Source organism: Oncorhynchus mykiss, chromosome 10 (genome assembly GCF_013265735.2).
Source record: "Oncorhynchus mykiss isolate Arlee chromosome 10, USDA_OmykA_1.1, whole genome shotgun sequence".
Classification (NCBI taxonomy): domain Eukaryota; kingdom Metazoa; phylum Chordata; class Actinopteri; order Salmoniformes; family Salmonidae; genus Oncorhynchus; species Oncorhynchus mykiss.
Window position 1 is genome coordinate 49,731,503 of NC_048574.1, and position 288,358 is coordinate 50,019,860.

The window sequence follows — 288,358 nt, forward strand, 5'->3', positions numbered from 1 at the left end:
TGAATGACTGATCGTGTATGGAGGAATCCTCCCTCTCACTGATAAGCAACTTGACAGTACACCCAGAATGCTGCTATGGGAAAAACCAAGGTATCTCAGTTTCAAGGTCTCAACTTGGAGAGAAAGCCTTGTGAGGTATTGGTCAGTCACATGTGCGAGCCACCAGTAATGATGAATGAATCATGCTATATCATGTAAATATACATGTCTGTGTATAGCCATATATAAGACAACTGCAACTGATTTTAGACCATGTTAAGAGTTAATGGAAAACTGTTTAAAAAATATATTTCACAGTTGAAACACTAAAGTGTCTCAGTGTATCCTTTGATGTCTCCTACTAGTGCTGGTATTGTGCTTTGTTTTCATGCTATCTGAATGACTCAAACAAGAAAAAAATTCAGATTCTCCCTGACTGTCGTTAGGAACTCGCCTTTCATCTCATATTAAACTTGTCCATCTATGACAAACAGAATTCATTTTTTGTTTAAAATCTATTAATTATTTTAGATTAATGGCAATAAATTGATCGCGGAATGTGCTATAGTGATGAATTCTCTATCACCTGCTGCACTATAATGTAAAGATATCAGGCATGTGCTTTGTCAGTGGCTGTAATGTAGGGTTCAGCCAGGAGTTGATGGACAGTTCTTGTGGAAGTTCTAAAGAATCAGAAGAGACTTGGATAATTCTTCAAGCAATCATACTTGAATATCGATTAATTATTGCATTAATAGAGCACCGGCAATACAGGAAATGCTGAGGTGTCATATAGTGGACCTAAAAATGCTTAGTCATGGCTGGTTCCACCCCTTCCCGGGCGGGTTCACGCATCATAAGCTACCTTGTTTTCTTCTTGTGGCTATGTGTATCAGGTCATAGTGCACAAACAAGTGATACCGTTAGTGCCGTTTATCCTCTCTGTTCAAGCCAGCCTCTGTTCTCTTCATATCTCCACACAGCTGTACCCTTGGAAGATAGGATGGAATGAAAAACTGGTCACTCAGAGGCTCTTTGTCTTGACCGTGTGTCACTGGTGTAGAGATGAGTAGGCAGGAGGCAGTCGCAGGTTTAGAACTACTGAATTTATGTAAGCACCATAGATCAAAGCGGGACGAAACCCAAATACTGTTGTGCTCAAACTACATCTTCATAAACAAAAACGCACAGGGCGAACCCAAAGTGCAAAATATAAACTACTCAGGAAATAGGAGAGATTCCTCTCAGGAAAACAAGCAACATTTACAATGACCAAGAATTACAAATGGCAGAGGGAGTATATATTCAGCGATAGAGTGGGGATTGGAACCAGGTGTATGTAATGATGATGAGACAAGTCTGGGGTTGATGAGTGAAGGGCGTTTGCCAGCAGTAGGTTCGGCAGCAGCTAGAAGGCCAGTGACACCAAACGCCTGAGCTGGACAGGAGGGAACCAAAGCGAAGGCTGGTGTGACACCATGTGACTAAGATGAACAGAGTGGAAAAATACAAGACCTTCAAACAGCCAGTGGAAATGTACAGGTTTAATGCTCCTACAGCACGTGCATAACAAAGTTTAGCATTAAGAACTATTAAAGTAATTCTTCATTGCATTGTCTCTGCTATACAAACTTAAAAGAGGTTATACAGGATTTTTCCCTCACACTCCCTGGTTTTGAGACTCGTCAAAAATCATAGTAAAGAAATGTTAACACAAATAGTTAAAAACATAGGTGGATCAAACAGGAGTACATGCTTCATCAGTACACAACAGACCCGACCCGGGCCCAGCAGGGCTCTCCTTCCACAATGACCACTTCCACGAATACATTTACACGTAAATTATTTTATCTAACCCATAACACATTAATTTCTCCCTACTTATACAGTAATAAACATACAAAGAAAAAATTGCTCTAGTCAATTACAAAAAAATATTCATTTTCCAAATCTGAATTAAAACCTAATTAATTATTCAATCCAAATTTAGAATGACATTGCTCAGTGATTCACGTTGGTTCTATCACTCAAAGTTGAAACCCTCAACCTAGCACACATCGGCACTAGCAGAATGTACATTTACATTAAAATACAGTGTAATTATCTATAATTCTAGCATGAACTTTCTCATCACGGTTATAATTACAGATCAGTATCTCAATGCATTCTTAGTGTAATTTACTATGCATTTCACAGTGTGTAGACCTCCACGATCAACCTGATACCCCAAGTAACATTTTTGGACAAGCCTAATCAATTACAGTCACAGTTGACCACCCCCCTCCCTGGCACTCAATCTTTCTTCATTTTCAGCTTTAAAGTTCGACTTCCCAATGGCACACATGTTCAAAGTGGATGGCCCATGATAATCTCCCAATGTCTGAGGAATAATCAGATTTTCCCCAAACAGACTGATGTCTCACCTGGGCCGGATCCACCTTTACCACCCCTTATGTCTTGTCCATTTGCCAAGCAGTATTGGAATTGAGAAGTTTGGAATGGATCTCTCTCCATGCTCACTCCACGTGGACTCCTGTCGCTCTCCTGAGAGAAAAGGCACGAGAGAAAAGGCAGTTGATAGCGTCAACTGGATGCTGTGTACAGGTGCTGGCTCGGACTCAGGTCTCATTGTAAAAGTAGTGAAGGACCATCCTGAATGCAATTTTAACCATTACTTCAGCCAGTCAGAGGGGGTATGAGGTCCACACTGTCTGGTCAAATTGTCCATGCATCTAGATACCATCTGTGGTCACCTTCGGCATAACCCCAAAACAAGACAGATCAGAACAGTTTAGGGCATTTCTGTTTCAGGAAATCCAGACAAACTATTTACTATATGACAAATTATTACTTCTACCAATAGTATTAATACGACTTCTAAGACACATGTCATAGAGAATAACACATAGTTGAAATAATTTTATCTAATTGGCTTATACTCTCCCATCATATCGATGACCTCACCGCAGAGTTACAGGGTCAGGGAGGTAGATGGCTAATTCTTAGGGAGAAATATCAACCATCCAGCAGACCCAATCTGGTGAGATTTATATTAAAGCAAGACAGAAACAGAACAAACAAAACAAACATCCATCTACTTCTGCATATATCCTTTGATACACTAAATCCTTTTGCAGGCATGTGAACAAAACAATCTTCATATTTAACCAAAAAGCATCAGGGGACTGGTAATCCCCCCCCTCCCCCCCCCCCCCCCCCCGTTTTGACACATGATTCACATCGTGATTAATGTGTAAAAAAAAAAGCACTGCTGGTTAAACAAAAATAATAAATTGAATTAGAATTAATACCCTTACATTTGACCTTCAAATCAGTATTACATATGACCTTGAAATCACCACCCAATGTTGCTCACCTTTCCAGTGAGGGTGATCAAACCACACTAAAAAGTCAGGACAGAGGTCATTCAACCCCTTTGAGTGTTTTTTTCCCTTTCACCTCAGAGTAATTATTTAAAAACATTTCACACACCAGGTTTACATTGGGTTTTTTCAGTACATTTCTTATCAAAATAATTCACGTTGAATTAAAACTGTAATTTGTGTGCCCCTTAAGGTACATCCTCTCTAACCTGCGAAAACCCCACTAAAACCAAATGAAAAGACCCCACACAATAAATACAAATTCACATAGTGCCGACATTCTTCATAAAATCAGAATAATTAATTGGATCGTTTCCTGCATGTGACTGGTCGCCATTCGCACACCCTCAGCCTCCCAAGACACTGAGCACTGCCTCCAAAACATATTCCGGGCATTCTACCAATTGGTCTGAGAAGGAGGAGGTCATAACACCAAGTTACCTGCATGAACCAAGGATGATACAGTTCCTACAATTCAATGCCGTCTCTTCATAGACAAGCAAATATTGAATGCATAAAGCAGTGCATTTAAGCAATAGTTCATAATGTAAGACAATGTCATAATCTAGGCAGAAATTCAACCAAGCAAAATATGAAACATCGCAAGAAAATGCTTTCTTACACAAGTACATTATCTTTGTAAATGGCTTCTGTTGTGCCACTGAATTTAAAACGTTTAACATTCTACACATACCATATACAGTTCTAACCTGCCACTGTCAAAGAAAGCCAAGTGGATCCTTTCTTAGGAAAGCGCTTGCTCCTAGTTTAGTAAAGAACACCTGGCAATCACAGAGTCTGGGCGTTCAGCCAATATTCCACTCCCACTGAGCAGACCTTGTGAGAGCAAACCTCTGTCAACAACAGGTGCATTTCTAAGTATGTGAAAGGTCAATAAATCACTGTCTTCAGCAGTAAAGGGTAGCTGTCGTTGTCATCGTCCAAATCACACATAGGACTATTACTAAGTTATTAACTTTTTCCTAATCATTAGTGTTTACCCAAACTATACAATGAAGTAATAATAATTGGAACTGGTCAAGAAAAACTCTAACCCAGCGGGTAGCATACGTTTTCACCCACAGCTTATCTATTAGTCGGTCTCAAAGTGCAATCCTTAACCTTGTATTGAAATCTCAGCTTCTTCAAATGACTAAAATATGAAATTAATTAGAGTGATATCCAAAAACCACAAATAACAATTTGCATACTGTCAACACTCATTTAACGTACATCAACCCTCCTTATCAATATCTTTGTCACCATCACTTATCGTAATGTTTAGAAAACAAAACAAACATGATTATTCTCCCCTTATTAGGCCATGTTCTCATTGTAGTCTACCCTAATAATGTTACTCTATATTTTATTACCAACCTGTTGGATATTCACTTTCTGCTTCACACTTATGACATGTCTATTATTTTAAGATTAACATATAATGCGTCAAATTTATAAAATACATCAGCTAATTTCAGAAGGGAAAATATAAACTTGAGGGAGCTTACTTTCTAAGGTTTCTTTTAGTTTATAACGTTTACTATAACTGACCTGCACTGTCCATCAGTCCCCTGTAGATGGCACTCTGTTCATAATAAGTCTGGCGCCTGAGACGGCGAAGACAGGAAATCAGACACTTTCCCATTTTGCCTATTCACGAATTGGTTTAGAACGTCAATGTTTGGAATATTAACAAAAAAGCCATCGGGAGTACAATAAATTATAGTCTTAAGTTAAAAAACAAATCTCTACATGTTCAACATGTCAATGGTTCCATTTAAAACAGGGCATAGGTTGTGTTTCAAAATGTATTACCAGGACGAAGGAAATCCCGTAAGCATTTATAGTTTTATTGGTTAGGGGTAAGTCAATTCCTCGTACTGTTACCAAAAGTCGCCATACACCAGTCTTTTTCTGAGACCATTTCTCAGACCCTGTAGACAGTCATATAATGCATTAACCTTATCTCTATCAAATGGTCCATGAAGGGACCAACTCAGAATACTTTTCTTACCCCTTACGTACATCTACGTTTGGGTGTGCAACTTTGTATATTATTATTATTATTATTTCCATTATTACATCATCAAATCTCCAGTAATCAATTATAAAACACAAACAATTTCTCATTCATGTTTTCATATCTTCACAGAATCAATATATTGGAACCCCAAGAGAACATTCCATATGGAAATGTATCCAAATCTCACTTCTCTATTTTCACTACTCATAGCTCTCAGGCTGCATAGACACTTATCCTATGCCTACAAACAACACTGCCAATGCCAAATCCCCACTCTGGGATTTAGGATCCTTGTCACTTTTATTTTCACTACAAATTCATTTTTAAATTGACTTACTGAAATTCAGTGAGTTGTCCTATTCAGATTCGTGAATGTGATGTGTTCCCCCAGGCAATCATCAGTGGAAGTCTGGTCAGGGAGGGTCCACGTTGTGTTTGGCTGGACAGGAATTTCCTTACCTCTCCCACGGAGAGTGCCACCGGTGTCTCCTACGCAGACCTTCACTGATGCTCCCCCCAGACAGAATTGCACATCCTTTTTTGTGATGCCATTAAACTCGGTTCACCCGCAACGCACTATGTAGTAGAGCATCCAACTTCTGACACCAATCCTATCCTAGTTCCTCTCTCACACACACAAAATAGAGTGACCAGTTCCTACAACCTAAATCATGTCATTGCATGGCTGCTAAAATTTGTTGTTGAAACACTGGAGAACTAATCCAAATTTGTATCTTACCCACATAAAAAGTAAACAGTTTTGCTATGATACTTAGTTTCAACTGTATGAGAAACAGTTATTGTGGGCTGTGGGCTTCAATTCTACAGAAGTATTTTCTTATGTCTAAAATGAGGTTATGTTTATAGCTATCACAGGTGCACCTTACTATTTTATACCATATCATTTCAATGCATGTCTTACTGATCAGTTCCACAGGCTCACCTAGTTGAGAACGTTCCTCAGAACTTCACACACTAGTCTCGTTGCCCCGGTCACCAGGCTCAGCTAATTGAGGGTGCTCCTCACAGCCTCCCACACTAGTCTTGTTGCCTAGAACCAACAGGCTCACCTAATTGAGAGTGCTCCTCAGAATCTCCCACACTAGTCTTGTTGCCTAAGGTCCACCAGTTGCTACTGGCTTTTTACAGAAATAATTGCTTTCAAGAAAAAAAAACATTCTCACCTCTATAGTCTATGTTCAGGATGCTGTATACACCTGCTGATGCGTCCTACTTGGATCTTAAGCGGGTGCCATCTGCTCACTCTTGGAGTGTGGTTTGCCCTGAGTACCCAATGGGGGTTACTCCTGTGCACAGTTTACCCAGGTCCTCAGGAGCAGTCAGCAGATGAAGGTCAGCATCCCATCCTTGTTGCCAAGAATGACATGGAAGTGCTAAAGAATCAGGAGAGACTTAGATAATTCTTTAAGCAATCAAACTTTAATATCAATTCATTATCACAATAATGGAGCTGGTCAACAACCACCTGTAGGTGAGCCCGAAAGTACAGGAAATGCTGGAGTCTTATATAGTAGACCTAAGAATACTTAGTCATGGCTGGTTCCACCCCTCGCCAGGGCATCATAAGCTACCTTGTTTTCTTCTTGTGGCTATGTGTGTCAGGTCATAGCGTACAAACAAGTGATAACATTAGTTCCATAACTCCTCTCTGTTCAAGCCAGCCGCTGTTCTCTTCATATCTCCACACACAGTGGTGTAAAGTACTAGAGTAAAAATACTTTCAAGTACTACTTAAGTAGTATCTGTACTTCATTTATATTTTTGACTACTTTTACTTTACTATATTCCTAAAGAAAATTTACTTTTTTACTCTGACACCCAAAAGTGCTAGTTCCAATTTTAATGCTTAGCTATCTGTACAGGAAAAAGGTCAAATTCACACACTTATCAAGAGAACGTCCCAAGTCATTCCTACTGCCTCTGGTGGACTCACTAAACATAAATGCTTCCTTTGTAAATTGTCTGAGTGTTGGAGTGTGCCCTTGGCTGTCAAAGAAAATGATTAAAAAAGGACATTGTCCCATCTGGTTTGCTAAATATAAGGAATTTGATGTATAGCATTTACTTTTACTCAAATATGACAATTTAGTACTTTTTCAAACCACTGTACTTAAAACCTGTTACGGATGATGCGAATTCTCGCAGCTTTTCGCAACTTTTTGTTAAAAATCGCGCAACATTTCAACGTCCTGCTACTCATGCCAGGAACATAGTATATGCATATGATAAGTATGTGTGTATAGAAAACACTCTGAGTTTCTAAAACTGGTTAAATCATGTCTGTGGCTATAACAGAACGTGTTCAGGAGTAAAAATCCCAGGGAAAACTGTTCACCAAAAACACAAAAAAAAATATTCATCCGCCAGTCTTTGAATGGTCTAAGGCGATAGAAAATAGATGACAACGCGCCGTTTACAACGCCTACAGCTTCCACACGATGTCGCCAATACTGGCATTTCATTGCAAGTCCTTGGTGGGATGACGTATAGGCACTTCCTGTCTTGGGGTGCACCCAGGAAATTATGAAAGTGAAAAATATGGACGATGATTTCAAGACTTGCTGCTATCGAATACAGATCGCCCCGTGATCAATTTGATCGATTATTAACGTTTATTAATACCTAAAGTTGGTTTACAAAAGTAGTTTGAAGTGATTTGTAAAAGTTTATAGGCAACTTTTTTTATTTTAAAAAGTGACGTTGCATCTTGTAAAGGTGAATTTTCCTTGGATCAGACAGCCTTCATAAATGGACATTTTGGGCATACTTTGACGGATTTAATTGGGAAAAAGACCCAAATGTGATGTTTATGGGACATATAGAAGTGCCAACAAAGAAGCTCGTCAAAGGTAATGAATGTTTTATATTTTATTTCTGCGTTTTGTGTAGCGCCGGCTACCGCAAAATCTTTTGTTTAGGTCTCGTTCAGGTATTTTGGGGGGTGCATGCTATCAGATAATAGCTTCTCATGCTTTCGCCGAAAAGCATTTTACAAATCTGACATGTTGGCTAGATTCACAACGAGTGTAGCTTTAATTGAGTACCTTGCATGTGTGTTTTAATGAAAGTTTGAGTTTTATCGAGTACTACGAGTGGCGCTCTGAAATTTTCGCTGATTTTGGTTCCTGTACAGGAACCACAATACGTAAGAGGTTTTAAGTACATTTAAAATCTGATACTTTTACGTAAGTTTTTATTTCACCTTTATTTAACCAGGTAGGCCAGTTAAGAACAAGTTCTTATTTACAACTGCGACCTGGCCAAGATAAAGCAAAGCAGTGCGACAAAAACACAATTACACACATGGGCTAAACAAATGTACAGTCAATAACAATAGAACATCTGTATACAGTGTGCAAATGAAGTGAGGTAAGGCAATAAATAGGCCATGGTGGCAAAGTAATTACAATTTAGCAATTAACACTGGAGTGATAGATGTGCAGATGAGGATATGCAAGTATAAATACTAGTGTGCAAAAGAGCAGAAAAAAAACAAATATGGGGATGAGGTAGGTAGTTGGATGGGCTATTTACAGATTGGCTGTGCACAGCGATAGGCCAACACCAAACGAGGTGTTGGCTTTGGTGATGACCAGTGAAATATACCTGCTGGAGCACGTGCAAGGGTGGGTTTTGCTATGGTGACTAGTGAGGTCAGATAAGGTGGCACTTTACCTAGCAAAGACTTACATATGACCTGGAGCCAGTGGGTTTGGCGACGAATATGTAGCGAGTACCAGCCAACGAGAACATACATGTCACAGTGGTGGGATGTATATGGGGCTTTTTACTGGGTTACTTCCACTGGAGTCATTTTATATTAAGGGATCTTTACTTTAACATCATACTTGAGTAACGCACACCTCTTGGGGGGGGGGGGGGGGGGGGGATACAACACCATGTTACACGCAACTCCCCGTGGAGTGAATGAGGTATGTGATTGTAGATGCGAGTAAGGATGACAGAGGCAGAGAATATTACCGTTTACAGGGAATTTATTATTTCTTCACACGGTAATTTGGGGGAAAAGGGGTTGGACGGAACCAAAGCAAAGAAGGTTAAAGAGTCCCTCCCCTCTCTTAACACCACCTGGCGCGCTAACCACAATACAGGGGGTGGTCCGCCGAGGCCTTACCTAGTGTGCATAGACAGAGTACATACTATGGGTATATGTATGCCCACAGGTCTCTTGCCTAAGCACTCCCAAGGAGCCTTCCTCTTCCCACTGGGAACAAAAACAGAATAATTAATAACATAAAGTGAACAATTTCAATCATCAAAAACACTGTCCTTTTGAAATAAACATACCTCAGCAGGACCGGCTACAAAAACTGTCTTTGAGAAACAACCAACACAGAACATCAAAGAAGCTCTCCCTTCCTCAAAGGAACACTGGCTTTTCAAGCTACAGAAGGAGATTGTAATCGCAGACAGCTGTATCCCCTGATGAGAGGGCGGGGTCAGAGCTCCAATCTGCAATGGGGCTGACCAATCAGCTGCTTCGGACTTCAGGAAGCCATTTCCTGAAATACACATTCAAACACATACAAACCCAAAACAACACAGAAACTGGGGAACGTAACAGTATGACAATTGAGTACTTTTTCCACCTCTGTCCACACAGCTGTGCCCTTGGAAGATAGTAGAAGACAGAATGGACTGAAAAACTGTGGTCACTCTCAGAGACTCTTGACTGTGTGACTAAGTTGAACAGAAGCAGAGTGTAAAAATAGCAGCTTCTTCTTACAAGACCTTCAAACAGACAGTGGAAATGTACAGGTTTAAGGCTCCTACAGCGCATGTGCATAACAAAGTTTAGCATTAAGAACTATTAAAGTAATTCTTCATTACATTGTCTTTGCTATACAAGCTTAAAGAGGTTATACAGGATTTCGCCCTCACACTGTTGGAGGAGCGATTGGAAAGGTAGGAGGGACATCCCAGCTTCAAGTGGTTTCAGATTTCACATCCACACCGGTGCAAAAAACGTATACTACTCTGTCCGTGGTGAACAAAATAAACAAAATCATCTAGGCTCTTGAAATGCATCTGTGGATCGGTAGATGTGCTGTGCATTGTACTAAACGGTTATTACACTGCTATAGACTGTCACTACACTATTATTGACTGTTCTAAACACGTATTACTTTTACATGTTTTAATTGAGCCTTTATTTAACTAAGCCAGTCAGTTAAAACTTCTTATGGCTGGGGGCAGTATTGAGTAGCTTGGCTGAATAAGGTGCCCACAGGTGCCCAGAGTAAAATGCCTGCTACTCAGTCCCAGTTGCTAATATATGCATATTATTGGTATTTTCGGATAGAAAACACTCTGAAGTTTCTAAAACTGTTTGAATGATGTCTGTGAGTATAACATAACTCATATGGCAGTAAAAACATGAGAAAAAATCCAACCAGGAAGTGGTAAATCTGAGGTTGGTAGTTTTTCAACTCATTCCCTATTGAAGATACAGTGGGATATTGGTCATGTTGCACTTCCTAATGCTTCTACTATATGTCAACAGTCTTTAGAACCTAGTTTGATGCTTCTACTGTAAAGTGGGGGCGAATGAGAGGGGAATGAGTCAGAGGTATGGCAGAATGCTTTGAGCTCGTGACGCTCGTTCATGTAAGAGGTAGCTTGCGTTCCATCGATAAAGGAATTCTCCGGTTGGAACATTATTGAAGATTTATGTTAAAAACATCCTAAAGATTGATTCTATACATTGTTTGACATATTTCTACGGACTGTAACAGAACTTTTTGACATTTTGTCTGCTCCTAGTGAACGCGCTTCGGGACTTTGGATTTGTTTACAAAACGTGCTAACAAAAGTAGCTATTTGGACATAAATGATGGACATTATCGAAAAAAACAAACATTTATTGTGGAACTGGGATTCCTGGGAGTGCATTCTGATGAAGATCATCAAAGGTAAGTGAATATTTATAATGCTATTTCTGACTAATGTTGACTGCACAATATGGCGGATATGTTTTTGGCTTGTTTGGTCTCTGAGCGCCGTACTCAGATTATAGTATGGTGTGCTTTTTCCGTAAAGCTTTTTTTGAAATCTGACACAGTGGTTGCATTAAGGAGAAGTGTATCTAAAGTTCCATGCATAACACTTGTATTTTCATCAACATTTATAATGAGTATTTCTGTAAATTGATGTGGCTCTCTGCAAAATCACGGATGTTTTTGGAACTACTGAACATAACGCGCCAATGTATACTGAGATTTTTTGATAGAAATATGAACTTTATTGAACAAAACATATATGTATTGTGTAATATGAAGTCCTATGGGTGTCATCTGATGAATATCATCAAAGGTTAGTGATTAATTTTCTCTCTATTTCTGATTTTTGTGACTCCTCTCTTTGGCTGGAAAAATGGCTGTGTTTTTCTGTGACTTGGCTCTGACCTAACATAATCGTTTGTGGTGCTTTTGCCGTATTGCCTATTTGAAATCGGGCACTGTGGTGGGATTAACAAGAAGTGTATCTTTAAAATGGTGTGAAATACTTCTATGTGTGAGGAATTTTAATTATGGGATTTCTGTTGTTTTGAATTTGGCGCCCTGCACTTTCACTGGCTGTTGTCATATCGATCCCATTAGCGGGATCTCAGCCCTAAGAAGTTTTAAAGAACAAATTCTTATTTACAATGATGGCCTACCCTGGCCAAACCCTAACCATGCTCGGCCAATTGTGCGCCGCCCTATGGGGCTCCCAATCACGGCCGGTTGTGATACAGCCTGAAATCGAACCAGGGTCTGTAGTGACACCTCTAGCACTGAGATGCAGTGCCTTAGACCACTGCTCCAGTCGAGAGCAAATTCTTACATTGCTACAGTACAATGTTAAAACAATAGACCTACATTGTGAAGAGTGGGTGAAATCATAAATGGTTTGCATTAGCACAGGAGCTTAAGGGGACCAGTTGTCCATATAAAATAAGTAAATTACTGGAGACAAAACAAGTCACAGACACAGACAAAAAAAATACATTTAATGAGGCTAACATTCTAAAATCTTACCAAGACAACATCATCAAAAGAGAGTTAATCTTGCCAAAAACTATAAACCTTGAGATAATGTTGATATTTTTTCATGAGCAAGTCTTCACTACCAAATTCTAAATCTAGCTACAGTGTTGTGTGTTTTTAGAATCCGTTTTTATGAAATTCGAAATATGCCCGAAAATTTGCTGCAATTGCTGGCTGAACCAGTTTCACATCAATCCAGAATTACGCAAAATGCCAGTTCACACATTCAATGATTAATACTCCCTCTAGCTAGCTAGTGTAGTGAAATTGTAGATAATAGAACAAATTGGTTTTCATGATAAGGCAGTTATTTTCTTTTCTGCTGTGATTGAGTTCTGCGTCACACAGCTTTCCAGATACCTGCGCTAGCTGCGACACTATGGTGTTGGCCAAATGTTACAAAATAGTGAGGCGCAGTGCCAGCTGTCAAAATCAGATACATGCTGATTTCAGTGAACAGTCCCATAACTTTGGTGCTGCAGTACAACTTCATCAACAAACTGGCAAATTAGCTACCGTAATGGCCATTCAAACAAGCTCACACTAGGCTGCTAGCAGGTGCGAGTTTGCTCAGTTGATCAGCATGGTTTGCCATAGTAACCACTAGCCAGTGAGGATTGCTGCGGAAAGTGGAGTAATTTTCTGAATAAATCCCCACAGGGGAGGTGTCAAGATACCCATAAAGCCTAGCCGTCCACCATTCACTTTTCCCATAGGGGATTTTTAGAAACACTTCAAATAAGGGCCGTGTTTTGTGCAGGTTTACCCTGGCGTGACGTTTGGATAACCATGTACATCTCTCTCAGACAAGGTGACTTTTATCAATATAGTCTGCTTTATTTACTCACAGATTCGAAAATGCTAGTTCGATGACTGCGCATTCTGACTGAGTGAAAGCAAATGTGGCTGCCCTCTGCCACACACACACACCACTCGGCGCGCTGCTCTTAATCTGCAGGGTTTTTTTGCATTGAGAATGTGCAGACAGGTGTTTTTTCCCCAACATCTATTTAGGCATATTAAAACACTTCCCCTTTTTGATCAGGAGTATCATTCGATCCGACTACCAACAGTCAATTTATGGATATGATTACGCATACGATTATGGCCATGTAGGCCCACCCCTGGTCCTGCAGCACGCCCTGAAAAATCTGAAAAGAATACAAACAAATCATAGCCAGACATTCAGAGGTCGACACAGCAAGTTCAGGAGAGAAAGAGTGAGAACGAGGCGCTCGAACACTGGTTGCGACACTGTGTCCCAGTTAACAGGTAGCCCTGGATTGGGCCAATCAATATGAAAATGTTATCCTCAAAACATTTTTAAATCATGTTATTTTAAGAGTTGACAGTAGCTTAAAAAATACGTTAATACGTCCAGCAACAGTGTTGGTATTGTATTGTTATATTTGTTGTTGTTGTTGTTTTACTGGGGACTATAATGAAAAACACTGTATACATATATATACAGTAAATCGATATTTGTTAAATTATTTAAATTATGTATTGTTTGTATTTTCAATAAATGTAAGTCTAAGCTGCTTTAAACGATATACTTTTTACAATGTTAAATCAGAAAAACGTTCAGTAACAGTCATGTAACATTTTGTCAGGGGGACTTTTATTTGCAGTATGATCACGTGGCCGAGGTTCACAACGCTCGGACTTTCCTCATCACATTGGGAGCTGGGTATTATCATGGGCGAGATGTTTCTCAGTTGTTCTGAAACCTTTCCCGTTGACATTGTAACGTTACGACCGTCTTCATCGTCTACGTGTCTGTTTTAAGCGACGTGGGAGGCGTTAAATCTGGTAAATGGAAACGAAATGATACATGTTAGATTGCGTTTTTCATTCAATTACCATTGTTGTCGTTACAGCACCATAATCGCTCGCTGTAGCTTGATATGGCTGCCAATCTGCTTCATAATGCATTTGAAATAGTATGTCAGGCATTATAATTTATTTGTCCAACAAAACTGCTTTTGGTGATGGAAGAACAGGAAGAGCAGCCGCGCGCTATTCTATTTTACTCGCTGTGTCCATCATCACCGGTCTACACCGGTTGATCCAGCGCAACATTCACAGCCATTGCATTGCATAACGGATTGCGCATAGAGTGAGATAATCCTAGGCAGCAACACTCACATGCATTGCATTTTATTTGTTCCATTTAAATTACGTAAATCGATGACAGTTGTTGTTAACTTGCATTGATAATTAGAAATGGTTACAGATGATCCCAATGAACGTGTGCCATATGCAGGGACATTAGTGTTTATATAGGTAGCCATTGTATTAAGTACGAGTTCCCACACACAGTTTGCGGTATACTGTGCTGTATGCCTTTGGATGATGACGATGATAATGGGTAGTGTCAGCTATTATCTGCTCTAGAGCTCTTGTTTTTCTGAGCATAGCCAGAGAGTGCCCCAGCCAAAGACCGCCTGTCTGTCATGTCTTCTGCTGATTGCTGTATTTTGGTTCCTTTTCAGCTTCACAGGGCTGTGCTCCTTTGCATCTCCCACAATGCTTTGTCAGCAGGCCTTACCGTCCGAGAGTGAGCCAGATAATAAACCCAGCCTATTGTAGGGGTCATTACCTCTATTCAGCACTACACACACGGTAAGCATGGGCAAGCCTTTGCCTCTGTTATCTAACCTAACCTACATTTCAGGTTGTATTTGTCAGTAAAGACTTTGGCCTCCCTGACACAGATGACTCCAGATTGCTTTCTCAAATAGCACCCGGGAGAATAGAACACCAGAACAGAGCACAACACCATATCAGCTGCCAAGCAGTGAAACATTGACTCACCTGAGCAGCGCAATGTTGTCAATAAACAAGCTGTTACCCTTGTTTTAATTACGGTTGCTTACCGTCTTTGGCCACCTGCTCAAGCATGCAACTGGGTGTTTCGTCCTTTTCCCCCATGGTTATCTGGATCACTCACTTCTAAGTAGTGCATGTTCATATTGCATACATCATTTTGATTATGACATTATTTCTCTGAGGTGAGCATGTACACTGTACATTTCATTATGAATAGCCTAAAATGATCACAAAATAGGTTGTTCTGTGTTGGTGAAATTAGATACTGGTATTCAAAATAGTCTGCTTGTCCCTTAAAGGTCCAGTCCAATCTTTTGTCAGGTTGGATTAATCTGAACAATAACCCATTGTGAGCCATAACAGAGACAGCCTTCTGCAACAATGTCCAGGTCAGGAGATATACCAGGTAAGGATGGGGGGCAGTAAGAGTGGGCATTGCAGTGTTGTGTACTTGTTTAAAATGGTGATGGTATACTGTATGGAAACATATGCTTCCAACGCCTATAGAGTGGCAAGATACACTGATCATCATATTATGTATTTTGAGCACATTTGAAGTTATTTTAGACAGTGTTTTAATGCTTGAACATTCCCTCCCCAGCCCTGGAGTCTGGGACCCCAGAGGGGCTCCTGGGAGGCATGTCCCTGCCCGTTGGCATGACCCGCCGTGCCATGAGCTATGATGACAACATGGAGGCGCCCATGTCGCCCCCTCCCTCTGACATCAACATCAACAACCTATGGGGGAGGAGGCCCGTGGTACCAGACAGGAGGTTCAGTCTTCTGGCTGAGGTAGATATGACACACAATGCTCCACTGATCTATAGCCTCACGTAGTTAAGATAGTGATCCGTGTTCGTCCATATTCATAAAGCGTCTCAGAGTAGAAGTGTTGATCTAGATTCACGTCCCCCCCTGTCCATGTGATGTTATTCATAATGATCTAAAAGACTAAACTGATTCTAGATCAGCCCTCATACTCCAACACACTTTATGGATATGATCCCAGGTGTTTCTATTCATACAAATGTTCATCTAGCTGCCTGTGTGATCCATGTTTTGTTTTTTTAATCTCTTGTTTTAAAGGAGGATGAATCTGGAAATGCCCTGACCCATGCTGCCACGTTTGACGCTGGTCTCAGGCCACATATGCCAGTAGTGGTGAAAGCCAAAGCCTCCTCCATCATTATGAACTCTCTGATGACCAGTAAGACTCTTCACTGTGATAATGAATGAGGATTACTGTATTATCAACGTGAGCTCATCCAATCCTGTTGCTCATTAATGGAACACTGATTAGGGTGGGGTGGGGGTGATCTATAGAGTACTAGTCAAAAGTTTGGAGACACTTACCCGTTCCAGGGTTCGCTTATTTTTACTATTTCCTACATTATTAATATATTATGTCCTCTGTGTTTTTCCAGAGCAAACCCAGGACAGCATGTACAGGTTTGAGCAGCAGGCTGGGCTGAGAGACACTGTCTACACGCCCCACAAGGGCCTCACTTCCGAGGAGACCCGCCACCACCATCGCATGCCAGAGTCATTCCATGTGAGTCTTTATTTTATCGCTTACTGTGGCCCTACTTTATTATCTGGAGTCTGATAATTATTAACAGGAAAATAATACTAATATTTTATGAATAATATTTTATAAATTGTATTATTTTCGCTGATTGGTTTGGTAAAGCATCAACAGTGTAATCAATGAATGCTCCAAATCTCAATTAGCAATCTACAGTATGTCAAAGAGGAGTGATTATTGAGATTTAACTGTTAATAATATTGATCATACTATATATTTTTTCCCCTTTTGTTGTATTGCCTGTAGAAAATGAATATTCAAAGTATGGACATGGGAGCAGGACATAAGGGAGGACACGAGGACAAGCAAACATCATCTGCTCAGTCCACCCCAAATAGCACTCCTCAGAGCTCACCCAAACAGAAACGCAGGTAAGTGCAACCATGTCCTCATTACCAGCTGTTTATGGAAACATGCTGTACTTTGACCCTGAACACCAAATACACGTGCCCTTGCCCACCTTATCTACCTATGTATATGAGCATGAGTATAATGCCTGTTCAGTGGCAACTGTAAAGTGGTTGACCGTCTGGCATTTCTCTGTGTTCCTGGCAGGGGCTGGTTCACCAGCCAGAGCACAACGGTCACTAGCTCAGACCTCAGTACCAGCTCTAATATGAGTGTGGACATGGGTGCTGATGAGGGGGGAGGAGCAGTCGAACGCTGGGGTGTCTTTGGACCACGTCCTGTGGTCCAGAAATCCACTACCGACACCGGTGCGGACCACACAAACACAGGTAAATGGGATTTGGGAAGGGTGATGATACTTAACATGTTTTCGTTTGGTAATGGTGTTCATCTAAACCAGGGGTCCTTCAACTTTTCCTGTGACCCAAATCGTCCTCCAACAACTCAAAATTAAGAAGAAATAGTGTGTGATTATAGATGTATTCTCCGAATTTGCGATCCATCTCTCACATGCCCAGGGCCCACTTTGGATCCCGACTCGTCGTTTTAGAAACCCTGTTTAGCTGTAATCCAGTTTATAGGTTGGCTCAATGTTCTTTGATGTGAATTACACATGAATACGATTGTTTTTACTTGGTTGTGTACTACATCAGTACACTTTATTTTCTTTGTGTACCAGATATCTTTTATCTGTGTTGCCTTGACGCTTTTAACAAATGATCCATTTATCAGGTGTTTATAGAGTCAACGAAAAGTTTTGATCATATACAGTCACTTCCAAAGTTATTGGCAAGAGGAGAAAAAAACGACTAAAAAATAAATAATACAAATACTGAGCTATATTGCATGCTCCAAAAACATGGACAACTGTATTATTTTATACTAATGATATTGTTTAGATAGATTTTGATTAAATAGTAAAAAAAAAATAATAATCTCAAAATGATAGGTTTCAAAATTATTGGCACCCCTGTTTTGCAACCTCCCCTGGCAAGGACAATGACACTGGGCCTTTTTCTAAAATGTTTTATGAGATTAGAGCTCACATCCTTGATATCCTTCGTCTGCGCTTATGGACTGCCCTCTTCAATTCAAACCACAGGTTTTCAATGGGGTTTAAGTCCGGAAACTAAGATTTCCATTGCAAGTTGTTGATGTTGTGGTCAATTAACCATTTCTATGTGGATTTTGATGTGTGCTTGGAATCATTGAATTGCTGGAAGATATACTTGCTGCCAAGTTTCAGCCTCCTGGGAGAGGCAACCAGGTTTTTGTCTAGTCCTGTTTACTGGTTCATGATGCTGTTGACCTTAGCAAGTACCCCAGGAACAGTGGATGCAAAACAGGCCTGTAACATAAATGATCCACCTACATATTTTACCTGCGGTCCTTTTCTGCACATGCATTGTTCTTTCAATGCCGAAACCACCGCTGGTGTGTTTGGCCATAGATCTCTATTTTCGTCTCATCTGACCGTAGCTCCTGGTTCCAATAAAATCAAATTGAATTTGTCACATGCGCTGAATACAACATCTTACAAGCCCATCATTTTAACCAACAATGCCATTTTAAGAAAAATAAGTGTTTAGAAAGTATTTACTAAAATAAACTAAAGTAACAAATAAATAATACAAAAAAAAGATTTTTTAAAAAGAATAATAAAATAACAGTAGCGAGGCTATATACAGGGGGTACAGGTACCGAGTCAATGTGCGGGGGCACAGGTTAGTCAAGGTAATTGAGGAAATATGTACAGTACCAGTCAAAAGTTTGGGCACAGCTACTCATTCAAGGGTTTTGCTTTATTTTTACTATTTTCTACATTGTAGAATAAATAGTGAACACATAAAAACTATGAAATAACACATATGGAATCATGTTGTAACCCAAAAAGTGTTAAACAAATACAATTTATTTTATATTCTTCAAAGTAGCCACTGTTTGCCTTGATGACAGCTTTGCACACACTTGACATTCTCTCAACCAGCTTCAACTGGAATGCTTTTCCAACAGTCTTGAAGGAGTTCCCACAAATGCTGAGCACCTGTTGGCTGCTTTTCCATCACTCTGCGGTCCAGCTCATCCCAAACCATCTCAATTTGGTTGAGATCGGGTGATTGTGGAGGCCAGGTCATCAGATGTAGCACTCCATCACGCTCCTTCTTGGTCAAATATCCCTTACACAGACTGGAGGTGTTTTGGGTCATTGTCCTGTTGAAAAACAAATGATAGTCCCACTAAGTGCAAACCAGATGGGATGGCGTATTGCTGCAGAATGCTGTGGTAGCCATGCTGGTTAAGTGTGCCTCGAATTCAAAATAAATCACAGTGTCACCATTATTATTATTATTATTTTTTTTACCCATTGCCTGATTTTATGAAGGTCAACAACCATTTGTCTCTTTTTGTTTGTGAGTTCTTTGCCTTTTCCAATGGCAATGGATGACAAATGGATTTTACATGCGTTTTACCTTATTTTTATTCCCCAGTGAAACAGGAAGCCATAGAATGTCACAATACATTTTCTCTGAGATTAATTTTAAAAAGTTTAACGTTAATGCAGATTTCATTTTGTTTGATTTAATCGACACAATTCTTTAGGGGTGGCAATAATTTTGAGATCTGTTGATTTTTAGATAAAGTATTACTTTTTAAACAAAATCTCTTTCTCTTAGCAATTGTATTAGTATGAAATAATATAATTTCCCAAATCTTTCTGAGCTTACAACAGCTCAGTATTTTATTATTTATTTTAAGAAGTCTTTCGCTTACCTTTATCAAGGGTGTCAATCATTTTTGGAGGCGACCTGCACTTATTGCTCCTACCTAAGATAAGTCCTGTGTTTTTCTCTCCAGGGGGTTTTGCTCTCCAGTCTTACCGCGGGGCCCAGAAGCCCACCCCCATGGAGGTGATGAAGGCACAGGCCACTCGGTTGGCTGATGACCCTGCTGTCGACAAACAGGCCCCACCCAAGATGGAGATCCCCACCATGGAGGGCAGTAGACGGTCAGCCCGGCCGCACAAACTCAAACCTCGAGACATGAACATCCTCACTCCCTCAGGCTTCTGAGAGGTACCATGTCGTCACTACTCCCTAATGTTCTACTCGGTCAAGTTGTTGTAGCTGGTCTACCCTCTTTCCTTTCCTGACTTTCCTGATCTGAAATGAGGTCCCTTTAATGTATGTGACTGAATCTGAGAATCTTTACCATTTCCAAAAAGAAAAGCATCCTGTTGTGTTTGATACTATCGTATTTGGTTTTGAAGTTTTCCTCTCTTGCACTAAAAGTCGTTTATTTTTGTTTCTATTTGTGTGATAAGGTTATTGTGCCATGTTGATTTTGTTTTGCATCATCCTTTGTCTTGTAAAGGAACTGTGTATTTTGACTTTGTATTTATGGTCCAACTGTGAAAACGTTCTGATACATGACAGTGTGCAAATAGTTACTCTCACACTGTTTGATAAAATAAAAAACGGCCACACTGTGTAGTGGTTTGCTCATTCTGTTTGCTTGTGAATCTCATTCAACCTGAAGTACCACTAGCTTTTCATTGTCTGCAGATTTATATGCCGATAAGATGTAATGATTCTCATTGTCATGTCTCCCAAGAACTTTGTGGTGATTATTGTTCACCCTCGATGAAGTGTGGTTATTGTGCATCCGCATTCTTCCTGTCAAGACGACCCTTTTGAAGTTAAAACGCTGTTAGTAAAACACTGCAGTAGAATATTAATATGACATGTTACATATTTACCAGTGAAGTATGTAATGATTTGACCAACCCTGTTCAGGTGTTTTTCTATTTATTTTACATGGCTGTCCATATGTATGTATGTCTTCTGTGGACTTTGTTGTAAATATCTGAATAAAAAATAATTCTAACATTCAACAAAATCTGGTTCCATCAACCATCCAGAAACAGTGGACAGTGGAAACAGTGGAAATATGGTCAGCGCTGCACAGGTTAAAGAACCCGGTGGTGAAGGATGGGTTTTCCATTGTGATTTAGAAATTGAAGTAGTTGTACATTTCATAAGGCAAGATCAGCTACCACTGATTGATAGCCATAGAAAACTGCTATTTCACACTGTGAAGTGATCGTCAATAATTCAGCAGGAATACTAATGATTACCAGTAGATGGCATCAGCTCCTTTGTAACACAGTCTCTGAATTGGCTGGATAACTCTCATGGAATGCAACGCTGGGATTTCATTTAATCTGTCTCACCGATATGTGATATTTCAGTTTTTTATTTGTAATAAATGTGCCAAAAATGTTTGACCTGTTTTTACTTTGTCATTGTGGGTAGATTGATGAGCGATTAAAAAAAATAAAAATAATCAATTTTAGAGTAACTGAATGTGGAAAAAGTTGTGTGGTCTGAATCCACTGTGTAGGCTTAGGCGTCCACCATAATATATTAAAATGTATTCATTAGAAAGGGTATGAGGCACAACATCTCTGTGGGCCACAACAAGAGATATGGGGGAGAAGCCAAGTGTAGTAAAGACAAAAATACATTAGGGACTCTCCCTCACCCACATTTCCATTCATTCCCAGTCTTACCATAGCCTATTCTGCAAACTGAAGGCCAGCACTTCATTTTGGGCGTCATACCTTTTCTAATTAATACATTAATTAATTATGGTGGACGCCTAAGCCTAGAGTGGATTCAGGTGACAAAGCAAAAACAGGTAAAACATTTTTGCCACATTTATTACAAATAAAAAACTGAAATATCACATTTACATAAGTATTCAGACCCTTTACTTAGTACTTTGTTGAAGCGCCTTTGGCAGCGATTACAGCCTTGAGTCTTCTTGGGTATGACGCTACAAGCTTGGCACACCTGTATTTGGGGAGTTTTTCCCATTCTTCTCTGCTGATCCTCTCAAGCTCAGTCAGGTTGGATGGGGAGCGTCACTGCACAGATATTTTCAGGTCTTTCCACAGATGTTCGATCAGGTTCAAGTCCAGGCTCTGGCTGGGCCACTCAAGGACATTCAGAGACTTTTCCCGATGCTACTCCTGCGTTGTCTTGGATGTGTGCTTAGGGTTGTTGTCCTGCTGGAAGGTGAAGCTTCACCCCAGTCTGAGGTCCTGAGAGCTCTTGAGCAGGTTTTCATCAAGGATCTCTGTACTTTGCTCCGTTCAACTTTCCCTCGATCCTGACTGGTCTCCCAGCGCCTGCCGCTGAAAAACATCCCCAGAGCATGATGCTGCCACCACCATTCATCACCATAGGAATGGTGCCAGGTTTCCTCCAGACGTGACGCTTGGCATTCAGGCCAAAGAGTTCAATCTTGGTTTCATCAGACCAGAGAATCTTGTTTCTCATGGTCTGAGACTACTTTAGGTGCCTTTTGGCAAACTCTAAGTGGGCTGTCATGTGCCTTTTACTGAGGAGTGGCTTTCGTCTGGTCACTCTACCATGAAGGCCTGATTGGTGGAGTGCTGCAGAGATGGTTGTCCTTCTGGAAGGGTATCCCATCTCCACAGAGGAACTCTGGAGCTCTGTCAGAGTCACCATCGGGTTGTTGGTCACCTCCCTGACCAAGGCCCTTCTCCCTGACTGCTCAGTTTTGCCGGGCGGCCAGCTCTAGGAAGAGTCTTGGTGGTTTCAAACTCCTTCCATTTTTGAATGATGGAGGCCACTGTGTTCTTGGGAACCTTCAATGCTGCAGACATTTTTTGGTACCCTCGCCAGATCTGTGCCTCGAAAAAATCTCAGAGCTCTATGGACAATTCCTTCGACCTCATACCTTTGTTTTTGCTCTGACACGCACTGTCAACTGTGGGACCTTATATAGACAGATGTGTGCCTGTCCAAATCATGTCCAATCAATTGAATTTACCACAGGTGGACGCCAATCAAGTTGTAGAAACATCTCAAGGATGATAAATGGAAACGGGATGCACCTGAGCTCAATTTAAAATATCATAGCAAAGGGTCTGAATACTTATGTAAATAATTTCTGTTTTTTAGTTCTAATACATTAGCAAAAATGTCTAAAAACCTGTTTTTGCGCTGTCATTATGGGGTATTGTTTTTTTTTTTTTCATTCCGTTTATTAATAATGCTGTAACGTAACAAAATGTGGAAAAAGTCAAGGGGTCTGAATACTTTCTGAAGGCACTGTATATTACCAGCATGAACTTTTCTCATCACGGCCACCGTTTGTCCCTGACTTACACTGTCGCGAGTGGCATGTTAATGACAGATAGGTATCTTAATGTATTTTTTGTCTAAATTACAATGCATTTGCCAGTGTGCAGACCCCCACAATCAACCTGATACCTCAAATAAACAGTTTAGGGCAACCCTAAATCAATTACGGACACGGTTGACCACCCCCCCTCCTTCCCGGCACTCATTCTTCTGGTGTTTCTTAATTTTCTTCTTCAGATAGCTTTACAGTTCATCCTCACAATGGCACACATGTAACTCAAGCCTGTCAAAGTGGATGGCCCTTCATAATGTCCCGATTTCAATATTGAATTAATCGCTCACTTGAGCCACCACCACCATTCTGTCTTGTCCATTTTCTGACCCATGCACCAGCGGCATGAGAGAAGTTTGGATGTGATCTCTCCATGCTCACTCCACATGGACGGTCTCAGGACTCATGCTGCACTCCTGAGAGAAAATGCAGTTGATAGCTTCGACTGGATGCTGTACACAGGTTGCTGGCTTGGACTCAGGTCTCAGGTATAAGTGTTGAAGGACAGGGCCACAGTGAGCGCCATTGTTGCTATTATTTCAGCCGGTTAGTAGTTGTATGGCTTTCGATTCTGCCCCTGTTACCCCGCTAAAGGTAATACTTTTTCTTGTCGCAAATTTTGCCAATTTCTCATCATAAGGAATCAATGATATTTCAGCGCCGGTATCAACAAAGAAGTTGTGTGAGACGTGGCCTCCTACGTCTCCTTCCACATAGAAACCGTCCTCAATCGACCGCACAGAGGCCAGCTACATTTTTCCCATATTCAAGCCGAATTGGTAGAATGCTTGTGAACCTCTTTCAGCGCCTTTATGGCTTTGTTAAACTTTTCTTCCTCTAGTCCCCCTATAAAGGGAGAATCGGGGCCGCCGATCGCCATTTCAATAGTTAATTATTTCGACACCTCTCCCGACGATGTCCAGAGTGTTTAGATTTCCTCACCCACGGCAATTGACCTTTTTTTTAAAAAATATCACTTCCCGGAAAGTAATTACGGTATAGGTACCTAATAATTTGGTCATGGGACCTGATACCTTGTATTAGAACCATGGATCCATGAGATTTAACAATAACATGTTTTAACAGAATGGAATCTTTCTGCACTCTCCCTTGTCTCACTCAGTTACTTTCCATACGCCTAGTTCTTATCCACCCTCCATTGACCCCAACATATACATTCCTGATATACTGTATCTAAAGTAATCAATAAGTTCTAGTATGGTAACATGAATAAGTATATTTCAAGCTAGAACCCAACAATTTTTAGCAAATGCATATTTAGCACGTTCTAATTGGCCAGTGAGGGGACACGCCTCGACACACCCACCACTTGTTTGTAACATTTACATGACATTTTAGTCATTTAGCAGATGCTCTTATCCAGCCCTTTCGCAACACCGCAAGCTACTGCGCCCATAATTCCGGTTGTGAAAATCGCAAAAATATTTCTGACACAACCCCTGAGCCTATAACTCTACCACGAGTGCTAAGATGTACCATTGCATTAGTTTTGTTAAAATAGAGTCCCCAGTCTTAGTGCTAAGCTAGTTAGCATTGGTTTGTGAAACTACCTCTAACTTCCTTTATACTGGATGCATATACGTACATAAAAATGGTATCCACAAGTTAATCTTACTCTCAGGAAGTAGATAAAGGGCATCATTGCCAAAATCCCGAACTATACCTTTAATGAACAGATGATGCAAACATTTCTGCCTGATGAAATGACGAATAGCTCAGATACACATGAAAACATGCACAAACACGATATAACATCAAAATGGGTGAATTTTTCCTTTAAGATGTTTGCGATCTCAAATGAGCGTTTCACTATAGGGCTGGGTGTGTGTCACTATGTTTTGATTATGTCATACTGTATATCACTACATGGGCTCTCTTTCGCTCTCTCTCCCTCTCTCTCTGTACTGTAGATGGAGTGGTGAATGACAGTAAGTAAGGCAGCTCGAAAATGCAGGTGTTTCAGCCTAGCTCAGTGCTTTCTGTGGTGGGGCAAGCCAGCAGAAAATTAAGGGGCTCTTTCCAAGTTTAAAATGATAAACATTCAACATTGGCCATGCTGTCAATGAAGCATTTGTGCCGCACTAAAAACAACTGTTAACTCGGAACTGTGTAAAACTTGACTTCAGTGAGTTCAAGACAACGGGAAAATACATTTTGAATGGTCATTCAACTCAGAAGTGTAAATCCAGCCTCTTTCTAGCGCTACGACCTGAAGATCAATGACGTCATCAGGATTTGACCTTGTCTTTTTCCTTCAGAGTTCCCAGTTGTTCCGAAGCACTGTAAATCCAGAGAATGGCAGACTTTGATCACAAAATATTCCCACGAAAGACAGCCACGCCACCTTCCTGTTCAAGTGAGCACAGCACAACAAGGTGAGTCCAAAAACGTATTGTATGCTGCTGCATAAATGATGTAATATTCCAGGGAGATATGTATACTGTAGCTAAGAAAGTAATACTAGTGTATGTTGTGTAGCAAGCTCTTAGTAGCCCATGTGCCTCACCCTAATAATTTGGTCTATTTACCCCTCTGACTTGGTGGTGTACAGTTAGCACATAACCTAGAGAAATGTAATCATCGAATATTGTAAGAGTTTTCATTGTATGCCTATATGCCCCTTTATTTATCCTACAGTTCTGACTTGGTATACAGAGAGAACTCTGTAAGAACGGCCGTGCTCGGAATTCTGTTGCTGTACTGTATATTTCAGAACTGTATATCTTCTTATCCGCTTGTCTTCCCCTTATGCCATTGTTTGTACATCTCAATTGTCATTAGAAACCACATTTGTTTAAGCAAGTCAGCCATATCAGCTATGTTTTTTACAAGGCATTAGATGAGGCTGAATGAACTGTTTTGCTGCCAGACAAGGCTCCGCTGATAGCCAGGTGTAGCAGTGGTAAGATGTTGGGACTGCTGTTGGGACAGCTTTATATAGGCCGTTTGTCACCGTTATAGTGCAATTAATGTATTGTTTAGTGTTGTGTAGTGGCTTTGCTGGCATGTATCCCACTTATTTTTTTTAATTACTTGCTAAAATGGTCACTGAATAGAGAGTATATTTCCTGCTCTAGTATGCATGCCTGGTCACCAGTTGTTACTGATTCCAAAATTCTGTTGAGAAATGGTTGGTCTGAACTGTCGTTTGCACCCCTTAGTAACTGTAGATAAGACTCAAGGCTGGACTGCGCATGCGTGCCAGTTCCCCGCTCTTGTGGCGAGAAGCTCACAAGTTGGTTGACTCTCGCTCACCAGTAAGAGCCGGAGCACACTCTGGTGGCAATAAAGTTGCCCCTTTCATTGTATTGAAAGGGGGCAGTTGGAACACTGGGGAACACTGGGGTTTTAGACAGTGCTTGATGGCGGGCGGGCGAGAGAGAGAGAGCAGCGAGAGAGAGAGCAGCGAGAGAGAGAGCAGCGAGAGAGAGAGCAGCGAGAGAGAGAGCAAGAGAGAGAGCAGTGGCACGGAGGGTAGATTGGGCTCCCTCCGTCTTCTTTGAGAGAAAGTGCCTGAAAAATGGGTCGCTGCACAAAGGGAAAGGGTTCTAGGAGTACAGATGTTAGTAAGCACAAAGCATGGCAAACTAAATACTGAGAACCAAATTGGCAATAGCTAGACGATAGTTAGCTAGCATTTGCTGTGACGGCTGGCAGCATAGCTTAAGCTAGCATGAGCCGGTAGCTGGTAAAAACCTCACCGGGCTCGTTAGAGAGCTGTCTGAGTATGTTTATTTCCCAAGGGGTACAGGGGCCCACTATAACTCTGGGAGAAATGTGTTGCTAACTGGGTTATGTGGGTGCTAGTCAACACTTAGCAATGAGGCTATTGTGCTAGCTAGCTAGTGTTCACCCAATGGAATAATAACCAAGCGGTAGCTAGCATAGCGTTAGCCTGAGTAATGCTGCAAGAGTAGCTTTGAGAGTCTCTTTCGACCGTAGCATGGTGAGGTGTGAGTGGTCAGTTTAGCCAGCAAAACAAGAGAGCAGGCTGGCAATTCTACTATGGGTGGGAGAGCCAGTAGTAGTAGTGTTCACCTAATGGGTTAGTAGACTAGCTAGAAAGCACAGAGGAAGCCTGAGGAAACTAGCGCTCTGTTAGTCTTGTGATGGACAAAGCGTGTCTCTCAACCGAAAGAACAGCTAAAAATTCTACCCTTGCAGGTAGGTAGTAGTAGCTAGTAGGTAGCAGTGAAGAAGGAAGCCTTGCGGCTGATGAATAGCAATAGTAAGCACAGTAGAAAACGCTATAGCCACAAGGCCAGAAAGCATTAGCTAGCTAGCAGCCACAGGTGTGCTGTAGCTAGCTCAGTGCTAGCTGAAGGGGTTTTGCTAGGGTAGCGATAGGCTTCAGGTAAGCTTGCTCCCACGACTGAAAGAGCTGTGTGGCTGGGCCATTCAAGCGAGTTAGCACAAGTGAGTAAACGCAGGCTATACTAGACGAGGGGGAAAGCTAACAATGCTACCGTGTTGCAGGTAGGATTGCATGAATAGTTTGCCATGCAGCAAGCTAGTGGAGTTAGCTTGAGCCTTGCGACGTGGGCTAACCGTGTTGCAGGTAGAAAAGCGTGGCTAGCTTGCGGCGTGGGCTACCCAAGTCCCAACAGCTGGCGTAGAAGCTAGCTGAGAAGTAGAAAAGTGCATCTCTACTCGAACAAGGTCAGTGCTCAAACCTCACAACAGGGTCCGAAATCCTATGTTCGGCAGCTCTTATCCTTGCAGTAAGCTTGTGAACAGTAAAGTAGGAAAACAGAAAAGCCAGTCGCTAAGAGGAGAGCAAGGGTGTGGTTTTATACAGGGTCCAACTGACGTGTGGGATTGGTTACTTTGGAGTTAGGGGTGTTTCGAACGAAATCCCATAGTGGAACACTGAGAGAATAATTGGAAGAAATCCACTTTTCTTTTGTAAACTAAAAATGATTCACATTTCAATGTAGCTTGCTCTCTCGCCCTTAATTACTCATTTGCCCATTAAGGTATCTCTTTTAAATAGTCAATTCATACTGTATTGTGGATCAAATAAGTAGTGACAAGCTACAATATCAGTATAAAGTACATATGCATTGAACTAGGGCTAGGCTATAATGTCTTACGACTGTTTTGTCATCAGGAATATTTAATGATTAACGAAAGACATTGCTGCATGTTACTAAAATATTATACTTGATTAAACAAGCTGTGATGCAAGATCTTCATGTATTTCAATCCAGAGCACATTAGCCTCTTCTGTGTGAAGAAGCAGTACTTCAGGCTCTGGTCTGGGTAGTTCCTAAGGAGAGTATAGAGTGATATACACTGCTCAAAAAATAAAGGGAACACTTAAACAACACAATGTAACTCCAAGTCAATCACACTTCTGTGAAATCAAACTGTCCACTTAGGAAGCAACACTGATTGACAATAAATGTCACATGCTGTTGTGCAAATGGAATAGAAAACAGGTGGAAATTATAGGCAATTAGCAAGACACCCCCACCCCCCATAAAGGAGTGGTTCTGCAGGTGGTGACCACAGACCACTTCTCAGTTCCTATGCTTCCTGGCTGATGTTTTGGTCACTTTTGAATGCTGGCGGTGCTTTCACTCTAGTGGTAGCATGAGACGGAGTCTACAACCCACACAAGTGGCTCAGGTAGTGCAGCTCATCCAGGATGGCACATCAATGCGAGCTGTGGCAAGAAGGTTTGCTGTGTTTGTCAGCGTAGTGTCCAGAGCATGGAGGCGCTACCAGGAGACAGGCCAGCACATCAGGAGACGTGGAGGAGGCCGTAGGAGGGCAACAACCCAGCAGCAGGACCGCTACCTCCGCCTTTGTGCAAGGAGGAGCAGGAGGAGCACTGCCAGAGCCCTGCAAATTGACCTCCAGCAGGCCACAAATGTGCATGTGTCTGCTCAAACGGTCAGAAAAAGACTCCATGAGGGTGGTATGAGGGCCCGACGTCCACAGGTGGGGTTGTGTTTACAGCCCAACACCGTGCAGGACGTTTGGCATTTGCCAGAGAACACCAAGATTGGCAAATTTGCCACTAGCGCCCTGTGCTCTTCACAGATGAAAGCAGGTTCACACTGAGCACGTGACAGACGTGACAGAGTGGAGACGCCGTGGAGAACGTTCTGCTGCCTGCAGCATCCTCCAGCATGACCGGTTTGGCGATGGGTCAGTCATGGTGTGGGGTGGCATTTCTTTGGGGGGCCGCACAGCCCTTCATGTGCTCGCCAGAGATAGCCTGACTGCCATTAGGTACCGAGATGAGATCCTCAGACCCCTTGTGAGACCATATGCTAGTGCGGTTGGCCCTGGGTTCCTCCTAATGCAAGACAATGCTAGACCTCATGTGGCTGGAGTGTGTCATCAGTTCCTGCAAGAGGAAGGCATTGATGCTATGGACTGGCCCGCCCGTTCCCCAGACCTGAATCAAATTGAGCACATCTGGGACATCATGTCTCGCTCCATCCACCAACGCCACGTTGCACCACAGACTGTCCAGTAGTTGGCGGATGCTTTAGTCCAGGTCTGGGAGGAGATCCCTCAGGAGACCATCCGCCAGCATCCCCAGCATGCCCAACGCCAGCATGTCCAGGCGTTGTAGGGAGGTCATACAGGCACGTGGAGGCCACACACACTACTGAGCCTCATTTTGAATTGTTTTAAGGACATTACATCAACGTTGGATCAGCCTGTAGTGTTGTTTTCCACTTTAATTTTGAGGGTGACTCCAAATCCAGACCTCCATGGCTTGATAAATTTGATTTCCATTGATAATTTTTGTGTGATTTTGTTGTCAGCTCATTCAACTATGTAAAGAAAAAAGTATTTAATAAGAATATTTCATTCATTCAGATCTAGGATGTGTTATTTTAGTGTTCCCTTTATTTTTTTGAGCAGTGTATTTTAGGCATGTTATGTGTGTTTATGTACATAAGTATCCGTACTCTATATTGTGGGTTTTTTATGTATTGATTGTTGTGCTGCTGAGACTTGGTTTCACAGCCTCTCCAAATACGACATACAAACTACACAAAATACATATGCATTTCAACAAATTATTGTTGAAATGAAATTGGGGAAAATAGTTGATGTTGAAAGAAAGATATATGAATTATTATAAACTGGAGGATACATTGCCCTTTAGACAACTTCAGTTTGAAGTCCTTCCATAACAGTGATAAAAGCAGAGATACAATCATGCATTCAGTTATTTTTCAAATTGTTTCTGGTAACGATATGACTATCCCAACTACCCCAAAACACAGGCAAGATGCAAGTGTGTAATCTTCTCATCAGTCTTGAGTCAGCATTTTATTCCTTTCTGTGCATATCTGTCTGCTTTACTCAAGATAGCCTCTCTCCCTTTTCCTCTCAATCCTTCAATGTGCCCTGTTAAATCTACTCTCTAATGCTCAACTGTCTGTTGATTGACTTTAAAGCAATATATCGGTTTGGAACCTCTGTACAACGTCAGTGTTGTGACAGGGGAAATGTAATAGGGGAAACCAAAGTAGGTCTCACATAGGTGGCTTTCTTTCATTTAGTTATGTTCCACTCCAATACTGGTGTCCAGAGCTGTCTTAAAAACGTCTTAGGGATAGCCCCCTTTTTTAAATTTTTTGCCTAAATGACATTCCCAAATCTAACTTCCTGTAGCTCAGGTCCTGAAGCAAGAAAATGCATATTTTTGGTACCATTTGAAAGGAAACACTTTGAGGTTTGTGGAAATGTGAATTCAATATAGGACAATATAACACAATAGATCTGGTAGAAGAAAATACAAAGAAAAAAACTACCAATCTTTTTCTACCACCATCTTTGAAATGCAAGAGAAAGGTCATATTATAGCCATCACTCTGGTTGTAATTCCGATAGTGTCCACAAGATGGCAGCACTGTATGTGCAACGTTTGAGATGGATAACTTGAAGAATGATTGACCTACAAGAGTTTTAGTGTGAAGTCCCCAGGTACATTTGGGCAAATTGTGAAGGAGACATTCGCATTCATATTCCATTTTTCTGCAAAAATATTGTCAAATCTGTATACTTGGACTTTGATTTAGCTTTCCAAGTATTAGTAGCCATATTATGTTTTATTAAGTTTTCATAACTCTGAATATCCTTATAATTTTTGTCCAAAATGATTAGTACCTACATTTTATGACATTTACATGGTTTCCATATACTCCCGTAAATCCCAGCTCATTGGCTATCTAGTTAGCTTTGTTTGAACCCAATTGGTGCTTATTTGACAAAGTTCAAGTGATGGCCACCTGCGTCATTGGCGTGCCATGAAGGCGTCGCTCTCTGACCAAATATGGTGCCCTATAGGATAGACTACACCCCTAATGAAATAGTGAGGTCTTGTTACCTTCTAGGATCTCTGAGGAATAGATAGGAACGTGATTTGCATCGTTCAATTAACGTTTAGGGTGAGATTTTCACAGATTCCTTTCTTTGCAAATTGAATGAGTGGAAATACAAAATCGATCGGGCGTGCTATATGGACCTTTTTAGGATATGAAAAATTATTTTATCTAACAAAATGACACTTCATGTTATCTCTGGGGCCCTTTGGATGACAGATCAGAACAAGATTTCAGAATGTAAGTACACATTTCACCTTCAGAGGTGAATTTATCAAACCTATCGCATTAAAAAGTGTTTTGTGTTAGGAGCTCTCTTCAAACAATAGTATGTCATTTTCCGCAGTAATAGCTACTGTAAATTGTACAGTGCAATTATGTTAACAAGAATTTAAGCTTTCAGCCGGTATAGGACACTTATATGTACCGACATTTGTTGTTTCTCTAAAATCTGCGATCTTGACATAACGTGCTGCATGATTTAGAACTGTCCCATTTTGTTATTTTCCACTCCAATACTGGTGTCCAGAGCTATCTTAATGCTGGGCCATAAACTGCCATTTTGTGTGCAAATCAAAGTGGATACAATATGTCATGTATTTTTGAGAGTACATTGAACATTTTCTTGGGACTTGAAAATCAACACTGGCAAGACCAAATGGAAATGGGAACCCTTAAAAAGAGGCTTCCCGACTGGGCACACTGTCACGTCTGCTCCCACTCCCCCTCTCTGGCGCTTGAGTTCGCCAGGCTGCTCATCATTACGTATACCTGTCACCATTGTTTCGCTCACCAACACTTCATTGAAATCACCAGGACTCCATCATGTCATTGATTGCCTTCCCTATATCTGTCATTTCCTCAGTTTCATTCCCGTGTCTGCATTGATGTTGTTTTGTTTCTCTTGTCCAAACGCTGTTCTTGTTCAGTTTCCTGTATATTTCTTATTAAATGCTCACCCTGTACTGGCTTCCCGTCTCCCAGCGTCTGTAGTTACGGAAGCATTACAGAATTAAGACACCTCAATTGGAAGCATCTGAGAGTTTTTTTGTTTTTTGTTGGTGACGTCGGGTTTGGGTACCGCTGCCGAAGCAACCGGGGATGCCTCAGCTGGCTCGTCAGGCTCCCATGCCTCAGCTAGTTCGAGAGGCTTTACTAGCCTCGGTTGGCTCAGCAGGCTCCCATGCCATGCCTCGGTCAGCTCATCAGTCTCCCATGCCTTGGCGGGCCCGTCAGGCTCGCCCAGGTAGGACGCCCCTGGAGGGGGGGTACTGTCACGTCTGCTCCCGCTCCCCCTCTCTGTCGCTTGAGGTTGCTAGGTTGCTCATCATTACGCACACCTGTCACCATCGTTACGTGCACCAGCGCTTCATCGGACTCACCTGGGCTCCATCACGTCATTGATTGCCTCCCCTATATCTGTCACTTCCCCAGTTTCATTCCCGTGTCTGCATTGATGCTGTTTTGTTTCTCTTGTCCAGACGCTGTTGTTAAGTTTCATGTCTATTTATTATTAAAACCACACCCTGTACTTGCTTCCCCTCTCCCAGCGTCTGTGGTTACGGAACCGTTACACACACACTGTATATTTACTCATCTTGCCTTAAGCAATCCACACTGTGTCATCATGAATGTTATCTTCTCAATCAATGTGCAGCAAGCTGTGTTTTACCTTGAGCAAAATAGACCTCATATTTGTCGTTTATATGTCTACCTGTCCTGTTGTATTGTGTGTGCCATATCAGAAAAATCTCAGATTCAGCTTTTTCATCCAATAGTAAAGTCAGGAAAATAACCATCAGAAGTTGGTGGTGCTCCTCTATGAATACTAAGCACACTTTGTCTACTGTGTCGGTTTTATTCCTCTCTTATCTTACCCTGTTGGATTTTCTTATTTGATCAGAGTGTAATTATACAGACATTGTCAGTGTTACTTTTTACAAATCCAATCTGTTTTCCAAGTTGAGTCAGCATCATCACATTGACTTTCTTGGTTTAAATGACGTGGAAACAATATTGATTCAACCAGTTTTTGCCCAGTGGGTATGGATGCAATAAAGGGGATGGATCACCACCCCTCTGCCGTTATCCTGCACAATGTTGGCCGCCCAACCTCGTAAGGGCTTTTTGTCTGGGTTATTGTTTTTTCAGTGAGTGAATCTAATGTGTGCGGTGGACGCTGCTGAGGGGAGGACGGCTCATAAGAATATCTGGAGTAGAGTATAATGGCTGGAATGGAATGAACTCCATTCCAGCCATTATTATGAGCCATCCTCCCCTCAGCAGCCTCCACTGAATGTGTGAGGGACATAGAGTGGGGTTATGTGTCTCTGTGTTTTGTGTATTTTACTGTATAATGAAAATCTGAATATGAGTCGGAAAATCTGCTCCTGTAAGCTATAACTAAGAGATGGGGCAGGTCGACTCTCAAATTATCATCATTTATAAGGTCCGAATCATACTGAACAAACCCTGCCTCCCTCTCTCTCTCTCTCTCTCTCTCTCTCTCTCTCTCTCTCTCTCTCTCTCTCTCTCTCTCTCTCTCTCTCTCTCTCTCTCTCTCTCGCTCTCTCTCTCGCTCTCTCTCTCTCGCTCTCTCTCTCTCTGTTATCAAACAATCAATACAGACACTTTGCCTGGTTGCTGTTTAACACAATCAAACTTGTTTAATACATTTCTTTAAGACGTAGATACATAGTCTAAAATCTATACACCCTAGGTAGAAACCAGTGGAGGCTGCTGAGGGCAGGACTGCTCATAACAATAGCTAGAATGGAGCAGGTGGAATGGCATCAAGCACATGGAAACCATATGTTTTATTTGATACCATTCCACTTTTAATGCTCCAGCCATTACCACAAACCCGTCCTCCCCAACTAATGTGCTACCAACCACTGCACCAACTCAATTTGGATACATATTAATTCTAAGTATCTGCTTTCAAAATGAAATATTCCCTTTAGTTTCGATATGATTGTCTTGTTATTTGCTAACAATACAATTAACTGTTCAAAATATGATAACTTCCTGAACCAAAATGATGTAGTGCCTAGTTAATGTGTATAGTTTGGTAACTGCTGAACCCTACATTTTTTTAGTTTTACCTGATAAATGTATCAATTTGACATAAATGTATGTTGGAAGGTCAAACAAAATCATATATGGATGTGGCTGTAAATACTACATCACCATTCTCCATTAGTCAGTGTGCTTCAATAGGACACTCTATGTGCTGCCATTTGGAATTATATTGTAGTGTTTAATGCACTGCTGAAGTAACTGGGTTTTATATTTAAGTGATAATACCTGAGAAGCCGGTATTCTGAGGAAATATTGGCATGGGTTTTGTTTGTGTGGGCCGGCAAACCGTGCAAATATATTCTCCAAACACCGGCTTCGAGGGTAATATCACTTTTATACAACATAATCAATTATTTATTTATTTACATATTTACATATTTTCATTAAAAACGTTATTTTGATGAATTTATTCCATCCTTCCACAAGATATAGTCCCGACACAAATCTAGGGTTGCTACCCAAGCCGGCTGGTCATTCATTCTATCGGTTTGGTTGCCAGAGACGCAACCCAGTCATTCAGTCTTTTTGTTCTGTATCTATGGTTGCAACCCAGTCGTTCAGTCTTTTTGTTCTGTATTAGAGGTCGACCGATTATGATTTTTCAACGCCGATACCGATTATCGGAGGACCAAAAAGACGATACCGATTAATCGGCCGATTTTTAAAAATGTATTTATAATAATGACAATTACAACAATACTGAATGAACACTTATTTAAACTTAATATAATACATCAATAAAAAATCAATTTAGCCTCAAATAAATAATGAAACATGTTCAATCTGGTTTAAATAATGCAAAAACAAAGTGTTGGAGAAGTAAAAGTGCAATATGTGCCATGTAAAAAAGCTAACGTTTGAGTTCCTTGCTCAGAACATATTGCACTTTTACTTCTCCAACACTTTGTTTTTGCATTATTTAAACCAGATTGAACATATGAAAGTTGGTGGTTCCTTTTAACATGAGACTTCAATATTCCAATGTAAGAGGTTTTAGGTTGCAGTTAATATAGTATTTATAGGACTATTTTTCTCTAAACCATTTGTATTTCATATTGATTATTTGACTATTGGATGTTCTTATAGGCACTATAGTATTGCCAGTGTAACAGTATAGCTTCCATCCCTCTCCTCGCCCCTACCTGGGCTCGAACCAGGAACACATCGACACGAGCCACACTCGAAGCAGCGTTACCCATTGCTCCACAAAAGCCGCGGCTTTCCCTCTGCAAGGGGAATAACTACTCCAAGTCTCAGAGCTAGTGACGTTTGAAACGCTATTAGCACGCACCCCGCTAACTAGCTAGCCATTTCACATCGGTTACACCAGCCATTAGGCTGATAGGCTTGAAGTCATAAACAGCACTGTGCTTGCGAAGAGCTGCTGGCAAAACGCACTAAAGTGCTGTTTGAATGAATGCTTACAAGCCTGCTGCTGCCTACCATCCCTCAGTCAGACTGCTCTATCAAATCATAGCCTTAATTATAACATAATAACACACAGAAATACAAGCCTTTGGTCATTAATATGGTCGAATCCGGAAACTATCATTTAGAAAACAAAACGTTTATTATTTCAGTGAAATACAGAACCGTTCGGTATTTTATCTAATGGGTGGAATCCCTAAGTCTAAATATTCTTGTTACATTGCACAACCTTCAATGTTATGTCATAATTACGTAAGATTCTGGCAAATTAGTTTGCAATGAGTCAGGCTGCCCAAACTGTTGCATATACCCTGACTTTGCTTGCAATGAACGCAAGAGAAGTGACACAATTTCACCTGGTTAATATTGCCTGCTAACCTGAATTTATTTTAGCTAAATATGCAGGTTTAAAAATATATACTTCTGTGTATTGATTTTAAGAAAGGCATTGGTGTTTATGGTTAGGTACAGTCGTCCAACGATTGTGCTTTTTTCGCAAATGCGCTTTTGTTAAATCATCCCCCAGCATTGCATCGATTATATGCAACGCAGGACACGCTAGATAAACTAGTAATATCATCAACCATGTGTAGTTATAACTAGTGATTATGATTGATTGATTGTTCTTCATAAGATACGTTTAATGCTAGCTAGCAACTTACCTTGGCTTCTAGTGCATTCGCATAACAGGCAGGCTCCTCATGGAGTGCAGTGAGAGACAGGTGGTTAGAGCGTTGGACTAGTTAACTGTAAGGTTGCAAGATTGGATCCCCCGAGCTGACCAAAAAACAACAACAAAAATCTGTCGTTCTGCCCCTGAACAAGGCAGTTAACCCACCGTTCCTAGGCCGTCATTGAAAATAAGAATATGTTCTTAACTGACTTGCCTAGTTAAATAAAGGTATTAAAAAAAATTGTTACGAATACTTGAAATCGTCCCTAATTAATCGGCCATTCCAATTAATCGGTCGACCTCTATTCTGTATCTATGGTTGCAACCCAGTCGTTCATTCAAAACGTTCTATTGCCGTACTGGCTGGCAACGTTCTTATCCCTTGCTTGCTAGCTAGCCAACTACGGCTAACTTACAGTCAGGTCAAACAGTGCAGCCAGAAAACAACAAAGTAGCTGCATTTGCATTTGTTTAAGCTGTTTTCTAGTGACATTTATTTAGATACATCCGACACGTTCATTACTATGGGACAGTTGGAGATCTAATTTCAATATTGAAGCAATGTTACAAATGTCAGAGAGACAGACAGCATGGTTCATACAAATCTGTGAGATAATGTCTAGATTATTTTTATAGTGGAGATCAAGTTTATAAATTGTTTATAAATTGCCTGGCTGTACTGATGAGACAGTGGATTGTGCTGTCAGATGGAACAGAGTCAATAGGCATTTTAACGTCATAGATTTAGCTGGTGGTAACTTGTGGAATAGACACCGGCTGGAATGTTTTAACCAATCAGCATTCAGGATTAGAACCACCCATTGTATAAAATACTATATTCCACTCATTATCTGAATTTCTTTGATACACTATAAGCTGAGTCATTTCAAGCAGAGACAGGCGATACTGTATCAGTTGAAAAGGTGATCTTGCACAATGCTGTATGGGGCAAAAAGGTTTTTACAGTAGCCAACTGCTTTATAATACCCCTATTTCTGATTATTTGTCCTGAGTATGTACTGTATAAGTATTATAAAAATAAGACTGACATATTTCTCATCATGCTCACAACCTGCCATTGGATACATGTATAAATCAAACGGTGCATGTGAAATTATACTCAAATACTGTATGGAAAAAAATATTTACCATCTACTATTCTTTCTATTCAGCACTTTAAGTATTGTTTTGAAATGTGTATCCTGTGGTTTTTGCTATTGGATTAAATGGTAGTTAATGGTCCTGTTTGACAGGGTTGTGGATTTGATTCCCATGGGGGTCCAGTACAGGGGGGGAAATGTATGAACATGTATGCAAGTCGCTCTAAATATGTATATATACACATATTTAGCTAGTGTAGCGAAATGCTTATGTTCTTAGCTCCAACACTGCAGTAATACCTGACATATAAAACAATACACCCAAAACCCCAAAATAAAAATAAAGTAATTAAGAGATATAGACATTTTAGAATGAGCAATGTCAGAGTCCGGAATATATGTTATTTTATATATATATATACTGTATATTTTATATATATGGCTCACGAGTGGCGCAGCGGTCTATGGCACTGCATCTCAGTGCAAGAGGTTCAAATCCAGGCTGGATCACATCCGGCCGTGATTGGGTGTCCCATAGGGCGGCGCACAATTGGCCCAGCGTTGGCCGGGGTAGGCCATCATTGTAAATAAGAATTTGTTCTTCTAACTGACTTGCCTAGTTAAATAAATAAAGACATTTCAAATATATATACAGTGCCTTGCGAAAGTATTCGGCCCCCTTGAACTTTGCGACCTTTTGCCACATTTCAGGCTTCAAACATAAAGATATAAAACTGTATTTTTTTGTGAAGAATCAACAACAAGTGGGACACAATCATGAATCCAAATCCGGCTTTAAACTTCTTCACGACAGTATCCCGGACCTGCCTGGTGTGTTCCTTGTTCTTTATGATGCTCTCTGCGCTTTTAACGGACCTCTGAGACTATCACAGTGCAGGTGCATTTATACGGAGACTTGATTACACACAGGTGGATTGTATTTATCATCATTAGTCATTTAGGTCAACATTGGATCATTCAGAGATCCTCACTGAACTTCTGGAGAGAGTTTGCTGCACTGAAAGTAAAGGGGCTGAATAATTTTGCACGCCCAATTTTTCAGTTTTTGATTTGTTAAAAAAGTTTGAAATATCCAATAAATGTCGTTCCACTTCATGATTGTGTCCCACTTGTTGTTGATTCTTCACAAAAAAATACAGTTTTATATCTTTATGTTTGAAGCCTGAAATGTGGCAAAAGGTCGCAAAGTTCAAGGGGGCCGAATACTTTCGCAAGGCACTCTATATGCTGGTGTGTATAGATATTATGGGCAGTATATTATGGGCAGTGTGTATAAGATGGGCCTTGACTAGAATACGGTATATACAAATGAAGTGGGTAAAACAGTATGTAAACATTATTAAAGTGACCAGTGTTACATAGGGTAGCCGTCTCTAAGTGCAGGGTTGAGTATCAGGTGGTAGCCGGCTAGTAACAATTGCTTTGGACAACTGCACCACCCTCTGTAGAGCCCTGCATTTGTGGATATTGCAGTTTCCATAACGGGCAGTGATACAGCCCGACAGGATGCTCTCAATGGTGCATCTGCAGAAGTTTGTGAGGGTCTTAGGGGCCAAGCCAAATGTCTTCGGCCTCCTAAGGTTGAAGAGGTGCTGTTTTGCCAGAGGCGCTGATGGGCCATTACAGGTTGTCAGTGATGTGTACGCCGAGGAACTTTAAGCTTTTCACCCTCTCCTCTGCAGCCCCGTTGATGTGGATGGGGGCATGCTCCCTCTACTGTCTCCTGAAGTCCATGATCAGCTCCTTAGTTTTTTTGAGGTTGAGGTTATTTTCTTGTCTTTGTTGGTAATCAGGTCTACTACTGTTGTGTCGTCTGTAAACCTGATGATTGAGTTGGAGACTTGCGTGGCCATGCCGTCATGGATGAACAGGGAGTACAGGAGCGGGCTGAGCACGCACCCTTGTGGGGCCCCCGTGTTGAGGATCAGCATAGTGGAGGTGTTGTTGCCTAACTTCACCACCTGGGGACGGCCCGTCAAGAAGTCCAGGCCCCAGTTGCACAGGGCTTAGTGATGCACTTGGATGGTACTATGGTGTTGAAGGCTGAGCTGTAGTCGATAAACAGCATTTTTACATAGTTATTCATCTTGCCCAAATGAGATAGGACAGTGTGATAGCGATTGTGTCATCTGTGGATCTGTTGTGACAGTATGCAAATTGTAGTGGGTCTAGGGTGTCGGGTAAGGTGGAGGTGATATGATCCTTAATCCTTAACTCTCAAAGCACTTAATGATGACAGAAGTGAGTGCTGTGGGGCAATAGTCATTTAGTCAAGTTACCTTCGCTTTCTTGGCTACAAGAACAATGGTGGACAAGCGTCAAGCGGTACCAGTACACCAAGACAGTAACCAACAGGACCCTGAACAGCTTCTACCCCCAAGCCAGAAGAATGATAAAAAAGATAGCTAACTAGCTAATCAAATGGCTACCGGGACTAAGTGCGTTGATCCTTTTTGCACTAACTCTCTTGCACTGACTCTATGCGAACACACACTGGACTCTATTTACACCAGTGTAGGCAGGTGGGAGGAGCTATAGGAGGACGGGTTCATGGTAATGGCTGGAATGGAATCAATGGAACTGTATCAAACATCAAACATATGGAAGCCTAATGTTTGACTCCGTTCCATTTATTCCATTCCAGCCATTACAATGAGCTCATCCTCCTATAGCTCCTCCCACCAGCCTCTACTGACTTACACATACTTACATTGACATCCCAACACACACACACACACACACACACACACACACACACACACACACACACACACACACACACACACACACAATACGGCCACAAACACTCATAGCACCCACGCACATGCATACTGACGCCATCCACACGTAGAAACACACACTCACCACATACGCTGCTTCTACTGTCTTATCTATCCTGTTGCCTAGTCACTTCACCCCTACCTATATGTGCATAGCTACCTAAATGACCGCGTACCCCTCCCTGCAAATCGACTCAGTACTGGTACTCCCTGTATGTAGCCATGTTCCTTTTATTTGTTATTGTTATTCGCTATTCACTGTGTTTTTGTCCCTCGTGTCACTGTTTCTGTTTTAAAAAAATGTATCTTTATCTTTAACTCTACATTGTTGGAAAAGGAGCCATCAGTGAGCATTTCATAGTTTGTCTATACCTGTTGTTTACGAAGCATGTGACAAGTACAATTTGATTCGATGTCTTGTATTTTTAATAAGACATCTGTTGAAAGGTGTTACTCAGCCTGTTCTGTCATAACAAGGTGGGAAAAGTGTTCAGATGGGTCCCAAATTATATCATCATTCATAATTATTGCAGTGGGGGGAAAAAAGAGTATTTTCTTAGACAAACTCAGAACATTACCCAAATGCTTGGAAGCACTAAATCAGATTATATTTAAGATCAGCTTTCACACGGTGCCAAAATGGATGTGGGATTTTGTCAAAGATTGGGAATAGGTCATCCTCTCTGCATTTACACGTATATATTCTATGGCCCTCAAATTCAAATCTGTACTTCGAAGCCAGTTTTACTGGGGGTTTTTTCTCATTATTTCCCTCTATTCAGGAATTGATTTTGACCTGGGACACCAGGTGGGTGCAATTCATTTGAAAGTCGACCATAAAACCAGCAGTAGTCCGGACCTCGTAGGGTACGATTTGAATATCCCTGCTCCATTGGCTTGTTCTGTTACTTCCTAGATGATCACTGTGTTCAACATCTCTTTCAGTACTTTTCCTATGTGGCTCTGGATGTACTGATTGCGTCTTGGGCTGTCTGTTATCCCAACCCCCAGCTGTCAGCCAATCCATTCCATTATATATCCAGTAAGTGTCAATCTCCAAGCTTTAATTCTGTATATTTAGGGTTCATTTCAGTCATAGAAACATTTAGTGAGTTCAATAGCTTGTGTTACACTCCGTCATCTCCATCTCATTCTGTTCTGGTTGTCAATGTGTCTGGCTGAACTCCATTATGTCCACGACATCCAAGCAGAGTTGTCCATCCCAGCTGGTTCCATCTCAAAGCTTTCTTAGAACCATCCTCAAGAATGGATCATTATGAGACAAATCCAATATGGATTTATCATGGCAACAGACTCTATATTCCATTCAGATCACGGGTGATTGCATGCTCCCAATGCTGCTCTTGAAGTGCTCTGATAGTGTCATCTTTGTCTAATCTGACTGGCCATCAGAAGCTTTGTACGATGCGCTCGCTCTTACTGGCCTCATCTCTCAGCTCTCCGAAGGTGTCGAAGAACTGCTCCATCTCCATCTGCAGCGTGGCGTTGCGGCGGTCGGCGTCGGCCCGGGCACGCTCCACGTTGCGGATCTTGATTTCAGCCACACTGTACCAGCGGCGCTGCTGTGCCAGGCTGGCCCGCAGTCCCACAACCTCCCCGTGGAGGGCCTCGTTACGCAGCTCAAACCTGGGAGAGCCAGGAGAAAGGGGGACAAGGAGTTATACACACACAGCTTTCACTCTGGTGGTACTACAGGACTGTGGTCCAGAATGTAGCATGCAGCATCACATCATGTTAGTGTAACCTGACACATGTTGAAGACTGTATATAGAATATATATGGACATTTGAAAAGGACTGCTGATGCATTGGTGTGATTTATTCACAGTTCCATTACCTCTGGATCTTGGCCTCGAACTCAGCCCTCTGCCTGGCCATCTCTTGTCTGAGGCCAGCCAGGAGACAGTACATGGCCTGGGAGGCCGGGGGCCCGTGGGGGTCAGAGGGCAGGAAGACCTCCGAGCTGCCCGTGCTCAGGGGGGCATCAGTAGGGACAGAGGAGGAGGCTAGGGAGTTTGGATGGAGGTCCTCTCCTGGGTCAGTCCTGAAGGAGTGGAACCTGGTGGACCTCCGTCCTAGGCTAGCTCTGACCACACCACTCCCACTATCGTCCAGGGGCAGAATCTCACAGAAGGACCATGAGCTGCTGGTGTCTGCCACGCTTGCCATGCCCGCCTCCACCTCCACTGGACCAGCAGTGCTGCCCACATCACCATCAGCAGCCACCTCATCAATGCTCTGGAGTGTGTCCAAGTTGTCATAGACAGACAGAGTGCTGTCCTGAGCCTTACTGCTTCCACTGGTGCCAGTAGTCCCCAGCTTTGCAGCCCAGCTGGGACACTCTGGGCCTGTCCAGCCACTGGGCAGCATGCTGCTGTGGTCTGGGTCAGCCTGTATTGTCACAGTGGAAGCAGAGGCTGTGAGTGAGGAGGCAGGGTGAGAGTGAAGGTGGGGGCTGTGTGCTGTCTCAGGGGGCTGGGACTCTGACTGGGACGGAGTGTATCTGTGGTATAGAGACCCAACAGCAGGGATCACTGGAAATAACCCCTCAGCTGGCTGCTGGTGGTCTGTGTTGAACAGGCGTGGGGCTAAACTGATTTCACACAGGCTTTGGGCTGACCCTCTCCTCTCAGCAACCAGAGGCAGGGAGAGCTGGCGGGAGCAAGGGGAAGGATGGTGGGCTAGCTGTTGTTGTAGGAGGCGCTCGGCTGTTATGCCAAGCCTGGAGTCATGCGACTGAGCCTGGGCAGTGGGCTGGGTATGCGCCCCCTCGAATGGGTCTCCTTTCCATCTATGACAGGGGTAAGAATCTGGTCGTGAGGAACCGGGGGCGTCTACGTTTCCCCACTCCCTGGAGAAAAGGCACTGGTGCTCCCTGATCAGCTCAGACATGAGCTGCTGCACCACGGCTGCCCCTGGGGAACAGAAGGACGGACACAAGAGTCACAGCCGGACACATACAGTACCAACAACGTACAAACAGCATCACATGGCACTCAGCGTGTACACAACACTGTGTTGATATAAACACTGTCTCAAGGCCACCCGGGCAGACACAGACACAGACACAGACACAGACAGACAGACAGACAGACAGACAGACAGACAGACAGACAGACAGACAGACAGACAGACAGACACAGCCCCTATCTTTATCGGTCTATATCTGTCTCTGTCTGGCTCTATATCTGTAGGCTATCTCTGATTCATTTCCTTTTTCCTGAACAACACTCTCACATGCCCACACGCACCTCCAATGATACTCTCTGGATCTTCAGCTTTGGGTCGTAGGATGTTAGGCCCGAAAACAGTAGCCAGGTTCTGGGTGCTCATCTTGTTGCTGCTGGAATAGGACTGGACTTCGTTCAAAAACCTGTATTGGCAGTGATTTATCCGTATGAGACTTGGGCAGGGTCGATTTTGTCACAGCTGCTACATAACATACAGAAATGTGTCATGTTTGAACATATGTTAATGTATGTTGTACTGTATGTTGTAAGCTACAAGTCTAGTGATTCAAACAATTATATTTGTATTGCGTTTAAATTGCATTGAAAGTGAGGTATGTTGTATGCAGATTTGATGTTATCTTGATGATATCTTGCTAATGATCTTGATGTTATCTTGCTATCTTGATGCTGTCTTGACATTATCTTGCTAATGAATGACAGGTCAATTGTAGACTTACTGGCAGATGTAATTTAGCAGGTTAAAGTTGGCCACTGGAAGTTCATGAAGAAGATGCTGTAGTTCTGTCAAACCCTTGGGGACACCGGGCAAGATATTGTTGTAAGTACCATCTATGGACTTGATCAATTACATTTCTCCTTAGAACTTTTAGATCAAAGGATGGTGGTTGTGTCTCTCGCTGTTCATCAGATGTATCTCAGGATGGCGTGCATGATGCAGCTGGATGGAGACTTACCTGTTTCCTCTCAGAGGAGATGTTCTTGCCACACACCAGGAATTCCTGGTATCTGGAGAAGGGCACCAGTGGCTCTGGCAGCTCCCGCAGATACAGCTTCAGGAGCGACGCCACGGTGTGCACGTCTGTACTGCTAGGATGTCAAATACACACACACTTAAAATACAGCACATCTCTACCATATGGGGGCACGCATAACGGTACATACAGATATAGCTGGCCAATAGGTCAAATTTAATTTTCAACTGTGGTGTTTCTGTTTGTGTTGACTGGAGAGCTCTTACCTGTCAAAGGAGGGCTTCTCCCCAGCATCGAAGGCGTCCTGCAACTCTTTGACCAGCGTGGCCTGGCCTGGCTGACGGAACAGCCCCACCTCCAGAAGACCCCGCTCCCGGATGAAGTCCACACACTGCTCCACCACCAGAGGTGCCATATGGACGCCGTAACGCCGCTCATACAGAACCGTCTCCTCCAACCGCTGTCCAAACACGCCTGGGGGTGTAGAGAATTTAAGATCACCCAGGCTAAATGAATAAACAGAGGATGATAGAGTGTGAGTTTGATGGTTCAGGGAGCTTCCCTTCTTCAGACAAGTGGACTCGAACCCTTCATGCTCCAAACCACCTATTTACGCAGCCTGCCTCACACTACCGCTCTGTCTGTGTGTCTGTGTGTCTCTGTGGGCCTGAGATACTCACGCCTCCTGAAGCTCAGCACCCGCTTGATCTTCCTGTAAGCAGGGTGGGACAGGTAGCTGCTGGTCCTGCACACTGTCGCCTTATTCTCCGGCATCTTCTCTGTTCTCTTCACACTTATTTTCTCCCAGTCCAAATCTCTCTCTCTTTTCACCTCTTTTCTTCCCCTCTCTCCTCTCCGGACAGACTGTTTGATGGGGGATTATGAGAGGACTCAAATGTCTCTGCTGAGACCAGTGTGTTCTTTCCCAAGCGGCCCACCCCTATCTACCTCTCTGTTTTTTGGAAACTCTCTCCTGTCTGTTACTTTCTGTTCTGTTTCTTCTCCCCCTCCCTCCTCCTCTTCCCTCCTCCTTTTCTTTCTTCAGGTAAACAGATAAGGCTCCTTGCTCTGACGACTCGAGAAATGAGGAGGCAGAGGCATTCCTTGGCGATGCTCAACAATGGTCCTTGAGCTCAACTAGGTGACCTAATCAGAAGAATTAGCATTCCAATGGAAAGAATGTCATCCTACAAGAAGAAGCATTGTGACATACCTGACATATCACAAACTCGCAATCACTCAGGCATGCAATGGAGCAAACATGCCAATGAATAGAACAACCATGGGAACATGAGCCATATCAAAATGTATTGCGGGGATGTTGAACTTTGGAAAGTAAAAACCCATCTTTATTTTTGGCGGCTAAGTTCCCCTCTTTAGATTCCTAAGATAATGATTTAACAGGAGATAGGAGAGTCCAGCAAAAGTAAACGTTCAACTGATTAAACTGGTCCTTTTCACCACTAAACACTGTAAACGTTTAGGAAAGTTCCTCCACACGTTGTTGCTGAATGCAGATAACGAGTATCGAGGAGGCAGTTGTACAGTAGCTCGGCTCCTCTCACGCTCACCTCAGCCTTGGTTCCCAGGGCACAAGTCCTTCCACGATGCTTAACTGAACTCAATCTGGTGAGCATTGAACATCCAGAGGAACCACTTTCAACCTGGATTGTGTTAACAAAAGAGTCAACCAGCTCTCCTAGAAGAAGGTGTCCATGTTATTGTAGAAGTGACGACTGTGACAACCACAGGGAGTATATTATTCCCTCCCCACCCAGAAGAGATTAAGTTAGCGTACCAGCGTTGTCCAGCAGTAATTGTGCTTGGTAAGCACCACTTAGCAAGCTATGTCCTTGCGGCACGTGTCTCTCCCTCCTTGTCCTATCCAATCCTCCTCATGCTTCAGGAATGTGCCATTGTTTTCACTCAGCCAGTGTCATCCCTCCCTGTCCAATGCGCTCTCAGTCCCCCCCTGAGCTGCTCTCTTTCTCACCAATTAGGTTATGTTTGTTTCCTCACGTCGTGGTCCTTAGGGTTCCTTCAAAGATCCCCACGGTCCCACCACAAGAACAAGTACACAGTGTTTTGTCTTGGACTCTCTCTTTTATTTAGCCTGGCTCAGCCCCCTCCCCAGCCCCTGCCTACTCCACCCCTCTAGTCTCTACCCCACCTCCCTCCTGTATCAAACTATCCCCCACCATACTCACTGGAGCATGGCCAAGGTGGCACCGGCACCCTCTGTATCTCCTATCTCTCCCTGGGCGGGAATCATTAACAAGGGAGAACAGTGTCACAGATTGACAAAATAATAAATGAGTTTGAACCCTTTTTGTCCCCCCCCCCCCCCCCCCCCCCACTCCCCTCTGTCCTAGCATACTACTCTGCCTAGAGGCAGCCAGACCCTAATAGAGTAATTTTCCACTGAGCTATTATGAACCACCCCTTGTGGTCCAAGACTATATGGGGCTAAACTGGCCACAGATAAGCCCCAGCCCCAGCTGAGTCTGGCTCTCTGACTCTCTTGCTGGACATTGGCTGGATGTTAAAGAGGCGGATGTACGGCCTCAGTGAGCCATGATGGCCTCTAATCTGTGAAAATCTCTCTCCTGGAGGACGTGTTGGAGAGAGGCAATAAGCTCAGTGAAGTAAGGACTAACTGCTCCGGAGTGGTGCGGGGAATTCATTGGGAATGTTAATCTCTCTTGTGAAATGTGTTGCTGTGCATTGACCAGACTCCGGGGTGAGATTCCTGTGATAGGCACAACAGTAATCTAAGGACATTTAGGTCTTCATGAGCAGAACAGGGAGTATTTTGACTCAGTGAATTTCCTCTGTTATGGCCTGATGTTGTCGTTCTTTGATGGAAATATTAAAGGATGGTTATGTAAGTCATTCTTCCACTGCCTGTCTCAGGTCTGTGCGTAAGGATCAATATTTCCTCACATTAGGGAAGTCAGCACAAGGCCTGCACATCTCATGGGCTATCTCAGCTCAATCTGTGTGTGTGCGTGCTTGCGCGTGGGTACACCCTCTGTGCTTCTGTGCTCTGTTTTCAGACCTCTAGGTGGAACCACTCTATGTCCACCCTGTACGTTGAGGCTGATGTGGCTTGAAGGGCCATACCTCAAAACCACGTTGTTGTCATGCCTCCTTTTGAGGTCTGGAGAATTTTTTATTAGCAGAAACAGCTAAGTGTTTATTGGATGTTAAATTTCAAGAACCCTCTGCCCACAGAAGGGGTGCTGTGTCTTATGTTCGTTACTGTTTTCCAACCGGGTAGGACACATTTTGCAGAGGTGTTGCATATGCTAGTTTGCTATGCCGGTAAACCCAATGCTGCCATTGAGTTTACCAGGCTTGCCAATTAGGGATTGCTGGTTCTGAATGACCTACTATTTGGGTAACTACCCAGCTAGCACATTTGGTTCTTTGGAAGTTGTGGGAACTAATGTTTTTGGTTTCACATTGGTTGTTCATCCATAAATACAGAACAAAAAGACTGAACGACTGGGTCACATCTCTGGCAACCAAACCGATAGAACGAATGACCAGCTGGCTTGGGTAGCAACCCTATATTTGTGTCAGGACTATGTCTTATGGAAGGATGAAATAGTATGAATGGATTCATCAAAATAACATATATTTTTATATATATATATATATATATATATATATACATATGTCAATCATTATTTGAGTAAGTTAGTAACCCATTGTATAAAAGTGATAATGCCCTCGAAGCCAATGTTAGGAGGATATATTGGCAAGGTCAGCCGGCCCTCGACTTCTTCTCAGGTCTGACAACACCCGTGCCACAATATCCTTCAAACACCGGCTTCTCTGGCATTATCACTTAAGTAATTGTCAGTCCACCTTCAAAACACTAGCTTACTATGGATTGTTTCATTATGCAGTTTAACCTACTATCTATAGCTATATACAGTATTTAGCTGCTATTTATATACTTTTTCAAAACAATTACACATCAAATAGCCTAATAATTATGAAAAAAGTAATAGGCTTGACGATACATTTTGCCACGATTGTTGATCTCAGCGGTTTTGTCTGGCTAATAGCTTGCCCTACACAAATAGGCTGCAATCAAGGACAAGGTCAATTAAATTAAATCCAATTTGAGATACTCCCCTGGTCTTCTGAAGTCCTCGCTGCTTCTCTCTCTGTGTCTATTTTTGTATTTATTTCTCTTTGAAAAAAGTAGGTTTCCATCCAACATGTGATTTTTCAACCAAATTGACTTTTTGCAGATAACAATCAGTGCGTGATGACATAGCGCACACAAAATGTACTTTTTCACAAAAATTGTTCATGTGACGAATAAAAATCTAAACTTCAATATGTGATGGAAGAGGCCTATAGTAGCTACAGTAAGCAACTTCGCGTGTTGCATTTTTGTCTGCAAATGTTTTCACCACGGCCTGCAGGTCCACTGTTTTCTATACTGAGTATTGACAACCCAGACGGTCTTTCCTGATACATTGTGCATTATATGTCCATTGCACTGCACAATATTTAAACTTAATCTTGAATTATACATGCCAAGATATACCAGAGATAAGGGACTGTTGATATTGCAACCACACAACTCAAACAGTGGTTCACCAGTATGAACAAATTCGCTAACCGCTCTTTTTGTTTGAGCCCTCGAGTACTGTTGTCCACAAAAAAATATATAATCTGTTTGCATCTGCCAATTTTTCAGCTGTCCAGTATCCAGACGACCTGTTCCAGGCAATCCTATACAGTTAATATCTTTCTGTAGCATGTTAATGCTTGCAATAAAGGAGAATGCGAGAGGTTCAATTAAAGATCATTGCTGTATTTGAACCCCCACTCCCTTCTGCCCAGTTTCCCTGATGTTGCTATGGCATTCAAGGTGTTTTAACAATCCCTGTAACTGTCGCGGCTGCAGAGAGATCGTTGTTTGAAACTAAAACTCCGAAAGAACTAGGCCTACGTAAAGAAGCATTATGCTCTCGGCCTGATATGTGCTTTTGAACAAAGAGTAAGCTCCACACATTGCACTGGCGCCGTCGTAGCCTTGACCACGGCATCCTCTTACTTTCAATAAGAATAATTACTTACATTTCAAAGCCTGAGGCACTTTGATTCGTCACATTTTTGAAGCTCAAGAAACAAATACTTAGCTTCCTAGTACATGTGGACATTAAAAAGGTTTCTGAATTAGTTTTTGAAGGGTTACTGTTCAAATGTTTTATAAATAGAATAAAAAATAGACATCAATGAAAGGCGTATTCAAACCAATAATCTTCTGTTCTCTACCCATGGAATTAGTCCACTGCACCACCAGAATGGAGCTAGCGTGCCATGTTTTTTTAATGCATACAAATCTGTTCATTTTAGTTTATTCAAATAGACCCCATTTCAAAGGAAACAAGCACTTATTAAGATCAGGTGTGTCAATTAGTGGGCACGGACAACACACCTGAACACACTCAGACAGAGTTTTGTTGATGCTGAGAACGGAACTTATATGTTTTTAAATAACATCCTTATAACAGTCTCTAAATGTTACTAAAGTTTTCTTTTGTTTTTTTTTATGGAAGTTTTCGTAACGTTCGCAGAACATTTTGAGACAGTGGAGGCTGTTGAGGGGAGGACAGCTCATAATAATGTCAGGAACGGAGCAAATGGAATGGCATCAAACACCTGGAAACCATGTTTTGATGTTGTTGACTTCTTTCCACTTATTCCACTCCTGCCATTACCATGTGCCTGTCCTCCCCAATTAAGGTACCAACAACCTCCTGTGATTTGAGAACATGGCTTTAAATAGAACAATGAGGAAACCTGTAGGAAACATAAAGCTGAAATACAAAAGTATTAAATGTAGCCATGTTTGAAGTTTTAGGAAATGTTCTGTTAAAGTAATGAAATACCAAGAAAATAGTGTTTTTTGTCAAGTTCCTTAAATGTGCTGACACTGTCCTGCACAGTGGCGATTTTGGCATGTATACTACTGTTCAAAGGTTTGGGGGCACTTTAGTCTTTTAAAATTATAAACTTGGATTAGCTAACACAATGACTGCCATTGGAACACAAGAGTGATGGTTGCTGATAATGGGCCTTTGTATGCCTACGTACTGTACATATTCCATTAAAAATCATCAGTTTCCAGCTACAACAGTCATTTACAACATTAACAACGTCTACACTGTATTTCTGATGAAATTGATGGACAATGGACATTTCTAAGTTACCCCAAAAGTTTGAATGATAGTGTAAATATTGGTGGGGCAAACCCCCCAAAATTTGGGGGATGCATGCCAGCAAAGCCACTACACAACACAACACTAAACAATACATTAATTGCACTATAACGGTGACAAACGGTGCCCACAGACTGTTAGGGCCTACATAAAACTGTCCCAACACCTTACCACTGCTGCACCTGGCTATCAGCGGAGGCTTGTCTGGCACGAAAACAGTTAATTCAGCCCCATTTACTGACTTTAAAAAAACACAGCTGATATGGCTGACTTGCCCTCTTAATTAAAACCTATTAAGGATCGTAGCCTTTTTTTCAATTTCCGCCAAAAATGACATACCCAAAACTAACTCCCTGTAGCTCAGGACCTGAAGCAAGGATATGCATATTCTTGATACTATTTGAAAGGAAACACTTTGAAGTTTGTGGAAATGTTAAATTAATGTAAGAGAATATAACACATTAGATCTGGTATAAAATAATAAAAAGAAAAAATCATGCATATTATTATTTATTTTTTCTCCATCATCTTTGAAATGCAAGTGATCACAATGTATTATTCCAGGTTAGGCACAATTTCGATTTTGGCCACTAGATGGCATCAGTGTGTGCGCAAAGTTTTAGACTGATCCAATGAACCATTGGAATTATTGTAATTGTTTTTCTTCTGTGGGGGAGGGGGGGGGGGGGGGGACTGTGGGAGGGGTCGCGAATGGTTGAGGGGCAGCTATTGGGGAACTGTGGGGGGATCTTGGAGGGTTCAGGTTCATGTTTTTTAGCCTGGTGGTAGATTTGTCAACGTGCCCTTGAGCAGGGCATTGAGCCTGGATGCTTCTGTGACTCGCTCTGAATGGGACTCTGTTGGATGACTGGTATGATGTAGTTGTTGAGCGTCTTCACTGCAAGTATATTGTATGTTTCGGATATTCAATAAATAAATAAATCAATAAAAAATAGTGTTTTCCTGAGTTCCCAGTTGTCTTGAACTCACTGAAGTCAGATTTCCCAGTTCTGAGTTGAAAGTTGTTTTGAGTGTGGCAGAAATCATGCTGGATTGACAGTATGGCAAATGTTGAATGCTTATCATTTTAAGCTTGGAAAAGAGACCCTTAAACCCAGACTCGAGACCACACACCCACTCCACAGAATAGCAGGCTAGTGAATGCCTTCGTCATGCTTGCAGTTAGCCACTGATTCCTTCCAAACCACTCATTCTTGAAATTGCGATTTCCAACTTGTTGTGTAATGTTTATGTCCAATGGCCAATGAGCACCGATACGTTTGCTCTATAATTTATCTTTGTTATTTCTCTTCATATGACAAGGATTAAAAAGTATTTCCCAGTAGATTGTCAACCTGATTCATGATGATGACTGCTAGCTAAGATTGTGAAAGTATGATGTTGACAATTAGAGAACATTACCAACCCCTACGCTCCATATTTTGCGCTGGCTGCCCCACGACCACAGAAAGCACTGAGCTAGCTTCTCTGTGTTTTGGACAATGGTATGCGGCTTTAGTAAGTCAATTATTTATTCATTTATTTTTTTACATTGTTTGCAAACTGATATGTGACACCTATTAATGCCAAAATAACATGCCAACATTTTTTGCTAAAAATGTGGGGCTCAAAACAGGTGGGGCTCTGCCGGGTCGCCACTCGTCCTGCACCATTCCCATAAAGTTGTGGGAAGGTTGTATGCAAAACAACCATAGGACAACCACGCTCTCACCATGCTTTAAGAAACAGATTGTGTTGGGATGCAGGTAGCCTAGCAGTTAAGTATTGGGCTAGTAACTGAAAGATCACTGGTTTGAATCCCTGAAATGGCAAATTGGAAAAATCTGCAGTTCTACACTTGAGCAAGGCAGTTAACCCCTAACAGCAATTGCTCCCCGGGTGCTGATGATGTCGATTTAGGCAGTCCCCCTCACGTTTCTGGTTCAGAGTGGTTGGGTTAAATGCGGAAGACACATTTTGGTTGATTGCGTTCAGTTGTGCAACTGACTAAGTATCCCCCTTCCCCTCACATATGGTTCTCAGAATGTTATGTGCAAACTGGGTATTGTGTTAAGCCCAGCAGGCACCCAGCCAAGGCAGACACACAGACACACAGCTGTGCCCACCAAGGAGGCAGAGGGGAGCTGAGGCTGAGGTATGCATACACACAGGGTTGGGCTAAGCCCTGTACAGACTGGAGGAGTCAAACAAATTATACGGCATGACTGATTTGATTGTTTGTTCAAGACAGTGAGAGCGCCAAGTGTATGCATTTGAGTGTGGTAATGAGTGTTTAGTAGTGGATTTGCATGTAATAGTGATGCTACCTGTAAAGGGTATCCAGACACCCTTGTTGAGGGTCTTGAGCCACTCCTCTCCCTGACCACAGCTGTTGGAGAGGAAGAAGTATGAGCCAGGGCTGACCAGCACGTCTCTGTTCCCACCTGTGATGGAGCGGGGGGATGGATGGATGGAGAGCGGGTGAGAAAGAGTCACAGACAGATAACAAAGACGAGTGACTGCAGCCCTACTGGCAAAAATCTGCCAAAATGTCAAGCTGGTCCATGCTGGTCAAGCTGGTCTGACCAGCATGGTCTATCTAGTTAGGCTGGCCAACCAGCTGGTAAAGCTGGTGATGCTGGTGACCAGCTCATGCTAGTATGTTGGTGACATGCTTATACAGGTAGGCTGCTGATCAGCTTATGCTAATCCGATCTGTTAGTTGGACCTAATGTACCTGTTACTGAAATGGTTGTTCCGATTTAAATAGTTTAGGTAGTTTAATGTGTTCATCTTTCTAACCCTAGTAGGCATTCTGATTGTGGGTGAATAAATGTTCCAATTGTTGGATATCGACACTCAGGCTGGATTCCAGTAGGAATTAAACATAACTTTGCAAGCCAGCATAATGTGGCTTACAGGCCTGTTGTGGCCATTGTATTAGAGAAAAACTAGGCCCTCAAAGTAAGTCCTTATGGTATATGTAATTTCCTGTCTTAAATAATCAAGCGCTTTGATGCTGGTTTTGCTGGTGACCAGTGTCCAAAACACAGAGAAGGCTGGTCACCAGCAAAAACACGGCGAACCTACTGTATATAATCGTTCAGTATAGTTGTATAGCTATAAAACTAGAATATGCTTCATAATAAAACATGTATAAAAACATCAGCCTATGCTGGTCTATACAATTTTTTTGTTCAGCAGGGAGGCCACTGATGAGCTCTACTTGATTCTTGTCTTAGACAAGGAGCCGCAAACAGCAGAGAGGCTTTGTTTATTGACAAAGACCACAATTGCCCTATGGATGGGCAAATGTCCACTCTCAGTCTTATTTGGGATTGATTGGACGTTTAGTCTTCTCTGATTTCCTTGTACAAATCAAAATGAAATCATATATTATTTGTCACATATGCTGAATACAACAGCTGTAGACCTTACAGTAAAATGCTTACTTACATTCCCTTAAACCAACAATGCAGTTTAAAAAAATAATACCTACAAAAATGTTAGTCGAGGTAATTGAGGTGATATACACTGCTCAAAAAAATAAAGGGAACACTTAAACAACACAATGTAACTCCAAGTCAATCACACTTCTGTGAAATCAAACTGTCCACTTAGGAAGCAACACTGATTGACAATACATTTCACATGCTGTTGTGCAAATGGAATAGACAACAGGTGGAAATGATAGGGAATTAGCAAGACACCCCCAATAAAGGAGTGGTTCTGCAGGTGGTGACCACAGACCACTTCTCAGTTCCTATGCTTCCTGGCTGATGTTTTGGTCACTTTTGAATGCTGGCGGTGCTTTCACTCTAGTGGCAGCATGAGACGGAGTCTACAACCCACACAAGTGGCTCAGGTAGTGCAGCCCATCCATGATGGCACATCAATGCGAGCTGTGGCAAGAAGGTTTGCTGTGTCTGTCAGCGTAGTGTCCAGAGCATGGAGGCGCTACCAGGAGACAGGCCAGTACATCAGGAGATGTGGAGGAGGCCGTAGGAGGGCAACAACCCAGCAGCAGGACAGCTACCTCCGCCTTTGTGCAAGGAGGAGCAGGAGGAGCACTGCCAGAGCCCTGTAAAATGACCTCCAGCAGGCCACAAATGTGCATGTGTCTGCTCAAACGGTCAGAAACAGACGCCATGAGGGTGGTATGAGGGCCCGACGTCCACCGGTGGGGGTTGTGGTTACAGCCCAACACCGTGCAGGACGTTTGGCATTTGCCAGAGAACACCAAGATTAGCATATTCGCCACTGGCGCCCTGTGCTCTTCACAGATGAAAGCAGGTTCACACTGAGCACATGTGACAGACGTGACAGAATCTGGAGACGCAGTGGAGAACGTTCTGCTGCCTGCAACATCCTCCAGCATGACCGGTTTGGCGGTGGGTCAGTCATGGTGTGGGGTGGCATTTCTTTGGGGGGCCGCACAGCCCACCATGCTCGCCAGAGGTAGCCTGACTGCCATTAGGTACCGAGATGAGATCCTCAGACCCCTTGTGAGACCATATGCTGGTGCGGTTGGCCCTGGGTTCCTCCTAATGCAAGACAATGCTAGACCTCATGTGGCTGGAGTGTGTCAGCAGTTCCTGCAAGAGGAAGGCATTGATGCTATGGACTGGCCCGCCCGTTCCCCAGACCTGAATCCAACTGAGCACATCTGGGACATCATGTCTCGCTCCATCCACCAATGCCACGTTGCACCACAGACTGTCCAGGAGTTGGCGGATGCTTTAGTCCAGGTCTGGGAGGAGATCCCTCAGGAGACCATCAGCCACCTCATCAGGAGCATGCCCAGGCGTTGTAGGGAGGACATACAGGCACGTGGAGGCCACACACACTACTGAGCCTCATTTTGACTTGTTTTACGGACATTACATCAAAGTTGGATCAGCCTGTAGTGTGGTTTTCCACTTTAATTTTGAGTGTGACTCCAAATCCAGACCTCCATGGGTTGATACATTTGATTTCCATTGATAATTTTTGTGTGATTTTGTTGTCAGCACATTCAACTATGTAAAGAAAAAAGTACTTAATAAGAATATTTCATTCATTCAGATCTAGGATGTGTTCTTTTTTTGAGCAGTGTAGAAATGTGGGTAGAGTTATTCAGGTGACTTATGCATAGATAATAACAGAGAGTATCAGCAGTGTAAAAGAGGGGTGGGGGCAATGCAAATAGTCTGTGTAACCATTTGATTAGCTGTTCAGCAGTCTTATGGCTTGGGGTTAGAAGCTGTTTAGAAGAGTCTTGGACCTAGACTTGGGGCTCAGGTACTGCTTGCCGTGTGGTAGCAGAGAGAACAGTCTATGACTAGGGTGGCTGGAGTCTTGACCATTTTTAGGGCCTTCCTCTGACACTGCCTGGTATAGAGGTCCTGGATGGCAGGAAGCTTGGCCCCAGTGATGTACTGGGCCGTTTGCACTACCCTCGGTAGTGCCTTGCGGTTGGAGGCCCGAGCCGGTGCCATACCAGGCAGTAATGCAGCTGTAGAACCTTTTGAGGACCTTAGGACCCATGCCAAATCTTTTCAGACTACTGAGGGGGAATAAGTTTTGTTGTGCCCTCTTCATAACTGTCTTGGTGTGCTTGGACCATGTAAGTTTGTTGGTGATGTGGAAACCAAGGAACTTGAAGCTCTCAACCTGCTCCACTCCAGCCACGTCGATAAAAATCTCCTTAGTCTTGATCATGTTGAGGGAGAGGTTGTTGTCCTGGCACCACATGGCCAGGTCTCTGACCTCTTCCCTACATGCTGTCTCGTTGTTGTTGGCGATCCGCCAACCACTGTTGTGTCATCGGCAAACTTAATGATGGCGTTGCAGTCGTGCCTGGCCGTGCAGTCATGAGTGAACAGGGAGTACAGGAGGGGTCTAAGCACGGACCCATGAAGGGCACCCGTGTTGAGGATCAGCGGGGCGGATGTGTTGTTACCTACCCTTACCACCTGGGGGAGGCCTGTCAGGAAGTCCAGGATCCAGTTGCAGACTGAGGTGTTTAGTCCCAGGGTCCTTGGCTTAGTAATGAGCTTTGAGGGCACTATGTTGTTGATCGCTAAGCTGTAGTCAATGAATAGCATTCTCACATAGGTGTTCCTTTTGTTCAGGTGTGAAAGGGCAGTGTGGAGTGCTATAGAGATGGCATCATCTGTGAATCTGTTGGGGCAGTTTGCAAATTGGAGTGGGTCTAGGGTTTCTGGGATAATGGTGTTGATGTGAGCCATGACTAGCCTTTCAAAGCATTTCATGGCTACAGACGTGAGTGCTACAGGACAGTAGTCATTTAGGCAGGTTACCTTAGTGTTCTTGGGCACAGGGACTATGGTGGTCGGCTTGAAACATGTTGGTATTACAGACTCAGACAAGGAGAGGTTAAAAATTGTCACTGAAGACACTTGCCAGTTGGTCAGTGCATACTCGGAGTAGACGTCCTAGTAATCCATCTGGCTCTGCAGCCTTGTTGACCTGTTCATCCAAAACAGCTGATGCTCTCATTCATGCATGTTTCAGTGTTACTTGCCTCGAAGCAAGCATAGAAGTAATTTAGCTTGTCTGGTAGGCTCGTGTCACTGGGCAATTCTCAGATGTGCTTCCCTTTGCAGGTCTGTAATAGTTTACAAGCCGTGCCACATCCGACGAGCGTCGGAGCCGGTGTAGTACAATTCGATCTTAGTCCTGTATTGATGCTTTGACTGTTTGATGGTTCGTCGGAGTGCGTAGCGGGATTTCCTATAAGCTTCCGGGTTAGAGTCCCGCTCCTTGAAAGTGGCAGATCTACCTTTTAGCTCAGTGCGGATGCTGCCTGTAATCCATGTCTTCTGGTTGGTGTATGTACGTACAGTCACTGTGGGGACGACGTCGTCGATGGACTTATTGATGAAGCCAGTGACTGATGTGGTGTATTCCTCAATGCCATCGGTAGAATCCCAGAACATTTTCCAGTCTGTGCTAGCAAAACAGTACTGTAGCTTAGCATCTGCATCATCTGACCACGTATTTATTGACCGAGTCACTGGTTTATCCTGCTTTAGAATTTTGGTCAGATTTGCCAAATCGAGGGAGAGCTTTGTACGCCTCTCTGTGTGTGGTGTAAAGGTGGTTTAGAGTTTTTTTCCCTTCTGGTTGCGCATTTAACATGCTGGTAGAAATTTGGTAAAACAGATTTACGTTTCCCTGCATTATAGTTCCCTGCCACTAGGTGCGCCACCTCTGGATGAGCATTTTCCTGTTTGCTTATGGTGGTATACACCTCATTGAGTGCAGTCTAGTGGGGGTATGTAGACAGCTACGAAAAATTACATATGAAAACGCTCTAGGTAGATAATGTTGTCTACAGCTTTTCATTAGATACTCTACCTCAGGTAGAGGTAGATATTCTGCACCAGCTGTTGTTTACAAATATACATAGACCGCCACCCTTTGTCTTACCAGAGGCTGCTGTTCTATCCTGCCGATAGAGTGTATAACCCGCCAGCTGTACATTATTCATGTCGTCGTTCAGCCACGACTCGGTGAAACATAAGATTACAGTTTTTAATGTCCCATTGGTAGGATACACGTGCTTTTAGTTCGTCCAATTTATTATCCAGCGATTGTACATTGGCCAATAGTATGGATGGCAAAGGCAGATTAACCACTCGTCAGCGGATCCTCACAAGATCTCTTCTTCTCCTGCGAATGACGGGGATGAGGGCCTGTTCGGGTGTCTGGAGTAAATCCCTCTCGTCCCAATCATTAAAGAGAAATTCTTCATCCAGTTCAAGGTGAGTAATCGCTGTTCTGATTTCCAGAATCTCTTTTCAGTCATAAGAGATGGTGGCAGCAACATTATGTACAAAATAATGAAAAATTATGAAAAAAATGAACAAAATAGCACAGTTGGTTAAGAGACCATGAAACAGCAGCCATCCTCTCCGGCGTCATCTTAATATTGTTCAGGTATGCCACAGCCCCAACCCACCTCATCTTCATTTGGAATGTATGCATGACTTTGGTTTGGAACCCCTGAAGTAAACAAAATTATAAAAACTGCTTTTATTTTCATCAATTTATTTTCTCTAGTAATCTATATAGAAACAATGAGGCCGCGTTTACACAGGCTGCCCAATTCCGATTATTCTGTGAAGTTTGGTGGAGAAGGAAATAATGGAGCTGTTTTTCATGGTTTGGGCTAGGCCCCTTAGTTCCAGTGAAGGGACACCTTAACCCTACACCATACAATGATATTGTAGGCAATTCTGTGCTTCCAACTTTGTGGCAATAGTTGGTGAAGGCCCTTTCCTGATTCAGCAATCAATGCCCCCGTGCACAATGCGAAGTCCATACAAAAATGGTTTGTCAAGATCGGTGTGGAAGAACTTGAATGGCCTGCGCAGAGCCCTGATGTCAACTCCATTGAACACCTTTGGGATGAATTGGAACGCCGACTGCAAGCCAGGCCTAATCACCCAACATCACTCATGCCCTTGTGGCTGAATGGAAGCAAGTCCCTGCTTCAATGTTCCAACATCTAGTGGAAAGCTTTCCCAGAAGAGTGAAGGCTGTTATAGCAGCAAAGGGGGGACCAACTCCACATACTTTTGGTCATGTATTGTAGATCAATTCTCCAGTAGGATGTACTTCTCAGCCTATTGTATTCTTTTCTCATTTTTATTATTATCTAGACAAGACAGTTAAAAACAAATTCTTATTGTACAATGTCAGCCTACCCAGGGCAAATCCTCCCCTAACCCGGACAATGCTTGGCCAATTGTGCACCACACTAAGTGACTCCCGATCATGACCGGTTGTGATACAGCCCGGGATCAAACCAGGGTCTGTAGTGATGCCTCGAGCACTGCGCCACTCGGGAGCCTTAAAATATCACAGTGGATATAACGTTGAAGATCTGACGTTGTTTCAAAGGTACAAAAGTTTGTCAATGTTGAAATTTGGTTTCCATGATGACATAATCCTGTGGTTGAAATTTCACCCTTAAAACAACAGTTTACGTGAATTACTTTTTCCAAATCCAATGTTTTTTCCATGTAGATTCCACATCACATTGAGCTGACAAATTACGCTGACAAATTGTTTGTGGCCAGTTTGTGTCCAGTGGGTAGTTTATTTTTACATACTGTACATAAATGTAGAGAAAGTATTCATACCCCTTGGCCACATTTTGAATTTAAATTGGATTCAATTGTGATTTTTGTGTCACTAGCCTACACACAATACCCCAAATTATGTTTTTAGACAATTTTGTAGATTAATTAAAAATGGAAAGCTGAAATGTATTGATTCAATAAGTATTCAGCCCTTTGTTTTGTCAAGCAGAAATAAATTCAGGATTAAAATTGTGCTTAACAAGTCAGCATGGACATGATTTTTGAATGAATGACTACCTAGATCTTTGTAACCCTCACATACATTTATCTTTCCCTCAGTCACACAGTGAATTTCAGACACAGATTCAACCACAAAGACCAGGGATTTTTTCCAATGCCTTGCGAATGAAGAACACCAACTGGTAGATGTGTAGAAAAAAACACACAGAATATTCATTTGAGCATGGTGAGCATGCTCAAGTTGAGCAAGTTATTAATTACACTTTTGATGGTGTATCAATACATCCAGTCACTACTAAGACACAAGTGTCCTTCCTAACTCAGTTGGCGGAGAGGAAGGAAACCACTCAGGGATTTCACCATGACTTTAAAACAGTTACAGAGTTTAATGGCTGTAATAGGAGAAAACTGAGGAAGGACCAACAACATTTTAGTTACACCAAAATATTAACCTAAATGATAGAAAAAAAGAAGGAAGATTGTACATAATAAAAATATTCTAAAACATGCTCAATAAGACACTAAAGTAAAACTGCTAAAAATATCCTGAATACAAAGCGTTATGCTTGGGGGCAAATCCAACACAACACATCACTGATGGTGATGGCTGCATCATGTTATAGGTATCTTTGTCATCGGCAAAGACTAGGGAGTTTTTTGGGATAAAAAAAGTAATAGAGCTAAGCACTGGAAAAACCCTAGAGGAAAACCTGGTTCAGTCTGCTTTCCAATAGACACTGGGAGACAAATCCACCTTTGAGCAGGACAATAACCTAAAACACATTGAATGTTCCTGAGTGTCCTAGTTACAATTACAGTAATTCTGATAGTACAGGTCAGGTATTTTCATCTCTCCATTGCTCATACAGTGCATGAACTGGTGTATGCAGTGTATGTCCTCTCTGCCCGTCTCCACAGGCTCACAGACTGAGTGTCACGTTCTGACCTTTATTTCCTTTGTTTTGTCTTTATTTAGTATGGTCAGGGCGTGAGTTGGGGTGGGCAGTCTATGTGTGTTTTTCTATGTTGGGGTTTTGAGTTCAGCCTAGTATGGTTCTCAATCAGAGGCAGGTGTCGTTAGTTGTCTCTGATTGAGAATCATACTTAGGTAGCCTGGGTTTCACTTTTGAGTTGTGGGTGTTTGTTTTCCGTGTGTGTGTTTGTTGCCACACGGTACTGTTTCGGTTTCGTTCGTTTCACGTTTATTGTTTTGTCGTGTTCAGTTTATGTCTTTAAATAAACGTTATGGACACTTACCACGCTGCGCATTGGTCCTCCGATCCTTCTCGCTACTCCTCCTCAGAAGAGGAGGAGGAATGCCATTACACTGAGATCCTCTCATAGTCGTACCGTCATACCACAGCACCAGTCAAACATGACAAATCCCTAAATGCCGATACAGATTAATACTGTTTTTCACTCCATGCATTTCACAATCCCTCCCCCTCTCTTTGAAATCTTTATCATCTTTGAAGAGTCTGGGTGCTGGGAAAAACAGTGTAGGATCCTTATGTACACAAAGGAAGGAGGCTCTCTTGGAAATAGCAATTGGGAATGCTGTAGTAATGTTCAGTGATCTACTGTATATACACCAGTCTCAAAATAATGGTTTTCCTGTACGTGTGATTTATGCTTGCCGTCTGCGAGTTGTTGGGATTAATTCCAGACAATTAAACATGACATTTTTCTGTAATAGTGCAGAACATGTGATTCTAGCTCCTGCCGGTCACTGTGTCCTCTCTGCTAGAGTGTTAGCTGGACAACAGCCCGGATAGAATCAGATGGCCATTCCTTATCTTTAAGCACTGCTCAGGTTCAACAAGGGCTCATTGATTTTCATAATTTAATTAAAACTCTTGCCAGTTTTTTCATACATTTTTCCCGGACATATTAATCAAGTTATGGGGTTCTGGAGGCAATAAAAATGGTGCTCTCAATTCTGCACACATTCTCTGGGAAAGAGTGTGGACGGTGATTCATTTCAGGCAAGGCACTTTTCTTAACAAGGACAGGAATGTGAAATAAGCCCATCTGAGTGGCTTACACCTCTACTGTAAAAGCCTGGTCCAGGCAGACACTGTGGTGGCTCTGACTACAAGGCATTCCTCACCTAAGCTGTGATAACGGAGCTGAGCAGACCCTACATGTAATGTGGGTGTACAGTATGTGATCTTTATCAGAGACTTTTAATTCTTTATTTTGATTCTGGAAAGTTTTTCATTCCAAGATTATTTAGTGCAATGCAACAGTGTTATGGGGTGAAACAAGCCTTTCCTGTCAAAAATGTGCTCCAAATTCCTCTACATTTTACATTTAGTCATTTAGCAGACACTCTTATCTTTAGGGACTTAAAATGAGTAGAAGGATACTCAATCTTTTAGTCCTTTGTCAGATGACTGCCTCATCCCTACCTCATCCCTGGTGCCTCATACACTCCACTCTCTCAACTCATTATTTTGAGTACCCTCCTCCCCTCCCTGTCCCCACATCCATCATGTTCTGTAAATTAGGGGGCTGGTTTAAACAGCTTTAATGTACTCTTCCTCTCCTGCCCCCTTCCCCCCTTCCCCTCTCACCCCTGAACCTCATTGTACACACACTGATGTCTCTCAAGGACACCAAGAGACACTACATCACTACATCACTTTCTGGTCCCCATGGGAGCCCCATGTTATCTGCATATGAGTGTTTGATAGGGGGAAGTACATCAGGACTGGATGACCCAATTCTCCCAAGGGGATGTAATTAACCCTTGCTGTGTTGTCTTCCTCTTACCCCCAGCATTCCATAGTGATATGATCAAATTAGAACTGATCAAGCATGGTCTGTACACACTGAAACATCGGCCATACGCATGAACTGAACTGTAATGACATTTGGCCACATAAGGACACCAGTGCAAGTATTTAATTTTCAACAAGTAGAAACATTAGTAGAAAGATTCAGCATAACTCACACTTTTGCCTTGAGTTTAGCTTTATTGATGCATAGTATGAAAACGCAATATGAATGGTAAAAGTACTGAAGTATGTCAAATGGTTGTAGTGTAAAGTAACTTTGTCACAGTAAATCATGCTTACTTTCTGCTTAATACGAGGAAACAATCACAAAGTAGACCTGCCAAAGCCAGTTTAAAATGACCCAGACCTGTGGCTGATGGATAGTAGGATTGGAGGAGTGTGTGAGGCAAGGGTTGACATCTCACTCACCTTTCTGTGTGGCGCTGTTGTACTTCCAAGACTTGAAGCAGGTGAGACCCATACTGCAGGTGTCTGTCCAGCTCTAGTACTCACCTAGCCTAGCCAACGGCCCAGTTCTCTAAGCACATGTAGTTCACCCATAATAATCCAATTGATTTAGCATATAAAACACCTTTACCTTCCACTGATAGCACTCCCTACCGACCCAACATCCCGAAGGCTGCCTAGGACTGCCATGTCATAGATCCCCGCCCATTACTCCTCCTCTCTCTCTCTCTCTTTCTCCTGATCTCTTTCTATATCCCTCCTCATCCACCTCCTCAATAACCATACAGCCCCATCCCCTTAGCCGTGCTGTGTTTGGTTGGGGGAGACGTACAGTGGAGGGTGGGCTGGGGCGGAGGCCCTCTGCGGCAGACCAACCCACAACGACTGCACACGCAGAGGCAAAGTATGGCCTCAGCATCTCTCTACCAGCTGTAATTACTTCACTACCGTGCCACGTCGCAGGCAGAGGCAATTTCCCTAATGCACAGCCCACCCCACTACACCCCACCCGCCCCAGCTTTCGTATTTTGTTTAATGGCCATCAATGTGCACCGCCCTCACCCACACACAATGACTCAAGGGTTATAAAGACGCGAGCGGGTGCCCGGCACGTTAAACTTTTGAACCGTCGTCCAATACACTAAGAGGAGCCTCTCTCTCCTTGCTCTGCCGTCCTCTCACTCTCTCCCAACACCCCCCCCCCCCCCCCCCCCCCCCCTCTCTAGCCTCCATCCCTCTAGCTCTCTCCCATAGCATCTTGGATTTATGATCCTGGCCTGGCAGATGCTCAGGGATATATTGATCCTGACCAGAGAGACCCACTTCATTTGGCGTGAGGAGGGCGCCTCCTCAGTAGACTTTACTGATGCCATCAAATCTGTGTGGCTTGGCTGGAGTTATGTGGCCAGGTGCCAGTCTATGAATGTCACAGTGAAAGGGGTACCATGAGACCAGTACACATACAACATCTACCTAGCTACTCCTTTAAAGTTGTTGTCCATCGTGTTACTCCTATCATGGGAGATAGAAGATGGGGAGATCACGAGTGAGATAAAAAGACAATGCAATTGAATTGTTGGTTTAAGAAGATCTGCTAATGGTTTCCATTTTCATTAGTACACATGTCTTCAGCTCTTTTCCCCTCCACTTTCTTTGGGGTCAAGAGTTAAGTCTGTCAGTCTCACCAAGTGAGGAAGTGTAAGTGTTCAGATTGACCTTGCATTGAAATGCATTAAACTGATAGTTCAGCTATTACTACGACATTCTAATTGTTTGTGTCATACTCAGGGTATTCCAGATGAAACCAAATAAAATGGCATGACTGGGTTTTACTGATCCAGTCTTTCACAAACAGTATCCATGGTCGTCTTTGTTGAAATATACCTGAAAAGCCAAATGCCTGTTTTTATTTGTGGCTGTGGCACACAAACAGGCATGTGCTTTATGTGGATTCATCAAGTCAGTCATTCAGTGGGAAGAGTGGATAAAATGTTCCAAGCAGTTGTTTGTGTTGCGGCACATATTGTCCTTTGACTAATGAAATGTTTCTGCCCCCTACTGATGCAAACATGAAATAGCAGACAGACTTAAATTAGGTCAGTACAAACCAGGCCACTCCAACCTTGTTCCTGGAGAGCTACCGTCCTGTAGGTTTTCGCTCCATCTCTAATCTAGTGCACCTGATTCTAGTAATTAGCTGGTTGATAAGCTGAATGAGGTTAGTTTACAACTGGACTTTGAGTAGAAAAACTATAGGAGGGCAGTGCTCCAGGAAAAGGGTTGGAGAGCCCTGTACTTTGCTCTGTTCAGCTTTACCTCAATCCTGAGTCTCCCAGTCCCTGCCAATGAAAAACATCCCAAAAGCATGATGCTGCCACCACCATGCTTCACCGTAGGGATGGTGCCAGGTTTCCTCCAGACATGACGCTTGGCAGTCAGGCCAAATAGTTCAATCTTGGTTTCATCAGACCAGGGAATCTTGTTTCTCGTGGTCTGAGAGTCTTTAGGTGCCTTTTGCAAACTCCAAGCGGCTGTCGTGTGCTTTTTACTGAGGAGTTGCTTCCATCTACTAACTATACTTTAAAGGCCTGATTGGTGGAGTGCTGCAGAGATGGTTGCCCTTCTGGAAGGTTCTCCCATCTCCACAGAGTAACTCTGTCACTCTGAAAGAGCTCTAATCGGGTTATTGGTCACCTCCCTGACTAAGACACTTCTCCCCAGATTGCTCAGTTTGGCCGGGCTGGCAGCTCTAGGAAGAGTATTGGTGGTTCCAAACTTCTTCCATTTAATAATGATGGAGGCCACTGTGTTCTTTGGGACCTTCAATGCTGCAGAAATATTTTGGTACACTTCCCCAGATCTCATGGCTTGGTTTATGCTCTGTCATGCACTGTCAACCGTAGGACCTTATCAAGACAGTAGTGTTCCTTTCCCAATCATGTCCAATCAATTGAATTTACCACAGTTGGACTCCAATCAAGTTGTAGAAACATATCAAGGATGATCAATGGAAACAGTTCCATTTTGAGTCTCATAGCAAAGAGTCTGAATACAAGTTTGGACACACCTACTCATTCCAGGGTTTTTCTTTATTTTGACTATTTTCTGCATTGTAAAATAATAGTGAAGAAATCAAAACTGTGAAATAACACATGGAGTCATGTAGTAACCAAAAAAGTGTTAAACAAATCAAAATATACTATTCAAAGTCGCCACCCTTTGCCTTGATGACAGCTTTGCACATTCTTGGCATTCTCTCATCCAACATCATGGGATTGTCACTTGGAATGCATTTTAATTAACAGGTGTGCGTTGTTAATTTTTAGAATAGTTTTTTCTTTCCTTAATGCGTTTGAGCCAATCAGTTGTGTTGTGACAAGGTAGGGGTGGTAAACAGAAGATAGCCCAATTTGATAAAATACCAAGTCCATATTATGTCAAGAACAGCTGAAATAAGCCAAGAGAAACGACAGTCCATCATTACTTTAAAACATGAAGGTCAGACAATCTGGAAAATGTCAAGTACTTTGAATGTTTCTTCAAGTGCAGTCGCAAAAACCATCAAGTGCTATGATAAAACTGTCTCTCAGGACCGTCACAGGAAAGGAAGGCCCAGAGTTACCTCTGCTGCAGAGGATAAGTTCATTAGAGTTAACTGCAGCTCAGATTGCAACCCAAATAAATGTTTCTCGGAGTAACAGACACATTTCAACATCAACTGTTCAGAGGAGACTACGTGAATCAGGCCTTCATAGTCGTGTTGCTGCAAAGAAACCACTACTACATGACACCAATAATAAAAAAGAAACCAAGAAACATGAGCAATGAATATTAGACTGGTGGAATTCTGTTCTTTGGTCTGATGAGTCCAATTTCAGATTTTGGATTCCAACCGCTGTGTCTTTGTGAGACGCAGAGTAGGTGAACGGAAAATCTCTGCATGTGTTGTTCCCACTTTGACGCATGGATGAAGAGGTGTAGGCGTGGGACTATAATTTGTTTTTCAACAGGACAATGACTCAACACACCTCCAGGCTGTGTAAGGGCTATTTGACCAAGAAAGAGAGTGATGGAGTGCTGCATCAGATGACTTGGCCTTCACAATCACCCGACCTCAACCCCATTTGAGATGGTTTGGGATGAGTTGGACCGCAGAGTGATGGAAAAGCAGCCAACAAGTGCTCAGCGTATGTGGGAACTCCTTTTGGAAAAGCATTCCAGGTGATGCTGGTTGAGAGAATTCCAAGAGTGTGCAAAGATGTCTTCAAAGCAAAGTGGTTGCTTTGAAGAATCTCAAAGATAAAATATATTTGATTTGTTTAACACATTTGGTTACGACATGATTCAATATATGTTATTTCCTAGTTTTGATGTCTTTAGTTTTGTACAACGTAGAAAATAGTAGAAATAAAGAAAAACCCTTTAATGGGTAGGTGTGTCAAAACTTTTGACCGTTACTGTATGTAAATAAGTAAAAAAATCTATATATTTATACATTTGCTAAAATTTCAAAACCTGTGTTTTCGCTTTGTCATTATGGGATATGTTGGTTGGTTGCTAAGGATAATCATTTAAAAAATATATATTTTAGAATAAGGCTGTAATGTAACAAAATTTGAAAATGTCAAGGGGTCTGAATACTTTCCGACGGCAATGTATTAGTGCCTAAAAATAAAGGGATAAATGAATGTAAAAACAACATATAATAATCTCTCAGATATAGGACGGACATTTCAGAACAAACTTCCTTTTGATCGTTTTTTGGACTATATGTTGTTCCATGTAGGGAATTTGTTATTCAATGTGTTTCTACTGGCTAATAGCAGTAATACCAAATTCAACGTTTCATCCCCCCAAAAATATGATACCTTTTTAAGTGGTCTTAAACTTGTAAATCAGACAGATAAGGATCTTTGGTATGACCATATTAAACCAACTCCCTTCCCCAGCTTACACTCTAGAGGGTTTTCATCAAAATCCACAAATAAATGGTTAATAGACCACAAAATCAACATTTTTCAGTCTCGACTTGAAGTCCATTGAAAACCTGTGGTTTCAATTAAAGAGGGCAGTCCATAAGAGGCAGACGAAGGATATCAAGTATCTGGAAAGATTCCCGAATGAAGGAATGGTCAAGATCCCTCCCAATGTATTCTCCAATGTCATAAAACATTTTTGTATTTATTTTATACAGTATTTTTTTCTAATCTTTTAGCAAAGGTACCAATAATTATAGACCTGACTGTACATCTCTGCTTACACTTGAACCAGCTGCGTTGAAAAACAAACCTGTAAGCAAAGCTGCAACGAAATTCATAAAATAGAGGGGCTAATAATAGCTGAAGGGATGGTCATAAACATGAAACCCTGCCAGCAAATTATTACCCCCCCCCCCCCATGTACAAAAACTATTTATGGCATCAGCTGGGTTAGTCAGGTCAATATATTTGTGTCAACACTGAATGACCATCTGGAAAATACTATTTTTTTCTCATGACATAACTCCTCATTGGAGGATCTACTGTTAGGCAATACCAAAGGTTCTCATGCCTTTTTGCTTAAATGTTTTTCATGTTACCATTGTATACACCCCAACAACATTTTCTGAATGTTCCTTAAGGAAGGACACATCTTTTGATTCTTTCAAATTCCTCAGGCCTACTGAGGAAGAGAGGGCAATGCATGTAACCTTTTATAAGTTTTGTCCGGTCAGGGTTAACTGGATACAATATTGTATTTATCCTTTAAGTTGAGGTGAGAGACTGGTTTTATATTTACTCTGGAAATAAGGATATGTCAGTGTCAAACATTTTGGCAACGTGGAAATTGAGTAAACCTGCGTTGAGTGAGCGTTATGAACTACATTTCCCATCATCCCGCTGACGTCAGAGTGCTTTGTTCCAAACCACACGGTCGCCATTTTTGTTGAGTATTTTGAGTACTTATCAGTCAGTGGTCGTGACATAATTTGCAACCGTACTTGAAATATCGTTCCCTTAGCTTGGCTGGAAAGTACAGGGTCTTATTACAGAACTTGACTACCAGTTGTTTGAGGTGAGGGTGTCTTTATGTTTAACAGCGAAATATAAGCTCATTACATTAAACTTAAAAGCGCAATAAACCATCTTGACGTTAAAGCTAATGTTAGCTACCGAGCAATCAACGTTAGCCAATGCTCTTCGCTCCGAGAACTGTCGAAGTTGCAGCATGTTAGCTTATTTCGTGTTATTTTCAGCTTGCCTGAAGATAACTCTGATATTGGCATATCGAAACTTAACGATAAACAGTTGTCTAACGTTAGTTAGCCACTTGTTGTGTGCTAACGTTAACGCAGTAGTGATTTGTTGGTTTGTTGACATAGCTAGTTAACACTTAGCTAGCGTTAGTTAGCTAACATAACACAAGGAAGTGGTTTCCACTAACTTAGTTACCACAGCCACGTAAAAAAACTAAATTGTGGTTGTCATTAATTGTCTTAATTTAATGTTAGGCTTGGGTATACATTTAGCGGTGGGCTTAGGTTTAAAATCAGATTTTATGAAGAATAAATTGTGGAAATAGGCGGGATTTGTGATTCTGTTGTACGAACCAAGTGTTTAAGATTTTATTTGACCTTTATTTAACTAAGAAAGTCAGTTATGAACAAATTCTTATTTTCAATGACGACCTAGGTTAACTGCCTGTTCAGGGGCAGAACGACAGATTTGTACCTTGTCAGCTCGGGGATTTGAACCGTTACTAGTCCAACGCTCTAACCACTAGGCTACCCTGCCGCCACTGTTAACGAGTTACGCTACTGATATGTCACAGCTAACTTTTATGTGTAGATTTTAAGCGATTTAAACAGCATCACACATACCAGCTAGCGTTTAGCTAGCATCTGTCCTGTATATCAGCCAATCATGGGTTAGCCTACTTCAGCTGTATTAATACATTTTGTACTGAAGTCGGAAATGAAGTATGTCCACAGTCCAGTCACATCTGACACGATATGAGACGTGACAAGCAGACAGTCAGGCTAGCTTTTCACCAGAGCCATGCCAGGGGCAGCGCGTTCCTTTCATTGCAGCTGGTATGGATTTTACAATCAAGATGTACAGGAATGCATGAGGATAGGCTTTCTAAGACGTCTTAATTTTTATTGCATAGACTCACTGCCTTTCCTTGTTTGGCAGATGCGGCGTTCCAAGCGCATGCGACACCCTGATGGCTGGGTTGATGAGTATAGCTATGAGGAGAAGCAGGACATTCGCAAACGGCAGAGGCGAAGTTCCCATAGCAGTGACCGGGAAAAGAGACCGAGGCGGTACCACCACGACAAAACATACGAAAGGTATAAAAAAAAAAAGCACTCTGCTCATGTGCCATCAACTATTCAAGTTAAGATGAATAATGAATGTCATTGATTCTATTTAGGGTCAGCATTGTTGAAAATGTTCAGCCAACATTCTTGAAGATGCTGTCATAAAACCTCTATCAGAACATATAACATTTTTATTATGGCAAGGGGAATTCAAATGTAAACACCACTGACTAGTAATTGTAAACAGTTATACAATCAATCACAGGGATAGTATTTATGGACATTAACTGACATTTTGTTCTATTTACAATTTATATAGGCCTAAAAATGTATATATAATTTTGTCTATTTACTATTGCATTGAACAAGTATGCAAGTACAAGTTTGCAGGTTCCACAGCAATCATAAACACAGTATTGACCAATAAATCCTTGGTGTTCTTGCTGAGAGGTGGGATTTACTACTATAACATTGTCAGGTGAGGGAATGACCTCCATTCCAGGCATATATGTGGAATGTGTGTGTGAGGTTGGAAAGGCATGACTGCAGTCCGATCTATAACATAGGTGTCGGCGGAGAGGGGAAGGAGGTCTTTAGATACTCGGCTGATGCTGCCTACCGGCGCCTGACCGGCCAAGACATAACACCCCTGCTGCAAGGGCTGATGAATAATATCTCACGCTTGAGATTACCTTATCAACAACCCTGTTGTATTCTGTATTCATCCCTTATTCCCATCCTTAGCAAGTGGCCGTTTGTTGAGCCAATGAAGGTGATCAGTCAGAATTTCACTTGCAGTGCATGTGTATGATCGCAGTTGTATCCCATCATACAAACCATCAAAATATTGCTGTGATTAAGCAATGTCTCCCACTTGATAATGAATATGAACTTTTAGTTTCCAGGTTGAGGTTGATTTAACTGTAGTCTACCTTGACTACAGGTGTCACCTTGACTCTAAGAAGCTGGAGCGCAGAGCCCAGGAGCCCAGTGTGGAGCGAGAGAGCCATGGGGACAAGGAGAGGGATGGGGCCAAGGGTGAGACGTGTAAGGAGCGGAGGAACAGAGACTGGCACCACTACAGCAAATCCTCCGCACGCAGTGGCCGTAGCCACCAGAGCTGTCGCACACGACACCGCTCCCGCCGTCACAGCCAGGGGCGCTCAGACTCGGTATGATACTCTCCACCTGTCTAACTCTTTCTGTCTGTGGAATTGGGTGATTGCATAGTAGAACAGTAATCATCTATGGTTGATAATTTTGTTATTGGGGTTATTTGAACTTGCATAATTTTTACTAATTGGTCTGGTATTCCAAAACAGTGCTATGCTTTATTATTAAAAAGAATGTTAAACAATCATTTCAATCTTAAGTGATTGGAATGAAAGTTTGGATTAAGATATGTATTTTGGCACAAATATTAGATGCTTCCATAAAACTCAGCCATTGAACCGTGGATGATGTTCCGCTGCACTTCTGTTGTATAACTACTCTTATCATTTATTGAAAGAACTTCTATTGTGAGTCATGTCTGAAAATATGTTGCCATGTTTTTCTTCTGTAACACACATTATGGTGGCACCTGTGCGTTTCTCGGGGATGCATTTGAAATTGCTGCTGCCGTGGCCTGGCCTGGGTTTCTGAATGGGCCGAATATCCTCCCCCTCATCAACTTCCTCCCGCTGAATGAATGATTGGCGCATTCTGGCCTGGTTCTGGCGGGTTTATGATGATCATGGTGGTGATGCTGTTGGCCATGAACCCCCCCCCCCCTCTCTCCAGAGGAGTCACCGCAGGAAGAGATCCAGAAGTTTTGAGGATGATGAGGAGGGTCACCTGATCTATCACAATGGACTCGTACTAAAAGCAAGATGTATAGAACACCAACCTTTCTTTCTGTAACCCTTTTGTCTGATGTATGTTTTAATTATGTCAGTGTAGGTAGGGTATAGCTTCGGGGCATTGGAATATTTTAAGAAATATTGTAAAGCTTTGAGATTTGGAAGTTTTTTTTTCTCTCTATCCGTCTATTAGCAGTAAGGCTAGAGAACTATTATTGTAGTAGTTTCCTAGTAATAGGAGTGAAGTGACACATGCTATGTAGCCAGAGTGAGTAGCTGTGGTGTAGACAGCTGCTAGTCTAGTTATCTGTTCTTGTTGTAGATACTCTGTTCTGATGTACTAACAGCTTCTCCTTTGCCCCTTTAGATGAGATTGTATCCACTTTAGGAGAAGGGGCTTTCGGGAAAGTGGTGGAATGTATCGACAACCCGAAGTAAGTAACATCTTTATTTCTTGTTCAAGCCAACCAAATGGGTTTACACTCATGGCATTATCTTCTCTCTGTCAACCTCTGCTTTTGTAGTGATGACACAAGGGTGGCACTGAAGATCATTAAGAACATTGATCGTTACCGGGAGGCTGCCATGTCTGAGGTAGAGGTGCTGGAACAGATGAACTCCCTGGATGACGAGAGAACCTTGTGAGCAACCGGGACTAAGGGACACACATTTTAGCCTACAACATTCTTATATATCTCTGACCAACTGCTTAGCTGATTGGAGGTGATATACGAACAGGTGGTAATCAATGTTCCCTCTAAGTTGCGCGTGGCTGCGCACTTCCTCCAGGACTGCCAGGCGACGGAAGAGATTGAACTTCACTGAGTTCGCCGTATTAGTTTGCACTATATAGATAGTTTTTTCTGTGATTGAAACAACATATCAGCCCCTTTTTTCAATGCAACAAACCAAAACAAATCTAACTTTGCAAGATTGAGTTTGTAATTTAGTTGTAGGCAGAGGGGTAGCCGTCGAGTGGTCTTTCAATCACTCGCGAGTGAATGGGCTTTTCAGATCAGAGCACATAGCCATGTGTGTGCACATTTGTTGATATTCTTTGCTAGTTATTAGCTCAGTTATAATTAAGTATAGGTCCGCAATGGGGAATTACTGCTTCCTACAAGAGTGCAATATGTAGGTTACAATTCAAGCTGTCTTTGAAAAGCCAGTCTGGTAAAAAAAAAAAAAAGCTTACGTCTTAATTAAAGGGGCAGTTTTGTTTTTTGACGGGCCTCTTAATATGCAAATAAGCCAACAGGCAGAGGGATAGCCTACATTGTCTAATTCATTGTGTGGTAATTAATTATATTTAGTAGTGTTTTTATTTTTTTTGCATCATACAACACAATGCAATGCAGTCACCTATTTGGCCCATGATGTTACAGACCAAGTAAAAAAATCATGAATTGATGTCAAGCCCTTCAAAAATCTCATGCAATGTAGGCCTACATTGAACAGCACATATAGGCTACTGTAAGCTACATCATATAAATCAAAAGCTATTTCCATGTGAAAATGTTATGGGATTTGCTCCATTGGTTTTGTTGATAGGCCTACATTATGCTCAAATTGGCCACTGTCTAAAACTGTAAGGGTATTGTGTTCATTGTAAACGTGTGCCGAAAGTTGCACAAAATTCTCACAATGTTCAAGTTTCCACTCACAAGACCAAAACTTTGCTCAGTGTCCCAAAAAAAGAGGGAATATTTGTGTTAATGTGTTTTCCTATTGCCCTCATACAGTGGCTGTGTGCGTATGCTGGACTGGTTCGATTACCATGGCCACATCTGCATTGTGTTTGAGCTTCTGGGTCTCAGCACTTTTGACTTTCTGAAGGAGAACGGCTTCATGCCTTTCACTGTGGACCAGATCAGACACATGGCCTACCAGATCTTCAGAGCTGTGTCCTGTGAGTAAAACTCTGGTGCAAAACTCTGTTCAGGATGAGTGTACCTTTTTTTCCCTGTAGGTCGAATCGTCTCTTGTTGTGATGACTGCTGCTGCCTTCTTGGCCAGGTCTCCCTTGTAAAAGAGACTCCCTGTCTCAATGGGACTTTTCTGGTTAAATGTAAATAGATACAATATACAGCTTGATGTTTTTAGAAAAAGCAACATGGAAATGGGAAGTTCTATTTCTGTATATTGAGTTGAACATCGTGTCGTGGAATTTGAATAACCTAATACTAATTATCTTCATTTGAAATCATTAACTTGCACGGTGTGCTCTATACCATCAGATGGTGGATAGTTTTATTTATGTAAATTGGAAGTTAGGAACAAAGGAAGGTATCTTAACACCTACACTCATTTTTGTTTTATAGTTCTCCATCGAAATAAACTGACCCATACTGACCTGAAGCCAGAGAACATTCTCTTTGTCAATTCTGACTATGACATGGAATACAATGCCAAAATGGTAAGTTGACATACCATTGCAAGTTGAGAGCACACCAATGCTATTTAGATATTGACAACCTTTATTTAAGCATTTTAAAACACTTCAGTTTTTCCAGTCATGCGTATCATCCAATCCAACTGTCAATGGTTTAACAATTTATAAATACAAGTATGGCCAGATCAGCACACCCCTACCCAGTCCCTTCAGTCAGTAGGTCCAGATTGGCACACCCCTACCCAGTCCCTTCAGTCAGTAGGTCCAGATTGGCACACCCCTACCCAGTCCCTTCAGTCAGTAGGTCCAGATTGGCACACCCCTACCCAGTCCCTTCAGTCAGTAGGTCCAGATTGGCACACCCCTACCCAGTCCCTTCAGTCAGTAGGTCCAGATTGGCACACCCCTACCCAGTCCCTTCGGTCAGTAGGTCCAGATTGGCACACCCCTACCCAGTCCCTTCAGTCAGTAGGTCCAGATCAGCACACCCCTACCCAGTCCCTTCAGTCAGTAGGTCCAGATTGGCACACCCCTACCCAGTCCCTTCAGTCAGTAGGTCCAGATTGGCACACCCCTACCCAGTCCCTTCAGTCAGTAGGTCCAGATTGGCACACCCCTACCCAGTCCCTTCAGTCAGTAGGTCCAGATCAGCACACCCCTACCCAGTCCCTTCAGTCAGTAGGTCCAGATTGGCACACCCCTACCCAGTCCCTTCAGTCAGTAGGTCCAGATTGGCACACCCCTACCCAGTCCCTTCAGTCAGTAGGTCCAGATCAGCACACCCCTACCCAGTCCCTTCAGTCAGTAGGTCCAGATTGGCACACCCCTACCCAGTCCCTTCAGTCAGTAGGTCCAGATTGGCACACCCCTACCCAGTCCCTTCAGTCAGTAGGTCCAGATTGGCACACCCCTACCCAGTCCCTTCAGTCAGTAGGTCCAGATCAGCACACCCCTACCCAGTCCCTTCAGTCAGTAGGTCCAGATTGGCACACCCCTACCCAGTCCCTTCAGTCAGTAGGTCCAGATCAGCACACCCCTACCCAGTCCCTTCAGTCAGTAGGTCCAGATTGGCACACCCCTACCCAGTCCCTTCAGTCAGTAGGTCCAGATTGGCACACCCCTACCCAGTCCCTTCAGTCAGTATGGACTGCTGCAGCAGACAGCGTGTAATAAGTGTCTTGTGTTTTCAAATGCAGAAACGGGATGAGAGAACTTTGAAGAACCTAGATGTGAAAGTGGTGGATTTTGGTAACGCCACCTTTGACCATGAGCACCACACCTCTGTGGTCTCCACCCGCCATTACAGAGCACCGGAGGTCATCCTTGGTAAGTGGCGAGAAACCAATGTGTTGGTGAAAGTGAGGAATGCAAGTCTAAATTGTTGTAATGTTTGTTTTCACAGAGCTGGGGTGGAATCAGTCATGTGATGTGTGGAGTCTGGGCTGCATTCTCCTAGAGTACTATCTTGGGTTAACACTGTTCCAGGTAGGTACAGGAGCAGTAGAGGGAGTTTCTTTCAGCAAAAATATTTTTATTCATACAATTGCCTTCCTGGCATTTTTGTAGCCTGGGTGCCAGTCTTTCTGCTTAGGGCTGTGGCGGTCATGAAATTGTCAGCTGGTGACTGTCATGCAAATAACTGCCAGTCAGATGGTAAATTACCATTAATTAACATAAACATGTTTAGCATCTCCGGGCTTCCACACACAACCTACAAGCTACTGATGTGGAGACTAATAAATACCACTTAATACAGCCTACACCAACACAATAAATCCATTATTTATTTTGGGCAGGTCTAAAGAAACATTATGGTTTGATGAAAATGTAGCCTATTTCAGAAGAGTAGAATGGCATATTCTGAGTCGTCCTTATATTAGGCCCTGATCTGGCTATGCCATATTGCTGTGGGCTGCACTAGTTTATATAGCAGACAACATTTGCTTAATTCTTCTGGCATTATTTTATAGTAAGAAGAATATAATTGAACACAGCTTAATAAAATATAAATGTATATTTTTCCCAAATGATTTCCGGGGGTGTGTGCACATGCGGCTGTTCTGTGTTGAGCACTTAACAAAGTGAATTCTCCCCCATGAACTCGGAGGGGACTGTGGATCAGTTTCCGTTCGAACGTTAGTCACATGCAATATCTGACAGCACTGGACCGATTTTGACGAAACTCGTGTGCGTGATGTATCTTGCCTTAGAGATCCTTCATTTACAAAATTACCGATTGGCCCAAGGCAGGACCTACAGTAATAGTCACACGCGATCTCAATTGGCCTATGTCTCTTATTCGAAATTTGATGAGCACTTGATAATATTGTCACCCATCAGACTATCCTCAATTTAATCCGGTCTTTTACATATAGTCTACTAATGTGTGGAAGTATTTTGGATTTAGAATGGCCCACCAAAAAATGTAACATGTCATCCTTAGCCTGCACTCGGAATAGCGAATGTAGGTTATGTGCGGTTATAAAAAAAATTAAAAAGTATATGCCTGGTTGGCTACACCAGTTGTAAAGCAGATTCATGTGCTTAATTTTAAGAATTGAGCAAAAAATATTGCAGCACGAGGAAAGCGGGGATCCTCTTTTTTAAATAGTGACTAGTCAAAACTGTTTTCACATGCGATTGCACATGACTGGGCTCATAAGAACCACCCTGTTCCAGGGGTCTACAGGCTACTTTTAGTTATTCGGCCACTTTAGTTGTGATACAAACCTTATCAAAACATTTTAGACCTATGAACTAGGCTACGTGATGCCTGCGACTGCTTTGAAAAAGGTGCAAAAAATGTATGCGCCGCTTCTTGCCTTCAAAGGTGATAATATTCTAACCCCTCAGAGTATTAGTTTGAATTGAAAATGTGCAAATGTCACGCACCTGTCGGGGCGGGGGGAAAAAAAGACATGTCATCCGTATGCACTTAAATATTGAATGGAGGACGCTTTTCCCGCAGTTCATTTTCATGCCAGCCGGGTAGGCTACTCCAGTTGTAAAGCAAAGCAATGTGCTGAATATTAGGAAGGTTGAGAAATAAATAAAGTAGGCCTAGCCTATGGAAAGCTGATGGATCAACTTTTTAATGGAGGCCATCAGCTTTTCTCACAATTACATGGCCTATAGAAATGTTGCGCAACTTGGGCTTATTATAGGAACACTTTATTTCATTCCATGCATCAGCCAGCTATGAGGAGCTGGCTCTGGCTGCGCCACGGGCAACCCTAATTCACTCAAACTGTGAATGCCAGGGCTCTCATGAAGGGTTTGATTAGATTTTTGATTGCATTTGCATTGACGTCAGCGTGATTAGAGGAACAATAGAGCGCTGAGTACCAGGCCATTAGCGACTGGCCGTTAGCAAGTTTGGTAAGCTACTAATTACCATCAGCGGCGGCATAGCGCAGTTTTGGTGAAGCCTCGTTACCTTGACTCAGCGGTCGCATAGAATTTGACTGCAGTCATGACTTTTGACTGCTGCTGTAGCGGTAACACAGTCACCGTAACAACCTTATTTCTACTCTTACCATCTCCTGGAATTGTCATGCCATGTTTTGGCATGACAATGGAGTAGGCAAAAGCACAAACAGATCTGGGACCAGGCTCAATTTTGGGGGGGACTTTAACTTTGTGAAATTTCAGACGCATGACAGCAAAGAACACCTGGCCATGATGGAGAGGGTTCTGGGGCCCATACCTGTCCACCTACTACAGAAAACTAAGTATGTTTAGTGTTTGTTAATGATTTTTGGTTGATAAACCTGAGTCTCAATTTCAAGATGCAGATTTACATGATAATTGACAAATGGTTGTTGTCAATTAAGAGTGTGTAACTGTATGTTTTTAAATTGTCCCCCAGGAAGCGGCGGTATGTGCATCATGACCGGCTGGACTGGGATGAAAACAGTTCCTCAGGGAGATATGTGAGGAAGCACTGCAAACCACTCAAGGTAAAACTCAAACACTTACAGTTTGATAAGCACCATGCACATTAGGGACCCCAATGGAAGTAAGTCACTGACTTGATTGTACTGTCCCTGTCACGTTTAATAAAATGTATGTACTGTGTTCTTTAAAAAAAAAAGTTTTTTACTAGTTTATAAAAATCAATCAATTCAGTAGCAACTAGCAAGCACCTTTTTGTGAATCAGAAATTCCACAATACAATCGCTGGAACAACCTCAATTGATCTTCACACATGAAATACTGTACAATAACTAAATGCTGTTTCTAATATGTACCGTTTCTCTTGTCCCCTTAGCAATACATGTCCTCCAGGAGCTCAGACCACGAACAGCTATTTGACCTGATCCACAGTATGATGGAGTATGACGTGTCCAGGAGGCTCACCCTGGAAGAGGCCATCTGGCATCCATTCTTCCACCCCATGAGGAAGGAGAGGAAAAAGTGACCCTGAAGACCACATCACTCACTACTCTACATTTCTCTACTCCAAGGGAGACTTCTATAGACTGCATCAGTCCGCTATCTATGAGATTATTACCCTTGTTTACATACCGATTGAGTTTACCTGCCTGCTTCCTTCAGATTTAATTTATTTAACTTGTGAATCCTCTTGATCCCCTTTGATTTGTGAATAAATTTGTTTACTATGTTCTCAAAATTGTGTTCCTTCACATTGAACTAACCCCCTTTTTTTTTTTACTTCAGATTAATTGATTTGACATAAAATATTGTTATCGGGAAAATATGATTGCTCTTTAAAGTTGATTGATTGCTAGACATATTTTCTGGTAATTTTCAAGGCACTATGGTCAGTAAGACAGTGATAAGAATGCAGTCTATTGGTCTACTTGTAGTAGTCTTATTTATCCAGTTGATGGCAATACAACATCCCATGACTAGATTCCAGTTCCACACATGCAAGAGATGGGATTTGAAATAGACAAGTGCACTTTCCTTGATAAGTTTTAAAATGTATTTGTTGATACAACATTTGAATAAATAACATTGAGTGTGACATTTCAATCCACCCCCATTATTTTCCATTAATGGTTCATTTTATATTTCAATATTTTTTTCAAAGTACAGTACCATTTAATGGATTATGTCAAATCAATGAATGTTATTACTTTGCTTTGTTTTGAATAAGAGTAATTTGTTTCATTATTCAGGTTTTCATGCATTTATTCACCATTATTCTAGAGGTGAATTCTCAGGCAGCCTATTTTTATTGAGGGGACTTCGGGGAGTGCTAAGAATGGTATTTGGCACCCTGTCTCTGTCTTACTGGTCTAAATCATTCGACCTGAGAGCGCGTGAGCGCAACTACACAGCCTACGCTACTGTTGCGTCCAGCTTTCCTCCCCATTCACCTATACTCAGATGTAAACGTTCATTCTAGTGATGGCGCCGATGCTGTAACAAAGTGGCATTTTAACAAATCGATTATTTCTAGCAGGAAAAGTCCTTACAATTTATTTCTAGTAGTTTTTTGGCTGCCAACGTCAGGATGGGATCCCACGCAAAATCAGCGAATAAGAAGGCCAAGGAATCTATCAACTGCCTCAAATCAAACTTTTCATATTGTTTAGTCGGGCTGTTAATTGTCTTTTGTATCATGCTGTCGGTGTGTTCTATGGCGTTTTGTTTTTTGGTCAACTTCAAGACATCTTACCTGGAGTACAGAGTGCATACATTGGAGATGGAGAGAATGTTCCTGATCCATCCCGATGCATCCGCGCAGGATGAGAATGGAACAGTACCTGGTCTCCAGGATATCATTGAAAAAATTGTGCAAGAGGTGAGGATGACTTAAAATGTTAATATGACTTAAAATGTTAATAAAGTTAAACGTATCAGACTGATACAAATGCAATATTTTGAAGGATGATTTCTCACATTTTCGAATACAGTAAGGTTGCCTTTTTTTTAATCAACATTGTGGTAGCTGATCACCATAATCAAGTAACTAGGGCTGTTAAAAAAAAACAAATTAATTGCAAGATTTGCACTGATTAATCACGATTAAACGCCAATTCAGAAATTGCTCAAATTGAGCTGTAATTTTAAGATTTTTTATACAAAAAGCATTACAAGAATATTTACTTCTTGATTTTGTCCAAATTAACAGTAAGTAAAATCAGGTAAATTGATGAAGCACACTTTCTTTAACCTCAAAGTCAACACTGTGTTTTAATTGTATAGATATATTTGTTTTTAGCTGTATAGATTATGTATTTGTATGATTTCAGTGTATTTTGAATGCTTTCAGACAATTAGATTAATCACGATTAAAAATGGACTGATTAGCTCTGAAAGCCCTTTATGTAGCAAGACTAATCTCTAGGCTAACTACTAATTTGACGCCTTAATTCAGACTGATCTCCAAATTCGAGATCCATTCAAAAATGGTTGTCCCATTTCTACCACTACTCTACCACATTTCTACCACTACTTACAGTGAGTGGGGCAAAAAAAAGTACTTAGTCAGCCACCAATTGTGCAAGTTCTCCCACTTAAAAAGATGAGAGGCCTGTAATTTTCATCATAGGTACACTTCAACTATGACAGACAAAATGAGAGAAAAAATCCAGAGAAAAAATCCAGAAAATTGTAGGATTTTTAATGAATTTATTTGCAAATTATGGTGGAAAATAAGTATTTGTTCACCTACAAACAAGCAAGATTTCTGGCTCTCACAGACCTGTAACTTCTTTAAGAGGCTCCTCTGTCCTCCACTCGTTACCTGTATTAATGGCACCTGTTTGAACTTGTTATCAGTATAAAAGACTGTCCACAACCTCAAACAGTCACACTCCAAACTTCACTATGGCCAAGACCAAAGAGCTGTCAAAGGACACCAGAAACAAAATTGTAGAACTGCACCAGGCTGGGGAGACTGAATCTGCAATAGGTAAGCAGCTTGGTTTGAAGAAATTAACTGTGAGAGCAATTATTAGGAAATAGAAGACATACAAGACCACTGATAATCTCCCTTGATCTGGGGCTCCACGCAAGATCTCACCCCGTGGGGTCAAAATGATCACAAGAACGGTGAGCAAAAATCCCAGAACCACACGGGGGGACCTAGTGAATGACCTGCAGAGAGCTGGGACCAAAGTAACAAAGCCTACCATCAGTAACACACTACGCCGCCAGGGACTCAAATCCTGCAGTGCCAGACGTGTCCCCCTGATTAAGCCAGTACATGTCCAGGCCCGCCTGAAGTTTGCTAGAGAGCATTTGGATGATCCAGAAGAAGATTGTGAGAATGTCATATGGTCAGATGAAACCAAAATATAACTTTTTGGTAAAAACTCAACTCGTCGTGTTTGGAGGACAAAGAATGCTAAGTTGCATCCAAAGAACACCATACCTACTGTGAAGCATGGGGGTGGAAACATCATGCTTTGGGGCTGTTTTTCTGCAAAGGTACCAGGATGACTGATCTGTGTAAAGGAAACAATGAATGGGGCATTGTATTGTGAGATTTTGAGTAAAAAACATCCTTCCATCAGCAAAGGCATTGAAGATGAAACGTGGCTGGGTCTTTCAGCATGACAAGGATCCCAAACACACCGCCCGGGAAACGAAGGAGTGGCTTCGTAAGAAGCATTTCAAGATCCTGGAGTGGCCTAGCCAGTCTCCAGATCTCAACCCCATAGAAAATCTTTGGAGGGAGTTGAAAGTCCGTGTTGCCCAGCAACAGCCCCAAAACATCACTGCTCTAGAGGAGATATGCATGGAGGAATGGGCCAAAATACCAGCAACAGTGTGTGAAAACCTTGTGAAGACTTACAGAAAACGTTTGACCTCTGTCATTGCCAACAAAGGGTATATTACACAGTATTGAGATAAAATTTTGTTATTGACCAAATACTTATTTTCCACCATAATTTGCAAATAAATTCATAAAAAATCCTACAATGTGATTTTCTGGATTTTCTTTTCTCATTTTGTCTGTTATAGGTGAAGTGTACCTATGATAAAAATGACAGGCCTCTCTCATCTTTTTTAAGTGGGAGAACTTGCACAATTGGTGGCTGACTAAATACTTTTTTGCCCCACTGTACATCTTACATTTAACCTACATTCAAAGAAACATTATGCACTGTGTATAATTGTTGTCCCCTTTCAGAGACTGACCATAGCACTGCCCAAACTTCGCACTGCCAGGGAGGTCATTCAAGAGTGCTCCTGTCCTCCAGGTATGTTTCCTACTCTATGAAATCAAATCAAATGTTATTTGTCACATATACATGGTTCGCAGATATTAATGCGAGTGTAGCGAAATGCTTGTGCTTCTAGTTCCGACAATGCAGTAATAACCAACGAGTAATTTAACCTAACAATTCCACAACTACTACCTTATACACAGTGTAAAGGGATAAAGAATATGTACATAAAGATATATGAACGAATGATGGTACAGAACGGCATAGGCAAGATGCAGTAGATGGTATCGAGTACAGTATATACATATGAGATGAGTAATGTAAACATTATATTAAGTGGCGTGGTTTAAAGTGACAAGTGAGGCCTTCCGGGTGGCGCAGTGGTCTAGGGCACTGCTTCGCAGCGCTAGCTGTGCCACCAGAGACTCTGGATTCGGGCCCAGGCTCTGTCACAGCCGGCCGCGACCGGGAGGTCGGTGGGGCGACGCACAATTGGCCTAGCCTCGTCCGGGTTAGGGAGGGTTTGGCCGGTAGGGATATCCTTGTCTCATCGCGCACCAGCAACTCCTGTGGCAGGTGCGCGCTAACCAAGGTGTCCAGGTGCACGGTGTTTCCTCCGACATCTTGTTGCGGCTGGCTTCCGGGTTGGATGCGCGCTGTGTTAAGAAGCAGTGCGGCATGGTTGGGTTGTGTTTCGGAGGACGCATGGCTTTCGACCTTCGTCTCTCCCGAGCCCGTACGGGACTTGTAGCGATGAGACAAGATGGTAATTACTAACAAATGGATACCAAGAAATTTGGGAGAAAAGGGGGTACAATTTAAAATAAATAAATAAAGTGACTAGTGATAACTCTTTTACATCTATTTCCATTATTAAAGTGGCTGGAGTTGAATCAGTATGTTGGCAGCAGCACCTCAATGTTAGTGGTGGCTGTTTAACACTCTGATGGCCTTGAGATAGAAGCTGTTTTTCAGTCCCTGCTTTGATGCACCTGTACTGACCTCGCCTTCTGGATGATAGCAGGGTGAACAGGCAGTGGCTCGGGTGGTTGTTGTCCTTGGTGATGTTCATGGCCTTCCTGTGACATCGGGTGGTGTAGGTGTCCTGGAGGGCAGGTAGTTTGCCCCCGGTGATGCGTTGTGCAGACCTCACTACCCTCTGGAGAGCCTTATGGTTGTGGACGGAGCAGTTGCCGTACCAGGCAGCGACAGGATGCTCTCGATTGTGCATCTGTAAAAGTTTGTAAGTGCTTTTGGTGACAAGCCAAATTACTTCAGCCTCCTGAGGTTGAAGAGGCGCTGATGCGCCTTCTTCACAAAGCTGTCTGTGTGGGTGGACCAGTTTGTCCGTGATGTGTACGCAGAGGAACTTAACTTACTACCCTTTCCACTACTGTCCCGTCGATGTGGATAGGGGGGTGCTCCCTCTGCTGTTTCCTGAAGTCCACGATCATCTCCTTTGTTTTGTTGACGTTGAGTGTGAGGTTATTTTCCTGACACCACACTCCGAGGGCCCTCACCTCCTCCCTGTAGGCCGTCTCGTCGTTGTTGATAATCAAGCCTACCACTGTAGTGTCGTCTGCAAACTTAATGATTGAGTTGGAGGCGTGCATGGCCACGCAGTCGTGGGTGAACAGGGAGTACAGGATAGGGCTCAGAACGCACCCTTGTGGGGCCCCAGTGTTGAGGATCAGCGGGGTGGAGATGTTGTTACCTACCCTCACCACCTGGGGGCGGCCCGTCAGGAAGTCCAGTACCCAGTTGCACAGGGCGGGGGCGAGACCCAGGGTCTCGAGCTTGATAACAAGTTTGGAGGGTACTATGGTGTTAAATGCTGAGCTGTAGTCGATGAACAGCATTCTCACATAGGTATTCCTCTTGTCCAGATGGGTTAGGGCAGTGTGGTTGCGATTGCATCGTCTGTGGACCTATTGTGGCGGTAAGCAAATTGGAGTGGGTCTAGCGTGTCAGGTAGGGTGGAGGGGATATGGTCCTTGACTAGTCTCTCAAAGCACTTCATGATGATGGAAGTGAGTGCTACAGGGCGGTAGTCGTTTAGCTCAGTTACCTTAGCTTTCTTGGGAACAGGAACAATGGTGGCTCTCTTGAAGCATGTGTGGACAGCAGACTGGGATAAGGATTGATTGAATATGTCCGTAAACACACCAGCCAGCTGGTCTGCGCATGCTCTGAGGACGCGGCTGGGGATGCCGTCTGGGCCTGCAGCCCTGCGAGGGTTAACACGTTTAAATGTTTTACTCACGTCGGCTGCAGTGAACGAGAGTCTGCAGGTTTTGGTAGCGGGCCGTGTCAGTGGCACTGTATTGTCCTCAAAGCGAGCAAAGAATTTATTTAGTCTGTCTGGGAGCAAGACATCCTGGTCCGCGACGGGCTGGTTTTCTTTTTGTAATCCGTGATTGACTGTAGACCCTGCCACATACCTCTTGTGTCTGAGCCGTTGAATTGCGACTCTACTTTGGCTCTATACTGACGCTTAGCTTGTTTGATTGCCTTGTGGAGAGAAAAGCTACACTGTTTGTATTCGGTAATGTTTCCGGTCACCTTGCCCTAGTTAAAAGCAGTCGTTCACGCTTTCAGTTTTGCGCGAATGCTGCCATCAATCCACGGTTTCTGGTTTGGGAATGTTTTAATAGTTGCTGTGGGTACGACATTGCCGATATACTTTCTAATGAACTCGCTCACCGAATTCATCAATGTTGTTGTTGGACGCAATGCGGAACATATCCCAATCCACGTGATCGAAGCAGTCTTGAAGCGTGGAATCAGATTCGTCGGACCAGCGTTGAACAGACCTGAGCGCGGGAGCTTCCTGTTTTAGTTTCTGTCTATAGGCTGGAAGCAACTAAATGGAGTCGTGGTCTTTTCCAAAAGGAGGGTGGGGGAGGGCCTTATATGCGTTGCAGAAGTTAGAATAACAATGATCCAGGGTTTTACCAGCCCTGGTTCCACAATCGATATGCTGATAGAATTTAGGGAGTCTTGCTTTCAGATTAGCCTTGTTAAAATCCCGAGCTACAATGAATGCAGCCTCAGGATATGTGGTTTCCAGTTTACATAGAGTCAAATAAAGTGTGTTCAGGGCCATCGATGTGTCTGCTTGGGGGGGGGAATATATACGGCTGTGATTATAATCGAAGAGAATTCTATTGGTAGATAATGCAGTTGACATTTGATTGTGAGGAATTCTAAGTCAGGTGAACAGAAGGACTTGAGTTCCTGTATGTTGTTATGATCACACCAAGATGTGTTAATCATAAGGCATATCCCCTGCCCCTCTTCTTACCAGAAAGATGCTTGTTTCTGTCGGCGTGATGCGTGAAGGTGGCTTCTACTCCCAGGTTGATAGAAGGAATTTCAAATATTAAATGGTTTACTATTACATTATCAGTCAACTTGACTTTTCTCAAACAGTTCAACAAAGTAGTCATCATTTTACAGAGTGTTATTCAATTGAAAACTATTCAGAGGAAGACAATGCTCAGGTATAGGCATAGAAGCACATCTATTTGCAAAGTGTTATATTTGCTAAGCCTGTTAATGGTCAACATAATAAAGAGTGCATTCGGAAAGTATTCAGACCCCTTGAATTTTTCCACATTTTGTTACTTTACAGCCTTATTCTAAATTGGATTACATTTTTTTTTAAATGTCCTCAATCCACACACAATAGCCCATAATGACAAAGCGAAAATAGGTTTTTAGACATTTTGCAACCGTATAAAAAATAAAAACAGAAATACCTTATTACCTTAAGTTTTATTATTACCTTAAGTACCTTAAGTTTTTTAAGTATTCTGTCATGTTGTGTCTTGTCTCTGTCCTTTCCCTTCACCCTGTCTCCCTCTGCTGGTCGTTGTTATGTTACCTTTTCTCCCCCGCTTTCCCCCAGCTGTCCCTTGTCTCCTCTAACTACCCGTTCCCCACCTGTTCCCTGTTTCCCTCTGATTAGGTCCCTATATCTCTCTCTGTTTCTGCTCCTGTCCTTGTCGGATTCTTGTTTGTTTGCGTTTCATGCCTGAGCCAGACTATCGTCATGTTTGCTGTAACCTTGTCCTGTCCTGTCGGAATCTGCCGGTCTATCTGAGCCTACCTAAGTTTGGTTATTAAAGAAGCTCTGTTTAAGTTAGTTCGCTTTTGGGTCCTCATTCACTCACCATAACAGAAGAATCCGACCAAGAATGGACCCAGCGACTTCGGATCCTCTCCACTCAGCCGTCGGAATCCAGGGAGCGATGCTAGGCAGACACGAGCAGGAAGTGTCTGCTGCTCGACATGCCGTTGAGACCCTGGCCACCCAAGTCTCCAACCTCACAGAACAGGTTCACCATCTCCGCCTCGATCCACCGGCCACTTCCAGGGCTTTCGAATCTCCGGAGCCCAGAATCAATAACCCGCCGTGTTACTCTGGGGAGCCCACTGAATGCCGCTCGTTCCTCACCCAGTGTGATATTGTGTTTTCTCTCCAGCCCAACACTTACTCCAGGAGCACTGCTCGTGTCGCCTACGTCATATCTCTCCTTATTGGACGGGCTCGTGAGTGGGGCACGGCAATCTGGGAGGCAAGGGCTGAGTGTACTAACCAGTATCAGGACTTTAAGGAGGAGATGATACGGGTTTTTGATCGATCTGTTTTTGGGGAGGAGGCTTCCAGGGCCCTGTCTTCCCTATGTCAAGGTAATCGATCCATAACAGACTACTCTATTGAGTTTCGCACTCTTGCTGCCTCCAGTGGCTGGAACGAGCCGGCTTTGCTCGCTCGTTTTCTGGAGGGTCTCCGCGCAGAGGTAAAGGATGAGATTCTCTCCCGGGAGGTCCCTTCCAGCGTGGATTCCCTGATTGAACTCGCTATTCGCATTGAGCGACGGGTTGATCTGCGTCACCGAGCTCGTGGAAAGGAGCTCGCGTTCTCCGTTGCTCCCCTCTCCGCATCACTACCATCTTCCTCTGCCGGCTCGGGAGCTGAGCCTATGCAGCTGGGAGGTATCCGCATCTCGACTAAGGAGAGGGAACGGAGAATCACCAACCGCCTCTGTCTCTATTGCGGTTCTGCTGGTCATTTTGTCACTTCATGTCCAGTAAAAGCCAGAGCTCATCAGTAAGCGGAGGGCTACTGGTGAGCGCTACTACTCCTGTCTCTCCTTCAAGATCCTGCACTACCTTGTCGGTCCATCTACGCTGGACCGGTTCGTCAGCTTCCTGCAGTGCCTTAATAGACTCTGGGGCGGAGGGCTGTTTTATGGACGAGACCTGGGCTCGGGAACATGACATTCCTCTCAGACAGTTAAGGGAGTCCACGGCCTTGTTCGCCCTGGATGGTAGTCCTCTCCCCAGGATTCAGCGTGAGACGCTACCTTTAACCCTCACTGTTTCTGGTAATCATAGCGAAACCATTTCTTTTTTGATTTTTCGTTCACCTTTTACACCTGTTGTTTTGGGCCATCCCTGGCTAGTTTGTCATAATCCTTCCATTAATTGGTCTAGTAATTCTATCCTCTCCTGGAACGTCTCTTGTCATGTGAAATGTTTAATGTCTGCTATCCCTCCTGTTTCCTCTGTCTCTTCTTCACAGGAGGAGCCTGGTGATTTGACAGGGGTGCCGGAGGAATATCACGATCTGCGCACGGTGTTCAGTCGGTCCAGGGCCACCTCTCTTCCTCCACACCGGTCGTATGATTGTAGTATTGATCTCCTTCCGGGAACCACTCCCCCCCGGGGTAGACTATACTCTCTGTCGGCTCCCGAACGTAAGGCTCTCGAGGATTATTTGTCTGTAGCTCTTGACGCCGGTACCATAGTCCCCTCCTCCTCTCCCGCCGGAGCGGGGTTTTTTTTTGTCAAGAAGAAGGACGGGTCTCTGCGCCCCTGCATAGATTATCGAGGGCTGAATGACATAACAGTTAAGAATCGTTATCCGCTTCCTCTTATGTCTTCAGCCTTCGAGATCCTGCAGGGAGCCAGGTTTTTCACTAAGTTGGACCTTCGTAACGCTTACCATCTCGTGCGCATCAGGGAGGGGGACGAGTGGAAGACGGCGTTTAACACTCCGTTAGGGCACTTTGAATACCGGGTTCTTCCTTTCGGCCTCGCTAACGCTCCAGCTGTCTTTCAGGCATTAGTCAATGATGTCCTGAGAGACATGCTGAACATCTTTGTTTTCGTTTACCTTGACGATATCCTGATTTTTTCACCGTCACTCCAGATTCATGTTCAGCACGTTCGACGTGTCCTCCAGCGCCTTTTAGAGAATTGTCTTTTTGTGAAGGCTGAGAAGTGCACTTTTCATGCCTCCTCCGTCACATTTCTCGGTTCTGTTATTTCCGCTGAAGGCATTAAGATGGATCCCGCTAAAGTCCAAGCTGTCATTGATTGGCCCGTCCCTAAGTCACGCGTCGAGCTGCAGCGCTTTCTCGGCTTCGCGAACTTCTATCGTCGTTTCATCCGTAATTTCGGTCAGGTGGCCGCTCCTCTCACAGCCCTTACTTCTGTCAAGACGTGCTTTAAGTGGTCCGTTTCCGCCCAGGGAGCTTTTGATCTCCTCAAGAATCGTTTTACATCCGCTCCTATCCTTGTTACACCTGACGTCTCTAGACAGTTCGTTGTCGAGGTTGACGCGTCAGAGGTGGGCGTGGGAGCCATTCTTTCTCAGCGCTCCCTCTCTGACGACAAGGTCCACCCATGCGCGTATTTTTCTCATCGCCTGTCGCCGTCGGAACGTAACTATGATGTGGGTAACCGCGAACTGCTCGCCATCCGGTTAGCCCTAGGCGAATGGCGACAGTGGTTGGAGGGGGCGACCGTTCCTTTTGTCGTTTGGACTGACCATAGGAACCTTGAGTACATCCGTTCTGCCAAACGACTTAATGCGCGTCAGGCGCGTTGGGCGCTGTTTTTCGCTCGTTTCGAGTTCGTTATTTCTTATCGTCCGGGCTCTAAGAACACCAAGCCTGATGCTTTGTCTCGTCTCTTCAGTTCTTCAGTAGCCTCCACTGACCCCGAGGGGATTCTCCCTGAGGGGCGTGTTGTCGGGTTGACTGTCTGGGGAATTGAGAGGCAGGTAAAACAAGCGCTCACTCACACTCCGTCGCCGCGCGCTTGTCCTAGGAACCTTCTTTTCGTTCCCGTTCCTACTCGTCTGGCCGTTCTTCAGTGGGCTCACTCTGCCAAGTTAGCCGGCCACCCTGGCGTTCGGGGTACGCTTGCTTCCATTCGCCAGCGTTTTTGGTGGCCCACCCGGGAGCATGACACGCGTCGTTTCGTGGCTGCTTGTTCGGTCTGCGCGCAGACTAAGTCCGGTAACTCTCCTCCTGCCGGCCGTCTCAGGCCGCTTCCTATTCCCTCTCGACCGTGGTCTCACATCGCCTTAGATTTTGTCACCGGACTGCCTTCGTCAGCGGGGAAGACTGTTATTCTTACGGTTGTCGATAGGTTCTCTAAGGCGGCCCATTTCATTCCCCTTGCTAAGCTTCCTTCTGCTAAAGAGACGGCACAAATCATCATCGAGAATGTTTTCAGAATTCATGGCCTTCCGTCAGACGTCGTTTCGGACAGAGGTCCGCAATTCACGTCTCAATTTTGGAGGGAGTTTTGCCGTTTGATTGGGGCTTCCGTCAGTCTCTCTTCCGGCTTTCACCCCCAGTCTAACGGTCAAGCAGAACGGGCCAATCAGACTATTGGTCGCATCTTACGCAGTCTTTCTTTTCGCAACCCTGCGTCTTGGTCAGAACAGCTCCCCTGGGCAGAATACGCCCACAACTCGCTTCCTTCGTCTGCGACCGGGCTATCTCCTTTTCAGAGTAGCCTCGGGTACCAGCCTCCGCTGTTCTCATCTCAGTTCGCCGAGTCCAGCGTCCCCTCCGCTCAGGCTTTTGTCCAACGTTGCGAGCGCACCTGGAAGAGGGTCAGGTCTGCACTTTGCCGTTATAGGACGCAGACTGTGAGGGCTGCTAATAAGCGTAGAACTAAGAGTCCTAGATATTGTCGCGGTCAGAGAGTTTGGCTCTCCACTCAGAACCTTCCCCTTAAGACGGCTTCTCGCAAGTTGACCCCGCGGTTCATTGGTCCGTTCCGTATTTCTCGGGTCATTAATCCTGTCGCAGTTCGACTTCTTCTTCCGCGATACCTTCGTCGCGTCCACCCGGTCTTCCATGTCTCCTGTATTAAGCCCGTTCTTCGCGCCCCCGCTCGTCTTCCCCCCCCCCCCCCCCCATCCTTGTCGAGGGCGCACCCATCTACAGGGTCCGCAGGATTTTGGACATGCGTCCACGGGGCCGTGGTCACCAGTACCTTGTCGATTGGGAGGGGTACGGTCCTGAGGAGAGGAGTTGGGTTCCCTCTCGGGACGTGCTGGACCGTGCGCTGATCGAGGATTTCCTCCGTTGCCGCCAGGTTTCCTCCTCGAGTGCGCCAGGAGGCGCTCGGTGAGTGGGGGGGTACTGTCATGTTGTGTCTTGTCTCTGTCCTTTCCCTTCACCCTGTCTCCCTCTGCTGGTCGTTGTTATGTTACCTTTTCTCCCCCGCTTTCCCCCAGCTGTCCCTTGTCTCCTCTAACTACCCGTTCCCCACCTGTTCCCTGTTTCCCTCTGATTAGGTCCCTATATCTCTCTCTGTTTCTGCTCCTGTCCTTGTCGGATTCTTGTTTGTTTGCGTTTCATGCCTGAGCCAGACTATCGTCATGTTTGCTGTAACCTTGTCCTGTCCTGTCGGAATCTGCCGGTCTATCTGAGCCTACCTAAGTTTGGTTATTAAAGAAGCTCTGTTTAAGTTAGTTCGCTTTTGGGTCCTCATTCACTCACCATAACATATTCAGACCCTTTGCTATGAGACTCGAAATTGAGCTCAGGTGCATGCATCCTGTTTTGATTGATCATCCTTGAGATGTTTCTACAACTTGATTGGAGTCCATCTGTGGTAAATTCAATTGATTGGACATGATTTGGAAAGGCACACGCGTGTCTGTACAAGGTCCCACAGTTGACAGTGAATGTCGGAGCAAAAACCAAGCCATGAGGTCGAGGGAATTATCCGTAGAGCTCCAAGACAGGATTGTGTCGAGGCACAGATCTGGGGAAGGGTACCAAAACACTTCTGCAGCATTGAAGGTCCCCAAGAACACAGTGGCCTCCATCATTATTAAATGGATGTAGTTTGGAACCACCAATACTCTTCTTAGAGCTGCCAGCCCGGCCAAACTGAGCAATCTGGGGAGAAGTGTCTTAGTCAGGGAGTGGACCGATAACCCGATTGTCACTCTGAAAGAGCTCTAGAGTTCCTCTGTGGAGATGGGAGAACATTCCAGAAGGACAACCATCTCTGCAGCACTCCACCAATCAGGCCTTTATGGCAGAGTGGCCAGACAGAAGCCACTTCTCAGTAAAAGGCACATTACAGCCGCTTGGAGTTTGCCAAAAAGACTCTCAGACCATGAGAAACAAGATTCTCTGGTCTGATGACACCAAGATTGAACTCTGAATGAACGTCTGAATGCCAAGCGTCACGTCTGGAGGAAACCTGGCCCCATCCCTACAGTGAAGCATGGGGGTTGCAGCATCATGCTGTGGGGATGTTTTTCAGCGGCAGGGACTGGGAGACTAGTCAGGATCGAGGGAATGAGGAACGGAGCAAAGTACAGAGAGATCCTTGATGAAAACCTGCTCCAGAGTGCTCAGAACCTCAGACTGGTGGCGAAGGTACACCTTCCAACAGGACAGCGACCCCAAGACAATGCAGGAGTGGCTTCGGGACAAGTCTCTTAATGTCCTTGAGTGGCCTAGCCAGAGCCCGGACTTGAATCCGATCGAACATCTCTGGAGAGCCCTGAAACTAGCTGTCCAGCAACATTCCCCATCCAACCTGACAGAGCTTGAGAGGGTCTACAGAAAAGAATGGGAGAATCTCCCCAAATACAGGTGTGCCAAGCTTGTAGTGTCATACTCAAGAAGACTCGAGGCTGTAATCACTGGCAAAGGAGCTTCAACAAAGTACAGATTAAAGGGTCTGATTTAGGGTTGCAAAGAGTCTGAAACTTTCCGGCTAATTTCCAGAACTTGTCCCGGGAATTTTTCATGGGAAGTTAAGTCCTGAAATTTTGTTTAAATTCATCAAAAAAGTAAGCTTATAACAGTGAACCTTTTTTTTTGTGGGATACACATAAGGCAATTCTAGGTCTTGTGGCATAGTTTGGTTAAACTACCCCCAATTCAATGGAATTGCAACCCTCTGCATGCACAGTGCATTCTTCCATCACATGTGCAGCTGATTCTCAAGATCTTACACACTAATGAGATGCTATTGAGCCCACACTACCAAACTGTCTGAGCCAAGGACTACATGCTTTCAGGTAAGTTAGATTACAATACTGGGTGGGGTGAATATATTTTATACGACATACATGATTTTTTGTTAACTAGTAAATAGTAGCCTACAGCAAAGTGTGTCTAAATCATTTCTAACTTAACAATTTCTGCTAGTTAGTTTTTGCTACCATGTGGGTTTTAGCTTGCTTAAGCCTGCTAACTGAGGAGTTTTAATTCGCCTGTTTGTTGTTGTTTAACTAACTCATTAACTATTTATCTGTACATGGAATTGTATTTGTTGTTTTTTTTACCATTTCTTTTCTAATCTTTACAGAAAAATGCCACGGGCACTTTCTGATGTGTGGAGACATTTCAACTGCAGATAATGTTGAAGGAAAGGCTGTGTACATTTGCAAATACTAAGCCAAATCATATGTGAAGAATGCAACAGAGATGCAGAATCATATGGCCAAGTGCATAATGTTTCCTCAGCGCTCACAACAAGCAACCTCTGACAAAAGTCCCTCTACTTCTATTCGAGGTGAAAATGATGAATCAGACACCTTATCGATAGCAACAGCTCATGGTCCTCCTGGAATCACAAGATTTTTCTAACTCAATGGAGGAACGTAGTCAGAGAAATGCTGATGAATGTCTTGCTCGAGCCGTGTATGCAACTGGTTCACCTCTGATGCTCATAGGCGATGTGTATTGGAAGAGATTTCTGAATGTTCTTCGCCCAGCATACACCCCTACAACCAGACATGCTTTATCTACTAATTTGCTGGATGCAGAGTTCAACTGAGTTAAAGTGAAGGTCAAGCAAATCCTATAGAAAGCATTGCAATCATCTCTGATGGGTGGTTGAATGTTCGTGGGCAAGGAATAATTAACTACATCATCTCCACCCCTCAACGAGTATTCTACAAGAGCACAGACACAAGGGACAACAGACACACCTGTCTCTACATTGCAGATGAGCTGAAGGCAGACATCAATGACCTTGGACCACAGAAGGTATTTGCACTGGTGACAGACAATGCTGCGAACATGAAGGCTGCTTGGTCTAAAGTGGAGGAGTCCTACCCTCACATCACACACATTGGCTGTGCTGCTCATACATTGAATCTGTTCCTCAAGGACATCATGGCACTGAAAACAACAGATACACTCTACAAGAGAGAAAAGGAAATGGTTAGGTATGTGAAGGGTCATCAAGTTATAGCACCAATCTACCTATCTGATGTTCACTCTGCTTGCAGATGTAAGAGAAGAAATCCGTACTGCCCTGCCCACTTCACTGTTGCGCCAAGTAGAGAAAACTGCAGTTCTGAAATACATAAAAAAGCATGAAGACTTCTGCCTGAAGCCCATACATAGTACATGTTGGACCCCAAGTATGCTGGCAAGAGCATCCTGTCTTGTGCAGAGATCAACAAGGCCTATGGTGTCACCACTACCGCGTCTTGCCACCTTGGCCTGGATGAGGGCAAAGTTCTTGGCAGTCTGGTGATGTACACTTCCAAGCAATGGCTTCGGGATGGAGATGCAATATGGCAGTCGTGCCAACATATCTCATCAGCCACCTGGTGGAAGGGACTTTGTGGATCTGAGGCTCTTTCCCCTGTTTCCTCCAAATCCCACCAACATCAGCCACCTCAGAGCGCAATTGGTCCTTGTTTGGGAACACACACCAAAGCACGCAACAGGCTGACCAATACAAGGGTTGAAAAATTGGTAGCCATCTGGGCAAATTTTAGGCTTTTTTGGTAAAACCTCAAATGTTTGTATTGATAAATATATCCAATACAGAAAACATCTACATTTAAATGGTATTTCCGTTATTTCCCATATATTCCCGTTAATTCCAACGGAAAGTTTCCACCTCTGAATATTTCCCAAAATGTGCAACCCTTGTCTGAACACTTTTGTAAATGTGATATTTTAGTTTATTTTGAATACATTTCCAGAAATGTAAATGCATGTTTTTGCTTCATTATAGGGTGAAATGTGGAAAAAGTCAAGGGGTCTGAATACTTTCCGAATGCACAGTATAGACAGTGTACAAAACATTAAGAACAACTTCCTAATATTGAAACACTCATGGGGGTGTCCACTGAAAGTTGACTAGCAACAACAACTGGAACCAAAAAGACACCCACCATGAGTGCCCAGTAAATTTGCCCAAGAACAATTAAACAAAAGGAAAATCCATATCCAACTTAAAGACATAAAGCAAACCAAAAAATCTGACAAAGGAATGTTTTTCTAGAAATCAAATAGGGAGAGTCCCTCTACACCCCTCAAGACAACTGGAGGACTGGGACAGCTACTCTTAAATAGCACCTGGGCTAGCACAGGTGAAACACCTTCCCACTAATTAGATGGCAAGCCAACACAGGTGGAACACATACTGACTAACAAGGTGACACCAATCGGTGCACCCTACATGCTAAAGTGACGTACGTGCTGAAGTCCAACGTCAAAAGATAATGGAAAAACCAATGCCTGTAACACCTTCCCCCTTAAGACAGCAAATATATCCTACATGCTCACCACCAACAGAAAACAACTTTCATTGCACAACAGAATCATCTTAAACGTGTCGATTTCTGCAATATAAACATGATGTCTACTGGCTGTCAACAATTAAATACAAGACAAAACAGCCACCTCTTAAATGTATAAATGTATGTACAGTACCAGTCAAAAGTTTGGACACACCCACTCATCCAAGGGTTTTTCTTTATTTTTACTATTTTCTACATTGTAGAATAATAGTGAAGATATCAAAACTATGAAATAACACACATGGAATCATGTAGTAACCAAAAAAAAGTGTTAAACAAATCAAAATATATTTTATATTTGAGATTCTTCAAAGTAGCCACCCTTTGCCTTGATGACAGCTTTGCACACTCTCGGCATTCTCTCAACCAGCTTCATGAGGTTGCCACTTGGAATGCATTTCAATGAACAGGTATGCCTTGTTAAAAGTTAATTTGTGGAATTTCTTTACTTCTTAATGCGTTTGAGCCAATCAGTTGTGTTGTGACAAGGTAGGGGTGATATACAGAAGATAGCCCTATTTGGTAAAATACCAAGTCCTTATTATGGCAAGAACAGCTCAAATAAGCAAAGAGAAATGTCAGTCCATTACATTAAGACATGAAGGTCAGTCAATCTGTAGAATTTCAAGTGGAAACTCCTGCAATATCGATATTAACTTTCCTCTCGTAAGGGAAGTTATTACATCACTGCGGAGCTTCTCTCTCTTTTCAGCATTCACTCGATAGGCATGTTGTTTGATTGGGGCCGAGTCCCCAACGTCAATGTCATGCACTAGTACATTTGTCTGAGTTGTCACATCTGAGAAATAAACCCAGATATTCTAAAAGCAGTGCAACAATGTTGCCTTTTTCTTCTGGAGACAAGTGTGGCAAAAAGACAAAAAGTTTTCTAGAATCTCTGAGTTACTCTACCGGACAACCGGCACAGGGTGTATTGGGCTGTCCTCGTACTCTTGAGAAAGACTATAGTCAATGGTGACAGCAGTGGCCACAGGTAGACCATCACAACCAGTTTCCTCTGAGTTCGCCACCCAATCGTAGCGGGTCAAGTATGGTTTCAACATGACACAGCCGGGTTTTTCTCCTACGCTCCGGTGTGGCGATGATGTAATCCAGATTACCAATTTTTGTCATTATGGGGTAAGGACCTGAAAAGCGAGTCAGCAACAGTGACCCCAGGACGGGCAACAAAACCAGGTCGAAAGTGCGGTTTCGGTCCTACCGATTGGACCAAACTTTCATTTTCGTTTGCGACTTCTCCAGATTCTCACTGGCAAACTCACAGGTGCGATGTAATCTGTATTGAAAAGCACTAACGTGCTTCAACAGATTTTTAAAAATGTTTTTTAAGGTGTTGCCCTGCAACAACCTCTCTCTCAGCAAGCTCAAAGGACCTCTGACATGATGTCCAAAGACGAGTAATAGTACGCTGCTGCTACACTCTGTTTAGCATATATGCATAGTCACTTTAGCTATACATTCATGTACATACTACCTCAAATGGGCCGACCAACCAGTGTTCCCGCACATTGGCTAACCGGGCCTTCTGCATAGCGTCCCACCCACCACCCGCCAACCTTTCTTTTACGCAACTGCTACTCTCTGTTCATCATATATGCATAGTCACTTTAACCATATCTACATGAACATACCAACTCAATCAGCCTGACTAACCGGTGTCTGTATGTAGCCTCGCTACTTTTATAGCCTCGCTACTGTATATAGCCTGTCTTTTTACTGTTGTTTTATTTCTTTCCATACCTTTTGTTCACCTAATACCTTTTTTGCACTATTGGTTAGAGCCTGTAAGTAAGCATTTCACCTGTTGTATTCGGCGCACGTGACAAATAAACTTTGATTTGATTCATTTGGACTAAAATCAAGAGATTACGGAACAACCTCACATGCTGCCAACAGCTCAAGAGGAACCCCTTCATCCAATTCTTTCTCAAACTCAAAGCAGTAAACTCTCAACATAGACTTCAAAGTCTGATGAAATCTCTGAAGAGCACCTTGAGACTCTGAGAGGTAGACACTAGAGGGGCAATGGGTAACACCCAATTGCTGTAGCACTTCCTGCAAGACCTTTGACATTAAATTTGAACCTTGATCCGACTGCACCTGCACTATCTGCGGAAGTCCAAACGTTGGAAATAATTTCACCAGGGCTTTAGCAATACTGGGAGCCAGAATTTTCTTCATTGGAATGGCCTCAGGGAAACAAGTGGCAGCACACATAATGGTCAAGAAAAACAGTTTACCACTCTGCTTTGTGCAAAGGACCAACACAAAGCACCAGAACCCTGCTGAAAGGTTAGGTGCAACCGGTACAGTTTGGTTTACACGTCTGCTGGCAAACGCAACAGGATTTACAGTAAGCCATAACATCCTGTTTCAGACCAGGCCAGAATAAGTTACGCAAGATACAGTCATACGTCTTGTTGACCCCAAGATGGCCTGTCATACTTCCATCGTGAGCCAACCTCTATCTCTTGTCGAAGCGTAACTGGAATGACAATTTGACATACACTGGGCCAATCGTCTTGCCCAGAAGGGGTGCGAGAATGCCATTTTATCATTAGAACACCATCTCCGTCAAAGTAACCCACACAAACGTATCTCAGCAAAAAGAGGGGTGAGGGAAACATATTTACTCTGTTCCGCAATCAGCTGCTTTCTAGACATTGAAATGTCACATGGAGGGACCCTCTCTTCCTTCAGCGGTCCAACAAACTCGCCTCACCTTTGGGGTTTTCAAAGGAGAGGTCAAGGGTTAGGGTTCACCCATAAACGTCTCAGACAGATCGTCCATGGTGGGACTTTCTTAGACAGCACGTGTAATGGCAAACGCTGGGAACACTCTGATACCCCATCAGGTTCCTCTACTCTGGGTTCCTTACAAATGACAGGATTTGGCACGACCTTCCCTCCAGCCAAATCATTGCCCAAAATTAATGAGACCCCCTTAACAGGTAAGCTCAAACGACAAAGGAACCAGAAATAAGATCAGACTCAAGAACTATATTATACAAATGAACTTCCATGCAACCCATCCCCACGCCCCGCAGCAAAACACTGCAACCACCCACGGAAGTGTCAGAACAAGGCAAAACAACCCCAAATCGAAGGATTGGGCTCCCCCAGTGTCACACAGTATCTTAACCGGCTGCTTATTAACAGCATCACGACTCTGCCAAGACACAAACCCGTCTGAAACAAACGGTTCATACACATCTGATCCAAAATCATATTTAGGAGATACACCAATCCCAACCAGAGACTTAATTAATGGGCCGGAGCACTCTCACAAGAAGAAACCGCCTTTCCTCTCTCTCTTTCTGTTTCCACTTAGGACACTGAGAGACAATGTGTCCTTTCTCGTGGCAGTAATGACAAACTAGCGCTTACAAAAAAACTGCTGGTGCTGATCTTTATCTTTGGCCACTTTCGAAATGCACTGAAATCTCGCAGTAGGAGGTGACTTTCTCTGGATTGCTTTTTTTGTAAGTATAACTCCTGGGTGCTTGGTTTGTGAACATATTTTTACGTGTCAATACAAACTTATCTGCAACAACTGCAGCTTTCTCAAGAGTGAGATCCTTTTTCTCATAAATGTAGGTTGCAACCCTTTCGTGAAGGCAATTCTTGAGCTGCTCGATAAGTTTGTGTCTTTAATTCCTTAAGGCCCTTGACCCCTTGAGAACCATGCTTGTTCCCTTGCGAACTCAACATGGCTTTGTGATTCTGTCTTTTCATAATTTACAGAGCTGTTGTCTGTATGCCTCTGGGACCAACTTGTAAGGATAGCAGCTTTAACAGTGTCAAAATCTGAACTCCGGTCAAGTGATAAAGCGGCATACACCTTCTGAGCTTTTCCCTCAAGAACACTTTGGAGGAGCGGTGAACAAATATCTTGTGGCCATTCCAGGGATGTGGCAATCCACTCAAACAGAGCAAAACATACATCCACCTTCCCCTCGCGGAAATCCGACCAAGCTCAAACTCCGCCAAGGGTACAGGACCCGATTCGTAGTACCTCCAGATCCATCTCCCCTTGCCGCGCTTCTAGTTCCATGTCTCTTAATCGAATGGCATGCACATGTTCCTCCTGCACTAGTCTGGCTGCACATTCTCTTTCCCATTCCATGTGCTCAAACTCCAATTTCTGTTGCTCCAATCTTTCCTCAACTTCTCTTTCCCTTTCCTTGTGCTCGAGCTCCAGTCTCTTGCTCCCACCCTGCCCCTCATTTCACCTCTCACAGCCGCACGTCTACGGGACTCACCCCACTACCCGCAAAATCCCTTTCATCAGCTTCCACCCCACTACCCGCAGCACCCCCTTCCTCAGCTTCCACCGCACTACCCGCAGCACCCCCTTCCTCAGCCTCTCCCTCAGGAAGGATTTCCTTCTCCACCAAAGCAAGTACCAATCAACTCTTTGACTATTGCTTTTGGATCGCCAGATGCCACCTTGATGTCATAATGCTTTGCAATGATGGGCAGATTCACCTTTGTACATTTATTTAGCATCTCCCATATAGGATTTTCCACAAATTCTTCAAACTTAAAGTCCAGTACATTATTTTAATTTTCCTGTGTGTTTATGCAAATTTAGAAATGATTCCCACAATCTCATAACCACTCAGGGTGGATGTCAGTGACAGAAACTCTGCCACAAGTGTATTTTGAACACTCAACTATCTCGGCACAGCAGAGCTTCTGAGTAGGTGATCAGAGCGACTCCCCTACTCAAGGGAAACAACATCCCGGATGAGCCCCAATTTTGATGCGTTCCCCAGCAAGAAAAACAAAAATGTTGCTCAAACATAAGAGGGAACTAACAAAGAGTCACTGACCAACAACCAAAATGAAACAGGTGGGGTTTTGGGATGGGTTTTGAAAAACACTCATGGGGGTGTCCACTGAAAGTTGACTAGCGACAAATACTGGAACCTAAAAGACACCCACAAGGAGCGTCCACTAAATTTTCCCAAGGCAAACAAAAGAAAAAACATCACCAAACTTAAAGACAGGAAGCAAACCAAGAAGTTGGCGCAAAACAAAAACAGAGAAGATCAGAAGATCAGATATAGGATCTTCCCTTTATCTCAAGACAACTGGAGCACTAATGAGATGGCAAACCAGCACAGGTGGAACACATACTAACTATGTGACACCAATTGGTGCGCCTTACATGCTAAAGTGATATACGTGTTAAAGTCAAACCTCAAAACATAAATGAAAAACCAAAACCTGTAACAACCCATAAACTCAAATGAGGAATGTTCTGTTTATTCATGGGTACAGGGTTCCCCACGAGCGGGATATGAAAGGTGCATGTAAAACAGCCTTGTTTTTTGTGTTGCTCCTCAAGAAATGATGGCGGCCATGACAGAAGCCAAACATGAGTTGACTTGGGGGTGTGGTTTGATGTGGGTGTTTCTTGTGTGTGTTCCTGCCACCACTAAGACACACCCATCTGTCAGAACCAAGGGGCCAGGGTTTTGGTTGAGAAGCACAGTTTCAACTGCTCCTACAGTTTTGCTTCGGTACTGCAGTTTAACTGAGACCCAGCCCCAAACATTTTTTTTTCCATTCACCGCCACATAGAGAAATCAGATTTGAAAATTCCTAATAAGACACTCTAGTCATCACATTTGTGCACAAAACATCCACAAATTATTAAAATAATTGTCCAATGTCTGCCATGTTTTTGAATGATGTGATGACGCTGTCGCTGCTCCCTGTGGGCACTGAGTACTAGTGCGCATGTGACGTTGGTCCGTATATACTGGATGCAACCCAGATATAGACTGTCCATGAATCGGCGTATGTGAAAATGAGTAGATTACCTTGAAAACAATGGTTGGACATCTTGGATGCCTATCAGCATCAGCATTTTGTCTGGTGGTAATGGGGCTACCTTGGCAAATATACCTTCCTGTGTGATGTCCCATATATAACAAGGAGTTATATAACTCTTCACATAACACACATTACCTGTCATTGTTGATGAAGCCGTCTGTGTCATCAGGGCAGTAACTTGGGTCAGTATCAGAGGCCTCATGATTGCGTGCCCTTTTCATAGGAGTCGAGGGAGACTGGCAACAACGGAGGATGTGTCACAAGGGTACTTGTGTCGCATGAGTTATGAGGTCTTGCCTGACATGCTGTGAAAAAAAATCAAGTGAACGGTGAATGAAATCATATTTGGGGATCGCTAAACCATTGTAATCACATTGCTGGACATGCTATGATACCCGTATTTGCTCCTGGTAGGTCCTGTCGTCCGTTCATGAGCAGGGGATCAGTCTGGCACCCAACTGTACGTTCTCTAACAGAAAAACAGGGTCAACGATTGTCATCATCCCTCAATTATAAACACAGATTGAGAAATAATGTAATCTCGTTTGGAAGCTAATTCTGTGCTTCACAGATGTATACTGACTGGCACCAGATTGGATTAGATTCAGGCCGTTGCTGCTAGTTAGTACACTGTTATAGTCAGACATGAGTTAGTTAGTACCACCATGGAAATACGATGACATTGCTAAAGTAGGCAAATAATTAGTAGGAAACAACTGCCATGTTGTCAAATTTACTTTAGAGAGATGGCAATGTTGCCATTACTGTTACTAGAAAAGTAAAATAATTGCTCGCAAATGCTAATGTTAGCAAGCTAAAATATAGTGGTCCACTGTTCCCCTCAATCTTAGTTAGCTGGCTAAAGTTATACTGCATCCAAAGTCAATCTGGCGACATCAAAATCATGACAAAAGGTTTTCCTACTAATTATTTGTCTTACTTTGAAATGCTATTGTGTTTCCAAGCCAAATCCGAGTTGAATTGCGGTAGGCTAACGTTAGCCAGCTATACTGAACAAAAATATAAAAACAACATGTAAAATGTTGGTCACCATGATTCATGAGATTAAATAAAGATCCCAGAAATGTTCCATATGCACAAAAAGTTTATTTCGTTCAAGATTTGCTTATATCCCTGTTAGTGAGCATTTCTCCTTTGCCAAGATAATCCATCCACCTGACAGTTTTGGCATTCAAGAAGCTGATTAAACAGCATGATAAAACTACACAGATGCATGTTGTGTTTGGGACAATAAAAGGCCATTCTAAAATGTGCAGTTTTACTACACAACACAATGTCACAGATGTCTCAAGTTTTGAGGGAGCATGCAATTGGCATGCTGACTGCAGGAATGTCCACAGGTGTTGCCAGAGAATTGAATGTTAATTTCTCTATCATATGCCGCCCCCAACATAGTTTTTGTAAATTTGTCAGAACGTCCAACCGGCCTCACAACTGCAGACCACGTGTAACCACACCAACCCAGAAACTCCGCGTTCGATGGCCACTGTAACGCTGGAGAAGTGTGGAGCTTGGCAAAATGGGGCATGATTTGTTGACGTAATTGTAATCCAAACCCAACCTTCATTTACTTGTTGTGATGCTTTAGACGAGACTTACTTTATGACCAAAATGATCCTATTTACACATAATACATTTTGACACTATAATAAATGTTTCTGACTCATATCGATGCTACATGGGCCGTTTTCAAAGGGACTAGATGGTTTTTAGGGGCAGTTGCTCTTAACAGCCTAAAGAAGATCTATAGAAAATCTCAAGGATAAACTGATAGTATTGAAGGTATGAGAGTTTATTCTCCTGTCCTGTACTTTGATGCTTCATCCCAAATGTTAAAATGTGATTACTCACATGCCTCTGCATGACTTCAAATCAGCATGGAAATGTACAGGGGCACTTGGGTCCTAAATGGAATTCAATCTGATACTGTATGTTGGTCCTCCCTCAAGCCCTGCCTGGATTTATATTTTGAAATGTTACCCAGGCAGGAGTTGACATTTGATATATTGTGTCTGTGTGGTGAAGGTGGATGGCACGGTAGTGTTGTCTCTAGTCCTGAGACCTGGGATCAACTGTAGCCTCACCCTCTGGGGTGGGAAGTAAGCTTGTTTGTAGTGATGTGTATGGATGGCTTCAGAGTGCGGTGTTGGCAAGAGCATAGTGATGTATCCTGGAAGAGTTGGTTCTCACCAGAGCCATGTATTTATTTTCAAAATATATGTCTCTGGTTCTCACTACAGCAATGTTACTGCTCCACTTGTTGGCTTCCTTTCAACATTTCTGTCTCTGTGGTAGTATACTGTATGCCATTATTCACTCCAACAGTCCTACCCCGTCACTCACTGCTCATCATGTTTTGAGAATAGTGGAACAGTGACATTTCTGAGCTGACTGACACGGTGGTCAAAGTCACAAGCTGAGTACTTTTCATCAGTTTTATACAGCAAGAACCTCTCACATGTGGAAGTTATACAAAGTCAAATGTGGTTTGATTTTGACGGCATTACTTTTTTGAGCCAGCTTGGCTATGGAACATTAAGATTTATAACCGTCTATCGAATGAAATCGGAGAAGACGGTATGCTTAGCCTTGTATTAATAAGTACACTTTTTTTTCATTCTCATCTTATTTTCCGGAACGTAGTGTTTTGCTTGAAACAGGAATGACAGGTATACTACAGAATCTTTGGAAGGACGTGTCTCTTTATTGCTACTCATTGGTTGGAAGCATTATATGTGTCTCTATATGATTTCACAGAAACATAGCTCACCTTTAGTTGATTGGTCTCCTGTTGTGACTGCCAAAATATGTCCAGTTTTCCACTGTACAGCATCTGCTACACAGGGCAAGATGAATTCATTGGTATTGCCAACATTCAGAGATGGAATGTTTTCATGTGAGTGGGACCTGACTGAAGGTAGAAGGCCTTTAGTACAACCCCTCGTCTCAAAGTTCAGGAACTGAACAGATGAATGCTTGTGCAACCTCAGGAACATGTATCTACGTTAGTTTGAAGAGCATTGGCCTCCCAATTAAGAAGTAAACCCAAATGCTTAAGGCACCGGAAGACTGTATTCTTAGGAATAACAAAAGGGTATATTTTGTCCTGGCTAGGTTGGCCTCAGGTTTTGTGTACCGGGCTCTAAACATGAAAACACTTAAGGGGGAAACAGCATGGAGTTGGCGAGTGAACATGAACTACCAAAGGCAACAAAGCCTTGTCTACGCTAGCTGCACACTCAAATTTCAATTGGTTCGATTTTCATTGACAGGTGGTGCTTGTGTATTTGTTAAATCTGAACAGACGCAAGGTAAGAAACCAGTGCCCCTTTCTCAGTGCCCTGCACTTTAAAGGATGGAGGGCTACAAACGCTGTCTTTTATACCACAAATCCTAGCCTTTCCTTCCTTTACAACAACATGCTAATTCCTTGTGGTGCAAAGAACAATGTTATGCTTTATGATAAACCCTTTTCTTCCAGCACCACAAAGCGTCCTTAACTCCAGTTAACGGTGGAGGTGGTCCTTCACTCTTCACCATGGTATTTTTTCACTCATGGAACTGTGGGATTAGCTAGTCTCTGTCCAAATGTGGCTATTGTGCTCTCTCAAAGAGACATGGGAGTATTTCAAAACACAAGTGCTTGGGGGGCTGACGCAGTAAACAGGCAAGCGCCTCTTGACCACTAGTGCCAAAGCTATCTTACTCTTACTGCCATACCTTTGTGAGGGAAAAGGATCGATGATGACCTGACTTTACATTTGCAATTGACTTAATTGATACATAATCTGTTGTGTATTATCTAGTTATTGCCTAAATGAATCTAGTTTACCACTACAGGATTGGTGTGTCCCCCGCGGGACGGTTGAGCTAACGTAGGCTAATGCGATTAGCATGAGGTTGTAAGTAACAAGAACATTTCCCAGGACATAGACATATCTGATATTGGCAGAAAGCTTAAATTCTTGTTAATCTAATTGCACTGTCCAATTTACAGTAGCTATTACAGTGAAATAATACGATGCTATTGTTTGAGGAGAGTGCACAATTATGAACTTGAACAGTTATTAATAAACCATTTAGGCACATTTGGGCAGAAATGTGAAACATGAGAAACAGAAATGCAATGGTTCATTGGATCAGTCTAAAACTTTGCACATACACTGCTGCCATCTAGTGACCAAAATCTAAATTGAGCCTGGGCTGGAATTATGGCCTTTCTATTGCATTTCAAAGATGATGGTACAAATAAAATTATTAAAAAACGCATGTTTTTTCCTTTGTATTATCTTTTACCAGATTCAATGTGTTATATTCTCCTACATTCATTTCACATTTCCACAAACTTCAAAACGTTTCCTTTCAAATGGTATCAATAATATCCTTGTTTCAAGTCCTGAGCTATAGGCAGTTAGATTTGGGTATGTAATTTTAGGCGAAAATTGGGGAGGGTCCAATCCTTATTAAAGTGCAGACTGTCAGCTTTAATGTGAGGGTATTTTCATCCATATCGGGGGAACCATTTAGAAATTACTGTACTTTTTGTAAATTTTCCCCCCATTTTAGGCAACCAAAAATATTGGGGCAAAATATTTTACAGTGCGTTAGGAAAGTATTCAGATCCCTTGATTTTTTTCCCACACTTGTAACCGACCAGCTTGATTTGGTCTTATGTAGCAAAATTTTGTGGTATTTTTTACATTGAATAACAGTAGAGACTCAGAGCTACAAAATGGTATATCATACTGCTTTGAAAGTTTATAAACTTGTAACCTCAGTTTTGAGGACATGGCCCTTGAATGTTTTGGTACTCATACTGGAGAGCGCTACTTTGTCAACACGCATTCAGCATCGTTCACACCCTGTTAAGCTTTAGTCCCACCCAGCCCTTAACTTCATAGTCGTTGCAACAAAAGGTGCTGGAGTACAGAGCCAAAAACATCAACAAATGTGTCACTGTCCCAATACTTTTGGAGTTCACCGTATGTCTGACTCTGTATATTTTTGCGTGCACACATGCATGATACAACCTCAAAGAAAACTCCCTGAATTGGAATGACAACCTATATATAGATAACTAAAGAGGTGAGTAAAAAAACTGTTAAACAGCTTACTTGACAAGGTAATCCGTACACAAAGATAGTAGGCATGATTTCTTTTGGGCCTCAAAAATGCAATTGTACATGTTGAATATCTGTGTAGAAAAATATGCCTGCACATTGTACAAACCTCTCTTGTTCAAAAAGGAAATTGAGTCTTGAGTCAGGGGGTTTATTGAAATAACCAGTCTGTACATATTTGCCTCAAAATATGGGTAAAAGAAACAATGAAAGCTTGGTCCCTTATTGAAAGCATCTGTGCATGGTCTGTGGGAGGGCATTTGGCTAGCTTTCTGCACTGCTGTAAAATCTCTCTCCTTTCTCTTCAACATTTCACAATTTCATTGAATACAACGTGAGGCCTTTTACTCCCTGAGACGGAAGGGGTATGGAAATGATTATGGAATGTTAAGTTTAATTGTCCAGAATCCTAGGTGATTGTTTGAATGGTTAGTTGTTTGGTAGATTGAGGGAAATGCCCCCCTCTCCCTGGGTGTCCCTAGGTATAAAACCCTCAAATCCCGATATGCCCTCTCATTTGTTTTGGGTGGATGGTTTTTAGCCTTCCACTAAGCTGCTCTGTCCCGTTGGAGTTTCACTATACCTTCTGGTGGTGTTGAAATAGACTAAAGTCATATTTTGTGGTACCAAAGTCCTTGTCCTTTAAATCCATGTTTCATTTTGATGTGTGGTACACGCTTCTTTTGATTGTGTCTCGACATTGCTTTCATTGCTTTCATTGCTCTGTGCTTGCTAAATATCAAATTATATCTACATGTATTTGGTCCCCCCAAAAGTATTGGCTTCGGAGTGGACTTTGCAGGCCTGTTGCTGTCAAAATGTGTTAAACTGTCACGATTGTTATAAGGAGTGGACCAAGATGCAGCGTGGTATGTTTCCATCCTTTAATTTGGAAGAGAAACTCAAAGAAAAAACAATAAAGTGAAAAAAACGAACCGTGAAGCTCAAAGTAGTGCTCGCAAGCAACTATATCTAGACAAGATCCCACAAAGCACAAAAGGGCAAATGGCTGCCTAAATATGATCCCAAATAAAGAGACAACAACAAACAGCTGCCTCTGATTGGGAACCATACCTGGCCAACATAGAAACATAATCCCCTAGATGACCCACCTCTAGTCACACCCCGACCTAACCAACGTAGAGAATAAAAAGCTCTCTATGGTCAGGGCGTGACATAAACAAATGTTAAAGTGCTTGTTAAGCATACGGTGGCTTCAGAGAGGTCTGGGGAAAATATGCCTTCACAGTTCACAGGCTGGTGCTAAACAACATGAGCAGAAGTGTCGGGTATTTTCGTTATACTGTAGCTCTCCTGTACTGTACCTGTTTTGTGTTTTTATATGAGTTTGAAATTCTGTTTAGTTCCAGTTAGTTTTTAGATCCACATTACTAGTTTTTATATAGTTACAATTGTATCAAAACATTTATATTGTGCTCTATAGTATAGTGCCTTGCGAAAGTATTCTGCCCCCTTGAACTTTGCAACCTTTTGCCACATTTCAGGCTTCAAACATAAAGATATAAAACTGTATTTTTTTGTGAAGAATCAACAACAAGTGGGACACAATCATGAAGTGGAACGACATTTATTGGATATTTCAATTTTTTTTAACAAATCAAAAACTGAAAAATTGGGCGTGCAAAATTATTCAGCCCCCTTAAGTCAATACTTTGTAGCGCCACCTTTTGCTGCGATTACAGCTGTAAGTCGCTTGGGGTATGTCTCTATCAGTTTTCCACATCGAGAGACTGACATTTTTTCCCATTCCTCCTTGCAAAACACCTCGAGCTCAGTGAGGTTGGATGGAGAGCATTTGTGAACAGCAGTTTTCAGTTCTTTCCACAGATTCTCGATTGGATTCAGGTCTGGACTTTGACTTTGCCATTCTAACACCTGGATATGTTTATCTTTGAACCATTCCATTGTAGATTTTGCTTTATGTTTTGGATCATTGTCTTGTTGGAAGACAAATCTCCGTCCCAGTCTCAGGTCTTTTGCAGACTCCATCAGGTTTTCTTCCAGAATGGTCCTGTATTTGGCTCCATCCATCTTCCCATCAATTTTAACCATCTTCCCTGTCCCTCCTGAAGAAAAGCAGGCCCAAACCATGATGCTGCCACCACCATGTTTGACAGTGGGGATGGTGTGTTCAACTGTGTTGCTTTTACGCCAAACATAACGTTTTGCATTGTTGCCAAAAAGTTCAATTTTGGTTCTGACCATCTGACCAGAGCACCTTCTTCCACATGTTTGGTGTGTCTCCCAGGTGGCTTGTGGCAAACTTTAAACGACACTTTTTATGGATATCTTTAAGAAATGGCTTTCTTCTTGCCACTCATCCATAAAGGCCAGATTTGTGCAATATACGACTGATTGTTGTCCTATGGACAGAGTCTCCCACCTCATCTGTAGATCTCTGCAGTTCATCCAGAGTGATCATGGGCCTCTTGGCTGCATCTCTGATCAGTCTTCTCCTTGTATGAGCTGAAAGTTTAGAGGGACGGCCAGGTCTTGGTAGATTTGCAGTGGTCTGATACTCCTTCCATTTCAATATTATCGCTTGCACAGTGCTCCTTGGGATGTTTAAAGCTTGGGAAATCTTTTTGTATCCAAATACGGCTTTAAACTTCTTCACAACAGTATCTCGGACCTGCCTGGTGTGTTCCTTGTTCTTCATGATGCTCTCTGCGCTTTTAACGGACCTCTGAGACTATCACAGTGCAGGTGCATTTATACGTAGACTTGATTACACACAGGTGGTTTGTATTTATCATCATTAGTCATTTAGGTCAACATTGGATCATTCAGAGATCCTCACTGAACTTCTGGAGAGAGTTTGCTGCACTGAAAGTAAAGGGGCTGAATAATTTTGCACGCCCAATTTTTCAGTTTTTGTAAAAAATGTTTGAAATATCCAATAAATGTCGTTCCACTTCATGATTGTGTCCCACTTGTTGTTGATTCTTCACAAAAAAATACAGTTTTATATCTTTATGTTTGAAGCCTGAAATGTGGCAAAAGGTCGCAAAGTTCAAGGGGGCCGAATACTTTCGCAAGGCACTGTATATTATTTAGTTTTAGATTTAGTGTTAGGGACAGAATGTACTCTATGCGTGGGGGCTACCGGTACTTTAAAGTTACCGGAATCTTAAAGAAATGGCAGTAATTAACAGGTAATCTATGGCACGTTATGGTAACTTTGGTAATGTATACTTGAATAACTTAATTTAAATTTTTTTAATTAAAATATAGTATTTAAAAAATATATATATATATCTGTGTCCGTATTGTCCACGAGTTTCCAGTGGCTAGACCATATGGTTCAAGAGAAAATAGCCTAATTAATAAAAAAAAACCATCTAATCAACAATTACATTATTTTCAATGAACTCTGCAACTTTTCCAACTATTGACTTTTTTCACAACTGCCACCAGTTTGGCGCAAAAACATTTACAACAAAGAAATAGGATACTTGACATAGTAAAATAAATAAAGTTAGAAAAAAACCCAACTCATATTGATGGTTTATATTTAGGATAATGTTTTACAGCTTCATCATTACATTTTTTGTATTTTTATAATCTTATTTTGTTATTTTATATATTTTACATGTAATTAGACCACACAGAGGGCCAGCGATAATTACAGGCACCTGTGATAATCGGAAGTACCCAAAAGGGCCACAGGATGTGTTAAAATACATAAAAAAGCCGCTCCTTGTTGGGAGCCATTTATATGTTGTATAGTTTTTGGGAATGTCACATCTTGTCACTGTGGGGCAGTAATGCATATGGTGATGGGTCAGGTCATAGGCTAGGTTTCAAGGTAGACAGCGAGATGATGTAGAATAGATGCACAAAGTAAAGTAGTAGTGGGTCACTTTCCACAACAGCACAGAGCGTTGAGGCGTGAGGCTAAATTTCTCAGCTGTTTTGGTCCCGTAGCTACTACTTTCAGCCGCCATGTTGATCTGAGTCTTGCTGTTGGAAAACCACATCTGTGGTCCGACTTTTGGCTGTCGCAGATGCACCTCCCCGGACTTCACTCCTCGGCTTTCATCTACAGTCGTTGCTTTAGCCTTTACCACTCAAACACGCCCAATATCTGCAGTGCGGCTCACGGCAACGTCACCTCGCTGAGTCTACCTTTTAAATTATAAAATCAATCTCAATGTGACCTGCCAGATTCAGAAGCTTGAGAACCCCCATTAAGAAGAAGAAAAAAAAAACACTTGAAAACCTCGAGAAAGTGTGTGTCTGCGTGTGTTTGTCTCTATGTGTTTGTGTTTGTCTGTGCATGCCAGATGTATATCTATTATGTCTAGTCCCTTTAGAAAATCATCTTGTCTTGTTCTTGTCCATCAGCACAGATACTGTAGACCTCCCTCTCAACAACAAGTTGTTCAAACAGATTTGAAAGGTCATTTAGGGTGACAGTCCTCTACTCTCTGATGGGTGGATTTGAATGGGTGGGGATGTCACTCAATCGTGTCCATAGGCTCATTAGCAGCAAAAGGAACACCTTACTTTTAGACCTCTCCTTTTTCTTTATGTTACATAACCTTTGACTTCTAAGCTATTTATTTACCCATGATACACCGTCCCATCTCATAAAACCCTTCGCCTAGGCCAGAGTTTCAAAGAAGGGTCCCTGGATCTAGAAGATCTCTGAAAGGGGGGTTGATTGCAAATGCTCGCCGGCATGCTGCCAGGTTGCATGAGCATGCTGCTGTGTGTAAGAGTAGCCTGATCGGTTTTAGCGCCGCCAGCTCTAATCTTAATTGCAAATCTCTCAAATGCCTCCAGTCAGCCAGAGCGTCCTGGGTTTTTTGTTTTCCTTCATCTGTGTGGCTGCATGCCATGTTTCTTCACAGTTTAACATCAAGTTCTGCGTGTCCCCTGATATTACCTCTGAGATGCATTTCTCTAGCCGGGCTGGAGGCCTGTAGACAGTGGACTGCTGTTTCCTGTCTGGCTGGGGAGTTGACTGGGTTTATTATTGTGTTTGTTGTGGAAGTGTAAAGGTTTGTGTTGTCTCTTAGTCTGGAACGCTCCAATACACAGACAGGTTTATTTAGCGCCTCTCACTGTTTACTTTGTTCATCTGTTTCATAGTGTTCCGTTGCCAAATCTCACGATGTTGATATGATTTTGTTTATAGCAAAATTAAATAAAATGTAAACTTTTATTATAAAAGCTAAAAGTTATTCAGAGTGTCTACAATATGCACAGTAACAGTATTTGGATTAAATTAGAAAAATCGAAATTATATTTTGCATGGCTAGTAGATCGTTGACGTTGTTTATAAAAATGTACTTGGACTGTAGACTATATTATGCAACTCTGTAAAATATTTGACATTTTAGTCATTTAACTGTAAGTCACTCTTATCCAGAGGGACTTGCAGTTAGTGTATTTATCTTAAAGTTACTAGATGGGACAAGTTCCAACCACATATAAAAGTTAACCCCTTAGAGTCGATTGATGCACCGGTGCGTCAATCTAAATTATACACCCCAAAAAAATCACAATCACAATCCGTCAGTTTAAGCTAGACGTATCAGTCTCAATCCCCCGCATCCGCCTTTGTCGTACTTCCGCATCTGCTGTGAAGCTGGCAGAGCTAGAGTGGTGTATGTCAGACCATGAGATGTTCCAAAAATCCATCTTCTCATGAAAACGTCTTTGGCGTCAGAACGGTTTGACCTAAAACTATTAGGACCACTCTATGGAAAGGGGAGACTCATGAACACGATGGTGTTCTACAACCCCCGCAAGTGTCAGGAGACTTGTCTGACGTCAGTACTGCCGATGTGCCAACTTCTGTTTGGTAGTGTCCGAACCGTTGGGGATACAAACTAGGGGGACCCCACTGTGGAAAGGGGAGATTCTCACGAACATGATAATGTTCTCTGTTTTGTTCTATTACCCCGACAAGTGTCACGAGACTCGTCTGAATATAACCGGAACCGGTTTTAAATGGAAGTATGAAGGTCGTTTTGTGCCTACCCAAAAAAGGGGTTAAATATGTGTCAAATGTTTTTATTTGGTAACGGAATTTCAAGTTTTAACCACTTAAAGCTGCAATATGTAACACTGCACAACCTTGTTTCTTTATGATGTATTTTTTGACTGTCCTTTTTGACATTAAGTGTTATTTAATGGCCTTTAGTAGTAAATGCCAAAATCTATATTTCATCAAATAATTATGCCTAAAAGGTTTCTAAAGTTCAAAATCAAATAGCTAAGTGATCCGTAGTATGACCATCTTAAAACAATTCCATATGTCAGCCTAGCTCACCTCCCCCAACGTCTTAGACTCTAAAGAATTCAATAAAGCAGCTAGCAGTAAAAGTCGGTGCTAGGAAGAAATGACAAGTGCAATGTAGTGCAAGGAAAGCAAGGGTGTTCGTTTTTTATTGTTGGTCATTTCCATGTAAAAGGATCCTGGAGCACCAACGTGAAGTTCATAGGAGCATGTCAAATTTGGTGTCAAATGAAAGCTAAGCGTCTATATAGTTTTTTTTTTTAAATTAAGGCGTACACCTGAGTGTACAAAAGATTAGGAACACCTTCCTAATATTGAGTTGCACCCCATTTGGGCCCTCAAAACAGCCTCAATTCGCCAGGACACTTAATCTACAAGGTGTCGAAAGCGTTCCACAGGGATGCTGGCCCATGTTGACTCCAGTTGTGTCAAGTTGAATCCACTTCACTCAGCGTAGATTAAGGGTATAAGACAGGTTTAAGAATGATTTTTAAGCCTTGAGAAAATTGAGACATGGATTGTGTATGTGTGCCGTTCAGAGAGTGAATGGGCAAGACAAAAGATTTAAGGGCCTTTGAATAGGGTATGGCAGTAGGTGCCAGGCGCACTGGTTTGAGTGTCAAGAACTGGAATGCTGCTGGGTTTCTCAGTTTTACGTGTGTATCAAGAATGGTCTACCAACCAAAGGACATCCAGTCTACTTGATACAACTGTGAGCAGCATTGAAGTCAACATGGGCCAGCATCCCTGTGGAATGCTTTCGACACATTGTAGAGTCCGTACCCAACAAATTGAGGCTGTTCTGAAAGCAACTCAATATTTCGAAGGTGTTCATAATGTTTTGTACACTCAGTGTATGTCATGGAAAGAGCAACCATTTTCCATGCTAAGAATTAGGAATAAGCAAAGGCTTTTATTCTAGTCTTAGAAAGTATCTACCATAAAAAGTCTCAAGGTACTAGAAATACATTAAAACAATAATGTTGAAGTAAAGACCCCTGCCAAGTAATATCAACACTTACAGTGGGGCAAAAAAGTATTTAGTCAGCCACCAATTGTAAAAGTTCTCCCACTTAAAAAGATGAGAGAGGCCTGTAATTTTCGTCATAGGTACACTTCAACTATGACAGACAAAATGAGAAAAAAAATCCAGAAAATCACATTGTAGGATTTGTAATGAATTTTTTTGCAAATTATGGTGGAAAATAAGTATTTCGTTTAAGGACCAAACATTTAACTTCTGTGCCATATAGATTGCAAAATAGTAGGGAAGAGATTTTCGATGTACTGATTCCATGGCACATGGTTTATGAACTGATACACAAAATGACGCTGGATTAAAAACGTAGTTTGTTTTTGGTCGCAGGTTCAGGAATGGCTGAAGAATTGCAACATTTACCTGGAGCTAACGCTGCAAATAGAACTGCTGGGTGATTTAAAACGTCATAGGACATCGATCAATAATATAATAATACTCTTACCAAAATTGTTTATTGTTAATTTACAATCTGTAGAAACTATGAGAGTAGAAAGGTTCAGAACTTTTGTGAAACATCACAGCACAGTTGAAAAATATATGGTAAATAGAAATAAAAACTGGATGGTGGTCAGAGATAGATAGGAGGGGATAAGTTTAGCTGAATGATGGGACTAAAAACAAACAAAAGATAACAAATGTAAAGTATGTATAAGCTGGAAGTAGAAGCCTAAGTGCTGTTGTCCATTAGTTTACTCCAATTGGGGGAGGGGTGGTAGAGCTAGGGGAAAATAATAAAAAAACATGTTATAAAAAATTATATACAGTTGAAGTCGGAAGTTTACATACTTAGGATGGAGTCATTAAAACTTGTTTTTCAACCACTCCACAAATTTCATGTTAACAAACTATAGTTGTGGCAAGTCGGTTAGGACATCTACTTTGTGCATGACACAAGTCATTTTTCCAACAATTGTTTACAGACAGATTATTTCACTTATAATTCATTCCAGTGGGTCAGAAGTTTACAATACACTAAGTTGACTGTGCCTTTAAACAGCTTGGAAAATTCCAGAAAATGTTGTAATGACTTTAGAAGCTTCTGATAGGCTAATTGACATCATTTGAGTCAATTGTAGGTGTACCTGTGGATGTATTTCAAGGCCTACCATCAAACTCAGTGCCTATTTACTTGACATCATGGGAAGATCAAAATAAATCAGCCAAGACCACAGAAAACAAATTGTAGACCTCCACAAGTCTGGTTCATCCTTGCGAGCAATTTCCAAACGCCTGAAGGTACCACGTTCATTTGTACAAACAATAGTACGCAAGTATAAACACCATGGGACCACGCATACCGCTCAGGAAGGAGACACGTTCTGTCCCCTAGAGATGAACGTACTTTGGTGTGAAAAGTGCAAATCAATCCCAGAACAACAGCAAAGGACCTTGTGAAGATGCTGGAAGAAACAGGTACAAAAGAATCTATATCCACAGTAAAACAAGTCCTATATCGACATAACCTGAAAGGCCGCTCAGCAAGGAAGAAGCCACTGCTCCAAAACCGCCATAAAAATGCCAGACTACGGTTTGCAACTGCACATGGGGACAAAGATCGTACTTTTTGGAGAAATGTCCTCTGGTCTGATGAAACAAAAACAGCTGTTTGGCCATAAAGGCCATCGTTATGTTTGGAGGAAAAAGAGGAAAGCTTGCAACCCGAAGAACACCATCCCAACCGTGAAGCACGGGGGTGGCAGCATCATGTTTTGGGGGTGCTTTGCTGTAGGAGGGACTGGTGCACTTCACAGAATAGATGGCATCATGAGGGAGGAAAATTGTGGCTATATTTGAAGCAACATGTCAAGACATCAGTTAGGAAGTTAAAGCTTGGTCGCAAATGGGTCTTCCAAATGGACATTGACCCCAAGCATACTTACAAAGTTGTGGCAAAATGGCTTAAGGACAACAAAGTCAAGGTATTGGAGTGTCCATCACAAAGCCCTGACCTCAATCCTATAGAAAATGTAATTGGTTTGTATGGTTTGCATTGCCAACTAACATAAAATTGACAGATGAAAAGCAAAGATTTTTTTTGGGCATATATTTTAAGTGCAAAATCTGAGTCTCATGCTTTTCTTCAGTCAATTTTATGTTAGTTGGCAATGCTGTGATCTACAATGCTTGTCAATAAATGTCTCAGTAAAGAATCATGGCTCCTGATAGTGGACGTATTTGTTGTTTTCTTGCAGAAACTGCCAAAGCCTTTTTTTTTTGAAAAGCCCAACTATTTAGGAGAGTTTGCGTGCTGTGATCCTTTTCTGATGACAATCTGCTAATTGTGTGTACTGCAGTGGAGTTCTGTGATTGGTTGGGGAGATAGTTGGGCTCTAATACCCTTCCCGCTCTCCCAACTTCATTGAAGAGGCTCCTCACACGCAGACAATGTTAACACTGAGTGCTCCACCAGGAAGTTTTTAACTGCTGTTTACTTTTGCCGACCTCCCCAGAGAAAAACATGTGGTTTGATATCCAGTAGAAAATAAAGTGCAGCAGATTATGGTTACTTTATCCTTAGTGGGGATTCTAATACCTGGTAGATTGTGTACAAACTCTGTTGTCGCATTGAGATTAATAACATTTTCATCTTTGGTTGAGTGTGGCTTTGATTTTCTAACTACTTTCCCTCCCACTCTCCTTGCTGGTTCAAGCAAGTATAACAATATTAAAGCCCTTTTATGTGAAATCTCATGGGTCAATGTTGTGGATGAATTAGATTTTTATCACCGAACGTATTACATTTACGGTCACATTGCAGATATGCAAAACTCATACCAACTGAGCCCTGACCCAAATGTCAAATATTGGTGCAAATGTTTCGCATTCTTGAGATACACAAGCCACTCTCTTTATCAGTGTATGTACTGTATTACTGGTGACAATGTTGACATGGCGGGACCCGTGGCCTGACAGGGACCGACAGGCATCCCCAGTGTGTTACTTGTGACGCTGTCCAAACACCCAAACCAGCAGGTCAGTCTACGTGTGTGTAGACTGATGCATATGAAATGACCTTGTTATCTCTGGCCTTGCTAATGGCCAGTGACACCATGGGCTTTCTCACCACAGTCAGGATCTGAAGTAAAATGGTGCCGGAGGAGGGGAGGGCTGCCGTCTTATCAGCTCTTAACCAACCATGCTATTTTGTTAGTTTTTTTGCGTTGTTCGTAACTTGTTTTGTACATAATGTTGCTGCTACCGTCTCTTATGACCGAAAAGAGCTTCTGGACATCAGAACTGCGATTGCTCACCTCAAACTGAACAAAGCCTCCTTCTTCAATGAGTAAAACGGGAGGGATATACTACAGACACCCGACCAGGCCCAGATCCCCGTTATTCGCTGGAGAAGGAAAGGATCAGGCAATGAGTGGCTAATCTGCCTATGCCTTCCGTCCTGCTAGCTAGTGTTCAATCACTGGAAAATAAATGGTACGAACTGAAAGCACGTTTATCCTACCAACGGGACATTAAAAACTGTAATACCTTATGTTTCACCAAGGACAGAACAGCAGCCTCTGGTAAGACACAGGGAGGGGGCCTATGCATTTATGTAAACAACAGCTGGTGCACGATATCTAAGGAAGTCTCAAGGTTTTGCTCGCCTGAGGTAGACTATCTCATGATACGCTGTACTATCTACCGAGAGAGTTTTCATCTTCATTTTTCATAGCTGTCTATTTACCACCACAAACTGGCACTGTGCTGAGACTAAAACCACACTCAATGAGTTGTATACCGCCAAAATCAAACAGGAAAATGTTAATGCAGAGGCAGCGCTCCTAGTGACCAGGGATTTTAATGCAGGGAAACTTAAATCAGTTTTAACTAATTTCTACCAGCATATTAAATGTGCAACCAGAGGGGAAAAAATTCTAGACCACCTTTACTCCACACACAGAGATGCGTACAAAGCACTCCTTCGCCCTATATTTGGCACATCTGACCATAATTCTATTATCACTGATTCCTGCTTACAATCAAAAACTTAAGCAGGAAGCACCAGTGACTCAGTCTATAAAAAAGTGGTCATATGATGCAGATGCTAAACTGCAGGACTGTTTTACAGACTGGAATATGTTCCGGTATTCTTCCAATGGCATTGAGGAGTACACCACATCAGTCACTGGCTTTATCAATAAGTGCATTGAGGACGTCGTCCCCACAGTGACTGTACGTACATACCCCAACCAGAAGCCATGGATTACAGGCAACATTCGCACTGAGCTAAAGGGTAGAGCTGCCGCTTCAAGGAGCGGAACTCTAACCTGGAAGCTTATAAGAAATCACGCTATGCCCTCCGACAAACCATCAAACAGGCAAAGCTTCAATGCAGGACTAATATCAAATCGTACAACACCGGCTCCGATGCTCGTTGGATGTTGCAGGGCCTGCAAAATATTACAGACTACAAAGGGAAGCACTGCCGAGAGCTGCCCAGTGACACGAGCCTACCAGACGAGCTAAATTACTTATATGCTCGCTTCAAGGCAAGTAACACTGAAACATGCATGAGAGCATCAGCTGTTCCGGATGACTGTGTGATCACACTCTCCGCAGCCGATGTGACTAAGACATTTAAACAGGTCCACATTCACAAGGCCGCAGGACCAGACGGATTACCAGGACGTGTCCTGTGAGCATGTGCTGACCGACTGGCAAATGTCTTCAGTGACATTTTCAACCTCTCCCTGTCCGAGTCTGTAATACCAACATGTTTCAAGCAGACCACCATAGTCCCTGTGCCCAAGAACACGAAGGTAACTTGCCTAAATGACTACCGACCCGTAGTACTCACGTCTGTAGCCATGAAATGCTTTGAAAGGCTTGTCATGGCTCACATCAGCACCATTATCCCAGAAACCCTAGACCCACTCCAATTTGCATACCGCACCAACAGATCCACAGATGATGCAATCTCTATTGCACTCCACACTGCCCTTTCCGACCTGGACAAAGTGAACACCTATGTGAGAAAGCTGTTCATTGACTACAGCCCAGCGTTCAAAGCTCATCACTAAGTTAAGAGACTAAACACCTCCCTCTGCAACTGAATACTGGACTTCCTGACGAGCCACACCCAGGTGGTAAGGGTAGGTAACAACACATCCGCCACGCTGATCCTCAACGCAGGGGGCCCCTCAGGGGTGCGTGCTCAGTCCCCTCCTGTACTCCCTGTTCACTCATGACTGCATGGCCAGGCACGACTCCAACACCATCATTAAGTTTGCTGATTACACAACGATGAGACAGCCTATAGGGAGGAGATCAGAGACCTGACTGTGTGGTGCAAGAACAACAACCTCTCCCTCAATGTGTTCAAAACAAAGGAGGTGATTGTGGACTACAGGAAAAGGAGGACTGAACACGCCTCCATTCTCATCGACGGGGCTGTAGTGGAGCAGGTTGAGAGCTTCAAGTTCCTTGGCATCCACATCACCAGCAAAATATCATGGTCCAAGCACACCAAGATGGTCGCGAAGAGGGCACGACAAAACCTATTCCCCCTCAGGAGACTGAAAAGATTTGGCATGTGTCCTCAGATCTTCAAAATGTTTTACAGCTGCACCATCAAGAACATCCTGACTGGTTGCATCACTGCCTGGTATGGCAACAGCTCGGCCATCGACCGCAAGGCACTACCGAGGGTAGTTTGTATATCCCAGTACATCACCGGGGCCAAGCTTCCACATGATTTCAACCACATGATTGTGTCAACATTGTAACCAATTTTCAACATAGACAAACCTTGTATAAAATATGTTGAATTTGTACCTTTGAAACAACCTCAGTTCTTCTATGTTATATACACCAAAAAAACAATTGAGAGTTATACAGCTATTCACTTGGTTTCCCATCCAGGGTTTAAACCAAGCCCAGCTTTTATATTTGTCACTGACTACTACCAATGTTCTATAGTGAGAATGATTATTGAGAGACATTTAACAGAGCAAATTAAATGTAACAATACTTTATAAGTCATACTGTATATCATCAATTATACTTTTTATACTTTTATACTTTTATAATTATACTTTTTAGGCGTATATAGCGTTTACAAAGTAATCAACAGTTATTGTTTCAATTGATCCCAGGGTTCTACTTAAAACAGACAATACATTACCAGTCAAAAGTTTGGACACACCTACTCATTCCAGGGTTTTTCTTTTTTTTTCTCTATATTGTAGAATAGTAGTGAAGACATCAACACTATGAAATAACACATATGGAATCATGTCATAACCAAAAAAGTGTAAATATATAAATATATTTTATATTCTTCTAAGTAGCCACCCTTTGTATTGATGACAACTTTGCACACTCTTGGCATTTTCTCAACCAGCTTCATGAGGAATGCTTTCCGACAGTCTTGAAGGAGTTCCCACATTCCGCACTTGTTGGCTCCTTTTCCTTCACTCTGTGGTCCAACTCATCCCAAACCATCTCAATTGGCTAATTGTGGAGGCCAGGTCATCTGATACAGCACTTCATCCCTCTCCTTGGTAAAATAGCTTTTGCAAAGCTTGGAGGTGTGTTTTGGGTCATTGTCTTGTTGAAAAACAAATAATAGTCCCAATAAGCGCAAACCAGATGGGATGGAGTATCACTGCAGAATGCTGTGTTAGCCATGCTGGTTAAGTGTGACTTAAATTCAATATAAATCACAGACAACGTCACCAGCAAAGCACCCCCACACCATCACACCTCTAACTCCATGCTTCACAATGGGAACCAAACATGCAGAGATCATCCGTTCACCTACTCTGCGTCTCACAAAGACACGACGGTTGGAACTAAAAATCTCAAATTTGGACTCATCAGACAAAAGGACAGATATCCACCGTTCTAATGTCCATTGCTCGTGTTTCTTGGCCCAAGCAAGTCTCTTCTTATTATCGGTGTCCTTTAGTAGTGTTTCTTTGCAGCAATTCGACCACGAAGGAATGATTCACGCACAATGAACTTATCCTCTGCAGCAGAGGTAACTCGGGGTCTTCCTTCCCTGTTGAGAGCCTGTTTCATCATAGCGCTTGATGGTTTTTGCGACTGCTCTTGAAGAAAATGTCAAAGTTCTTGAAATCTTCTGCAGTGACTGATCATGTTTTAAAGTAATGATGGACTGTTGCTTCTCTTTACTTATTTGATCTGTTCTTGCCATAATATGGACTTGGTCTTTTACCAAATAGGGCTATCTGTATCTGTATACCACCCCTACCTTGTCACAACACAACTGATTGTCTCAAATGTGTTAAGAAGAAAATAAATGCCACAAATGAACTTTTAACAGGGCACACCTGTTAATTGAAATGCATTCCAGTTGCCTACCTCATGAAGCCATGTCTGATTTTTGTTTTAGTGGTCATCTAAATGTGTTATCACTGCGCTTTCAACCATTTAAAAGCACCACAAAGTTCAAATGAAAATACAATGTCAGATATTCTGCATATATACAACAACTTAATGTGTTATCGCTGTGCTTCAACTAATAGCACAACCAAATGACCTGGATTGCAGTTGGGATTGCATTAAAAGTACATGGTGCAAGTAATCAGTGACTTTCGAAATTCTGCGCAGATTATTACGCCAATTCTGAAGATCTACACAGATCTGCGACCTTTGAATGCGCAAAGTGATAACACATTAAGTTGTTGTATAAATGCAAAATATCTGTCATTGTATATCCATTTGAACTTTGTTGTGCTTATAAGTGGTTGAAAGCGCAGTGGTAACACATTTAGATGACAAATAAACCAAACATCAGACATTGTTTTTCCATTGGAACTTGGTTGTGCTTTTCGATGTTTGAAAGCACAGTGATAACACACTGGGAATTCAACAAACTTCTGGCTGTCTTTTTGAGCGGGTGAATAAAGGTTGAAATCTCATTGATCAAAATCTCAAACTAATATTATCCAAATATCCATAATTGAAATGATGTGGTGTGCCCAGTGGGATCTTTGTATCTGTACCATTATGGCATCTGTGACAGCACGAGCAGCGCAATTGAGGCCTCATTTCAAAGTAGTACATGATCTTCTTCTTTCGTGTTTGAAAAAAAGCATAGCGCTTATTTAGATGATTTACTACCACCTGCAGGGCAGCAGTCCCAAACCAATAATGTGTGTCATTAATATATTGTGGCCATAAGATGGCGGTTATATAGCTTAAAACCATAAGCAACCCAATTAAAAGAAGAAGATATTAGACAATGCTCTGATCATTCATTGACTGATCACTCCCAACCCATAGGAATCCCCATCCAGTTGACTACTTTAAAATGGTGGATGCCCTCAATGGCAATGTCTATGCTAAAATGGGTTATATTCATATAGAGTCCTCTATTTACAGGTAACTGCCAAAATAGTGGAAACACTTGAGTAAATGACAAAGTACTCTAAATTGAAAGCAGGTGCTTCAACACAGGTGTGGTTCCTGAGTTAACTAAGCAATTAACATCCCATCATGCGGTTATGTATAAAGTGTTGGGCATGCCATTATTTTGGCTACCATGGCAATGCCCCGTAGGATAACAATACTCCCATCCAGAGGGCACGAGTGGTCACTGAATGGTTAGATGAGCATGAAAACGATGTAAACAATATGCCATGGCCGTCACAGTCATCAGATCTCAACCCAATTGAACACTTATGGGAGATTCTAGAATGGCGCCTGAGACAGTGTTTTCCACCACCATCAACAGAACACCAAATTGTGCAATTTCTTGTGGAAGGGTGGTGTTGCATCTCCCCGATAGAGTTCTAGGCACTTGTAGAATCTATGCCAAGTTGCATGGAAGCTGTTCTGGCTCATGGTGGCCCAAAACCCTATTAAGGCACTTTACGTTGGTGTTTCCTTTATTTTGGCAGTTACCTGTATCTCTGTGGTCTAACCAGACCCACCAGATCAAATGTTTATGTCAACTGACCAGGCCCCTCCCTGTCAGTTTGGATGAACACCAAGCAGGGTCATTGGCAGGTCAGGTCAGCTTAAGTAAATGCAACATGGCTTTTGGGCAATTATATTGAATTTATGACCTGCCTCTGATTCGTGTTTTTCCTCTAAATAGTTTAATGAACTACTGGGATTTAGAGAATGGCTGTTTAATCACCACAGTGGAGTTGTGAGGATTTGGATGCTGATAGCATAGATGTGTTTGTACTGTATACCCGTGTGTTTTTCAGTGTGTCCGTCTGTGGGTGTATGGGTTTACAGTCTGTGTGAGTTCGTGTGGTGGACTACGTGGGGGAGTATGTGTGACCTGTTGGGTATTTGGATTAGCACGTGTTGCTCAGCCTGGGACAGCATGCCATTTATCTCTCAGCGCCACAGCTGTCACCACCACCCCCACTCCCCCTGTCTCCCCCTCTCCTCCTCCTCCCCGTCTCCTTCCCACAGCTGGGGCTGACCCCCGGGTTATCTACCATAGCTGCTCTCCAGACTGGGCTCACACTGACGTGCCAGCCTCGAGGTCAGACCGTTTTGTGAGAGGTTAGAAGTCAAAGCGACAAAGGGAGACACATATCTAAAAGTTAGATTGAAAGTGAAAATCAGAAAGTATGTGACAAACCTTTTGAACAACAGACTCCTTTTACCAGTTTGATTCCTGTTGAAGGTCTTATCTCAATGTCCTTATCTCACTGTTATTTCTGCTAGTGGATCTCATGGAGCTAATACGTTTACATGATACTCATCCACTACTACTTGTAGTGTGGTCTTAAGCTGTTTCTCATCATGTTGTCAGTGGGTGTAGCTCTACCTTGCAGTCAACTGACCCAATCGCCCTCTAGTGGCCTCATGGGTGGCATGTTATTAATCAATCAAATGTATTTATAAAGCCCTTCTTACATCAGCTGATGTCACAAAGTGCTGTACAGAAACCCAGCCTAAAACCCCAAACAGCAAGCAATGCAGATGTAGAAGCTCGGTGGCTAGGAAAAACTCCCTAGAAAGGCCAGAACCTAGGAAGAAACCTAGAGAGGAACCATGCTATGAGGGGTGGCCAGTCCTATTCTGGCTGTGCCAGGTGGAGATTATAACAGAACATGGCCAAGATGTTAAAATGTTCATAGATGACCAGCAGGGTCAAATGTTATTAATCTTTTTTTAACATTTCAAAATTAATGAATTTTTTTTATTTTTTTTTATCTGCTGAAAGTTCGGTGTTTCTATGTCAGTTTTGTTATATTTCAGTCTTCTGTAATGTATGCAAACTTAAAATCAAATACATTTCAACTATCTGACATGGTACGGCAACTTCTTTTTTTAAGCCCATAACCATGTGTGTGAGGTTTATATTTTTGTTTCAAAGTACATTTGTTAAGACTACCAAGAAACACCCAGAATAGCCCACTGCAGTATTAAATCACTCCTGGTATCTCTCTGCCTGTCCTGGATCAGTGGATCAGGGGCTAGACAGAAAGACAGTACTGCTACCGTGCTTCTTTCTTTAAAAGTTGCATCCTACTGCAGCTGCGGAATGGTATGGCATGTTGGAATGCATGATGTCATAGTATTTTACTGTCAGCCATTGTTGCCATGACTACTAGCTTGACCACCAGAGGGCATCTTTGAGAAGCTAAGTTATTGAAATGACATGGAGTTGTTGGCCTAAGAGTCCTATTTACTGTAGCTTGTTTTAGCATAACTTCTAGCTGGCCAGATGATTAGAACATCACCGCAGGGCTTTTTTTTAACAGGGATAAACTATTGGAAATAAAGTAGGCAGTTAATGTCGAAAACTAGCCAGTATAAAACAGAATCCTTCCTGTGTGGCTCACCCATGGCCTCTGGAGCAGGTTAGAGCACCACAATACCTAATTCCATTCCTGAACTAATACAACAAAGAGGAACAATGACACCGCAATTTGCTCCTTTCTGCTGCTTCCAGTTTATTTTCCATGAGATCGGGGGTTATACAATATTACAACGTGTAAACTGATTCTAGACCTGCCTGGGTGTGAGACGAGAAGAATTCTCACTGTTCTGGAGAGCGTGCCGCCACAGGTGTATGGATAAGTTACAGAGGCCAGAGCTAACCGTACGAATGTCACCATGCCACACATGAGTGATGCATGTTTTCCTGAGCTAGATTCCTCCCAAGTGATACAGAGTCCTGAAGAAACAGTTGGCAGTAGTGAGAGAGGGGATGGTACAATTAGAAATAAACACTAGCTGGGTCATATGTTTATGATTGTGTTATTGGAAAGAAAGTTATTTATTAGGTCTGACCCCATTTAGTTGACTGGTCGATTGTTTGGTCAATAGGCTGTTGGTCAACTGACATTTTTTTAGTCAAGCATTGGCAAATATATTTAAAAAAAAAATGTTATGGCACACGAGACACTTGTCTGATTCATGCCTGTTTGAGTGGACTAATCCATTGCAGAGGTGTGGGTATTGCACACCAGTATCACCAGCAGAACCTTTACCGTTAATTACCATCATTTCTGTTCTATGTTTGTTTGGTTATGATCATTTATATTAATGCATTCAATATATTATCATTACAGTCTTACCTGCCATAGTACAGGTGTCTTCAAGAGTGGACCCATTGTTTGCAGAGCGCACAACCTAGGCTACATTTCATTCCATTTACGAGTTGTCAATTTATTAATTGTTGTCAATTTATTCATCATTTGGGGCTCTGCTGTCAATCTTGAGTAAAGAAACGCACCTGAAAAGTGCCCATTTGGGGGATCTGATAATTTTTCTGATGGTCTTAACTCACCATCACTGTGGAGCTTCTCAAAATAGTTTTTTCTTCACCTCATCAAGCAAGAAGAACAAAGTCTGTTTTTACAGCCATTGAGAATGACAATATTTCGCAACGTAGCCTATTTGAAAAATCTTTCCAGCTCTCTCCTTTTTGATAACCACTCAGCATGAAAGGGAAAAAAAATCTCATTATCGGATCCAGTGGAAATGTCATAAAAAAGGCCTACTTGATTACTTCTTATCCCTTGCACAAATAGCCTACAGCTGTGTCTGTCTGTCCGGAGCTCACTGGCATGGGAAACTCTGAGGGCCCAGAATATTTTATACAATGTTTGCTAGCACAAGCTTCAGGCAAGACCCAAGTTAATAGTTGATAATACAATGTTTCAAGTTCCTTGCAGACATGCCATGCAGAGACAATGTAATGTATAGGATATTTATTTTTATCAGGATAGTTTCTACCTGCGGGCTGCTATGTTTTTCTTTTTTGGCTTTATGACAGCTATTTTTACATATCTGAGATAGCAATAAAAGTTACTTTTAGATTTGAATCATTTTCATTTAGATATACTTTTTTATTAACCACATGACATTGATTTTGAGATATGAATACTTAATTATAAATTAAATTAAATTGTTCCACGAAAATGTGCATATTAAAATCCTAACTGGCAAACAGATCAATAGAAATGGTACGATAACTTGGCATTCCAAATGGAAAAGGTTGCCGACTGATGTAGCCTAATACTGGCATCTTCAGGAGTGTAATGGTAGAATATGCAAAGGCCAGCAGCAGCGGGCAGTGGGAGGAGGAGGGTCTGGTTGTGAACAGGTTTTTTCCTTCTGGTTAGGCTATATGGATCTCTGGCTCCCTCTAGTCATTTGTGAGTCTTGATTTTTAATTGCAGTGCTTAAAGCATCAGGCAAAGTTGACTACATATAGTTGATTTTATTCAAACATAGGGTTATGTCTATATATGGAAAAATATACGTTTAAAAATGTAGGGGTTAGGCCAGGGTTGGCCATCATTGTAAATAAGAATTTGTTCTTAACTGTCTTGCCTAGTTAAATTAAGGTTAAATAAATAAGAAGGTGTTAAGGATAGGTAACATGCTAGCTAAGGGTTAAGGTTAGGGTTAGGAAACCTGCTAGCTAAGGGTTAGGGAACATGCTAGCTAAGGGTTAGGGTTAGGTACAGTGGAGGCTGCTGAGGGTTGAACGGCTCATAATAATGGCTGGAATGGCATCAAACACCTGGAAGTCTAGCTAAATCTGGTGCAATGGTATGTTGTACATGTCCTTGACAAATAAATACATTCTTAAACACTTTAATATCTGAGGAGAACTTAACTGTCCCAATTAAGCAAACGGAAAATGCTATTTAGGAGCAGTTATGGCTTAAAATACACCTTTAAACACAACTCTGCCATTATAAGTGATTTTTAAAGGTTATTTGTTTATTATTTCCTGACAATGAACGTTGGTGTGTTTTTTCAGAGGTGCACATTGTCACATTGGTATGAATGATTCGGGAGACAGGCGCAGGAATGTGTAATCATTTTTTTTTATTACACCCAATGTCACGATCATCGACAGGAACGGACCAAGGCGCAGCGTGAGTTGAATTCCACATACTTTATTACACAGTGAAACTACCAAAAAACAATAAACATAACACGAACGTTAAAGCCGTAGTGCTCAAAACACTAACAAAAACAATATCCCACAAAACAGGTGGGAACAAAGGACAACTTAAGTATGATGCCCAATTAGAGACAACGATAATCAGCTGCCTCTAATTGGGAACCACACTAAAACACGAACATAGAAAAATAACGACTAGAACACCCCCGAGTCACGCCCTGACCTAAAGCACCATAGAGAACCCCGAGGGCTCTCTATGGTCAGGGCGTGACACCCAAATTATGGCGTGCCGTGTAAAGGCACGGGGTCGAAGACCAAACAAACATAATACTAAACACAGAGTAGAAACCCAAACAAAAGAGCGAGTAGTACCTCAAATAAATAACACAAGCTCACAATGATTAACACACGGGACGAGACCCGTAATCATCTGTGCAATCCACAATGCCACGAAAGCCAAAACACACAGCACAGGTACTCACACGCACTAACAGACATTGTAACAATAATGGACAGCCCAATGGAAACCAAAGGGCACATATATATATATTTTGCAGTTTGTCTTGGAATTAGGAACGATAGTACTACATACAAAGTTGCAGTTTTTAATGCTTTTGGAGCAAGAATTTTATGGAACCCCATACGTGTATTTTATTTGATTATTGAATGTATTTAAGTGTTATGAATAGCCTTTGAAACATTTATGTTCTTACAATTGGTACATTGGTTGATCCACTTTGGATGTAGAATGGTGGTTACATGTTCTTTGAGAAAGAATTTGGGTTTTTGAATGGCTAGTTTAAGTGTACCATGCCACAGCCTCAGGCATCATCACTAGTAGAGAATTTCAGACTTACAGGAGAAGTTTACCCAAAATACAGAAACTCCCAAGTGATTCCGTACATTGAAACTAGTTCAGTGGAGTTTTCCCTCTCCCCCAAACTCTCCCCTGTAGTGCTGTATTGTAACAGCTGCAAAAACAGGTCATGTGACTTGTGACATTGCTGGATGCAGGCCTCACTCTGCTCCATTGCAAGTCAATTCATGATTCAGAAATCTGCAAAGTGTGGACAAATTCATTGTTTTATTGAAAGCGTCCTGCCAAATGAGCTATTTTTGTCAAAAGTGCTATTAGTTTGGAGTAAGGAAATGTGCACAGTGCCCAACAGGCAGGGGAGGAAGGACACTGTCTACCATTGTTGCCCTCACTTCTTCTTCTTCTGTGGGATTTATTGGCGGTTGGCATTCAACGTTATGGTACCTACTGTACTGGAGAGCCCCCACCCGCCTGTCCTAGCTTAACAATTGCCCAATAGAAATATAAAGAGGGGTTCCTGCAGATGCAGGAATGCCCACATGCAGGAACGCCCCAATCTGCGGGCCGCAATTGCACCCTTGTCGTATAATTTGGCTGCTGGGTGGGCAAGGAGTCTCCCAGCTCCGCTAAAACCATTGACAACTACGTGCCATTTTCAAGGGATTGTTAAGTAAATGTTATAACTATTTGGTTTAAAAAGCATCATGTCTTGAAGAGCATAGTCAGAACTACACATTTTTGATTATTACACATTTAGCTCTATCATCAGAGATTTATAGCGAGTAACTGCATGCTTTTCATGACCAGTAAACATCAATTGATCATGTATTTTCAGATAAATGAGGGTAGCATATCCATTTGGCATGTAGCTAGCTAGCTAGCCTGCTAAGCAAACAACGTGTAATTTATCTTATTTCATGAGACGCTAGGCGTTTGGGAAGAGCTTGACATCGGCAAGTCCTCATTCTGGTAAAGTTCTCAGTTGGAGTACTGTCAACACCACTATATATTGCAACCAAATCAAACAATATTTGGATATAGCCATATAGTTTATACCCTGAAATGTAGCCTCTTAACTAGCTAACGATAATGACTTGATCTGTTATTAGCTAGCTAGCCAATATACGTGGTCCATCAGTCAATGTAGCTTATCTTTTCTGTCAGCAGCAATTGTGATTAAACACATAAAAACAATGTTGATAAGTGGATGTTAGCTAACTTCACTAGGTAGGCCTACGTTGGTTGGAGAAAAAGTACATTAGGTCTAGTTACCACTATGTGTCGCCAATTGTACAGAATTTCTACCGGTAGCTTGCAAAGTGAACATTATCAACTAACAGTACATCAGCAAATGCGCCATTCTGTTGCTTAACAGGCAGAGCCCACAAAGGATGGGAAATTAACCTAAACTTGTCATGTAATAGTTCAATTTTATATCACTCAAATATCCAATTAAGGGTGGCCAATATTGAGAGAGATTGTGAGGCTACCCTCGCATATCTGAAATTACATTGATGTTGATGTCAATTGATGTTTACTGATCATGAAAAGCATGCATGTATTACTCTAATGATAGAGCTAAATGTGTGCAGTTATTTTGCATGGAACAATCAAAAATGTGTAGTTTTTACTATGCTCTTCTGTTGATACTGTAATACAACCAAATAGTCAGTTGTCATAAAAAATTGACATTGTAAAAAATATGTTCACATGACCCTCCCCTTGGACTGTAAAGAAATATGTTTACAACCACAAATAAGAATAACTGTAGGGACTCGGTGTTTATAAATGTGGATATCGACTTTGCCACTTGCGTATGCTTTTGTGACACAGTCGACGCCATGTAGGGCTACGGGCCAGAAGTTTGAGGGTTCGCAAAGCTTTGGCGGTATCCAGATTGTCATACCGACATTTTGCCATACCGGGATATTCGGTAATACCGGCACTGAACCCAAGGGGTGCTATTTTCAAACCCCACTGAGCCTCTGTAATCCGAAGGTTAGCAATGCTAACAATTATATATAATATCCTATAGGGAATGCTAATGAAATGCTAACAAGCACGTAGTGGACATTTTATACAGTCTCTGGCCTAAAGTATTTGCAGGACAGACATCCCAGCTATACAAGTAACTATATTAAAAATATTAGACAGCAAGGCTCTTAATCTAGGAGGGGGTTATCTGCTTTTGGAAGAAGCTAACCACTTAGCTAGATAGCTAACTAGATACTAAATTACACTGAACAAAAATGTAAACGCAAGTGTTGGTCCAATGTTTCATGAGCTGAAATAAACGATCCCAGAAATGTTCCATACGCACAAAAGGTTATTTCTCTGAAATGTTGTTTACATCCCTGTTAGTGAGCACTTCTCATTTGACAAGAGAATCCATCCACCTGACAGGTGTTGTCAAGGCTGTGCGCTACTGGTAAGAAGTCAGGTGCAGGAGAGCAAAGAGTTGTGATCAGGCGCACTTTATTTGGCAGAAGCACAAAAGACAGACGCTACTGCGTCAAAAAACTTCCAGCGAATGGCAAAAGTGAATAAGCGCGAAACACGCACAATAATGCAAATGTATGACAATAAACATACTACGGGTCAAAACACGTGACCTGGGGAAAACCAGTCTGGCGCGTAACACTAAACACGTAACAAAACAATTCCACAAAAAGACATGGGGGGAACAGAGGAATATATATATGCAGTGTGATTAGGGAATGTAAACCAGGTGTGCGGGGAACAAGACAAAACAAATGGAACAATGAAAAATGGAGCGGCGATGGCTAGAAGGCCAGCGACGTCGACCGCCGAGCAACACCCGAACAGGGAGGGGAGCCGACTTCGCAGAAGTCTTGACAGGTGTGGCATATCAAGAAGCTGATTAAACAGCAGGATCATTACACAGGTGCACCTTGTGCTGGGGACAATAAAAGGTCACTCAAAATATGCAATTTTGTCATACAACACAATCCCACAGATGTCTCAAGTTTTGAGGGAGTGTGCAATTGGCATGCTGACTGCAGGAATGTCCACGAGAGCTGTTGCAAAATAACTGAATGTTTATTTGTCTACCATAAGCTTTCTCCAATGTTGTTTTAGAGAATTTGGCAGTATGTCCAACCGGCCTCAAAACCGCAGACCATGTGTAACGACAGGAGCCCTTTTGTGGGGAAAAACTCATTCTGATTGGCTGAGTGGGCCTATGTCCTCCAAGGCCCACTCATGGCTGCACTCCTGCACGTTGCGTTTACATTTTTGTTCAGCATTGCAAACCAAATGTGAGTTATTCACAAGGCTCTGGTCTCTCAAACACCATGTTTTTGAGAGACCGGACTACCGGTAAGCTTTATAATAAAAATTATGAGTAATCGAGGTAGAAGGGCCTTGGTCAAGGAGGTGACCAAGAACCCGATGGTCACTCGGACAGAGCTCCAGAGTTCCTCTGTGGAGATGGGAGAACCTTTCAAAAGAACAGCCATCTCTACAGCACTCAGTAAAAGGCACATGACAGCCCGCTTGGAGTTTGCCAAAAGGCACCTAAATAAAGGACTCTCAGACCATGAGAAACAAGATTCTCTGGTCTGATGAAACCAAGATTGAACTCTTTAGCCTGAATGCAAAGTGTCAAGAAACCTGGCACCATCCCTACGGTGAAGCACGGTGGTGGCAGCATCATGCTGCGGGGATGTTTTTCAGCGGCAGGGACTGGAAGAGTAGTCAGGGTCGAGGGAAAGATGAACGGAGCAAAGTACAGAGAGATCCTTGATGAAAACCTGCTCCATAGCACTCAGGACCTCAGGCTGGGGTGAAGGTTCACTTTCCAACAGGACAATGACCCTAAGCGCAATTTAATCCATTTCAAAATAAGGCTGAAATGTAACAAAATATGGAAAAAATCAAGGGGTCTGAATACTTTCCGAATGCACTGTATGCAAATAAGGTATTTCTGTATTTTATTTGCAATAAGCTTGCAAAAGGGTGAATGTAAACCCGCGAAAAAACACACTGCCCTCCCCTGTTCCCAATAAAAAAATAACACACAACACTCCCCAAAGCAACAAAAAAAAAGTTAGACAACCGTCCCCTATTTTGGACCCGCCCACATCCACTCCAGTACATTTCTAACTGAAGTGCTTATTTTATTTTAGAATATCCTCATACATTGGCCTTAAGCACAATGTCTCACTCCCAATAAGTCATGATGAAGCCAAAGACAATCATTCTCAGGGACCAGTCATTTTTCAGCATGGATGGAGCGGTCCCTGTTTGGATCTTGTCATAAGTTTTCTTGAATGCAGTGGTACAGCACAGTACAATACCTCTGTGCCATATTCCTGTGCAGTATCTTTGTGGTCCCTCACTACCATCAACTCTCTCAGGTCTGTTTAGGTCAACCATGTTAAGAGTTGGCCCCGTCACAGCCCAGAGGCACACCGCAGTAGGGAAATTATGCAAGGAGGCTTTCTCTTGTAGTATGTGGAGGGAGGGAGATGGGGGGGGGGGGGGGGGGGGGGGACAGTCTCTGGCAAGGTCACCTTGCTGAGTTGTATTTGGATCCCAGGCCACAATGTAAGAGAAGGAGAGAGAGTGCAGGACTCCTTCATGCCTGGGGTCCATATATCTCCTTCACAATCCCAACAAACAAGGTTTCACCACCACTGTTCTGCACAAGCTCTCCCTGATCACCAGGCTGATTACTGCGTTTAGGATACTGTCTCAGATGATTTATGAGAGTTTACGTATGCAGTACTTCACTTTAAAAAACATTTTTTTAAATGAAATGATACATTAAATGTTGTATCATTATGTTCTATGATAATTGCAATACTCCAGCTGCAGGAGAATTGTATTGCCTTGGTGTAATCACTGCAGATGCAGTGTTCGTTATTATAGTTATTACCGCAAAGTGGGTCTGTAGAGAGAGCAGAAAGCATTTTGCCAAAGCATTTCATCCATGTCCAATAGGGTTTCAATGGTTGGGGATCGCAGCGGAGTGGATTGTGTTATTGGTTATTGGTGTTGCGAGCTCTCGAAAAGTGGTCTGATGGTTTGGGTTGGCTGTGTAGCTGGAGTGTGGTCCCACTGTTGTCGTTACCTCGTGATGTTGTTTATTTGGCTCGCTGCATGAGATTGTGGCGAGTTAGTGCCAACACACCACTTCATCATGTTGGTGAATGCCCAGAATGGAGCAACTCAAAATAAACTCAATACAATATTGGTACCATTCTGATCACAACGCTGATGCTCAGGGTGGACCCATGGCCTTCCATCTCTTCTCCTGCAGTGCTTACATATAACTACTATGCTTTATTAGTCAATTGGGGTGGCAGGGTAGCCTCGTGGTTAGAGTGTTGGACTAGTAACCGAAAGGTTGCAAGTTTGAATCCCCGAGCTGACAAGGTACAAATCTGTCGTACTGCCCCTGAACAGGCAGTTAACCCACTGTTCCTAGGCCGTCATTGAAAATAAGAATTTGTTCTTAACTGACTTGCCTAGTTAATAAAAAAATAAAAAATCATTAGTCTTGCACTGAAGGGAAATTAACAATGAGAGCCTTTAAGATCCTTTCGGGTTAATTCAGGAGCCCTAATCTCTCTCTGTTTCTTTCTCTGTGTCTCTCTCTTTCCCAAACTCACCATCTGTCAGCATCCCATTAGCACTGTGCTCAACCACAGCCACCACAGAGGAACTGCTGGCGTGCAGTTAAGAGACCTGAGGCAGAATGAACATTAACACCAACCATGGTTTCTCTGCCGTCCAAGAAAAAAGGAACAAACAACCAGCGCCATATGGCCTTCCCTGTTCCCCTCCACTAGTCCTGCTGCTGTAGCTGATTTATGTAGTCACATGGCACTAAAACGCAGCTGCATATTAAGAGACACAAACAAAAAAACATCCCATAATCCACATGTCTGATGGGCTGTGTTTGTCTTGTGATTTCAGGTGAGCAAAGATGTCTTCATGTGCATAAAAGTGTTATTACACAAGTAAGGGTATCAGGGAAATAAGTGATGCTGGTGTAAAAGTTCAGCAGATATACTGTGCAGAAATACTGCAGTGTTTAATACTAACCAAGTGCAATGCTAGGTATTGAGTCATTGTGAGATAGGAAAATAGCCATCTGTGACCTCGAATACGAGTGCAAATGTGAATGTGTTCATATTATCGGTATTTCGCTATCTTTGTTAATGTGAGAGAAGTGTTTTGTAGAAGTTTATATCCTTTAAGAGAATGAGAATGTACATGTTTGTGATACAGAGATGATTGACCGTCAGTAGACGAGACCTGGTGATGATACAGGCTGATGTGCTGTGTACAACATTTTTATCTGGTTTCTATCACCCATTCTCTCATTCTCATTCAGTGAGGAGAGAGACATTAGCGCCTGTGGACCAACGCTTTACACCAAGCCCAAAAGCATAATCAGCATTCTAACTACCCCCTTGCAATGTACCATACGATATACCAATCTACCTCAATGTGCTGTGGCATAAACTCAAAACTGTGAATTGAGGAACCACTGTACGTCTTGTGATTTCAGAAAATGAAAGTAAACGCTCTAAACTTCTACACGCTTCAAAGGTCGTCGTCACAGCAGCACGGCCAGGTGGACTGGGGACAGCAAGGAGTCATCATGCCAGGTAGTCCTGAGGCATGGTCCTAGGGCTCAGGTCCCCCGAGCGAGAGAAAGGAAGAGTGAAATAGAGAGAGCATACTTAAATTCACACAGGACACCGGATAAGACAGGAGAAGTACCCCAGATATAACAAACTGACCCTACACATAAACTACTAGCTCCCCGACACAGAAACTACTGCAGCATAAATACTGGAGGCTGAGACAGGAGGGGTCAGGAGACACTGTGGCCCCATCCGATGATACCCCTGGACAGGGCCAAACAGGAAGGATATAACCCCACCCACTTTGCCAAAATACAGCCCCCACACCACTAGAGGGATATCTTCAACCACCAACTTACTATCCTGAGACAAGGCAGAGTATAGCCCACAAAGATCTCCGACACTGTGGCCCCATCCGATGATACCCCCGGACAGGGCCAAACAGGAAGGATATAACCCCACCCACTTTGCCAAAATACAGCCCCCACACTACTAGAGGGATATCTTCAACCACCAACTTACTATCCTGAGACAAGGCCGAGTATAGCCCACAAAGATCTCCGCCACGGCACAACCCTAGGGGGGGCACCAACCCAGACAGTTAGATCACATCAGTGACTCAACCCACTCAAGTGACGCACCCCTCCTAGGGACGGCATGAAAGAGCACCAGTAAGCCAGTGACTCAGCCCCTGTAATAGGGTTAGAGGCAGAGAAACCCAGTGGAGAGAGGGGAACCGTCCAGGCAGAGACAGCAAGGCCGGTTCGTTGGTCCAGAGCCTTTCCGTTCACCTTCACACTCCTGGGCCAGACTGCACTCAATCATATGACCCACTGAAGAGATGAGTCTTCAGTAAAGACTTAAAGGTTGAGCCCGAGTTTGCGTCTCTCACATGGGTAGGCAGACCATTCCATAAAAATGGAGCTCTATAGGAGAAAGCCCTGCCTCCAGCTGTTTGCTTAGAAATTCTAGGGACAATTAGGAGGCCTGCGTCTTGTGACCGCGTACGTGTAGGTATGTACGGCAGGACCAAATCAGAGAGATGGGTAGGAGCAAGCCCATGTAATGCTTTGTAGGTTAGCAGTAAAACCTTGAAATCAGCCCTTGCCTTGACAGGAAGCCAGTGTAGGGAGGCTAGCACTGGAGTAATTTGATCACATTTTTTTGGTTCTAGTCAGGATTCTAGCAGCCGTATTTAGCACTAACTAAAGTTTATTTAGTGCTTTATCCGGGTAGCCGGAAAGTAGAGCATTGCAGTAGTCTAACCTAGAAGTAACAAAAGCATAGATTCATTTTTCTGCATCATTTTTGGACAGAAAGTTTCTGATTTTTGCAATGTTACGTAGATGGAAAAAAGCTGTCCTTGAAACAGTCTTGATATGTTTGTCAAAAGAGAGATCAGGGTCCAGTATAACACCGAGGTCCTTCACAGTTTTATTTGAGAGGACTGTACAACCATTAAGATTAATTGTCAGATTCAACAGAATATCTCTTTGTTTCTTGGGACCTAGAACAAGCATCTCTGTTTTGTCCGAGTTTAAAAGTAGAAAGTTTGGGGCTTCACCATGTTTCATTGAAATGTACAGCTGTGTGTCATCCGCATAGCAGTGAAAGTTAACATTATGTTTTCGAATGACATCCCCAAGAGGTAAAATATATAGCAAAAACAATAGTGGTCCTAAAACGGAACCTTGAGGAACACCAAAATCTACAGTTGATTTGTCAGAGGACAAACCATTCACAGACAAACTGATATCTTTCCGACAGATAAGATCTAAACCAGGCCAGAACTTGTCCGTGTAGACCATTTTTGGTTTCCAATCTCTCCAAAAGAATGTGGTGATTGATGGTATCAAAAGCAGCACTAAGGCCTAGGAGCACGAGGACAGATGCAGAGCCTCGGTCTGATGCCCTTTAAAGGTAATTTACCACCTTCACAAGTGCAGTCTCAGTTCTATGATGGGGTTTAAAACCAGACTGAAGCATTTCGTATACATTGTTTGTCTTCAGGAAGGCAGTGAGTTGCTGCGCAACAGCCTTTTCTAAAATTTTTGAGAGGAATGGAAGATTCGACACAGGCCGAAAGTTTTTAAAAATATTTTCTGGGTCAAGGTTTGGCTTTTTCAAGAGAGGCTTTATTACTGCCACTTTTAGTGAGTTTGGTACACATCCGGTGGATAGAGAGCCGTTTATTATGTTCAACATAGGAGAGCCAAGCACAGGAAGCAGCTCTTTCAGTAGTTTAGTTGGAATAGGGTCCAGTATGAAGCTTTAATGTTTAGAGGCCATGATTATTTTCATCATTGTGTCAAGAGATATAGTACTAAAACACTTGAGTGTCTCTCTTGATCCAAGGTCCTGGCAGAGTTGTGCAGACTCACGGCAAACTGAGCTTTGAAGGAATACGCAGATTTAAAGAGTAGTCCGTAATTTGCTTTCTAATAATCGTGATCTTTTCCTCAAAGAAGTTCATGAATTTATTACTACTGAAGTGAAAGCCATGCTCACTTGGGGAATGCTGCTTTTTAGGTAGCTTTGCGACAGTATCAAAAAGAAATTTCGGATTGTTCTTATTTTCCTCAATTAAGTTGGAAAAATAGGATGATCGAGCAGCAGTAAGGGCTCTTCGATACTACACGGTACTGTCTTTCCAAGCTAGTCTGAAGACTTCCAGTTTGGTGTGGTGCCATTTCCCTTCCAATTTTCTGGAAGCTTGCTTCAGAGCTCGGGTATTTTCTGTATACCAGGGAGCTAGTTTCTTATGAGAAATGTTTTTCGTTTTTAGGGTTGCAACTGCATCTAGGGTATTGCGCAAGGTTAAATTGAGTTCCTCAGTTAGTGGTTAACTGATTTTTGTCCTCTGGCGTCCTTGGGTAGGCAGAGGGAGTCTGGAAGGGCATCAAGGAATCTTTGTGTTGTCTGTGAATTTATAGCACAACTTTTGATGCTCCTTGGTTGGGGTCTGAGCAGATTATTTGTTGCAATTGCAAACATAATAAAATGGTGGTCCGATAGTCCAGGATTATGAGGAAAAACATTAAGATCCACAACATTTATTCCATGGGACAAAACTACGTCCAGAATATGACTGTGACAGTGAGTAGGTCCAGAGACATGTTGGACAAAACCCACTGAGTCGATGCTGGCCCCGAAAGCCTTTTGGAGTGGGTCTGTGGACTTTTCCATATGAATATGACAGTCACCAAAAATTATAATATTATCTGCTATGACTACAAGGTCCGATAGAAATTCAGGGAACTCAATGAGGAACGCTGCATATGGCCCAGGAGGCCTGTAAACAGTAGCTATAAAAAGTGATTGAGTAGGCTGCATAGATTTCATGACTAGAAGTTCAAAAGACGACAACATAATTTTATTTTTTGTAAATTGAAATTTGCTATCGTAAATGTTAGCAACACCTCCGCCTTTGCGGGATGCACGGGGGATATGGTCACTAGTGTAACCAGGAGGTGAGGCCTCATTTAACACAGTAAATTCAACAGGCTTAAGCCATGTTTCAGTCAGGCCAATCACATCAAGATTATGATCAGTGATTAGTTCATTGACTATAATTGCCTTTGAAGTAAGGGATCTAACATTAAGTAGCCCTATTTTGAGATGTGAGGTATCACGATCTCTTTCAATAATGACAGGAATGGAGGAGGTCTTTATCCTAGTGAGATTGCTAAGGCGAACACTGCCATGTTTAGTTTTGCCCAACCCAGGTCGAGGCACAGACACAGTCTCAATGGGGATAGCTGAGCTGATGTCACGTTCTGACCTTAGTTCCTTTGTGATGTCTTTGTTTTAGTATGGTCAGGGCGTGAGTTGGGTGGGCAGTCTATATTTCTGTGTTTGGCCTGGTATGGTTCTCAATCAGAGGCAGCTGTAAATCGTTGTCTCTGATTGAGAACCATACTTAGGCAGCCTGTTTTCACCCTTGAGTTGTGGGTGATTATATTTTCTGTTTAGTGTGGTTTGCACCTGATGGAGCTGTTTTGGTTGTGTTTTTTTTTCTAATTTTTTTCTTTGTTTGATAGTGTTCAGTTTGAATAAATAACATGAACAAGTACCACGCTGCGCTTTGGTCCTCACCTTCTTCCACCAACGGCCGTTACAGCTGACTACACTGACTGTGCTAGCGGCAGACTCCAATAAGCTGGCAGGCTGGCTAACAGCCTGCTGCCTGGCCTGCACCCTATTTCATTGTGGAGCTAGAGCAGTTAGAGCCCTGTCTATGTTGGTAGATAAGATGAGAGCACCCCTCCAGCTAGGATGGAGTCCGTCACTCCTCAGCAGGCCAGGCTTGGTCCTGTTTGTGGGTGAGTCCCAGAAAGAGGGACAATTATCTACATATTCTATCTTTTGGGAGGGGCAGAAAACAGTTTTCAACCAGCGATTGAGTTGTGAGACTCTGCTGAAGAGCTCATCACTCCCCCTAACTGGGAGGGGGCCAGAGACAATTACTCGATGCCGACACATCTTTCTAGCTGATTTACACACCGAAGCTATGTTGCACTTTGTGACCTCTGACTGTTTCATCCTAACATCGTTGGTGCCGACGTGGATAACAATATCTCTATACTCTCTACACTCGCCAGAATGCTGAAATGAAATAGTCCTACTGGCAAGTTTCTCTCCTGGCAAACAACATTATGTGACATATTAAAGAAAATATGAGCACAATAAATTATTTGCTGTGATTTTTGTTACTTATGAGTTACTTATGTCTTATGTTAGAGGAAAACAATAGATGACTCACGAGGGAATAAAATAGTGAACTTTTTTTTCTCTTCAAGTAAAAATAGTATTTGAACTATTTTTGTCATATATATTTAGTTGAGTAGTAAGATGATATTATATGTATTATGTTTGACTCACGTCTAAGCAGGATATGTCTCATCAGGTCAGCTCAGAAATGGACACTTTCTTAGCGCCATAATCTCTGCCCTATAATTGCATGTTTTATTGTAAATTATTTATTGTAAAAAAAAAACATGTTTTATTCGTAACATAGGACACAAGACCTCGAGAAAGTTTCCATTACCAGTCATTCTAATAGTCCCCGGTAGTCCTAATTTGAGTCTAAATCTTAATCTAGTCCCTGCACACCTGCCAGTGTTAGGTAGGAGACTGAGAGGTGAGAAAGTTCTTCACAGAAGCGACTATGTCTCACAGCGGTTCCAAATGAGCACATCTCCAGGTGCCTGACTTATATACTGTGTGTACTGTAAACCATGGTTTAGCTCAGCTCCAAGTGTGGATAAAATAGTAACGATACATACCACTTTTTTCTCTGTACAGTATCAAAAAGGGAGCAGCTAGTGCCTAAAACGGCTAAATCTCTCCAAACTGTATATGATTTGACCTGAGTGGAATAGAACCATAGGGAGGATTGGAGCAGAACAGAAATGAGTGCTGCTGCTGCCGACATGTGTATGCAACATCTGTTTTGTGACTCACTGCTTACTTTTATTTTCTCGAGCACACACAGTAGCCTATGCTATTAAAATATCTCCGCTTTTTCAGTTAGGTTCAAGAGGGAAGCTCTATTCGGAGGGCTTGTGGTTATGGTTTTTGTAAATTCACCGTAAACATTGCTCCGTTGCCAAGTAAAGGTGCAGGAAGGAATTCCCCAGGCCAGGTATAGAAGGTAGACGCAGGGTGGCCCCCAGGGGGCTGGGGAGGCCTGCTGTGTCAGTATGTGTGGTGTGTGAGACCCCAGTCTGGCTCCCCTCTGGCCTCAGTACTAGGCCATGCAGTGGGCCAGACTCCTGGGACTGAAGCTGGGACTGAGGCTGAGCTGGAATCAATCTCTCTCTAAACATTACATTTTGCACTTGGGATAAGCTATGTCTTCACTTCTCTCCTCGTGATTCTGTACAGGTTTGGTGAGTAAATAGTTACACTGTTCAGGGAAATTTGGAGAAAGCATACAAACGTTCAAGAAAGCAAAGTTTTGGTTTCCATTAGCTGTCGTCTAGACCCTTTGGTAAGAATAGATGAGTAGGCATGAGAAGGATTATACAGAAGTTGATTCAGTGATGAGATGTTGTTGCCTGCCAAAGCTACACTGAACACCTTCCTAAAATTGAGTTGCACCCCCCCTTTTTTCCCTCAGACCATCCTTAATTCGTTGGGGCTTGGACTCTACAAGGTGTCGAAAGCGTTCCACAGAGATGCTGGCCCATGTTGACTCCAATGCTTCCCACAGTTGTGTCAAGTTGGCTAGATGTCCTTTGGGTGGTGCACCATTATTGATAATCCCGTGTAAAACCGGTGCGCCTAGCACCTACTACCATTCACCCTCTGAATGGCACACGAACACAATCCATGTCTCAATTGTCCCAAGGCTTAAAAATCCTTCTTTAACCTGTCTCCTTCCCTTCACCTATACTGATTGAAGTGGATTTAACAAGTGCCATCAATAAGGGATCATAGCTTTCACCTGGATTCACCTGGTCAGTCTATGTCAGTGTTTCCCAAACTTTTTATAGGCGAGAAAAAAGCCACACCCAAATGTATAGCCCCGTTGGAAAATGTAAATGGACTGTTTGAAAATGTGAAGGAGAAAAAAATAATATATATATATATACATATATATATATATATATATATATATATATATATATATATATATGTATATATATTTAAAAAACATGAAAAAACATTAAAAAACTTTTTTATTTTGCATACCCCGGACCTGGTCTATGTCATGGAAAGAGCAGGTGTTCCTAATGTTTTGTACACTCAGTGTACCTCCCTGTTAGATTTATGGTGCCTATATAATTGCTAACATATTGTGAACAGCCTGCATGGTGACCTTCATTGCTTGCTCTGACACTTGTCTGCCCTTGGTTTCGCGGTCTCAGGAAATGAGCGCTCAGTGATTCCCATGGAGTCTGTCTGTGTTGTCGGGGGCAGGCGTCACTCTCTCGCTCCTGTCCCTGGCTCTAATGGGAACCAGGGCTGTGATACTGTTCTCTCTCCTATGCGCTGTCTGTATATGTTTCTGTGGGACTTGTCCTGTGGTCAGACCTGTCACCAGTGAGAGACAGCAGTTGGTTGTAACCGGCTAACTGGTTTGTTATTTTATATTTATTCCCCATTAGGTTAAGATTACTAGCCTGGACACGCAGGGAACTGAGACGCAGGGAACTGAACCCCAGAGGTATAGAGATGGAGATGAGGTCTTGGTGTTTTTTTGGGAAGGATGTGTAATTAAGTCCAAGCTTAATTATCATTTTACGTTTTAGTCTTTTAGCAGACACTCTTATTCAGAGTGACTTACAGTTAGTGCATTCATCTTAAGATAGCTAGGGGGGACATCCACACATCACAGTCATAGAAAGTACATTTTACCACAATAAAGTACAGTACGGGGGGGGGGGGGGGGGGGGGTAGGGTTTCAGATGTTTTTGGAAGATGGGCAGGGACTCTGCAGTCCTAGCTTCATGGGGAAGCTGGTTTCACCATTGGGGTGCCAGGACAGAGATGGGACTAGGCTGAGCGGGGCTGCCCTCTCGTAGGGGTGCTCGGGTTGGGGTTTAGGGTTTGAGCATAGCTTAAAGGTAGGGCAGGGCAGTTCCTCTTGCTGCTCCGTAGGCAAGTACCATGGTCATGTAGTGGAAGCTAACTTCGACTGGAAGCCAGTGGAGCGTGTGGAGAAGCGTGGTGACATGGGAGAACTTGGGAAGTTTGAACACCAGTTGGGCTGCAGCGTTCTGGATAAGTGGCAGGGGTTTGATGACACAAGCGGGGAGCCCAGCAAAGAGTGAGTTGCAGTAATCCAGGTGGGAGATGACAAGTGCCTGGATTAGGACCTGCGCCGCTTCCTGTGTGAGGTAGGGTCGTACTCTACTGATGTTGTAGAGCATGAACCTGCAGGAGCGAGTCACTGCTTTGATGTTTGCAGAGAAAGACATCAACTCTTCAATAGTCAACATGAAATTCAAGTGTTGGTCGGTTTAGTATGAGTTTGATCTTTCCCCAGGGATCGTAGGCGGATGATATGATATTTTGAATTGTATCTGTTGGACTAGGCCTACATTCTGCATTCCCATGATACTGTGAGCCTGTATCCATTCTCTCCAAGCTTCAGCCCTCCAGTTCAGTTCCTTGACCTTTTATTTGGAATGCTCATGACACAGAATAATAAATAAGGGGGTCAGACTGGAGAGACCCGACGACTGACGTAGACCAGCTAGGCTGAAACATAGGCCTGTTTCTCTAGAACAGTGAAGAGGGTAGGATTTATGTGTTACTCCAGACTACAATATGTAGGTGAAGGAGAAGCTGGGCTGGGACGTTCTTGAATGGGTAATGAACTGTTAAATGTGTGCGTGTGACTTCAGCGATAGATCAAGTCAAAGCCTATTTTATTTGTCACATGCGCCGACACAACAGGTGTAGACTTTATCATGAAATACTTACATACGAGACATTTCCCAACAATGCAGAGTTAAAAAGTATGAACATTTGCAAAAAAATTAAAAGGAAATAGTAGCATAATAAAATAACAATGACGAGACTACATACAATGAGTGCCGGTACCGAGTCAATGTGCAGGGGTACGAGGTAGTTTAGGTAATAAAATGTACATATAGGCTACCCTTGGGGCGGCAGGGTAGCCTAGTGGTTAGAGTGTTGGATTATTAACCGAAAGGTTGCAAGATTGAATCCCCGAGCTGACAAGGTAAAGATCTGTCGCTCTGCCCCTGAAAAAGGTAGTTAACCCACTTGTTCATTGGCCGTCATTGAAAATAAGAATTTGTTCTTAACTGACCTGCCTAGTTAAATAAAGGTAAAATATCAAATAAAATATAGGTAAGGGTTAAATTGACTAGGCAATCGGGATAGATAATGCGTGTGTCAGTGTAGTATGTGTGAGTGTCCGGGGGGGGTCCAGTGAGTGTGCATAGAGCCGGTGCAAGAGAGCCAGTGCAAATATACTGAAGAAACATATAAAAGCAACATGTAAAGTGTTGGTCCCATGTTTCATGAGCTGAAATAAAATATCCCAGAAATGTTCTTAACACACCAAAAGCGTATTTCTCTCACATTTTGTGCACACATTTGTTTACATCCCTGTTATAGAGCAACTCTCCTTTGCCAAGTCAATCCATCCCCCTGACAGGTGTTGCATATCAATAAGCTGCTTAAAAGGCCTGGTCATTACACAGGTGCACCTTGTGCTGTGGACTAAAAAAGGCCACTAAAATGTGCACTTTTGTCACACAACACAATGCCACAGATGTCTCAAGTTTTGAGGGAGCATGCAATTGGCATGCTGACTGCAGGAATGTCCACCAGAGCTGTTGCCATATAATTGAATGTTCATTTCTCTACCATAAGCCAGCTCCAATGTTGTTTTAGAGAATTTGGTAGTAAGTGCAACCGACCGCGCCATCTCAGGACCTCCACATCCATCTTCTTCACATGCAAGATCGTCTGAGACCAGCCACTCAGACAGCTGATGAAACGGAGGAATATTTATGTCTGTAATACAGCCCTTTTGTAGGGAAAAGCTCCTTCTGATTGGCTGTGCCTGGCTCCACAGTGGGTGGGCCTATACCCTCCCAGGCGCTCCTGCCCAGTCATGTGAAATCCACAGATAAGAGCCTAATGAATATATTTCAATATACTGATTTCCTTAAATGAGCTGTAACTCACTAAAATCTTTGAAATTGTTGCATTTATGTTGCATTTATAATTTTGTTCAGTATAAAACGGGTCAATGCAAAAAGTCAGGTTAGTCATTTGAACTGTTCAGCAGTCTTATGGCTTGGTGGTAGAAGCTGTTCAGAAACCATTTGACCCAGATCAGGTTGTCTCCAAGCTAGCAGTGTGGTGATTCTTCTGACAGTGGACTGTGGGTGGCCATAGGTGGCCATACCACAGTGTCCTTTGAATTAATCTTACTATAGTATATAGATTCAAACTATATGGCACAGGCTGGCAGTCTTGTCAAATAAATGAAAGATGTTTTAAACTATATTTATTTTACTATGGTAGGATAGCATTATACAAGCATTAGTGTCAATATAATTATGCCATTGTCTGTAAGGACATACCTGTGGGATTCATGTTTCCACACTTGTGCTCCAGATCAGTGAGGGTCTGCCCTCCAGAGTGGCCTGACGCCACCCAACAAGTTTTAACAAGGTGTGGAAGTAATTTCCCTACGTTTCTCTCTCTCTCTCATTTGTTCCCTTTGGGTGAACAACTCATATTCCTCAACAGTTTTCATTCATTAACAGACTTCAAAGGGCTCCGCAAACACGAGAAAGGCTAAATCACTTTGTGCTCCAAATTGTTAGGCAAATAAGACCAGATGAAATGCTACAATTAGTTTTATTGAAAAGCAGGTGGCTTCCTAGAGTGCCCTGAGCATCTGAATGATAACCTGATAACTGACTCTGTCATGTAACTGTGTGTATTGCTTTCACAGTGTTCTGCACTTCATTCGGAAAATACATCCAGAACTGCTAAAGTTGTTTGATAAGTAATGCTACTTTTCATGGACAATCATCCTATTTTCTGGAAGGCTAATGGCAGTCTCCTTTCTGTAGGTCAAATGTACATCAATGTTGCTACCTCAGTGGTACAATGTGACCTGTAGGCTAAACAAACTGTTACCTGTCTGCCTGTGTTTAATAGCAGAGTGAGGGGGTATATCTGACTGTCAGTAAGGACAGCCCCGTGTTGGGTGTTCACTCTAGGTGAAGACAGGACCTGTGTTGGGTGTTCACTCTAGGTGAAGACAGGACCTGTGTTGGGTGTTCACTCTAGGTGAAACAAAATCAAAGTCTAATTGTATTCGTTACATGCTTCGTAAACAACAGGTGTGAACTAACAATGAAATTGTCAGACTAACAGTGAGTCTGACCATTTTTAGGGACTTCCTCTGACACCGCCTGGTATTGAGGTCCTGGATGGCAGGGAGCTCTGCACCAGTGATGTACTGGGACGTACGCACTACCATCTGTAGCGCCTTGCGGTTGGATACCAAGCAGTTGCCATACCAAGCGCTGATGCAGCCAGTCAAGATGCTCTCAATGGTGATGCTGTATAACTTTTTGAGGATCTGAGGGACTAGGCTAAATCTTTCAGCCTCCTGAGGGGGAAGAAGAGTTGTTGTGCACTCTTCATGACTGTGTTAGTGTGTTTGGACCATAATAGATCCTTAGTGATATGGACACCAAGGAACTTGAAGCTCTCGACCTGCTCCACAACAGCCCCATCGTGAATGGAGGTGGGGTCGGCCCTCCGTTCCCTGTAGTCCACGATCAGTAATTTGTCTTGCTGACATTGAGGGAGACGTTGTTGTCCTGGTACAACACTGCCAGGTCTCTGACCTCCTCCCTATAGGCTGTCTCATTGTCATTGATGATCAGGCCTACAGCACCACCATTGTTTTCAAATGCAAACTTAATGGTGGTGTTGGGGTCGTGCGCAGCCACGCAGTCCTGGGTGAACAGGGAGTAGAGGAGGGGACTAAGCACGCACCAGTGAGTGGCCTCCGTGTTGAAGGTCAGTGTGGTGGATGTGTTGTTGCCTACCTGGGGTCGTCCTGCCAGGAAGTCCAGGATCCAGTTGCAGAGGGAGGGGTTTAGTCCCAGGGTCCTTAGCTTATTGATGAGCTTTGAGGGCACTATGGTGTGGAACGCTGAGCTGTAGTCAATGACTAGTATTCTCACATAGGTGTTACTTTTGTCCATGTGGGAAAGGGCAGTGTTGAGTGCAATAGAGACTGCATCATCTGTGGATCTGTTGGGGCGGTATGCAAATTGGAGGTGGGTCTAGGGTTTCTGGGATGATGGTGTTGATGTGAGCCATGACCAGCTTTTGAAAGCATTTAATGGGTACAGATATATGTGCTACGGGGTCATTTAGACAGGTTACCTTAGCGTTCTTGGGCACAGGGACTATGGTGGTTTGCTTAAAACATGTAGGTATTACAGGCTGATTAAGGGAGAGGTTGAACATGTCAGTGAAGACTCTTTGCTAGCTGGTCAGCGCATTGTCTGAGTTCGCATCCTGGTAATCCGTCTGGCCCTGCAGGTTTTTGAATGTTAACCTGTCTTACTCACATCGCCTATGGAGAGCAGGATCACACAGTCATCCAGAACAGCTGGTGCTCTCACACATGGTTCAGTGTTGCTTGTCTCGAAGTGAGCATAGAAGGCATTTAGCTTGTCTGGAAAGCTCACGTCACAGGGCAGCTCACGGCTGGATTTCCCTTTGTAATCCATGATAGTTTGCAAGCCGGTGTAGTAGGATTCGATCTTAGTCCTTTGTTGACGCTGTGCCTGTTTGATGGTTCGTCGGAGGGCGTAGCAGGATTTCTTATACGCATACAGGTTAGTGTCCCGCTCCTTGAAAGCAGCAGCCTTTAGCTCAGTGCGGATGTTGCCTGTAATCCATGCCTTCTGGTTGGGATATGTACGTATGGTCACTGGGGGAACGACTTCGTTGATACACTTATTAATGGATGAGTCCCAAAACATATTCTAGTTTGTGCTAGCGAAACAGTGCTGTAGCTTAGCATCTACTTCATCGGATCACTTTGGTATTGAGCGTGTCACTGGTACTTCCTGTTTGAGTTTTTGAAGACATAACCTGTGTTATGTGTTCCCTCTGGGTGAAGACAGGACCTGTGTTGGCGGTTCCGTCTGGGTGAAGACAGGACCCGTGTTGGGTATTCCCTCTGCGTGAAGACAGCAGGACCTGTGTTGGTTCTTCCCTCTGGGTGGAGACAGAACCCATGTGGTGATAGTATGGCTGATAACTCCTTCATGGGGTTTCCCCATGGCAAATGTAATTTACTTTTCAGGCAGCTGAAAAGCTTGAGTTTCATTCTCTATACAGTACATGACTGGGTGCTGGGTGGATTCTGGTCTTTTTCAAGTGTGGAGATCAGAGGTCAGCCAGGAGAGTGAAAAGCTGAAAACTACATGAGAAGTCCTCTTTAATTACGCAGTTTATGGAGTCCAGTGTATGTAGTTTGAGCACGGAAACACTCAAATGTCCACCGTTTTTTTTATTACATATATTTTCATTTCAGGTTTATTTTATTACATGCAAATGTCCACATTTAGAACAACAGTCTCTGTGAGTGCCATGCAGTACAGAGTAGCTGGCCAGTGTCTGTTGCCTTGGCGTGAACAGAGTGAAGGCTCCCTCTTGTGTTGAAAGTTATGGATGTTCAAATGCATGCCTCAAAACACAGTACGCTGGCCACTGATACAGGTATCCCAATTTGTGCCTTATGTAATCACTACACATAAAAATATACTTTTTACTTGAGTTAGATACGATACTGTATGAATAGTAAAAGGTTGCCAGAACAATTCACACAAGGGTATTTCACACATTTCTTAACTCTTCCTCCAGGGTGGGTGGATGACTGACATTACATACCATGTGTGGTCTCTTCTCTTCTCTGATTGTGATCCAAATCTCTCCTGTTATTAGGCATCCTTGTGGTCCCGGAATCAGTGGTGGAAAAAGTACCTAATTGTCTTAATTGAGTAAAAGTAAAGATGTTTTAAAAGAAAATGACTCAAGTAAAAGTGACAGTCACCCAGTAAAATACTACTTGAGTAAAAGTCTAAAAGTATTTGGCTTAAAATATACTTAAGTATCAAAAGTAAATATAATTGCTAAAATATGTTATATTTTGATCCTGTGAGGAAAATGCATTCATTGTCTCTGTCTTTGTGTGTTATCCTTACTGAACGCTGCTTTTGTTTTCAAAACACAAATCTCCTCAGTATGAACACTGACCTGAAGTCCTCTGTTGAATATGACCCATAAGCGGTTCCATTTCTTGGACATGTGGATAGAGGTTGCTAACTACTCTGTATCATAAAGAGATACACACTTTCCTTCTAGCAAGTAGCGCTCATCCTAATGCCCTTAAAATAGGCATACCCAAGAGCCAGTTCTATAAGCTCAGACGTGTGTGTCATTCAACAGAGGACTATTGATAAAGCTGTGAACATGAACCAATGTTTTCTGGACAGGGGGTACTCCAGCCTGGTATGGAAGTGGCATACCAAATTGCGCGCTCTAAACCTCGCTAGGATATACAAAAAAACTGTTAAAACCTCTAAGGAATTCTGTTACTTGCATCACTACATTCAAGCCCCAAAAGCCTTTCCACTGAGCTCAGATGTCAGTTCAAAGTCTAGTTTTGATTTACATTTGGTTGAATTGTCAACTAATGTGAATTCAACGTGAGATCAACAAAAAATGTCACCATGTTATTGGATTTAGGTTGGGTGAAAAAAAAACACAAAATGCCCTTATGTTGCATTTGACATTTTACTCATTTAGCAGATGCTCTTATCCAGAGCAAATTACAGTTAGTGCATCCATCTTCAGATAGCTATGTGGGACAACCCCATATCTCAGTCACTAGCTAGGTTTCAATCCAATTAGCGACAGATTTTCATGCGGATCTCCTAAAATTCTGTTTTTTTCACGTGCGCTCTAGCCAGAATCTCGCAGTTTCAGTGCTGGTAGGCTACCTACATTATGAGATTATTATGGATAAGAGCTATATTATTTGTATTTATCAAACGGCAGCCAAGCATCGATCATCATGTCACCAAAATAAGACCCTCGATATTTATTGGAAAGGAGCATCAAGCTCACCACCTTGCATATTCACCACCCTGTAAAGTTTCTTGACAATGTATTTCATCTGTAGCCTAACTAACTGCATGGTTTCCCGAGTCATAGTGGGAGGACCACACAACAGGGTAGCCTAGTGGTTAGAGCGTTGGACTAGTAACCGGAAGGTTGCAAGTTCAAACCCCCGAGCTGACAAGGTTCAAATCTGTCGTTCTGCCCCTGAACAGGCAGTTAACCCGCTGTTCCTAGGCCGTCAGAATTTGTTCTTAACTGACTTGCCTAGTTAAATAAAGGTCAAATAAAAAAACATATCATCATGTGACTCCAAGTTTACCTCAATATGATGGTTATTATATCAATATTTACTCATAAAGGCGTTTCCACCTCCATATGCATTTTACTGACAAAAAAATCCCAACATGTCGAACGGACAAATTGTTTGTCGGCATGTATAAAATTGTACCAGCATTCCATGTTTCCGTCAGCCCAGTCAACTTTTTTCATTCGTCAGGTAGTTCATCCGCATTAAATGGTTGGATAGAAAAGTGGTTACTGTAGGTACATTTTTCCTCAAAAAAGTAGCTATCATCAAAGTCAAGGGGAAAAAGTTAAGTGGCATTTCTATTTTCATGTGGGGGGTGGGAGTGTGAGAAGGGGGTGGTGTGGGATTATTTAAGATACTCTTTGAAGTGGTAGGGCTTAAGATGCTTTCGGAAGATGGGCAGGACTCTGCTGTCCTAGCTTCAGGGGGAAGCTGGTTCCACCATTGGGGTGCCAGGACAGGGAAGCTTTGACTAGGCTGTGCGGGAGCTGCCCTCCCGTAGGGGTGGGATGGCCAAGAGACCAGAGGTGGCAGAATGGAGTCCTTAGGTTGAGGAATAAGGTTTGAGCATATCCTGAAGGTAGGGAGGGGCAGTTCTTATTGCTGCTACGTAGGCAAGTGCCATGGTCACTGGTTTGATGTTTGCAGAGAATGACAGTGTGTTCTCCGGGGTCGCACCAAGGTTCTTTGCACTCTGGGAGGGGTACGCTGTGGAGTTGTGATGGAGAGGTCTTGGACCGGGCAGGCCTTCCCCGGGAGGAAGAGCAGCTCTGTCTTGTCGAGCTTGAGGTGGTGGACCGACATCCAAGCTGAGATATCTGCTAGGCATGCAGAGTTGCGTGTCGCCACCTGGGTGTCAGAATGGGGGAAGTTGAAAAGTAGTCGAGTATCATCCGAATTGCAATGATAGGAGAGACCATGTGAGGACATGACGGAGCTGAGTGACTTGGTGTATAAAGAGAAGAGGAGAAGGCCTAGAACCGAGCCCTGGAGGACACCAGTAGTAAAAGTAAAACATCTCCGTGTCACCTGGTAGGAGCGGCAGGCCAGGTAGGATGCGATCCAAGAGTGTGCAGAGCCTGAGACGGTTTCACAACAATTTCACGACTCTGGCGTGCCAGAGGCGGAGGATATATGGCTCCCTCGGGACCAGGCCCCAACCCCAGTGATCTGCGTGGAGAGGAGGCGGAGAAAGAGAGGCCGGAGGGCGGGCTGCATTCTGAGAAGTCGGAGGCAATCGAATAAACCTCCACTTCCCTCAATTCTTCTGGCAAACATGCAATCTTTGGACAATAAAATGCACAAGTTATTGGGAAGATTAAACTACCAACGGGACATTAAAAACTGTATCTCAACTAACTGGTGCCCCCGCACATTGACTCTGTACCGGCACCCCCCTGTATATATTGTTCATTTTTAATTTAATCACTCGTTACTTATATCTCTTATTCTTATCCATATTTTTTGAAACGGCAATGTTGGTTAGGGGCTCGTATGTAAGCATTTCACTGTAAGGCTCAGTGCATGTGACTAATCAAATTTGATTTGATTCTGCCAAAAAGCGCATTTTGATAAAAAAATACATGTTTACGTTGAAATACCTCTCCTGTGAGGTAGTGATGTGCAACATATGCCTAGTTTCCTCTTTTTGAGTCACATTGAGGGAGAAAATAGAAAATCTCCTACTTTGGAGAAATGAGAAGCCCTGTGCCACCACCGCGACGACCAGGTGCTCTCGGACTATGAGAGAGCACTCAGTCAGATGAAGAGAGAGCAGCTGAAGTAGCAGTGTTCTCCAGGGTGATCCATGTCTCTGTCAGGGCCACAAAATCTCTTGGGCAGAGATGGGAAACTTGCGGCCCAGGGCCCTTAGATCAATTCCCCACCCACCCCAGTCACTGATCGTCAGTCAATTAATCCCTGACAGCTAAAATAGTTTAGATTGCCAGCTTCTAAACTTGTTGTCATGGTCAAATTACAGCAGAAATTTCAAACAACACAAACAACCCAATGTCACACCCTGGCCATAGAGAGGCTTTTATTCTCTATTTTGGTTAGGCCAGGGTGTGTCTAGGGTGGGCATTCCAGTTTATTTCTATGTTTTCTATTTCTTAGTTTTTGGCCAAGTGTTGTTCTCTATCAGAGGCAGCTGTCGTTGTCTCTGATTGGGAATCATACTTAGGCAGCCTTTACCCACCTGTGTTTTAAGGGTAGTTGTTTTCTGTATAGTTTATTTGACTTACAGAACTGTTTGTGTTTTCACTTTGATATTTTGTTAGAGTGTTTTGATAAATAAAAATCATGAACACTTACCACGCTGCGCTTTGGTCCGATCCTCATTCTGACGAGAGACGTTACACGAAAAAGTCAAAACATTTGTGTGCTACAGATCATTCTGTGACTTTTGTGTGTTGATTTGAGCCAGAACACTGCTTGCTAATAGCATGATTTTCAAGGTCAAGCATAAAGCTAAGGGAACTTGTCGTCACTGACCTCGGTTGGGTTTAACAGTGGTTAAAGAGGATATACTGTACTTTTGTTTAAAGTTAGTTTTTCCCCTAGCTTGCGGTTAGAAGTATATTAAACAATACTCTGTGATACTGGGTTGGTCAATCAAAACTCAAAATGCGATTTACCCTCCTTTTATTTTACCTGTTGGCAATAGACCTATTATTAAGAACATTTGTATGATGCCTGTTACCAATTAGCATGAAGGAAGTCCACTATATGCTCTATGCAAGTTCACCCAACTCACAAACTCAAACCAGGGTGGAAAGACCTCCTCTGGTCAGCCCCTCTACTTTAGGAGCTGACACCGATATTTCCTCTCAGTATCAGACCCATAGCAGTCATTCATGTGACCTGTATATCACACTGCCAGAGTAATCTCACCTTGAGTTCAGTACATTCGTCACTAGTCTGAGGGAGTACCACGGAGACCACTGTGGGTTTAACCTCACTTCTGAATGTTGTAACAAGACCACTGATAAGAATGGACATTGATGTACATTTAGGTATTGAGCTAGTTTCTGAATCAGCTAAACACTGTTGAAGTAAATGGTCTTGAGAAGGTTAAGGCAACAGCCTTTACCGGCACCCTGAAAACGGCCTGAATCTGAGAGGCCTCTGAGAATCCATTTTGTTCTAGCAGAATGGAATTTAGGGGCATCAGCAAACTATATCCTGTTCACAAATATTTTATCTTAGATCACTATTTAAATGTTTATTCTAGCTCATTCAGTATATACACTGTGAAATAAAACAGATCAGGAATGAATATGGGCAAATGCAAGTCACGCACACATACGCAGGCACACTGACACAGTCATAGCTTTCACAGTCTTCTGTGGAAGTCTATTTCCGTGCAACCATGTTCCTGTTGTCTACGTATAATGCATTAAAACACATGCGAAAGATTAAGTACGTGTTCAGACATCAACACTTCTTGTACACACAGGTGCCTGTCCGTGAGTGGAGGGCAGAGGCGGTCCGTTTAAGATGAGGGAGGGCGATAATGTTTTTATGAGCAGGGCCTTATTTCTATTGCAGCATATTGGATGACTGTCATTCATATTCCATTCACCCAGCTCAACGTAACATCAATTGGTTTATTGATAGGTTGAGGCTCTATATGATACTCTAATTTTCCATATACCCATAATGAGGTTGCTACAACCCAGTCAATGAATGAAAGTTTGAGTAATCAAGGTGACAGACATTGACACATTCAATACCGCCTTGCACAATCTTGCCTGCATCTAGCTGATCTGATCTAGGGTAATCATTCGTCTAGCAGTTGCAAACAAGAGTTTCTATTAGACACATTCAAGTATGTTTATCCCCGTTTCGTTCCATTTACTTCCGTTTAAGAAATGTTTTTCAACAAAATCACTGGAATGAATACACCCCTGATCACACGCAAACACATTTCACTTTCATAGCAGCTACATACAAACAGCATGATCCCTTTGATCATTGGATAATTCCTTCTCACATCGACGTGCTCTACTCCTCTTATATTTTCCCTTCGCTTGTAGACTTTAGTGCACAACACATCGGCTGTCTGTGCCCAGGTGAAAAAATATTTCCAAGACTAACCTTAATATATCATAACCACTAAACGCTACACACCGCCTACATTGTTGTCACCATATTAGTCAACATACTGTAGCTACTAGAACTAACATGTTAGTAAACACACTACAATCATGCAGTGTAGTGTACAGTTATCAACCAGTTTAGCAGTTACACCGGCGGGCCGGGTGGTAGTAAATGTTTTTAAACCAAAAGCTTGCCTTGACTATGAGGAGATCCAGTGTTGGATAACCATAGCCAGCTAGGTAACATAGCATCCTTCTCTGCTTGAGCCGGGTGTTTGAGTAGGCGTGTAGTAGCTAGCTGCATTCCCTAGCTAAATAACTGAAAGTGAAGAAAATACAAAATATACAGTTGAAGTCGGAAGTTTACATACACCTTAGCTAAATACATTTAAACTCAGTTTTTCACAATTTCTGACATTTAATCAAAATAAAAATTCCCTGTCTTAGGTCAGTTAGGATAACCACTTCATTTTAAGAATGTGAAATGTCAGAATAATGGTAGAGAGAATGATTTATTTCAGCTTTTATTTCTTTCATCCCATTCCCAGTGGGTCAGAAGGTTACATACACTCAATTAGTATTTGGTAGCATTGCCTTTAAATTGTTTAACTTGGGTCAAGCCTTTCGGGTAGCCTTCCACAAGCTTCCCACAATAGGTTGGGGGAATTTTGGTCCATTCCTCCTGATAGAGCTGGTGTAACTGAGTCAGGTTTGTAGGCCTCCTTGCTCGCACACGCTTTTTCAGTTCTACCCACAAATGTTCTATGGGATTGAGGTCAGGGCTTTGTGATGGCCACTCCAATACCTTGACTTTGATGTCCTTAAGCCATTTTGCCACAACTTTGTAAGTATGCTTGGGGTCATTGTCCATTTGGAAGACCCATTTGCGACTAAGCTTTAACTTCCTGACTGATGTCTTGACATGTTGCTTCAATATATCCACATAATTTTTCTCCCTCATGATTCCATATATTTTGTGAAGTGCACCAGGCCCTCCTGCAGCAAAGCACACCCACAACATGATGCTGCCACCCTCGTGCTTGACGGTTGGGATGGTGATCTTCGGCTTCCTCCAAACATAACAATGGTCATTTTGGCCAAACAGTTCTATTTTTGTTTCATCAGACCGGAGGACATTTCTCCAAAAAGTATGATCTTTGTCCCCATGTGCAGTTGCAAACCGTAGTCTGGCTTTTTTATGGCGGTTTTGGAGTAGTGGCTTCTTCCTTGCTGAGCGGCCTTTCAGGTTATGTCGATATAGGACTCGTTTTACTGTGGATATAGATACTTTTGTACTTTTGTACCTGTTGTTCTGGGATTGATTTGCACTTTTCGCACCAAAGTACGTTAATCTCTAGGAGACAGAACGCGTCTCCTTCCTGAGCGGTATGACAGCTGCGTGGTCCCATGGTGTTTATACTTGCTCACAATTTTTTGTACAGATCAACATGGTACCCTCAGGCATAGGTAAATTGCTCCCAATGATGAACCAGACTTATGGAGATCTACAAAAAAAAATTCTGAGGTCTTGGCTGATTTCTTTGGATTTTCCAATGATGTCAAGCAAAGAGGCACTGAGTTTGAAGGTAGGCCTTGAAATACATCCACAGGTACACCTCCAAATGACTCAAATGATGTAAATTATTCTATCAGAAGCTTCTAAAGCCATGACATAATTTTCTGGAATTTTCCTAGCTGTTTAAAGTCACAGTCAACTTAGTGTATGTAAACTTCTGACCCACTAGAGTTGTGATACAGTGAATTATAAGTGAAATAATCTGTCTGTAAACAATTGTTGGAAAAATTTCTTGTGTCATGCACAAAGTAGATGTCTTAACCGACTTGCCAAAACTATAGTTTGTTAATTCTTGACGCACCCATCCCGGTAGCGGGATCATTTTCATCAACACCCGCTGAAGTGCAGCGCGCCAAATTCAAATTAAATTACTAAACATATTCAATTTTCATGATATCACAATTGCAATATAGCAAAACACAGTTTAGCTTGTTGTTAATCCACCTGGCGTGTCAGATTTCAATAAAGCTTTTCGGCGAAAGCATAACAAGCTTTTATGTAAGAACATCTCTTTCAGTAGACAAAATATTACAAACACCTAGCAGCCAAGTAGATTGGTCACGAAAGTCAGAAAAGCAATAGATTAAATCGCTTACCTTTGATGATCTTCGGATGTTTTCACTCACGAGACTCCCGGTTACACAATAAATGTTCCTTTTGTTCCATAAAGATTATTTTTATATCCAAAATTGCAAATTGCAAATAGTATCTGTAATGTCCACAGAAACATGTCAAATGTTTTTATAATCAATTCTCAGGTTGTTTTTAAAATATATAATCGATAATATATCAACCGGGACTGTCGCTTTTTCAATAGGAGAGAGAGAGACAATGGCTGCCCCACTCTGTTGCGCAAGCAAAACTCATGCGAACACCCAGCTATCCACTGAAGCAAAGTTATCTTTCTCGCTCATTTTTCAAAATAAAAGCCTGAAACTATGTCTAAAGTCTGTTGACACCTTGAGGAAGCGATCGGAAAATGAATCTGGTTGATATCCCTTTAAATGGAGCAACGGCAGGCTATGGAACATAGAGCTTTCAAAATAGAAGCCACTTCCTGGTTTGATTTTCCTCAGGTTTTTGCCTGCAATATCAGTTTTGTTATACTCCAGCCTAAGTGTTTGTAAACTTCCTACTTCAACTGTAACTAGCTCTCTCTCACTCTCTCTCCCTCGCTTCTCCTTAATTTTGTAAGAAACATTTGCTGTACTGGTCCACATGAATGAGGCCAAGATGCATTCCAGGTTTCTTTACAGAGCCCATCTGGTGCACAGAGTGGTCTCTCTGTGGAACGCCATTAAACTATTTGACACTGGGATACCATGTTCCTCTACAGATAATCACACCATGATTTCACATTCTACCCATCAGGCCTATAGCCTTAGAAGAGAGATTTGTGCTAATTTCTATTTTATTTCCAAATTCTCATCCAGTGTATCCAGTATACCAGCAAAGGAATTTTTCTGTGCCTTAGCATAGTAGAAGTCCCAAGATGAGTTTGTGCTGTCTTAAGTACGGCACAAAGTGCTGAAAATGTCAATGTTGATTATGATGTTATATGTGTCAATGTAAATCTTCATTAAGACTTTCTCACTGGCGTACCACACACATTGCGGGTGGGGGGGCAGGCAACTGGCTCTGGTGGCCCCCTTCCCCCTCCCCAGATAGAATCTGAACATGTCATAAGCCACGACAAAGGTGTTTCGAATTACAAGAAATTAGCTGTAAAACTGCAACATTTCCTCTCATGGCAAAGTGTGTAGAACAGCCGGAAATGAGCTTTAAAGATGTAAAATTCGCTCAGCCTCATTGCAAAATGTGTATAATAGCATGAGGTTAGCTATGAAATGGCACATTTTTCTCTCAGCCTCATGGCGATACAGCATGTAGACGCGTCCTGATGTGTGACTTCTGAATCTTCAATCTTGAAAAAGTTGCCACTTTTTGAGAAAAGAATGCCTCACATTTATAGTCTCTCCCAAATATGTTTCAGGGAGTACAACAGAACATGTTGTAAAGAAAGATAAACATACCTCTAAAGCTTCATTATGCCTAGGCATTTGAGTTGGGTTCGAGTCAAAAACACAAAGCTGAATGGATACAACTGCCATCACCCATGGCTTCAATTATGGCCAAGGTTTAGTGTTTGATTCTGCTGACTGGTTTTATTCAACAGACACACAAATCTTCATCTTTGGTTTGATGTCAAATGTAATATGCAGTGGTGAATGATGAAGACCGTCATCTCTCACTATGTGGGAATAGTTTTTGCTTCTGGATACTGTTGCCTCTCATCTGTACACCATCCAGATGTAGTCTGCTAATAATACCATAGGTATTTTGGTCCTTCTAATGTGTTAGGCATCACATACCCCCCCAATCTAACAGACTGTACATATACTATAATCCTATTATTACCTTTATGTCCTTTTCTTTACTGTAACAAAAATAAATTCACTCTTTGCAGACCTCATAAAGTATGCTTTGAAAAACATAGTAATGTAATGTGATCATTATCTTAAAATCTGAATTGTAGTCTCTTTTGGTGTCTGTGCTTGCCAGGTAGAAGACCCCTGCTGTATTCCTGCCTCATGCTTGTGATTCATTTTTAAACCTTTATGTCTGATCATGCCAGAGAATACACTCCAGCCATCACTCTGCCATTCATGGAGCTAAGGAGCTGAGTGAATGTAGACCACTCTTGTCGGTGGGTAGAGCGGTTTTAAACCTTAAACCTTCAAGTTGTTGATGAAGGGTGAAAAATCTAAGTCCTTTTTCATTTGTGTGAGAAGTACAGTATGGACTTACATTGACACTCAAAAGGAATATTTGCCTGTGAAGCTAGCAGGGAAATGTTACTGATTAAAAAGCCACAGATCAAATATGAAAGGGAATCTATTTAGGAATATCTTTCCCCTGGTAAATAATCCAAAACACATTTTGAGGGGAGGTTGAGGAGGGTGTGGGGGTAATTCGCCTTATAGTACAGTGCAGGTTTTAAAACCTAGATGACCAGAGGTTTAGCCAAGTTCTGAAACCCATTAAGTGATGGAAAATGTTACAACTGCCTTGCAAGCATGGCAGACCAGCTGTACAGAACAGCAGATACCCGATGCACCTCCAACACATGGATCCTGACAGACTACAGCAAGGCCTTTGATCTTGTGGATGACACCATTGCAGTGAAACATATTTTTTTCAGTTATCTGTCCAACCAGCGATCACGCCATGGATTTGCAACTTTCATTCCGGCCATACCCAGGTGACAAAATACCATGAGACTATCCCATGCCCAAGAACTCTCCTGTGGCCTCCCCCAGGGCACACGGCTTGGTCCAATTGTGTTCGTGGCTCACGTCAATGGTGAATCAGAAGGAACCCTATCCAACTCCCGGGCCTTGGTGGATGACCTGAACCTAATTGGATCAAGACATATATGCGACACTTCCACCATACAGCAGGACCTCAACCAACTAGCCAACTAGTCAGAACAAAACAAGATTAAGCTCAACCCAGCAAAGTGCAAAGTCATGTACTCCTGTTTCAGCCACAATCCTGACCCACCTCTGACATTATCTGTTTCCAGCCACACATTTGAGGTGCTGTCCAGGGCCAAAGCACTCTGTGTGACATTTCAAGTCAACATAAAATGGGACACAAACATCTCCGACATTACCACCAGAGGGGAACCGAAGGCTCTTTATGATGAACTATTTTTGCCACTTAAAACTTCCCCCGTAAGACCTTCTGACAGTCTACACCTGCTTTATCTGTCCAGTGCTCGAGTATGCTGCTCTAATATGGCACTCAGGTCTCACAGCCCACCAACACAAACAACTTGAGAAGATCCAACAATGTGCAACCAAAATCATCAAGGGCCCCATCTACACCTCCTATGACTCTGCAGGCAATGACCTGGGCTTGCAGTCCTTGGAGGCCCTCCGTGCCCACGTCTGCAGATCCTTTGCCCAGAAGCTCGCATAATCCCAGGATAACAACAAACGGCTGCCTCAGACGAGAAACAATGTCAGAGGCAGATCTACCCGGTCCAGTCACAAACGGAACCTTCCCCCTGCTCGGACTGACAGATACTACAACAAACATATGCCTTACTTTGTGAGACTACTTAATGCTGCTCAACTGTAATATTGTAAACTACATCTCATTTGTTTCATTACATTTTATTGAATTACTTACAGTGCATTCAGATAGGATTCAGACCCCTTTAACTTTGACCACATTTTGTTATGTTACAGCCTTCTTCTAAAATTGATTAAATTGTTTTTCCTCCCTCATCAATCTACACACAATAACCCATAATGACAAAGCAAAAACAGGTTTATAGCTTGAGAGAATGCCAAGAGGGTGGCTACTTTGAAGAATCAAAAATCTTAAATATATTTTTATTTGTTTAACACTTTTTTGGTTACCACGTGAATGCATGTGTGCTATTTCATAGTTTTGATGTCTTCACTATTATTCTACAATATAGAAAAATAGTAATGATAAAGAAAAACCTTTGAATGAGTAGGTGTGTCCAAACTTTTGACTGGTACTGTGTGTCATCACTAGATTAGTATCATTTAGGCAAGGATCTGTTCATTCCACCCATGGTTCCATACTTTATGCTAGCTACCTGGAGAACTTTGCTTTGAAGTGCTGTGAGCTATTAGTCTTACTATTGGTAGAGACTGCCTGTAGTGTGTAGACTTCAACTTCCATCACGTTGTAGAAGGAAAATGTGTAGCCTAATGCATAAAATTTGCATAGAACATTTGAGCTTTTTTTCCAGTAGTGAATAATGACCAAACGTATGACACTGCTGTCTTCATATGAAACTTTCTGAGCATTAGGGCTGGCAGGGAGTGTAATGTATTTTCTGGTGACATCAGCTAAAGATCATAATCACAAGATGGATTTGCAATTTAAAACAGTTTTTGCACCATAGGGAGCTGCTCAACAATATTGTCTTCTGCTGTATTAAGGATGACAGAAAAGTGACATTGAGGAAGTAAATCATTTCTGTCCACCATTCACCCCAAAAGAAAGATTGTAACGAGCATAAAATTATAGGTTTTTGTCTCAATTCCACTCTTGAAAGTGAAAATATGCAGTTCAAACAACAACAGAAAACAGTAACCTCTGCACTGTTTTTTTGCTCTGAGATACGGTTGGTTAAATGTAACCACTCTCAAATGTATAGTTGGAATGTAACGTTTTTTGTCGTCTGAAGAGGAATTGTACCAAAGTGCAGTGTGGTAAGTCTTCATGCTTTTTTATTGAAACTGAACACTATAACAAAATAACAAAGAGAATAAACAAAACCCGAAACAGTCCTGTCAGGTGCAGAAAACACTAAACAGAAAATAACTACCCACAAAAACCATGTGGGAAAAAGCTACCCACATGGTTCCTATGGTACCTAATCAGAGACAATGATAGACAGCTGTCCCTGATTGAGAACCATACCCGGCCAAAACAAAGAAATACAAAAAACATATGAAAAGGAACATAGAATGCCCACCGAAATCACACCCTGACCAAACCAAAATAGAGACATAAAAAGCTCTCTAAGGTCAGGGCGTGACATAGAGCTATGACTCACAATTATAATTTGAACCATATTTTGAGGTTATACAGTGTTTGTTTACAATTACATTGTTTCCAAATAATGGATTAGAAAAAGCTATATTTTCGGATCTGATAGGGTAAGACAGTTGAACTACGCTCACAAAGTTATATCCCTTAATAGTCAATGGGTATCATGCATATTACATTTTTGAAAGAGTAACGACTAGTATGAGCAAGAATCGCTTCTCAGGACAAGCCCAGCGTGAAAACAATGGTCTGTCGAGATCTAAAGTCTATTTTTAAGCAGAAATTGGACGTGTTGTTCGTGTTTCTCTCACTGTAATGGAGAATGTGATGATTTTGGACAACGGGATATTTTCTCTTCCATTTAATGGTGTTTTATTATGCCTCCTATAACTAAGCCAGCACTCTACTGCTGCCTCTCTATCACGTGGGCCAGTTGTAATACATTTAAATCAAACCTTTTCCTGGTTTTAGATGTTCCCCTATCTGTCATCTTCAAACTTAATAATAATAGAAATCATAATGCCATTTAGCAAGCGCTTTTATCCAAAGCAACTTACATTTATGCGTGCGTACATTTTCATGTACGGGTGGTCCCATGGAATAAGGTCCTCTATCTTGCCGTCGCTCGAACCAACTGAGCTACAGAGGACCAATCATTAGACGTAGGTTTATATAGCAACAACATCAGGTTGCTCGTCTTGGAGGAATAAGTTCAATCTTCAAGTGACTAAGATTTTCGCTTGTTCCTAAACACACTTTCAACTTTAACTGTAATACCAATCACTGTTGTCAATGTCAACTGTCATCCATTTGTCCGATGAGGAGTGCATATCCTCATTTAAGGCAGGGAGAGGACACAAATGCGTCTTCGATTTGTATCCCAGCCACAATAGAAGAGGATGTAGTTGTGATTTACTGTTTACTATCAGGTTTCAGGTAAGACCCAAGTGCAGAATGTGTTGAAGTAACTATGTTAATTGCAACGACAGGGGCGGGCAAATGACAGGTCAAGGCAGGCAGGGGTCGATAATCCAGAATAGTGGTGCCAAGGTACAGGACGGCAGGCAGGCCCAGGTCAGGCAGAGGTCAGTAATCCAGAGTAGGTGCAAAGGCACAGGACAGCAGGCAGGCTGAGCATCAGGACAGGCAAGGGTAAATACCAGGAGGATGAGAAAAAGAGAGACTGGGGGGAAAGCAGGGGCTGAGACAAACTGCTGGTTGACTTGAACAAACAAGACAAACTGGCACAGACAGAAAGAAAACACAGGTATAAATACCCAGGGGATAAGTGGGGAAGATGGGCAACACCTGGAGGGGGTGGAGACAAGCACAAGGACATGTTTTTATGTGCAGTTTCTATAGGTAGGACTAGGATCAGAGACACATAACTGGAAACGGATGCTCACTCACTGTCTCTACAGACCCAAGAGATTGTCTAAGATAAAACATATCCCTTACCATAACTAACAACAACTCTAGTATTCTCTGTAGATAATATTGCACTATGACAGTATTTGTGAATCATACATGCTCCCTAAAAATGTACTCTTATCAATTGCTTTTTGTTTTTGTATCAGACTCGTTCTTAATATAATTTACCTCTAGGGCTATCTAGCAATATAGAATTAAGCTTCAAAATATACTGTTTTGTTTGCATGTTCTGCCAGGTTGATTCTTCTGCCAAAGTTAATGTGCATGTGGATTTACCCAGATCCATACAACACTCAATCTTGGACCAGAAAAAAAAGCTCCTTCCTGTGTTGGCCATTTCTGCTATAGGTTTACTTTGGGTCCATCCTGCAGCTACACTGTGGTATCTTAAGATGTGGATAAGCACCGATAATCCACGTCTGGTATGAATTTGATGCCAAGTGAATGGGGGTGTCGACCTCAGTTATTTCTCCTTCCTCCTCCTTTCACACCCTCAGCACAGTATAAGGTATTTTGTGGTGTAAAACAATTAAAGAAGTTATCATGTACCACCTGCTAAATGAATGTCCATGGAATTCATTATGAATTCCCTCTATTCATGTGAGCATTCCAGTACTGCTAAGGCTTTTAATCCAACACTGGTAGAGGTGTGGGTCTTTGGCACAATTTATGGTACCTGGCGATTGAAGTTCCCTATTAAGATAGTGTTTGTGCCTTCCTTTCCACTGGACCTCTTCCATACCTACTAAAGATCATGAGAGAGTCAGCTACCAAAACTAATTTTAAAAATGACATTCTTTGTGTTCACCACAATTATAGCCATACCAGTCTCATGATCTTACTGTAAATAGAGAGAGAATCGTATAGGTATGCAAAATCTTCATTAGCCTGTGAAATGATGTACAGCACACACATTCTACTGTTATTTTCTGTAGGTCAAAAAATATTAATCACACTATCTTTTTTTGTTGACTATCAGGATTTGCATGGTATTCTGTGATAACAGATAATCAGCTAATTTCTGATTATAGTGTACTTAAATATACAGCTCTCTAATTTTGTGGAATCAGGGGAAAGTGCTTTATGATGTTTTTTTTGTGACAATGGGTCGAGTTAAATCACGTGGGGTCCTGCCGTGCGCTCTTTTCTTTGACATTTTTTAAAATGTAGATCTCTTGCTGGATGTTGATCGTGATTCGTTTTGAAGAGGGGCAATATCACGCACACAAAGTTTTAGTGTACAAACCGCATATTCTCTCTTTAATAGGGTTTACATGGGATTTGGTGTTGTGATTTTTCAGCAGACGGACCGAGGGCGATGTAGAGGGTTTACTCACCATAGATCTGCAATAGGACTCTTGTTTTAAAAGATGTAGGCCTGTTCTCTCGCAAATTGGCAATAATAGTTTGGAAACACTGTTCCCTTTTTTCCTGGAACGCTGATATATTTGTCTAATGCTCAAATAGGCATGCAAATTGCACATGTTGAATTTGTTGAAGAAAACAAAGAGGACATTCACATTCATATTTTAATGTTAATTCAAACTGTTTTGTTCAGTTCTAAGTTGTGCATTCTGCCCAAGGAATTGTCCCATTGGTAAAAATTATACTGCGCTCACGTCATCTGAGAGTAGCCATCCTCCCCCTGCATGTGAGCTGCCGCAATTGGTCAAATAATATGATCTTAGCACAGTATGCTCTTATTAATACCATACTTGTCGTTTGTTCTTGAGCCCTCATACGTTGCATGTGTTTGACTATGACTCTTGGGCCAGTGTGTCAGGGTGAAAGCATGTTGAACATATCTGTGGAGAGTGTGGGTCAGTTGGTCTTGTTTGATCTGGGTGGACTGTGTGATGGCTGCAGTCCCTGATCCATGTGGCAGTTAACGCTTGCATGTGATGTCACTGTTGGTCGGCCTGGGGCCTTCCTGCAGATGCAGCCAGGGGAAAGCTGAGGGGACACGTGCGTGTGTGTGTTCCACGGTCGCTGCTGTCAGAAATAGCCCTTTTCTAATCTCCCTTATCTTCAGGGTTAACACGCCAGGGGAAGCTTCCACACTCATTCCCGAGCCTGTCTTCAGGAATGGGAAAGAGAAAGGCCATTTTTTCTCACGCTGAGTCTCTGATATTGACCAAGTCTATCAGCCTCCTAGACTCTCTCCCTCATCAGTTAAGTGATCTGTTGACCCATTGTCATAGCACCAGTTTTGTCAGGTCATGTTCGCCATCTCCTCCTGTCTCTACGCACAAATGATGCTCTGTAATGGAAGAACCTTATCGGACTTGTACAAACACGGTCACTTCCTGACTAGTTCAGATATCTGAGAAGTCAACAGATCATTCCCCACTGGAAGCTGTGTACTGGAAGTTACACACTATGAAATAGGTTTGTTTATTGAAGCTGTAATCCCAAACTGTGGCGACAACAAAAGACAGGGGATGTGTTCAAACGAAAGTGAAATAATTTTAATGCAATTCAGCTGTTCGAAAAAGACAAATCATTTATTGAATGGGAAATATAGGCAACCTGTATGTTAAATTAGTAAGCTAATAAACAGACGAATAAATCATCTCTGCTCCTCTCTCTTTGTCATCCTTCTAGGGCCTCCAGGAAAACGGGGAAGGCTGGGAAGACAAGGCGACCCTGGTGATATTCTTTATTTTTTCTATGCTCCTTCAATGTTTTCAATGCTTATCTTCCTCAGCAGTGTGTGTTAATGGGTATGTTGATGTGTGCCATGGAGTAAACCAGGGATCATCGATTAGATTCAGCCGCAGGACAATTTTTTTCTTGAGTGGATGGCCAGGGAGCTGGAACATAATTACAGATCATTTGTAGACTGCAAACTGACCGCAAGAGCCCCCGAACAGATCTAATATTTGACTAAAACATAAAAATTTCAAACCTTGCTTATATTTATATACAATCACATATATCTCTCTATTATGTGTGGGAATACTTTGGAGCAGATTTCTGAAATTAAAATCACTTGAAGCTGACTTAGTCTTTTATGTCCAACAATAATATATATATATATATATATATATATATATATATATATATACTGTAATATTATATTAATTTTTTTCTCAGAAAACTTGGGGGGCCAAATAAAATCACCCACGGGCCAGTTGGGAAACCCTGGGGTAGAGTGCATAAAAAAGACCAACAGATCTGAGTGAACTGTACAGTACCTCCCAACAGTCCCTAGTTGCAGCCAGCCAGGGGAGTTTTGACAGTGTGCAGCTGCAGGCTCCTTGGGTGAATGACTTTTCACCCTGCCAGTATCGCCTGCCTGGCTAGCCTCACTTCTCTCTGTTTCATCTGAGGAAATCCATCCATTCTCAGGAATAATTATACACAGACTTACGTATAATCAGAACCCTTTCAGACATGCCTACGGACGGGAATGTATGTTTTTTGGTTTCACATTGCTTGTGGGAATGAAGCCATACGTCTCCTGACTGGTAGAACTTAACATTTTTTCAACGTTCTGAGAACAGAAGTGAAAATGTCTCCTGTTCTGAGAAAGTTTATTTGTAGGTTGCAGGTAGGTTCTGAGAACATTTTACTCTGGTTCCTTGAAAGTTTTCCTAGGAAGTTTTATTAACGCTGTGAGAATGGAAATTATAAGTTGCTTTGAGGTGGTTTTTTTTTGTTGACTTCTTTAAAACTTTCACTGAATTTTTCAATAAGAAATTACAAGCACAGATAGGACACATGAAATTAATTTCCTTTTGCATGAATCATGCATTTTTTTTTGTGACAGCATCAGTGAGATTCAAACCTATAATCTTCATTTATTTATTCTTGGAATTAGTCCAATGCGCCTAAAGGATGCAGCCAGCATGCCATGTTTTCTTTACGCATACAAAGTTGTTTATTTTAGTCTATTCAAACAGATCCCATTTCAAAGGAAACAAACACTCATTATTGGCCAATTAGTGTGCACGGCCAACACACCTGAACACACTTAGCAAAATAAAGGATAGAGAGAGTTTTGTTTATGCTGAGAACGAATGTAAACTCAGCATAAAAAGAAACGTCTCTTTTTCAGGACCCTGTCTTTCAAAGATAATTCGTAAAAATCCAAATAACGTCACAGATCTTCATTGTAAAGGGTTTAAACACTGTTACCCATGCATGTTCAATGAACCATAAACATTTAATGAGCATGCAGCCGTGGAACGGTCGTTAAGACACTAACAGCTTACAGACGGTAGGCAATTAAGGTCACAGTTTTGAAAACTTAGAACACTAAAGAGGCCTTTCTACTGACTCTGAAAAACAACAAAAGAAAGATGTCCAGGGTTCATGCTCATCACCAGGGGTGATGGTCGGAATCGCGTTTATCGTCGAAGGAATGAGCATTACACCGAGGCCTGTACTCTGGAGTGGGATCGATTTGGGGGTGGAGGCCCCGTCATGGACTGAGGCGGTGTGTCACAGCATCATCGGACTGAGCTTGTTGTCATTACAGGCAATCTAAACTCTGTGCGTTTCAGGGAAGACATCCTCCTCCCGCATGTGGTACCCTTCCTGCAGGCTCATCCTGACATGACCCTCCAGCATGACAATGCCACCAGCCATACTGCTCGTTCTGTGCGTGATTTCCTGCAAGACAGCGAAGAGCCCGGTTCTCAATCCCATTGAGCACGTCTGGCACCTGTTGGATCAGAGGGTGAGGGCTAGGGCCATTCCCCCCATAAATGTCTGGGAATTTGCAGGTGCCTTGGTGGAAGGGTGGGGTAATATCTCACAGCAAGAACTGTTAAATATGGTGCAGTCCATGAGGATGAGATGCACTGCAGTACTTAATGTAGCTGGTGGCCACACCAGATACTGACTGTTACTTTTGATTTTGACCCCCCCCCCCCCTTTGTTCAGGGACACATTATTCAATTTCTGTTAGTCACATGTCTGTGGAACCTGTTCAGTTTATGTCTCAGTTGTTGAATCTTATGTTCATACACATATGTACACATGTTAAGTTTGCTGAAAATAAACGCAATTGACACTGAGAGGACGTTTCTTTATATGTTTTTAAATTACATTTTTTGAACATTCTCTAAACGTTACAAAAGTTTTCTTGTAGTTCTTATGGAACGTTTTCTTCACGTTCTGAGAGTGGAATATATGTTTTTGAACAACATTCTTAGAACGTTACTGTACGTTACTAACGTTTTCATGGAAAGCGGTCTTAATGTTCTTAGAACAGTATGAGAACATGACTTTAAATACAACCATGAGGAAACCTTTAGGTAACATTATGCTAAAGTACTGAAATTCCCACAGAAGAACGTTGATTCTGAACGTTCTCTGAACTATTTGAGAACATTCCAGATGATTTGAGAACATACTATTACTGCTGGCAGGCAGCACTGCCGCAAAAACGATGTTGGCTCTTAGATGGCAATCACCTCACCTCAAGCCAGTGGATACAGTTACTATACGAACTGAGTATGAAATTCAATGAAAGTATACATTAAATGTAACCAACGTTCTGTTGAAGTAATGAAATTCCAAGTAAATAACGTTCCTTAAATGTGCTGAGAATGTCCCAAAGTCAAGCAACTATCCCGCAGAAAGTTGTGGAAAGTTGTATGCAAAAGGACCTCAGGACGGACACCCAAGCTCTCACCAAGCTCTAAGAAATATATGGTTATCAGAACGTTATGTTAGCTGGGGGCGGGGGCGGACTGGCTGGGGGGCGGACTAGCTGGGGGCGGACTGCAAAGATCTGTTGTGGAAGTATGCCATTAAAAAAGCGATATCCACTACTATAATTGGGTTATTTCTTATCACATCCTTTGTTAATAGTGTGTAGTTCAATTTTCTTGGAATGTTCTTTGACATTTACCATATGTGGATATGTTTAGTCTGTGGATATGAAACATGGTGGACCCACATAATCCTATTCACAACGACCGAGGCCAGAATTCACAGGTAATTTATTAGCCGGCAGTGTATCATCAGGCTGTTAAGGGAGGCTCACTAATTGCTCCCCTGGGCTCCAGCAATGTGACCGGAAGTTCAAATATTAGAAAAGCATGGAAAGGAGTTCCAATATGATGTCACCTTTCTGTTGATAATAGATCAGGCCATTTCCATGTACATACTGTATATTCCTTCAACATATGAAGTTCATGGGAGCACATTTGGTGTCAAATGAAAGCTAATAGTTTATATATTTGAGAAATGTAATCATATTAAAAATTATCCAAGATAGTACCTTTCTATCTTGAGCAGAGGGAGCATTGATGGTAGAGCCAGGCAGGGAGGTAGAGACATCTGACAGACAGGCCTCGGAGCTCTTCGTCAGGCACCTTTTCGTCTTCGATGTTTACAGCTTCTCCTCCGTAGATCAGGCTAGATCGTCCACTACTGAAATGTAGCACCCACGTGGTGATGCTTCAGCGACTGTAAAAGCGGCAGTAAGAACACCACTCCTCAGCAGTAGACCTGAAAATCCCCCTACGAGGTGAGCCTCTGCATCACCTCACACCGCAGTCCACTTCCATCTAGGAACCGGAGCTGGAAGCCAAAAAGCCAATGCTGTTGGTCGGGTGTTGATGCTGCCTCATTCAATTTTAGCTAGCTAGTGAAGCAAAATATAAACTGACTTGCTATAATCAGTCCTGCAATTTCGTGGGTCACCACCAGATATTACAGTTTCTCTCACAACAAGTTGACTTTTTTAAATTTTTATAAAAAATAATGCAATGAAAAACACTTTAAAACAATAGAATATGTACAATATTTACAGAGCTCTCTGTCTAGGCTACCTCACTGCGACATGGCAACCACGGAACCAAGTATAGTTTTGTACAGTACAGTACAGTACAGTAGCGCACACTAGAGTATAATGTACTATATTGTACGGTACTATACTGAACTCTACTGCGCTGTTCTGTGCTGTGCTATAGTGTACTGTGTTCTACTGGGATGTCCAAACTTGTCAAACATCGACGTCTATGATTGGTTCAGACCAAATCTGGTCTCGCTTGAGGCGGGGGAGCTCATTAGAATACTAACCTATGTTTAGAATGATGCCAAACCATGCAAAGGAGGTCAATTGCATTTTTCTACCTTTGTGTATCTATTGAGAATACAACACAATGATTACATCACATATGCATAATTATGCATTTCTGTGTAGTATAGGTCAGGAACCCATGATATCATTCTGTTACCGTCATTCTGTTATCAGGTGTTAATCCACTTCACTTGCTGTAGTTGTAACGTCGGCTTCCAACTCACACTCTCAACCACAGAGATCCCCTGAACGCAGCTCACTTTCCAGCCCACATTCCAGCTCACACTCTGAAACACATAGATCCCCTAAACGCAGCTCACTCTCCAGATCCCAATCACCTGAATTCTGATCCCTGTTCACACACCTGTATGTCATTTACACACACCGTTTACTTCAGTTCTTTGCACCCCATTATTGTGGGGTATTGTTTGTTTTGATACACATTTCTATTCGCACCGCTGTTTAGTTCCGTGTAAGTCCTTCCGTGTATCGTAGTTTTTGGCCATCCTCACTAACGACGCCTTTTTGCCTATTCCCTGCCTGTACTTTTGCTTATCAGATTTCCTGTCATCAACCTCTTGTCTGATCTCCCAGACTACGTTATTAGCCTTTTCCCTGCCTGTACCGTTACCTTTTTGGAGTCCCTGTGTGTGACCTTCTGCCTGCCCCTGGACCCAGCCACCTGCTTCCTCCTGTGGTCCTTTACAATTAAACACCTGCTGTGCCCTGCGCTTGAAACCAGCACTCTGTCTCCCATCGTATTCATTACAGTAGTTTAATAACCCACTTTTTTTTCCAAACTCAAGGTGTCATATAGCTCACACCCGATTGTTTCTGCAGACATCTTTGAATGTTTGTTCAGAGTAGATATGAGGTTTTGGAAAACTGTTACAAAACTTCATTCTGTTGCAAAACTTTACATTTGCACTGCTCTTGGAATTTTCATTGGACATTTTTGAAAGTAGTCCTTCTGCATGGGTTTTTAAATCTTTGCAATCAATTGTTTTTGTTTGGCATACATTTTCTGGTGAAAATTAGAAGTCACAGTGTCGTTCTGTTACCATGGAATTTCCCACCATAGACCTGAGCAAGGGAGGGGGGTTAGTCAGCATGTAGACAAGGGAGCGGGAGTTAGTCAGCATGTAGACAAGGGAGCGAGAGTTAGTCAGCACGTAGACAAGGGAGGGGGAGTTAGTCAGCACGTAGACAAGGGAGGGGGAGTTAGTCAGCACGTAGACACGGGAGCGGGCGTTAGTCAGCACGTAGACAAGGGAGCGGGCGTTAGTCAGCACGTAGACAAGGGAGAGGGAGTTAGTCAGCACGTAGACAAGGGAGGGAGAGTTAGTCAGCACGTAGACAAGGGAGGGGGAGTTGGTCAGCACGTAGACAAGGGAGGGGGAGTTGGTCAGCACGTAGACAAGGGAGGGGGAGTTAGTCAGCACGTAGACAATGGAGGGGGAGTTAGTCAGCACGTAGACAAGGGAGGGGGAGTTAGCATGTAGACAAGGGAGGGGGAGTTAGTCAGCACGTAGACAATGGAGGGGGAGTTAGTCAGCACATAGACAAGGGAGGGGGAGTTAGTCAGCACGTAGACAAGGGAGGGGGAGTTAGCATGTAGACAAGGGTGACTTCAGTGTTAAAGACAGAGCCTTTATAAAGCTTGCCTATTTTTTATTTTGGTTAATTCACCATTTCCAACTATTTACTTGACCATGTGATCAGAAAAAGATGCACACTAACTTTATCCTATGATAATCAAAAATTCCCAAACAATCAAAAACACTTTGCCCGTGATACAAAATGCCCTCGATGACTAAGCAAGGTTTTAGTGCAAATGGCTGAACTTTCCCCTACAGCGTACTCATCTTCTCAGCTACGATATGGAAATGAATGTGTCCCAGAGAGAAGATAGTAGAAATCTAGACTACACCACATCCGATACATACAGAGATCCGTAATCCGGACAGTAGCCTGAAATCCATGTCTGGCGCCCAAATGTGGACCACAGATAAAGCTCATCCATGATGTATAGTGGTGGGTGGCGTTGGAGGTAAATCACATGGCCCATATAGCTCTGGAGGGCCTCTGCCCAGGTGGTCTGCAGAGGAGCAGCATATAACATGTCTCCCATGTGTCCCATCTCATCTCATCAGTACATTCTCACGTCCTGGCCTAAGGTTCTGGCCTGCTTGTATCTGGCATCCGTACACAATCTGTCAGTTCTTCCCTAGATAGTGTAGAACACACATGCAGTTACGGGGATGGAGAGGATAGGTGCCTCTTTGTTTTCTGTGTGATGACTTTGGCTGCTGCGGTGGGGGGGGGGGGGGTGGGGGGGTTGAATAAGATTACTCCACTGGCTCCACAACGCCCCCAGCTCAGTGACGCACGTCTCCATAAAAAGCAGCCTTCTGTCTAGTGACCTGACTCCACTCGACTTCAGTCCTTGACCCAGCAGGGTTCCTCCTGGCCCGACCGGGATCCTTATCCTCTGTTCTGGATCCCTTTCTCTCTTGAACCCTTTCTCTCTTGATCCATTTCCCTCTCACCGTGACAGCGAGAGGACTGGCATCCTAACTATGACAGGGTCTGTAACAGAAGACCCTGAGATGTCTGTCTTCAGTCACTCCTTAGATGTACTATTTGTTTACATGTTGGAGTAATGCTGTGCTGGACTCTCCTTGAGGTGCCTGTATCTCAGTGTCACATTCCATTAGCGATACCAAATCTCGTAAAAGCATCATTATACAGATTTGATTTTGATTTGATTCATTAGGATCCCCATTAGCTGACGCCAATGGGAACAATTAGTCTTACTTACAGCTGTGACTAAAGTACTCATGTCCTATTCAGCAAAAAAAGTACAGGTAAAGCATGCCATGATGATGTCATGTTAAGAAAATAACATATCAATAGTTTAACCACAAGCAAAATATGCTTTTTTTTTGCTCTTGCTAATATTATTTCCATATCATGTGTGCTTTGCATTTGACTTGTTTTGATGTAGGCTTAGTGTTATTGTTGTTTGACATGTCGTTATTCTGTCTCTTATGCAGCAGAAACGTATTTCAATGTTTAAACACACAGTCATTAAAGACCAGTTAAAAAACACACTTGTGGAAGGTGGGTTGGGTTGCCACCATTGAGATAGAGGACTGTACACTGAGTGTACAAAAAACTGCTCTTTCCATGACAGACCAGGGGTGTCAATCTCATTACACAGAGGGCCTAGTGTCTGAGGATTTTTAGTTTTTTTCCTTTCAATTAAGACAACCAGGTGAGGGGAGTTCCTTACTAATTAGTGACCTTAATTTGTCAATCCACACTCAGTCCTCCGTAGATTTCGTTTGACACGTGACATAGACTAACCGGGTGAATCCAAACGTAAGATATGATCCCTTATTGATGTTACTTGTTAAATCCACTTCAATCACTGTAGATGAAGGGGAGGAGACCGGTTAAAGAAGGATTTTCAAGCCTTGAGAAAATTGAGACATGGATTGTGTATGGTGCCATTCAGAGGGTGAACGGGCAAGTGAAAATATTTAAGTGCCTTTGAAAAGGGTATGCTAGTAGGTGCCAGGCGCACTGATTTGAGTGTGTAATGAACTGCAACACTACTGGGTTTTTCCACACTCAACAGTTTTCCGTGTGAATCAAGAATGGTCCAACACCCAAAGGACATCAGCCAACTTGACACAACTGTGGGAAGCATTGGCATCGACATGGGCCAGCATCCCTGTGGAACAATTGACACCTTGTAAAGTCCATGCCCCAATGAATTGAGTCTGCTCTGAAGGCAAACATGCTTGGAACTCAATAATAAGAAGGTGTTCATAATGGTTTGTACACTCAGTGTATCTGTGCCATTATGGCAATATCCATGTTAAAACAGGCTATTCATCTAGAAATCCTCTCTCTCTATGGTTGCCCCCCTCCGGCCCCAAGATAGCTGTAACAGCAGCCTCGCTCTAGTGGTCCTGACTGCTGGCAGGCTGGAACACACACAACACTGCTGAAAACATAGGGATTTGCGTTGCCCAACCAGTATCTGTGATTAATCATGTCAGTAGGGGAACATTGCTATTACACAGGCCTAGATATCCTCATTGTGGTGTGTGTAAGTGTGCGTGCAAGCTTGTGTCTGATGCAGGACAGATACACACACACAGGGGAAAAGAACAAAGTCAGGAGGGCAGATCCTTCTGTAATCAAACTCATTATGCAATCATCATGTCTCGTGATTGCAATGACAGCCGAACAAACAAGGCACCATGGGAACTGAGTTTTTGTTATGACAACGACTGGTAAAGGTTTGTCTAAAATGGAAGAGTAGATGTAAACCACACAGTATCAACCGGTTGGGGCTATTATGGTCAAACAATCAACCTCCCACTGAGTTAGTCACATCTCCAAGGTAGAACATGAAAGTTACCAGGACAAAACTGTTCAGAGGTCATCATCACTAACTGCATTTTTCTATCCTTTTTTGTTTTCTGTTTCAGGATCTCCAGTAAGTACCATTTTCACCACGGTCATTGGGTTTTAGTCGATGTGTATGAGGATAAAGTATGTTTGGTCTGCAGTAACCTGGTGAGCCGTGCTTCAGAAAAGGTAAGTGATTGAACACCTACAGTAGCACATGGGAGGTAACAGTAGGTAAATCGTCAGTTTTTGTTTAGCTTAAAAGTATAGTTCACCCAAATTACAAAATTACATTACACATTGGTTTCCTTAACCTGTAAGCAGTCTATGAACAAGGTATGTGTAATGAACACGAGGGGAGACAGAGAGCTGGTTTCAAGCGCAGGGCGCAGTAGGTGTTTATTGCAAAGGACCACAGGAGGAGGCAGGTAGCTGGGTCCAGGGGCAGGCAGAAGGTCATACACAGGGGGTCCAAAAGGCAACAGTACAGGCAGGGAAAAGGCTAGTGACATCGTCCGGGTGATCAGGCAATAGGTAGATAACAGGAAATCTGATAGGCTACAGTACAGGCAGAAAGGTGTCGTTAGTGAGACAGGCAAAAACTATAATTCACAGGAAAACCCAGAGCTCTGAAAGACATGTCACAAAACAAACAATACCTCACAGTGATGGGGTGCAAAGAACTGAACTAAATAGTGTGTGATAATGACATGCAGGTGTGTGTACTTGTCATTAGAATTCAGGCGATTGGGATCTGGAGAGTGAGCTGCGTTCAGGGGATCTACGTGTTTGAGGGTGTGAGTTGGAAGCAGACGTTAGAGTATGACAGCAATCCAGGCATTTTATTTTATTTCCCTGGCAGTTTCCATATGCTAACATTTTAGTATTTGTGGCACAAATGTTATTTAATACAACCACTTGCATAAAAAATAAAAAAAAACATTTTTACGCAATGTGGCTGACGCAACAGATCAGAACGTTTAGCTTAAAATGTTGATAAACTATTAGGCTATTTCTTCACATTATAAGCTCAGCAATGCGCACGTGGTAGTAGGCTATAAGCGCAAATGTTAGCGGGAAAACCCCATCATCAAAATTGACTGGAAAATGCAATTATGCATGCAATAAATGTGTGAAATTTGTTTTGATTTAGAATGAACCATTATCATGCACCTGTATCAAAACAGGGGCAGCGGGAAAAAATACATGTAATCTATTCACTTAAATAGCGAATGGAGGACGCTTTTCCCGTGGTTCATTTTCATGCCATCCAGGTAGGCTATACTCCTGTTGTAAAGAGAAGCAATGTACTTAATATTAGGAAAGTTGAGAAATAAATATAGTAGACCTTGCCTATAGAAAGCTGACGAGATCCTCCTCTATTTAGTAGAGGCCATCACTCTGTTTTCTCGCTCAATTGTATAACCTATGCAAATATTGCGCAACATGAGCTCATGGGCTCTCATGGAGTGTTTGATTAGATTTTTGATCACATTTGCATTGATGTCAGAGTGATTAGAAGGACAATAGAGTGCTGAGTCCCAGGCAGTTCGCAGGTTTGGTAGGCTACTAATGACCATCAGCAGCATCAGAGCTTGGAGAAGCCTAATTACCGTGACTAAGCGGTCACGTGGTATTTGACTGCCTTCATGACTCGTGACCGCCGGCGGGGCGGGGCGGCCCTAATGTTAGCAAGGGGAAGCATGTACAGAGAAAAAAGGGTGGGGTTAAGAATTGACCTCTGGAGGACACCATTGTGAATAGGTCCTGGGGGCAATACTGAACCATGCTCACTGATTAACATACATGACCTGAACCAGTTGAGCCGGTCAACAAGGGTGTTATGATCAATAGTAGTGAACGAATTGCTTGAAAAAATTGCTTGAAAACAACTTTTTCAAGCATCTTGGATAAAAAAAGGAAGTTTAAAAAGAGTCTATAATTACTCAGTGGGGAGGGGTCTAGATTGGGCTTTTTAAGGAGAGGTTGGACCAGAGCAGTTTAAATGAGTCTGGAAAAAAAGGCAGAGGTCAGAGAGACAGAATTTTGGGGCCAACAGTAGGCATAACCTATTTTAGCAGTCTAGTAGAGATCCCATCCAAGGGGCAAGAGGATGTCTTCATGTGAGCTACAGTAAGGAGGGACTCAAATTATATTTGCTCAAAGGAGCAAAAGGAAGAAGCTAACTGGGCACAGATGTCAATTCAACATCTATTCCACGTTGGTTCAAAGTAATTTAATATAAACAACATTGATTCAACAAGTGCATGCCTAGTGGGAGTAGACAGTCTCAGAGTAGTTGCCTCAAGTGCCACCTGACCAGAAATGCTGGCATAGGGCTGTAGAGAATCATTTAAACTGTTTGCAGAGATCAGGGGATGCGAGCATGTCACCAACAACACACTCAAATGTCTCCATTCTTAAAGGTCCAATTCTAAGATGACATATGGAATTGTTGTAAGAAGGTCATACAATGTATCATTTAGAATTTTGTTTTTAAAATTTAGGACCCCTTTATGTAATATAAAAAATACAGTGGGGCAAAAAAGTATTTAGTCAGCCACCAATTGTGCAAGTTCTCCCACTTAAAAAGATGAGAGGCCTGTAATTTTCATCATAGGTACATTTCAATTATGACAGACAAAATTAGAAAAAAAATCCAGAAAATCACATTGTAGGAATTTTAATGAATTTATTTGCAAATTATGGTGGAAAATAAGTATTTGGTCAATAACAAACGTTTATCTCAATACTTTGTTATATACCCTTTGTTGGCAAAGACAGAGGTCAAATGTTTTCTGTAAGTCTTCACAAGGATTTCACACACTGTTGCTGGTATTTTGGCCCATTCCTCCATGCAGATCTCCTCTAGAGCAGTGATGTTTTGGGGCTGTTGCTGGGCAACACGGACTTCAACTCCCTCCGAAGATTTTCTATGGGGTTGAGATCTGGAGACTTGCTAGGCCACTCCAGGACCTTGAAATGCTTCTTACGAAGCCACTCCTTCGTTGCCCGGGCGGTGTGTTTGGGATCATTGTCATGCTGAAAGACCCAGCCACGTTTCATCTTCAATGCCCTTGCTGATGTAAGGAGGTTTTCACTCAAAATCTCATGATACATGGCCCCATTTATTCTTTTCTTTACACGGATCAGTCGTCCTGGTCCCTTTGCAGAAAAACAGCCTCAAAGCATGATGTTTCCACCCCCATGCTTCACAGTATGTATGGTGTTCTTTGGATGCAACTCAGCATTTTTTGTCCTCCAAACACGACGAGTTGAGTTTTTACCAAAAAGTTATATTTTGGTTTCATCTGACCATATGACATTCTCCCAATCTTCTTCTGGATCATCCAAATGCTCTCTAGCAAACTTCAGATGGGTCTGGACATGTACTGGCTTAAGCAGGGGGACACGTCTGGCACTGCAGGATTTGAGTCCCTGGCGGAATAGTGTGTTACTGATGGTAGGCTTTGTTACTTTGGTCCCAGCTCTCTGCAGTTCATTCACTATGTCCCCCCTGTGGTTCTGGGATTTTTGCTCACCGTTCTTGTGATCATTTTGACCCCACGGGGTGAGATCTTGCGTGGAGCCCCAGATCGAGGGAGATTATCAGTGGTCTTGTATGTCTTCCATTTCCTAATAATTGCTCCCACCGTTGATTTCTTCAAACCAAGCTGCTTACCTATTGCAGATTCAGTCTTCCCAGCCTGGTGCAGGTCTACAATTTTGTTTCTGGTGTCCTTTGACAGCTCTTTGGTCTTGGCCATAGTGGAGTTTGGAGTGTGACTGTTTGAGGTTGTGGACAGGTGTCTTTTATACTGATAACACGTTCAAACAGGTGCCATTAATACAGGTAACGAGTGGAGGACAGAGGAGCCTCTTAAAGAAGTAGTTACAGGTCTGTGAGAGCCAGAAATCTTGCTTGTTTGTAGGTGACCAAATACTTATTTTCCACCATAATTTGCAAATAAATTCATTATTTTCTGTATTTCTTTTGCTAATTTTGTCTTTCATAGTTGAAGTGTACCTGTGGGAGAACTTGCACAATTGGTGGCTGACTAAATGCTTTTTTGCCCCACTGTATATACAGTGTTTGCAAATGGCGTAAGTAGATAAGGCAATAAATAGGCCATAGTAGCGGAGTAATTACAATTTAGCAAATTAACACTGGAGTGATACATGTGCAGATGATGATGTGCAAGTAGAAATATTGGTGTGCAAAATAGCAAAAAAGTAAACAAAAACAATATGGGGATCAGGTAGGTAGATTGGATGGCTATTTACAGATGGGCTATCATTGGCAGCAGAGAACTGGAAGGAAAGGCGGCCAAAGGAGGTGTTGGCTTTGGGGATGACCAGTGATATATACCTGCTGGAGCGCGTGCTGCGGGTGGGTGTTGTTATTGTGATCAGTGAGCTGAGATAAGGCTGAGCTTTACCTAGCAAAGACTTATAGATGACCTGGAGCCAGTGGGTCTGGCAACGAATATGTAGCGAGGGCCAGCCAATGAGAGCATACAGGTCGCAGTGGTGGGTGGTAAATGGGGCTTTGGTGACAAAACGGATGACACTGTGATAGACTGCATCCAGTTTGCTGAGTAGAGTGTTGGAGGCTATTTTGTAAATGATATCGCCGAAGTCAAGGATCGGGAGGATAGTCAGTTTTACGAGGGTATGTTTGGCAGCATGAGTGAAGGAGGCTATGTTGCAAAATAGGAAGCCGATTCTAGATTTAATTTTGGATTGGAGATGTTTAATATGAGTCTGGAAGGAGAGTTTACAGTCTAACCAGACACCTAGGTATTGTAGTTGTCCACATATTCTAAGTCAGAACCGTCCAGAGTAGTGATGCTAGTCGGGCGGGTGGGTGCGGGCAGCGATTCGTTGAAAAGCATGCATTTAGTTTTACTAGCGTTTAAGAGCAGTTGGAGGCCACGGAATAAGTGTTGTATGGCATTGAAGCTCGTTTGGAGGTTTGTTAACACAGTGTCCAATGATGGGCCAGATGTATACAGAATGGTGTCGTCTGCGTAGAGGTGGATCAGGGAATCACCCGCAGCATGTTTTGGTTTAGTTTCCCTGGTACTGTTTCCAAATGCATTTGTGGCATCGTTTAAAAAAACAGCTATAATTGACCTTGTTGAGCTTCACAATCAATCTGAGATACTTTGGATGATTTGGATAAAAAAAATTGTAATATTGGTTCCTTGACTTAATTTGTGATCTATCCCACAACTGTCCCAGACTATGTTTGGAACATTTATTTCTCGCACACAATAGAATCGGTCGACTTTTGTACTATGGGGGGTAGTAGATTTACATAGGCTTGTGCTTTTGCTGTTCGTTAGTCCTCCTCATCTTGTTGGCCGATGAAAAGTAGATGGACAGTTCTTCCAATATCTTCAATATGCACCTCGGAATTGGATAAGGACACGCACAGTTACATCCCCGATGACTATTTTCTCTGTCTCAATGATAAGAAATCAGAGGTTGTTTTATTTGGCCCCCACCTTGCTAGAAACCAGATTGTAAATAACCTTGATCAGTTGTCCACCAATGTAAAGCCTATGGCCAGAAACCTTGGTGACTTCTTTGACACTGACCTAAACCTTGAGCTGCATGTAAAGTAGGGTGCCCTGTCCTGAAATTATCATCTAAGAAATATAGATAAAGTCAAGTCTTTAATTTCAGTCAATGATCTGGAGAAAGTTATATATGCTTTTATTTATAGATTACATGTCTCAGAAATCACGCCATCGTGTGCAGTTAGTTGAAAATGCTGCAGGCAAGAAAATGTAACCATATCACAACTATTTTAGCTTCTCTACACTGGCTGGCTGCCAGTCACATTTAGAATATATTTTACAATTGTATGAATCATGTTTAAGGCTAAACTTGGTTTAGCCACGTCCTATATCTCTGATCTTTTATCTCGCTACGAGCCAGGATGCAGCCTGAGATCCTCTGGCAGGGCTACTGTTGACCACTCCAAAGTCTAGGTTGAAAACGGAAGGAGACCAGGCATTTGCCATTAGGGCCCCTAGACTTTTGGGAATGGTCTGCCAGAGATGATCAGGCTTCCAGATTCAGTCCCTTTTTAAAAACTCTCTGCTGAAGACACACTTTTATAAAGATGCTTTTAATATATGCTTTCAATGCATAATCTGAATAAGCTATCTTTTTAAAAATCTCATTCCTCCTGTCTGTTTCTTTGTTAGTATTTTCATTTTCTTATTTTATGATGTGAAGCACTTCCTTACTTGTATCATAAACCGCTATACAAATAGTTATTATTATGATTATTATTAAGGGCCCAGCATTAAAATGAAAAGTCTGCCATAGTGAGATTGTTTAAAAGCATCCTAATTTTAATCCTAATTCTGACCTTCAGTTCAATTCTCTTATGTAGTGTTCTGTATAATCCTAACAGGGCTCGCCTGGACGGGATGGTTACCCGGTAAATGTCACTCTAATTCTCTTTTCTGAGCAAGTGTTCTATTATAAAAAAATTCTAAATCCGCATAAAATGTTACTCATTGTGTTACTCATTGTGTATCTATTATTAATTGTATTATTACGTGTTTTACTTTTCTATATTTCTCTTATCATTCACTCTGCATTGTTGGGAAGGGCCCGTAAATAAGCATTTCACTGTTAAGTCTACACATGTTGTTTACGAAGCTTGTCACAAATAAGATTTGATATGACCTAGAATATGATCTTCCCTAACCTAGAGTCCTAGACCAGGGCTCTCCAACCCTGTTCCTGGAGAGCTACCGTCCTGTAGGTTTTCGCTCCAACACTAGTTGGAACTAACCTGATTCAGTTTATCAACCAGCTAATTATTAGAATTAGAATCAGGTGTGCTAGATTAGGGTTGGAGAGAACCTACAGGACGATAGCTTTCCAGGAACAGAATTGGAGAGCCCTTTGCTAGACTATAGTCATCTTCCCTCTTGGCTCCAGTTGAGTTGTTAAAACCCGTTTTTCTACCACTCCACAAATTTCTTGTTAACAAACTATAGTTTTGGAAAGTCGGTTAGGACATCTACTTTGTGCATGACACAAGTCATTTTTCCAAAAATTGTTTACAGACAGATTATTTCACTTAGAATTCACTGTATCACAATTCCAGTGGGTCAGAGGTTTACATACACTAAGTTGACTGTGCCTTTAAACAGCTTAGAAAATTCCAGCAAATTATGTCATGGCTTTAGAAGCCTCTGATAGGCTAATTGACATAATTTGAGTCAATTGGAGGTGAACCTGTGGATGTATTTCAAGGCCTACCTTCAAACTCAGTACCTCTTTGCTTGACATCATGGGAAAATCAAAAGAAATCAGCCAATGCCAAAAGTGTAGACCTTCACAAGACTGGTTCATCCTTGCGAGCAATTTCCAAATGCCTGAAGGTACAACGTTCATCTGTACAAATAGTACGCAAGTATAAACACCATGGGAACACACATCTGTCATACCGCTCAGGAAGGAGATGCATTCTGTCTCCTAGAGATGAATGTACTTTGGTACAAAATGTGCAAATCAATCCCAGAATAACAGCAAAGGACCTTGTGAAGATGCTGGAGGAAACAGGTACAAAAGTATGAGTATCCACAGTAAAACGAGTCCTATATCGACATAACCTGAAATGCCACTCAGCAAGGAAGAAGCCACTGCCCCAAAACCGCCATAAAAAGCCAGACTACAGTTTGCAACTGCACATGGGGACAATGATCATCATCCTCTGGTCTGATGAAACAGAAATAGAACTGTTTGGCCATAATGACCATCGTTATGTTTGGAGGAAAAAGGGGGAAGCTTGCAAGCCGAAGAACACCATCCAAACCGTGAAGCACGGAATGGCAGCATCATGTCGTGGGTGTGCTTTGCTGGAGAAGGGACTGGTGCACTTCACAACATAGATGGCATCGTAAGGGAGGAAAATTATGTGGATATATTGAAGCAACATCTCAAGAAATCAGTCAGGAAGTTAAAACTTGGTCGCAAATGGGTCTTCCAAATGGACAATGACCCCAAGCATACTTACAAAGTTGTGGCAAAATGGCTTAAGGACAACAAAGTCAAGGTTATGGAGTGGCCATCACAAAGCCCTGACCTCAATCCTATAGAAACTTAAAAAGTGTGCGAGCAAGGAGGCGAGCAAGGAGCTCTGTCAGGAGGAATGGGCCAAAATTCACCCAACTTATTATGGGAAGCTTGTGGAAGGCTTCCCAAAACGTTTGACCCGAGTTAAACAATTTAAAGGCAATGTTACCAAATACTAATTGAGTGTATTTAAACGTCTGACCCACTGGGAATGTGATGAAAGAAATAAAATCTGAAATAAATCATTCTCTCTACTATTATTCTGACATTTCACATTCTTAAAATAAAGTGGTGATCCTAACTGACCTAAGACAAGGAATGTCAGAACGGCATAGACTAAGATACAGTGGATAGTATAGACTACAGTATATACTGTCATGGAATTATTGTAATAATTCATAAACTTCCGCCTACATTCCTAGGGTTCATAATAAGAAATCTATTTATCTCTTCCAAACCTACTCCACGTCCCTCGGGAATAGTTTAAGACAATGAACACCCTTTTCCCCTAACTGCCCACTTACTTCCTCGGCAAATAAGAGACTATACTCTCTTTTCCAACCTAGGATAAGGATAACATGTCTTTCAAGAAAAATATATCATTAGCTACGTGACATTTTTTTTCTTGGCCACTCAACACTTCCGCCTAAACTGCCCACTCTGACATCAACAAATGCTCAATTAATGTCTAACATGTTTGCTCAAGCGACATTTCTTCAGCCTCCTGAGGTTAAAGAGGCAATGTTGTGCCTTCTTCACCGCGCTGTCTGTGTGGGTGGACCATTTCAGTTTGTCAGTGATGTGTACACCGAGAAACTTGAAGCTTTCCACCTTTTCCACTGCAATCCAGTTGATGTGGATAAGGGGTGCTCCCTCTACTGTTTCCTGAAGTCTATGATCAGCTCCTTTTATTTTGTTAAACGTTGAGTGAGAGGTTTCTTTTCCTGGCACCACATTCTCAGGGCCCTTACATCCTCCCTGTAGGCTGTCTCATCATTGTTGGTAATCAGGCCTACTACTGTTGTGTCGTCTGCGAACTTGAGTTGGAGGCGTGCGTGTCCACCCAGTCATGGATGAACAGGGAGTAAAGGAGGGGGCTAAGCACACACCCTTGTGGGCCCTGGTGTTGGTGTTGTTTCCTACCTTCACCACCTGGAGGTTGCCCGTCAGGAAGTCCAGGACCCAGTTGCACAGGTCAGGGTTCAGACCCAGACCCCTTAATGATGAGCTTGGAGGGTACTTGCTGTCAATGAACAGCATTAATACATAGGTATTCCTCTTGTCCAGATGGGATAGGGCAGTGTGCAGTGCGATGGCGATTGCATCGTCTATGGATCTATTGGGGTGGTAAACAAAGTGGGTCTAGGGTGTGAGGTGAGGTAGAGGAGATATGATCCTTGACTAGTCTTTCAAAGCACTTCATGATGACAGAAGTGAGTGCTACAGGGCGATAGTCATTTAGTTCAGTTACCTTAGCTTCTTGGGTACCGGAACAATTGTGGACATCTTGAAGCATGCGGATACAGCAGACAGGGAGAGATTGAAATGTCCTTAATCACTCCAGCCAGCTGGTCTGTGCATGCTCTGAGGACGCGGCTAAGGATGCTGGCAGCCTTGCGAGGGTTAACACTCTTAAATGACTTACTCACGTCAGCCACGTAGAAGGAGGGCCCACAGTCCTTGGTAGCTGGCTGTGTCGATGGCACTGTGTTATCCTCAAAGCAGACAAAGAAGGTGTTTAGCTTGTCCAGAAGCAAGATGTCTGTGTCCACGACATGGCTTGTTTTCCTTTTGTAGTCCGTCATTGTCTGTAGACCCTGAAACATTTTTATTGTGTCTGAGCCGTTGAATTGCGACTCCACTTTGTTTCTATACTGATGTTTTGCAGAATACCTACACTGTTTGTATTCAGCCATATCCCCAGTCACCTTGCCATGGTTAAATGCCATGTCGTGGACATGGTTAATCTTGCCATGGTTAATTTTGCGCGAATGCTGCCATCTATCCATGGTTTCTGGTTAGGGTAGGTTTTAATTGTTACAGTGGGTACAACATCTCCTATACACTTCCTGATAAACTCACTGTATCAGTGTAATGGTCGTTGTTATTGTCAGAGCCTACCCGGAACATATTCCAGTCCACGTGATCAAAACAATCTTGAAGTGTGGATTCCGATTGGTCAGACCAGCATTGAATAGTCCTTAGCCCAAGTTCTTCCTGTTTGAGTTTCTGCCTATAGGAACGGAGGAGCAAAATGGAGTTGTGATCAGATTTGCCGAAGGAGGGCAGTGTGAGTTTTTTCAAATGGTTAATTTGCCTGGGGAGCAGTTGTTGTTTGGGGTTATCTGCTTTGCTCAAGGGCAGAATGGAATATTTTTCCAGAGGGGTTGGGTTAATTGCGGAAGACACATTTTGTTTGAATGCATTCAGTTGTGCAGCTGACTAGGTATCCCCTTTCCCTTACCTGTCCCTTCTATTCAGACAAAGGTTTGAGACAGTTGTTCCAGAAGGATTACTTAAGATCAACAGGGAAATGCACAAACCTGTGAAGTTATTCCACTAATAAGAGGTCCAGAAGGTCCAGAAGGATTACTTAAGATCAACAGGGAAATGCACAAACCTGTGAAGTTATTCCACTAATAAGAGGAATGTGAGTCCAAACTCTGTGTTCATGACCGAACCACATGTGGGCCCAGTTGGACTCACAGTTCCCCTACAGTATTCACAGAATAGTTGATGTACCTCTTTTGCTTAGAATCCTTGCATCTTCATCCTTCTTTTTTACGCCACTGGCTGTGGAATATTATAATAGTTCATTGAATTGACTTCAAGAGCATTTCAGCACCTGTGCCACACTGGACAGCGACCTACATGATGGCTTTGTGATACAGTGCATGTGGACTCTAGACTGACTGGATTTTGACCCATGTTTGTCTTTAGCCTGCTTAATCGTTGGCCAGCAGTGTGCCCAATTGAGCTGATAGTTTTGCTACCAAAACGTGCATACGGACTCAGGAGAGGTGTACATAAGCGTGTTTTTCTTTAACATAATATGTATTCTTCATACATTGTTCTGTATTCTAGGGCCCACTTGGGATGGATGGGAAGCCTGTAAGTACCCATTTTCATCATCTTAATGTTTTGATATGGTGTTGATATTTAGCTCACAGTACACTTTATACAATACAGCTCTATTCAATGATGTGTTCAATTACCATACACATTTTATGTGTTCTACTCTTGCCATGAATGACTTGTGACGTAATCATTCTGTGATTTAAACCTTGTCTTCCCATATACAGGGTGCTCCTGGTCCCATGGGAAGCCAGGTATGTATGATAATCATCTTATCTGTTAAACTCCCAGTTTTTGATGACCAAACACCAACGTGTCTAGTTATAAGCAGACGTGATGTTGCATAGCTGAACATCTGCCCAAAAAAGATACCATACCGGGCGTCCCGAGTGGCGCAGTGGTCTAAGGCACAATTACACAAAAACAATACACTGTAATACATGCACTTTGGAAAATACAACATTTTTACATTGACTTGTAGTAGTGAGTGCATACATTTCATTTCAGTGAGTGCATACATTTCAGATCTGGTCCCCTGTGGGAATCGAACCTGCAAGTTTCATGCTCTACCAACTGAGCCACACGGGACTAATGCTACAAAGTTAATAGTTAATGCACACATATTCACAGTCCCTGCATCCTATTGTCTGACCATGAATAGGGCCTACATCTGTCCTACAGTATGTCCCACTGTTCAGCATGAATGCATGAATGAAAGGAATGGAATGAAATGAACACTCCTCTATTCTCTACCGGTCAGCTCATTATCAGCACCCTCTGGTTAAGGGAGACTTTTTTAACTTGGATTCACCTTGGCAAAGCTGTGCTCCTAGTCTGGGAAGGCCTATCCATTCATCAGTGTGCTATATGAGCCCCTGAAGGCAGGCAGCCCTGAAGGCAGCCCTGTGCATACCTGTGTCTACAGTATATCCAAGGGACCACAGCAGGCTGGTCTGCAACATGGGATGAGAGGTGGAAACAATGTCACACACAATAATAAATGGGGTGTGTCTTGACTGAAGTGAGCCTCTGTAAAAAGTGCCCCTTTCTTATAAGATTATCTGATTTATTACCTTGTTCTGAAGGCACTTATACACGATCTTAAACACTTTCCCTGCACCTCATTAAGAATTTGCAATTACTTTTGATGGACTAAATGTAACACAGAAGTGCACCGTAATCTTAAGAATTATAGTGCATTCGGAAAGTATTCAGACCCCTTGACTTTTTCCACATTTTGTTAAGTTACAGCCTTATTCTAAAATGAAAAAAAAGGTACCCTCATCAATCTACACAAAACAGGCCATAATGACAAAGCAAAAACAGGTTTTTAGAAATGTTTGCAAATGTATCACATTTACATAAGTATTCAGGCCCTTTACTCAGTACTTTGTTGAAGCACCTTTGGCAGCAATTACAGCCTCGAGTCTTCTGAGGTATGACGCTACAAGCTTGGTACACCTGTATTTGGGGAGCTTCTCCCGTTCTTCTTTGCAGATCCTCTCAAGCTCTGTCAAGTTGGGTGGGGAGCGTCGCTGTACAGCTATTTTCAGGTTTCTCCAGAGATCAAGGACATCAGAGACTTGTCCCGAAGCCACTCCTGGGGTATTGTGTTTGGATCGATGAGGAAAAACATTAATTTAATCAATTTTGGAATAAGGCTGTGATGTAACAAAATGTGGGAAAAGCAATGGGGTCTGAATACTTTCCGAATGCACTTTATATGGCATGCATCCCCAGATGTAACTATTAAATTATGTGTACTATATGCAGAGCAAAAAAAGGTTGCAAGACTTGTGTAAAGATGTACTGCGTGTGGAGAGTGAGTGGGTGTTGAGGCTCCTGTTATCTGACAGTATAGTGAAAAGCAGCAGCCCAACCCTCCAACCCCAGTTGCATCACTCTGACACTGACGTCTATTTACTCCATCTGTGTGAGTATTAAAAATCGCCTGTGTCCGTTCATTCACAAAGCTCATATTAGCAGATACCTTTCATCTCAATCTAAACACACTCTAAGAAGGCCTCATGCGGAAACCTCATCACAGAATGAATTGCAATCATGAGATTCTGTAGAGCGTAACCCTTTGAGGCCTAAGCTTATATGTCCTCCACCCGTTGTAAGAGAGAGAGAGAGTTAATCAGTGAACAAAATCTGTGTACCTCAAACCACCACACGACCCTGAACCCTTCATGAGGTAGAAGGTATGGCTTTCATTTGGGTCTTTAAAGTGAAAGTTTAAATATCTTGGAAGGAATGAGTTTTGTCAGCGATCATCACAGTCCATTATTTCCTTTTTCTCCTCTATTGTCAGGGACTGCCTGGGCCAAAAGGAGACAAGGTATGACAAAATATACCTTTTCTATAGTGCAATTATTCCTATAGAAAAGCTACTTTTTTACATGATTTTTTTCGTATTTTACCCCCATTTTCTACCCAATTTCAAAATTCCCTCTAAAATGACATACACAAATATAACTGCCTGTAGGTCAGGACCTGAAGCAAGGATATGCATATTCTTGATGCTATTTGAAAGGAAACACTTTGAAGTTTGTGGAAATGTGAAATTAATCTAGGAGAATATAACACATTAGATCTGGTAAAAGATAATATAAAGAAAAAAAATGTGTTTTCCCACAAAAAATGTTTTCATCATCTTTGAAGAGCAAGAGAACGGCCATTATATCGCTTAGGAGTCTAGGTACAATTTATATTTGGTCACTAGATGGCAGCAGTGTATGTGCAAAGTTTTAGGCTGATCCAATGAACCATTGAATTACTGTTCAAAATGTCAGTTGTATCAATTGGTCAATTGATACATTTTCAAGTACATGACTATAGAGAACATACAAAAATTACACGGTAATAAAACATTTAAGTTTACACACTCTCAGCAATGTCATAAATTATGGTTAATTAGATTCCCTACAGAAAAGACCTTACACTTCTAGAAGGGGGGGGGGGGGGGGGGGGGGGGGGGGGGGGGAGGGGGACACACACCCAGTCCCTACATTTTTTATCAATCAAAACTATGCTACATTTTATCTCAAGGGACCCTCAGGATGACAAATCAGTGAAAATTACTGAATGTAAGTACATTCTGTACCTTCAGAGGTGAATGTGTCAAACCAGTTGCCTTGATAAAAGTTTTTTGTTCTTGTGCACTCTCTTCAAACAATAGCATGGTATTTTTTCACTGTAATAGCTACTGTAAATTGGACCGTGCAGTTAGATGAACAAGAATTTAAGTGTTCTGCCCATGTCCTGGGAAATGTTCTTGCTACTTACAACGTCATGCTAATCACATTAGCGTACGTTAGCTCATCCGTCCCGCGGGGAGGGGGGGGGACACACACACACACACACCAATCCCGTAGAGGATTATTATTAACCTGTCTCTTCCCCTTCATCTACACTGATTGAAGTGGATTTAACAGGTGACATCAATAAGCTTTCACCTGGTCAGTTTATGTCAAGGAAAGAGCAACAGTTCCTAATGGTTTGTACACTCAGCGTATGACGTATTTAATTCTCTCACCCTGGGCCTCATATCTCCTTGGTCTCCCTAGAGAATACAGGAATATTAGAGAATGCTATAGATGATCAAAGTACACGACAGTACACAAAGGTACAAAGCAAATTACTATCATACTTCCAGAATTTCCTTCCATTTCAAGTTGAAAATTGTATTATAACTTTATTAATTGTACTAGACTTGAAAGGTAATTTTACATGAATTTACATGAATTGCTTCCGCTGTGTAGAAGTATTTTTATGGTAGTTGGTGAGATGTAGGTGAGACCTTTTTTGAGACATAGAACTTAACATTTTGACTTGGTGGTCAAGGGAAATCTAAGTGTTACTTCTTTGAGTTGCTGAGGCAGAGGCATTAAGCCTTGTGGGATATTAAATAATGTGAACTCAGCAACCCACCTCAGTGCTGCTCTGACCACAGTGTTGTTTGGAAGCACAATTTTTAAGTTCACTCAAAACTTGACAATATTTATAGTGTGACTTTTGCTGTCGCAAGTCACTTTAAAAAGTACCTTTTCAGGGCCTCCCGAGTTGCACAGCTGTCTAAGGCACTGCGTCTCAGTGCTAGAGGCGTCACTACAGATCCGGGTTTAATCCTGGGCTGTATCACAACTGGCCGTGAATGGTATTTCCATAGGGCGGCGCACAATTGGCCCAGCATTGTCCGGGTTAGGGGAGGGTTTGGCCGGAGGGGCTTTACTTGGCTCACCGTGCCCTAGCGACTCCTTGTGTCGGGCCAGGCACCTGCAGGCTGACCTGGGTCGTCAGTTGAACAGTGTTTCCTCCGACACATTGGTGTGGCTGGATTCTGGGTTAAGTAGGCGGGTGTTAAGAAGGATTTTTAAGCCTTGAGACAATTGAGACATAGATTATGTATGTGTCCCATTCAGAGGGTGAATGGGCAAGACAAAATATTTAAGTGCCATTGAACAGGGTCTGGAAGTAAGTGCCAGGCACACCGGTTTGAGTGTGTCAAGAACTGCAACGCTGCTGTGTTTTTCACACTTAACAGTTTGCCGTGTGTAACAACAATGGTCCACCACCCAAAGAACATCCAGCCAACTTGACACAACTGTGAGAAGCATTGGCGTAAACATGGGCCAGCATCCCTGTGGAACACTTTCAACACCTTGTAGAGCCCATGCCATGACAAATTGAGTCTGTTCTGAGGACAAAGGGGGTGTAACTCAATATTTGTGTTCCCAATGTTTTGTATACTTCCGGCCCGTCCTTGGACACTGTGCTATCTAACCTCCAAACGAGCTTCAATGCCATACAGCACTCCTTCCATGGCCTCCAACTGCTCTTAAACGCTAGTAAAACCAAATGCATGCTTTTCAACCGTTCGCTGCCTGCACCCGCACGCCTGACCAGCATCACCACCCTGGATGGTTCCGACCTTGAATATGTGGACATCTATAAGTACCTAGGTGTCTGGCTAGACTCTAAACTCTCCTTCCAGACCCATATCAAACATCTCCAATCGAAAATCAAATCAAGAGTCGGCTTTCTATTCCGCAACAAAGCCTCCTTCACTCACGCCGCCAAACTTACCCTAGTAAAACTGACTATCCTACCGATCCTCGACTTCGGCGATGTCATCTACAAAATTGCTTCCAACACTCTACTCAGCAAACTGGATGCAGTTTATCACAGTGCCATCCGTTTTGTCACTAAAGCACCTTATACCACCCACCACTGCGACTTGTATGCTCTAGTCGGCTGGCCCTCGCTACATATTCGTCGCCAGACCCACTGGCTCCAGGTCATCTACAAATCCATGCTAGGTAAAGCTCCGCCTTATCTCAGTTCACTGGTTACGATGGCAACACCCATCCGTAGCACGCGCTCCAGCAGGTGTATCTCACTGATCATCCCTAAAGCCAACACCTCATTTGGCCGCCTTTCGTTCCAGTTCTCTGCTGCCTGTGACTGGAACGAATTGCAAAAATCGCTGAAGTTGGAGACTTTTATCTCCCTCACCAACTTCAAACATCTGCTATCTGAGCAGCTAACCGATCGCTGCAGCTGTACATAGTCTATTGGTAAATAGCCCACCCATTTTCAACCTACCTCATCCCCATACTGTTTTTATTTATTTATTTTTCTGCTCTTTTGCACACCAATATCTCTACCTGTACATAACCATCTGATCATTTATCACGCCAGTGTTAATCTGCATAATTGTAATTATTTGCCTACCTTCTCATGCCTTTTGCACACAATGTATATATAGACTCCCCTTTTTTCTACTGTGTTATTGACTTGTTAATTGTTTACTCCATGTGTAACTCTGTGTTGTCTGTTCACACTGCTATGCCTTATCTTGGCCAGGTCGCAGTTGCAAATGAGAACTTGTTCTCAACTAGCCTACCTGGTTAAATAAAGGTGAAATAAAAAAATAAAAATAAAATCTTTTATCATTCACCAACACACCAGCATTTTACCAGCTCCACTCTCTCAGGTCAAGTACAATGCTTGTTTTCCCCAGCCACACACCCGCTTCCTTTGTTTTAACCCACAGTTTATTCTGTCTACCACATTATAGGGAGAAATATGGATCAGGAATCCAGAAAAAAAAAAATATTTTATACAACATCTGAACCTATCGTAAACCGATAAGTCAACCCTACTGACTCCCCTGTAACCCCCACCCTAACACACTTCTGTTAGAAAAAGGTGCCCTGGGTCGGCCTATTACATTATTATTGCCTAGTTATTGTATTGAAGCCCAAACTGAAGGGCATTCTGAGGCACTGCTGTTCACTGTCCACATGAGTCTAGTTCTGAAAAGAAAGACCCGGCTACCAGGTCTCCGTGATAAGACAGAAACACATTTTATCTTGCACTGATCCATCGGGCACTAGTCTCCATACTGTTGTCCTCTCTACCGAGGTCAAGGGAAGTAGCACTGCTTCCCAGCCATGTTCAAATATCAAGAAGCAATTGGTTCACCATCAGTCACTCTTTGCTAATAAGGTATTTTACAACGGGTTGTTGGGGCAGATGCATTCCTGTCATTCTGAACCCTCTTATTCTGTCTCAAAGTTGATTATGGCCTGGTTTCTATTGGAGTTCATTGTTTCCTAGTCTGCACTCCAAACTCTTATTCATGGATACGTACTTTGTAGTTCACAATATCTAACATATGAGGGCACTTGCATGCCCTTTTAGCACTTCAAGGTGTATGTGAATTCGTGGGAGGGTGTCAATACTGATGAGCGTACAGTCTACCATGGTCGTTGTGTCTGTGTAGAGATTTGAGAAAGCAGAGGACATAAATTACACCAGGAAGAATGTGGAATGTGGTTTTAGCCTCTAAACCCAATGCAATTCATATTGACCACAATTCATATTGACCCCAATTCATATGGACCACAATTCATATTGACCACTTCTCTAAAACAAACTTGGACAAGACTGCCAGAATCTCTCCGTGGACGGTTGATATTCATATGAAGGCAATCAGCCACAAGACAACGAGGCCGCTATTGTTTGAGGATTGAAACCAGATGGGATGACTATTGTCTTTGTATGCTCTAGTCAGTTATGGCTGAGTGGCTTTACACATACTAGAACTATGCCAAGACAGGATTTTTGTGCTTACTAACAGATGGATCAATAACCTCAATTCCATCCCTTCACCCCCTCTGTTGTCTCTCACGCTACTCACGCTTGTCTTTCATTATCCCCCTCTTAACCTCTCCTCTTTCCTTCATCCTAATGCTCCTTTCCAACACTGTCCGAACCTCACGTCAGGGACACCCTGCACTCATGGGCTCTGCAGGTGTGCTCAGTAATCAGATTCTCACAGTCAAGGTTTGTCCTACCCCCCTTCCCCAACACTAAATCTCTCTCTCTCTCTCTCTCTCTCGACCGGGTCCTCCGAGTCTCCATCCAGCCTTGCCACTCCCTTCCTTTTTTCTCCTTCTCCCTCTCGTCTGTCAAGCCTATAGAGAATAGTAGAATGTTTCCCATGCCAATAAAGCCCCTTGAATTGAATTGAAATTGAATAGTCAGTTCTGACATCCTCACAACTCTCTGTTTAACCTCTCTTGTACATTCTTTCTTTCTGTTTGTTTTTCTTTCACTCTGTGTCTCTGGTGGCTTCCCTCTCTCCCTTTCTCTCTGCAGTCAGAAATGCCTCCTGAAGCTAGTCTCGGGTGCGTCTCTCACCCTCTTTCTCTTCTCTCCCTTCAAGCTGGCTTCTCACCCTCTTCTTCTATCACTTTCCCTCACTCTTTCACATCTCACACGCATGTTATTGGCCTCAAGCATTTTTATGTTTGCCGCTCTGCCACTTCCAAATGTCTGCTTCAAATGAGAGACAATTATGTCTCTTTGGAAAGTGAGTTTGAATAAATGACCGTGTTTGTGGATGATAATTGGTGGAAAGAATGCCAGTCAGAACTATGGTAATTGGAGAACAAGAATAGCTTGTTGTTTCCTTGACAAAATAAATTGCTGTTAATATGACTGTGTTAATCATCTTGTTTTGAATAAAACCTCATCAAGCATTCAACAGACTTATAGCATGAATATTATGCATAGCAGCAGTTTAAGCCTCACTGTAAGACTTTGACATTGGCAGGGATAGTTGGCGGCAAATGCCGGACACCTTGTAAAAAGAGGCTACTGTCAGAAAAGTTTTGAATTAACTGTACAGCACATTGATCAAAGTTAAGATATTGAAAGTGGTTCAAGAACTTGTCTGGGGTGTGACAATACAATTATTCTGCAACTTTTTTTGATTGATAATACTGTGGGAATTGGGATTATTACCTCATCTCATACTTCTCCTTCCATGCCTATACAGGGTGATCAGGGTCAGGCTGGCCCTCCCGGCCCCCCGGGGCCCCCTGGCTCACCAGGCCTCAGAGGACCATCTGGGAACACAGGGAAGGATGGGCCCAGAGGTCACCTTGGGGAGCAGGTAAGACAGCCCTCTCTCCTCCTCTCATCCATGTCGCTACAGTCATCAGTCAGAAGAGGACTGGCCACCTCTCGGAGCCTGGTTCCTCTCTAGGTTTCTTCCTAGTTTCCTGCCTTCTAAGGTTGTTTTTATAGCCACTGTGCTTCTGCCTTTGCATTGCTTGCGCTTTGTTGTTTTTTTGGCTGAGTATCTGTAAAGCACATTGTAACGAAAACTGATATCAAAAGGGCTTAAAAAATGTGTTTGGTTGATTGATTTATCTCACTCCCTGCTGGAAAAAACAGCATAGACTTGCATGGTCTGGAGACCAGACTTTGTTGTGTTTTCTCTGGAGACCACCCTTTGTTAATTTTTTCACTAGAGACCAGCCTCCAGCCTACAGCCTGGACTTTGGGCCAATGGAATGAGGGGTATCCACCTACTATTACACCTATTACAATTCTAATCATTGTAGCTTATATAAGGGAGCTTTAATGGTGGGAAATCGCCTCGCTATATAGCCCATTGTGCATTGACATTCATATCTCATTGTACAGCCTTACCTATGGATCTTGGTCCATGAATATTAGCTACGATGCTAATCTTTGTAATCAGTGTGTTTCCCTAAGCTGATACCTATGGATCTTGGGTCCATGAAATGCGGTAAGGCTATGCATTACAATATTAATGTTCTGTACAAAGTAGGTTGACTGGTAAGCTTAATGCGGCTCATTTCACACCGGTTTCAGGGTCCCGCAATAAGTGCTACATCATTTTGATAGATCTTAACAGTTCAAATCAAATCAAATGTTTTTATAAAGCCCTTCGTACATCAGCTGATATCTCAAAGTGCTGTACAGAAACCCAGCCTAAAACCACAAACAGCAAGCAATGCAGGTGTAGAATCACAGTGGCTAGGAAAAACTCCCTAGACAGGCCAGATCCTAGGAAAAAACCTAGAGAGGAACCAGGCTATGAGGGGTGGCCAGTCCTCTTCTGGCTGTGCCGGGTGGAGATTATAACAGAACATGGCCAAGATGTTCAAATGTTCATAAATGACCAGTATGGTCAAATAATAATAATCACAGTAGGTGTCGAGGGTGCAGCAAGTCAGCACCTCAGGAGTAAATGTCAGTTGGCTTTTCATAGCCGATCATTAAGAGTATCTCTACCACTCCTGCTGTCTCTAGAGAGTTGAAAACAGCAGGTCTGGGACAGGTAGCATGAACAGTCCGGTGAACAGGTCAGGATTCCATAGCCGCAGGCAGAACAGTTGAAACTGGAGCAGCAGCACAGCCAGGTGGACTGGGGACAGCAATGAGTCATCATGCCAGGTAGTCCTGAGGCATGGTCCTAGGGCTCAGGTCCTCCGAGAGAAAGAGAGAATTAGAGAGAGCATACTTAAATTCACACAGGACACCGGATAGGATAGGAGAAGTACTCCAGATATAACAAACTGACCCTAGCCCCCCGACACATAAACTACTGCAGCATAAATACTGGAGGCTGAGACAGGAGGGGTCAGGAAACACTGTGGCCCCTTCCAATGATACCCTCGGACAGGGCCAAACAGGATGGATATAACCCCACCCACTTTGCCAAAGCACAGCCCCCACACCACTAGAGGGATATCTTCAAACACCAACTTACCATCCTGAGACAAGGCCGAGTATAGCCCACAAAGATCTCTGCCACGGCTCAACCCAAGGGGGGGCTCCAACCCAGACAGGAAGATCACGTCAGTGACTCAACCCACTCAAGTGACGCACCCCTCCTAGGGACGGCATGAAAGAGCACCAGTAAGCCAGTGACTTAGCCCCTGTAATAGGGTTAGAGGCAGAGAATCCCAGTGGAGAGAGGGGAACCGGCCAGGCAGAGACAGCAAGGCCGGTTCATTGCTCCAGAACCTTTCCGTTCACCTTTACACTCCTGGGCCAGACTACACTCAATCATATGACCCACTGAAGAGATGAGTCTTCAGTAAAGACTTAAAGGTTGAGACCGAGTTTGCGTCTCTCACATGGGTAGGCAGACCATTCCATAAAAATGTAGGTTTATAGGAGAAAGCCCTGCCTCCAGCTGTTTGCTTAGAAATTCTAGGGACAATTAGGAGGCCTGCGTCTTGTGACCGTAGCGTACGTGTAGGTATGTACGGCAGGACCAAATCAGAGAGATAGGTAGGAGCAAGCCCATGTAATGCTTTGTAGGTTAACAGTAAAACCTTGAAATCAGCCCTTGCCTTAACAGGAAGCCAGTGTAGGGAGGCTAGCACTGGAGTAATATGATCAAATTTGTTGGTTCTAGTCAGGATTCTAGCAGCCGTATTTAGCACTAACTGAAGTTCATTTAGTGCTTTATCCGGGTAGCCAGAAAGTAGAGCATTGCAGTAGTCTAACCTAGAAGTAACAAAAGCATGGATTAATCTTTCTGCATCATTTTTGGACAGAAAGTTTCCGATTTTTGCCAACTGTCCTTGAAACAGTCTTGATATGTTTGTCAAAAGAGAGATCAGGGTCCTGAGTAACGCTGAGGTCCTTCACAGTTTTATTTGAGATGACTGTACAACCGTCAAGATTAATTGTCAGATTCAACAGAAGATCTCTTTGTTTCTTGGGACCTAGAACAAGCATCTCTGTTTTGTCCGAGTATAAAAGTAGAACGTTTTCAGCCAGTTGTGTTCTGTGGGTGTCACTGAGTAGGCTGATACCCCATTTCACGGACCCAAGATCCATAGAAAAAATGTGTGTTAAGTAACAAATAATTAAACAGCAGCAGTAAAATAACAATAGCGAGGCTATATACAGGGTGTACCGGTGCAGAGTCAATGTACGGGGGCAGTTAGTCGAGGTATTTGAGGTAATATGTACATGTAGGTAGAGTTAAAGTGAGGGGGGGGGGGGGGGGGGGTTAATGCTAATAGTCTGGGTAGCTATTTGATTAGGGGCGGCAGCGTAGCCTAGATCAGACCACAAGAATGGAATGGTCTGCTGTATCAAAAGCTTTGGCAAAGTCAATAAAAAGCAGCACAACATTGCTTAGAATTAAGGGCAGTGGTGACATAATTTAGTGACACCTCCATATCCTGAGCAGAAACCAGAATGCATTTCAGAGAGAATGCTATTAGACATCAAGAAAGCCAGTCAGTTGATTATTGACAAGTTTTTCCAGCTCTTTTGATTAACATGGCAAGATAGAAATGGGCCTTTAACAGTCAGGATCAGCTTGATTTCCCCTTGTAAATAAAATACGCACCATGGCTGCCTTCCAAGCACTGGGAACCTCCCCAGAGAGGAGAGACAGGTTAAAAAGGTGAGAGATAGGCTCGGCGATGATAGGGGCTGCAACTTTAAAGAAGAAAGGATCTAAACCATCTGACCTAGATGGTTTTTGGGGTTCATGTTGAAGGAGCTCCTTTAATACCTTAGACTCAGCCTGCAGGGAGAAGCTGTGTAATGAGGCAGGGGACAAAGCGGGTGGAGCATCAGGGCTAGTTGCATTACATGCTGACTAGGCTGGCCACGCGCTGGGAGATAAGGAAGTGTTGGACAGCCAAGGAGGCGTAGCTGTGTCAAATAGGAATTCCTGACTTAATGAAGTGGTGGTTAAAGAGCCCAGCCATACGCTGCCTGTCAGTAACAACCACATCATCAACATTAAGGGCATCTGTGAGGAGGCAGGTTTATTCTACAGGTCTTTCACAGTTTTCCAGAACTTCTTGGTGTTAGACCCACAGAGAGAGAACTGATCCTTAAAGTAACTAACTTTGGCCTTCTGGATAGCCTGAGTGCATTTATTTCTCATAGGCCTGAACGACAAATAGTCAGAGTATTTGTGTCCCAAGCTTTTCGCCAAATGGCGTTCTTGAGGTGGCGTAACTCTGCCAGATCACGGTCGAACCAGGGGCTGAACCTGTTTTTAATTCTAATTTTCTTTATGCGGGCGTGCTTGCTAACAATACCACTGCAAATATACAAAAATAAGTTCCAAGCATCTTCGACAGAAGGGATCAAGCTGATTTAATCCCAATTTGATTATATTCCATGTTAAATCCTATAATAGGGAGATTTAGCATTTTCTATCTTGGACAAAACAAACTAAATGTCACACGACCAATTAAATAGTTAGCTAACCAAGGTTACTTTACTGTTTCAAGGTATATTTTATATAGTTACACATTACAAACCTGTAAAAGATGATACATTATGAGAAAAGAGAAAATTGACTGGTCCAGAAAAAGTTCCGTAAATAGAATGAGGAAGTGAGGTCATGAGCACCAGTGTAAAGGCCACCAACCAACAGATCTGCTGGTTCCACCTAGTGGTACCAAAACCTTTCAGTGAATGTTAATGCATAAATCTGGAGGACTCTAATAAAGTAACAAAAGTTATGGCTCACATATAAAACCATTTCTTTAAAATCTAAAACACATCAAATCAAGATAAAAATGTGACCATACATTATGTGTGTGGGGGGAGGGGGCTGTGGGAGTGGATGCTATGCCAGTGACCGAGAGGTTGTGAGTTCAAATCCTAATTGAGGTGGACTCCCAAATAATCAGAATTGTTATGTTATGCTATGCAAAGATAAATAACATACAGTACCAGTCAAAAGTTTGGACACACCTACTCATTGAAGGGTTTTTCTTTATTTTCACTATTTTCTACATTGTAGAATAATAGTGAAGACATCAAAACTATGAAATAAAAAATATGGAATCATGTAGTCACCAACAAAAGTGTTTAACAAATCAAAATATGTTTTAGATTTTAGATTCTTCAAAGTAGGCACCCTTTGCCTTGATGACTGCTTTGCAAACCCTTGTTATTCTCTCAACCAGCTTCATGAGGAATGCATGAGGAAACCGTCTTGAAGGAGTTCCCACATATTCTGAGCACTTGTTGGCTGCTTTTCCTTCACTCTGCGGTCCAATTGAGATGAGGTTGGGTGATTGCGGAGGCCAGGTCATCTGATGCAGCACTCCAACACTCTCCTTCTTGGTCAAATAGCCCTTATTCAGCCTGGAGGTGTTGGGTCATTGTCCTGTTGAAAACAAATGACAGGCCCACTAAGCCTAAACCTTGGGATGGTGTATCGCTGCAGAATGCTGTGGTAGCCATGCTGGTTAAGTGTGCCTTGAATTCTAAATAAATCACAGACAGTGTACCCAGCAAAGCACCCCCAAACCTCCACCTTCATGCTTCACGGTGGGAACCACACATGCAGAGATCATCAGTTCACCTACTTACAAAGACATGGCGGTTGGATCCAAAAATCTCAAATTTGCACTCATCAAACCAAAGGACAGATTTCCACCGGTCTAATGTCCATTACTTGTATTTCTTGGCCCAAGCAAGTCTTTCCTTCTTATTGGTGTCCTTTAATAGTGGTTCTTTGCAGCAATTCGACCATGAAGGCCTGATTCATGCATTATTCTCTGAACAGTTGGTGTTGAGATGCGTCTATTACTTGAACTCTGTGAAACATTTATTTGAGCTACAATTTCTGAGGCTGGTAACTCAAATTAACTTATCCTCTGCAGCAGAGGTAACTCTGGGTTGTCCTTTCCAGTGGCGGTCCTCATGAGAGCCAGTTTCATCATAGTGCTTGATGGTTTTTGCGACTGCACTTGAAGAAACTTTCAAAGTTCTTGACATTTTCCGTATTGACTGACCTTCATGTCTTAAAGTAATGATGGACTTATTTGAACTGTATGAACTTGGTCTTTTGCCAAATAGGGCCATCTTCTGTATACCACCCCTACTTTGTCACAACACAACTGATTTGCTCAAACGCATGAAGAAGGAAAGATATTCCACAAGTTAACTTTTAACAAGGCACACCTGTTAATTGAAATGCGTTCCAGGTGACTACCAGTGGTGTAAAGTACATTAAGTAAAAATACTTTAAAGTACTACTTAAGTAGTATTTTGGGGGTAACTGAACTTTACTTTACTATTTATATTTTTGCCTACTTTTACTTCACCACATTCCTAAAGGAAACAATTTACTTTTTCTATTACGGTATCTTTACTTTTACTCAAGTATAACAATTGAGTACTTTCTTCCACCACGGGTGACTACCTCATGAAGCTGGTTAAGAGAATGCCAAGAATGTGCAACGCTGTCATCAAGGCAAAGGGTGGCTACTTTGAAGAATCTCAAATATAAAATATATTTTGATTTGTTTAACACTTTTTTTGTCATGCCCTGATCTGTTTAACCTGTTATTGTGCTTGTCTCCACCCCCCTCCAGGTGTCGCCCATCTTCCCCATTATCCCCTGCGTACTTATACCTGTGTTTTCTGGTTGTCTGTTGCCAGTTCGTCAAGCTTACGAGCGGTCGTCCTGTCAGCGCCTGTCGTTTCCCAGCCTCTCTTTTTCCCCTCATCCTCTTGGGTTTTCACCCTTGCCTGTCCTGACCCTGTGCCTGACCACTCTGCCTGAGCCTGCCTGTACCTTGGCTTCTACTCTGGATTATCGACCCCTGCCTTCCTTGACCTGTCGTTTGCCTATAAACATTGTTACTTCACACAGTCTGCACTTGGGTCTTACCTTGATTCGTGATATTTTTTGGTTACTACGTGATTCCATATCTGTTATTTCATAATGTTGAAGTCTTCACTAATTCTACGATGTAGAAAATAGTAAAGAAAAAGGAGTAGGTGTGTCCAAACCTTTGACTGGTACGGTCAATTTTTCTTAACTAATCCAATCTGTTAGTTGGATATATTGCACCCGTTACTGAGATAGATTCATGAATGAGACTTTCTAACCCTGGCAGTGATTCTGAATACCGATTGTGGGTATCCACTCTGGTTGAATTCGAAATAGGATTTAAACATCACTTTGCAAGACGGCGTAATGTGACTTGATGCTGGTTTTGCTTTAGCTTATGCTGTCACCAGTGTCCAAAACACAGCGACGGCTGTTCACCAGTGAACACACAACAAAGCCTGGTATGCCAGCAAAACCAGCTAAACCATGCTGGTCAGACCAGCTTGACCAGCATCTGACTAGCACTGACCAGCATAGACCAGCATATGGAGGTAGGAGAGATAATGAAAGGATCCTCAGCTCAGTGAAATGCAGAGTAGTTCAGTACACAAAGCCAACCATTAATTTCCTTTCACGCTCTTCATCTAGCTTTCCTACTGCATGAAAGATAATCTGATTCATTCCAGCCAGGACAGCTCTGAGATGAGGTCAATAACACCGCTCTCCATATTGCCAGCAGATGTTTCAAAGTCAACAAGCAGCGAGGCCATTTCCTGTTGTTTCTCTAATTATGATTATCTTAGCGTACTGAACCCACCTCGTTAGGTGCTAGAGGAGAGGAGAGCAACCGGTGGTGGATCTGCCTTGTCTTGTCATCTTCTCCGCACATGTGGTGGTGAGAGCAGACATGGCATACAGTCATTCTAGTAACTAGTTTTGCATTGACTCCAGTGATTACCAGGGATTCATTCTCAGACCGCCGTTTTGCCCTCAGAACAGTCTCAATTTGTTGGAGCATGAACTCTACAAGGTGTCTTGATACACATTGGAAACGGTTGAGTGTGAAAGGCCCAGCAGCGTTGCAGTTCTTGACACAAACCGGTGCGCCTGGCACCTACTACCATACCCCGTTCAAAGGCGCTTAAAACTTTTGTCCATGTCTTGTCTCAAGGCTTAGAAATCCTTCTTTGACCTGTCTCCTCCCATTAATTTAAATGGATTGAAGTGGGTTTAACAAGTGACATCAATAAGGGATCATGGCTTTCACCTGGATTCACCTGGTCAGTCTATGTCATAGAAAGAGCAGGTTTCCTTAATGTTTTGTACATTCAGTGTATATTTTACCTTCAGACCTCCTTGTTGATAGACGTGTGATTAACAGGGGTGCAACATTCACTGGGGTCAGGGGGGAATTTCACATTCCGAATTTGCATTTTTGTACACCCAAGTATTATTGTTGGAATATGATACAAAATGAGGCAACGGTGTGCATTAGAATGATGCGGACGCCTCTGAGCAGTGGGATAGGCTGTTTGGAGTGTTTATCCGACTGGATAATAAATAAATAGCAATAATTATGTCCCCCCCACTTCTGAAACCAAAGCTGTGCCTCTGGTGATTAATAATAGTTTACTAGAGCTGGACAAGAATTGCTATTATTGTTTTGCTTTGCATTATGTTGTGTTGTTTTGCTCTATAAATGTAAATTGTTATGAATAGCAAAAAATACCATCTCAGTAGATGCAACAGAAAAGCTTCACTAATTCACAAGACGACTTTTGTTGGATTTGTATAAATAATGCCATCTAGTGGATGATCAATTGAATTGCCTCGCTCTTCACTGTGGTCCATCTTTACTTCTTGTTGTTTTAATAAAGCTTGAGATTTCCTTCACAGGGTCCACCTGGTCGAGATGGAACTGATGGATTAGAGGTAGCCTATGTTACAAATCTGATTTTGTATGTCTGATATAATAAGGTGCACAAACACCAACACACTCTCCCACACACACACACACACACACACACACATACCACGTCACAGTATTCCCTTTCCTTGAGCTCTACTCCCTACACTTTGTTTCATGTTTCTTATTCCTTCTGGTTAGTCTGGTATTGTTTTAGATGTTTGTGTTTCTTCTTTTTCTTTTATATAATTGTAAAGCAACTTGGGTCTGTGAAAAGCGCTGGCCCACATCATTCTGATACTGTCTCCTCTTTACACAGGGACAAATGGGTCCTCCTGGACGACAGGTAATATATCTGCATTTCTCACTTCCACACGTACCGTTGTACATGTGCACTACCTTTCAAACGTTTTTGGAGAGTCACTTAGAAATGTCCTTGTTTTTTAAAGAAAAGCACATTTTCTGTCCATTTAAAATAACATCAAATTGATCAGAAATACAGTGTGGGCATTGTTAACGTTGTAAATGACTATCGAAGCTGGAAACGGATGATTTTTTTGTGGAATATCTACATAGGCGTATAGAGGCCCGTTATCAGCGACCATCACCTCCTGTGTTCCAATGGCACGTTGTGTTAGCTAATCCAAGTTTATCATTTTAAAAGGCTAATTGATCATTAGAAAACCCTTTTGCAATTATGTTAGCACACCTGAAAACTGTTGTTCTGATTAAAGAAGCAATAAAACTGTCCTTCTTTAGACTAGTTAAGTATCTGGAGCATCAGCATTTGTGGGTTCGATTACAGGCTCAAATTGCCAGAAACAAAGGACTTTCTTCTGAAACTTGTTAGTCTATTCTTGTTCTGAGAAATGAAGGCTATTCCATGCGAGAAATTGCTAAGAAACTGAAGATCTCGTACAACGGTGTGTACTACTCCTGTCCCAGAACAGCGAAAACTGACTCTAACCAGAATAGAAAGAGGACTGGCAGGCCCTGGTGCACAACTGAGCAAGAGGACAAGTACATTAGAGTGTCTAGTTTGAGAAACAGGTGCCTCACAAGTCCTCAACTGGCAGCTTCATTAAATAGGAACCGCAAAACACCAGTCTATATGTCAACAGTGAAGAGGCGACTCCGGGATGCTGGCCTTCTAGGCAGAGTTCCTCTGTCCAGTGTCTGTGTTCTTTAGCCCATCTTCATCTTTTATTTTTATTTGCCAGTCTGAGATGTGGCTTTTTCTTTGCAACTCTGCCTAGAAGGCCAGCATCCCGGAGTCGCCTCTTCACAATTGACGTTGAGACTGGTGTTTTGCGGGTACTATTTAATGAAGCTGCCAGTTGAGGACTGTTTTGCTAACACAGACTGGAATATCGTCCGGGATTCCTCCGATGTCATTGAGGAGTACACCACATCAGTCACTGGCTTTATCAGTAAGTGCATCGATGACGTCGTCCCCACAGTGACCGTACGTACATACCCCAACCAGAAGCCATGCACTACAGGCAGCATCCGCACTGAGCTAAAAGCTAGAGCTGCCGGTTTCAAGGAGCGGGACTCTAACCCGGAAGCTTATAAGAAATCCCTCGTTGGATGTGGCAGGGCTTGCAATCCATTACAGACTTCAAGAGAGCTGCCCAGTGACACAAGCCTACCAGATGAGCTAAACTACTTATATGCTCGCTTCGAGGCAAATAACACTGAAACATGCATGAGAGCACCGGCTGTTCCGAAAGACTGTGTGATCACGCTCTCCGCAGCCGATGTGAGTAAGACCTTTAAACAGGTCAACATTCAGAAGGCCGCAGGGCCAGACGGATTACCAGGACGTGTACTACGAGAATGCGCTGACCAACTGGCATGTGTCTTCACTGACATTTTCAGCCACTCCCTGTCCGAGTCTGTAATACCAACATGTTTTAAGAACACTAAGGTAACTTGCCTAAATGTCTACCGACCCGTAGCACTCACGTCTGTAGCCACGAAGTGCTTTGAAAGGCTGGTCATGGCTCACATCATCCCAGAAACCCTAGACCCACTCCAATTTGCATACCACCCCAACAGATCCACAGATGATGCAATCTCTATTGCACTCCACACTGCCCTTTCCCACCTGGACAAAAGGAACACCTACGTGAGAATGCTAATCATTGACGACAGCTCAGCTTTCAACACCATAGTGCCCTCAAAGCTCATCAATAAGCTAAGGACCCTGGGACTAAACACCTCCCTCTGCAACTGGATCCTGAACTTCCTGACGGGCCGCCCCCAGGTGGTGAGGGTAGGTAACAATACATCTGCCACGCTGATCCTCAACACAGGGGCCCCTCAGGGGTGCGTGCTCAGCCCCCTCCTGTACTCCCTGTTCACTCATGACTGCACGACCAGGCACGACTCCAACACCATCATTACATTTGCATATGACACAACAGTGTTAGGCTTGATCACCAACAATGATGACGCAGCCTATAGGGAGGAGGTCAGAGACCTGGCTGTGTGGTGCCAGGACAACAACCTCTCCTTCAACGTGATCAAGTCAAAGATGATTGTGGACTACAGGAAAAATAGGACCTAGCATGCCCCCATTCTCATCAACGGGGCTGCAGTGGAACAGGTTGAGAGCTTCAAGTTCCTTGATGTTCACATCACCAACAAACTAACATGGTCCAAGCGCACCAAGACAGTTGTGAAGAGTGCACGACAAAACCTATTCCCCCTCAGGAGACTGAAAAGATTTGGCATGGGTCCTCAGATCCTCAAAATGTTCTACAGCTGCACCATCGAGAGCATTGGTTGCATCACTGCCTGGCATGGCAAGTGCTCGGCCACCGACCGCAAGGCACTACAGAAGGTAGTGTGAACGGCCCAGTATATCACTGGGGCCAAGCTTCCTACCATCCAGGACCTGTATACCACGCGGTGTTAGAGGAAGCCCCTAAAAGTTGTCAAAAACTCCAGCCACCCTAGTCATAGACTTTTCTCTCTGCTACCGCACAGCAAGCTGTCCAAGATGCTTCTAAACAGCTTCTACCCCCAAGTCATAAGACTTCTGAACGTCTAGTCAAATGGCTATGACTATTTGCAGTGCCCCCCCCCCCCCCCCCTTCTTTACACCACTGCTACTCTCTGTTGTCGTCTATTCATAGTCACTTTATTAACTCTACCTACATGTACATACTATCTCAACTAGCTGGTGCCACAACACATTGACTCTGTATCGGTACCCCCTTGTATATAGTCTCTCTATTGTTATTTTACTGCTGCTCTTAAATGACTTGTTATTTTTATCTCTTATTCTTATCCGTATTTTTTTGAAACTACATTGTTGGTTAGGGGCTCGTACGTAAGCATTTCACTGTAAAGTCTACACATGTATTCGGCACATGTGACTAATAAAATTAGATTTAATTTGACTTCACTTGTGAGGCGTCTGTTTCTCAAACTACATTAAAATACACATATTGTACCTTCAGAGGTACACACTATGATCTTACATGGTACTGTTCGGTACCTTTTAGGGTACATTTTGCAGATAAAGATAAAATATTTTGAATATAAAGGTACAATCATCACACTGTTCACACAATCATTTCTGTTTCCCAGAGTACAAACATATTTTGTGTACCCTCAATGCCCTCTCACTCTCAAAAAAAGGGGTATGGTGTGAAGGTACATTTCTGTTTCCCAGAGTACAAACATATTTTGTGTGCCTTCAATAACCTCAATACCCACCATAAGATACAATGATGCATTTTTGCCACCTAAAAGGAACTAATGGCTTTGTCACTGGGGTGGCACCCTAAAAAGGCACATTTGTGCTATAATCATGAACATATTTTTACAAGTGTTTTTAATATATGGGTTTTTGCATGTACATTGATTGATTAAATAATCTTATGCTGCACAAAGATAAATAACATACATTTTCCTAACTAATCCAATTAGTTCGATTTATTACACCGGTTACTGAAATGGTTGCCCCAGTTTAAATGGCTTAGGTAGTCTCCTCACAATGTATCTAATCCTGGCAGTTATTATGAATGTGGGTGAATAAAAATTGTGGGTGAATTAAAAATTCCAACTCTAGGATATCCTCACTCTGGCTGGATTCCGATAGGAATTACGCATCACTTTTCAAGCCAGCATAATGGGACTTGCAGGTAGGGTTGGTAAATTCTGTTAACTTTCCCACATTTCCCAGGTTTTCCAGAAATCCTGGTTTGAAAATTCCTTGAAACTGGAGGGAATATTGGCAGGGCATCTGGAATCCTTCAACCAGGACATCTGGGAATTTGGGGAAATGTACTGGAATGCTGCAGTGCTAATTGCAGGCATGATTTGGCTTGTAAACCATGCGTGTCAGGACACTGTATTAGGGTAAAACTACTGTAGGTCTCAAAATAAGGCCTGATGAGATATGTAATGTATTGTCATAATGAATTGAATTTGAATGGTAACATTCACCAAGGAACTCAGTTGGTTGAGGTCACAGGACTGAAAATTCAACAACCATGTCTCTGTCACTAACAAATACAGTCATGGGTGGTAACTCTATAATTTACTCGAAAGGGGCAAGACACAGTGCGAAATAATATTTGTGGCGTGGCTTAGTCTGTGGGTGTGGCTTTCAGCTAGTTATTTTTGGCCACCTGTGAGTGGAAGTGTTGTACCAGTTTAAGTGATCTATTGTAAAGGTACATTTTTGTCATTTACAATGAACAAATGGCGTTGTCACTGTAGTGGTAACCGATAAAGGCAACAAAAAAAAAACTGCTTTTGTTCCTGTGGACTATATGTAATGATGGTACTATCTGAGGTATGAACTGAGGTACAAATGCATGTATGTACCTATAACTAAAGGTACAAAGGATGACCAAACAGGGTACCATGTCAGGGACAAGCGGTTGTACCCTTTTAAGAACATATCTAAACCTTTTTCTAAGAGTGTATAAAACCTGTGGTTAATTAATAATAATCTAATGTTTCGCAGTTCATTAATATGTTCCAATAATCTGATGTCTTGCAGGGTGAGGATGGACAGCATGGCATGCTTGGACCACAGGGGCCTCCAGGGCTAAAGGTGTGAAGTATTATTATTCATTCCTGTTCCTCCTCTCCCTTCTCTTTCCCAATCTCACTCTTTCTCCATGTCTGTGACAGGGGGAACCGGGGCATGCTGGTGACCAGGGCAGGAGTGGCCTTGATGGACTACCAGGGATGAAGGTAAAGAGGAAGAATCATAAATGGAGATCTTGAAATATGAATATACAGCTAGGTATCAACTCACAGGTCATCACCCTATGCATTGATGCACTGGAATGACAGGCATGCTGAGGTTCCACTGTGTGTATTCACTCTATGTTCTCGTTCAGGGGGAGAAGGGGGACACAGGAGACACAGGGCCTCAGGGGGACACGGTGAGTGGCTCCTCATATCACACTCTTTAACCTAAAGTCATCTACTGTGGGTCTATGAAGAAAATATCTGCATTAGACACGTCTTCCAAGATGATACATTTATTTTTCTTCATTCATTCTACCTGTGTGTTTCACTCTGTCTCCCTCTGCAGGGCTTACCCGGAGAGAAGGCTGTTCTTGACTCCTATGACATCGGCCTTGGCCATGTCTTTCAGGTGAGTTCGTAATTGGGTTCTTTAAAAGTTGATCTGAAACAACATTCTGCATTGTACTGCGACCCCACAAATTCAGATTGTGCTATCTTATTAACGATTAAAAGTGTCACACACCATAATATTATTCTATGTATGTATTATGTATAACAGTCTCCTGTGCAGTACAAAGTCTCACTCACTTTCCTTTTCTACTTTTCTACGTTTTATTATTCCCGCAGGGCCCCCCAGGGCCACCAGGGCCACCAGGAGGACAAGGGCCAAAGGTGAGAGTTGTGTTTGAGAGGTGACTGAGTGGTTAAGGCGATGGACTGCCAATCCATTGTGCTGTGCATGCATGGGTTTGAATCCCATCCTCATCTGTGGAAGATATTTTGCTCTGGAGAGATTTGTCATTGTAGCCAATATATTGTATCTATTATACGCAATGCACAGTGTGTCGTTTCTATTATCTGACTGTAAGTTGTTCTAGATAAGAGTGTCAGTTAAATGACCAAAATGTCAATGTATCAAATATGTTGGCATATCCATTATTGGTGCAGTCATCTACAGTATGGCTTTGGTTTATGGATTGACAATAGGCACACACATGTTTTCCTGTCTCCTTCATGCCAACAGGGAGAATCAGGCTCACATGGTGCACCTGGAGCTGATGGGGATAGGGTAAATGACATGACTCTGTAATAATTAATTATTATTGTACTAGACATCATTGTATCCACCTCATGTTGTGCCTCTTCTCTGTAGGGAGCCAAAGGGGAGAGAGGTGATGACGGGATGCCTGGAGTGGCAGGGGAAAAGGGAGAGAGAGGTCTGACGGGCCTAACTGGGCTTGTGGTAAGTGGGATATGGGCTATGTCCTGATGGATACCCAACGGGCTATGGGCATGGCAGTCTAGTATCCCACTGCTTTGTAGATTTTGTCCATATAATGTATTTCTTTCTCTCTTAGGGAGCTGACAGCAAAAAAGGAGCGAGAGGAGATTCAAGGTTTGAGGACAATCTGGTCAGTAATGTTTTAGATACCAAACTTGTATCTATACCAAACTGTTAACTGTCTACACCAAACTGTGTGATATCTCATCATGGTCGAGTAGTGTTATATGATTGTGTGACCTCTGGTTATCCTAATTCTCTCTGCTTCAGGCCCAGATCATCTCTATCGCAGGCCCTCCAGGGCCCCCCGGACCTCCTGGGCTCCAAGGATTCATGGTGGGTAACTGGTCCCTCTGTCTTCTTAATAATAGGGGGGTATCAAAAGCTTAAACTCTCTAGATACCAATGTTCTGTCTGCATAGAGATGACTGTCAAACACTCCATACTCAACCTGTTCTCAGAGGAACCTAGTAAATTGTTGTAAAATGTTTTTAAATAATTTACGTGCTTTAATATGCTCTTGTGATGAACAGTGTTTACAAAGAGAATGAGATAACACATTGTGTTTTTCAGGGACATCATGGAATGCCTGGCCCCAAGGTGTGTTGTCAGGGCTCTGATCTCTTCCTGCCCCTAGAATGACCCAGGATTCTTTAGGCTACTAAAGCTGCACTGGAATGCCCTGTCATTCAAAATGTTGCATTAACAGATAATGAAAAGCTGGATGTTAGAATAGAAAATGAAAATTGTACTTGCGGTAAATCAGAGAGAAGATGGATTGTAATTCGCAAGGAAATGAAAGCACCAGCTTGAAATTGTGCTTTTGTCAATGTCTCGCAGGGGGAACCAGGCGACATAGTGAGCGGAGAAAAGGGGGATGCAGGTGACAGAGGACCTCCTGGGTTAAGGGTAATTATATCCTATTCTGTCTCACTCATACTGCATGTTGGGGTTGGGGTGCATTCGGGAATTTCTGAAATTGAATTGAATTCAACCCATTAATTGAAATTTGAATTTGAATTGAGAACCCCCCCCCCCCCCCCCCCCCCCCCCCACAGGAAGCAGAATATGAATTACATTTCAATTAAAGGAAGTAGAATTCAACATGAAGCATGACAGTCTCGTTCCTTCGACTCGTCTTTTACCAAAAGCATCTGTCATTTATTGCTGCAAAGAACACCGATGTCATTTCAAATATTAGCTTGATGACAACTCAAACATGTCACACAGAATTTTGAATTATTATAAACCTACAAAATAATCTTCGAACATGTCCAGACTACTATAATTATTTAAATTCATTTACAGAGAATGAGTCTTTAAAAATCTAATGTTTCAACCATGTTTTTTTAATATCTTTTGTTTACATATTATTGATCACTGTATGTCAAAATAAACATGAGCATCGTTTTCCGGGCTCAGATCCCAGTTCAGATCCTGGATGAGCCCCCAGGATGATGTTTTGAGTTTCATGTTGGGGTCTTCCAACAAATGCTGTAAAAGTTGGGTGTTGCCCATTGCCCCTCTAGTGCCTACCACCCAGAGTCTCAAGGTGTTCTTGTTGAGAGTCTATGAAGTTTATGTTGAGAGCTTGCTGCTTTGAGTTCGAAAAAGACTGGGATGAAGGGTCCCTCTTTTGCTATTTGCAGTGTGGGAGGTTGTTCAAGAATCTCTTGGTTTCAGTCTGAATGAACTCATGTTTGGACATTATGTCAGAGGTCTGTTGAGCTTGTAAGGTGGTTGCAGGACTACAATCCCAAAACGAAAACAATCCTTTATCTGATCTTCCCTGTTTTCAATTAGCTCCACTTTTTGGTTTTCTTCCTGTCTAAATTTGGTGTGGGTTTTCTTAATTTTGTTTACCTCTTCTTACCTCAAATTTAGTGGGTGCTCATGGTGGGAGTGGTGTCATTTAGGTCCCAGGTGTTGTTGCTAGTCAACTTTCAGTGGACACCCTCATGAGTGTCTTTCAGAACCCCTCCTAGAATCCCACCTGTTTCGTTTGAATTGTTCTTAGGGACTCTTTGTTAGTTTCCCCTTCTGTTTGAGTGACAATTTTGGGTGTCTTGCTAGGGAACGTACCAAAATGGGGGCTCGTTGCACATGCCGATTCAAAAGCAGTATTCAAAGAGTTAGTCTATACTGCTTTGTTGGAGGAAGAAATCCTCCCAGAGAGAGAGGCTGATGAAAAGTCTGCTACGGGTAGCGCGGTGAGTCCCGTAGACGTGCTGCTGAGGGAGTTAGAACTAAAGACAAAGTTGGAGCCAGACGACAAGAACAAGAACGTGAGCATGCCATTCGATTACAGGAGAGATCTGGAAGTACTCCGCATCAGACTTTGATCTTGGTCGGAACAGCCGGCTTGTACCGGTACTCTGTTTGAGGGGATTGCCACATCCCTAAAATGGTCACGAGATATCCTCCAAAGTGTTCTTGACCAGAGCTCAGATTATGACACTGTTAAAGCTGCTATCCTTACAAGTTGGTCCCAGAGGCATACAGACAACATTTCTGTCAATTATGAAAGACAGAATCACAAAGCCATGTTGAATTTGCAAGGGAACAAGCATTACTTTTTGATCGGTGGTGTGGTTCTCAAGATGTCAAGGAACTTGACGATTTAAAAACCCTCATACTGCTCGAGCAGTTAAAGAATTTCCTTCATGAAAGGGTTGCTAATCTACATGACCAAAAGTATGGTATGTGGACACCTGCTCGTCGAACATCTCTTTACGAAATCATTGGCATTGATATGGAGTTGGTCCCCCTTTTGCTGCTAGAACAGCCTCCAGTCTTCTGGGAAGGGTTTCCATTAGATGTTGGAACATTGTTGTGGGGACTTGCTTCCATTCAGCCACAAGAGCATTAGTGAGGTCGGATACTGATGTACCAAATCATTCCAAAGGTGTTTGATGGGATAGAGGTCAGGGCTCTGTGCAGGCCAGTCAAGTTCTTCCACACCGATCTTGACTAATAATTTCTGTATGGACCCCGCTTTGTGCATGGGGGCATTATGATGCTGAAACAGGAAAAGGCCTTCCCCAAACTGTTGCCACAAAGTTGGAAGCACAGAATCGTCTAGAATGTCATTGTATGCTGTAGCGTTAAGATTTCCATAGGCCGAACCATGAAAAACAGCCCCAGACCATTATTCCTCCTCCACCAAACTTTACAGTTGGCACTACGCATTGGGGCAGGTAGCGTTCTCCTGGCATCCGCCAAACCCAGTTTTATCCATTGGGCTGCCAGATTGTGAAGCATGATTTATCAATCCAGAGAACGCATTTCCGCTGCTCCAGTGTCCAAAGGCGGTGACCTTTACACCAGTCCAGCCAACGCTTGGCATTAAGCATGGTGATCTTAGGCTTGTGTGTGGCTACTCAGCCATGGAAACCCATTTCATGAACAGCCCGACGAACAGTTCTTGTGCTGACGTTGCTTCCAGAGGCAGGTTGGAACTCTGTAGTGAGTGTTGCAACCGAGGACAGACGATTTTTACGCGATACACGCTTCAGCACTCAGTGGTCCCATTCTGTGAGCTTGTGTGGCCTACCAATTCCTCGCTGAGCCGTTGTTGCTCCTAGACTTTTTCACTTCACAATAACAGCACTTACAGATGACTGGGACAGCTCTAGCAGGGCAGAAATTTGACTAACTGACTCTTTGAAAGTCACTGAGCTCTTCAGCAAGGCCATTCTTCTGCCAATGTTTGTCTATGGAGATTGCATGGCTGTGTGTGCAATTTTATAGATTTGCCAACAATGGGTGTGGCTGAAATAGACGAATCCAGTTATTTGAATGGGTGTCCACATACTTTTGTACACATAGTGTACCTACATTTATGAGCACACTCTTGAGAAAGCTGCAGTCCGTGCAGATGAGTTTGTGTTGACACATAAAACTACCTTCACAAACAAAGCTCCCAGCCCAGCGAGGTTTCAGTCTTTTTCCCCAGTGCCCAAGGACAAAGATCGTCAGAAAACTGGTTCTTTGTGTCCTCCAGTTTGTCATTACTACCGTGAGAAAGGACAGTCTCTCAGTGTCCTAAGTTGAAACAGAAAAATGAGAGGGATAAAAAGCTGTTTCTTCTTGTGGGAGCACTCCAGCCCGATAAGTCTCTGGTTGGAACTGGTTTATCTCCTAAACAAGATTTTGGATCAGATGTATATGAACCCTTTGTTTCAAACATGTTTGTGTCTCTGGAGAGTGATGATGCTGTTAAGCAGCCCTTGAACATACTGCGAGACACTGGGGCAGCCCAATCCTTCATTTTGGAGGGTGTTTTGCCTTTGTCTGACACTTTAGCAACTGGGTACAGTGTGTTAGTACAGGGCATGGAGATAGGTTGCATGGAAGTTCTTTTGTATAATGTGGACCTACCAGTGAAGAGGGTCTCATTCATTTTGGGCAACAATTTGACTGGAGGGAAGGTCGTGCCAAATCCTGCCGTTTGTAAGGAACCCAGACTGGAGGAACCTGATGGGTTATCAGAAAAGTACCCTCCAGTGTTCCCACCGTGTGCCGTTACAAGTGCTATGTCTAAGAAAGTTGCCGGGAGCAAGTCTAGTGTTGAGGAGGATGTCAGTGATCCCACCATGTTTGATCTGTCTGAGACGTTTATGTGTGATCCTGATTTCGGTAAACCTCCAGAGTTGACCTTTCCTTTGAAAACACCAAAGATTAGCAAGTTTGTAGGACCACTAAAGGAAGAGAGGGTCCCTACAGTTGGCACTTCAATTTCTAGGAAGTAGCTGATTGCTGAACAGAGTAAAGATGTTTCCCTCTCTCCTCTTTTTGCTGAGATACGTCCAGAGGAGGAGTTTGATGAAGAGCGTGTGGGTTACTTTGACAGAGATGGTGTTCTGATGAGGAAATGGCATTCTCGCGCCACTTCTGGGCAAGACTATTGGCAAAGGGTGTGTCAAATTGTGGTTCCAGTTACTCTTTGACAAGAGATACTGAGGTTGGCTCGCGATGGTAGTATTGGCAGGCCATCCTGGGGTTAACAAGACGTATGACCGTATCTTGCGTAACTTATTCTGGCCTGGTCTGAAACAGTATGTTGTGGCTTACTGTAAATCCTGTTATGTTTGCCAGTGGACGGTTAACCGAGCCAAGCTGTACCAGTCGCAGCTTTGCAGCCTTGGTTGTTGTTAGTGATTCTGTTAGTTCCCCTTTCTGTTTTAGCTGCAGTTTTTGGTTTCTTGCTAGGGAAAGTAATAATAGTGATGTGTAGAATAAATGAACCATTTGAATGTCGTTGAATTACATAATTCTACTTTAATTCTGCTTCCTGTGTGGCCAATTCAAATTCTATTCAAATGCAGTAATTACATTAGAATAAATGATGAATTAGCAACTCAATTCAGAATTGTCCCCAACCCTGCTGCATATAACATCACGACCCACATAACAGATGACACTATTTCTGCACACAGGGTATTCAGGGTCTTCCAGGTTCTAGAGGATTGGTTGGTCTCCCTGGCACCATAGGGAGAAAGGTTTGCAGCATTTTTCATATGCCCTGTTTGTAGAGGATACGGACACGGCATCAGAGTCCCTTGCAGTATTTTTCAAAGTAAGCTGCTTCAGGATTAACTTCCATCATATTTCATTTCAACAGGGAGAGCAAGGATTGCCGGGATTGGATGTAAGTGTGTCTAAATCGGTCATATCCCCCCTGATACTAGTATGGTTGATAAAGAGCCTTCATTAACCACTACCTCTCTCCATGTCAGGGTTTCCCCGGGCTGATGGGAGAAAAGGGGGACAGAGGGGACCGAGGAGATAAGGTGTGCATCAGCCACAGCAGGGGCTACTGTGACTACGTTTATTAATCTTCTGTTACCTAGCATGTTATAGTCAAATCTGGAGAAGACATTGATGCTCGACGAGAGACTTGTCTCCTCTGTGGTCCTCTCTGGCAGTTGGTAGAGCATGGCGGGTGCAGCGCTTGGATAGCGGGTTTGATTCCTGGAACCACCCATACCTACAAAGTTTTTATGCAGGCCTGACTAAGTCCCTTTGGATAAAAGCATCCGCTAAATATATTGTTATATATTATTGTTTTGTCACTCTTCTCTCTCAGGGTGACAGGGGGATGCTGGGAAAGAAGGGACTGAAGGGACAGAAGGGCGAGGAGGGCCCCCCTGGACTGGACCAGCCCTGTCCTGTGGTATGTCACTTCTTCCTGTTGCCTCTCCGCTCACTCTTCCTCAAACACTGTCTTTCCATTCAAGGGCAAACCCCTAATTATTAGGTTACATTTGGTAGAGCAGAGTTTTATGTAAGGGATAATCAATGAGGGGCAATGCATTCTATGGAAAATAATGAATGGAGTGTAAAGTGTGTTCCATGACCCGCAAGTGGAGTGGAACTGACCTACTTCCATGGAGTACCGTTATTTTCCAGCGAACGCATAGAGCCCTGAGTTGATTATCCCTTTCATACCATGGCTATAATTTAACACATTTGCCGGTATAAATGTGTTCATTTTCCTGTAGAAATGTGTTCAACGTCCACTGAAGTAGCTAGAAAGTTGACTAGATAGCTACAGTAGTTGCCATCGTAACCAAACAAATACACTTGCTAGTTTAGCTAACCATCAGTTCTAGCATGCTATTATGAAAATCGAATTCAACAATAGCAATACTGTTTTCAATTTGACTTTTGCTTTCAAAAGCAGCTCAAAGAAAACATGTATAAATGATCTATAGTCATTATATTATTATACTGTGCAAATATAAAACACGCGTTATAGGGAAAGAATACACACTCTAGAATGCCCTTTAAGACAATTAGAAACACCTATTCAAAAATGCCAATGGTATGAATAAACTATAAACTGTGTGGTTTGAGTCCTGAATGCTGATTGGCCGACAGCAGTGGTATATCAGACCGTATACCACGGATATGACAAAACATTTAGTTTTACGGATCTAATTACGTTGCTAAGCAGTTTATAATAATAGTGGTTTGTGATGTATGGCCAATATACCACGGATTGCGTCGTGCCTAAGAACAGCCCTTAGCCATGGTATATTGACAACATACCACACCTCCTCGGGCCTTATTGCTTTTATATACAGTGGGGCAAAAAAGTATTTAGTCAGCCACCAATTCTGCAAGTTCTCGCACTTAAAAAGATGAGAGAGGCCTGTAATTTTTATCATAGGTACACTTCAACTATGACAGACAAAATGAGAAAATAAATCCAGAAAATCACATTGAAGGATTTTTAATTTATTTATTTGCAAATTATGGTGGAAAATAAGTATTTGGTCAATAACAAAAGTTTATCTCAATACTTTGTTTTATTCCCTTTGTTGGCAATGACAGAGGTCAAACGGTTTCTGTAAGTCTTCACAAGGTTTTCACACACTGTTGCTGGTATTTTGGCCCATTCCTCCATGCAGATCTCCTCTAGAGCAGTGATGTTTTGGGGCTGTTGCTGGACAACACGGACTTTCAACTCCCTCCAAAGATTTTCTATGGGGTTGAGATCTGGAGACAGGCTAGGCCACTCCAGGACCTTGAAATGCTTCTTACGAAGCCACTCCTTCATTGCCCGGGCGGTGTGTTTGGGATCATTGTCATGCTGAAAGACCCAGCCACGTTTCATCTTCAATGCCCTTGCTGATGGAAGGAGGTTTTCACTCAAAATCTCACGATACATGGCCCCATTCATTCTTTCCTTTACACTGATCAGTCGTCCTGGTACCTTTGCAGAAAAACAGCCCCAAAGCATGATGTTTCCACCCCCATGCTTCACAGTAGGTATGGTGTTCTTTGAATGCAACTCAGCATTCTTTGTCCTCCAAACACGATGAGTTGAGTTTTTACCAAAAAGTTATATTTTGGTTTCATCTGACCATATGACATTCTCCCAATCTTCTTCTGGATCATCCAAATGCTCTCTAGCAAACTTCAGACGGGCCTGGACATGTACTGGCTTAAGCAAGGGGACACGTCTGGCACTGCAGGATTTGAGTCCCTGGCGGCGTAGTGTGTTACTGATGGTAGGCTTTGTTACTTTGGTCCCAGCTCTCTGCAGGTCATTCACTAGGTCCCCCCGTGTGGTTCTGGGATTTTTGCTCACCGTTCTTGTGATCATTTTGACCCCACAGGGTGAGATCTTGCGTGGAGCCCCAGATGGGCTGAGGGGCTCTGGCGCCTCTGGGCTGAGGGGCTCTGGCGCCTCTGGGCTGAGGGGCTCTGGCGGCCCCTGGCTGACTGGCGGCACTGGCGGCCCCTGGCTGACTGGCGGCACTGGCGGCCCCTGGCTGACTGGCGGCCCCTGGCTGACCGGCGACACTGGGGGCCCCTGGCTGACTGGCGACACTGGCGGCCCCTGGCTGACTGGCGGCACTGGGGGCCCCTGGCTGACTGGCGACACTGGCGGCCCCTGGCTGACTGGCGGCACTGGCGGCCCCTGGCAGACTGGCGGCACTGGCGGCCCCTTGCAGACTGGCGGCACTGGCGGCACTGGGCAGACTGGCGGCACTGGCGGCGCTGGGCAGACGGGTGGCTCAGGCGGCGCTGGGCAGACGGGTGGCTCAGATGGCATTGAGCATATTTAGGATGCTCTGGATCGACCTGTACGACAGTGAGCTCCAGTTCCCGCCAATATCCAGAAATAGCCATTGAAGAGGAGTGGGACAACATTCTACAGGCCACAATCAACAGCCTGATCAACTCTATGCGAAGGAGATATGTCTCGCTGCATGAGGCAAATGGTGGTCACACCACATACTGACTGATTTCTGATCCATTGCCTTACCTTTTTATACAGGTATCTGTGACCAACAGATGCATATCTGTATTCCCAGTCATGTGAAATCCATAGATTAGGGTCTAATTAATTTATTTCAATTGACTGATTTCCTTATATGACCTGTAACTCAGTAAATGTTTGAAATGAATATACCACACCTCTTATTTAGCCTTTGTCCCTGCCTGTCTTCCTGCTCTCTGTGATGCAGTGGTAGCCATACTTTGCCAGCAACAAACCAGCAAGACTCTCCATCTTTGGTCACTGTAATATGGCATTAGTTAATGGATGGTTTGATGGCATGATTGTGGTGTTAGATATTTCTCCTCAGAGTGTGAATTATACAGTGACATTTGGGGGTTTTCCTCTCACTGAACTTCCTGTTATTTTCTGGGCCTAATAGTAAAGGCTTGCTTCATCCTGCAACGAGCCATAGTTTACATAGCCTGGCATCCTTGATCAACCAAATCTAAACTGTATCTCTAGGGACAATACTTACTGTTTTTTTTGTGGGAATGGAAAAAGATACCTGGAACTTTAAAATAACATTATTAACCAGTTCCCATGCTTGCTTCTGGAACAGTATAAATCACTTTCGTTCTCGGTTCTGATTCTGTTCCTCGAAAAATATAGTTATTTTCCAGTTTTCATTTCTGTTCCCTGAATCATTTCTAAACCCTGACTGTTTTAATATAGATATTGGATGTGCCTCTGTTGACTGGAAACATTATTTTGGTGAAACTTAATATTTTAGATTTGGTTGATCAAGGACACCAGGCTACGGAAGCTTCTGTCTGTAACAATGGCTCTTTGTGTGATGAAGCAAAGTAAATTACAAGTATTTTAACAGTAAACATGTCTTACCTTGTGATGTTTTAATCTGATTGTCAAACAAATCACTTAAAAAAGTAGGCTACCTGTGCACGTTTCTCCACTCCAAAATAACTCCACATCCAAACAGTGCACTGTGAGCACGCCATTTGATGAATGGAAAGACACTGTTACAAAATACCAAAAAGTGTAATGACATTCGGCGAATGTCATTAGGCCTACGCTCTGGTAGCCTGAATTAAGTGATTTGTCTTGCTGACAAATGTACCATTTCTGTAAAAAAAAAAAGTTGAGACACTTGAAATACGGGACACAAATTCAGCTGTCTGTCCCGAGCTCATTAGGCGTGGGAAACTGTAAGGGCCCAGTTGATACAATGTTGCAAGTTTGCTAGCGAAAGTTCAGGACAGACAGAGAGAGAAGCAGACAGGCAGAGTAGAGCGATGAATATGACTGAAAGAACCTGAAACAACTGCATTTTAAACAAATAGGAGATTGGGGGGTGGCTGAGCCTGGTCCTCCTACCATTTTGTTGTTACAAGACATCCATATTCATCTGTGGGCAATGCAATACTGCATGTTTGTTTAATGAAGGTGTTTCTTTTCTATCACCAGGGTCGGGATGGATTGCCCATACCAGGGTGTTCGCATAAGGTTTGTACAGCAATAGTACTTCTGAGGCTCTGTTTGTTTGGCCTGCTCTGGCCCAAGTAGGCATTTGGCTCTCTTGGGGGAGTTTAAGAAGTTATATACAAAGGGTAGGTCTAATCCTGAATGTTGATTGGTTAAAACCACATTCCAGCCGGTGTCTATTCCACAAGATACCACCAAGTTACCACCGTCTAAATCTATGACGTTAAAATGCCTATTTACTCTGTTCCATCTGACTGCGCAATCCACTTTTTCATCAGCCCAGCCAAGCAATTTAGCAATTTGTATTCTCCACTATAAAAAGCATCTAGACATTATCTCACATTTCTTTTAGGCTAACATTTAGTTTCAACAGGGGACATTTGAATAAACCTTGCAGTCTGGCTCTCCGAAATTTGCAACAGTGCTTCAGTATTCAAATTCGATCTCCAGCTTTCCCATAGTAATGAACGTGTCTGGAGTCGGGACGAGACAGACAGACAGCGCTTCTCAGCCAGTTGAAATCATGAATCATCTGGCATAATTTTTATGGATATATACAAAGAAATGTAAATTGAAAAAAAGGTCAAACAAAGTGCAGCTAGTTTGCAGTCTTTCCAGCTTCAGTTTGTTAGCTGTGTTGTTGGCTAGCTCCTGCTTTGAACAACAGTGTCCTGACAAGTGAGCACATGTGCTATGCCAGGAAAAATCGCACCTCGTTAGCTCATTGTTATGGATGTATCCAAATAAATGTCACCAGAAACCAGCTTAAACAAATGCAAATGGGGCTACTTTGCTGTTATTCTGGCTGCACTTTTTGACTTGACTGTAAATTAGCCGCAGTTGGCTAGCTAGGAAGCAAGGGATAAGAATGTTGCCAGCCAGTATGACAATGGAACATTTAGAACGAACGACTGGATACAGAACAAAAAGACTGAACGACTGGGTCGCATCACTAGCAACCGAACTGATAGAACGAACATCCAGCCGGCTTGGGTAGCAACCCTAGATTTGTGCCGGGACTATATCTTGTATGGATGAAATAGTATGAATAAATTAATCAAAATAACGTTTTTAATTCAAATATGTAAATTATTATTTGAATATGTTATATATTGTTGTATAAAATATACCTGTTGTATAAAAGTGATAATGCCCTCGAAGCCAGTGTTTGGAGGATATATTGTCTCGGACCGAACAACAATCGTGCCAATATATCCACCAAACATCGGCTTCGAGGGCATTATCACTTAAATGTTTAATCTTATATAAGTGTACAGCAGTGGTTCCCAACGAGGGGTATGTGTACCAGCGGGTGTACTTGGCCTACCCACAGGGGGTACTTGAGGAGACATGAGTCCATAAGAAAAATTCAGCTGGTGGTACAGTAGCCGAAAAAGGTTGGGAACCACTGGTGTATTGTATGATTTGTGCAGTATAATTTACCTGCTAGTGAATGTGTGTCTCTGTTCTTGCTCTCTTTCAGTGATGAGTTACCTGGTACATGGGATCTGTACATATCGATATATATTTTTCAACTAAAATTCAAGTGTAGTTTTTTTGTCGTTGCCAATTCCTATTTAATATGTTGAGGTTTTCATATTGGAATTTGGATTGTGCGTCTATCACAATCAATATTTTTTACTTTTTGCATATGAAAAGAAAGCATGTTTTTTTTGAAGGTTTAGAGATTGGGTAGAGGAAAGATCTAGTGCACACAAAGAAGGAGACTGGTTACAAATGGAAAGGAGCAGCAAATGCACTCAGCTCCAGATGGAAAAATGTTGCTGCTTACAGTATATCTAATCGGGGAACCTGAAAATACAGTATTAACCTGAAATACAGTATGATTGACTGTCTAACAGACTCACTAGTGTTCCCACATGGAGATCCAGCATTGGAGTGTGCAACTCAGCCTGCACCTTGCAAATTATTCTACCCCATCACTCCTGTGATTGTTGTTTGCTTTGAAAGGACCAACCGTCACGGCATGGACCCAATGCCATGTGCCTATCCCAACCTTAGGAAAGGTACAGATGTAGGGTCTTAATTTGATCCAGTTTGCTACAGCAGGAAAATAATCCTGCAGCAACAGGACATGTGAATTATTATGTGGATTATAATTACTTGACATTTTTTTGTAGGGGTTGATAAACATTTTGTTATGGCAAATCAAGTTTGACATTTTTAAGTGGAAATTTAGTGGAAAATTTTAAACCTCAAATACATTACAAGTTTGCGTGTCCTGCCGTGCAGGAAAATGTTCAGCCACAAAAGAGTGATCAAATTAAGATCCTTCATCTGTATGGGGAAGCACAGATGATGGCCCTCACCATGGAGTCTTTGTTTGCAATAATGTTCCTAAATGTGCTTAATGTTTAGATCATTATCGGTCTAAAACGTTTTAAAATGTTTATGATGGGTTCAAATTTTTTACCTATTGTTGCATCAAATGCTTTTTTTCATTCCTCTGAGTGCTCTAACCATGCTATGTGGAATTAATTGACACAGAACACTGTACAACTTTTTGAATTAGGCCTAACATGGAAAATTGTATAACAATCCTAAAATGTTTTGAAGACTTTTTACATCTGACATCAAGGTAAACAAAAACATCTACCTATCAAACCTACCTGTTTGGCTGATTGGGTTAAATGTTTGTTCTAGGAACATACCGTTTTTAATTAAGTTGTCTGTCATATTAAATACTATTTCAAATGCAAATTGTTGTATTCTTAATTATGAAGTTCAAGTTGCATTGTACTTTATAATGTTGGTGGCCTACTTTTTTCATTTTTCTTCATTTTGCAAATGCTGCCGGTTGGTGTCGGTTCTGTCCATTGAGGTATAAAACAACTGGAGACTGCTGCCAAGATGGACGCCTGTTGTTTTCAACGTAATCTACGTAATCATGTTTGCATACGCCGTTTTGTGGTCACTGCCATCTGCTTTACAGAGCCGATAACGCCTGCGCACTAGCAATCAGTGCGCACTGGAGCAAGCGCAAGCAGCGACAATGTCATCACGTCAGCCAGATGATTGGCAGGCAATGGATGAATATTAAATGTTCATATTTCTGGCTGTGAGGGATGAAGAAAAAAACGGCCTCGAAGACAATTACTGGAAAAATCATTGGAGGTTGCTGAGGGGAGGACGACTCATAATAATGGCCGGAACAGAGCAAATACCATTCCACTCATTCCGCTCCAGCCATTGCCACGAGCCCATCCTCCCCAGTTATGGTGCCGCCAACCTCATGTGAATTCAATGGATATGTTAGCCACAAAGTTGATAACAAAAGTGTCATTTTATGAATAGGGTCGTCAACAATCTACAATGTTTTGTCCTATCTGTTATTTGTGTAACTTTGTCCAAAGGCTGGAATGTCTGATGAATTTATGATTTGTGCCTTAGTAGGTCTATTGCCTAGCCTGCTTTGTGTAGCATTCAACTGAAATGTGTCTTCCGCATTTAACCCAACCCCTCGATTAAGGCAACGGGGGGCTGCCTTCATTGACATCCATGTCATGGGCGCCCGGGGAACAGTGTATGTTGTTTTGTTTTATGAGGACCACAATGGAAATACGTTTTAACTTTTTATTTAAATGCATTAATCCACATGCATGGTTGTATTGTGTTTTTAAATGGTCAAATAACAAAACAATTAAAAGTTAATTGATGTTATAAGAAGCTAGCTAATCTGTTGTAAGAATCTTTAGCGATAGCTCTATCTACATATCAGGAACTTTGTCATTCCTCCTCAGACCTCACCCCTCCCCTAGTCAAATATCAAATTTGCACTAGTCAAGCATCACCCCTCCTCCTCACTTATGAAGTGTCACCCTCAGCCCTGCATTGGTCAGTTATCACCCCTGATCTGGTCAAGCCTAACTTCTTCTCACCCCTTACCCTTCCACTCTTTTATTCACAATGATAAGCTTTTCATTAGCTGAAATACATGCAAAGTGCCAACAACCACAATAACATGTGGAAGTATAAGATTGGGAAATTGTATCTGCCAATTCTGATTTATCATAATCATAATTAGCTACGATTAAATTAATTTCAATGAAAGTGTTGTTAATATGGATATCGACATTGTACATTGGCACTTAATCTCATCCACCGGCTCTTTCTCTTTCAAACCGTCTGGTTTGAAAGAGAAAGGGACTTGAATGGAGCCTATGGCAGGAGCGGGAAAAACTCCCGCTGGATGTTCATTGGCTGATCTCTTAGTACATCACCATCTACCGTAGCCCATAGCCTCCCATCTGCATTGTGGATTTCAAAGTGCGAGCAATGCAAGTGATTTAGGCTAAACAAGGAAGTGAGTTCGGGAAATCGGAAAGTTTGCTCTCCCGTTAACGTTCGCTGATCCTCAACACAGTGCCCATCAAGGGTGCGTGCTCAAGTCCCCTCCTATACCCCCTGTCTATCCATGACTGCATGGCCAAGCACGACTCCAAACCATCATTAAGTTTGCCGACAATGATGAGACAGCATATAGGGAGGAGGTCAGAGACCTGACAGTGTGGTGCCAGGATAACAACCTCTCCCTCAACATGATCAAGACAAAGGAGATGATTGTGGACTGCAGGAAAAGGAGGACCGAGCATGCCCCCATTCTCATTGACAGGGCTGTAGTGAAGCAGGTTGAGAGCTTCAAGTTCCTTGGTGTTCACATCACCAATGAACTATCATGGTCCAAACACACCAAGATAGTCGTGAAGAGTGCACGACAAGGCCTATCCCCCCCAAGGGGACTGAAAAGATTTGGCATGGGTCCTCAGATCCTCAAAAGTTCTACAGCTGCACCACCGAAAGCATCCTGACTGGTTGCATCACCACCTGGTATGGCAACTGCTTGGCCTCGGACCGCAAGGCACTAGAGAGGGTAGTGCGTACAGCCTGGTACATCACTAGGGCCAAGCTTCCTACCATCCAGGACCTCTATTCCAGGGTGAGTCAGAGGAAGGCCATAATAGTTCCAAAAGACTTCTTAACAGCTTCTAACCCCAAGCCATAAGACTCATGAACAGCTAACCAAATGGCTACCCTGACTATTTGTATTGACACCTCCATTTTTATACTCCTGCTACTCTCTGTTTATTATCTATGTATAGTCACTTGACCTCAACCAACATGTACATATTACCTCAATTACATCAACTAACCTGTGCCCCCACACATCGACTCTGTACCGGTACCCCCTGTATATAGTTGTTGTATTCGGCGCATGTGACAAATAACAGTTTATTTTATTTGATCTATATGGGTACCAAATTAGTTATTTCTCATGTAAGATGCTATCTTACGTTAAATATAATCCTGGGAGGGGAAAAAATGTGACAGGTTACTAGCTTCCGCCAGCGACACAGTGATACAGATGCCCAGTGGAAAGCACCTCAGGTCAGCAAACATCTCTATACAACATCCGTGCACTGGTCGCTAAGTTACGTCATTACTGCTTGATACAACTACATAGCTGTTACCCATTAATCAATTGAAGTCATGAAAGAGAAGCCCCGGTTGCAACGACACGGTTGGATTTCTATTTCCACAGGGGGCCCGTTCGAAAAAGTATGAAAATGTACTAGCAATCTAACCAATGTTAGCCAGTTAGCTTACGTGCTTGACTGCCGTTGTGAGGTCAGAAACGCTCAGATCAACCCTACTCATCGGCCAGAGCGTCCAGTGTGCGCTCTGAACGCTCAGAGAGCGAAACAAGATGGGTGGGGCTAAAGCTTAAGAGGGTGTGAACGATGCTGAATGTGTGTAGACAAAGAAGAGCTCTCCAGTAGGTACCAAAACATTCAAGGCCATTTTCTCAATCGTGAGGTTACAAGTTTATCAACTTTCAAAGCAGAATAACTTTCCCATTGTTCCTCAAATGCAGTGTATGATACAGAGCTACAAAAACTACACCAAACTTAGCATTTCCACTGCCACAGAAACAAACCACTGAGGTATAAAATAACTAGACACTGCCGTTCACATACGCCGATTCATGGACGGCCCAACTTCAAATGCGCACTAGCTCAGTACGTCATCCAAAAACATGGTAGACATTGGATGAATATAAATGGTAACATCTTCGGCTGTGAGTGGTGGAAAAATAATCAGCTTCAGCTAATAATTCAATGGATCTTTTGTGCACAAAGGTGATGACTAAAGTGTCTTATTAAGAATTTTCAAATATGACTAATTTATATGGCAGTTAATGGAAATGGTCTTTCTGGGCCGAACGTCAGTTAAACTGCAGTACGGAAGCAAGACTGTAGGAGCAGTCGAATCCATGCTTCTAGACCGGAACTCTGGCCCCAGACAGGACTGCTGTATGGGATGAATAGTTTGTTTGCATAACTCTGGTATGTATACAGTCTTGTACAGTCTTGTACCCCTTGACTTTTCTTTCATATATGACAAATTTCTAATATTTTTAATGAATGGTTCACCCTGCAGATTTTTGTACCTATTCAACATTTTGGAACCAGACAACCAGCATGTTGTTGAAATTTGTATGCTTAAAATGAGTGGTTGTGTCAGTTCTGTAACCATAAACTCGGAGGGAGGGCCACGGCCAATCGGAGGAGGCCAACTCCTTTCGACATGCCCACTACTTTACTTTCGACACACCCACTCTCCCATATTCCGATTGCAATATTGTGCTGCAGCTACCCTGTTCTCGCAAGGCCTTGGACCAGACCTTTTTTTTCTACTTTTTTTACAGTGCGTTTTTTAATCGTGTTCGAGAGCATCAAATCTATGATGCGTTGTGGGTAAACTGTGACTGACTGACTTATCTACACTTGTTGACGCCAGGGGTTGACGCCTTGTTGACGCCGCCCCCCACCCCCCCGTTCAGCTCAAACCGTGGCGCATGGAACGCAAAAATATTCTTAGAAATATTTAACCTCCACACATTAACAAGTCCAATAGCTCAAATGAATGATAAACATATTGTTCATCTACCCAGCATGTCAGATTTTTTAAATGTTTTACGGCGAAAACACACCACATATTTATATTAGACCACCACCGAAACCAAGACAAGAGGCAGCCATTTTGTCCCAGAAAATATAAAATTATAAAAGCAGGATTAAAAAATAAATCATTCACTAACCTTTTGAAAATCTTCATCAGATGACAGTAATAGGACATGTTACACATTAGATTTTTTTTTGTTTCAATAATATGCCATTTATATCCATAAATGTCCATTTACATTGAATTCATGTTCAGAAAATACTCAAAAATGTCCGCAGAAAATATAGGTAGCGCCGCAAGATAACGTAAATAGACATCATAAACTTTGACTAAATATACTGTACATGTTCTACATATAGTTAGAAAGATACACTGCTTCTTAATGCAATCGCTTTGTTACATTTATTTTTAACGTTACAGAAATCGCTCACTATTCAATATTCTGAGACGGCGCTCAGATATAAGCTATATTTCTCCGCTATGTTGGAGTCAACAGAAACACAGATTTCAGCATAAATTTTCCCTTACCTTTGATGGTCTTTGTTCAGAATGTACTGGAAGGGTTCATACTTACCCAAAACATCGTTTGGTTTCAAGTCTTGCGTCTTTGTATTAGCTACTGCTAATAACATCAGCTGAAATGCACCCAAAATGTCCTCTGGTCCGGAAAAGTTGCGCATCAAAACTTAAAAATTACATATTATATGTCGACTAAACAGGTCAAACTAAGTGCAGAACCAAGCTTTAGGATGTTATAAACATAGAAAACAATTTTCTATTCAACCGGTCATTGTTTGTCCTTCTCCGGAGTGCTGGAACAAAGGAATGTCTGGGACCAATTCGCGCCCTAACGCACAGGTATTTTCTCGTGGCACTCACTCAATTCACTCCCATAGGGAGCGGGATTTGAACGATTAAACGCTCTACTGAATGAGGACATCTAGTGGAAGACATAGAAAGTGTCCCCAGATCCATAGCTGGTTGGGAAGGGTGGGGGCGATGACGTCAAAGTTGCCCCAACTTTCATTACCACAAAACTAGTTTGGAAGAATGCCTGCCCTGTGAGTTCTGCTATACTTACAGACATAATTCCAACGGTTTTAGAAGCGTTGGCGTGTTTTCTATCCAATAATAATTATTATATGCATATATTAGCAATTTTTGACAGATTTTTTTTCAGTTTACTATGGGCACGCAATTTCTCCAAAGGGGGCAGTAGTCAGCCATATCTTTAACAGGTTTTATCTACAAAGAATAATGGGTTGGAACCGGTTGGAACCGGTTCAAGAACAGAATCAGAACCGAGAACCAAAGTGATATAATACTGTTCCGGAACAGAACCGTTATTTTAAAAGCATGGGATTGGTTATTAACATTCTTTTACATTCCAGGCATTTTTTCAGTCCCACAAAAAAATGCAACAAAGCACCTACGTATGCAAAGCCCTCACTCAGTCACTCAGAAACGTATTTCAGTTTCTGCATGCCTGCCAGCTGAAGATCTTTGCAAGTATGTCAGTAGCCTATCTGCCTCTCCTCCTCCCCCTCCGAAGCATAGTCTAGTAGCCTATTGATGTTACAAGCGTGATTCAGAAATTAGGGAGAGAGATTTGAAATTAGAGAAGAATGGATGAAACTTTTCAATGCTAGGTAAGGATACTATAGGTATCACGTTTCACATTGGATTTATTAACTACTCTGAACAAAAAATTAACGCAACATACAACAACTTCAAATATTTTACTGAGTTACAGTTCATATAAGGAAATCAGTCAAATGAAATAACATCTATGGATTTCACATGACTGGGAATACAGATATGCATCTGTTACCTGTTTACCCGTTTGTAGTCTTAACACTCTGTATACTCCCCTTGTCCTAAGGGTAAAAAGTGACCCACCTTCACTAAACCCCTAAAATAAAGTTGCTTAATTTAATTTTCAACCCCAAATCTATTTTGCATGCAGAAACAACCTGTCATTCATCACAAACTTTGTGAATATCTGGGTTTTCCCTCTTCCCAATGCAGAAAGACTGCATTTAATCAGTGGACACCACTCGTTTTTATTACAACACACCTGTCATAATTGTTTTCTTTACTAAAGTAGAGGTTTTTTATTATTATTTTTATTGGTAAAGGTACTACATAGGTGTAAACATAATTGTTTTAGCAAGACATAGCACTTGTATAGCCTAAGAAAGTAGCAGAAATGTGCAGAATGTAGTTTTGAATGCATTTTATTGAAGGGAAACAATAACAGTCTTGAACTTATTTGGCAACATAGTGATATATTCTTATATACTGTACAATAAGGAATTCAACTACAAAACACTAGTCTTCTCCATTTTTTTTAACCATTGCCCCCACCCACAAGATGTATAAACAACAACAATAAATAAGAATAAAATAAGATAATAGCTATTAAACAAAAACGTGAAGAACATAAATCAATCAACTGTAATTAGCACATGTAGGACAGAATACAAGTGTGTGTGCATGGACTTTGCAGATGTATTTCTCACATGTGCAGCACATATTATTTGTTTTACAGTCCTTCTTTGGGGGGCAAAATTGGCATCTCCTCCTCTTGCCTGCCCCAGCTGCAGTCTCAGGTGGATCAGGACAAGATTCAGCCCCCTGAACAGCTTTCACAAGCGCGGCAGAGGCTGCTGTGCGGGGGAGGCGCAGCTCTAGGAACAACACTCTCTTGTTTCCGCTTATCAGGCATCCAGGTAGGGTTGATCTTATTCCATATCACGAAGGCATTGTATGAAGACACATCAATGATGTTATGGAAGATGACCAGGGGCCAGAGGGCAGTCATCCTCCTGCAGCTGTAAGTTCCAATCACCTTGTCCAGGTTGTCCACGCCTCCTTTGTTGTGGTTGTAGTCTAGGATGATGGCTTCCTGTCCTCATGATCACTGATCTCAACCGGTTTGTGCAGTGTGCTCAGGAGGACCACATTCTCGTTCCACTTTGGGAGGTAAGAAACTAGAGTGGTGGTGGTGGTGAAGACAAACTTTGATGAGGCCTCTCTCCTGCTTGTTGCGAGGAGTGCACGTGGAGCTCAGGCTTGGTCTTTCTAACTGTGCCAACCATGGTGATCTTCCTCTTCAGGAGCTGCTGACTGAGTTCAATCAGTAACACACAATAATCTAAATTTTTCATTCATTGTGTGTGTGTTTGTTTGTTTGTGGTGTGTAAATTATTTTTGAAATAATCAGAAATAACACTAAGACAATCTTTGTAACCTGGTGGTGTTACAGCTTTCATGGAAATATGAACAAAGGCGATGTTTCACTTTTTTCTAATGTTGGGGTCACTCTAGGAAAAGTAATCAAATTTCAAGTTGCAAAAATATCATTTAGGGGGTTTTCTCTGCTGTTAAACATAGTGGCGGGTCACATTTGACCCTTAAGACAACACAAGGGTTAAAAAAAGGTAGGCACGTAGATCAGCGCTGGACATCTCCTTTGCATTGTTGATCGGGTTATTGATTGTGGGAAGGAATGTCTCTCACGAGACCAAATCTATTCAACAAGCTATAGTGGATGTTTAAAGATGGTCGATCGACTGGGGGTTTAAATTGTCAGTGGAGATGGCCGCCGTTTTACGGTCTCCTAACCAGTTGTGCTATTATGTGGGTTTTCTTCGCGATAGTTGTAAATAATTTTGTACATAATGTTTCTGCAACCGTATCTTATGGCAGAAAAGAGTTTCTGGATAACAGGACAGCAATCACTCACCTCGGATTAGACAAAGATTTCTTCAACAACAACAGCAGCAGCAGCAAGCAGGACTTACACGATATTCTCCAAACAACCCACAGGGCAGATATCCCAATTATTCGCAAAAGGAAGCGACGGAGCCGGATGCCTCGTCCGGACCCGCAGAAGACAACTAGGAAAGCTGCCATTACCGTCAATAATACTCGCCAACGTGCAATCATTGGACAATAAACTAGAAGAAGTAAGATCACGAATATCCTACCAACGGCACATAAAAAACTGTAATATCCTATGCTTCACTGAATCGTGGCTGAATGACGACATGAATATTCAGCTAGCGGGATACACGCTGCACCGGCAGGATAGAACAGCACACTCCGGTAAGACGAGGGGGGGCGGTCTGTGCGTATTTGTAAACAACAGCTGGTGCACAAAATCTAATGAAGTCTCTAGATTTTGCTCGCCTGAAGTTGAGTATATTGTGATAAACTGCAGGCCCCCTACTTGCCTAGAGAGTTCTCAGCTATACTTTTTGTGGCTGTTTATTTACCACCACAGACAGATGCTGGTACTAAGACTGCACTCAGTCAGCTGTATAAGGAAATAAGCAAACAGGAAACCACTCACCCAGAGGTGGCGCTCCTTGTGGCCAGAGACGCGTACAAAGCTCTCCCTCGCCCTCCATTTGGTAAATCCAACCACAACTCTATCCTGCTTACAAACAAAAATTAAAGCAGGAAGCACCAGTGACTCGGGTCTATAAAAAAATGGTCAGATGAAGCAGATGCTAAACTACAGGACTGCTTTGCTATCACAGACTGGAACATGTTCCGGGATTCTTCCAATGACATTGAGGAATACACCACATCAGTCACTGGCTTTATCAATAAGTACATTGAGGACGTTGTCCCCACAGTGACTGTACATACATAACCCCAACCAGAAGCCATGGATTACAGGCAACATTCGCACTGAGCTAAAGGGTAGAGCTGCCGCTTTCAAGGTGCGGGACTCTAACCCGGAAGCTTCAAAGAAATCCCGCTGTGCCCTGCGACGAACCATCAAACAGCCATCAAACAGGCAAAGGCTAAGATTGAATCATACTACACCGGCTCCGACACTCGTCGGATGTGGCAGGGCTTGCAAACTATTACAGACTACAAAGGGAAGCACAGCCGTGAGCTGCCCAGTGACACGAGCCTACCAGACGAGCTAAATCACTTCTATGCTCGCTTCGAGGCAAGCAACACTGAGGCATGCATGAGAGCAGAGTAAGACCCTTAAACAGGTCAACATACACAAGGCTGCGGGGCCAGACGGATTACCAGGACCTGTGCTCCGGACACGTGCTGACCAGCTGGCAGGTGTCTTCAATGACATTTTCAACATGTCCCTGATTGAGTCTGTAATACCAACATGCTTCAAGCAGACCACCATAGTCCCTGTGCCCAAGAACACAAAGGCAACCTGACTACAGACCCGTGGCGCTCACGTCTGTAGCCATGAAGTGCTTTGAAAGGCTGGTGATGGCTCATATCAACACCATTATTCCAGATACCCTAGACCCACTCCAATTTGCATACCGCCCAAACACATCCACAGATGATGCAATCTCTATTGCACTCCACACTGCCCTTTCCCACCTGGACAAAAGGAACACCTATGTGAGAATGCTGTTCATTGACTACAGCTCAGCGTTCAACACCATAGTACCCTCAAAGCTCATCACTAAGCTAAGGATCCTGGGACTAAACACCTCCCTCTGCAACTGGATCCTGGACTTCCTGACAGGCCACCCCCAGGTGGTGAGGGTAGGTAGAAACACATCTGCCAAGCTAATCCTCAACACTGGAGCTCCCCAGGGGTGCGTGCTCAGTCCCCTCCTGTACTTCTAGACTTGGCACTCCGGTACCGCTTGCCATGCGGTAGCAGAGAGAACAGTCTATGACAATTTTTAGGGCCTTCCTCTGACACCGGCTGGTGTAGAGGTCCTGGATGTCAGGCAGCTTTGCCCCAGTGATGTACTGGGCCGTACGCACTACCCTCTGAAGTGCCTTGCGGTCGGAGGCACTTCAGATATTTATAGAGCACTGACCAGGACAACAATGTGGAAGCAGGTCAGATTCCTTTGTATATACGGCGTAAAATATTGTCATTCGCTTATTGGGTTACGTTGAAAGACTGTGAGGTTGATCATCCCACTACTGTTGTTTTTCTTCCCGATGAAATGGGGGAGCATGTGTTGTTTTATTGTTGTATGTATTGCATGGACCTTTAACATTTGTTTGCGGACCGCCATTATATCACAGAAGAAGATGTGAGTAGCTTGCCAGAGAGCAGAAAATATTTGACAACTCCTTCGGGTGCGGAATTTGACTTTGGACACTGAAATTGTTTGTTTTTTGTGTTTGATAATAACATTCCGTTTTGGAAGTGAACGCAGTGGTGCGTTTGGTTGGCGGATCTGCACAGCTGTACTGAGACTGTGGTAGGCATGGCCGGTAGATCAGAGTACAATGGCTTGCGAAAGTATTCACCCCTCTTGGCATTTTTCCTATTTTGTTGCCTTACAACCTGGAATTAAAAGCCAGAAATCTTGTTTGTATGTGACTAAATACTTATTTTCCACCATAATTTGAAAAATAAATTCATTAAAAATCCTACAATGTGATTTTCTGGATTTGTTTCTCTCATTTTGTTTGTCGTAGTTGAAGTGTACTGATGATGAAAATTACAGGCCTCTCTCATCTTTTTAAGTGGGAGAACTTGCACAATTGGTGGCTGACTAAATACTTTTTTGCCCCACTGTACCCCGAAGAATTCTGGCTGTTCAGAGGGGGGTGGGGGGGTGCAACTCAACATTAGGAAAATGTTCCTTTTGGGCAGAGTTTCCACTCTCGCTTCACCTCTTCCTCTCTGCATCTATTCAAAACCCAGACATCTGCGAATGCCTTCTGGCTAATATATATATTCTTATAAATATTACTATTTTGAACAAATATTACTATTTTGAACAAGCTGGAGACAATTTTTTCAAAAATGAAGGACGAGGACGGGAGGTTGATCGGCATCAAGTACAAAAAATGTCAACCGTATTTCAGTAGCTCAGAAGAATATATGAGGAAGAAACCGGAAAAGTTCACGAAACAAAGGGAAAAAAACCTGGGACAAGATAGGATGTTGAGAGAGAAGAACAAAAACGGGAACTCCTACTACAGTTCGGAGGAAGAAGGAAAGGAGCTGAGTCTAGAGGGAAGCAGTGTGGTGAGGAAGATAGTACAGTAAGTACAAAAGGAAAAAAACATACTCCGGTAGCTCAGAAATTGAATTACCTGAGGTGGCAGGTGCAGTGAAGACCGCCACGTTCGGGCCTCGTTCTAATGGTGACTAGGATGATTCTGGCCCATTGGGAGTGAGATTTTTTGGAGAGAATGGATCCTTGCCTTCAGGCTGATCCATACGTGGTGTTATTTTGGGTGGAGAGGAGGTTGGGGACTGTTGAGTTGGTGAAAGTAAAGTTAAGTGTTGAGAAGGACTAACTGAAATGGAAGATTCCCAGTGTCTGTGACGCCCGCCGTTTGGTGCGAAGCAGACCCGGTTGAGAGTGTGGTGAAACAGAGAAGACACTGTCTGTCCGGCTGAGTTTTGATACAGAGTTTTTAACAGACAAAGAGAAGTTAGGATGTGTCAGTTATCCTGTGAGAGCTTTTGTCCCAAGTTTTAAATGCCAAGCAGTGTGTAGGAGGGAGATTCATAGATGTGAGAAGTGTGCAGGAGGGCATGCGACAAAGCAATCTGTAGTATCCGTGAAAAGGGTTGTGTGTGTTAACTGTATTTTTATATTTATATGTTTTTTATATTTTTTTATTTTCACCTTTAATTAACCAGGTAAGCCAGTTGAGAACAAGTTCTCATTTACAACTGCGACCTGGCCAATATAAAGCAAAGCAGTGCGACAAAGACAACAACACAAAGTTACACATGAAGAAACATACAGTCAATAAAGTAACTGAGCTAAACGACTATTGCCCCGTAGCAATAGTCGTTCTCAGTCCTCTCCTGTACTCCCTGTTCACCCATGACTGAGTGGCCATGCACGCCTCCAATTCAATCAAGTTTGCAGACGACACTACAGTGGTAGGCTTGATTACCATAAACGACGAGACGGCCTACAGGGAGGAGGTGAGGGTCCTGGGAATGTGGTATCAGGAAAATAACCTCTCACTCAACGTCAACAAAAAAAAGGAGATGATCGTGGACTTCAGGAAACAGCAGAGGGAGCACCCCCCATCCTCATCGACAGGACAGTAGTGAAAAAGGTGGAAAGTTTTAAGTTCCTCTGCGAACACGTCACTGACAAACTGAAATGGTCCACCCACACAGACATCGTGGTGAAGAAGGCTCAACAGCGTCTCTTCAACCTCAGGAGGCTGAAGAAATTTGGCTTGTCACCGAAAACACTCACAAACTTTTACAGATGCACAATCGAGAGCATCCTGTCGTATCACCACCTGGTACGGAAACGGCTCTGCCCACAACCCTAAGGCTCTCCAGAGGGTAGTGAGGTCTGCACAACGCATCACTGGGGGCAAATGTCTTGCCCTCCAGGACACCTACACCACCCGATGTCACAGGAAGGCCAAAAAGATAATCAAGGAAAACAACCAACCGAGCCACTGCATGTTCACCCTGCTATCATCCAGAAGGCGAGGTCAATGCAGGTGCATCAAAGCTGGGACCGAGAGACTGAAAAACAGCTTCCATCTCAAGGCCAGACTGTTAAACAGACATCATTAACATTGTGTGGCTGCTGCCAACATACTGACTCAAATCTCTAGCCACTTTAATAATTAAAAATTGGATATATCACTAGTCACTTTAAACAATGCCACTTTATATAATGTTACATACCCTACACTACTAATCTCATACTCTATACCATCTAAATCCAAGAAAATGTATTTATAAAGCCCTTCTTACATCAGCTGATATTTCAAAGTGCTGGACAGAAACCCAGCCTAAAACCCCAAACACAAGCAATGCAGTTGTAGAAGCACAGTGGGTAGGAAAATCTCCCTAGAAAGCACCTAGGAAGAAACCTAGAGAGGAACCCGGCTCTGAGGGGTGGCCAGTTGTCTTCTGGCTGTGCCGGGTGGAGATGATAACAGAACATGGCCAAGATGTTCAAATGTTCATAGATGACCAGCAGGGTCAAATAATAATAATCACAGTGGTTGTAGATGGTGCAACAGGTCAGCACCTCAGGAATAAATGTCAGTTGGCTTTTCATAGCCGATCATTCAGAGTATCTCTACCGGTCCTGCTGTCTCTAGAGAGTTGAAAACAGCAGGTCTGGGACAGGTAGCACATCCGGTGAACAGGTCAGGGTTCCATAGCTGCAGGCAGAACAGTTCAAACTGGAGCAGCAGCACGGCCAGGTGGACTGGGGACAGCAAGGAGTCTACTGCATTTTGCCTATACCGCACGGCCATCGCTCATCCATATGTACATATTCTTATTCATTCCTTTACACTTGTGTGTATAAGGTAGTTGTTGCGAAATTGTTAGATTACTTGTTAGATATTACTGCACAGTCGGAACTAGAAGCACAAGCATTTTGCTACACGCACAACATCTGCTAACCATGTGTATGTAACCAATAAAAATTTGATTTTATAACACATTAGAAAAATCCATGTACAGTGTTTACAAATGTAGAAGAGTAGATTGAGTTAAGGCAATAAATAGGCCATAGAGGTGAAATAATTTCAATTTAGCATTAACACTGGAGTGGTAGATGGGCAGATGATGATGTGCAAGTAGAGGTACTGGGGTGCAAAAGAGCAAGAGGGTAAGTAATAATATGGGGATGAGGTAGTTGGGTGTGCTATTTACAGATTGGCTGTGTACAGGTACAGTGATCGGTAAGCTGCTCTGACAGCTGATGCTTAAAGTTAGAGAGGGAGATATAAGACTCCAGCTTCAGTGATTTTTGCAATTCGTTCCAGTCATTGTAGGGATACCCATGGTCCTGGAGATCAGAAGTGCCCGGTGAGAGAAAGGCAGGTTGAGGTTGCCAGGATCAGAGTAGTTCAAAAGGTATCATATGATGAGGCAGTGAAGAGAGTAGTAGAGGAAGATGGGTTCAGGGCGAGGGATCCTAAGAGGCTCCCTGTGAATAGGCCGAGGCCAATAGAGTGATAGCAATAACATGTGCTTCAGTAAGGTCGCCATGGTTATCAACTGTGAAATTGAACATAAATCACAGTAAATAGATGTTGTGGTGGCAGCTGCAGAGAAGTACTTGTGTGTACGAGATTTTACTGCAGAAGAGTTACAAGATGTGTTGAACAATAGTGTCCCGTCCTCCCAGGGGCGCCAGCCTAGTGTAGAATCAGATAGGGACAAGTAGTGGAATAATGGTGAGGTGTTAATGGGTGTAGGGTCTGTTGGTATGGCAATTTTTCTTCCTTTTTCCCTATCTTTTGTCACTTCCCTTTTTGTGTCACAAAGTGTAAAGAATTCACACTCCAGAACAGTAGGCGGAAACACAGGGCAAGAGAAGAGAAATAGATGAACACTCCAGTCCAGTAGGTGGCGATTTCAGTTGGTTGTGATCCGCCAATACAAATTTAAAGAAGAATATGTCCACGGCTATAACAATGGCCAGATATTTCGCCGGATATATAAATGTGAAGCATCCGTTTGGCGTTTCCACTCACTACCAAATTTGGTGAAGAGAGGAAGCTTGCAGTGGGAGAAGACGGTGCGGGATTAATTTTGACCGATTTTCTGCACATTTTCTCCTCGATTTAAATATGAGATCTCAATAGAGTTTTCTGTTTCCGAAACTAAAATCTGTAACAAACAGAGTGTACTAAACTATGTGAACTTTATCCTTTGCAACTTTTTCCAAAAATGCCGTTGTTTAGAAGGAGTGCAAGGGCGAATATAGTTATTGCACAAGCGCACTTCACAGAGTAGGTGGAAATATGCAAATAATGCTAGAACGCGCCAATAGGACCTCGCTATCTCGTGCTTTGCTCTGACCACCTCCTTGCTTGTTTTTACCTCCTTGCTTGTTCAGATTATTTTCTTCCCATAGGAAATGACAGGCTCTGGTATATCTTGGGTTGGTTAAACAATGTTTGATATGCCTTCTTGCTCAGGCTGACGCCCGTAAATACGTACCCCGTCTGCGTCATTTCCGTTTGTACACTTTTTTTGGGGGGGGTATTCCTTCTCGGATGTCCTGTAAATTATTGGATTGAGCCTGTAAAATAAACGGACCTAAACAAGAACAACGTGGAGAGAAAACAGCTTAGAAATACGCATTTATACTTTTTACAGTTTTGGTCATTTTAATTAAAAGAGCAAATAGCTTGCTACTGTTCTGCTGCGTACATACTAGAAGATTAGTGCACCCTGACTCAAACACGCCACCGCAGAAAACGGTCGAAACTCAGGTAACGTTACGCGTTAGCAAGCTACACTGCAGAGAAAAAAAGGGCAACGCTACGTTAGCTGAGATAGCCTTGTTTGTAACGTTGCAGGGTTGACAGGGGGAAAATGTAGACACCGATGAACCCTAATACCAGCCCATGGTGGGGAGTATTAATGGAAGTTAGCTACTATAACTGTTAGCTAGTTTAGCTAGCTAACGTAAAATGTTACATTAACAGTTAACTTGGAGTTTTCTGATGTTTATTTCTTCAATATTGGCTCAAGAGTCACTAAATCGCCAAGTTGTTGCCAAGAAGGTCCATTTGTACCTTACGTTTTAGTTTCGGTTGCGGGTGGGAAAGTGACAGGTGTTGTTGTCAGTCCTCGTCCAAACATAGTTGAAGCTGGGCTTGTCAGCTAACGCTAGCTACCTGCTATGATGAGAGAGTTCATAGCTAGTGCCGTGTGTGCTGCTTACCAAAAACAGGAATAGCCTATCTAACTTTACAGATAGAAGTGTCAATACAACATTTAGACAGTTTATGCCATGCCGTTTCAATTTACTATTTAAATTTAGCAAGCTACAGATCAACCATCCGTTGATTGTCAACAAAACCGAGAAGTTCTTGATTGGAGCCACTGCGCTACAGTTAGCTAGCTAACTGTAATGTTAACTGTTTAGCTGTAGCACGTTAACGTTAGTTACATCAAGTTTCAGCCTGATTTTTCCAGCATGTCTTGACTCAGCGTCTCAAGTCAGCCTGAAACTTGATGTAGCCTAGCTAACTAATTTGCCATCTTTATTAGTGTCGGACAGTGTTTATTTTAGCTATATGTTAAACAGCTGATTTGACGGTGTCTGCTAGCCAAGCTAACTGACCAATTCGAACTCTAATGCTCTCTGTACACCCATTGCAACACTTTCTCCCTCCCAGCCATGCTCGTGTGCTTACTGGTACCCTCTGGCACATTTCTTTGATCTATCTGTTTTTGCAGCACCAATAAAGTCTTGCCCCAGCGTCAAATATAAGCCATGCTTAATAAAAGTTGTCGTTTTTTGTCATTCATCCAGAAAGGTTAGGTGCCAGTAATAATTTTGTCTGGAAAATCATATTGGATGCAAAATGCTGTTAATCTCTGCTCATCTCTTCATACTCTGTGTAGGCTAACCTATGTCTTACAAACTCATATAGGCTAGCTGTCATTAATATTCCTCTCATGTTGTGGTTTGTTTGTCTAGGTGCTGGGTTATTGTAAACACTGACACCCTCCTGACAGTCCAAGTCACTCAGGCCCCCCTCCCTTAACCCCACCCGTTCCCCTCCCCTACCCCCTTCCACGACCATCCCACCCTTGACTATGAATGAGGTCAGCGTAGTCCGAGAAGGATGGCTCCACAAGAGAGGTAAGGACACACAATTTATTATTATTCACAGCTAATATAATCACTTTCAAAACACAATTTCTGACAAAGCCAGGCAGAGAAACAACCATTCCAGGCTGTATGTAGTTGCTACTGAATGTACATTGTGGCTGACCTCAGACGAGGCTATATGAGAGTTTTCAGGGGGTGTATACTCAATCCCACTTGTCTCTCTGTGCAGGTGAGTACATTAAGACTTGGAGGCCGCGCTACTTCATCCTAAAGAGTGACGGCTCCTTCATCGGCTACAAAGAGAAGCCTGAGCTGTCCGTCCAGAGCTTGTCTCCGCTCAACAACTTCTCAGTGGGAGGTGAGGGTCCTTCAAAGGGAAAACTTTATTGTTGATGTCTTGTGCTCTTGCCTCCGGCAGTGTTTGTTATTTTGCTGGGTGTTTAGTGCCACCTCTGTACATAACATTTAAATTAAATGTTTGTGTTTTCAAGGCTAGATGTTGCTTTGGGGGTCTTCACACACTTAACAAATTTAAATGAGGTAAAAACACGGGATTGCGGCATTAAAACATTTGTAATGCTGTAATCCCCCCGTTTGTCCCAGAATGCCAGCTGATGAAGACAGAGCGGCCCAAGCCTAACACATTCGTTATCCGCTGCCTGCAGTGGACAACGGTCATCGAGAGGACCTTCCATGTAGAAAGCAATGCAGAGAGGTAAGGAGGGGATAGGGGCAACTATGAGGTGTAAGAATGGGCCGATGGAAGGGGTAGATAAGAGTGGGGAGGAGGGATAACATTCTACATAGAGGTGGAGGGAGGGATGGATATGTTTCTGTGTAAGTCATCGGCAAAAGTGATTTGAAGGAATTCTACAAGCTCACTAATGGTGTAGTAATTGCACATTATTTGGGTGTGTGTGTGTGTCAGAGAGGAGTGGATGCGTGCCATCCAGGCGGTGGCCAATGGGTTGAAGGTGCGAGAGGAGGAAGAGCCCATGGACCTGTTTGGCTCCCCCAGCGACAACAGCAGCATGGAGGAGATGGAGGTGGCCATGTCCAAGATCCGCTCCAAAGTGGTGAGTGTGTTTCTATGACATGATAGACAACATGTTCACTCAGATTATTCTTCCAATATGGTTGGGTGCTAAATCCTGGTTTGTTCCTACCAGTGGCGGTCAGTGACATTTTTAAGATGAGGGAGGATGATCCATTTTTTATGAGCATGGCCTTATTTCTATTACAGCATATTGGATGATTCCATTCACCCAGCATATTCCATTCACCCAGCTCAATGTAACATCGATAGGTTTAGGCTACTACATGATACTAGAATGTTCCATATACATATCATGAGGTTGCTACAACCTAGCTTATGACTGAAAGTTTACAACGTATGTGCACAAGTTGAGAGAAAATATGTCGTCATGGGTAGACAGTAACACATTCAATACCGCCTTGCACACTCTTGCCTGCATCTAGCTGATCTAGGGTGTAATCATTAGTCCCAACAGTTGCAAACGAGAGTTTCTATTGGACAAATGTAGGTATGTTTCTCTTTCATTCCATTTGCTTCTGTTTACTAAACGTTTTTTAATAGCATCTGTGAAATTAATAAACCCTTGATCACACACAAACAGTTAACTTTCATAGCAGCTACATACAAACCGCAGGATCATTTTGGTTGTAGAATTGCTTAAACCTTAATATCATAACTGCTACACACAGCCTACATCGTTTTCATCATATCATATTACATTTTATTTGTCACAAGCGCCGAATACAACAGGTGTAGCTCTTACAGTGAAATGCTTACTTACAAGCCCTTAATCAACAATGCTTTAAGAAGTTTAAAAAATAAGTGTTAAGTAAAAAATGTATAAGTAGAAAATAAAAGTAACAAATAATTTGACACAGCAGCAGTAAAATAACAAATTAGGCTATATACAGGGGATACCGGTACAGAGTCAATGTGCGGGGGTACCGGTTAGTCGGGGTAATTTAGGTAACATGTACATGTAGGTAGAGAGAAAGTGACTATGCATAGATTATAGCAGAGAGCAGCAGCATAAGAGGGGTCTGGGTAACCCTTTAATTAGCTGTTCAGGAGTCTTATGGCTTGGGGGTAGAATCTGTTAAGAATCCTTTTGGACCTGGACTTGGCGCTCTGGTACCGCTTGCTGTGCGGTAGCAGAGAGAACAGTCTTTGACTAGGGTGGCTGGGGTGTTTGACAATTTTTCGGGCCTTCCTCTGGCACAGCCTGGTATAGAGGACCTGGATGGCAGATGCTTGGCCCCAGTGATGTACTGGGCCGTACGCACTACACTCTGTAGTGCCTTGCGGTCGGAGGCCGAGCAGTTGCCGTACCAGGCAGTGATGCAACCAGTCAGGATGGTCTCGATGGTGCAGCTGTTGACCTTTTGAGGATCTGAGGACACATGGCATGTCTTGTCTCCTGAGGGTGAATAGGCTTTGTCGTGCTCTGTTCACGACTGTCTTGGTGTGTTTGGACCATGATAGTTTGTTGGTGTTGTGGACATGAAGGAAGCTCTCAACCTGTTCCACTACAGCCCGTCGATGAGAATCGGGGTGTGCTCGGTCCTCCTATTCCTGCAGTCCACAATCATCTCCTTAGTCTTGATCACATTGAGGGAGAGGTTGTTGTCCTGGCACCACACGGCCAGGTCTTTGACCTCCTCCCTATATGCTGTCTCATCGTTGTCCGTGATCAGGCCTACCGCTGTTGTCATCGGCAAACTTAATGATGGTGCTGGAGTTGTGCCTGACCATTATGAGTGATGAGTGAACGGGGACTGTGAACGGGGACGTTATGAGTGAACGGGGACTGAGCACGCACCCCTGAGGGGCCCCCATGTTGATGCTCAGCGTGGCGGATGTGTTGTTAACTACCCTTACCACCTGGGGGCGGCCTGTCAGGACATCCTGGATCCTGTTGCAGAGGGAGGTGTTTAGTCTCAGGGTCCTTAGCTTATTGATGAGCTTTGAAGGCACTATGGTGTTATGGAGGGCACTATGGTGTTTTATTTCTTTCATGACATTCCCAATGGGTCAGAAGTCCACATACACAATTAGTATTTGTTAGCATTGCCTTTTAAATTGTTTAACTTTGGTCAAATGTTTTGGGTAGCCTTCCACAAGCTTCCCACAATAGGTTGGGGGAATTTTGGTCCATTCCTCCTGATAGAGCTGGTGTAACTGAGTCAGGTTTGTAGGCCTCCTTGCTCGCACAAGCTTTTTCAGTTATGCCCACACATTTTCTATGGGATTGAGGTCAGGGCTTTGTGATGGCCACTCCAATACCTTGACTTTGATGTCCTTAAGCCATTTTGCCACAACTTTGGAAGTATGCTTAGGGTCATGACCCATTTGCGACCAAGCTTGAACTTCCTGACTGATATTTTGAGATGTTGCTTCAATATATTCACATAATTATCCTCCCTCATGAAGCCATCTATTTTGTGAAGTGCACCAGTCCCTCTTGCAGCAAATAGTACGATCGTTGCAAACCGTAGTCTGACTTTTTTATGACGGTTTTGGAGCAGTGGCTTCTTCCTTGCTGAGCGGCCTTTCAGGTTATGTCGATATAGGACTTGTTTTACTGTGGATATCGATACTTTTATGCTGTTTCCTCCAGCATATTTACAAGGTCCTTTGCTGCTGTTCTGGGATTGATTTGTACTTTTCTCACCAAAGTATGTTCATCTCTAGGACACAGAACGCGTCACCTTCCTGAGCGGTGTGACGGCTTCGTGGTCCCATATTGTTTATACTTGCGTACTATTGTTTGTGCAGATGAACGTGGTACCGTCAAGGATGATCCAGACTTGTGGAGGTCTACAATTTTTTTTCTGAGGTCTTGGCTGATGTCTTTAGATTTTCCCATGATGTCAAGCAAAGAGGCACTGAGTTTGAAGGTAGGCCTTGAAATACATTCACAGGTACACCTCCAATTGACTCAAATGATGTCAATTAGCCTATCAGAAGCTTCTAAAGCCATGACATAATTTTCTAGAATTTTCCACGCTGTTTAAAGGCACAGTCTTTGGCACAGTGTATGTAAACTTCTGACCCACTGGAATTGTGATACAGTGAAATAATATTTCTGTAAACAATTGTTGGAAAAATTACTTGTCATGCACAGAGATGTCCTAACCGACTTGCCAAAACTATAGTTAACAAGAAATTTGTGGAGTGGTTGAAAAATGAGTTTTAATGACTCCAACCTAAGTGTATGTAAACTTCCGATCAACTGTAGGTGTTCCTTTTGTCCAGGTTGTATAGGGCAGTGTTGAGTGCAATAGAGATTGCATCATCTGTGGATCTGTTGGGGCGGTATGCAAACTTGAGGTTCTAGGGTTTCTGGGATGATGGTGTTGATGTGAGCATTGACCAGCCTTTCAAAGCACTTCATGGCTACAGACGTGAGTGCTACAGGTCGGTAGTCATTTAGTCAGGTTACCTTAGTGTTCATGGGAACAGTGACTTTGGTGGTCTGCTTGAAACATGTTGGTATTACAGACTCAATCAGGGACTGGTTGAAAATGTCGGTGAATACATGCTTGGAGTACACGTCCTGGTAATTTGTCAGGCCCTGTGGCCTTGTGAATAATTAAGTCATCCCAAAAGCTGGTGCTCTCATGCATGTTTGTGTTACTTGCTTTGAAGCGAGCATAGAAGCAATTTAGCTCGTCTGGTCGGTTTGTGTCACTGGGTGGCTCGCGGCTGTGCTTCCCTTTGTAGTCTGTAATAGTTCACAAGGCCTGCGTCATCCAACGAGCATCGGAGCCGGTGTAGTACAATTCAATCTTAGTCCTGTATTGATGCTTTGCGTGTTTGATGGTTCGTTGGAGGGTATAGCGTGATTTCTTAAAAGCTTCCGGGTTAGAGTCCCGCTCCTTGAAAGCGGCAGCTCTACCCTTTAGCTCAGTATGGATGTTGCCTGTAATCCATGGCTTCTGGTCGGGGTATGTACGTACGGTCACTGTGGGGACGACGTCATTGAAGCACTTATTGATGAAGCCAGTGACTGATGTGGTTTGCTCCTCAATGCCATCGGAAGAATCTCAGAACATTTCCCAGTCTGTGCTAGCAAAACAGTCCTGTAGCTTAGCGTCTGCTACATCTGACCGCTTTCTTATTGACCAAGTTACTGGTGCGCCCTGCTTTAGTTTTTGCTTATAAACCGGAATCGGGAGGATATAATTATGGTCAGATTTGCCAAGTGGATGGCGAGGAAGAGCTTAGTACGTGTCTCTCTGTGTGTGTGGAGTAAAGGTGGTCTAGAGTTTTTTTCCCTTCTGGTTGCACATTTAACATGCTGGTAGAGATTAGGTAGAATGGAAGTTTCCCTGCATTAAAGTCCCGGGCCACTAGGAGCGCCGCCTCTGGATGAGCATTTTCCTGTTTGCTAATGGCCGTATACAGCTCATTGAGTGCGGTCTTAGTGCATTTTCCTGTTTGCTAATGGTCTTTAGTGTATCAAAAATATAGGTGTAAACTCTCTTGGTAAATTGTGTGGTCTACGGCTTATCATGAGATACTCTACCTCAGGCGAGCAAAACCTTGAGACTTCCTTAGATTTTGTGCACCAGCTTTTGTTTACAAATATACATAGGCCGCTGCAGAAGACGCTGTACTATCCTGCCAAAAAAGCTTAACCTGCCAGCTGTATGGCAATCATGTTGTCGTTCAGCCACGACTCTGTGAAACATAAGATATTACAGTTTTTAATGTCCTGTTGGTAGGATATACATGCTCGTAGTTTGTCTATTTTATTATCGATTGATTGTACGTTGGCTAATAGGACCGACGGTTAAGGTAGATTACCCTCTCTGCGACAAATCCTTACAAGGCACCCGGACCGTTGTCCACGATATGTCTTTTCCTCCCTCAAATGACAGTGAGGGCCCTGTCGAGCGTCCGAGGTAAATCCTTCCCGTCCGACTCTTTGAAGAATTCCTCCAGTATGAGGTGAGTAATCGCTGCCCTGATATCAAGAAGCTCTTTTCGGTCATAAGACACGGTGGCAGAAACATTATGTACAAAATAAGTTACAAATAACTAAAAACAAAACATACACAATAGCACAATTGGTTATGGGATCGTAAAACAGCAGCCATCTCCTTCGGTGCCATTTATTATCCGTATTATATTAGCTTACGTCATAGTTAGTCAACATAGCTACTAGAACTAACGCGTTAGTAAACTTGCTACAATCATGCAGTACCGTCATCAAGCAGTTTAGCAGTTACATCAGCAGGCCCCGGTGGCAATAAATTCATAAAATCAAAAGCTTACCTTGACTTGAAAGAGTTCCAGTGTTGGATAGTCAGCTAGCTAACATAGCATGCTTCTGTTTGATCCTGGTGTTTGAGTAGGCTAAAATGACTAGCTGCATTTGCTAGCTAAGTCAGTGACAAAAACATCTCTCCTTTGTGTCAACTACTCACCACATTTTATGAACTGCAGGGCTAGCTAGCAGTAGTTTCTGCTTTTAGTACTGGATCCATTCTCTGATCTTTTGATTGGGTGGACATGTCAGCAAGAGCTCTTATAGACTTCTAAACTTGAAATATGAATATCCTTGTTCATGGTATGGAGGGAGAGAGGGGAATGCAGAACGTTTATGTTCTGTCTGAACATCTTATTGTTAGACATCAGGTATCCTATGGAAAGGAGAAGGCCCACAGTCTGGTTTCTACCCCAAAAGTGAATGGTTATCTGTAGGATGAATGTATATGTTGGAGTCAATTAAGTTTGGATATGAGCCAGGGGCTTGGAATGTTGCCGAGTAAGGGAAAGGCCATCACATGGTTGCGGTCACGGATAAGGATGGAGAGCTGTGGATTAGTGAGGAATGGGTGCCGAGGTCAGGTCACATTAAGGGAGAAGGAACCGTTTATTACCAACATTATTTTCCTGCCTAGCAATAAAGGTGTAATGTTTAGCGAAGAGGAAGAGACTTTACCTAAAGTGTGGTGTGTGTGTATATATACAATTGTGCTGGTGGGAACATGTCTTTGTCTCTTCAGCTGTCTGACTCATTGGGTGAATAAACTTGGTTTGAACTTTTTATAGTTGTCTGTTAGTTTTTACTCTTGTCTATTTAGAACCTAACAGCCGCCTAGGTTTTAGGATTGAAGGAAATGTACCCCGGGGAGGATGGAAACTAGCTGTCCTCCGGCTACACCATGGTTCTTCCCTACAGAGTGCTGTTGAGGCTCCTGTAGACCTTCATTGCAAAACAATAATTATTTGGTGACCTGTGAATATACACTGCTCAAAAAAATAAAGGGAACACTTAAACAACACAATGTAACTCCAAGTCAATCACACTTCTGTGAAATCAAACTGTCCACTTAGGAAGCAACACTGATTGACAATACATTTCACATGCTGTTGTGCAAATGGAATAGACAACAGGTGGAAATTATAGGCAATTAGCAAGACACCCCCAATAAAGGAGTGGTTCTGCATGTGGTGACCACAGACCACTTCTCAGTTCCTATGCTTCCTGGCTGATGTTTTGGTCACTTTTGAATGCTGGCGGTGCTTTCACTCTAGTGGTAGCATGAGACGGAGTCTACAACCCACACAAGTGGCTCAGGTAGTGCAGCTCATCCAGGATGGCACATCAATGCGAGCTGTGGCAAGAAGGCAACAACCCAGCAGCAGGACCGCTACCTCCGCCTTTGTGCAAGGAGGAGCAGGAGGAGCACTGCCAGAGCCCTGCAAAATGACCACCAGCAGGCCACAAATGTGCATGTGTCTGCTCAAACGGTCAGAAACAGACTCCATGAGGGCCCGACATCCACCGGTGGGGGTTGTGCTTACAGCCCAACACCGTGCAGGACGTTTGGCATTTGCCAGAGAACACCAAGATTGGCAAATTCGCCACTGGTGCCCTGTGCTCTTCACAGATGAAAGCAGGTTCACACTGAGCACATGTGACAGACGTGACAGTCTGGAGACGCCGTGCAGAACGTTCTGCTGCCTGCAACATCCTCCAGCACGACCGGTTTGGCGGGGGGTCAGTCATAGTGTGGGGTGGCATTTCTTTGGGGGGCCGCACAGCCCTCCATGTGCTCGCCAGAGGTAGCCTGACTGCCATTAGGTACCGAGATGAGATCCCCTTGTGAGACCATATGCTGGTGCGGTTGGCCCTGGGTTCCTCCTAATGCAAGACAATGCTTGACCTCATGTGGCTGGAGTGTGTCAGTAGTTCCTGCAAGAGGAAGGCATTGATGCTATGGACTGGCCCGCCCGTTCCCCAGACCTGAATCCAATTGAGCACATCTGGGACATCATGTCTCGCTCCATCCACCAACGCCACGTTGCACCACAGACTATCCAGGAGTTGGCGGATGCTTTAGTCCAGGTCTGGGAGGAGATCCCTCAGGAAACCACCCGCCACCTCATCAGGAGCATGCCCAGGCGTTGTAGGGAGGTCATACAGGCACGTGGAGACCACACACACTACTGAGCCTCATTTTGACTTATTTTAAGGACATTACATCAAAGTTGGATCAGCCTGTAGTGTGGTTTTCCACTTTAATTTTGGTGTGACTCCAAATCCAGACCTCCATGGGTTGATAAATTTGATTTCCATTGGTAATTTGTGTGATTTTGTTGTCAGCACATTCAACTATGTAAAGAAAAAAGTATTTAATAAGAATGTCATTCATTCAGATCTAGGATGTGTTATTTTAGTGTTCCCTTTATTTTTTTGAGTAGTGTAATTTAGTATAGTTTGTTCATATGCTAGCTGGGGCCCCCCGACCTCCATGTGGCCCCCAACCAATTATAGTTTTTAAATAAATTATTGGGGTGGATGAATTGACCTGTTCTGAATATTGGGTAAGGACATGCCCCCCATCCCATGTGGCAATTTTGTGTATGGTGTGAATGATCTGTTGTAAAGTATCATAGTTCATCATCAATGTGTTTGGCTGGGCTGGGTTACATAAGATGGTTGAATTTTCAACCCTGTATCTGTGTTGTCAGACGATGAGTGACTTTGACTACCTGAAGCTGCTGGGGAAAGGCACATTTGGCAAGGTTATCCTGGTGAAGGAGAAAGCCACGGGGATGCACTACGCCATGAAGATCCTGCGCAAGGAGGTCATCATCGCTAAGGTAAAGAAATAGGCCTAACCTATACCACTTTACAGTGGTGAAGACTACTGGCCATCAATTTATTGGGAAATTACGATCCTTTGGTATTAGGCCTAATCTAGTTAGTCCGATTGTCCTGTATAGGGCATTTTTAGGTGGTGAGTGGTATATTTAAGCAATAAGGCCGGAGGGGGTGTGGTATGTGGCCAATATACCACAGCTAAGGGCTGTTGTTATGCGAAACGTAGAGTGCTAGGACACAGCCCTTAACTGTGGTATATTGGCCATATACCACAAACCCCCGAGGTGCCTTATTGCTATCATAAACTGGTTACCAATGTAATTAGAGCAGTAAAAATAAATGTTATGGTATACGGTTTGATGTACCGTGGCTTTGAGTGTGACTCCAAATCCAGACCTCCATAGGTTGATAAATTTGATTTCCATTGATCATTTTTGTGTGATTTTGTTGTCAGCACATTCAACTATGTAATGAAAAAAGTATTTAATAAGAATGTAATTCATTCAGATCTAGGATGTGTTATTCAGGGCTCGAACCACCCAGTTTATAATTAGTTATAAGCTAAGGGTCTAAGTACTGTGTTTTGGTGTTTATTGTTGCTGTGAAAGGCTGGCCCTCTGATTTGTGTAAATGTGTGTCCAGGATGAGGTTGCGCACACGGTTACAGAGAGCAGAGTGTTACAGAACACCCGTCATCCCTTCCTCACAGTGAGTGTTCTGTGTTACTGTCAACCTATTACGTGTGCTGGTCCAAAACAGAACACCCACACATGCTGTTTATTTATAGGAGGGCTTGCGGGATGGGAAATTGATCAATTGTCTCATTCCACTCTTCCAGACACTGAAATACGCTTTCCAGACTCATGACCGATTATGTTTTGTGATGGAATACGCCAACGGAGGAGAGGTGGGTGTCCCAATGACACACACACACACACACACACACACACACACACACACACACACACACACACACACACACACACACACACACACAAACATGAATGTGTCATTACAGTTTTATCAATTGTTTGAACACTGATTGAAACGTATGGCCAATATATATATATATATATATATATATATATATATATATATATATATATATATATATATAAAATTATTATTATTTTTTTCTACATTAGTTTGTCATTTCACATTGTTTTTATGCTAAATGCAAAACACTTTTTTTGCAAAACATTTGACACAAATCTCCATTACAAGAGAGAAAAAAACTAGGAATTAAGAAACACTGATCTGGTGAAATTACCATTTGATGACGAATGATACCATTCTGATGGATTCAGATAGAACACATGTCACCAAACAAAGGTCTAGGGGTGTTAGTTTGTTTTATAAAATACCTTTTCTCATTGACAATTTAGGTGTTAATCTAGGGAGGATGGTAACTGACTCTAGCCACTCCTATCTGTCATGTCTTTAATATGAGCATAGTGGAAAGTGCTTGCCCTCGGGCCTAGAGGGAAGCAGAAGTCATTCCGCTACCCAAGACTGGTAAAGCGGGCTTTACTAGTTATAATAGCAAACCTATCAACTTGCTGACAGCTCTTAGCAAACATTTAGAAAAATTGTTTCACCAAATGCAATGCGATCTCGCTGTAAACAAATTAACAAGACTATCAGCAAGCTTAGAGAAGGGCACACATGTACTGGACTGACACAAATGACTGATGATTGGTTGAAAGAAAGAAATTGATAAAGAGATTGTGGGAGCTGTACTGTTACATTTCAGTGCAGCATTTGATATCCAACCTATAACATATTGTGGATTCAGAGCTATCTATCAAATAGAACTGTGTTTTCTTTTAATGGAATCTTCTATAATGTCAAACATGTTAAATCTGGTGTATGGCAGGGAAGCTCTCTAGGCCCTCTTTTCTATTTTTACCAATGACCTGCTGCCACTGGAATAAAACAGAATGTGTGTCCATGTATGCTGATGATTCAACCACATGCGTTCACACAGATAGTGTGAAAGGTATTTTAAGTTTTGATGGTGTTAGTGCATTTAGCAAGAGAAATGTTTAGTTTTGGCAAACACTTGCAGTTTAGTGGCTGTTGCAGAAATCGTGTTCAAGCAATCAAGGACATTTTTTTATATTAAAGCATCTCAAATGAATAATTTCACCTTTTTACACTCTCTTGCTGTATTTTTCCCTACAGCTCTTCTTCCACCTGTCTCGGGATCGCGTGTTCACGGAAGACCGGGCCCGTTTCTATGGCGCTGAGATTGTATCTGCATTGGAGTACCTCCACTCTCGTGATGTGGTATACAGGGACCTGAAGGTAAGCACTGTGTTGATTTTGTCCTGCTCTTTGCTCCCTTCATACATCAAAGGATTTAGTTTTTTGAAATTGTAATAATAATCATGCCTTGTGTAAATTCTCAAGACGTTTACAAAAAGTACCATTTGACCATTCTCACAGTTGTTGGTGTGACATGTGAAGCACAACTTTTTAAAATCAATTGACACCTGAAAATGGGATGACCTGGATGGCTGATTCCTTTTGCTAGCTAGCCATCAAGATCATCATATAAGTCGGTGTTCTCTCAGGATGCAGACTGATTTAACTTACTCAACTGTAACCTTTGATAGTAACATCACCAGGCACTCTGTTCTAATGTCTCATCCATCCTGGTGTCTTTTCTCAGCTGGAGAATCTAATGCTGGACAATGACGGACATGTTAAAATCACCGACTTTGGGCTATGTAAGGAAGGTATCACGGATGGCGCCACCATGAAGACCTTCTGTGGCACCCCAGAGTACCTTGCACCGGAGGTGAGGGCACGGTGCTGGGCATGGCTAGTGCAACATTGTTATTCTTAAAAATAAATAACACCTTATTTACATAAGTATTCATACCCTTTGCTATGAGACTCAAAATTGAGCTCAGGTGCTTCCGGTTTCATTGATCATCCTTGAGATATTTCTAAAACTTGCTTCAACGTGCTGAGTAAAGGGTCGGAATACTTATGTTTATGTAATTTTTCAGTTTTTATTTTTAATAAATTAGCTAACATTTCTAAACCAATTTTTGCTTTTTCATTATGGATATAGATTGATGAAAAATATTTAATCAGATTTAGATTAAAACAAAATGTAAATAAAAACTCAAGGTGTCTTGAGTACAAAACAATTTAGGCAACCGGGATCTTGATTTGTCTATTTATTTAACTTGGCAAGTCAGTTAAGAACAAATTATTATTTAAAATGACGGCCTAGGAACAGTGGGTTAACTGGCTTTTTCAGGGGCAGAAGGACAGTTTTTTTTTTTACCTTGTTAGCTTTGGGATTTGATCTAGCAACCTTTCGGTTACTGGCCCAATGCGCTAACCTCTAGGCTACCTGCCGCCCCTATACAGTATATCGCCCAAGCCTAACTGGGCGTGTAGACTTATGTTCCAGCCCTACTCTAAATCAACTGCTCAACAGGACCTTGCTATGCTGACTCGGTTGTGTTTGAGCAGTGCTGGATAAAAAGACTGCACACCCAGTGGCCTAGCTCTCCAGATGGAGAGTTGATCACGTGTTTTATACAGTAACAGTGCTGTATATTTGACGTAAGGCATTTTTTCACAGTTATGGTATTGAGTATAATTATACAAAGCTGGTATTGGTATCGAAGCTACATTCCTGAACACTGTTTGTCATCTAGCTAGTTTGTAATGAATTATCTCGAAGGGGTATCCTAAACAAATGCACATGGACAAACTCATGCTTCATCCATCTATAGCCTAGCCACTATGCTACTAAACTCAGCAAAAAAAGAAACGTCCCTTTTTCAGAACCCTGTCTTTTAAAGATAATTTTGTAAAAATCCAAATAACTTCATAGATCTTCATTGAACAGGGTTTAAACACTGTTTCCCATGCTTGTTCAATGAGCCATAAACAATTAATGAACATGCACCTGTGGAACGGTCGTTAAGACACGAACAGCTTACAGACGGAAGGCAATTAAGGTCACAGTTATGAAAATTTAGGACACTAAAGAGGCCTTTCTACCGACTCTGAAAAACACCAAAAGACAGATGCCCAGGGTCCCTGCTCATCTGCGTGAACGTGCCTCAGGCATGCTGCAAGGAGGCATGAGGACTGCAGATGTGGCCAGGGCAATAAATTGCAATGTCTGTACTGTGAGACGCCTAAGACAGCGTTACAGGGAGACAGGACAGACAGCTGATCGTTCTCGCAGTGGCAGACCACGTGTAACAACACCTGCACAGGATCGGTACATCTGAACATCACACCTGCGGGCAGGTACAGGATGGCATCAACAACTGCCCGAGTTACACCAGGAACGCACAATCCCTCCATCAGTGCTCAGACTGTCCACAATAGGCTGAGAGGCTGGACTGAGGGCTTGTAGGCCTGTTGTAAGGCAGATCCTCACCAGACATCACCGGCAACAACGTCACAAACCCACCGTCGCTGGACCAGACAGGACTGGCAAAAGTGCTCTTCACCGACGAGTCGCGGTTTTGTCTCACCAGGGGTGATGGTCGGATTCGCGTTTATCGTCGAAGGAATGAGCCTTACACTGAGGCCTGTACTCTGGAGCGGGATCGTGGTGGAGTGTCCATCATGGTCTGGCATAGCATCATCGGACTGAGCTTGTTGTCATTGCAGGCAATCTCAACACTGTGCGTTACAGGGAAGACGTCCTCCTCCCTCATGTGGTGCTCATCCTGACATGACCCTCCATCATGACAATGCCACCAGCCATACTGCTCGTTCTGTGCGTGATTTCTTGCAAGACAGGAATGTCAAGTGTTCTGCCATGGCCAGCGAAGAGCCCGGATCTCATCCCATTGAGCATGTCTGGGACCTGTTGGATCGGAGGGTGAGTGCTAGGGCCATTCCCCCCAGAAATGTCCGGGAACTTGCAGGTGCCTTGATGGAAGAGTGGAGTAACATCTCAAAGCAAGAACTGGTAAATCTGGTGCAGTCCATGAGGAGTGGAATGCACTGCAGTACTTAATGCAGTTGGTGGCCACACCAGATACTGACTGTTACTTTTGATTTTGTCCCCCCGTTTGTTCAGGGACACATTATTCAATTTATGTTAGTCACATGTCTGTGGAACTTGTTCAGTTTGTCTCAGTCGTTTAATATTATGTTCATACAAATATTTACACATGTTAAGTTTGCTGAAAATAATCGCAGTTGACAAGAGGACGTTTCTTTTTTTTTTGTGTAGTTTCCATCCTTTAGCCTACAGGAGAATGCTCATTGCTAAAATAACACGCCTGCCTGATAATATGAACCCTGTAATCTATAGCCTTTTTAGAGCCAGCCCTAAACTTATTTTTGCTAACATGGGCTAATTTCTGGAAAGGAATATTAGCAATTGTGTGGTGTGCAGACCTCAAAATTGGTATTAAATTGTATTCCAAGTGGCATTAAAAAGGTCTTAAAGTTTAAAATTCTACTTCATGGAACCTGCAGATATCCTGCTTAAGATTGGTTCTCTTATCTACTGATTCTCCATTGTTTAAAAAAAAGTTAATCTTAACGCAGTGAGTATTTAGATTGGAGGTATCCCACTCTATGCTAATGTCATCAATCGCCTATGGAACAGTTCTTTTCGAAGGCCCCCATAAAGTGACTAAGACCGTTTTTTTCCCCCTACCTCCCTGCACGTCAAGGTGCTGGAGGACAATGACTACGGTCGCGCTGTGGATTGGTGGGGCTTGGGCGTGGTCATGTACGAGATGATGTGCGGTCGGCTGCCCTTCTACAACCAGGACCATGAGCGGCTGTTTGAGCTCATCCTCATGGAGGAGATCCGCTTCCCCCGGAACCTGGCCCCCGAGGGCAAGGCGCTGCTCGCAGGCCTGCTCAAAAAGGACCCCAAGCAGAGGTACGTCGTGGTGGGGTTGGGATATGGTTATGTGTGACTGTTTGACTGGCCTGCTCAGGGAGGACACCATTTGTGTTAGGCTGGGTGTCTGCTCAAGAGAGGTGTGTGTGCTCATTGATTGCAGGCCTGCCCACACAGCCCCTAATGTAGTAGAAAATACTGGTGCGAATCGAGCTGGCTTCTCTGATATTCTGTTGTTTATTGACAGGTTAGGGGGAGGACCAGATGATGCCAAAGATGTGATGTCCCACAAGTTCTTCACCTCCATCAACTGGCAGGATGTGGTAGATAGGAAGGTGAGTGAATATAGGCTGATAGATTAGTGGTACTGAATCAGTCAAATGGTGGCATTCCAGGTCATTTTGTTTGCACTTGTTTGACATCAACTGCTGAATGACTGATTCCCAAATGACCTTGAATCATCAATAAGTAAATTAGTTAGCCTTGTCTGAGCTAGAACGCCCCATAGGGCAGGAGACGATCACTTGTTTCTGTAGCGTGAGGCAGCTTGATGTAGAAGTACCCCTCGTGCACCCCCTGGACAGGGTGCTAGTATTTCTCAGGGCCTAAAGCAAATTATTTTCCTTAATGCTGAGTGCTAAGCAGAGAGGATCCCGAGTCCTTTTCCTTGATGATTGGAATATGTTCAGAGAGACTGACGATACCATCAACAAGCTAACCACCTCCGTCGCCAGCTTCATAAGGAAATGCATCGGCAATAGTTGTCCCAACAGTGAAGGTTCGCTGCTTCCCCCAATCAAAAGCCCTGGATTAACACAGAGGTTGGCGCTGAACTAAAGGACAGGGCTACTGCACACGGGGCCATAACAGACAACCCTGAGGCTACTGCTGAGGACAGGAATAAGTACAAGAACTCCTGCTACGACCTCCGCAGAGTCATCAAACGAGCAACGGGACCATGTAAGAATAAAGTGGAACTATAATACACAGGCTCCGACCCTGTCGCCTGTGGGAGGGGCTACAGTCCATTACGGATTACAAAGGAAGACCCAGCCGTGATCTGCCCAACTATGCCTCTCTACCAGATGAACTCAACCCATTTTATGCACACTTCGACAATAACACCACCATACCGTACGTGAAGGCCACCACTGGGTGATCTCTCTCTCTCTGAGGCCGATGTGAGTAGGGTCTTTAATCAGGTAAACACTCGCGGGGCCTGACGGTATTCCAGGGCATGTTCTCAGAGATCAGATCAGATTGCAGGCATATTCTCTTTGTCGGAGTCTGTAATCCACATGTTTTAAGATGACCGTCATTCCTGTTCCCAAGAACTCTAAGGCTTCATGCCACATTGACTACCACCCTGTAGCACTCACATCTGTAATCATTAAGTGCTTTGAAAGGCTGGTTATGGCACACATCAACTCCATCATCCCAGACGCCCTAGACCCAATCTAATTTGCATACTGCCATAACAGACAACGCAATCTCAATTGCATGTCACACTGCCCTCACCCACCTATACTGAACAAAAATATGAACTCAACATGTAAAGTGTTGGTTCCATGTTTTATGAGCTGAAATAAAATATCTCTCTAAAATGTTGCACCCTTTTTTTGACTGTTAGCGAGCATTTTTCCTTTGCCAAGATAATCCATCCACTTGACAGGTGTGGCATATCAATAAGCTGGTAAAATGTGATAATTACACAGGTGCACCTTGTGCTGGGACAATAAAAGGCCACTCTAAAATGGGCAGTTTTGTCTCAATGCCACAGATGTCTTGTGAATGTGACATTAAAACTTGAAACTAGTGCCAAGCAGAGAGGCATGAGGTCCCATTTTCAGAGTCTTTGGTATGACTCAACCTAGCAATCTCCAGGCGGACACTTTAACCATAAGGCCACAGAGTTGGTTGCATCATAGATCGTTATTATTTGTAGATGGCAGTCAATCAGAATTTACCCATTTGATGCTCTCGAACTCAGCCAATATCAATATGTTTTACAAGTCATCTGAGATGGCAGAGGAAAGGTTGGTACTGTGATTGCTGTGATGTCTACTTCTGGACCATTTAGCCAATCTCTGCTCTCTACCTCAGCTGACTCCGCCCTTCAAGCCTCAGGTGACGTCGGAGACCGACACCCGCTACTTTGACGATGAGTTCACGGCACAGACCATCACAGTCACACCTCCAGACAAGTGTGAGTTTGTGTGTGTTTATGTGTGCAAGTGTTTTTATTAGTGTGTAGCTAGATTTTCATCCAATTGGCGATAGATGTTTACGCAAGTATTCTAAAATGTACATAAAAACAAAAGGAGCATCAAGCTCATCACTGTGCACTATCACCACCCTGTGAAGTTCAGAACTTATTTTATCTATAGCCTAAAATAGGGCATGCTTTCCCGAGTCGTACTGGGTGGACCACACACCAAATCATTGACTCCCAAGTTTGTTTTGATATGGATATTTGAGCATAAAGGCATTTCCACTGCCATTTCTTGCATTATTAATTTTGCTGACACAAAAAGATGCAGGAAATTGCCAGGGACATCACGATACTTAGGTGCCGATATGTATTGTGATTCTCATGATTCTATACGCATTGCGATTCGATGTTCCAAACATATTGCTCGAATAAAAAAACATTAGCAGGCGCACGCACATTTTATTTTTTTTTTATTTTTTTTTTTTTGTCAGGTAAATAAGTGCTGAAAACAAAATGTCTTGCTATTTAAAAAGATCGAGAACACGCTATGAATGAAACATGCTTTTTGGTGCAGGTACAGCCAACTAGCTATATTGTCTTTACAATATATCGTCAAAAAAAGTATCCCGATATGTAACTATAGATATTTTTTCCCCCCCTATCAATATTGTTTAGCGTATTTAGTTTTGGTGACGTTTTTTTTTGTTGCTGTTTCCATCACGTCTGTCGTGACATTTTATTTATCCAACATACTTTACTCGCATAAAAAGGTTGGATGGAAACCTGATTGTGATTGTGCCACTTTATGCCACCAGCAGGGACGACGTTACGGCGCTGACACTGTTTTTTCTGTTTTCCAGATGACAATCTGGACTGTGAGGACCCCAACCAGCCAGCGCACTTCCCCCAGTTCTCTTACTCCGCCAGCATACGAGAGTGACAGTCTCCACCATACACACACTGGAGAGACCCATACCGCATCAGCTCACACACTCGCGTCCACACTTGTAAAAAAAAAAAAAAAGACTGCAGTCTTGAGACACCACAGGCTGATGGATCTCTGGTTACAGCGGGGATCTAAGTGCCTAGGCTTGCAGCCATCTTGTCTTCTCAAACTTCGCCTACACTATGGTCATGCACAAATGCAGCCTGTGAACTGCACAGGACTTCAGTACCTCATGTCGTCGTCAGCAGCAGCAGCAGCAGCAGCAGTAGCACATCAGCCATGCACAGGGAGGACTAGAACCTATAGGTGGCGCTATAGGACACTACTGCTCCTCAGATTTGAGGCACTGATTTCTCATTTCTTTCTTCTCTCGCTCTTTCTCCCCTTGCCCCTCTCACACTAACCCAGTAACTCACACAGCTGGGTAGAAGAGAAAAAAAAGTCAAACAAGTGATTATTTTCAAAAATGAGAAAAAAATATTACCACCCCCCCCCCCGATTGTTACAGTTGATAAGGAGTCATATTTCTGATTTATTCAAGTGGTCTTTTTCTGGAACTAGCTGTTACCAATAGTGTTGAAGTGGTTCTACTGGGGGGGGGGGGGGGGGGGTAAATTTGTGGTGGTGGTGGTAACAATTAAGATGTTTCTCCCTCAATGTGTTTGACTATGCTTGGAGAAAAAGCGATACAAAATTGAATGTCTGCATTTCATGTGTGTGTCAGAGTGCGGTCGTGTTTGTGTGAGCTAGCTGATTGACGTAAACTTGCCTGGTGAGTATAAGTAGATTAATTTGCCACGTCACACTACACGGATGTTTCCGACACTCAAGAACCTACTCTGGAATATGAGAAGATGCAGGACAGAGTACTACCATTTTAACTGTAATCAACTGAAATGAACTAGTATTACGTTCTTGTTTCTGACTGCTCGTTGTGAATAGAACAGCAAGTGCTACAGAGAAAAGGAATGGGATTTAGGGAATCACTGTACAAGGTGTATATGTACATTTTGTAAAACCCTGTTTTTAATTAAGGACTGGTCTCAACACCTCTGCTCTGAGACACACCAGCCATATGATTTACAAGGGTCGACGAGCACTGGGGCTGTGGTTACACAGGCAGCCCAATTGATATCTTATGACCAATCACAGATCTTTTTCAGAGCTGATCTAATTGGTCAAAAGACCAATTAGTGAAAAGATCAGAATTGTTCTACCTGTGTAAACGCAGCCTTATATACTTAAGCAGACCTCCTTTTACTCTAATTATAAGATTTGTATGTTTTATTGTTATCTTGTTGCTTCGTGCAAGTATTTTTTTTTTTTTTCAATTGTCATAAACATCTGCTGTACTATCAGAAATGGCCACACAGGTATTGATGAGTGGATCAGTGAAGGGTTGCCGTTCTGGTCACAACACCAGGTGTGTGTTGAATGTAATCACGCCTGCTCCTCGTTGCCTGGTCTCACTGCTGACGGTTGCTGGTCGAGACAAGGAGATTCAGGTTGTTCTCAAATGTTCTGTTAGTCATCTGAGCCTTGTGTCCATTGTGTGCCATTTTGAAATCATTTCTGAGAGGAACTTTTCTCTATTCCACCTTGCTGTTTCCCTGACCCCTTTGAAGAAATTACTACTCTCGTTTAAGAAAACCATTCATAAATGTCTAAATGAAAGTCTGTTTCCCCTGACTTATTTCAATTAAAGGATCTCATTGTATGTATTTTTTTTTTGTTTTATACCGTGTGTGTGAGACACCTGTATGCATGTCACACCTGTCTGTTCAGGCTTGCATGTGTATTGTATAACCCCTCCTCCTCCCACACACACGTAACATACTCACTTGGCGGGAACTGTAACAAGGCTCAGATAGCGAGGATCACTTCATGGCACAGACTGCTCAGCCCCTCACACGTCCAGACCGTGCATTCCCCATGGTCGCCAACCCACTTCTGATTATTTGAATTAGCTGTGTAGCGCTACTGCAAAAAACAAAACGTGGCCCCAGGAGCGATTTTTGCGAACCTGCTCTAGGCCTGCCTTCTCGATGGTCAATTGTGTAAATTGTTACAACGGGTAAAGGATCCTGTTTAAGTTATTTAGTCTACGCAAAATTAAAACAATCTATCACTACTGTCAACATAACTTCTTCTACACACAAATGGGCCCACTCACACAACTTCCTACAAACACACAGACAGATTAAATAACACAGACCAAGAATCACAAATATAACTGTGAGGAGCAATGAACAGGGTTCACAGAATGACAGAAAGGACACTATCAGTTGGATATGCAACTTTCTTATATAAAAAAGCAAGCACACTATCATGTAGGAACTCTTTCAATCATCTGCAAGTGAATGCTCTTTTCAGATCAGAGCCACGCGTGTGCACATTTGTGGATATTCTTTGATAGTGAGTTATTAGCCCAGTTATAGATACGTATATGTCGGCAATGGAGATTTACTGCTTCCCACAAGAGGACAAAACATGCAAGCTACATGCAGGCTACAAAACCTTATGTCTTAAGTAAAGGAGCACTGTTGTATTTTTAAACAGGCTTGAATATACAAATTAACAAATAGGCAGAGGGTAGCTTACATTGTCTTATTATCTGTATGGTGTTAATCATTCATTTTATTTTCTATGGTGGTTTCTTGCGTCATACAACAAAATACAATGCAATTGACAGTCACCTATTTGGCCCATAGAGTTAGATCAAATAAAACATATTATTAATGTCAAGCGCTTCATAATGGCAAAACATGTTTAATAGTCTCATGTAATGTAGCCCTGCATTGAACACCACATATAGGCTACTGTAGGCCGTATCTGTGACCGACCAGCTGAAAATGGTATTATGTATCAAAATTTGAAATTTGTGTTTTTTACTTTGGATAAAAGTAGAGACTCAGAGCTAGAAGAAGGTATATCATACACTACAGTTGAGGAACAATGGGAAAGTAATTTTGCTTTGAAAGTTGATAAACTTGTAAACTCACTTTTGAGAAAATGTTTTGGTACTACTACTGGAGAGCCCTTCTTTGTCTACACCCATTCAGCATCGTTCACACCCTCTTAAGCATTAGCCACACACATCTCTTTAAGGGTTGATCCAAGGGTTCTGTACTAACAACAGCAGTCAAGCACCCAAGCTAACTTGCTAGCTACTTCCAGACACAAATGAGTGAACAGCTCACTGAACATTTCTCGCCCTAGCAGAGCTGATTAGGCTGTTATGTTATCCAGAGCGTTGGTGACTACAACTGTGCTGTCAGATTGTCCAGTCGTAAATTCAGGGTGTTTCACTTTGCGGAGCATTCCGAGCGCACACTGGGCGATGAGTACGGTTGATCCGAACGTTCTGACCTCACAATGGCAGTCAAGCATCCAAGCATCCATACTGGCTAGCTTGCTAGCAGCTTCCAGACACAAATGACAGAACACCCCACTCTGACCATTTTACTCACCCTAGCAGAGCTGGTTAGGTTGTTTTCATGTTGTCCAGAGCGTTGATGACTGTAACTGTGCTGCTGGCAAGAATTTCATTATGCTTTTTTGTCCATCTGTACAAACAATAGTACTCAAGTATAAACAGCATGGGATCAAGCAGCCATCATACCGCTCAAGAAGGAGACGCGTTCTGTCTCCTAGAGATGAATGTACTTTGGTGCGAAAAGTACAAATCAATCCCAGAACAACAGTAAAGGACCTTGTGAAGATGCTGGAGGAAACAGGTACAAAAGTATGGTCTGATGACACAAAAATAGAACTGTTTGGCCATAATGACCATCGTTATGTTTGGAGGGAAAAAAGGGGAGGCTTGCAAGCCGAAGAACACCATCCCAACCGTGAAGCACGGGGGTGGCAGCATCATGCTGTAGGGGTGCTTTGCTGCAGGAGGGACTGGTGCTCTTCACAAAATAGATGGCATCATGAGGTAGGAAAATTATGTGGATATATTGAAGCAACATCTCAAGACATCAGTCAGGAAGTTAAAGCTTACTCGCAAATGGGTCTTCCAAATGGACAATGACCCCAAGCATACTTCCAAAGTTGTGGCAAAATGGCTTAAGAACAACAAAGTCAAGGTATTGGAGTGGCCATCACAACGCCCTGACCTCAATCCTATAGAACATTTGTGTGAAGAACTGAAAAAGCGTGACTGACCTAAGACCGGCATTGTTTACTAGGATAGAGTAGGCAAAGACTCTACTCTATCTGCTTTAGCACTCAGAGTACACGGAGGAATGCTTGCTTACAGCAGGCAGATGTGACATTGTCATTCCAGGTGGACAAACTAAATGGATTCGTCCCTGTATCCCAAGAGGGGCCCCTTCAATGATGAAATGGTGTTATTTGGACCGAATGCGAGAGTGATCTGGGGCCTGACCTACAAAGTCAAGTTGTGAAAACATTAAAACCCCCATCTCGAAAAGTTGACATTGCAGTAGTGAATACTACCAAACATTACATTACCTTACCAAGACAAACAATGCTAGGGACATTACAGAGGGGGGTAGAGTATAACCCTGTTCCTGTGCCTAGTGGAGAAAAGGTTACTGTAGCACAGGTTCATGACAGATCCCCACCAGAGCCTGGACCTGACACGGGTCACACAGGGTGGGTGGGAGGCACCTGTAGATTTACAGCACTTGAGCCAAGAACAACAAGAACTAGTCAAACAGATGCTCAGAGAGGAATTAGCCATACCCCCGTATTCACAAAATACTTGATGGTTTGGGAGGAAACTCATGGTTTACAGTTCTAGATCAAGGAAAGGCATATCACCAAGGCTTTGTGTGTCCAGATAACACACTGCCCTTAGCACGCCTTGAGCCTTATACGTATGGAACAGAATTCCTTATCAAACAGGCTTATCAAACTGTCCCTCTGCCTTCCAATGAAGCAGGGAGGAAAGTTCAGAGGGTATAAGAGAATCTCTATACCATATTTGGATGATGTGCTTTTTTTTTGTCAGTCATTTGAACAACACGTGGAAGATGTCCAATCAAATCAAATCAAATGTTATTGGTCACATGCACGTGGTTAGCGGATGTTAATGCGAGCGTGGCTAAATGCTTGCGCTTCTAAATCCGACCGTGCAGTAATATCTAAGTAATCTAACAATTTCACAACAACTACCTTTTACACACTTTTACATTACTCATCTCATCTGTATATACTGTACTCTATACCATCTACTGCATCTTGCCTATGCCGTTCAGCCATTGCTCATTCATATATTTATATGTACATATTCTTATTCATTCCTTTACAAGGAATGAATAAGGAATGAATAAGAATATGTACATATATATGTACATATAAATATATGAATGAGCAATGGCTGAACGGCATAGGCAAGATGCAGTAGATGGTATAGAGTACAGTATATACAGATGAGATGAGTAATGTAGGGTATGTAATGATTATATAAAGTGGCATTGTTTAAAGTGACTAGTGATACATTTACCACATCCAATTTTTTATTATTAAAGTGGCTAGAGATTTGAGTCAGTATGTTGGCAGCAGCCACTCAATGTTAGTGATGGCTGTTTAACAGTCTGATGGCATTGAAGCTGATAGAAGCTGTTTTTCAGTCTCTCGGTCCCAGCTTTGATGCACCTGTACTGACCTCGCCTTCTGGATGATAGCGAGGTGAACAGTCCATGGCTCGGGTGGTTGTTGTCCTGGACGATCTTTTTGGCCTTCCTGTGACATCGGGTGGTGTAGGTGTCCTGGAGGGCAGGTAGTTTGCGGTGATGATGCGTTGTGCAGACCTCACTACCCTCTGGAGATCCTTACGGTTGTGGGCGGAGCCGTTGCCGTACCCGCCGGTGATACAGCCCGACAGGATGCTCTCGATTATGCATCTGTAAAAGTTTGTGAGTGTTTTTGGTGACAAGCCAAATTTCTTCAACCTCCTGAGTTTGAAAAGGCGACGTTGTGCCTTCTTCACCACGCAGTCTGTGTGGGTGGACCATTTCAGTTTGTCCGTGATGTGTATGCCAAGGAACTGAAAACTTTCCACCTTCTCTACTACTGTCTCCTCGATGTGGATAGGGGGGTGCTTCCTCTGCTGTTTCCTGAAGCCCACGATCATCTTCTTTGTTTTGTTGACGCTCAGTGTGAGGTTATTTTCCTGACAGCACACGCCCTCACCTCCTCCCTGTAGGCCATCTCGTCGTTGTTGGTAATCAAGCCTACCACTGTAGTTTCATCTGCAAACTTGATGATTGAGTTAGAGGCGTCCATGGCCACGCAGTCATGCGTGAACAGGGAGAACAGGAGAGGACTGAGAACGCACCCCTGTGGGGCCCCAGTGTTGAGGATCAGCGGGGTGGAGATGTTGTTTCTTACCCTCACCACCTGGGGGCGTCCGGTCAGAAAGTCCAGGACCCAGTTGCACAGAGCGGGGTCGAGACCCAGGGTCTCGAGCTTAGTGATGAGGTTGGAGTGTACTATGGTGTTAAATGCTGAGCTGTAGTCGATGAACAGCATTCTTACATAGGTATTCCTCTTGTCCAGATGGGTTAGGGCAGTGTGATTGTGATTGCGTTGTCTGTGGACCCATTGGGGTGGTAAGCAAATTGGAGTGGGTCTAGGGTGTCAGGTAGGGTGGAGGTGATATGATCCTTGATTAGTCTCTCAAAGCACTTCATGATGATGGAAGTTAGTGCTACAGGGCGGTAGTCGTTTAGCTCAGTTACCTTAGCTTTCTTGTGAACAGGAACAATGGTGGCCCTCTTGAAGCATGTGGGAACAGCAGACTGGGATAGGGATTGGTTGAATATTTCCATAAACACACCAGCCAGCTGGTCTGCGCACACACTAAGGATGAGCTAGGGATGCCATCTGGGATGGTAGCGGGCAATGTCGTTTGGTAGCGGGCCGTGTCGGTGGCACTGTATTGTCCTCAAAGCGAGCAAAGAAGTTGTTTAGTTTGTCTGGAAGCAAGACATTGGGGTCCTCGACGGGACTGGCTTTCTTTTTGTAGTCCATGATTGACTGTAGACCCTGCCACATACCTCTTGTGACTGAGCCGTTGAATTGCGACTCTACTTTGTCTCTATACTGACACTTAGCTTGTTTGATTGCCTTGCGGAGGTAATAGCTACACTGTTTGTATTCGGTCGTGTTTCCGGTCGCCTTGCCCTGATTAAAAGCAGTGGTTCGCACTTTCAGTTTTGCTCGAATGCTGCCAACAATCCACGGTTTCTGGTTGGGGAAGGTTTTAATAGTCGCCGTGGGTAAAACATCATCGATGCACTTGCTAATAAACTCGCTCACCGAATCAGCATATACATCAATGTTGTTGTTCGACGCTATCCGGAACATATCCCAGTCCACGTGAACAAAGCAATCTTGAAGCGTGGAATCAGATTGGTCAGACCAGCGTTGAACAGACCTGAGCACGGGTGTTTGCTGTGTTAGTTTCTGTCTATAGGCTGGGAGTAACAAAATGGAGTCGTGGTCAGATTTGCCAAAAGGAGGGCGAGGGAGGGATTTGTATGCGTCGCGGAAGTTAGAGTAACAATGATCCAGAATTTTGCCAGCCCGGGTCGCGCATCGATATGCTGATAAAATTTAGGGAGCCTTGTTTTCAGATTAGCCTTGTTAAATTCCCCAGCTACAATAAATGCAGCCTTAGGATATGTGATTGTCATGCCCTGACAATAGAGAGCCCTTGGTTCTCTATGGTGTTGTAGTACAGGGCGTGACTAGGGGGTGTTCTAGTTCAATATTTCTATGTTGGTGTTTTGTATGGTTCCCAATTAGAGGCAGCTGGTAATCGTTGCCTCTAATTGGGGATCAATTTTTCCCACCTGTGTTTGTGGGATATTATTTTGTGTATGTGCATGTGGCACCACTACTTTCAAGTATTCGTTGTTTTTTTATTGTTTTTTGAAGAAGTTTCACTTTATTAAAAGATGTGGAACTCAACACACGCTGCGCCTTGGTCCGTCTCTTATCACGAACGTGACAGAATATTCCACCAAGAAAGGACCAAGCAGCGTGCGGTGGAGGATAAAGTGAGTTGGACCCGGGAAGAGATAATGGGAGGACACGAGACCCTTCCTTGGGGGGAGTCGCCAAGGAGCATAGGGGGGCAGTGACGATGTCAGGGACCGCGGCCACAGAAACCCCAAGATGTTTTTTTTTTGGGGGGGGGAGGCACGAGGGGTGGTTGGTCGAGTCGAGGGGAGTGCCAGAGCCCGCCTGGGAGTCGATGGAACACTGTGAGGAAGGATACCGGAGAGAGGGGTTAGCAAGGAGTATGCTGCAGCGCAGGCTTGCTGAAGAGCGTATTTTCAGTCAGCTGCCAAAGAAACCCCAATCATTTTTTGGGGGGGGGCACATGGAGCTGGCGACTGAGTAGAGGGAAGAGACAGAGTCCGTCAGGGAGGCGATGGAGAAGTTGGGGGAGAGAGAGAGGAGAGAGATGTTGGTCAAGTGTGTTCTGCTCAACATTCGACCTGAAGAGCCAGTCAGCAGTCTGGTGAAGTCTGTGCCGGCTTCACGCATCTGGCCTCCAGTGCACCTCCCCAGCCCGGTACGTCTTGTGCCAGCTCCCCGCACTCGCCCTGAAGTGTGTGTCATCAGTCCGGTGAAACCTGTACCAGCTCCACGCACTAGTCCCCCAGTGCGCCTCCCCAGCCCAGAGCGTCCTGTGCCGGCTCCACGCACTCGACGTGAGGAGCGTGTCATCAATCCGGTGCAACCTGTGCTGGCTCCACGCACTAGGCCTCTGGCGACGGTTCACAGTCCAGAGCTTCCGGCGCACGGTGTTTCCTCCGACACATTGGTGCGGCTGGCTTCCGGGATGGATGCGCGCTGTGTTAAGAAGTAGTGCGGCTTGGTTGGGTTGTGTATCGGAGGACGCATGACTTTCAACCTTCGTCTCTCCCGAGCCCGTACGGGAGTTGTAGCGATGAGACAAGATAGTAGCTACTAAAAATAATTGGATAACACGAAATTGGGGAGAAAAAAGGGGGGTAAAAAGGGGGGTAAAAATAAATAAATATATATATATAACAGTCCGGAACCTCCAGCGAGGGTGAATGGTCCGGAGCCTTCTGTGACGGTCATCGGCCCGGAGCTTTCAGTAACGGTCAACGGTCCAGAGCTTCCCGGGACGGTCAAGAGACTGGACATTGGTGAGTAGTATACTCGGGAGCGGTGGGCGATATCCGTCAGGTACTCAGGTAGCTAAATAAATGGGGTATTAAACTCACGGCTGATAAGTGTGACCTATTCAAGAATGAGGTCAGTTATTTCTGATAAATAATTTATTTTGAGGGTTACAGAATGGATCTTAAATAAATTGTAGTCATGCAAGATCTGGTAAACAGGCCACCAACAAATGTGAGAGAGCTGGGGGACCAACTGGGGTTTCTGGGGTACTACAGGGATTATGTACAGAACTTCAGCATCTGGGAAGAGAAGGACCAAGATAGCTATGCAGTTGGGATAGGCTCCACCCCACCAGAAAGTTATATGGGATGATGCTCACCAGAGAGCATTAGAGTGTGTTGACTAATCCACCTGTGCTTGCTTACCCAGATTTATAGGACCATTTTATCCTGCATGTTGATGCCTCTGAAGAGGGATTGGGAGGTGTGTTATACCAACGAAAAAGTGGCAACTGAGAGTCATTGGATATGTCTCCTCATACTGACACAAGCAGAGAGATACTATCACCTGCACTCGGGGAAACTGGAATTCTTGGCCCTCAAATGGGCAGTGACTGAGCGGTTCCGAGATGATCTCTTTTATGCTCCCTCTGTGACAGTGTACAGTGATAATAACCCCTTGACATACGTGCCAACTACAGCAAGACTGAATGCCACCGGTAATCTCTGGGTGGCGGAGATGTCTGACTTCAATCTTACACTGAAGTATCGTCCTAGAAAGGTGAACACTGACGCAGAGTTTCTGTCACGTTCTCCTTTGCATGCTGAACATTACATGAAAGAATGCACCGAGAAACAATCACCTGAGACGGTAAAAGCAACAACAGCATGATTGTGTAACTGGGATATCTGCGGTCACGCTAAGGCCATCAGTGCAAGAGAAGCTGTCAAGGTGGGGGGGGGGGGGGGGGGGGGGGGCAGGACTAAGCCAAAACCAACAGAATGTCATCAAGAGTCATGTGAAGTCTCACCAGAGGGATTATTATTATTATAAGGAAAACAGCAAAATGGACACAAATTGTGGTACCAAGACCGTACAGAACACTAATTCACAAGTACTTACACACTGAAATGGCCCATCTAGGAACAGAAAGAGTACGGAACTAGAAAGCTTTTATTGGCCGCGCATGCAACATGACATTGAATACTTTATCACTAAAGTGTGTAAGTGTATCAAACAAAATAAACCCAGTGTAATAACTAGGGCCCGATGCAACATGTACGGGCTGCAGCTCCTTTTGAGATGATTTCAATTGACTATGTGCAACATTCTCACTGCACCTAACATCAATACTAAACTTTAGACATACGAGTTACCACACCCAGTCTCAGGGAGGGTTAACTCTGGGAATTCCCCTGGTATCTACTGAGTTAGGTAAATCGGCTTTAAGTTGTCTCGCACCTTATTTGTGGAACAATCTTCAAAAAAAATCTTACATTTGATGTTCTGGTGCCTCTAGGGCTTTTCAGAAAACTGACTGAGGACTTTATTACTGATGAGTGTGTTTGTTTTTTATGACCGTGTTTTTCTTTCTGCTTGCATTTAATATTTATATTTTGATGTGTGTATTTTCTGTCATTTATGTAATTCAGCGCTCATCTGTAAGAGACCTTGGTCTCAGTATGACTCCCTGATAAAATAAAGGTTAAATAAAATCAATCTTGTTTACTCTCTGTGGAGGGAATGGCTGCTGAGGGGCTTTCTGGTTTCATTGTGAGACAGAGGGGGTTACTGGGACAGAACAAATGAGAGTAATGTCACAGAGCATTGCTGTATACACACTGGGCATTCTTCTACAGGGGCTAAACAGATCCCACATTCTTTGCCTCCTTCCACTGTGTCAAATGTATTATTTATCAGGAGTATCAGTGAGAAAGTGGTGGTTCTGCATTCCTAGTTGGACACACATTAAGGAAATGATGTAGTCATGGTTTGCACTTCTCCTTATTCTTCTTCTTTCAACACATTTTACGATGTCCAAAGAAAGTCAGTCTGTACTGAAACAGATTTTTATCTGAGACTGATTTTATCTCCAATCCACTCCCTAATGTTTTTCACTCTCTTTCGCTGTCCCCCTCTTTTGTTATTTCTGTACCTACCCCTCCCTTTACTCTTCTCTCTCACACACACACTTTCTTCTCCTCCCTCTGCAATGGGTATCTGTATAGCACAACGTTGCTATATGACAATAGGGCAGTATAAACAAGTAGATGTTGTACTTGATGCCTGTAATCTGTGTCTGATTGTGTTAAGTAATCAAAGGGCCACTTCCCTCAAGCCCTGACATGTTGACATATCCGTATCCAGGCTACACCTTCACTGTAGCAATAGAAGCATAAGTTGAAGGAAAGTAGGGTGAGGGTGCAGCCTTTTCTGACATCACACAATTACATCATCACACATAAGATGTTTTTGTCCTATTCATGTCCCTCAGTGTTCAGGAAAAACAAGTTGTTAGACATTCTGTCTTTTTCTCTCTTCTTCTTTTTCTCACTCTGTCATATCCTCTTCTCACTGGCAGTCCGTTTTTGATGTCCGAGTGAGATTGTGAGCTCCTCTTCCATTCTGTCTCTATAACTCTCCTCTCTTGTTGGTTTGCTGTTTTGGTGGTGGTGACCCCTGTGTTAGACCATGGGAGATCCAATAGCTTTCTCCGTCCTAAACAAGAGACTGAGACCACAGTTCACTGCCATGGAACGCCTCTGCTACTCCCTGGACACACTGGAAGATGGATCACAGCGGCCTGGCACGGTCAGGGGTGGTTCAACCACACGGTCTACAATACTGAGGGATGTATCACAAACACAGGACGACTCAAGCTCGACCACTACCAAACCAGAGCAGGAGGATGTGGTAACAGAAGGGTTGATTTCCCTGACTGAAGAGGGGGACATCGGTCCTGAACCGTTGGCCATGCCTATGATCAATGATTGTTCAATGCTGTTCCTGACAGTAGAAGATGCTGGTCCTGATGGGTCTGGTGAGCTGGCCGTGGTCAGGGACAGTTTGACCGTAGCGAGTGACGGTCCAGATGGTTTGACCGTGGTCATTGAGGGAGACGGAGACGGTTCTGATGCAGTCAGTGAAGATAGGAGCACGTCCAGACGGAGCTACATAGATGGAATGTTACCCGACCTCATCAGGAGTGGACGACCGCTCAACAGACGCAGGACACTAGGGCCAGTCTCAGACACGGTGAGAGAGAGAGAGAGAGAGAGAAAGAGAGAGAGTGAGCAAGAGAACAAAAATGAGAGATTATGTTTGTGTGTGCTGTGAGGCCAGAAATGTGCATTCAATGTCATTCGATGCAGTAAATGTTATTTAAAATAATATAAAATAAAATTTAAAATAATATAATTAAAATATCTTGCACCAGGACATATCTTGCACTAGAACACAATGCACCTCGTTCACTACTAGCGTGCAATACTGTGTGATACGGTGCTATATAATGCTATCAGCTCATGGAGACAGGTTTGATTTGTGGCTGTGTATGGTTGCTAAAGGAGATATGTGGGAATATTGTTGTCTCTCTTTGAGCCCTTATCAAATCCAAATCAAATCAAAATATTAGTCACATGCGCCGAATACAACAGGTGTAGTGAAATGCTTACTTACAAGCCCGTAACCAACAATGCAGTTAAGAAAAATACCCCCCCAAAATAAGAGCAGCAGTAAAATAACAATAGCGAGGCTATATACAGGGTGTACCGGTGCAGAGTCAATGTGCAGGGGCACCGTTTAGTGGAGGTAATTGTAGTAATATGTACATGTAGGTAGAGTTATTAAAGTGACTATGCATAGATAATAACAGAAAGTAGCAGCAGCGTAAACGAGGGAGGGGGGGGGGCAATGCAAACAGTCTGGGTAGCCATTTGATTAGATGTTCAGGAGTCTTATGGCTTGGGGGTAGAAGCTGTTTAGAAGCCTCTTGGACCTAGACTTGGCGCTCCGGTTCCGCTTGCCATGTGGTAGCTGAGGGAACGGTCTATGACTAGGGTGGCTGGAGTCTTTGACAATATTCAGGGCCCTCCTCTGACACCGTCTGGTATAGAGGTCCTGAATGGTAGGTAACTTGGCCCCAGTAATGTACTGGGCCATACGCACTACCCTCTGTCGTGCCTTCCAGTCGGAGCAGTTACCATACCAGGCAGTGATGCAACCCGTCAGGAGTGAGGCCCCTTGTGTGTGTGCATGTACATATACAGTACCAATCAAAAGTTTAGACACATCTACTCATTCAAGGGTTAAAAAATAAATAATACATTGTTGAATAATAGTGAAGACATCAAAACTATGAAAAAAGACATGGAATCATGGAGTAACCAAGAAAGTAAAACAAATCACACTCTTGGCATTCTCTCAACCAGCTTCATGAGGAATGCTTTTCCAACTGTCTTGAAAGAGTTTCCACATATGCTGTGCACCTGTTGGCTGCTTTTCCTTCACTCTGCGGTCCAAATCATCCCAAACCATCTTAATTGGGTTGAGGTTGGGTGATTGTGGAGGCCAGGTCATCTGATGCAGCACTCCATCACTCTTCTTCTTGGACAAATAGCCCTTACGCAGCCTGTAGGTGAGTTAGGTCATTGTCCTGCTGAAAAAAATGAATGATAGTCCCACTAAGCACAAACCAGATGGGATGGTGTATCCATGCAGAATCCTTTGGTAACCATGCTGGTTAATTGTTCCTTGAATTCTAAATAAATCACAGACAGTGTCACCAGCAAAGCACCCCCACACCATCACACCTCCTCCTCCATGCTTCACGTTGGGAACCACACATCCGGAGATAATCCGTTCATCTACTCCGAGTCTCACAAAGACATGACGGTTGGAACCAAAAATCTCAGATTTGGACTCATCAGATCAAGGGACAAATTTCCACCAGTCGAATGTCCATTGCTTGTGTTTCTTGAAACCATTCAAGTTTATTCTTCTTATTGCTGTCCTTCAGTAGTGGTTTCTTTGCAGCAATCCGGCCATGTCGGCCTGATTCATGCAGTCTCCTCTGAACAGTTGATGTTGAGATGTGTCTGTTACTTAAACTCTGTGAAGCATTTATTTGGGCTGCAATTTCTAAGGCTGGAAACTCTAATGAACTGCAGCAGAGGTAACTCTGGGTCTACCTTTCCTGTGCCGGTTCTTATGAGAGCCATTTTCATCATAGCGCTTGATGGTTCTTGCCTCTGCACTTGAAGAAACTTTCCAAGTTTTCCGCATTGACTGACCTTCATGTCTTGAAGTAATGATATATAATTTCTCTTTGCTTATTTGAGCTGTTCTTGCCGTAATATGGCCTTAATCATATACCAAATAAGGCTATCTTCTGTATACCACCCCTACCTTGTCAAAACACAACTGATTGGGTCAAACGCATTAAGAAGGAAAGAAATTCCACAAATTAACTTTTAACAAGGCACACCTGTTAATTGAAATGCATTCCAAGTGGCAACCTCATGAAGCTGGTTGAGAGAATGCCGAGAGTGTGCAAAGCTGTCATTAAGGCAAAGGGTGGCTATTTGAAGAATCTCAAATGTAAAATATATTTTGATTTGCTTAACACTTTTTTAGTTACTACATGATTCCATATGTGTTATTTCATAGTTTCGATGTCTTTACTATTATTATACAATGTAGAACATAGTAAAAATTAAGAAAAACCCTGGAAGGAGTGTGTCCATGTGTATGTCCATGTCCATCTGTATGTTTGTATGCAAATGTGTGTGTGTGTGTGTGTGTGTGTGTGTGTGTGTGTGTGTGTGTGTGTGTGTGTGTGTGTGTGTGTGTGTGTGTGTGTGTGTGTGTGTGTGTGTGTGTGTGTGTGTGTGTGTGTGTGTGTGTGTGATGAGCTGTTATACGCCTATCTAGTACAACACGATTTCTCAATCTCTGATATTTCACTCAGGAATCTGGATTAGCAGGGTTTCTTTTTACCACTGTGTCCAAGTTTTTTTAAGAGAAAGGTTGTGTACATGTGCATGTGTGTGTGTGTGCATCGTTAAAGGTAGTGTCTCGGGAGGTGGTTTGTGCATATGTCTGTGTGTTTGCATGTAACACTGTGTCTGTGTATGTCTAGTTGAAGTGAAAAGTGAAATTCTTGTAGGAAGTTGATTAACGTGCTTCTTTACATATGTGCTTCTGTGTGTTTAGTTGAAGGAGGTGCGTCGGGAGGTGGAGCTATCTCGGAGGCGCAGTCTGAAGCTGAAGGCTCAGGTGGATAAACTACAGGAGAACAGAGAGGGACCGGGATGGAGTCAACACAGAGCGAAGGTAACGTGCACACACATTTCAGATACAGTCAAGCTTTCAGAGCATTCAAGCAGAACAAGATGTTTCAAAGGTAATTTCAAAGGCATAAGGCCTGGTCATACAATCATTGAAACAGAAACAAAAACAGTGTTATATATAGAGGTTGAATAACAACAAGACACACACAACAATAGGGCTTGAATGGATTATGTTGATAACTGTATGGGAAAGGAGTATGTCTTACTGCACACTAGGAATGAATCATTTTGGTTTGTGGAGCACATCACCTTTAGAAGTCTGTGTGTATGTTGAACTATCTTCCCCTCTTTCAATCAAATGTATTTATAAAGCCCTTCTTACATCAGCTGATGTCACAAAGTGCTGTACAGAAACCCAGCTTAAAACCCCAAACAGCAAGCAATGCGGTGTAGAAGCACAGTGGCTAGGAAAAACTCCCTAGAAAGGCCAGAACCTAGGAAGAAACCTGAAAAAGGAACCAGGCTATGAGGGGTGGCCAGTCCTCTTCTGCCTGTGCCGGGTGGAGATTATAACAGAACATGGCCAAGATGTTCAAATGTTCATAGATGACCAGCAGGGTCAAATAATAATAATCACAGTGGTTGTAGAGGGTGCAACAGGTCAGCACCTTAGGAGTAAATGTCAGCTTTTCATAGCTGATCATTCAGAGTATCTCTACCGCTCCTGCTGTCTCTAGAGAGTGGAAAACAGCAGGTCTGGGACAAGGTACCACGTCCGGTGAACAGGTCAGGATTCCATTGCTGCAGGCAGAACAGTTGAAACTGGAGCAGCAGCACGACCAGGTGGACTTGGGACAGCAAGGAGTCATCAGGCCAGGTAGTCCTGAGGCATGGTCCTAGGGATCAGGTCCTCCGAGAGAGAGAGAGAAAGAAAGAAAAAAAAGAGAATTAGAGAGAGCATACTTAAATTCACACAGTACTCTGGATAAGACAGGAGAAATAATCCAGACATATCAGACTGACCCTAGCCCCCCGACACAAACAGCAGCATAAATACTAGAGGCTGAGACAGGAGGGGTCGGTAGACACTGTGGCCCCGTCCGACGATACCCCTTGACAGGGCCAAGCAGGCAGGATATAACCCCACCCACTTCTAGCCCACAAAGACCTCCCCCACAGCACAACCAAAGGGGAGGCGCCAAACCGGACAGGAAGATTACATCAGTGACTCGACCCACTCAAGTGACACACCCCTCCTAGGGATTTTTTATTTATTTCACCTTAATTTAACCAGGTAGGCCAGTTGAGAACAAGTTGTCATTTACAACGGCGACCTGGCCAAGATGAAGCAAAGCAGTGTGACAATAAACAACAACACAGTGGGATAAACAAAAATACAGTCAATAACACAATAGAAAAATCTATATACAATGTGTGCAAATGGACCTCCCTTATCTTACCTCATTTGCACACACTGCATATAGACTTTTTCTACTGTATTATTGACTGTATGTTTATTTATTCCATGTGTAACTCTATGTTGTTGTATGTGACGAACTGCTTTGCTTTATCTTGGTCAGGTCGCAGTTGTAAATGAGAACTTGTTCTCAACTAGCCTAGCTGGTTAAATAAAAGGTGAAATCAAATTTAAAAAACATCACCAAGAGGTCAAATATATAGTGAAAACAATAGTGGTCATAAAATCATTTATAGCACGGCTTTTGATGATCCTTGGTTGGGGTCTGAGCAGATTATTTGTTGCGATTGAAAAGTAATAAAATGGTGGTCCGATAGTTCAGGATTATGAGGAAAAACATTAAGATCCACCACATTTATTCCATGGGACAAAACTAGGTTCAGAGTATGACTGTGGCAGTGAGTAGGTCCAGAAACATGTTGGTGATGGCTCTGAAAGCCTTTTGGAGTGGGTCTGTGGACTTTTCCAATTGAATATTAAAGTCACCAAAAATTTGAATATTATCTGCCATGACTACAAGGTCCGATAGGAATTCAGGGAACTCAGCGAAGAACGCTGTATATGGCCCAGGAGGCCTGTAGGCTGCATAGATTTCATGACTAGAAGCTCAAAAGACAAAAAAAAGCCTTTTTTTTTTGTAAATTTAAATTTGCTATAGTAAATGTTAGCAACACCTCCGCCTTTGCGAGATGTGTGGGGGATATGGACATTAGTGTAACCAGGAGGAGAGGCCTCATTTAGCACAGTATATTCATCAGGCTTAAGCCATGTTTCATTCAGGCCAATTACATCAACATTATAAATAGTGATTAGTTCATTGACTAGCTGCCTTGGAAGTGAGGGATCTAAGATTAATGTAGCCCTATTTTGAGATGTGAGATATCACAATATCTTTCAATAATGGCAGGAATGGAGGAGGTCTTTATTCTAGTGAGATTGCTAAAGCGAACACCACCATGTTTAGTTTTGCCCAACCTAGATCGAGGCAGAGACACGGTCTCAATGGGGATAGCTGAGCTGACTACACTGACTGTACTAGTGGCAGACTCCACTAAGAGGCAGACAGCCTGCTGCCTGGCCTGCATCCTCTCATTGTGAAACTAGTGGAGTTAGAGCGCTGTATAAGTTCGTAGATAAGATGAGAGCACCCCTCCACCTAGAATGGAGTCCGTCACTCCTCAACAGGCCAGGCTTGGTCCTGTTTGTGGGTGAATCCCAGAAAGAAGGCCAATTATCTACAAATGCTATCTTTTGGGAGGGGCAGAAAAAAGTTTCCAACCAGCGATTGAGTTATGAGACTCTGCTGTAGAGCTCATCACTCCCCTTAACTGAGAGGGGGCCAGAGACAATTACTCAATGCCGACACATCTTTCTATCTGACCACTCTCTCTCTCTCCCCCCTCTCTCTACCCCCAACCCCTCCCTCGCTACCCCTATCTCTGCAGGTTACAGAGGAGGTTCACTCCATTCTGAGGTTGTTGCTTCCTTTGACAGAGTCCAGCCCAGTAGAACCCTCTGTTCAGGAGAACAGTCTGGATACAGCACTGGTTCTGCTGCAGAACGTGGCACGCAAACTAGCATTGAACCACACAGCACAGGTGAGTCTTAACTAGCACTGAGTCACACAGCACAGGGTGAGTCTAAACTAGCTCACAAGTCTCAGCCACACAGTACAGTTGAGCTCAGACTATATTTTGAGGAGTTGCAACCTGATTGTCAAAACAATAAAATGTATTTAAGTTTTTGGGTTCCAAAATATTTCCTCCAACTTGTTCTTAGTGAATGTGTCCCAGGCTTATGACACAGTCTTGCACTCATACAGTCATACCTCCCAGGGGAGTTTAAATCGCATCAGAATATATCAGCAAACAATTTAGGCAGAAGAACCATCGATATCAAGAAATCAGTGGTGGCTGCTCAGAGGAAGGGGAGGACCGTCCCCCTCAGGGAATTTCATAAAAATTGAAAAACTTTTTTTTAGATAAAGCTATACTAAATATGTTCAAGTCTCCTAATAATTGATAAAAACACATTGTTTTGCAATGAAGGTCTACAGTAGCCTCAACAGCACTCTGTAGGGTAGAACCATGGTGTAGCCGGAGGACAGCTAGCTCCTCCTCTGGGTACATTGACTTCAATACAAAACCAATGAAGGCTCGTGGTTCTCACCCTCTTCTATCGACTTACACAGTAATTATTACATCTTCCAGAGTATGTCCTCCAACCGATCAAGTAACATTTTATTTGGAATACAACAGGTGTGTAGATCTTACATTGAAATGCTTACTTACAAGCACTTAACCAACAAGAATATATCTAAAAACAAAACGTATGAGAGCTCTTGCAGCATGAACTGACATGTTGTCCACCCAATCGAAGGATCAAATAATAAGTATACTGTAGTACTGAAAGCATAAGCTACAGCTAGCTAGGACAGCATTGCATAACATGTGGTGAGTAGTTGACTCTAAGAGATAGAAAGACAATAGTTGAACAGTTTTGAACAAATTCATTTCTTAAAAAATAAAGGAGAAGTAAGAGCGAGAGAAAGAGTCATTTTGTTTCAGTTTTACAAATGCAGCTTTCTAGTTAATAAGCCTGGAACCCCCCTCTGATTGACAATGGGATTCGATAAACTATTATCGTCCGTTGCTATATCAACGGTGTGATGACCTAATGATTGGACGTTTGGAGATCATTACAGTGTAAAATACGTTCTTTTCATCATCGCTATGCATCGCTCATCGCTATGCGAACAAGGCTGATTTCCGCGATATTTTGGGCACCTTCCTAACATAATAACACGAAATCCATGTCTTAAAACATTGCTACATTTCGGAAATGGCAAAGACAACGTGTAATCTGCGTGACACATTAAAGTTATTTACTTTACACATCAGGAAAACAGCTTATTTCCACTCCATATGCAAATCTGTTTGATTCATACACTGGCTTGTCTGGCTGTCATGTTTATTTTAACCTTCCCTTATCTACACTGAAATAATATAATTTCAGTAATCCTCTATTATGATTAAAAAAAATATATATATATATATATCGCATAGCTCATTAGTACACCCTTGTGGTTGAATATATATGTAACTTTTGCAGGTCCTACGATACAACAATGAATAATGTGGAACAAATAAATACCACCAAAGGATACCTTACAATTTACAATAATGAACACCTTGTGAAACAGCTGTGAAAACCAACCTGGCATTATTTAAGATTTTAATACATAAACTTACATCGTTTTTGGTACAGTTGTGTCATTAATTTATTTTCACAGATTTGTTGTGCACTCACATGGCAACGATAGACTAAAATACTAAATTCTGGTGTGTGGAATGCAGAGGAGGTGGTTGCTGTGTGGGTGGGAGGTTCTGCCTGTCACTTGTTCTCAACAGGCAGCCAGTCTCAGAAGGGGGTCTTGAAGAGGGAGACTGCAAAGTCCAGGCAATGCTGCCCTCTTTGTTCTGAGTGTTTGCAGTGCTAGTGTTTTTAGTTAGTCTGTGCATCTCACATATTATGTGCCCAGTATGATAGAGCAAGAAAACCTTCTTAGCAGATAATGACAACAACAGTAGCTGTAGATGATGTAATGAAAAAGGACATCATGTGCCATGGTGAAAAAACTTTGATGGGCTTCAACTCCGGCACCACAGTCTTTGCTCTCTCAAACTTCTGGCAGGCTAGACAGGGTACTGACCTTTAAGCAAAAAGTGACAAATTGAAACATTGTGTGCTCTCTGATATGACATTCATTGAAATCATAATAATTTCTGATATAATAGAATATGATTGATAAACAAAAGGTTATTTCACTTGCCCATGATTTTGGCAATCATGCGCTTCACTCTGAAATGGTCACCATGCATCTCGGTCAGCACGGTCAGAGTGGCCTCCTTCTCCTCCTTAGCAAAAATCACCCTCCTGTGTGGCTGGCCATCCTTCCCCCGTAGGTACATGTGATTGCCTAACAAGTTTGAAGAGAAGAGTTGTTGAAATACTCAAGTCTAAGTACATTTGCACTGCTGTCTTTCTCTCTGTCTTCCACTCTCTTTCCACCTCTCTCTCCCTATTTCATCCTTTCTTTCTCCCCCCCATTGTCTGTCTAGCAAAGATACCTAGTCATGGGCATTTGGAATTACCATAATTGCTTACACCTATTCATTTGATTGATCAGGTTTAACGTATAGCTAGACACCTCAATATGACAGACATAACTATATCAGTGGAGGCTGCTAAGGGGAGAACGGCTCATAATAATGGCTGGAATGGAGTCAATAGAATGGTATCAACCACATGGAAACCACATGTTTGATACCATTCCATTTACTCCATTTCAGACATTATTATGAGCCATCATCCCCTCAGCAGCCTCCACTGAACTATATGTATAGCTAGCAACTAGTTAACGTTAGATGGAATATGGTTGTCCATACGAAATCCGTCCAGTTATCTAATAGAAGTTAACTGCTTAACGTTACCCTGAATTGTGAATTTCTCTGCATGCTGCGCCTCTTGCTGAGATCAGTGCTGTCTTCATAGTACTTTGCCTAGTTGGAAAGATAAAATAAAATCTCCTCAAGGGATGCCATTGAAGTGCAACTACATACAAACAGAAAGCTGCAATAACAGTTACAGTAGCTTGCAAGCTAGCTAGCTAATGTTAGCTAAATAAAACTGTCTGGCTAGCTAGCTGGCTACTGTAGCTGGCTAGCTGACTAGGCAGGCTGAGTTATATAAGTACAGTAGCTAGCAACGTCAATCTAAAAACAGCTTAAAATATTTATTCCTATATAACAATATTTGCGTATATAAAGACAAATAGATGGTAAACAAAGTGTTTTCTTTCCAGTCGTTTCGGTCCTCTGAAGCAGCAGGTCGTCACCGTCAAAAACACCGTCCTTGGAGAACAATTCTGACCTAATAATTTTGTTCGGACTGAGCGAGCATTTATGCAGTGAAATAGAACTGCCCGCATCCTCCTTCCTTCGTGACCACTACGAGGTAAAATAGAGCCAAGCAACCAGCATAGCAGTGGACTCTTGGTTCATTACGTAATCCGGTCAAAATGTTTCAAGTTCTAGTAACAGCCCTAGCAACAGAAGCTTGAACTTATCGAATTCTATTGTGACGCAGAGGGGGACACAATTTGGCCGGGGGACACAATTTGGCCGGGGGACACACACAGCCTACATCGTCGTTACCATATTAGCTAAAGTAACGTCATAGTCAACATGGATAATATAACCAACGTGTTAATAAACCCACTACAATCATGTAGTAACGTTACAGTCTATAGTCAGTAAGCAGTTTATGCAGTAACACTATCATGCCAAAGCATGATAGTGTTACTGCATAAACTGCTTACTGACTATAGACTGTAACGTTACTACATGATTGTAGTGGGTTTATTAACACGTTGGTTATATTATCCATGTTGACTATGACGTTACTTTAGCTAATATGGTAACGACGATGTAGGCTGTGTGTAGCGGTTATGATATGATGTGGCTTGGAAAGTTTTTTTTGCCTGGTCAGATAGAGCTGATGTGTTGTCAATTGAAGTCCACAAATGAAGGGAAAAGGTGAGAGGAGTAGAGCTCATAGATGCAAGAATGAATACAATGGGGCTCCTATGAAAGTGAGCTGTGTTTACGTGTGATCAGGGGTGTATTCATTTCGCCAATTCTGTTGAAAAAAATGTTTCTTTAACAAAAGCAAACAGAATGAAACTGGGATAAACATAGCTGCACCTTTACTCGTTTGCAACTGTTGGAATAATGATTACACCCTGGCTAGATGCAGGCAAGAGTGTGCAAGGTGGTCCTGAATGTGTCACTTCAAATGTTTCTCTCGACCTGTTTGTATCTACGTTGTAAACTTTTATTCATAGGCTAGGTTGTAGCAACCTCATGATGGGCATAGGGAAAATTTTAGTATCAATGTTATATTGAACTGGGTGAATGGAATATGAATGACAGTCATCACATTTGCTGTAATAGAAATAAGGCCATGCTCAAGAAATGAATAAATTGTCCTCAATTGTCTTAAAAGGCACCGACTTCCACTGCAAAAACACAATTTTATCTCAATGTCCGTATGAATGTCAATTAAACAAACTTCCTTTCTTTCCCTACCACTCTTTCCTTTTGGCTTAACAAGGATTCCAAGTCCGGGGATCGTAGAGAAAATGATGTGGATGGCAGTGCTGTTCTACAACAGGCACTACAGGACAGAGACGATGCCTTGGAGAAGTGAGTGTACACATACACACGAATATGCATGCATGCAGACACACATGGCTCACACACTTAACACGCACGCACGCACACACCATGGCAAAGAGAGTTGTCAATACTGCTCGTCTAAAAGAGGGATCTGCATCGTTCCAGTAAAGGAATGAGACTTTGATGGGTTTTTTTCCACTTCCTGTTGAACAGGAAGAAGGCCATGGAGGCGGAGCTTCTTCGCAGTAAGACAGAGATGATGTTACTTAACAACCAGCTGCTGGAGGCCGTGCAGAAAAGACTGGAGCTCGCTTTGGAAGTAGAGGACTGGAAGGTACTTAGAGAGAGAGAGAGACAGAGACAGAGAGAGAGTGATGAGGGAGGGGGAGAAGAAGGTACTGAGAGAGATGGAGGGAGAGAGGGAGGGAGGGAGATGGACGAGGGAAGAGGGGAAAGAATGAGTAAGGAGGGGAGAGAGGGAGGAGAAGCACGAGGGGAGGAAGGGTAGGGAGAGAGCAGAAGAGCCAGAGAGGGGATGGAGTTATGGATATCGTTCTGTAGATACAGTGGATATACTGTAGAGTGAAGAGGAAAGATGAGAGAGATAGTTGAAAGAAAAAGGTGAAAGAGTGCTTGAGTAATGTGAGCAGAGAGAGAATATAGAGAGAGAGAGTAGAGAGAGAGTCACAGTCTATGGGAAGGGAAAAAGGGATATGTCTGAGACATACAGTACGAACATGTTACTGTGGAAAACAAGCTCTCAGTAATCAGGGGAAAATAGCAAATTACCCATGGTTTAACACCAGTGTTGGGGAGTGGTGAACTACATTTAGTTCAACAAGTAATTTCATACGATTTTATAATTCTAATATTAGTGTTTTCAGTGGTTAATAACTTTTTTTTGCCATGTAGTGGTGTAGCTAAATACTGGAACTAGACAACTTTTTTTTTGCAAATTTAAAAAAAAAATATGGGTGAACTAGGCAAGAATGTCCTTTCTCTTTTGGCATCTCACTTGAAAAAACTTTTGTGTGCCTATTTCTCACTTGTTGAGTTCAGTAGGCTAAATGACACATTCTGTTGACATCTGACTTCTTTTAGTGTGACGTAATTAATGGGTAGCTTGGTAAATACGGTATATTTTCAGAGTAGCTTTCCCAACACACACACACACACACACACACACACACACACACACACACACACACACACACACACACACACACACACACACACACACACACACACACACACACACACACACACACACGGCTACGTCAACAACCCTCCGACTTTACTCCATCCCTTCTTCAGTCGGGAGTTGCACATATGTGTCAGGGCAGCAGCAACACAGGTTGTTTAGACTCTAGGTTAGATGATTATGAATATTATATTATGAAGTTATCATTTAAGAATTCAAGAGCATTGAAGATAAAGCACCTGTCCCTGTGCACGGTCCTGCATGGGTATGAAATACACGTACATTATTTACACGGTGTAGTGCATCCAGCCGGTACATATCACCAGCTGGTGTCCTAGCATGACACTGTAGTAATAGAGCCTGGGGCCTCAGGGGCCATCTGGTGAGAGACCAGCTCCCTCTAGTGGTGCAATAGAACATGATATTATATTACCGTCTTGGGGACAGTAGACCACTGATCTAGCAACAGCGGTCTTATTCTTTCCAATGATCATAACCAGTTATGAATTAGGGGACAGAGTTGATTCCAGGTCAGAATAAACTAAAAACACAAGTAGTCAGAATATATACCAAGTTGTACCAAGTTTGGTGTTTAAGGGGTAGAAGTTGCAGCGTTGGGCAAAAAAAGATGAACAATAGAAATACAATTACAATACTGGAATACCATGATGAGATGAATAAAAATGTCCCTTTATCAGGACGATGTCCAGATGATCCTCCAGCAACAGCTCCGGAGCCAGCAACAACAGGCAGCAGAACAAGCCCAGAGGAAGCCGTCCCGTCTGGGGCTGCTGAGGAGGACCAACAGACCCCCCCTCCAGAGGCCAGCCTCTACCCCCTTGACCTACACCACTGGACAGGTTCCCGTTAGTACCCGCGTCCCTTCCCCCTCTCCCACCCCCCAATGTACCCCTGTCACCTGGAGGGACAGGCTGAAAAGGGGGAAGGTGGGTCGTCATAGTGGCCAGGATGCAGAGCAGGCATTGCAGGCATCGCGGTCGTCGAGCGGCAGCAGACTGGAGGAGGGGTTTCATACCATAGACTTATAATAACACATCATACACAAAATCATATGCATTTAAGGGAGGGATACAACTCATATCTATGTACTGTATTTACTGGTAACTACTGATCAATCTTTCTAACTGTGGATTCTTACTGGGAGAGATACATTGAGCTGATAGTGAGTCACAAGCAGATTCATTCATCCAATCTACTAGTACTGTGCACCGCTCTGATCTGTTTGGCTTTAGGAAAATATTTTCCAGACAATTCTGTCCATTGGTGCCTGGATACTACATTTGGGTTGGAGATTTTCCCTCCAACTCTAGGCATACATTTTCTATTGTAATGACAAGCAGTCATGTTGACTGTAACACGTGTCTCTGATTAAAGGGGCAATCCTTAGTTGCTAGGGCAACATACATTTTTGGACTTAGAAATGAATGATATCTACCCATTGATTCTTGAAGAATATAACATATAAATGCATATCAATGCCTAATGAGCTTAGTTCAACTGTCATACTCCATCAGAACCCAAAATATAAGCTTGTTTTACTCCAATGTTTGTAAACATAAATGTAAACAAACAGGGCCAATTGCAACCACTGATGGCCACTAGATTATCGCCAGCCGATTATCGCCAGCCGATCTCTCGTTAAACAATCAATACATGCAAAAATGTATGTTGCTGTAGCAAATAAGGATTGACCCTTTAATCAGACTAAGAGATTGGAGAATGAATCTGCTTGTGACTGTGTATCTAACCAGAGGGTGAAATTGAGAGGTGGCACCACAGGTTCAAAAGTGGTGTGGCACTGGTCAGGTAAAACTCTGGGCCCTATTCGTAGGCTATGATAAAACATTATTATTATAGATAGAACAGATGAAAAGGGAAGCTATGAATAGGGCTGGAGTTTTTCTTGTCAGGACATGTGAATTGGAAACACTCCTGGCCTAAGGTGAATCAAACCCTTTCAAACTCCTACAAACCTTGTTATTGTTCATTCTGAAGCCTTTATGTATGGCAGAGTTACATTTAGCACTATACACAGTATAATTTGTAACAAGGCAGGGTTACATTTAATATTATACACAGTAGAATTTGTAACAATGTTTTTTTTTATGTGTAAGTCATAAAACCACTAACCTTGTGTCATTGTCCTGGTCTCCATCTGGGCCACCAGAGGTTGGATCCCTGCTTCTCACTGTTGGAACTGATTGCCTGTAAAATCCATATTGTCAATCATTAAATCAACTACTTTAAACATTTTTATTGAAAATGATATTCCCCTTTTCATGAAGTAGATGTTATTGACTGTCACTCATTCTATTGCACTCAATTCTAACCAAACCTGCGTTATCAGTTCATATCAGTAGGTGTCACTGTGCACGAAAAGACTGACGCCATGATGGCTGACTGTCTCTGTATTTGTGAAAGCTATGGTGGTGCTAGAATCCATCAATTCTATTTTTCTGCATAAGCCATCCAACTGTTCTGTTGGACAAATGTGTTATATTGTCTCAGTAGACTGCTCTGTGGGATAATTTCTAGGGGTTTACTTTTAAGTCAGTGAAATTTGCTCCACAAATATGTTTCAATAATCACCAGCAGTGGAAATAGGATAATATATAATACATTACTGGACTAACAAACTGGCTGGCTGACTAACAGTTTCAGTAACTTCAGTATCCCTTGGCCTTGGGTAGCAACAGAAGATTGTTTCATCCTCTTTATCCTGTGCCAAACACATTTATTCAGTTAGTTTAAATTATTAGCCGTTGGCTGCATGATTGCGTCAACCAAGCTAGCTAATGATGTTAGCTAGCTAGCTAGATAGGCTACTGAAGCTAATGTTAGTAAGGAGGTGCGGGGGGGGGGGGGTCAAATAAAACCAAAATATATATTTTCTTTTTTAAGGAACCCAGTCCGGCTTTCAACTTACTCTTGAATGTTGCAATAGTAGAATGCATAAGGTGCCATTTCAAAATTGGGTCATGCATCATCAGTTGTCCTGTTGTCATGTCAGTCCTTGCACACGTAAAGGCTCTACCTGGTCAATCTGATGTCTGCAGTGGCTGTACAGCATTTACTACAATGTGGCCTCTGCAGAAGTCAGAGCATTCATACTTCTTGCGCTTCGGGGAGCAGAGCAGAGCAGAGAGTAGCATATGCATCCAAATGAGTAGGTGGCAGCACAGACGATCAATGTACAATTCAGCAGAACATTTCTGAATATCTGTACAAGAAGAGGATAGGGATGATACAATACAAACAACACAACATTGCAAAATGGCAACATATGATAAAGAGACACGTATGAAGAGGAGGAATAGTTGCTGTGTCTTATGTTGGAGCGGAGATGGAGGAACGACAGAGAATGCAGGAGAAGATGGTCAGTGTGACCTCAAACACCAAGAGGGAGAGTTGATCCTACTTGTGCAGAAAATACATGGCACCTACTTCAGCGGGTCGTGAATATTTAAATTATAGGGGCACACACTCCATAGTATGTGGAGTATGTGATGGCTTCTACACCTGCATTGCTTGCTGTTTGGGGTTTTAGGCTGGGTTTCTGTACAGCACTTTGAGATATCAGCTGATGTACGAAGGGCTAAATAAATAAATTGGATTTGATTTGATTTGATGGCCACCATCGTTTCTCCATGGTAAACGGGGGGCATACGGTCGGAAAAGCGATGGAGGAGTGTTTCAGGAGAGCACCTTTGGGTCTCGTCTCTTTTAAGGGGAAGCTAGAGTTGCCACCACCTCAAGACCTGCTTGGCATGACAACCACAGTCCAGCATGTGTTTGTTGGAGACGCTGTTTTCCCCCTCCATGTTAATCTCATGAGCCCCTATCCAATTATTTATAGTATACACATCAGTGGCGGTTGGAGCCATTTAAGATGAGGGAGGACAATCATTTTTTTATTAGCAGGGCCTTATTTCTATTTCAGCATATTGGATGACTGTCATTCATATTCCATTCACCCAGCTCAATGTAACATTGATAGGTTTAGGCTACTACATGATACTCAAAATGTTCCCTATATCCATCATGAAGTTGCTACAACCTAGCCTATGAACGAAAGTTTACAATGTAGGTACATGTCCATTGGGTGTAACTGCTAAACTGCTTGCTAACTGTACATTGTACATACAGTACAGTGTACAGTTAGCAAGCAGTTACACCAGTGGGCACCAGTGGCAATGAATGAGTAAAACCAAAAGCTTTCCTCGACTTGAAGAGTTCCCGTGTTGGATAGCCATAGCCAACTAGGTAACATAGCATCCCTCGCTGTTTTGTGCCAGGTGTTGGAGTAGGCTAAACTAACTAACTGCATTAGCTGGTAAGTGAAGGTGAAAGTATTTTTATACAGTGGGGCAAAAAAAGTATTTAGTCAGCCACCAATTGTGCAAGTTCACCCACTTAAAAAGATGAGAGAGGCCTGTAATTTTCATCATAGGTACACTTCAACTATGACAGACAAAATGAGAAGAAAAAAAATCCAGAAAATCACATTGAAGGATTTTTAATGAATTTATCTGCAAATTATGGTGGAAAATAAGTATTTGGTCACCTACAAACAAGCAAGATTTCTGGCTCTCACAGACCTGTAACTTGTTCTTTAAGAGGTTCCTCTGTCCTCCACACGTTACCTGTATTAATGGCACCCGTTTGAACTTGTTATCAGTATAAAAGACACCTGTCCACAACCTCAAACAGTCACACTCCAAACTCCACTATGGCCAAGACCAAAGAGCTGTCAAAGGACACCAGAAACGAAATTGTAGACTAAATAAAATCCCAGAACCACACGGGGGGACCTAGTGAATGACCTGCAGAGAGCTGGGACCAAAGTAACAAAGCCTACCATCAGTAGGAAAACATGGAAACATCATGCTTTGGGGCTGTTTTTCTGCAAAGGGACCAGGACGACTGATCCGTGTAAAGGAACGAATGAATGGGGCCATGTATCGTGAGATTTTGGGTGAAAACCTCCTTCCATCAGCAAGGGCATTGAAGATGAAACGTGGCTGGGTCTTTCAGCAAGACAATGATCCCAAACACACCGCCCGGGCAACGAAGGAGTGGCTTTGTAAGAAGCATTTCAATGTCCTGGAGTGGCCTAGCCAGTCTCCAGATCTCAACCCCATAGAAAATCTTTGGAGGGAGTTGAAAGTCCGTGTTGCCCAGCAACAGCCCCAAAACATCACTGCTCTAGAGGAGATCTGCATGGAGGAATGGGCCAAAATACCAGCAACAGTGTGTGAAAACCTTGTGAAGACTTACAGAAAATGTTTGACCTCTGTCATTGCCAACAAAGGGTATATAACAAAGTATTGAGAAAAACTTTTGTTATTGACCAAATACTTATTTTCCACCATAATTCGCAAAGAAATTCATAAAAAAATTCTACATTGTTATTTTCAGGATTTTTTTTTTCATTTTGTCTGTCATAGTTAAAGTGTACCTATGATGAAAATTACAGGCCTCTCTCATATTTTTAGGTGGGAGAACTTGCACAATTGGTGGCTGACTAAATACGTTTTTGCCCCACTGTATGTATGTATGTATGTATATCTCTCGCTTCTTAAATTTCTTAAGAAATGTATTTGTTAAAAACTGTTCTGCTATTCTGCTTCTCTCTCTTTGAGTCAACTACTTACCATATTATATGCACTGTAGTGCTAGCTATCTTCAGCGTATGCTTTCAGTACTATTACTATTACTATTCATTCTTTGATCTGTTGATTGGGTGGACAACATGTCAGTTAGGTTGGAGGATGTTCCCCCGGAAGATTTCATAATTACTGTGTACGTCTATGGAAGAGGTTGAAAACCATGAGCATTTTAGGTTTTGTGTTGAAGTCAATGTACCCAGAGGAGCATGGAAACTAGCTGTCATCTGGCCACACCATGATGCTACCCTACAGAATGCTGTTGAGGCTACTGTAGACCTTCATTGCAAAACAGGATGTTTTAATCAATTATTTGGTGACATGTTAATATATTTATTATGGTTTTATGTTTCACCATTTACATTTGTCTAAAATTCACGGAGGAGGGTCCTCCCCTTCCTCTGAAAATTACAGTATACCCCATAATGACAAAGGAAAAACAGCTTTTTAGAAATGTTTGCAAATGTATAAAAAAAAATACTAAAATGAATTATCACATTTACATACGGATTCAGACCCATTACTCAGTACTTTGTTGAACCACTTCAGGCAGCGATTACAGCCTTGATTCTTCTTGGGTATGCCGCTACAAGCTAGGAAAACCATTATTTGGGGAGTTTCTCCCTTTCTTCTCTGCAGATCCTCTCAAGCTCTGTCAGGCTGCACAGCTATTTTCAGGTCTCTCCATAGATGTTCGATCGGGTTCAATGTCCTGGCTCTGGCTGAGCCACTCAAGGACATTCAGAGACTTGGGCCGAAGCCACTCCTGCGTTGTCTTGACTGTGTGCTTAAAACTTCTTAGGGCTGAAATCCCGTCAACGGGATCGATATGACAACAGCCAGTGAAAGTGCAGAGCGCCAAATTCAAAACAGAAATCTCATAATTAAAATTCCTCAAACATACAAGTATCTTATACCATTTTAAAGGCAATCTTGTTGTTAATCCCACCACTGTGTCCGATTTCAAATAGGCTTTACAGCAAAAGCACCACAAACGATTGTTAGGTCAGAGCCAAGTCACAGAAAAACACAGCCATTTTTCCAGCCAAAGAGTGGAGTCACAAAAATCAGAAATAGAGATAGTGATTAATTCTAACCTTTGATGATCTTCATCAGATGACACTCATAGGTCTTCATGTTACACAATACATGTATGTTTTGTTCGATAAAGTTCATATTTTTTCAAAAAATCTCAGAATACATTGGCGCGTTATGTTCAGTAGTTCCAAAAATATCCAGTGATTTTGCAGAGAGCCACGTAAATTTACAGAAATACTCGTTATAAATGTTGATGAAAATACAAGTGTTATACATGGAAATATAGATAAACTTCTCCTTAACCTGTTGAATCTATGGGGGCGCTATTTCATTATTGGATAAAAAAAACGTTCCCGTTTTAAGCGCAATATTAAAAGATAAAAGATATATAAAAGATGCTTGACTATGCATATAATTGACAGCTTTGGAAAGAAAACACTGTAACGTTTCCAAATCTGCAAAGATATTGTCTGTGAGTGCCCCAGAACTGATGCTACAGGCGAAACCAAGATGAAACTTCAAACAGGAAGTGAACAAAATTTCTGAGGCGCTTTTTTCCATTGTCACCTTATATGGCTGTGAATGCGCCAGGAATGAGCCTGCCCTTTCTGTCGTTTCTCCAAGGTGTCTGCAGCATTGTGACGTATTTGTAGGCATATCATTGGAAGATTGGCCATAAGAGACTGCATTTACAAGGGGTCCGCCCGGTGTCCTTTGTCTAAATTGGTGCGTAATCTTCAGCTGCAGGCATTTTCTCCTGGGATTCAGAAG

At 42.8% G+C, this 288,358-nt stretch overlaps 6 protein-coding genes and 1 long non-coding RNA gene across 26 annotated transcripts; 5 read left to right on the plus strand and 2 right to left on the minus strand.

Annotated features, from left to right (window-relative positions):
- Positions 1–1,503: 1,503 nt before the first annotated feature.
- Positions 1,504–3,154, minus strand: LOC110534195. Its single transcript, XR_005034167.1, has 2 exons — positions 2,655–3,154; positions 1,504–2,523 (listed from the first exon to the last, which is right to left on the minus strand). It is a non-coding gene; the product is annotated as an uncharacterized LOC110534195 (long non-coding RNA).
- A 10,430-nt stretch (positions 3,155–13,584) lies between these two features.
- Positions 13,585–21,565, plus strand: LOC110534196 (putative monooxygenase p33MONOX). 3 transcript variants are annotated; one of them, XM_021618914.2, is made up of 9 exons: positions 13,585–13,727; positions 14,951–15,080; positions 15,587–15,693; positions 15,889–16,079; positions 16,374–16,494; positions 16,712–16,839; positions 17,119–17,243; positions 17,428–17,609; positions 20,137–21,565. In XM_021618914.2, exons 3-9 carry the CDS (start codon positions 15,669–15,671, stop codon positions 20,349–20,351), a joined length of 987 nt encoding a protein of 328 aa, XP_021474589.1. In that variant the 5' UTR covers positions 13,585–13,727; positions 14,951–15,080; positions 15,587–15,668; the 3' UTR covers positions 20,352–21,565. The 3 variants fall into 3 exon arrangements, with proteins under 3 accessions (XP_021474589.1, XP_021474590.1, XP_021474588.1); XM_021618915.2 differs by lacking the exon at positions 13,585–13,727 and adding an exon at positions 14,072–14,267 and having other exon boundaries at positions 15,609–15,693; XM_021618913.2 differs by lacking the exon at positions 13,585–13,727 and adding an exon at positions 14,074–14,267.
- A 19,314-nt stretch (positions 21,566–40,879) lies between these two features.
- LOC110534197 (rho GTPase-activating protein 24) lies at positions 40,880–64,084 on the minus strand. Of its 3 annotated transcripts, none has more exons than XM_036933303.1 (8): positions 63,716–64,084; positions 53,502–53,618; positions 45,193–45,400; positions 44,909–45,038; positions 44,672–44,745; positions 44,235–44,356; positions 42,821–43,898; positions 40,880–42,610 (listed from the first exon to the last, which is right to left on the minus strand). In XM_036933303.1, the coding sequence occupies exons 1-8, from the start codon at positions 63,765–63,767 to the stop codon at positions 42,373–42,375; spliced, it is 2,019 nt and encodes a 672-aa protein (XP_036789198.1). In that variant the 5' UTR covers positions 63,768–64,084; the 3' UTR covers positions 40,880–42,372. The 3 variants fall into 3 exon arrangements, with proteins under 3 accessions (XP_036789198.1, XP_036789197.1, XP_021474591.2); XM_036933302.1 differs by having other exon boundaries at positions 44,909–45,041; positions 63,716–64,083; XM_021618916.2 differs by lacking the exons at positions 53,502–53,618; positions 63,716–64,084 and adding an exon at positions 45,607–47,020 and having other exon boundaries at positions 44,909–45,041.
- Positions 64,085–69,164: 5,080 nt separating this feature from the next.
- Positions 69,165–79,422, plus strand: clk4b (CDC-like kinase 4b). Of its 3 annotated transcripts, none has more exons than XM_021618919.2 (13): positions 69,165–69,307; positions 70,429–70,586; positions 71,500–71,728; positions 72,339–72,429; positions 72,765–72,831; positions 72,922–73,038; positions 74,140–74,306; positions 74,719–74,813; positions 75,986–76,115; positions 76,192–76,274; positions 78,441–78,520; positions 78,658–78,748; positions 79,060–79,422. In XM_021618919.2, exons 2-13 carry the CDS (start codon positions 70,429–70,431, stop codon positions 79,207–79,209), a joined length of 1,458 nt encoding a protein of 485 aa, XP_021474594.1. In that variant the 5' UTR covers positions 69,165–69,307; the 3' UTR covers positions 79,210–79,422. The 3 variants fall into 3 exon arrangements, with proteins under 3 accessions (XP_021474594.1, XP_021474593.1, XP_021474595.1); XM_021618918.2 differs by lacking the exon at positions 69,165–69,307 and adding an exon at positions 69,969–70,325; XM_021618920.2 differs by lacking the exons at positions 69,165–69,307; positions 70,429–70,586; positions 72,339–72,429 and having other exon boundaries at positions 71,519–71,728.
- A 504-nt stretch (positions 79,423–79,926) lies between these two features.
- Positions 79,927–222,505, plus strand: LOC110534200 (collagen alpha-1(XXIII) chain). Of its 14 annotated transcripts, XM_036933304.1 has the most exons (28): positions 79,927–80,562; positions 82,900–82,969; positions 165,201–165,245; positions 174,141–174,148; positions 180,491–180,517; positions 185,251–185,277; positions 185,469–185,495; positions 187,556–187,582; positions 193,592–193,708; positions 202,079–202,114; positions 202,408–202,434; positions 207,112–207,165; positions 207,246–207,308; positions 207,458–207,502; positions 207,655–207,717; positions 207,936–207,980; positions 208,333–208,377; positions 208,462–208,551; positions 208,667–208,720; positions 208,861–208,926; positions 209,164–209,190; positions 209,431–209,499; positions 214,029–214,091; positions 214,214–214,240; positions 214,329–214,382; positions 214,679–214,765; positions 218,807–218,845; positions 220,308–222,505. In XM_036933304.1, the coding sequence occupies exons 1-28, from the start codon at positions 80,272–80,274 to the stop codon at positions 220,308–220,310; spliced, it is 1,596 nt and encodes a 531-aa protein (XP_036789199.1). In that variant the 5' UTR covers positions 79,927–80,271; the 3' UTR covers positions 220,311–222,505. The 14 variants fall into 14 exon arrangements, with proteins under 14 accessions (XP_036789199.1, XP_036789200.1, XP_036789201.1 ...); XM_036933305.1 differs by lacking the exon at positions 187,556–187,582; XM_036933306.1 differs by lacking the exon at positions 180,491–180,517.
- Positions 222,506–236,641: 14,136 nt separating this feature from the next.
- On the plus strand, positions 236,642–258,238 carry LOC110534202 (RAC-beta serine/threonine-protein kinase). Its single transcript, XM_021618922.2, has 14 exons — positions 236,642–237,004; positions 238,222–238,386; positions 238,586–238,714; positions 238,960–239,071; positions 239,285–239,432; positions 247,379–247,510; positions 248,154–248,219; positions 248,350–248,418; positions 249,696–249,818; positions 250,186–250,314; positions 253,184–253,398; positions 253,607–253,694; positions 255,463–255,565; positions 256,432–258,238. The coding sequence occupies exons 2-14, from the start codon at positions 238,341–238,343 to the stop codon at positions 256,509–256,511; spliced, it is 1,440 nt and encodes a 479-aa protein (XP_021474597.2). The 5' UTR covers positions 236,642–237,004; positions 238,222–238,340; the 3' UTR covers positions 256,512–258,238.
- A 9,904-nt stretch (positions 258,239–268,142) lies between these two features.
- LOC110534204 lies at positions 268,143–283,135 on the plus strand. Its single transcript, XM_021618924.2, has 6 exons — positions 268,143–268,910; positions 271,869–271,988; positions 274,868–275,020; positions 279,597–279,688; positions 279,875–279,995; positions 281,561–283,135. Exons 1-6 carry the CDS (start codon positions 268,347–268,349, stop codon positions 281,909–281,911), a joined length of 1,401 nt encoding a protein of 466 aa, XP_021474599.1. The 5' UTR covers positions 268,143–268,346; the 3' UTR covers positions 281,912–283,135.
- Positions 283,136–288,358: the final 5,223 nt, after the last annotated feature.

Coding starts and splice junctions, on each gene's coding strand:
- LOC110534202 (XM_021618922.2), top strand. CDS start 238,341: ATGAATGAGGTCAGCGTAGTCCGAGAAGGATGGCTCCACAAGAGAG. Junction 239,433..247,378: donor CCAAGATCCGCTCCAAAGTG/GTGAGTGTGTTT, acceptor CTGTGTTGTCAG/ACGATGAGTGACTTTGACTA. Junction 250,315..253,183: donor CAGAGTACCTTGCACCGGAG/GTGAGGGCACGG, acceptor CTGCACGTCAAG/GTGCTGGAGGACAATGACTA.
- LOC110534196 (XM_021618914.2), top strand. CDS start 15,669: ATGTCCAGGTCAGGAGATATACCAG. Junction 16,080..16,373: donor GGTTCAGTCTTCTGGCTGAG/GTAGATATGACA, acceptor CTTGTTTTAAAG/GAGGATGAATCTGGAAATGC. Junction 17,244..17,427: donor TCACCCAAACAGAAACGCAG/GTAAGTGCAACC, acceptor TGTTCCTGGCAG/GGGCTGGTTCACCAGCCAGA.
- clk4b (XM_021618918.2), top strand. CDS start 70,245: ATGAGACGTGACAAGCAGACAGTCAGGCTAGCTTTTCACCAGAGCCAT. Junction 72,832..72,921: donor GAATGTATCGACAACCCGAA/GTAAGTAACATC, acceptor CTGCTTTTGTAG/TGATGACACAAGGGTGGCAC. Junction 78,749..79,059: donor AGCACTGCAAACCACTCAAG/GTAAAACTCAAA, acceptor TTGTCCCCTTAG/CAATACATGTCCTCCAGGAG.
- LOC110534197 (XM_036933302.1), bottom strand. CDS start 63,767: ATGGGTCTCACCTGCTTCAAGTCTTGGAAGTACAACAGCGCCACACAG. Junction 44,746..44,908: donor TCTCCTCTGAGAGGAAACAG/GTAAGTCTCCAT, acceptor GGTGTCCCCAAG/GGTTTGACAGAACTACAGCA. Junction 44,357..44,671: donor CTGCTAAATTACATCTGCCA/GTAAGTCTACAA, acceptor CTGCCAATACAG/GTTTTTGAACGAAGTCCAGT.
- LOC110534204 (XM_021618924.2), top strand. CDS start 268,347: ATGGGAGATCCAATAGCTTTCTCCGTCCTAAACAAGAGACTGAGACCA. Junction 271,989..274,867: donor GGAGTCAACACAGAGCGAAG/GTAACGTGCACA, acceptor CTATCTCTGCAG/GTTACAGAGGAGGTTCACTC. Junction 279,996..281,560: donor TGGAAGTAGAGGACTGGAAG/GTACTTAGAGAG, acceptor TCCCTTTATCAG/GACGATGTCCAGATGATCCT.
- LOC110534200 (XM_036933304.1), top strand. CDS start 80,272: ATGGGATCCCACGCAAAATCAGCGAATAAGAAGGCCAAGGAATCTATC. Junction 80,563..82,899: donor TTGAAAAAATTGTGCAAGAG/GTGAGGATGACT, acceptor GTCCCCTTTCAG/AGACTGACCATAGCACTGCC. Junction 82,970..165,200: donor AGAGTGCTCCTGTCCTCCAG/GTATGTTTCCTA, acceptor TCATCCTTCTAG/GGCCTCCAGGAAAACGGGGA.